This window comes from Cyprinodon tularosa, unplaced genomic scaffold, assembly GCF_016077235.1.
Source record: "Cyprinodon tularosa strain WSP-4 unplaced genomic scaffold, ASM1607723v1 ctg507, whole genome shotgun sequence".
NCBI lineage: Eukaryota > Metazoa > Chordata > Actinopteri > Cyprinodontiformes > Cyprinodontidae > Cyprinodon > Cyprinodon tularosa.
The window spans coordinates 239,506-515,110 of NW_024039238.1; the positions used below are offsets into that span (position 1 = coordinate 239,506).

The 275,605-nt window shown below is 41.5% G+C and overlaps 8 protein-coding genes, 1 long non-coding RNA gene and 1 other non-coding gene across 16 annotated transcripts; 5 read left to right on the forward strand and 5 right to left on the reverse strand.

Moving 5' to 3' along the window:
* Positions 1-6,535: 6,535 nt before the first annotated feature.
* On the reverse strand, positions 6,536-39,621 carry senp3b (SUMO specific peptidase 3b). Its single transcript, XM_038303181.1, has 12 exons — positions 39,453-39,621; positions 36,776-36,901; positions 35,424-36,071; positions 32,329-32,442; positions 25,428-25,539; positions 21,736-21,883; positions 18,868-18,915; positions 13,087-13,164; positions 12,858-12,995; positions 10,785-10,868; positions 8,933-8,983; positions 6,536-7,603 (listed from the first exon to the last, which is right to left on the reverse strand). Exons 2-12 carry the CDS (start codon positions 36,861-36,863, stop codon positions 7,493-7,495), a joined length of 1,620 nt encoding a protein of 539 aa, XP_038159109.1. The 5' UTR covers positions 36,864-36,901; positions 39,453-39,621; the 3' UTR covers positions 6,536-7,492.
* LOC119795274 lies at positions 23,175-23,789 on the reverse strand. Its single transcript, XR_005282312.1, has 2 exons — positions 23,748-23,789; positions 23,175-23,284 (listed from the first exon to the last, which is right to left on the reverse strand). It is a non-coding gene; the product is annotated as an uncharacterized LOC119795274 (long non-coding RNA).
* Positions 39,622-53,365: 13,744 nt separating the features above from the next.
* sox19b (SRY-box transcription factor 19b) lies at positions 53,366-61,773 on the forward strand. Its single transcript, XM_038303180.1, has 2 exons — positions 53,366-54,316; positions 60,189-61,773. The coding sequence occupies exons 1-2, from the start codon at positions 53,697-53,699 to the stop codon at positions 60,448-60,450; spliced, it is 882 nt and encodes a 293-aa protein (XP_038159108.1). The 5' UTR covers positions 53,366-53,696; the 3' UTR covers positions 60,451-61,773.
* A 12,319-nt stretch (positions 61,774-74,092) lies between these two features.
* Positions 74,093-83,523, reverse strand: mpdu1b (mannose-P-dolichol utilization defect 1b). Its single transcript, XM_038303158.1, has 7 exons — positions 83,360-83,523; positions 78,265-78,330; positions 75,448-75,580; positions 75,290-75,375; positions 75,096-75,214; positions 74,902-75,012; positions 74,093-74,485 (listed from the first exon to the last, which is right to left on the reverse strand). Exons 1-7 carry the CDS (start codon positions 83,484-83,486, stop codon positions 74,354-74,356), a joined length of 774 nt encoding a protein of 257 aa, XP_038159086.1. The 5' UTR covers positions 83,487-83,523; the 3' UTR covers positions 74,093-74,353.
* Positions 83,524-86,188: 2,665 nt separating this feature from the next.
* mblac1 (metallo-beta-lactamase domain containing 1) lies at positions 86,189-90,986 on the forward strand. Its single transcript, XM_038303157.1, has 2 exons — positions 86,189-86,600; positions 90,615-90,986. Exons 1-2 carry the CDS (start codon positions 86,190-86,192, stop codon positions 90,855-90,857), a joined length of 654 nt encoding a protein of 217 aa, XP_038159085.1. The 5' UTR covers position 86,189; the 3' UTR covers positions 90,858-90,986.
* Positions 90,987-101,637: 10,651 nt separating this feature from the next.
* tm4sf21b (transmembrane 4 L six family member 21b) lies at positions 101,638-109,776 on the forward strand. The gene is made up of 5 exons (XM_038303159.1): positions 101,638-101,953; positions 104,075-104,140; positions 106,269-106,402; positions 108,027-108,213; positions 109,470-109,776. Exons 1-5 carry the CDS (start codon positions 101,762-101,764, stop codon positions 109,470-109,472), a joined length of 582 nt encoding a protein of 193 aa, XP_038159087.1. The 5' UTR covers positions 101,638-101,761; the 3' UTR covers positions 109,473-109,776.
* Positions 109,777-130,560: 20,784 nt separating this feature from the next.
* gal3st4 (galactose-3-O-sulfotransferase 4) lies at positions 130,561-176,516 on the forward strand. 2 transcript variants are annotated; one of them, XM_038303170.1, is made up of 4 exons: positions 130,561-130,766; positions 156,433-156,549; positions 157,026-157,326; positions 174,846-176,516. In XM_038303170.1, the coding sequence occupies exons 2-4, from the start codon at positions 156,434-156,436 to the stop codon at positions 175,902-175,904; spliced, it is 1,476 nt and encodes a 491-aa protein (XP_038159098.1). In that variant the 5' UTR covers positions 130,561-130,766; position 156,433; the 3' UTR covers positions 175,905-176,516. The 2 variants fall into 2 exon arrangements, with proteins under 2 accessions (XP_038159098.1, XP_038159097.1); XM_038303169.1 differs by lacking the exon at positions 130,561-130,766 and adding an exon at positions 139,369-139,609.
* Positions 148,241-149,850, forward strand: LOC119795268. Its single transcript, XM_038303171.1, has 2 exons — positions 148,241-149,587; positions 149,716-149,850. The coding sequence occupies exons 1-2, from the start codon at positions 148,265-148,267 to the stop codon at positions 149,821-149,823; spliced, it is 1,431 nt and encodes a 476-aa protein (XP_038159099.1). The 5' UTR covers positions 148,241-148,264; the 3' UTR covers positions 149,824-149,850.
* Positions 176,517-181,710: 5,194 nt separating the features above from the next.
* On the reverse strand, positions 181,711-236,232 carry zanl (zonadhesin, like). 6 transcript variants are annotated; one of them, XM_038303172.1, is made up of 70 exons: positions 236,161-236,232; positions 235,135-235,160; positions 233,745-233,891; positions 233,383-233,651; positions 230,649-230,733; positions 229,641-229,793; positions 229,272-229,436; positions 229,078-229,178; positions 228,702-228,780; positions 227,748-228,581; positions 227,445-227,638; positions 227,209-227,350; positions 226,811-227,055; positions 224,917-225,065; positions 224,612-224,740; positions 224,179-224,317; positions 223,785-223,926; positions 221,591-221,787; positions 221,163-221,298; positions 220,193-220,386; positions 219,926-220,067; positions 219,520-219,764; positions 219,029-219,177; positions 218,725-218,853; positions 218,307-218,445; positions 217,960-218,101; positions 217,455-217,651; positions 217,093-217,228; positions 216,150-216,343; positions 215,884-216,025; positions 215,478-215,722; positions 214,293-214,441; positions 213,948-214,076; positions 213,586-213,724; positions 213,273-213,414; positions 212,124-212,320; positions 211,851-211,989; positions 211,597-211,713; positions 208,560-208,684; positions 205,940-206,085; positions 205,683-205,826; positions 204,970-205,077; positions 202,811-202,980; positions 201,488-201,690; positions 201,161-201,305; positions 199,644-199,891; positions 199,386-199,563; positions 197,398-197,506; positions 197,060-197,154; positions 195,905-196,081; positions 195,577-195,785; positions 194,809-194,953; positions 194,626-194,723; positions 192,340-192,486; positions 192,083-192,247; positions 191,677-191,804; positions 191,327-191,598; positions 191,046-191,254; positions 189,219-189,363; positions 188,896-189,143; positions 188,681-188,810; positions 188,393-188,591; positions 186,271-186,432; positions 186,064-186,194; positions 185,790-185,992; positions 185,557-185,692; positions 183,511-183,657; positions 183,294-183,393; positions 182,511-182,554; positions 181,711-181,931 (listed from the first exon to the last, which is right to left on the reverse strand). In XM_038303172.1, the coding sequence occupies exons 1-70, from the start codon at positions 236,229-236,231 to the stop codon at positions 181,876-181,878; spliced, it is 11,391 nt and encodes a 3,796-aa protein (XP_038159100.1). In that variant the 5' UTR covers position 236,232; the 3' UTR covers positions 181,711-181,875. The 6 variants fall into 6 exon arrangements, with proteins under 6 accessions (XP_038159100.1, XP_038159101.1, XP_038159103.1 ...); XM_038303173.1 differs by lacking the exons at positions 220,193-220,386; positions 221,163-221,298; positions 221,591-221,787; ... (4 more) ...; positions 226,811-227,055; positions 227,209-227,350; XM_038303175.1 differs by lacking the exons at positions 218,725-218,853; positions 219,029-219,177; positions 219,520-219,764; ... (4 more) ...; positions 223,785-223,926; positions 224,179-224,317.
* A 23,812-nt stretch (positions 236,233-260,044) lies between these two features.
* On the reverse strand, positions 260,045-260,118 carry trnat-agu. The gene has a single exon. It is a non-coding gene; the product is annotated as a tRNA-Thr (tRNA).
* Positions 260,119-275,605: the final 15,487 nt, after the last annotated feature.

Sequence of the window (275,605 nt, forward strand, 5' to 3'; positions counted from 1 at the left end):
ACTCCCTTTGAACAGGAAGAGACCTCCAGGAGAACCAGGCTCAGTGTGAGCGGCCATCTGCTGAGGCCCACTGGGGTTCAAGGAGACAGAACTCTTCGGCTGCTTCCTCTGAAGGCCAGATTCGTCGGCCGATTACGTCACAGCATGGCGCTGAGGTCTGGTCCGATTCCAAGGCTCCTCGTAATGTGGCCCACAAATGCGTCCTTCTTTTTGCCCGATTAGAAGAAAGGTTCCGCTGTGTCCTCTCTATCCTTGGGTATCCCAGGATTCATTGAGAGACCAAGCCGGCTGCTCAGTGATCAGAGGAAAAAGGGAAATGGCGCCGAACAGTGGTCAATATTGGAAATGCAGTTTAAAGGGGAACACCGTTTTTTTAAACTAAACTGTTCGTCATTTATTCTTTATGGTACGCCAGCATTCAGAACATGTAGGCTAATCACTGTCCCCCAGACATTAAGATTTTTTATATTTATATGTTTTTAAAACAAAGCGGCGTGTGTAAATGATGAACAGTTTAGTTTGTGCCTTCAAATCGTTGCCCATAGGAAGACGTTACTTGGATATAACCAAACGGAACATCTTCAGAACGGCTCCAAATGACACTAAACTCATATGGATGAGTAGAACATGATGGAATAACGGAAAATAAAGGGCCCAATGTAAAAAAAACACTGTTCCCCTTTAATATAATCAACTCTGTGAATAGTTCCGTCTGTAATGAATGAAAATAGTTGTTTTAATGGTTATAGAGTCAGATATGTGGCAGTAATGTTTGGTTTATCTAAAGGTTTTTATCTGTTACTGTGTAAATGGGTTTGGCTGGAATTTAAGGACAGATTCTAATATATCTGCAGGGTGGGGACTATAAATCTGATAGGATTTAAAATTTTTTGCTTAACTATTTTTGTTGTTGAATTTAATTGGTTTTGCAGATATATTTTTTATACATATGTTATTTAGATTTACTTACATCTTTCTAGCCCTTTTAAAGAATAGAACAGAAAAGCCATGATGTCACATGGGGTTTTCCTTAATATAGATAAATAAAAAAGGCAAAACATTTGCAAACATTCAGGGAATCAGATATAAAAAACCATTTGAGGGAAATTAAAGAGAAATTATAGAACTGGGGTTCCCAAAATAGGGGCCGGCACCCTGAAGGGGGTCACGAGGTGCCAAGAATTGGTCACAAGGTAGTTTTCAGAATCATGTGATCCTAGAGCGATATAAAGGCCAAAATACTTTAGATTACACGTAATAGATGTAACATTTATATTCTATTAAATGATTAAAATCATAGTTTATTAATTATCAACGCAGATTTAGAAAACTTCTAGGTGTTGCAGCTTGAACTCATCATCAGTGAAGGACCCAGTGTCACCCTGGTCTGGGCGACCCAACTGTTTGTGTTCAAGCAGCGCGCCACTCCACGCGTCTCCATAAAATTATGATCAATAAATTATGAAACGGGCAATAAAAAAAATCCATTAATATAAATGAATGAAATATTAAAGTTGATTTAAAATGTATTAATATAAACATTCATATTATTCCTTCACTTTATAAGTCTAACTATAGAGTGAAGTATTTTTATATATTTACAGGCTGAAATATTTGTGAACTTCTGCTGTAGAATAAAAAAAGCAGAGTTGAATAAATTAGGATTTCTGAAACAAACAGGAGTGAGGAAAGAATCATTAGATCACAGACGGTTCAACAATAAAATACAAGAAATAAAAGATGAGAACACTGAGAAAAAGGAGACATTATAGTATTAATATAGAACTAAAAAACAGCAGAGAAAATAAACAGATTTATTAAGAACTTTTGATCGAGAAAAAATACGACAGAAACGTAAACAGAAAAAATCCGTAACTCTTCGGTTACTGGAGTACTTAAGAGAACTTAATAGTTTTTCTTTTTTAAACCTTTTAGTCGTTGTCCACAGTCCTCAGTGATTTACAGGAAGTTTTATCACAATATTTCCAAAAGTCCTTCAGTTGGAGGACATAAAAAAAAAAAAAAACAGCAGAGAAATCAAATCAAAAACAAAATATGACAAAAATAAAAACCAATTCTTTGTGAAATTGATTAAAAATATAGTTAACCTTCATGGTCTTTTTCCTAAATCTACAGAAGAGGATTAGGGCCACTAAAAAAAAAAAAAAGTTAACTGATTTTTAAATTTTATTTCAGTTTAACATGAGAAAAAAGTCAGAATTCTGACTTTTTTTATTGTCAGAATTCAGTCAGAATTCGGAGAAAAAAGTCAGAATTCTGACTTTTTTTTTCAGTGGCCCTAATCCTCTTCCATATAAATCTCTTAGTTAATTTGTGCCTAAAATTTTCAAGTGTAAAGTTCAAAATGTTTTACTTTAAACAAGATGGAAGACAAAATTTATTTTGTTGCTTTAATGTTTTTATTTTATGAGGAAAGAGGAAACATAACTTTGAATAAACCGAATCCTCAATCAGTCATGAATAAATTATATTTGTTTTTATTTGAATGAAAAACACAGACTTTATTTATTTAGTTAAGCATTTAAGATTTTTTTTATTTATAATGAGCTAAAAACAAATTTAAAGTTGCAAAAAAAACAAAACAAAAAAACAATGCAGTTCATAGAAATCCCTTGATTCTTGTTTTAGGCTCACGGTTTGTATCTAATCGCTTTAAACATCCTGTTCTTTTTGTTAGACGTCTAATAGAGAAAAACTCAATTTGAATCACTTTAAAATTAAAGGTCAAACTCTTCAAGCTGCATTTAATCATAAATGTTCCAATAATATAAATGTATTTACCAGGGAAAGGTCACCAGATCTTTTCCTGTTTAATTTGTGAAACTTGAGGCTGATCTCTGCAGGTTGGGGACTAGAAATCTGACATCTGAGACGACGGAATTGCTGCTGAAGCTCCTCAGAAATGTTATGAGCATCCAGAACAGAAGCGAGAAGTTCGGCCTCCATTTATTGCCCGCTGTGTGTCTCAGTCGTCATGGTTGCTAGGTGACAGAGCGTACGGCGGTGAAAGCCGGAGAAGCCTGGACCCGTTTGAATCCGCAGCCAAACTCTTCCATCGTTTTTATTTTCACAGACCTCCAAGGATCCTCATTTTATTCTTCATTTTCATCTTCCTCTTATTTAATGGCAGCAGCAATAAAAAAAAAACAATCCTGAGGTAAGTTACTGCCACCAACTGGTAGGGAGTGCAACAGCTTCATTGTTTACTTGGAAATGTATGATCCACACTCTCAAATTTGTGACTGTAAAAGAGATTAGGTGAAGTTGTAACTTGTATTTTCTGCAAATACAAAGACCCCAATAAAAATAATCTCTAAGCCAATAGAAACAGAATGAAAATAACTCACTATATATATAGTCCAAATGGGAAGCAGAGTTAAAAGTGAAACTGGCTTTCAATGTGCGAAACACAACAGTCCTGCACAAGCTCTACACCAGGGATCACCAACGTGGGGCGCGTGGGCACCAAGGGGCCCTCAAGGACAACATGGGGGGCCCTCAGCATCTTCTGAAAACAGAACGATTCACCAGTGGACTAAATCTGAAATGTTATTTTTTACTGAAGCTCTTATTTTGAAGCATTTTATCCTATGAATAAATTAGAACATTTGAGGATTTATATGGATTTCATAATGAGAATATCTAAAAGCAAATTAAAAATTAAAAGAAACAATAGAAATGTGTTTATTATCTATGAAGTTCAGGTGAACGCCGACTCCTCTAGTTCATAGGTCAGTATCGGTCTCCGCCACGTGACGTCAATTGTTTACCTCGGGCGCGGTACACTAAGCCTTTTCCACCTAAAATGGCGTCTTAGCAACAAATGTCACGTGACTGGCGGAGACCGATTTTCCTAAATCCGCCCCTGTTTTCAGGCTTATGTTAACTGTAATGACTTATCTTGGACAGGCTGCTATGTAAACGGGCCTTTAGTCCTTCGTTTAGCTATGCTGCGGTTGTTTACACTACGCCTTTTCCAACTAAAATGGCGTCTTAGCAACAAAAGTCACGTGACTGGCGGAGACCGATAGGTAGCCCGTCCTATGACTCGGTGCCCATAAAGTAGCCCTCAGCCTTAAAAAAGTTGGTGACCCCTGGTCTAAAGGCTGGAAGGAATTTAATACGCTACTTTAGAAAACCCCAATTACAATATAATTTAGTCCATAATATGTAAAATGTTGGAGGCAATGTGGACAGATAAATGTCCGTCATGTAGAAAAATACAAACCTACTGGTATCAAGTTGTTCAGGCTATAGAAAAAAGCCTGAAAATTAAAGGATATAAGATCCCCAGGGACCCGTGAGTGAAGAGATGCATCGTTCTCACAGTGAACCCCACACCTGAGGCAGTGGATATCGATAGTAGAGGAGATCTTCACCATGGAGAAAATTAACCTAAAGATCAAGTCTAAATACTTGAATCAACTTTGGAGAAAGTGGCTTCATTACACAAACAGGAAAGGACCTTTTTTTCTTCTTGCCCTTTTCTTTTTTGAGTGTTGTTTGCAAATTTAAATAATACACGGATAAAAAAAAAAAAAAAGAAATCCTGAGCCTGAAACTTTTCGATAAGCCAGACTAAACGTGAGATTAAATGTCTAATCTAGTCTGGCCTCAATGAATGAGACATCGGAAGATTGTTGATGAGATCAACCCGTTGTTTTTCAAACCATGTCTGTTCCTATTGGCCAACGCTCTGACCAATGAGAGCCACTGACTGTGACGTAGGAAGCGCCACAGGAAGCTGGTGGGGGAGTGGCAACAAACAGCCTGTTGGTAAAACGGCGAATACGTCCTTCTTTAAAATGAACGAGCGTAGAGCCTCTTCCTGCTCACGTTTCAATGGAAACCCTCAAGTCTGATCCTTTCAGAACTGATTCCAAAGCTGAGTCAAACCAGAGCTGTTCCATAGTCGTCGCCATCTTCCTTGTTGTGCTTTGTCGTCACGCCCTCAAAACCTCGCCCACCTTGCATCCAGAATTTCAAAACATATCTCTACGTTGTGATTGGCCCGCCAGTTCTAGAGCCTAGGGCATTGATCGAGGCTCAATCACTAGCAGGCAACAATGATTTTGGCCGCTGGTGGGAGGGGCTAGTTTACTAGGCTATATATATATATATATATATATATATATATAGATATAGATATACACACACACGTGTATGTGTGTATTTTCAAGCCATGCCAGGGGGGGTTGGGGTCATGGGATCAGAGGATGCATGAATGAAGACTAAATTTGACTTTACCAAAAACAGCCAGAAGGTGGCAGAAGTGCGTCTATATCTAGTGCGACTGGGAGGTCGTGTTCCGTGAGGAAAGAATTAACCCTCATTTTTAACTCGCATAAACGGTCAATTATTGACGCTGGTTGCCGTGTGCGACCGGACGAACAGCAGCTTGATGATGACCAAGGTCTTACTCATGTTAGCATAGCAACTTTTAACCACTGGATGCATAAATAAAGCATTCCTGGAGCGCAGCGTGCAGAAGGAAGCGCCTGGTTGACCCAACTTCCTGCTCCAGCTGCTAAATGGCTCTCCATCTGACCCCGTCTCCTCCAGCCGTGCCCAGCAGTATTTATTTTTCAGACCTCCATCTATGGTGGTCACATCTTCCCTGGAGTTCATGACCTGCATGGTTCCCACTCCATCCGTTCTCTCTATTGTCCTTTTATTTCCATTTATTTATTTTTGACTTTTTACTCGTCTCTCCGTTGAATGGAGCCATAAACGCTGCGAGGTGACTTTCCCTTCAGCACTGAACCACAAGCTAACAGGCAACTAGAGCAACAAACACGTGGAGGAGGAACACGCTTTCCTAAGACCCGCCCCCTTCTTCTTCTGATTGGCTAATACTGTTAGTTTCAGAGCGCTCTTCCATTGGCTGACAAACGCAAGACGGATTTTGATTGTCTTTTTTAAATTTATTCACCGTAAATTTATTTGGGTGATTTTTTTTTACCCACGGCCAATCGCTAAGAGACGGATTACCGGATTACTTTAATTCCTGAAAATACAAAATAAAAAGTACAAAAAAAAAAAAAAAAAAAACTATTTTCACAAATTAAACATTTGATGTCACATTATATGTTTACAAGAAACATTTACAAATCTAGGAACTTACGCATATTTTTGACAGTTATATCACCCCATACTGCAGTACCTCCATGGACTCCCGATTTAATCTAGACGGTTACCGATTGCTAGGATAGTTGATTGTGTTTAATGTACGGGATAGCACCCCCCCAGTTCAAATCGTCAACTTTTATTTTCCACCAACTCTGGTTTAAATATAAATAATAATGCATTGCGAGGTTAAAAACACATTTTTTGCCACATATTTTTTATTTTTAAACGAACCAGAATTCATTTTAGAAGATATAGAAAACATCTCTGTTGCATCCACTCAGGAAAAAAAATGCAAAAAACAAAAAGACAGCTATCCACAAGTTTGTCTTTTATTATAAAAAAAGAGAAGAAGAAGAAAGCACTGCAGCTCCATGGAGGGATTCGGTGCTCCTGTTGTGTCGCTGCTGTGGTCCTGACCAAGATGGCTTTTATCAAACAAATACTAAACGGAACATTTGAGGCTCGCTCCAAAAAGAACAAAAAACTAATTTAAAGTTGTTGTTTGTTTTTTTTTACACCATTTGTTTAAGCAATAAGTATATCACCACATTTACTGACAGCAATAAAAACACAAAGAAGATAAATGAAAGGAAAAGGTACCCTTGGTTTTTTTGGTTTTTTTTGAATCAATCTGCTCCGTTTGGACAAAGATGCAGATCAAATTTCCCACGTTTAGATGTTTGCGTTGGTTTCTTTCTACTGAAAAAAGGCAGAAAGTTTCGGGTGCCTAAGTCAGGTAAAAGTGTACTTCAAAAAAAAAAAAGAAAGTAAATGTACAAGAGAGCCGGTTTATGGCAGAGTTCATCAGTTCCATCGTCTGAAATCCTGCAAAAATCACGACGACTTGACCTCTTTAAAAATATATATAACTCACCGAAACGCCACGCTGCTGCTGCGCCTACACGGATGACCACGTCCGAAAGAAGCCTTGGCGTTAATGTTGGATCTGTGGGGGGGGGGCTTGGCCTGCGTAGGTGGACTGAATTAAACGGAAAAACCCGACAGGTTCTGCTTTATTCACAGGCTTACAGAGACCACCTCAGATGGTCGGACACGGTTACATGAAAGCAGGACGATCTGGATTCTCTCTACGCCAACTTCCTGCCGCGGAAGGAAAAGGGAACCGGGACATGTGACCAAACCGTCCCGCCTTAAATGAGTCTGTCGAAAAATTAAGAACTTCAAATAAAAGCGAACAGACGGAACCAGAGAGACGAACCAGACGTCAGATGTCCTGGTAGCCGCCCGCCTGCCTCAGTCCCTGTTAACTTTGAAGATGTTCTGTCGTCCAGCGATCCGCTGGCTCCTCCCGTCCCGCCGCGCGCTCCGGATCCGGGCGCCGTCACAGGATGAGCTTGCAGTGGCACAGTTCTTTGTACATTTGCCTCCTTAGCCGCGGCATGTCCTGCTGCCCAAAGTTAAACGGCTGTCCTAGCGCCAGACACTTGCAGTACTGTGGGAGGAGACAGGAGACGTTAGCGAGGTCAGCAGAGGACATTTCAACAGGCGGCGTCTGTTTCGCCACGACAGGTCTGATCTATAAAACCCTAAACCTCTTCTGTAGTTTGTGGAGTTAAAGTGGGGCCATAAATTTAATTATAATCTGTTACTTTAAACAGCATTTAATACTGAAATAAAATGAAGTTTTTATGCATCCATGTTATACGTTTAATTATAAAAAAAATAGAACATTTTTCCATTTTAAAATCTAAAGTATTTTTTGAAGTAGAGAACAACAATCGTTCAGTTTGGTTTATAGATAATTTCCTGATTCCCATATTTTCTCAAACCCCTGAACTGATGGTTTGTTATTTTCTTTCTTTTTTCTGTCTTAATGTTGGCAGTGGGCTTTAGGCTGCCCTGCAAGGCTTTAAACCTGGGTTTAACCAGAGACTAAGCCATTCTCAAGCACATATCAAGGAGCTCATTTTGAGCCTGGATCCAGATTTATTGTTGATTCTGTTCATGGTGGAGAATCCTGCTTCACAGCAGCAGGTTGAGCCAAACATCCTCTAAATGTGCAGGGTCATCTTTGAGCACGCCATTTCACTTTTCTTTCACCAGTTCACCGCAGTTCTTCCAGCAGTCCACACTTTCTCTGCTCTCTTTTTCTCATGGTCTTCTCCTTCTTTCCCATCGCCCGGCTTGCCACAGGTTTGCCTGCTGTGTCTAAAAGTAGCAGCAGCAGCAACCCAGACTGACAGCTCATTGGCTCATTTGGATCACGTGCAGCCTGGAGCCGGACGCTCCCCAGGGCTTTACCGTATTAACAGGAGAAGAGGGGCAAGGGAAGTTAGACATAAATGTTTTAAATCAGTTTAGGTCTGGATTAAACAGCTGGTGAGTCTGGATCCGGACAGCGATCCGCTAAACCATGACCTCTGTATTCCAGCATCCAGCTGCCATGCACGTGGGCATTGTCAGTTTCACTATAGCTCTGGTGAATTTCAATGGTGAAGTCCTCTGGAAATCTTCAATAATTGTTGTTGATTGCAGATGTGTCTAGTAGTTCCCATTGATTTAGCTTGGAAAGCGGGGAGAATGGCGCTAGGCTAACCGCACCGTGACGTCACTGCTGGAAGATGGCAGGAGGGAGGGGCTACTAGATTTGGGCAAAGATGGCCGCTCCCAGACTCAGTGATCGCAACGAAAAATCATTTTTATTTTTTTCCTGATTAATGCGTATTAGTTTTAGGTATAAATAACGATGCACTGATTATTTCTGGCTTCTCCTTCCAGCTGCAGTTAAAGGAGCAGCTGCTCTTCATCTGCTGGAACTCACCTGCAGCACAAAAGCTCCACAGTCGCTGTCGTTGTTCTGACGGCCCACATTCTGGAAGAGAGAAAACAGCATTTTTCCATCATCCTGATCTCCCCCCGGCCGCTTTCTGCACCCTGCTTCGCCATCACCACGGTTACCGTTCAGCTAACACTATTTACACATGTTCTGCCTCAATACAGTCAGAACGGTTCATGCAGAACCAAAGGTTGCTTTAAACGGCGTCCCTTTGGTTCAGAAACGCCGTAAAATCTGCAGGAACCAGGAGGGAAACGCAAAGAATTTCATAAACTCAGAAATCTGTTTAAATCCAAATTAAATCAGATAATAAAAATACTTATTTTACAACAGCCGACCTAAAACCATGAAGTTATTCCTGATGTTTCATTCCATTATGCTAAATTAACTTGGAATAAATAATCAAAATTAAAATCAGAATCCTTTATTAAACAGGAATAAAAGCTCTAAAGACAAATAACCAAAGGGATGTTTCAATGTTTAGCTGCTGCTAATTAGCTTCATAGCTAAAGGTTCAATCCTGACCTCATCTGATCTAATGTCTTCCTATGGGGGATTGCTTATAGTGTGCAATCCACCATCCTCATTCAGCAGGACACAGATCGTACAGAGATAAATCTGGGGCATAAAAGTTTGTTCAAAAATGTATTTAAACTGAAAAAAAAAATTTAAAAATTATTTGGAAGTTCAAAAAAACTGAAATTTAAACTGCTTTTCAGATTTAGGTTCTGGTTTTAGGCCGTTTCTCCATTGGCCTAAGGGCCGATTGAGCGGCCAGGGCTAACGTTTGCGCGTCTGCGGCGGCCAGGGCTAACGTTAGCGCGGGCTGCAGCGGCCAGGGCTAACGTCAGCCCGTCTGCGGCGGCCAGGGCTAACGTCTGCGCGTCTGCGGCGGCCAGGGCTAACGTCAGCCCGTCTGCGGCGGCCAGGGCTAACGTCAGCCCGTCTGCGGCGGCCAGGGCTAACGTCAGCCCGTCTGCGGCGGCCAGGGCTAACGTCAGCCCGTCTGCGGCGGCCAGGGCTAACGTCAGCCCGTCTGCGGCGGCCAGGGCTAACGTCAGCCCGTCTGCGGCGGCCAGGGCTAACGTCAGCCCATCTGCGGCGGCCAGGGCTAAAGTTAGGGCTAACCCTCTCTCTGCATAGCCGTGTGTAAAGTACCGCTGGCTCTGATGGAGGTTTGATTGTTTTATTTGGCAAAATGTTCATTTGGTTTGTGTTTATCTGAATGTGTTCATTATTATTCCAGCAATAAATGATAAAAGTCATAATTTATTCATATGCAGAGACTATTAATTCCAGACGAGCTTTGAATGTGGGTCCAGGCTTTCCTGGGTTCTTATCAAGAACAGACTTGGCGAGGAAACGAGTCTGTACTCGGGTTCTAGGGAATAAAGAAATGGCCTTAATTTCAAACTGCTGGGCCTCAACTTGGGGGAAGAGTTTAGATGACAGCGTGTGATGATTGACAGCTGATGTACCCCAGCAAAATATTCCAAGATGTTGCATTCAGGGACAGTGGGATTTAAAACACTATTGATATACTGAAAGGAGTTTAAATCATTTTTGTTTCATGCACAGTAAAAATAAAATAAAGATGGTTTTGAACAAACTTTCCAGCCTCCAAAAGCTACGATTCTTGGCTCCAGAACTTTTGATGACTGATTAATAATCTGAACCGATATCATCTAATATTCCACTTTAGATCCGTCAGAAGGACTACGTTTATACATTTGAGATGATAAATTAGTTTTTAGGCGTTTGTAAAGTCTACTGATATGAGATCAGAGGGTGAGGACGCCCCCTGCTGATAGAAGCCGGCACAAAAAAAAACAATCACCATTTTAAAAAATCCTTTCCATCCCGTCAAAAAGTCCCGTTGGTCCTTTTTTACCGCCTCGGCTTGAAGATACTTGGAAATATGCTGGAATGAGAAAAAAACAAATGATGAAATTAAAAGTTTATCAATCATCAAATTTTAAACTATGTTTGGATTAACATTCGCTTTGAGGGGAGAACTTTTTATAGCAAATATCTCTGCAAAGAGGAAGTAATCGGGGGAGAAAAAAGAAATTAAAGCTTCGTTTAAATAAACGATGCCTTTAGTAAATTATTATTTCTAAATAAACAAGCATTAATACAGAAAAATAATCCCCTTAATTGAGCCGTAGATCCTGAATATGATTTTTGGTTCAAATTCCCTTAAATAAAATCTAATTTATGATACTAATCACAGACAGTATGGGGAGAAATTTGTTCCCAAATAGGATTATTTTACAATCTTGATAAATCTCTCGATTATTTCTTCGATGAATTGATTAATAATCGGACTGCCAAAGGTTCCTCAACAATTTTTTATGAAATTAAACTAGGCTAAACTACGAAAAAAAAACATTATTTTTATCTTAAATGCAAAATGTTTATATACATTTTTTAAAATTGTGGTTTAATAATAATAAGTTAGTTGCTCTGTCAGCTAAAGACACGTTTTACAGTCTCTATACTCCAGTTAATGATTACTAAATTAGTTGACGATTGTTTCAATAATCAATTTGATTGTTTCAGCCCTAAACTGAAAGCAAATATTTTTATTTTTTTAAAGAGAATTTGGAAGAGGTTTTGAAATGCAGAATAAAAAATAAACTATAAACTGTCTGCAGAAGTTAAACCAATATTTTCATAAATTTTTTTACATATTCTAAGATTTTATTTTACAGAGTTTAGCTTCTCAAATGTGTTTTTAGATTTTTTTTTCCAGATTTAATCTTTTTTTTTAAATTGTAATAATTTTTTTCAGGTGTCCTGTGAGCGGACCAATGGAAATGCTGTTGCTAACGTCCACACAGGGCAGACTAATTCCTATTGGTCCGTGCACAGGCCACCCAGAGGTGTAAAAGACAATATCAGTAACGCGGGATTTGGAAGGAAATCATTTAGTGAATCAGAAATACTTTAACCCCTTTCCAGGCAGATGTTGCAGATTTGCAACAGCTAAATCCCACTTAGCTAATTACTTTACATCCATATTTTAAGAGCTTTTGTTACTCAGAAGTACAACAGAAGGACTTAGTTGTGCATTTGCAACAAAGTTTCTCTCCAGCTCAGCAGATGACACTGCTGACTCACTTTCAACATGGCTGAGTCACTGAAACAGATTTTCTAAGCACCAAATTCATGTCAGTATCACTACCAATTTTCATTATTTTGAAATCAAAACTACATAAGATGAACCATGAATGCGTATGGATATGACACATGCCAATTAGTAAATTTTATCTCGTCTTGGTTTGTCACCAGTGGCATCTCGATTTCAATGTTGTGGATCCGCAACGTGTGCCCAAACAGATACCAATGGATGCTACATGCTTTATCTACTAGTTAGCCTCTATTTTGAGCAACAGTTTAACAGAAACTGCCTTCTTAAGAGGTTTTGAGATGTCGGTGCAGAAAAAGTTTGAGAAAAAGTTGTCTCTAATTTTGTTAAGAGAATTTTTAGTTTTTTGTTTTGTTTTTGACATTCAAATAAAGTTAACGTTCATATCAGATTAAGTCTTCAGTATTAATTCACCACTCCGGGCCACTGTTGCATATCTGCAACATTCCCAGAATTCATTGCATGTGAAGGTCTCTCTCAAAGATTGTATATTACTACACCATACGATCATTTTCTCCAAATATCAGATTTTTCCTGCAACTACAACTTAATTTGAGCCTGAGAGGGTTAATAATTCCAGAGGGAAATTACTTTTTCCTAGAAATTAGAAAAATAGTGTTTAACATTTTTCCGTTATTAATTAGCCAATTAACCTTTTTCAGATTAAAAGGTTTTTTTTCTCCCCCTTCAATAATATTGGACCACATTTCTCCCCGTATAAAAGCAGGAGGTGAAGGCGCTCCGTGAGTCTCCTCCCACCTTGGGGCAGCGCCTGTTGAGGGTCCGCTGAGAGTCGAAGTAGGTGATGGTGCGACGGGGGATGTCGACGCTGACCAGAGACCAGTGGACCTCCAGGTGGATGGGGATCAGCAGCAGATCTTTCTGGAAGATGTCCACCTGGGAAGAAAGGAGGGGGCATCCATCCAGAGGAAAAGGGACCAAGCAGCTCTATCCATTCTAGATCTACAAACAGAGACTGTTCACTTACATTCTTTGTCCACCGTTTAACTCCTTCATATCCTTTTGTCCTTAGCTTGTCATAAAAGAAGCTGTTGAAGAAGTGGACCTGAGGACAGCAGAGCGAAAAGTTACACCATTTCTTTCCTGATAGCGAAGCTTTAAACTTCATAGATATGAAGGAAAAGAATCTGCGCCACCTCAGGACCGAGTTTAACCATCATCATGGCTGCAGCAGCTAACAACCGTGTCAGGGGGATCGCTCATATGGAAAGTCATTTCATTCCAAAATTAAATGCATAAATTCAGCTTTTAAAGTCGTAGGGAAGCGGCTGTTCCAACCGTCGCATTTCCGAATTCTCCTGAGGAGTGGTGCACGAATTTACACCAGTCAATAAAGCGAATGTGATTGGTCGATTATCAAGGGGGCGGGATTGTTGTGGCGGGAGGTTCACGAGTTTTTGGTTGTGGCCGGTTTGTCGGAAGCATCTTGCTAACCAGTTAGCAACTTAGTGCTACTTGGTCCCAATGGGGACCAAGTAGCACTAAATTGGTGACTTGGGCTACGTTCACATCGCAGTCTGAAGTGACCCAAATCCGATCTTTTTGGCCATATGCTACCTGGATCTGATCTTTTCATGGCTGTCTGAACAACACAGATCCGATTTTTTCCAATGCGACCCAGGCCGCTTGGCTCTGTGGTCCTAAATCCGATACGAATCTGATCTTTTCAAATGCGACCTGTGTGTGAACAGCCAGATCGCATTCATCTGACCTGAACGAGATTAATACCCGACAAAGGTCACTATTCTGCGTGTTGCTACTTAGAAGCGGCAAGAAAAACCACAACCATGGCAGATGATGATGCAGAGAGTAGTATTTATGTTTAGTTGAAACATATTGAAAAGAATGAGTTTTTATGGTTGGAAAACACCGCTAGATGCGCTCCGGCGCTACCATTCATGTTTAATTCCGGGGAAAAAAAGAGCACGCTGGCCTGTGACCTCATTGTGTCCTCTACTGCACATGCGGGACACTTGCGTTGTGTTAGGTTTATTCAATGATGATTATAAAATGAATGTCCGTGTATGCTTATGAAACATTTGTGCGAGGGGATGCTCCACTGTGTCTTGTGATTCAGTCAGGAGACCATCCTGCCTTGTCATTCTGGTGGAGCATTCTGTCTTTATGAACTGATCAATTGTTCTGTCAGAACAAATACTGTTTTGTAACCATGTGTCATGTTCTGTTAATAAAAGACGGCTGCAGGAGAGGGTTCGGAGAAAGAAAGCTTGAAGTTGGGTTGGGCTTTTTCTTTCCGCTCCTGCAGAAGCTGCTTGAATCTCTTTCCTGTGTAGACTCAGTTTCTCTTTTACAAGCCTACATTTTTTTAACCTAACACGTATGTGATCTCCTGTGTAAACTGCAGTCATACAACAAGTCGCATATATTTGGAAATGTGAACGGCAAAGCAAAAAAAAAAAATCAGATTTCACAAAAAAAAATCGGAATTGAGCATTAAGGTGCGAACGCAGCCTTAGAAACGACAGTTTAGTGTCGGAGGTCGTGGATGAGTCTCATCCGTCATCCATTTTTTATTTAGAGGAGGAAAGCGGGGACGAAGATGTTGTGGAAGAGGACGCCAGGGCGGCAGAAGCTTGGTTTGGTGTAGAAGGCTTCCAGCCGTACATGTTTGAGCCCTTGCCTCGCAACGCTGCCAGTTCTGTTAGCTCTACGCCTGCCGAAGACACAGACGTCCATCCCCGTGAACACTGGGACGCAACTCAATGGGAAAGGAAAGGATTCTGATTTCAACCGCTGCGTATATTAGCTGCGACACATGAATCAAGATGCTATGACCGAAAACATTTGATTGACAGATGACCGTTGATATATGATTGGCTGAATTTAGGTGTTCAGGCTGACGTAGAACTAACTGGCCTGCAGAAGATAACGGAAAAACAGATTTTAAGACAGGAATTTTTTTTAAATAGAATTTTTCTAAATTTAGGGACAATATGGTCTGATAAAGAGAACATATATACACATTTATATACATGTTTAAGCCAGAATGATTTAACATTTAAATATAATTGCCCTATAACAGTAAAGGCATGAAAGAGGATTCTGTGGTGGGAGATATGTCTAACAGCTGTTTATTCTTTTATTGTTCACATGTGCCAAAGCTCCCTCCTTCACAAAAGTTCTCCACGCTGGAAACATCTCAGCCGGTAATTACGTATTTCACCTATAGAAGCAGCAAAGAGCCAGGATGCACCTAATCAGCAGGAAATCTCCATCAGAAGAAGAGGTCTCTGGGAGTGCATAATTAACTAAATCAATAAATCAGAATTTTTAAAATAAAGCTTTTACTTCCTACCTTTTTAGGCCATATAATAAATACGATCTAGATTGTTTATATCCCATTTGTCCCTAAGGGCCTACGGATTAAAAGTAATACAGAAAATTTGTGATAAAAAAATTCCATGATGAGAAAATCGCAAGTTAAAGTCTGTTTTTTACTATCAAAAAAATTCGATCCATATAGCTAATGCTAACCATCTTGCTAAGTACCCTAGATTACGCAAATATTTCCAGTGTAGGTACCAGATCTGCATGGGGCCCGCCCCTTCTTATGATGTCATATCACAACTCACAACCTGTATCGCACCCGTTTCCTAAGGATCAAATCTCTTCTGGAGTCTCAACATATTATTTCCTATATTTGCTGTTATTTTACATTTAATCTGTCATCTAAAGTAGCTAAAAGTAGAAAACAATCATCGTTAGTCTGGAAGGAAAGTCCTGCCTTCTAAGACAGACTGAGCTCTGCCATTTAACAAGGAGACACTAAAAGTCTCAGCTTATTTTTATTCTTTTATTAAGATCTGAGGGCAGAGGAGGACAGATGGAACATCTTAATTTTCGTAGAGATTTTAGACCAAGAAAACAGATATTCTATTTGTAGAAAATGAACGGTTGTTGCCTCAAATTTAAAAGTAGGGTAGCTTAATATGGCTAACTGACCGAGCTAGAAGAGGCTAATCTGTTAGCTACTGAGCAAAGCCAGCCATAGCGCTACACAGCTCTCCTCCTTTATATCATGGTCTAACACAGGAGTCTTTAACGTTTTCCAGGCCAAGGGCCCCACACTGATGGTGAGATGGAGCGGGGGCCCCCCCGAATTATATATATGGTATAGGCTTGTCCTGATCCGATCCACGTATCGGATCGGACGCCGATAATGGCAAAAAAAAAATGCGTATCGGCAAAGCATGTAAAAATGCTTGTATTTTGTATTTTCCAGTTTCGCCGCTTGAAACAATCCATTCCACTATTTTGCGCCAGTGTTCCCCGAATCTGGTCCGTATTTTCCAGAACACCTTCAAAACACCCACAGGTCTTTTTGGGTCTGTCTCCCGGCCTAACCATTAAAACAGGTGAATTGGAAGATAGCGGGGAAATGTCAGCCGTGTGGGATTATTTTATCCTGCACGACGTGTAGATGGAGACTAGGTGTGGAGGACATTGGGGAGTATAAGGCATTTTTGTGTAACTATTATTTGCACTGATTTTTTTAAGCAGTGTCTTTTTTCAAGAGTAGAGTCCTGATTCTAAGTTAATAGACTATTTTCCACTCTTGTCTGTTTTGCATTTTTATTAAAACTTACAGTAATACTTGCACCTTTAACTGTTTACGGTTTTACTGCTCACTGTGCAATATTAGATTGCTATTCATAATTTTGTCAAGTTTGTGTTTATCTCTTAATAAACAGGTAAGTTTGTTGTTACCAATCATTGTGTTTTATTCAATCTCACCTAATTCAGCTGGCTAGATGTTATCAAGAGTACTAAAACCCTTTTTAACTTGAGACTTACAACTAAGGCTAAATACTTTAACTTAAACTTAAATACATGCTCGGATAGGCTGGTATCAGCCAGTATCGGTATCGGATTGGAAGTCCAAAAACAATATCGGTATCGGATCGGAAGTGCAAAAACCTGGATCGGGACATCTCTAATATGGTATAAAATAGTGTTCTATCAAACTGGTCCTAGTCACTCTGTTACAGATGGAGTAATGTAACTAAAGTAATCCCTCCCTGGGATTATTAAAGTATTTCTGATTCCTGGTTGATGGGACAGGTGTTGTGAATGAAACGGTGCCCAGCTTAAAGAGCTCCTGTGTGTCTCTGAATGTGAGCATTGATGACTGAAAGACATCTTCTGCCTCCATTTATCTGTTTACTACAGTCTGTTGGATTCATGTTCATGTGGATTTAAAGACATTTCAATTGGTTGATTAGACTTTTTTTAATATTCCTCCCTGCAATTATTACCACTAAAACTCTGTTGACCCCCATGCAGTACCTCCATGGACCCCCCCGGGGTCGTGAACCCCCTGTTGAAGACCTGCAGTGAAACAGTTACTCTGTTCACCAGAAACGGATTTTATTCTGTTCAGGTAAAACTTCATCTGTCATTAGTCGCACTAAGATGCTCCCAGACAGAGGCCGCGTGATGTTATTGTCGTTGTCTGGGCAACCGCAATATTTTACATCATGTGGCAACGTTCAGCCAATCATGTAGCGTAACGTCACTGGCAGGAAGCAGATCTGGTAGCTGCAGCGGTTTATCAGGATTCTTTTCGGCCATTGATGCTCCAGTTTACACAAAAGAGTGAACAAATAGCTAAAAAAATAAAATCTGCAGCAGCAAACGAGCGTAGGAGTACTTACTCGTGCTTCGGCTTAGTGGAGAACCGCTAGCCAAACATGCGCCAAAGCGTATGAGCTAACGTAAATAATATAGTGGCATCATTGACAACAAACAAGTAGCCAATCCATTATCGACAGTAGCCAAGTGGATTGGCTACTGTTGGTAGGCACTAAGAGGTAAGTGCAAGAACGCCATCCATCAATTAACTCATTTTAGATAAACCTGGACATTTAATTTCTGAGAAAATCCTCTTTAATAAGTTAATGTCAATAAATAAATGTCCCTTTGCAGCAAAAGAAAGAATATATATAAAAAAATACAATCTGAGCCAATTTAATTTCAGATTTATTTATCTCAAGATTCTCTTATTTTCTTTTTTTTTTTATAACAGTTTTATTGAGACTTATTTGTTAAAGTTCCTTTACGTATATCTGGGACTAATAAAACACCCTAAAGTAAAAAAAAAAAATAAAAGTCCTTAAAATACATAAAAGAAAAATAAACAAAATATCAAAAATTAGGAAACAAATTCATGTTTAGAAATATAAATGATGTTTAGAGTAATAAATCTTTAAATGCAAAAAATTATCCTGAAGTAAATAAAATAAATGACAAACTAAAATGTATATTTTAAAAATATATTCAGTTTAACTTTATTAAGGACATTTATTTATCGGAAGGATGTTTTATTATTTAATCAAATCTGAAGAATTTTTTTCTTTTTTTTTTTCCATAGTTTCACTTTTCGTGTAGAAAATATTTAGCTGAATTGGAAACAAAACGGAGTCAAAATTCTTTTAAACACCACCTGTGAATTTAAAATGTTTTTATTGCCGTCATGCAGGCGGTAAAAGCAGATTAACGTTTTAACTTCTGCTAAACCTTCACTCTGATCTCCAAACATGAGCTGAAAACGCAGGCAGTCGAGTCGCTCCTGAACGCTCCTCTCAATAGGCGTAACACTTAGGAAGCTCTACTTTCCGTTTTGATGTGAACACACCGTAAGACGTCCCAGTAAATGGAAAACCGGAGCCTGAGCTCAGGCGACACGTGAAAGGAGAGAAGAGGAGGAAAGCTGCTCCATGGCTCCTACCTTGTCTGGAACGGAATCCATGACCAGATCTCCATACATGTTCATAATCTACACAGAAACACAGCAGGAAGAGAAAACAGGAGATTAACTCAGCAATCCTGAGTAATAAAAACACAAAGAAACAGATGAAAACTGAATAACAGACAAAAACTCTACAAAGAAAACTAATAGTTAATGGATAATTTAAACAAATGATCTATCTCTATAGTTCTGCTGCTATAGGCTTAGGCTGCTGGAGGACATAGGGACCCCTTTTTCATCATTCTGCTTCATTCTATCTCTATTCTCCCACTCTGCAGAATCTGTTAGTTCAATCTCTAACGTTCTGCTCTCTCTGCTTTTTCTCATAGTAGCTTCATCTGGTCTGTTCCTGTTTGGCTGTGACTCCATCCTGGAGAGAAATATCAGCTGTGCTGCTGCCATCAACACCTTTGTTTCTAGATGTTGGAGCTTGGCCTGTTTTCCAGTGTAGTCCTGTTTCTCTGACTGTGACTAACTGGATGTGCTCTCTTCATCCTCTGACATGGGAGCTGGCTCGGAGCTCGTCTGCCTGGCTGTGTGTTTCCTGGACGGGGCCGCCTGTGGAGCTGGTTGACAGTTGCCTTTTGTATCTATGCTTCTTTTTCTATGTCTGCTTCTGTCTCCTTGAACCCCAGTGGGCCTCAGCAGATGGCCGCTCACACTGAGCCTGGTTCTGCTGGAGGTTTCTTCCTGTTCAAAGGGAGTTTTTCCTCTCCACTGTCGCTACAAGCATGCTTAGTGTGAGGGATTGCTGAAGAGTCAATGAGTCGATGCAATCAGCTGGCTTTCCTTAGATAGAAAACTTTGAATCTGACTGGATGATCTGGTGAACTGGAAAGTGACCTGAGATGACATGATGTGAATTGGAGCTATAGAAATGAAGTTTTTTTTTAAGTTTGTTTTTCTTTTTTGTAAAGATGGAGATGAGCCGATTTCTGTCCTCCTCAACTCCTGTAATTATTCTGTTTCTTTTCTCCTCAGTCCCATGAAATTTCTGTAACTAAAATAGACCTGGGCTTTATCTCAGTCACTGCCAAATGGTGTCATCCCCACTGACTTTCAGTGAACGCCACAAACTCGTCCGACTTGATTTTCTGTGGGGTTGGATGCAAAAATCGGTTTGGGTGTGTTCAAGGCTTTAGTGTTATGTTACCACCATCCACCAGAGGGCACCACTGCTCATTACTAAGTGGAAACTCCTTGTTATTTGCAATAGAAGGAATCCCAGACCAGAGCCATGCTCGAGCAAAATCGGAATGGATTATTTCCCACCGTCTAATGGATAAACAGTACAACAGTAGTACAACAAGTGTGGTGAAGTTAAGCATGTAGCCGTTAGCCTGAAGTCAAACGTGTAGCCGTTAGCCTGAAGTCAAGCATGTGTAGCCGTTAGCCTGAAGTCAAGCATGTGTAGCCGTTAGCCTGAAGTCAAGCATGTGTAGCCGTTAGGCTGAAGTCAAGCATGTGTCGCCGTTAGCCTGAAGTCAAACGTGTAGCCGTTAGCCTGAAGTCAAGCATGTGTCGCCGTTAGCCTGAAGTCAAACGTGTAGCCGTTAGCCTGAAGTCAAGCATGTGTAGCCGTTAGCCTGAAGTCAAACGTGTAGCCGTTAGCCTGAAGTCAAGCATGTGTAGCCGTTAGCCTGAAGTCAAACGTGTAGCCGTTAGCCTGAAGTCAAACGTGTAGCCGTTAGCCTGAAGTCAAGCATGTGTAGCCGTTAGCCTAAAGTCAAGCATGTGTAGCCGTTAGCCTAAAGTCAAGCATGTGTAGCCGTTAGCCTAAAGTCAAGCATGTGTAGCCGTTAGCCTGAAGTCAAGCATGTGTAGCCGTTAGCCTGAAGTCAAGCATGTGTAGCCGTTAGCCTGAAGTCAAGCATGTGTAGCCGTTAGCCTGAAGTCAAGCATGTGTAGCCGTTAGCCTGAAGTCAAGCATGTGTAGCCGTTAGCCTGAAGTCAAGCATGTGTAGCCGTTAGCCTGAAGTCAAGCATGTGTAGCCGTTAGCCTGAAGTCAAGCATGTGTAGCAGTTAGGCTAAAGTCAAGCATGTGTAGCCGTTAGCCTGAAGTCAAGCATGTGTAGCCGTTAGCCTGAAGTCAAGCATGTGTAGCCGTTAGCCTGAAGTCAAGCATGTGTAGCCGTTAGCCTGAAGTCAAGCATGTGTAGCCGTTAGCCTGAAGTCAAGCATGTGTAGCCGTTAGCCTGAAGTCAAGCATGTGTAGCCGTTAGCCTGAAGTCAAGCATGTGTAGCCGTTAGCCTGAAGTCAAGCATGTGTAGCCGTTAGCCTGACGTCAAACATGTGTAGCCGTTAGCCTGAAGTCAAGCATGTGTAGCCGTTAGCCTGAAGTCAAGCATGTGTAGCCGTTAGCCTGAAGTCAAGCATGTGTAGCCGTTAGCCTGAAGTCAAGCATGTGTAGCCGTTAGCCTGACGTCAAACATGTGTAGCCGTTAGCCTGAAGTCAAGCATGTGTAGCCGTTAGCCTGAAGTCAAGCATGTGTAGCCGTTAGCCTGAAGTCAAACATGTGTAGCCGTTAGCCTGAAGTCAAACATGTGTAGCCGTTAGCCTAAAGTCAAGCATGTGTAGCCGTTAGCCTAAAGTCAAGCATGTGTAGCCGTTAGCCCAAAGTCAAGCATGTGTAGCCGTTAGCCTGTTAGCCTTAGCTAACAGCCTGTAACTCTAATGGAGTGTAAAACATGACATCAGTGCTGCGTTCTAAAGAACTTTCCAGCTGATCAATGGCTTAGACGGAAACATCAAAGTCAATCTAAAACTTTTTCTCCATGTATTTCTTGACTTGATGACTTTGCCCAACAGGAAGTTAGCTTCCAGCGGTGCGCGGTGGAGTCCTACCTGGTCATTGAGCCAGTTCTGCCCATACAACGTGCCCAGGTCATCCATGGTCAGAACATGGCGCTTGTAGTTGACCCTGAAGGTTTTGGCCACGGCTGATCCGGATGAACGCTGGAAGGACTGGATCTGGTGCTGGACCATTGCTTTCCTTCAGAAGAACCACAGGAAACAGAAAGTGGCGTTTAGACGACACGCTTGCCAAAGTTAGGACATCCTGTAAACGTTCTCCTGTTTTTTTCAAAGTCATTACAGGAAGTGAAACATCTAAACATGTCTGAGTTCAGCTTTAACTCCATCCAGACCAAGCAGAGGAACAGACTGGATGTAGAGATCAGCTGGTTTCCACTCTGAGTCATCAGAGCTCATCAAAGCAGCTCAGGTCTGGATGAAAACAAAGTTCAACTAATTAAATCAGTCTGACTATAATTTTTCTTCCCAATTCATCAAGTTTAAATGTTATAAGGGAATTACTCAGAGGAGCTCCATTTTTATAAAAACAGGTTTATAATGTGATTTTATTTTGTATTTATTTCGATTCCTTATTAACTTCTAGGCAACATATTTTTATTTTTTTTTTATTTACAAATACCTATGAATTAAAAGCGTCAAATTAGACGATCAAATAAAACATTTTTTGATTTATAATCAGTTATTGTACGTTTCACATCAATACTACTGACTGATAAGGGAACTCATGGTAAGACAAATGGAAACCCAGAACTGTGCAGAAGAAAAGCGTTCTTATTGAATCCGCCTTTTTTTGGACGCAGAATTTTAAACACCGAAAATTTTTTTACTCAATTATGGGGCCAAAATGGTAGCTTTAATATTTGCAAATGTGTGTGGAGAGTTGTGTGTCTGTACAACAATCTGCAAATGTGTAAAACTACTTGTGTGTAATCCGTTTTGCAAATGTGTAAAAAATCCACAAATCTGTATTCAGATCTGCAAATGTGTACTGAGATTTGCAAATGTGTAGATCAATCTGTAAGCACACACAGAGACACTTGCGTCTGAAGTATTTTCGCTTCAAGACCCAGAAATACAGACAAATCATTGGTTACAAGTCAAGCGGTTTTTCGGTTGGCTCTCTTTACACACGTGATTTTTGCTACTCTTCTGCCGCGTGAGATGCACAAATGTGTAGAAGGATTTGTATGTGTATTTTCGCGATTTGTAACCCCTTGCGCAGGCTCACAGGCTCACATGCTGCCCTGACCGCAGGCTCACAGGCTCACAGACAGCCTCTCTCTGCTGCGGCAGTTCAGCACAACTTGCTTCACATACAGCCACATACCACCGGTTGGCGGTATTGCACAGTACGTGACGTTACTGGGGTCCTAGGGGTTGTACCTGCTAAGTTGAGAGCAATGGAATCCCGTCAGCTTTCTGTAAGTATATTTCTTTAATTTTTTCTATAGTTTGCATTAGTAAAACTGTTTCTTCTTCTTCTGCTTCTGTTTTATGGCGGTTGGCAAGCAACTTTATGATGTGCATTACCACCATCTACTTCAGTGGAGTGTGGATCGGGATGCTATGTATTTTCCCACTGAAAAATAAAAATAAAAATAAATATTAACAATATTTACATAAATAAACTTATATCCTTTCTACCAATTTCGTTTTTTCAGGATTGTTTATCAAATTACAAAAATAATCATAGGTAGATTTTCCCCCCCCAAAATATCTTGTATATTTAACTGTAATTTATTTTCTTGTAACCCTTCTCTCCATAGAATATTTATAACAAAACAACAAAACATGCTCCACCGTCTCCCCTTGATAACAAAAACCACAACCTCCTGTTCCCATTCTAAATAAGTTTCCATTTAACCCCGTGTTTCCGAAACTTAATCTAGATATAACCTCTTTTTTATTCCTTTCCGTTCTCCTCATTTCACCAATTTTCCTTTGAATACTATAAAGCCAACTTCCAGTTCTATGCTCTTCCCACAGCTTCTGCCATCTTTCCGTAACCTTTTGTTTAATAATAGATTAAATTTTTTCCTTACTGAATGGTATCAATATATCATCCTTGTCACGTCAACTCCCGCAGCGGAGGGAAAAAAAAGGTAGAGGCTGTCTGTGAGCCTGCGAGCCTGCGGTCAGGGCAGCATGTGAGCCTGCGAGCCTGCGCAAGGGGTTACAAATCGCGAAAATACACATACAAATCCTTCTACACATTTGTGCATCTCACGCGGCAGAAGAGTAGCAAAAATCACGTGTGTAAAGAGAGCCAACCGAAAAACCGCTTGACTTGTAACCAATGATTTGTCTGTATTTCTGGGTCTTGAAGCGAAAATACTTCAGACGCAAGTGTCTCTGTGTGTGCTTACAGATTGATCTACACATTTGCAAGTCTCAGTACACATTTGCAGATCTGAATACAGATTTGTGGATTTTTTACACATTTGCAAAACGGATTACACACAAGTAGTTTTACACATTTGCAGATTGTTGTACAGACACACAAATCTCCTCACACATTTACAGATTTATTTACACATTTTCAAATCCCACTGCACACACACAAATCGAAATACAGACACACAACTCTCCACACACATTTGCAAATATTAAAGCTACCATTTTGGCCCCATACTCAATAAATTCCTTACATTATTTGGCAACAAATTCCCCTTCATAAAATGAGCTAATTTCATTGGCTGGAAGCTGCTCCACTGCATCCAGAGCAGATTGCTTTGGCTTGAGTTCAACAAAAGGTCAAAACTTTTGCAGACAAAGTTTTTTGCAAGGATATTTTTCTGCAGCTGAATTTTTAAATTGCAGGGGTACTTTTTTGTAGCAGAATTTTTTTTGTTTTTGAGTTTTTATAGCACTCGTGGCTTGTTTTTACGACAGTAGGCTGACAGGAAAGGAGGTATGAGAGAGAGGGAGAGACAGGCGGGAAAGGACCACCGGCTGGATTCGAATCTGGGTCGTTCACAGCAAAATTTTTTGCAGCTGAATTTTTACCAGATAAAAATGTGTAAGAAATTCGAGGTGTAAAATAAATTCAGTGATTAAAATTCAGTGTACAAAAAAAAAATGAGACTATTTTGCTTCCATAGAACTCAAACCTTTAAGTGACTTTGATGATTCTCTGAATTAATTGAAAAAATGTTTTCCAATTTCTCCTTTTTTTTTTTATTGTGTTTTCCTGATCATTCTCTTCTCTTCTAGCCCAAAGCTCCCACTGACCAATAGAAACGTTGCTAACGTCACGCAGACCGATAGAAATACGTCTTCACTCCAGAGGAAAGCGAGCCCCCAGAAGTGAAGAGAAAGTGATCTGGAAAACACGATTTGAAAATAACAGAAATCGTAAAATTCGAATAGACAGAGAAAATTTTGAAAAAAAAAAGGAAAGTTTACCCCTTAAAACTAATTTTGGATTTTCTCTTTTAAAAAAAAATTACATTTTTTTCAAAATGTGATTTCTGGATCGACTCTTTTGCAAATTGCCTTTTAGAAAACAAGTTTGCAACAATAATGCAACAAAAGTCCCTCCATAGATCCTATATTTCAGTCTTTCAGGTTAATCGGATCCTAGCTGTAAATGTTTTAGTAAATAACGGAATTCATAGAAGTTATTCGTTTATCGAGGTCAAACAGATTTAAATCATTGGTCCTTCATGGGCTGATGCTCTACGATCTAGAAAAGGTGTTTCTAGGTGAGCAGCATCTCTGACCTGTGCGGATGAGAGAAATTCTCGTGGAAGGCGTCTTGGAGCTTCGCCGCGATGTCATCAACGTGGATGGGAATCAAGCTGCCGTACTGCTGCAGAGACTCTTCCAGAAGGCCTGATGGGAGGAGCAAACGTTGGGTTTCTCTACTTCAATCCATGCAGGTCAAATACACACAGTCACGTATAGTTATATATGAAATCATGGCATCTCAGAGACTCTGTCATTCTTTTCATTCAAAAAATGCAAAAAAAATGGCTTGTAGAGAGCCAAATTTGTGGGCACTAAGGTTTTCTGTGTGTATTTAAATAATTTTATAATAAATTCTTAATAATTTTACATGAATTGTATTTCTTAACCATAATGTTTTTTTTATGTAATTGGTATTGTAATTTTATCTGGTGTTTATTTTTAAGGTTGCCTTTTTTATATCTGGCTGGGGGACTAGCGATGAAAATTAGCACTCCTTAGCTAACTCGGGTATATTTACATTGTTTTAATGTTGATTAATGTACACTGTCCCCTTTCAAATTAACAATAAATGAAAAAAAAATGAAATGTATAATTTAGTGACTGAAAAGGGCAATAAAGAAGTGAAACTGAATGAAACCTGATTCCTGCTTTCCTTATGAGTCTGTGCCGCCACAGAAGCTCATTAACTGAGAATAAATTAACCAACGCAGCTTTTTTTAAGGTGGATTATCCTGACATCAGTCCAGCCGATCCCCGATATCTGCTGCCAATATTTTTAGGCCTAGTCAGTGGGGGAGGGGTGGCCTAGTGGTTATTTAATTGGAAGAACTTAATTAGATATTTCAACACACCTAGAATCAATAGCAAACAGTCGAACACTCGCCAACCATGCTGGAGACTGTGCAGTGATATGGATTCAGATCACACACACATATTCTGGAAATGTACCAACATACAGCCCTTCTGGGAGAATGTTCACTCGGTTCTCTGCAATGTCTTGGGTTATGTGATTCCTAAATCTTGTCTTGTATTGTACCTCGGACATTTGGAGGGATCAGTACATGCAGGAGACCAATACCTGATTAAGATTCTCCTGGTGGCTGGGAAGAAGGCCATTACTAAAAACTGGCTTAAATCTGACCCCCCTAGCAACAAACAATGGATGTCAATTATAGATGACATATTGACAATGGAACAACTGACACACAAGTTAAAAGTGAAAGAAGCCCTTTTTGTAAAAAGATGGGGGAAATGGCTGAAATATAAGGAGATACTGGATGTTACATAACTATATACAGGCTCTGTTATGGTGTTATGCTTTGGTTTGTTTTTGTTCTGTGTTTTTTGTCGTTTTTTTATATTCCATATTGCCTTGGAATGTATTGTTTACTGAGTTAGCTAAAATAAATAAACAAACACTGGAAGAAAAAAAAATCTGTTTACTTTTTTTTTTCAGTGGCCCTAATCCTCTTCCGTAGAATAGGAACGTTTCAGCGGGTGCGTTTTTATTTTTATGTTCTGGTTGTGTCATCCTTTTCCTCTCAGTTATCACTCAACTTATCTGACATAAATTTCATTTCGAATTGACTCTTAGTTTATTAACAGTTTTTACTGAACTTATTTTAAAAATATGATTTAAAATCCCAGTCCACAAGCATCCTCATTCACATTTTCCCGTATATTTTACATTATTTATTGGCTGCATCTACAACTATTAAAGATATTTTCAATTTAAACAGATATTAAATAACAGAATATAACCTCCAATAACTTCAATGATATCATTGTTCTAGGTCATCAAATCAATTCAGTTTAGTCTGTCAATCAGCTGCCTGTAGTGTCTTTAAAAGTCCAGCAGGTGACAGTATTCTGTGAGACAGCATCAATACAGGTTGGCTTCAAGATGCCTCATTAAACCAGAACTAATGTTTATTATACACATCACATTTTTACAGCACTGGGGAACAAAGAAACTTTGTTTTTCCTCCTACAGACTATATTGAAAGAAAAAATTCATCTTTTTCCATTTTATTTGCTTTAAAAAAAGCTCCAGGGAGCCGTGGGATGCCGACACCCGTTCTCTCCTGTTCCAACCGTTTCCACTTTTCCATCATCCTCTCCCTCTGCTGCTCCTCCATCCAGGGTTTATACAGGAAGGAGGAACTCTAATGCTTTTTAATGCTTTTAGAAATAATATAAGTACCCATTAATTAATTAATTTATATATATATATTAGGGCTGCAACAACGAATCGATAAAATCGATAAAAATCGACTTTTAAAAGCGTTGGCAACGAATTTCATCATCGATTAGTTGTGTCGCGCGATTATTGCGTCATCCGCTGCGCCGTCATCACTGCCTCTTGACTGAAAGAGGAAGGAAAAAAAATACGGCAGAGCGAGTCAGCGCCGCAGGAGCAGTGTTGCCAACTCCGCGACTTTTCAGACCCCTCCAGCGACTATTTTTCAAAAAAGCGACTAGCGACAAATCTGGCGACTTTTTTCGGTGTCACTGGCGGCTTTTGGAGACTCTTACGTGAAAGCATGTATCATTCCTACTCTGCCGTGGGGCGCCTCCCCCACCCCAACCGCGTTTTCCCGCAGGAGTCCCTCTCAGTCAGAGCCTCAGCGTCCAGACTGCAAATGAAGCGCGCATGCACCGGGATTGACGGCGCAAATTGATCACAATAATTAAAATAGCCTGCGCTTTGTAAAGTGAAAAAAGTGATAACATGCAACTTTTTTCAAAAGAAATGAACATGGCACGGAACCACCATGTTTGTTTGGTTTTAAAGTGGGGAAACGTTACGTTAGTTTCTCAGTTCGCTCATCTGATGCTTTCCTTACCGTGTTAGTAGGTTACAGACAGTGATAAGGTTGGCTACTTATTTTACTTTTAATTTCATTTGAACTAGCTTAAGCAGCGTTTACATTTACTTTATAAATAAATTAACTTGCAAATTATGAGGGCAAGACTTTTAAAGTTTAAATCTGGCAAAGATAAAGTAAAGATGATCCTGCAATTTATAGAAGTAAAGCAGAATAAAATCCAGCAAGATCAGTAATATGTCAATTAATTATCTGCCACATTCCCATGTAAATATCTGTCTTTGGAGGATGTGTTTTTTAGCACCCCTAGTTCTCTCATTTTTATTCCAAATACAATTTATAATTTGAATCACAGGGCTATTTTTATCTCTATGGTTCAGTATTTTCTCAAGTAGCAACTTTAACTGCTATACTTTCCTGTCCTAAAAGGCAGAACTCTTCTAGTCTAAAAAAACTCATTTGTTGAAATGGGGGGACCTATTGTTTGAACCCCTTAGAGGCTTTTAAAAACAAAAATGTCTTTTTTTGCGCTTTATGAAACAAAGTACCCTATATTTTGTGGATGTACATCTACATTTCTCATGTCAGTTTGCGTAGTTTTAACACAAACATTTATTTTTCATATTGCACCAGGACAGTTAATGAGCAACCTGTACTTGTGTGCTTGTTTGTTCTGTCTATAATGTTTATTTTGGAATAAAGAGGTTAATATAAAAAATATTTTTTGTCCGATTCATCGATTAATCGAAAAAATAATCGTCCGATTCATCGATTTTTAAAATAATCGTTAGTTGCAGCCCTAATATATATATATATATAAAATTAAACTGTTTTCTCACCCCTGGGGGGTGGTATGTGTCATCCTCGGGTCCTCTACCAGAGACCTGGGAGTTTGAGGGTTCTGCGCAGTATCTTAGCTGTTCCTAGGACTGCGCTCTTCTGGACAGAGACCTCTGATGTTTTACCTGGAATCTGCTGTAGCCACTCTCCCAGTTTGGGGGTCACAGCCCCCAGTGCTCCAATTACCACTGGCACCACTGCTGCTCTTACTTTCCACATCTTTTCTAGCTCCTCCTTCAGTCCTTGGTATTTCTCAAGCTTCTCGTGTTCTTTCTTCTTGATGTTGCTGTCGCTTGGGATTGCCACATCTATCACTACTGCCTTCTTCTGCTGTTTGTCCATCAACACGATGTCTGGTTGGTTAGCCATCACCTGTTTGTCAGTCTGGATCTTGAAGTCCCATAGGATCTTAGCTCGGTCATTCTCAACTACCTTAGGAGGTGTCTTCCATTTTGACCTTGGGACTTCCAGCCCATACTCATGGCAGATGTTCCTGTACACTATGACAGCTACCTGGTTGTGGCGTTCCATGTATGCACTTCCTGCCTGCATTTTACACCCCGCTGTTATGTGCTGTATTGTTTCAGAGGCATCTTTGCACAGTCTGCATCGGGGGTCCTGTCTGGTGTGGTAGACCCCGGCCTCTATTGATCTTGTACTGAGTGCCTGTTCTTGTGCTGACATGATTAGTGCCTCCCGACTGTCCTTCAGTCCAGCCTTTTCCAGCCACTGGTAGGATTTTTTGATATCAGCCACTTCTTCTATTTGTCTGTGGTATACGTCATGCAGCGGCTTGTCCCTCCATGATGGTTCTCCTTCCTCTTTCTTGTCCTCACTTTCGGTTTTCTCCTGCCTGAGGTACTCACCGAGCCATTTGTCTTTGGGGGCCATCTTTCTGATGAAACCCTCCATGCATTATGAGGAGCTTTCTCGTCTTGATGTCATTAGCCTCTATCTCCTCTTTTGGCCAGTTTATTATATATACATACACTCACCGGCCACTTTATTAGGTACCCCATGCTAGTAACGGGTTGGACCCCCTTTTGCCTTCAGAACTGCCTCAATTCTTGGTGGCATAGATTCAACAAGGTGCTGGAAGCATTCCTCAGGGAGTTTGGTCCATATTGACATGATGGCATCATACAGTTGCCGCAGATTTGTCGGCTGCACATCCATGATGCGAATCTCCCGTTCCACCACATCCCAAAGATGCTCTATTGGATTGAGATCTGGTGACTGTGGAGGCCATTTGAGTACAGTGAACTCATTGTCATGTTCAAGAAACCAGTCTGAGATGATTCCAGCTTTATGACATGGCGCATTATCCTGCTGAAAGTAGCCATCAGAAGTTGGGTACATTGTGGTCATAAAGGGATGGACATGGTCAGCAACAATACTCAGGTAGGCTGTGGCGTTGCAACGATGCTCAATTGGTACCAAGGGGCCCAAAGAGTGCCAAGAAAATATTCCCCACATCATGACACCACCACCGCCAGCCTGAACCGTTGATACAAGGCAGGATGGATCCATGCTTTCATGTTGTAGACGCCAAATTCTGACCCTACCATCCGAATGTCGCAGCAGAAATCGAGACTCATCAGACCAGGCAACGTTTTTCCAATCTTCTATTGTCCAATTTCGATGAGCTTGTGCAAATTGTAGCCTCAGTTTCCTGTTCTTAGCTGAAAGGAGTGGCACCCGGTGTGGTCTTCTGCTGCTGTAGCCCATCTGCCTCAAAGTCCGACGTACTGTGCGTTCAGAGATGCTCTTCTGCCCACCTTGGTTATAACGGGTGGTTATTTGAGTCACTGTTGCCCTTCTATCAGCTCCAACCAGTCTGGCCATTCTCCTCTGACCTCTGGCATCAACAAGGCATTTCCGCCCACAGAACTGCCGCTCACTGGATGTTTTTTCTTTTTCGGACCATTCTCTGTAAACCCTAGAGATGGTTGTGCGTGAAAATCCCAGTAGATCAGCAGTTTCTGAAATACTCAGACCAGCCCTTCTGGCACCAACAATCATGCCACGTTCAAAGTCACTCAAATCACCTTTCTTCCCCATACTGATGCTCGCTTTGAACTGCAGGAGAATGTCTTGACCATGTCTACATGCCTAAATGCACTGAGTTGCCACCATGTGATTGGCTGCTTAGAAATTAAGTGTTAACGAGCTGTTGGACAGGTGTACCTAATAAAGTGGCTGGTGAGTGTACATATATACACACACACACACATATATATATATATATATATATTTATATTAAAACACGGCCAAATCCTTCGTAATCTTTACCATCGACAGGCTGCAGCCGTGTCCCAAATTTCTCGTTTTCCAGCCACTTATGTTAAAATGAGCATTTTCCCGTTCTCTAGCCTTTTCTGAGCCTTGAGCTTCTGTTCCGAACCTACGGCTTTAGGATCAACCAGGAGCAGTTCCACGCAAACACATGGAACCAGTTAAATCCGATATATTTGACAGTTTTTTTTTTTTTTATAAAGCATTTTAAATGTCATAATAATCACATTTAATTAATTTTAATGCCAATTAAGGCCTTAATTAAAAAAAAAATTCTATTTTAATTATTTTTAATGATCCGCAGAAACCCTGTCCATCAGCGCCGCTAAATGGGTCCATTTAGGAGAAATGAAGGAGTTTATTTTTACTAACAGAACCGCAGGAAGTTCATTCTGGATCCTTGGATCCATTAAACAGAAGAAACAATCCAGACCAGACTCTGGATCCATTCATGGTTCTGCTCCAGCATCACTCTATCTCTTGAAAATAAGCGTATCTGCTCTAGGATGAACTGTGGTGCCCTCTAGTGGACGGTGATAACATTCCTTTCAAGTAAACATTATCAATCATATGGTTGAAATGTTCCTCCCAAAGATTTTTTTCTCATTAAGTCGTTTTCGAAAGTTTAATTTCTTGATAACAATTTAAAAAAATGTGCATTTACAAATGTTTTTTTTTTTTTATCAATAATGGAAAAGAATTGACTCCATACAGAGGCAGCTTTAGATAGACGAGGGAAAAGGAACGAACAGTAAATCGTGTTGAAGGATGAATCCCAATTGTTCAGAAAGTTTTTTTAGCAAACTTACATATAGTATAGAAACAGACTAAATAGATCTGTTCCTATGGATTGATTTTGATCTAGATTTTGCTCACTATCGGGGGTCATAGCCAACATGAATGAATCGGTGCCTCTGTAATCCAGCAGCTGATGCTGGATTAAAGCAGAATAAAATAAAGTGATCTGTACCCGTTATGTATTTGGTGTGTTCTTCGCTAAGAGCAGCTTCTGCTGGTCGGACCGCCAAGTCACGTCTCATTTTCTCCTCATGCTTGTCCGAAGAAGGTCCGTTTAAACGCATTCCTGTCAAACCACATGAAATAAACAGCTTCGTTAATGGAAACCTGGAGGCTTCATTACGCCAGAAAACATTTAAAATACAGTCAATGCCCCTTCAAATCTATTTTTTCTGTTGGTTTAAGGAGATAAGTTGAACAATTTGGAATGAAAACTATGATTTACATTAAAAGTTAGAACTAAAAAAAGCTAAATCTCTAATTATCTTATTTTAAGGACTTAAAAATGATCATTCCACTGGCAGATTAGAGCATTTAGCTGAAGTCAGATAAGTGTTTGCAGGGTTTAGGCATAAAAAGAGAAAGGGCGGCAGAAGCTTGGTTTGGTGTAGAAGGCTTCCAGCCGTACATGTTTGAGCCCTTGCCTCGCAACGCTGCCAGTTCTGTTAGCTCTACGCCTGCCGAAGACACAGACGTCCATCCCCGTGAACACTGGGACGCAACTCAATGGGAAAGGAAAGGATTCTGGTTTCAACCGTTGCGTATATTAGCTGCGACATATGAATCAAGATGCTATGACCGAAAACATTTGATTGACAGATGACCGTTGATATATGATTGGCCGAATTTAGGTGTTCAGGCTGACGTAGAACTAACTGGCCTGCAGAAGATAACGGAAAAAAACCCCACAGATTTAAGACAGGATTTGTTTTCATATAGAAATTTTCGGACAATATGGTCTGATAAGGAGAACATTTATATACATGTTTAAGCCAGAATGGTTTGACATTTAAAGATTAAACCAAAGGAGATTATCATCCTCACCGTCAGTCACTGAGGTTGGATTATTCCCTGATCCAAAGTATAAAACTTTGTTTTTTTTAATAAGAAATAATCTGTTTTTCTTTGGGGTTTTTTCTCCAGTGATTCTACGGATTCTGCTACATGAAAAGGATTTATTTCCAGTAGGGCTGCAACAACGAATCGATAAAATCGATAAAAATCGACTTTTAAAAGCGTTGGCAACGAATTTCATCATCGATTAGTTGTGTCGCGCGATTATTGCGTCATCCGCTGCGCCGTCATCACTGCCTCTTGACTGAAAGAGGAAGGAAAAAAAATACGGCAGAGCGAGTCAGCGCCGCAGGAGCAGTGTTGCCAACTCCGCGACTTTTCAGACCCCTCCAGCGACTATTTTTCAAAAAAGCGACTAGCGACAAATCTGGCGACTTTTTTCGGTGTCACTGGCGGCTTTTGGAGACTCTTACGTGAAAGCATGTATCATTCCTACTCTGCCGTGGGGCGCCTCCCCCACCCCAACCGCGTTTTCCCGCAGGAGTCCCTCTCAGTCAGAGCCTCAGCGTCCAGACTGCAAATGAAGCGCGCATGCACCGGGATTGACGGCGCAAATTGATCACAATAATTAAAATAGCCTGCGCTTTGTAAAGTGAAAAAAGTGATAACATGCAACTTTTTTCAAAAGAAATGAACATGGCACGGAACCACCATGTTTGTTTGGTTTTAAAGTGGGGAAACGTTACGTTAGTTTCTCAGTTCGCTCATCTGATGCTTTCCTTACCGTGTTAGTAGGTTACAGACAGTGATAAGGTTGGCTACTTATTTTACTTTAAATTTCATTTGAACTAGCTTAAGCAGCGTTTACATTTACTTTATAAATAAATTAACTTGCAAATTATGAGGGCAAGGCTTTTAAAGTTTAAATCTGGCAAAGATAAAGTAAAGATGATCCTGCAATTTATAGAACTAAAGCAGAATAAAATCCAGCAAGATCAGTAATATGTCAATTAATTATCTGCCACATTCCCATGTAAATATCTGTCTTTGGAGGATGTGTTTTTTAGCACCCCTAGTTCTCTCATTTTTATTCCAAATACAATTTATAATTTGAATCACAGGGCTATTTTTATCTCTATGGTTAAGTATTTTCTCAAGTAGCAACTTTAACTGCTATACTTTCCTGTCTTAAAAGGCAGAACTCTTCTAGTCTAAAAAAACTCATTTGTTGAAATGGGGGGGCCTATTGTTTGAACCCCTTAGGGGCTTTAAAAACAAAAATGTCTTTTTTTGCGCTTTATGAAACAAAGTACCCTATATTTTGTGGATGTACAGCTACATTTCTCATGTAAGTTTGCGTAGTTTTAACACAAACATTTATTTTTCATATTGCACCAGGACAGTTAATGAGCAACCTGTACTTGTGTGCTTGTTTGTTCTGTCTAAAATGTTTATTTTGGAATAAAGAGGTTAATATAAAAAATATTTTTTGTCCGATTCATCGATTAATCGAAAAAATAATCGTCCGATTCATCGATTTTTAAAATAATCGTTAGTTGCAGCCCTAATTTCCAGATTCAGGTTGGAGGATTTCCTGCTGGTTTATGAAGAGAAATATGGTCCAATATTATTGGAAGCAAAGAATGTCTCAAAAAAAAAATTCCTTTACAAAAGAAGAAAACATTCTAGTTTGTCCCATTTCCTTTAATATTTTTTTTATTTCTATGTTTTCAAAATTTGTTCAATTTAATCATTTTTTCAAAAGTTAGTTCTTTGGATTTTTTTTGTCCAAAATTATTTTTTTTGTTTTCTTTTTTAAACTTTCTTATGGGAGACTCGGTTATATGAACAGCCTTCCTTTAAATCCTATTTTATAGATTTCCTGCTCTACGCCTCTGGGTGGTCTGAACGGACCAATGGGAATTAATCTGCTCTGTGTGGCGCTTAGCAACCGCATTTCTATTGGACGGGAAAAAATCGATCTCTTTTCCTCCAAAAATGACAACAAATCAAATCTGAGAGAAGAATATAAAAAAATGAATGAAAAATACAACAGAAAAATTTTTAAATATTGTAAAATAATAAAAATAAAAAGCTGGTTAAACTTTGAATAAATAAACTATAAAGTTTTTCTAAACAAACTTAATTCAAACTTGTTCTTTGTTTCCAACAATATTGGACCAAATTTCCCTCCATACAGTCCGGGAGCCGCCCCGTTCACCAGGCGAGGCGGGTCAGGGAAAAACACGCTACCTGTTAGCTCCTCCTCCGCATCGCCGCACAGCCGTAGAAATCTTTTTGTCCTCCTTTGCCTGCCGTAGAAACTGGGCTTCTGGCCTTTCCGACCCCCATGCTGCCCCGCGGCGGTGCTCCATCGAACGCTCTGCCGCCAGTTCTTCCACTGGCGAGCGGGCTGGGATCCAGGAAGTCCGCGGGATACGAGCGCCAAGCTCCGGAGCCTCTTCAGGACCCGGTACCTCCTCAACTGGGACCGGTAGAGGCCCCTGGCTCCAGCCTGGAACGCAGCGCTCTCTGCGCTCGGAGCACCAGGTTCCTCCTGCTGCTGATGCTGCGGTCGCTGGTCTTGGTGCTGCGGCCGGCCGTACAGGTTGGACTGGCAGGGGAAATCCGGCACCTCCCACTCCTCGCTCTCGCCCACCTCGTCGCCATCTTCCTCTTCGCCGTTGTTCTCCCAGGCTTTGCCCTGGAGATCCTCTCCGTCGTCTTCGTACAGGTTTTTCCCCTCCTCCTCGTCGCCGATGGCTTCGATGGCCCCCGGCCCGTCGTCTTCTACGTACTCGCCGGCCCACAGCTTGTCTTTCTGGCCGAGCCTGAGGTGCACGGAGCTGGACACGCTGTGGCCCGACGCCGGGACGATCAGGTGGTTTTCAGGAATCCCCCCTGAACCAAAGAACAGAGTCACACGCTCAGAAAACAAACTTTATCTCAGCGGCAGTTCTCAAAGATAAAAACTGAGCTCAAACTTTGAATAAAATGTTTTAAAGCCAACATTCTCTTCCTTCTCCTCCAGTCTCCTGCCGAGCCCAAACTCAGGGGGTGGAGCCTTCTAACGGCCACGGCCGAGTCCTTCACACCCAATGAAGGCTGGAAGTGACCTGCTGTGAAGCGGGAAAAGTCCTGCTCTGGTAACTTGGGTTGCCTAGCAACCGTCACAGCAGGAGGCTCAGAAGTCAAAGTCTGATTTCCTTTATTTCATCATCATTTATTCTGATATGTCTATTATCTATCAGATGGAAACAGAAATCGATACATCAGTGATCTAATTGTCTCAGTGACATAAACACCATATGTCAAAGGTGAAGGAAAAATGGACGATTATTTTGCTAATTGATTAATGAGTCGATTAATTGATTAATAATCAGATAGCCAAAGGTTCCTTTAAGATTAGGAGGAGAAACAAAAACTTTTCCACTTGAGGAGTTGTGGATTATAGCGAATGTTGACAGATGAAAATGAAAAAGAAGCAGAAACCAAACAAAGGAACTAAACACACCGTTGTGCTCGTCACTTTAAATGTTTGCTTCCGATTTATCTTCCGTCTAGAAATGAAGCTGAAGCGACGGCGGCGCCGCAGAGAGCCTTACCTCCTCCGGTGCTGTCCTGCCCCACAGCGGTCAGCCCAAGGTCCCCCTGCCAGCGGTTCTGGGCAAGGCTACCGCCATTGTCTCGCATGGTCCACGGACAACCCACGACCTGCGCCAGCTCGTCACCTGCAGACGGCAAACAAAGGCGGCATCAGCGATTAGCAGAAACACAATAGAAACGCTTCCAGGGAAATAAAAAAAAAATAATATAGTAAAAACAATCCACTAGACTTTGTTTCCAAGTTTGAAGACGTTTCTCTTCCCGCCCCAATTGAAACAGACAAACGGCTCCGCCCTAAATTGAAAAGGATGAAGGGCTCCGCCCCAAATTGGAACAGATCTGAATAAAGATCAAGATTCTGATGAGAATACGGGAAAATGAACAAACTAGTCTGTAGTTTTACACTCAGCTCATTCATAAAATAATGTCCAATTAATTATTTTTGGATTGAAGAAAAGACTTTTCTGCTGCCCTCATTGGAGGAAAATGGTCCCAATCCTACGGCGAATAGAACGACTAACGACGGCCGGTAAAATCATAAGGCAAAATCAAAAAACTTAAAATCATTGTTAAGTACATATGAATAAATAAGCCTGTGGCATAACTATAAAATAGGGGTGCACCGGTTGCAGTTTTCTGGCCGATTTCCGATCACCGATCTTTAAAAAGCCTGACCTGCTGATTCCGATTTTTGGTTAATACCGATTTTAGTATTTTTTTTGCTATAATAAACACTGTGTTACAAGATCGCAATTCACTTTCAATGTTATAATCTTTTCTTGAAAAACATGCCCTTGAACATTAGCCTTGAACCATTATAAAGTTGTTTTAACTGAGGTAGAGCCTTGACAGAGAAATGAATTAAATAATAAATATTAATTAAATAAAACAAACTTAAGACTACAACATTGGTCTTTTGATTTTTTACATTTCAAATAACAAAACTTCAACAAAAGATCAGAAAAAATATGGAATAGCAACTGATTTTAAGACACTCGCCGAGGTAAATAGATTGGTGGTTAAGATCGGTTTCATATGTAAATATCGGCCGATCACCAATCACCCTAAATTAAGGAAATCGGGGCCGATCGATCGGCCGGCCGATTTATCGGTGCACCCCTACTATAAAAAGGTTAACAGTTGTAACTTATGCATAAAATTTATGTGTCCAACACCTTCAGGTGTTTTTATAACAATAATAATAAACTTTAAACCATCAAACCTCCTATTGATTAATTATACAAGGTTAACAGTCGTGACTTGTGCTAAAAATAAACTTTTTTAATCCTTTTTTAAAACTCTGGGTAGTCTGTGGTTCCCTCAGATGATCAGCGATGATCCAAAATATGTTTGCTGTCACAGTTTACATCATTAAATCTAACAAATAATAATAATAATAATGGATCCCAGGGAGCAAAAAGTAAACAAATTCCCTTTACACACGCTTTTATCTTCATTGCATGAGCATAAAATTAATGTTTCCAAAGCTTTTAGGCGTCTTTATAATAATTATAATAATCTTTTAACCATCAAACCTCCTATTGATTAATTATAAAAGGTAAGTTCTGCTAAAAATAAACTTTTGTAATCCTTTTTAAAACTCTGGGTAGTCTGTGGTTTCCTCAGATGATCAGCGATGATCCAAAATATGTTTGCTGTCACAGTTTACATCATTAAATCTAACAAATAATAATAATAATAATAATAATAATAATGGATCCCAGGGAGCAAAAAGTAAACAAATTACCTTTACACACACTTTTATCTTCATTTAAAGAGCATAAAATGAATGTTTGCTAAAAATAAACTTTTGTAATCCTTTTTTAAAACTCTGGATAGTCTGTGGTTCCCTCAGACTATCAGCGATGATCCAAAATATGTTTGTTTTTTGTTACAGTTAACATTATTAAATCTAACAAAAAAACAACAACTAAGAATTGATCTCAGGTAACAAAAAGTAAACAATCAGACGTCAAACTCCCTTTATAAACACTTTTATCTTCATTTAAATATCTTAAAATGAATGTTTCCAATGCTTCCAGGTGCTTTTATAACAATAATAATAAACTTAACTCTATCAAACCCATTAATTAATTGTAAAAGGTTAATCTCAGCGGAATAGCTGCATTATTATTAGCTGTTAAAGGTTTGAATGTGTTGGTAAGTCATTGGTAACGGGGGTAAACATTAATTACCATGAGGGGATCTCTAAGCATGGGGGGGGGGCCTACCTGCTCGGTGTTAGCATCTGAATAAAGGAGTACCGGAAGCCAGGTGTAACCCAGGTGTAAACCCACGAGGATGACCCGGAGAAGCCGTTAAACAGCCGCTGGAATGAAGCGCTAAACACCAACAGCTCATTCAGCTTCCCTGCCGAGCGGAGCAGCGCTAGCAAGGCTAGCTCCAAACGCGAGCTAAACTCCCCAAACCCGATCCGAAAAAAAAACACTTTTAATACAAAATAATCAACAAAACAAAGTCATTGACTTCATCAGTGGAGCACAACCAGCACGAACCCCAATGCCAGCGATCCTTTGATCATTATTTAGATCTCCGCGCGAACGTGTTAGCCGTTAGCATGGTTATCTGAAGCTAGCTTAGCATGCCCAGTGAAGTGCCTTATAAAGCCGCAGGCTGCGAGCCTGGAGTGGCTGGATGCAGCCATGTTGTTCTTACCGCTCAGTCTCAGACGCTCTAGCTGAATATTGGACGAATTTCTTTAGAATATTTTAACGAGCAAACACAAACTTTAGCTGCTCTTTAGCCTCATTCAATTAAACCAGTATGGAACAGCCACAATTCGGCTCCTTCTTCGGGTTTCTTCCTCGCGCTTCTTCTCAAATACTGTAACTGCGGATAATGGCGCCATCTAGCGGCAGGATAGATTGTGCTGTTGGATAAAAATGTGAATGAACGTCTGAATGGAGATATCCATCCCTGAATTCCTTGTTAAATGTTCTGTCTCTTCTTTTATGTTTATTGTTGTGAACAAAGATGCCTAATAAAAAAATAAAAGCTGCTCGATTCTATGACTATTATCCAATTTGATCCAATCCAACTTTATTTATATAGCACTTAAAAGAAAAACGATGTATGGAGCTCCAGAACTGACACGGGAGAAAAAAGCAAAATAGTGTGTGTAATTCCTTACCACAAAATATTAATTTGTAGCCACGAAAAACTAATTTGTTCTCTAAAACATACGATTTGATTCCACAAAATACTAATTTGTTCGCACAAAATATTCATTTGTTCCCAAGAAATACTCATTTTTGGCCACAAAATATAAGATTTGCACAAAATAATAAAACATAATCATCCTACTCACAGCTTTACATCTTCTCAAAGGAACAAATGTTTTTCACTAATGAGAATTTCCTGAAACATCAAACTTCTCACATTGTCCATCTATCTCTGTCTATCTCTGTCCATCACATTCTGTAAATACACCAATATTTTAGATAATTATTCATTCAGTTATTTCTCAATATTAGAAATAATACCGATACTTTAGTAACTACATTTTAATGTAAATTTGATGGGCAATTCTGCCCTAGAAATCGGACACAGGATAAAAATAACAGTTGGTTTTACTTCAAAAAGGGAAAAATAATTGACTTCTTCTGTTTTAGGGAGGAAATCATGTATAATTGAAAGTTTTTTCATAATTTTTGGAGTAATTATTCATGCAGATCCGCACAGATCCAGCTGGTGTTTATGGAGTCGGTCGGTTGTTCTTCTGTTCTTACAGCTACTTTCCAGTAGGTGGCAGCAGAGACCGCCCAGATGTTCCCCTCTAAATTTTAGAGGCTTCTTTTGTTCAATTCTATCATATTTAAAAACAACAACAATGTAATGTATTTATTGTCTCTATTTACCCTTACATCTGGAGGAAAATTTGGTGACCTATTTATTCACCTTTGATGTTTTATTTTCAGTTTGTCCGGTTCTTTGTGAATAATGTGGAAAGAGAAAAATGAATAATTTATATCCTGAGTGGGTGTGTGGGAATGTGTGGGAATGTGGGTGTGTGTTTCTGTCAGACCAAAAGGAAACAAAGATTTTAGGAATACGGAGTTATACTTTTTTTAGCACAGTCACTGTTATATGTGTGAATTTAATTGATTTATTTTCCTACATGCATCTTTTTAGTAAATAAAATGATCAGCAAGTTCTCAGGAAAGCAGCTTTTCATCACAGGCTGACATTAGTGTTTCATCTAAGCTGTTCAAACAGATCTCGCAGCTTTTTGTCTCGTTTGTTTTAAATCTGAAACTTCAAATAACAAATCAAATACATTAAAAGTAAGTATTAAATAATCAATATGAGCAGTGAAGGGAGTGGGACCAACAACTGGAGTTATACAGAGATTTTATTAATTAGGAGAATAAAATAAAAACAAAACAAGACATATGCCATGAAACTAGGAAATAATGTTACAATAATGTGAGAATAAAGTTGACACAATATAAAGTTAGAAAAAAAAATAGCTTTAATAGGATGAAAGCTTAGAGTTATTAAACCGAGATCATCCAATCAGCGTCCAGAGTGAAACTTTTGATCTCAGAGTGAAGACTAAGCTTTCTTCTTAGGGATTAAAGTATATTACTTCTTTGAGTTTATAACATAAGGCATTATTCTGGTTATAATACAACTTTATTCTTGTATTGTTACCATTTTATTCTGGTAATGTTACAGCTTTAATCTAGATAAATTAGGATTCTACTCTCATAAGGTTATATATTTATTCTGACACCCATTATGACATCATTCTGTAATATCATAATGTTATGACATCACAGAATTAATGTTATCACACTATTTTATCTTTGTTCACGTAATGTTTTTGGGAATGTTACAACTTTATTCTTGGAATGTTACGGCTTTATTATGGTAATGTTAACACTTAACTCTAAGAATTTTATGACTTTATTCTAGGAATGTTGCGTCTTTATTATTTTGTGTTGATAAAACTTTATTCTGGCAATGGTTCCATTTTATTCCAGTATCGTCACAAATTCATATTGGTAATGTTACAAATTTATTATGGGAACGTTAAAATACTGCATTGGTGCAAATTTATTTTCAGAATGTTAGAACTTTATTCTACAAATGTTAAGACTCTATTTTAGTAATGTTACAACTTTATCCCAGGAATGTTAAAACTTTATTTTGTGTTGGTACAACTTCATTCTGGAAATGTACGATTCTAGGAATGTTACGATTTTATTCTGGGATTGTTACAACTTTATATTGGTAATTTTCCAACTTTAGTACGGGAATGTTACCATATTGTATTCTTAAAAATTTATTCTGGGAATGTTATGACTTTATTCTAAAAAATATGTTAAGACTTTATTTTAGGAGTGTTACAACTTTATTATGGGAATGTTACCATATTGTATTGGTACAAATTTATTCTCAGAATGTTAGAACTTTATTCTGGAAATGTTTCAATTTTATTCTAGTATCGTCACAACTTCATATTGGTAAGGTTACAAATTTATTATGGGAACGTTACAATATTGTATTGGTGCAAATTCATTCTCAGAATGTTAGAACTTTATTCTAGAAATGTTAAGACTCTATTTTAGTAATGTTACAACTTTATTCCAGGAATGTTAAAACTTTATTTTGTGTTGGTACAACTTTATTCTGGAAATGTACGATTCTAGGAATGTTACGATTTTATTCTGGGATTGTTACAACTTTTTTCTGGGAGTGTTACAACTTTATATTAGTAATTTTACAACTTTAGAACGGGAATGTTACAATATTGTATTGTTAAAAATTTATTCTGGAAATGTTATGACTTTATTCTAAAAAAATGTTAAGACTTTATTTTAGGAGTGTTACAACTTTATTATGGGAATGTTACCATATTGTATTGTTACCATTTTATTCTGGTAATGTTACAGCTTTAATCTAGATAAATTAGGATTCTACTCTCATAAGGTTATATATTTATTCTGACACCCATTATGACATCATTCTGTAATATCATAATGTTATGACATCACAGAATTAATGTTATCACACTATTTTATCTTTGTTCATGTAACGTTTTTGGGAATGTTACAACTTTATTCTTGGAATGTTACGGCTTTATTATGGTAATGTTAACACTTAACTCTAAGAATTTTATGACTTTATTCTAGGAATGTTGCGTCTTTATTATTTTGTGTTGATAAAACTTTATTCTGGCAATGGTTCCATTTTATTCCAGTATCGTCACAACTTCATATTGGTAATGTTACAAATTTATTATGGGAACGTTAAAATACTGCATTGGTGCAAATTTATTTTCAGAATGTTAGAACTTTATTCTACAAATGTTAAGACTCTATTTTAGTAATGTTACAACTTTATCCCAGGAATGTTAAAACTTTATTTTGTGTTGGTACAACTTCATTCTGGAAATGTACGATTCTAGGAATGTTACGATTTTATTCTGGGATTGTTACAACTTTATTATGGGAATGTTACAACTTTATTCTACAAATGTTAAGACTCTATTTTAGTAATTTTACAACTTTATTATGGGAATGTTAAGACTTTATTCCAGCAATGTTAAAAACTTTATTTTGTGTTGGTACAACTTCATTCTGGAAATGTACGATTCTAGGAACGTTACGATTTTATTCTGGGATTGTTACAACTTTATTATGGGAATGTTACAACTTTATTCTACAAATGTTAAGACTCTATTTTAGTAATTTTACAACTTTATTATGGGAATGTTAAGACTTTATTCCAGCAATGTTGGTACAACTTCATTCTGGAAATGTATGATTCTAGGAACATTACGATTTTATTCTGGGATTGTTACAACTTTATTATGGGAATGTTACGACTTGATTCTAGGAATATTATTACTTTTTTCTGGGAGTGTTACAACTTTAGTATAAGAATGTTACAATATTGTATTGGGACAAATTTATTCTGGGAATGTTACGACTTATTCTAATGTTATGACTTTAACCAATATGGTCAACATTTTATAACCCTAAGCCTAATGATGACATTATTTTCACAATGTTATTGTCTAAAATCTATTATTTTGATCTCATAGAGAAAATATTATGACCTTTTCAAAAATAAAAAATATATATAAATTACTTCTGGTCTTAATAATCAGTTGTAGGGACGAGGAACTGTTTTTAAAACATATTTCAGTATATTTTTAATCACTCACAGGGATGACAGGAGATTGTCATTCATTCCGGTGCTTTGCGGATGCTGAAGGGAATCATAACCCCGTTTAAACGGCATCTTTAGGGGCGTTGAAATGTCAAAACCTGGGGCTCCTTCTCAAAGGGGGGGATTTACCATCAGGCAATACTAGGCAGCTGCCTAGGGCCCCAGGTTCCTGGGGGCCCCATGAAACTCTGTTTCTATGTATGGTTAATAAAACTATTCCTTATTTGTGCACATTAATGATGTTTTTGATAAAAATCCTTTGGCTAAAATACCATCAGAACGCTGATAATATTAAGTTTGTCTCAGCCCCCCCCTTCAGTGTCCACCATATTGGATCAGTCCATTTGCTGCACATGTTCAGAAAGGTCCAAACAGACAGCAGCAAACCATTTGAAAACAAACCATGCAAAGAGCAGTGTTGCCAACTTAGCGCTTTAGTCGCTATATTTAGCCACTTTTCAGACCCCTCTAGCACTTTGATTTCTAAAAAGCTCCTAGCGCCAAATCTAGAGACTTTTTTCTGCTACTGGAGACTTTGGAGACAACATCTAAAAGCAGCGAACTCTGCTCTCCAGAGCCAGTAGATTGGTAACCCCGCCTCCTGCTCTCCTCTATCTTGTCTGCTGTCATGATTCATGCAGCTATTATTTCATCCAAATGAAAAATGGAGAACAGATAAGCAGATCATGGCTTGTCTACAGTGAAAAGAAGGACTGGGTTATTTACTTTGGCCTTTTTGGAAACACAGGAAGGAGCAATCAGCTAAGTGAGCTTAGTGCTTGGAAAAAATCTTTCATTCCTTTAGAGACAGCATGAAAAGTCAGCTGAGTACAAAACATAGAGAGGAAAACAAGAAGAAAAGGGACAAGAAGAGAGGGACACAACCTAGAACAGATAATGGATGTCTATTCTATTAACATTTCTACATCTGGAGAATGGGGCTGTTTATGGGTTGTCTTCTCCACTCAGAGGGGCCCCCTGCCTGTCTCTACCTCGGGCTCCAAATGTCCTAAATCCTGCCCTGCTCCTTCTATTGCCTATCTAGTCTATCTTTAACATGTGAACCAATGGTCCACATTCTCTGCATCATTTACAGCCTGCTGCAGGTGCGGGTGGGTCTCCCCAAGGGCTGCTCACTATCTCTGATCTTCTTTGTCTTCAGTCAGAAGCTTCTTTAGGTCCCCAGTTAGACAGACTGTATGAAACCTGTATATTCTGCAACATTTGATTTTTGTGTTTGGGTTTAATGGAATATTTTTGGTTTCAGTATGTAGGGTGTAAGCTTTGGGGTCCTCATGGTTCTTAAGTTCTATGAAGATGTTGTTGTTCTGTTGGTGTTTTCAAGGTGTGTCCTTTGATGTGGATGGAAGCAGTTTGCAGATGGGTGTGAAGGACAGCTATCTCACTCATGCACTCCAAGAGGAAGAATAAAACAAATCTGTAAAGACTCTCCAGCCAAACGTAGGTGTGTTAGCGGTCATCATGAAGAGTGTGGTCTGAATAGCGCTAGCAACGAGGAAGGAGGTAGGAAGAGGAGTCTGTATAGCCTCTTTCCCACTGAAATTAGGAGGTTAAAAAGTGTTTTTCATGGGTGGACCCTAGGGTGACCAGATGTCCCGGAAAATTCGGGACAGTCCCGAATTCTAAGCTTTTGTCCCGAATCCTGGATCTGGCTGTGCATGTCCCGACATGTAAACTTATACCAAATGATACATTTTGAACTCCAGGTACACATCTGAAACTGTTTGCTTCTGCTGCCTGTGCCGCCGAGAGGCTTCTTACGTGGCCCCAAATTTTTTAAGTGGCTGCATACCGCCCCGGCTACAATGCATCTTTTTAGTTATCTTTCTGACATTCTAATTCCATGTGATTGCCACAGGAAAACACGAATAATGACCGGCGCAAATTTTCACTTTCACTGACAATAGCGACATGGCAGACAAAGATTCCCACCACGGGAGTAAAAAAAAAAAAAGAAACGACAATGCAGGTACAGGAAGGAATGGGAGGGGAAATATTCGTGGTTTAGCAATTCATTGACTGATGAATCGCAGGTTTATCATAGAGGAGAGTCAATGAAATTGAAATTGCGTGCTAGTAGTAAGTATGGCTAAAGACTTGAATAGCATAGGCCTATATGTGACAAGATTAGAAAATGCTATTTTTTATTAGTGCACATGTAAGTTAGCCTACCCACCCGGTCCCGAATTCCTGCCAACCTCATCTGGTCACAGTAGTCGATTCGCTAACAATCGGCATTTGGCTCCCTTGCCACTCGCAAAAAAGCTGGTCTATCCCCTCGCTGGAAGCTGCGTGACACCATCACTCTGGGTTAGCATCGATGATGTCACCAGTGCGACAGAAATCAGGAAAGTAAACAATGGAGAGCAAGATGGAAGGCCGGATGAACACTGAGTTTTTGCCCTTTTCAGGCCAAATCTCCTGTCATGCTAGAATTTCTTCGATCGGCCAAAGTTTCATCCTCATGGTGCATCCTGCGTCGTTTAGCATACAGCAGGTAACGAGGGGCGATCAGCCTCTCACGAACATTTCCACACCACTCCAGCACGGTTCCTCCCCTCCTAGTGGTTATCTAAGGTACTACTGCTCTCTAGAGGTAAACAAGCAAATCAACATGGTGGCACCCGTAACACTCAGGAAGTTTGCGTAGAGTTAGGCGAAGAAGGCTGCCTTTGGTGAATTTACTTCACAGAGTCGGCTCTTTGGAAGTGGATACAACAAACGATAGTCTAATCCAGGCTTAGAGGCGTACAAAACAACAACAGACACTGAGGTTCATCACACTGCTAAGCAGAATCATCACTGGAAATCGTACGGCACGGTTGGAAAGCTAGGATTTTTATGAATGTCTGAATTTTCTGACAGTAAGGAGATGACGCGGTCTGCTCATGCACTCTTTGTTATCTGAGAACCGAACCGCACCGCACCGAGACCTACTGATGAACTAGTACCATGTCAGCGCGGTTTGGTTGTGTCTGGCACTGTCCGGTTCAGTTGTGCATGCCAATTCCACTCAACGGTTATCTCGGTTACCGTGCTCAGACTGGTGGTGTAAATGGGGCTAGTGTTGTACTTTTTAGTTACTAGCACCCTTCTAGTTGCTCTATCCACGCCTGCTCCCTATCAGCTGATTAGCCCATTCTTTGTTCTATCTGCCATATATACACCTCCTGTGTGTTTCTACATTGCTGCCCCCCCCCCCCCCCCCCCCCCCATGTCTTTCATCAATAAATCATCTCTGCCTCTCTGTCTGTGCTTCTGGGTCCTCAACAAGTATCCACCAATCCTAACAGCCACGATAAAAGGTCAAAGTTCACTTCTTCTCAGGTTTCATAAAAGGTTTTTTCCAGCGATTTTTACATTTTTTTTAAACGTCATTCCACTTTCACAACTACAGAGCAACGAAATTTGCTCCCTGCGTTTAACTCATCCTCTTAGCCCCTTGAACCCTACGGACCCGCCGGCGGGTCCAGCTGCTACGTGACCTCGTAATTTTACCAAACCCCCAGTATTGATGTAAAAAACCTATTTGGCACAGTTTGGTGACATTTATGGATAAATGTGCCAAAATGGCCTCTCCGCCTAAGAAATTTCTCACTAATACCATTCTAAAATAAATATGATTCATCTGATTGAGTCCAAATTTGGTATATTTTTACACAACATTTAGATTTGAAAGTCTGTACTACATTTTTGTGCTATAAATAATATTTTGGTAGTGTTTTGCAATGTTTATTTCAAAGAAAATTTTGGCGAGGTTCAAAAAATGCAAAATATTTTGTATTTTGTCCCTAATATTTCAGGCAGGGTCAAAGCTACAATGGTGCTGACACCAGAAAACCATTTTATGACATCTTACCTTTACAGACGTACCAAAAGTTTCTTCTTAAATCTAATAGCTGTGAGGCTATAAGTTATTTACTTTTGTGTGTTTTTGTCAGGCAGAAATTTATTTATACCCCCTGAGGGTGTAAGAGGTTAGGAAGCAGTCGGCTGCCATTTGCAGGATCCCGGGGAGCAGTTTGGGGTTAAGGGTCTTTGCTCAGGGGCCCAGAGGGGCAGTCTGTGGGAGTGGGTCTCGTGCTCACAACCTCAGGATTCCAAGCTCTATGCCCAAACCACAAGGCCGCCCCTCCCTGTTAAATGTTTTCAGATCCCAATAGAAAAGACAACTTGAGTGGGAATTTATGGTTTTTGGTATTTACCACTATTATGAGACCATATAACTAAGGAGCCATACAGAAGCCAAGAGATGCCAGATTTTACATGACGGAACGTATAGAAATAGCCTCATAATTTCTTCACTGAGCTTTGTCACTGTGTGGCTGATGCTAATATACATAGCTTCAGGTTTTGTTTTGAAAAATGCATTTAGCATTTTTTTGTAGTTCTTTTCCAGAACGCTGTAGTCCCATTGTGGCTAGCCTCAATCAATGCTACATAACGTAATTTAAAAGTTATAAATCACAACAAAATATTCTGAAGAACAAATAACATGTAGCTGTTTTAACTGAGTGTGTGAACCAGAATAAGCTGAGATGCTTTGTTGCATCACAGACAGGTTAACCCTTAGTTTTCTCCAGGGGCCCCGATATAACGACCTCTAAACATATTAACCCTCCATACTTTTTAATCTGCCTCTTAGCCTAGGTGGCCCTTCTTCACTTTCTGTGGCGAAGGTACTTTATGCCCATCCCCCAGCTGTCCAACACACATATACCATCTTGTTACCCACTCCACCCCCTGTTGGGTGCTGGATCGTAGAGTGGGGTGGGTGGATTATGTGAGTGTGAGACTCGCAAAAGGCCTGCCATGGTCTTTCTCTGTGTGACGGATGGCTAGGAGGTTGAACAGGCCTGTTTTGCATGAAAAGAGAAGGCAGCAGGGGGAAGAATAGAGGTTTATTGAATGAGGCCTGTCACCCAAAACCACCCTCCTGCTCCAAACCCTTACACCAACCCTTCATCCATTCCTTCATCATTTCAACCCTCCTCCTCTCTTGTTCTCCCTCCACACTGCCTACCCATTCTCCTTTATTTGGGGGTTTCGTTGGACCATATTCACTGGCCCTTTCTCACCCTTGAATCTACTCCCCCCCCCTCACCCCCATTTTGCTGCCATCCTTACTTCTCCTTATTTTATCCTACTTAATTTCTGTTCATTCAGATTTCCCCTTCTTTCCATCAAGCTGTTTTCACCTTTTCGTGAGGTTCCAAAGCAGTCGAATCCTCTCATTATTTGCTCGGGATGCTGAATGGGGATCCATTATGATAATCCCATAGTCAGAGTTCTTTAACACTAAAAGAAGGCATGTGACTTGATGCTGTCGTCAAGAGAAAATCTACATTTTGAGTCGACAGGCGATATTATGGCAACACTGAAAAAGTTCAAGATTTCTGCTTAACTTTCCGCCACGAGAAAGAAGGAAAATTCTAAAAAAGAGAGAAAAATAGTCCGTTTAAAGCATCATGGTTGTTGCTACTTGATTTAGAAATAATATATTATCCAGCATTTTATTAGAACAAAATTAATTAAATTGCTTGGCTTTTTTATATTAGACTTAAAGTTCAATTCTATTCAGTTTATTTCTATAACTTCAATTCACATCATGTCATCTAAAGGCACTTTCCAGTTCAGCAGATCATCCAGTCAGATTGATTCAAAGTTTTCTATCTAAGGAAAACCAGTTCTCTCACCAAGCATGCTTGTAGCGACAGTGGAGAGGAAAAACTCCCTTTTAACAGGAAGAAACCTCCAGCAGAACCAGGCTCAGTGTGAGCGGCCATCTGCTGAGGCCCACTGGGGTTCAAGGAGACAGAAGCAGACATAGAAAAAGAAGCATAGATACAAAAGAAAACTGCACTGAAAAAAATGTCATTATTTAACGATTGAAAAAAATCACACAGTGCATTCCTGACTTAAAGTCACAGACGGTGCTCAGATGGAATCTGGCAGCTGTTGCAAATGTCTCGGAATATAAACTGAAAAAAGATTTTCTTTTACATTATTAAAGGAGAATTCCGGTTTTTAACACTTTTAGCCCATTTTCTGTAGTGTCCAGGATGAAATCGAATGATCAACACCAAAATTTTGACAATTGGTCCTGTCTCTGCTATTTGGCTCATGCAGAATCCCCCCCTGGCTGCTTCAGAATGGCTTCCATAGTGCATGTCCGATAATGTCCTTAAAACAACCTTAAACGTTCTTTTTTTAAAATATGCTACTCACCGGGTCGTCAGAGCTGTTCAATGACGTTCCAAAAAGAATTTTGTGAAGAAAAACCCTTCCTGTCTTGTTTTATTTAGCATTTTGTAAATCCCAGAACTATTTTTTCCGATACATCACAACCGCTTATAAACTTCCGCTTCCCGTTCGAATCTGAAGCGCTGCACACTCCAGACCACTAGTTGGCGACGGTATCCTCTACCGTCAAACTCAAAGTCCAATATGTCTTCCTCAAGAATCCACCTTTCGTATTCCATTTTCAGAGTTTTTTAAAGTGTTTAACAGAGACGTTAGCACCTCGACGTCGGAGTACACAGAGTGAAGCATAAACACTTGGGCCTTGCGAAAAGACTACAACTAAGCGTAAACAGGCCCCATTTCCGTTTCCGGTGGCGGAGGGATATTGACTATTCCAACAGAACTCAATGGGATTAACAAAATGCTAAATAAAACACTACAGGAACGGTTTTTCTTTACGAAACTTTTTTTGGAACGTCATTGAACAGCGCTGACGACCCGGTGAGTAGCATATTTAAAAAAAAGAACGTTTAAGGTTGTTTTAAGGACATTATCGGACATGCACTATGGAAGCCATTCTGAAGCAGCCAGGGGGGGATTCTGCATGAGCCAAAAAGCAGAGACAGGACCAATTGTCAAAATTTTGGTGTCGATCATTCGATTTCATCCTGGACACTACAGAAAATGGGCTAAAAGTGTTAAAAACCAGAATTTTCCTTTAATAACAATCTACTTTAAAATCTAACCTGGATTTAGGGCGGGCTTCTTCTAAAAAAAAAAAAAAAACAAGGATTGTACTTTAAGGCAACAAGGACGTCTGTTGTTGCCACATTCATGACATAGTCGGAGTTCAGATAATTTAAGGGAACTATACTTCATTTGTTTCTTTACAATGTTTGCTTATTAGGGTGAGGGCAAAAAAAAAAAAATCAAGTATTTTCATTAAAGTCCTCTTACGATTTCTTTGTTTTGGTTGAACGATGCAGAGTTAATTCAATGGAAAATAAGCCCTAAAACATAAAGTAGCACTAAACTATTTGACAATTTTGCAGAAATACTATAAAGATCTTGGTTGACATAAAAAGTTAAAAAAGAAGAAGGCTAATTTGTGATTTGTGATTCTTTCTAATAATATAAGATTCCTACTCATACATTTCTAATTCATGCACACAAGTTTTAATGTTCTTGCACATTTCTGATTCTTATTAGCAAAAATTGTCATTTGTACTCCTAAAATCTTTATTTGAACTCCTAAATTTTGATTTAGGCCTGTTAATTTGTGATTATGCATATATCATTGTGAATCGTTCTCAGACTGCAAAAAATCAAAATCTAGATAACTCATTCTTTCTTAAAATAAGTGCATTTGTTCTTGGATTGAGGAGGTAAAAGAGACATTTTGCCAATGGATCAAGACAATTTACACTTAAAATAAGAAAACACAATTACATTGTCTTATTTCAAGTGCATATTATCTAATTATCTTATTTTAAGAGTAAAAATACTCATTCCATTGGCAAACTATCTCATTTACCTACTCTAATTAAGGGTGAATACACTTAATTTAAGACATTTTTACTTATTTCTAGATCGTTTTTGCAGAGGTAAATTTGTGATTTGTAGTCGTAAATTGTGATTCATGCTAATAGATTTGTGATTGGTACTTCTACATTATGATCTGCTTTTATAAATACTAATTTGTTATGTGTAAATGTGTGTTTGTAGTCCTAAATTTGCAGTTCTTACTTGCTAATTTGTGGTTAATTCACACTTCTAAATGTGTGAGTTGTACATGTATGTATGTGATTTGCAGTAATTTAATTCATATTTCTAATGTATTTATGTTATAGGCTTTAATTTAAAGATTCATAGGTTTTTATAGGACTTTTAGATGCAGAACTTTCTGTAGTTCTGTTCTTTCTTTTCTTTCAAATTAGCATCAGTGAATAAATATCGCAATTTGCAAGTAGAAATCCGATTTTTGGCTGCGTGATTCAGAGATTTAGAAGAAGGAATCAGAAACTCACAGATATTAAATCTGCAGGTTTACTAGTGGTTCCTAGAATTTCTAAAAGTAGAATGGGAGGCAGATCTTTTAGTTCTCAGGCTCCTCTCCTGTGGAACCAACTACCAGTTTTAGTCCGTGAGGCAGACACCCTGTCTACTTTTAAGGCTAGGCTTAAAACTTTCCTTTTTGATAAAGCTTCTAGTTAGAGTGGCTCAGGTTATCCTGATCTATCTCTATAGTTCTGCTGCTATAGGCTTAGACTGCTGGAGGACATAGGGACCCCTTTTTCATCATTCTGCTTCATTCTATCTCTATTCTCCCACTCTGCAGAATCTGTTAGTTCAATCTCTAACGTTCTGCTCTCTCTGCTTTTTCTCATAGTAGCTTCATCTGGTCTGTTCCTGTTTGGCTGTGACTCCATCCTGGAGAGAAATATCAGCTGTGCTGCTGCCATCAACACCTTTGTTTCTAGATGTTGGAGCTTGGCCTGTTTTCCAGTGTAGTCCTGTTTCTCTGCTAGACAGAACTATAGGCTCTGTTCTCTCTTTCATCCTTTGACATGAAAACTGGTTCTTGTCTGTTTAACCGTTTCTTTCCCAGACAGCGCCACCTGTGGAGCTAGTTTACAGTGTTTCTATGTTCCTCTCATTAGTCCACATTTACATGAACAAATATTTTAACATAACCTCTGATCAAGTGTTGTTTCTTTAGTGAGTTGCTATTTTCATCAATAACGAGGATTGAAATGCCTCTACTAGATCCATCCATCCATCTGACCTGAATGTTGTTTATTATTTGTTTAATAAAGTATCATTGAATTTAATTCATAAATTCAGACACCTATGCATGTTTTTATTGACATATATCTTGCTCCATAAAACCAGCTCACTATTCCATTATTTTGTTTTTAAGCTGTAAAGAATTAATGAATCATAGAGAGATTTATTTATTATTTACTTTTTTGAACCATAATTTTAGTTTTTTTTAACCATAGAGTGATTCCGGGGGGTGTCTGGGCCACCCAGGACAGTAGAAACGCCCCTGCACCGTGGACGCCCCATTTCCCAGCAGCCATCAACAAGTGTCTGTGCAGCTTGGGAAGCTATTCTCATTCAAATGGCCCCTGTAGAGTCGTGGCCCTTCCCATTGGCCCCTGAGCGCAGAGTCGGTGTGAACCAGAGGAGCAGCTTCAGTCTGGGATGTTGGGGCCGTTTGACAGATTCCCTGACTGGACGCGGACTTCTTCAGGCTTCCACTGAGTCAAACTTAAAGTGATGAGGCTCCACGCGCGTCGCAGGTAAACAGAAAGGTGTGCTCTGTGGAACCCGGGGTGTGACGTGGATAATTAGCCAGTTAATTTAGATCACCCGGTTCGACCTGCTGGGAGGAAGGCAGAGCTTTTTAAAGCGGCTGTGATTTTAACTTTTCCAAAACACGTCCGGTCAGACATGTACAGCCTGATGGAGCCCAGCGGGCAGCCGCAGAGCCACCAGGCCGCCGGGATGTCACCCATCACCGGGACCAACGGCGGCGCGCTGCCCAAAGCGGCGTGCGCGCCCGGAGGCGACCCCATGGATAAGGTCAAGCGGCCCATGAACGCCTTCATGGTGTGGTCCAGGGGCCAGAGGCGGAAAATGGCGCAAGAAAACCCCAAAATGCACAACTCCGAGATCAGCAAGCGGCTGGGGGCGGAGTGGAAACTTCTGACGGACGCGGAGAAGCGGCCCTTCATCGATGAAGCCAAGCGGCTGCGGGCCGTCCACATGAAGGAGTACCCGGACTACAAGTACAAGCCGCGCCGCAAAACCAAGCCGCTGCTGAAGAAGGACGCGCAGGTGGGGAAGTACCCGCTGTCAGCCGGCAACCTGCTGAGCGCGGCGGCGCAGAGCCAGGGCGGCAGTCCGAGGATGGAGGGCTACGGCTGGGCTCCCGCCGGAGGCTACGCCGGCATGCAGAGCGAGGCGCTCAGCTACACGCAGCAGCTGCACCGGTACGACCTGTCCGCGCTGCAGTACCCGCCCGCGATGACGGCGGCGCAGAGCTACATGAGCGGAGCCAACTCCTACAGGTGGGTCCGCCTCATTCACTGAGGAGAAACCAAACTGCTGGCAAGGAACCAGGAACCACACAAACTGTTCACTATCGTTCCTCCAGCATAAAACCTGCTGCCTAGAAACACTTTATACAAGTTAGAGCATCAATGTAAGCTTTTTACGCCAGTAAAAGTGTAAAAGTACCAGTTTAAAAACTACTTAAAGTATAAAAGTAATGCAGGAAAACTGTTAAGGGCAGAAGCTTTACTGCTCTACCCTATTAAAGGAACATTTTTATACAATTCTGGATAACTTTATTTTCTTAGTTTTATAACTAATGCTAACAGCGTCACATTTAACTTTGCATCATCTTGAAAAACGATTTATTTTGGCATGTGGAGAGCAACAGGTTGGGGCAGCACCGAGTCCAGCCACAAAGAAATTCATTGTCTGGATGAAACTAATTTTTTTGATGGTTTTTATTTTTTTAAATGCCAACAGGCCATAATGAAAATGAGCTTAAATGAAACAAAACTGAGTAGAAAGTAAAAAGTTGTCCATAACATAATTGCTGCAGGAAAGTATTGATGGCCAATATTTCTACTCTAAGGCAACAAAGTATTTGTACTTTTTTCACCTCTGGTTGTTAATTTTGAAACGTCTAGTCTGTATTTATTTATTTTTTGTTTTTTAGATCTCTTATTGAACCCCATTTTTATTTCCACATTTTTTTTTCTTTTAATGTTCTGAAGAGGAGAGGGAGAAAAAAGTAATAAAAATAACATTAACATTTAAATCATACAGTTAGTAACCCAGTCGGTTTGTTTTTTATTCCCACTGAGAAATTTTATTTTAAAATATGTTCGCAAATTGGCACATTTAATAATGGATTCATAAATGCATTTTATAGTTTTAAATGGAATTTAAAATGGTTAATTTCTTTTTTATGGGCCCTCCTGGTCCTCCGTAGAACATCCAACATTCCTTCAGATATGAATGAACAGCTGACTTTTCTTAATATCTCTAATTTTCTAAACATGAATAAAGGAATGAGAATAAAAAAAGGCTCCAATTCGAATTAATTTCCTTCAAACATGTTGAGACTGACCATAACGGGCCGTAATAAAATGAGCTTAAATCAAACAAAACTAGAGTCTATTTTTAAAATGTAAGAAGTAGAAAGTAAAAAGTTGTCTAAAGAAATAATTACTTCAGTAATGTATAAATAGCCAATAATTCCTACTTAAGTAAAGTATTTGTACTTTACGTGATGCCTCTGGAAAGTACATTTAAGTAGTTTTTTTTTTTTTTGAGTACTTTCCCTCCATTTCCAGGAAGCTTTTTTAATCCACTGTTTTTCTCTCTTGGAATGTGAGGATGTAACTTGGTGGTGAAGGTTGGTGGGGACGCTGATATTATATTTATAGATATTTGGACATTAATGTGTTAAAATATGAATACCAGCTGATGCCAGCAGTAATATATCAGGCGTCCTTAGTGTGACCACAGTTTTATTTATCTATACAGAAAAATGGGGATTTATTTTTTCTTTCCTCTTTTCAGCTTCATCAGTGATCATCTTCCTTCAAAAGCGGCAAAATCAAATTTAGGAATTTGTCCCACACATCGTTGAAAGCCAAAGTCTATGTATTGAAGTTATTGGTGGGGACGTGTCCACCCCAGTACTACAGAAAGTTAGGCCTTTGCTGAAACGCAAACATGGCGGATAGCAGCCGTTAGGACTGAATCTGGACGCCACTGATCTACAGATTTAATGACGTTCCTCTAATGAGAGAAACTCAGAGCAGATATTATTAATAGTTTATTATCTTATTAAGGCGTTAATTGTTGCCATGAGGTCAAGTTGTTCATTAGGATGAATCTCAGATCAGAGTTCTAGTTTCTTTAGATTCAATCTCTAACATCTATTCCAGGAAAAATGAGGAGAATAAAGATGCTCCTGCTTATTTTTGGTTTGTTTTTAAATTAGAAGTGATAATCAAAATAATAGTCCTTATTTTTTTTGTTGCTTTTCTCTGCCAAAGTTCTTTCCAGGTGGTGTTGAATCTATATCAGGCGGTTCTACGCTTGAATAAATCAGGTGGTTTCTGAAAGTTGCAGCTTTTTTTTAAATTGCAGAAATGTTCTAATATTAGAAAAGTTAATTTGTATTTTTGAATACTGAAGTACTTTTAAATACATGTACTTTTAAATACTTAAGTACTTTTAAATGCATGTACTTTTAAATACTTAAGTACTTTTAAATGCATGTACTTTTAAATACTTAAGTACTTTTAAATGCATGTACTTTTAAATACTTAAGTACTTTTAAATGCATGTACTTTTAACTACTTAAGTACTTTTAAATGCATGTACTTTTAACTACTGAAGTACTTTTAAATGCATGTACTTTTAACTACTGAAGTACTTTTAAATGCATGTACTTTTAACTACTGAAGTACTTTTAAATGCATGTACTTTTAACTACTGAAGTACTTTTAAATGCATGTACTTTTAACTACTGAAGTACTTTTAAATGCATGTACTTTTAAATGCATGTACTTTAAAATGCATGTACTTTAAAATGCATGTACTTTTAACTACTGAAGTACTTTAAAATGCATGTACTTTTAAATACTGAAGTACTTTAAAATGCATGTACTTTTAAATACTGAAGTACTTTAAAATGCATGTACTTTTAAATACTGAAGTACTTTTAAATGCATGTACTTTTAAATACTGAAGTACTTTTAAATGCGAGTACTTCAATACTTTCACTTGATTAGCTGTTTGACTAAGTAACTTTTACGTGTAGTTGAGTAAAATTTGACTTTGAGTATCAATACTTTTACTACTGCTGAGTACTTCTGTAAACGAACAAACCTACGGCTTCCACTAAGAAACAATAAAAGTATATATTTCTATGCATTTATAGTTTATTTTAACTCTTTGTTCTCCAGACCTCCTATTAATAAACTTTTACAGGAATTAAAATAACTTCAAAGAAAACTTGAAACGTCCAAAAACGATCAGTCCTGTATCAGAGTGACCTACAATAAAAGGCTTTTTGTGATGTAAATACGTCTTTAAAAGCGTTTATTAGCAATCAAAGTCATCTAGGGATCCATTATTTGGGATCTGGCTAACAGCTTTAACATATTTCATGCACATAACAAAGCGAAATGCATATTTTAGAGGTTAGTAAAGCCAGAATTGGCCATTTTGGCAACATGTCTGCCACTTTTTCCCCACTTATAGAAGGTGTGTGCGTTCAGATAATCAGTCCTACTGGCTTAAAGAATAGATTTCCATTTTTTCCAATTGGTTGGTTGATATTAAATAAAGGTGCTACTGGAATAAAAAAGGTTTTTATTTCAGGCAGAAAGACCTGTGTCTCCGATGGAGGTCGACGCTGTGGCTCAAATGAGTCAACAGGGTTTAGTCGTTTAATTTAAGTTTCTCTTGGATCAGAAAGTCCAAAAACGAAAACTTCAGGTTGTCCTAACTAAGTTTGTTTTACTTTCAGTTCATTTTAGATGAATAGATGGCCCAGCCGGGTTCCTAAGACTCGGTTCCTGGAACCTGGAGCACGGTTTGTACTGTTTGCTGCTTGTCATGCTGCGGGCCGTGATTCTGGGCTGGGCCGCTGCTAGGAATGTTGATCAAGCCGACCTGATGAAGCGTCAAACAGGGCAGAGCTGCAGGATGTTAGCATCTCGCTAATGATGCTAATGAACTCCTAAATTCCCTGCATGTCGTTTTCCCTTTTGATTTGCTGCCGAGTTTTAATTAAAAACTAATTAAAAACCTGAAAGTTTTCCTTAAATGTGTCTAAAGGATGAAGGATAGCGGTGTCTGTGAACGCACCACTGCACTCGCTGCAACACTTCCTGTTTCTACGCAGCTTGGAAACGCTCCCCTCCTCTTTATGCTCCCTCTAGTTTTTCCTGAATTTATTTAGCTTTTTTTTTCTAAAGTAGCAGTTTTCGATTACTAGTACTGGTAAACATTATTTTTGTTTATTTTTTTCCCCCATTATCATAAATTATTAAATAAAACTTGGATTAATGTTTCATTAACATGAAATCCATGTTGATTTAAAGCTAAACTTTGAGGCTAACTGAAAGGGTTCAAATGAACATTACCTGTTGTTGCTAACAGACGTCTCTTCAAGAAAACTCTGAAAGTTCTTGACAAAAAAGATTTGTTTTTATTATTGTAACATTTGAAGTAAGTACAACATTTTACACTTTGAATATCAGATATTTTTGGACGCGTGTTTTTAAAGTTTGAAATGGACTTGCTTCTCCTCAGGAGGATTTTAGAAGCAATAAGGTATTATTAGAATAAAGAGCAGGGCTATAACCAGGGGAGACTGTGATGTTCTGCATCGAAGGACCGAATTTGGCCAAATGGTTTCGTCCATCGGAGGAGTCGGTCATGGATCACTCTGCCAGATCATGTTTGGGGCAGAAGTTTTAAAATCTCCCTCAAACTCTGGTTGAAAACTAACCTGACATGTTCACAGGTGAAATTAATCCTTTGGGCCTGTCAAACGTATAAATAAATAAAATGTTAGGCCACGCCCCCTTCCAACACACACACTTGCGAGGTCTGATTTCCTTTGTTTTGTTCTTATCAACTGTTTGAGTTTTTATTATCCAAGTGTAGGGATGGACTGATACGTTGGCTGGTCAGTATTTTTTGGCGTCATTTAGATTTATTTTTTCTTGTACGGTATGTTTTTTTTTTTTTAAGTTTTTTTTTAATTTTTCGCACATTTATTGCTTAATTTTTTATAATGTAAATGGAGGAAGAGAACGGAATATTGCCCCCCAAAAAATTGGCATCACATATTGGGGATCGGCTTGAATAAAGTCAAACTATTCAAGCCTTTATATAAAAAAAAAAAAAAAAAAAAAAAAAAACTAATAACGGTTGAACAAACTAATAACTTGTTAAAAGATTTTTTTTTTTCCAATGCCAAACACTAATAACTGAAGGGGGATAAAATGTGTGTGCTTCTCTGCGCATGGGGGGCGGGGGTCCCCCGGCCGTAGAAAACCTTTGGTAACCTCTGTTCTAAGGCGGCGCTGCTGAATGCTGCTGCTCAGAATCTTGGCAGCGACGACGTTTTAAATGTCAGATCAGGTTTAGAGAGCCGAGGAATGAAGGCCTGCAGTTAGTGGGGCGTGTTTAACTAACTATAATCCCTGCATCGCCTCGACATGCAAACGCTAATTATTATTAATCTCCAGCCTTCAGGAAGGACGGTCCCACTTCCTGATCTTCCTGTTTGGGGTGACATCACTGCCAATAATAAACAAACAAGTTTCTATATTAGTGGATTTAATTCAATTAACCTATACTGATGAAGTCAAAATTGATATTTGTTCATTTAAACAAACATGAGGCATGAAATGTTTAATTCCTGAGATATAGAAGGTAAAAGTATAAAGTTATCATTTTTCTTTTAAACTTTTACGCTCAGAAAAAGACGCGTTTGTATGGAATAGAATTCATTTTGTTTCTATAGCGCCAATTTCCAACACGTCACTTTACAGTTCAGCAGATCATCCAGTCAGATTGGTTCACGCATGCTTTTAGCGACAGTGGAGAGGAAAAACTCCCTTTGAACAGGATGAAACCGGCTGAGGCCGACTGGGGTTCAAGCAGACATGAATTTAGACTCCTCCGCAGGTTTTTATGTTTTTATTTTACACCAGATTCCAAAAAACTTGATGTCCAGCAGCCTTATTTCTGGGTGAAACCAGAAACCTGATTATTTCTGGTCATCTTAAAATCATTTCTGCATTTTGTTTCCTGTTGGAGATATTGAGGTTAGATCAGTGCTTCCAGTTAGAATATGTTTTAATTTCCTGTCTTTTTTTGTTGTTTCCTCCGCAGCCCCATGTCGTACAGCAGCAGCCCGCAGCAGCTGAGCCCCGTCAACATGCCCATGGTGAAGGCGGAACCGGTGTCCCATTCGCCCTCCACGGCGACGCCGAACCACCACCGAGGGCCTCTGCAGGGGGACCTAAGGGACATGATTAGCATGTACATACCAGGACCCGGAGGGGATTCCTCGGATCCCGCCAGTGCGCAGAGGGGCTACGCCAGCGTCCAGCAGCACTACCTCAGCGGAACCGTCCCGCTGACGCACATCTAGGACTGGAGCGGGAAACCCTGGGGTGGGATTGGGAGGAAACAAAAAGAACCGGTGCACTGGGGGGGCGGGGGGGCTCAGACAGGGAGACTGAGGTGAGGAGCGAGCAGGAAAAAGGTAGCTGGTGCAAATTTAAGCAGAGTCGCCATCTTTGTTTGGGTTATTTTAGAAAACCTTTGACTATCTGGCGTCCCCTCGGCTCCCCGCTTCAGAGCCACAGCCCGACGTTTCCTGGCCTCCGTGGCCCTAAAAGGATCTTTGTTTCAGGAAGTCATGTAGTCTGACCACCGAATTACTGAATGTGAGGCGACTGCGGATCAACGGCAGATAGAAGAAAACTTCTCACACTTTTTTAATTTGGAATCGACCTTTTTAGATCTTTTTATATCATAGAAATCCTGTTTCTGAAGCACAAACCACCTGTTGGACAATCGGCTCCACATCTACAGGACAAATGGACTCATGGTTTCCATCCGAGTTCCACTATAAACGTAACCGGAACACAGTGGGAGCCTCTTCATTAAAACACTGGATTCCAATTTTAATTTCGACGTGCCGTTTAAGATTTTATTTTTGTTGCCTTTAGTTTCTTTTCAATCGCTTTTTTTAGGGTTTTTTTTTTTGTTGTTTTTAGATTGACTCTTTCTTTGTAAATATCCAACTGCATTGTCCCGCCAGCTACGAACTGCTATGTTTTTGTTTGGACGCACCCCTTCTTAAAACGTCGGACGTCGGCCATCTTTGTTCTGAACTCCGAAGTGGAGGTTTTCCGTTGGTTTCCCTGCAGCTCGCAGAAGGAATGTTGATTGCGATTAAAACATTTCCGCTGGGAACCGAAACCAAAAGTGTTTGAAAAGGGCTTCCATGAAACTAATATGTGAATGTTTACATTGCTACCCGATGCTATAAAGAGGTAACCTTTCTACTGAATGCGTTGTAGAGTAAATGTTTATGCGAACGCTTCACAACGTAGTCACTGGAAATGCTGTTGATGTAAATATGTCCATATTTTTAGCCTCTAATGCAGTCTTTATTGATTTTTTTGATTAAAACTTCTTTGTGGCACATTTGTCAAAGTACTTTTCTTTTCTACAACATGATTTAATGTTTTTATCGACCGTTTCAGTTTGTCCCAAAGACGAATCCCGGACGAACGGACGCATTCGGGAAATATTTCTGGAGGTTTTTAGCAACTTAGTGCCAATTTCTCAAGACATTAGCGTCACATGCTAGGCCTTAGATTTCAAAAGGAAGCTGGAATATCCACCGTGCTAGAGCAGCTAAGTTATTTATAAGGACTCTTTGTTAAACCCCCCCCCCCCCCCCCCCCCCCCCCAAAAAAAAAGCATACTCTATTTTTTTATTTTGACCCTAATGTGTTTACATCTTTCCTTGAAGGATGCTAACATTAGCCTGTCTTGCTCCCGCCATGCTAACAGCGGCCTGTTTAAAAAAAAAAAAAAAAAAAATTACAAAACATTAAATGTACTTTTATCGACCATCAAGTTGTATTTATGGAAATAAACTGGCCTAATTGAAACTTGCAAATATCTTAATCACTTTTATTTCCTGCTGTATTTTGTGAAATAACTGAAAAACAGTTTTTCTACATTAGTCACATGATCAACAGGAGCTAGTAGTTTGATAGCGTAGCATATTTACTTTTTTGTAATTTATTGAATGTAAACGCCACGTCTTTTTTCTTTAACATTTACAAAATATTGCAACATTTTGGTGCATATTTGTTACAGAAACGGCTAACAACACATTAGCTTTAACTCCTACTTGCTATCAAATTAAAGTCGAATGAAATGCTGAATCTCTGACTTCTAAACGGTATTTAAGGACAGTAAAATTCGCGGGCAGGAAGGATATGTCGTATTGGTCTGCGCTGCAGTGAATCTAAGGAAACCTAAATGAAGGTTAAAAATTGGTTTATGTTTGAAACGTCTGCGTGGCTAAATGTCAGTTTATCACTGCTGTACGTGTTGCTAGCGCAATCTGAATTTGTAGGAAAAATTGATAGTACATGGACACATCCATGCAGAAAGAGGGGGGGCAGCCTAGTGGTTAGGGCGTAGAGCTTGGAATCCTGAGGTTGCGAGTTCGAAAGTTGAACTGGTCTGGGTCCACATATCTTGACATGATCACAACGAGCCTTTGGGTTCAAAAACTTTCAGGTTGCCACATATGCAACAAGTTCAAATCATTCTGGCTTAAACATGTATATAAATGTTCTCTTTATCAGACCATATTGTCCCAAAATTTAGAAAATTTCTATAAAAAAAAAAAAAAAAAAAAATCCTGTCTTAATTCTGTGTTTTTTTTCGTTATCTTATGCAGGCCAGTTATAAGTCAGCCTGAACACAGAAATTTGGCCAATCATATATCAACGGTCACCAATTTAGTGCTACTTGGTCCCAATGGAATTTCCCATTGGGACCAAGTAGCACTAAGTTGCTAACTGGTTAGCAAGATGCTTCCTACAAACCGGCTACAACCAAAGAGCCTGCAAACCTTCCGCCACAACAATCCCGCCCCCTTGATAATCAACCAATCACATTAATTTTTTTCACTCGTGTAAAGTCGGGCACCACTGGGAGAATTCGGAAATGCAACGGAGACCTTAGATTGACATGCGCTCGAGTGGTGGATGGGCAGTCATTCGGTTTACATTGCATGTGATAACATTGTCCAGAATCTACACAACGATCTTCCCGTGAACTGCGCTAAGTTTAAATGGGTCTAAACGGGTCAGGTTCTTTTAATGCAAAAGCTGAAATATGAGTCAGTTTTTACTCAAGCGTATTTTCCTCTTGTTTACAGACAATTTCCTAACAGAATAAGATATTTGTTTAAATTGGAGAAAACAAGTCCAATATATTACACACTCGAAAAAATGATTCAAGCCCCTCTTTGAGGAGACGAAGCTTCTTGCCTTTTAACATACCGCACCTAGCGTAAATGGTTCCAGAATTATATAGTAATATTTAATTGATGAAACACAATATGTAAGAATTCTATTCAGTTTATTTCTATAGCTCTAATTCACATCATGTCATCTCAGGTCACTTTCCAGTTCACCAGATCATCCAGTCAGATTGATTCAAAGTTTTCTATCTAAGGAAAACCAGCTGATTGCATCGACTCATTGACTCTTCAGCAATCCCTCACGCTAAGCATGGTTGTAGCGACAGTGGAGAGGAAAAACTCCCTTTGAACAGGAAGAAACCTCCAGCAGAACCAGGCTATAGCAGCATGACTATAGAGATAGAATGATGAAAAAGGGGTCCCTATGTCCTCCAGCAGTCTAAGCCTATAGCAGCAGAACTATAGAGATAGCTCAGGATAACCTGAGCCACTCTAACTAGAAGCTTTATCAAAAAGGAAAGTTTTAAGCCTAGCCTTAAAAGTAGACAGGGTGTCTGCCTCACGGACTAAAACTGGTACTTTTAGAAATTCTAGGAACCACTAGTAAACCTGCAGACTGAGAGCGAAGTGCTCTGTTAGGAACATAAACATTTTATGGACGATGCAAATTAACCTAAAAGTCTTGAGTCCACTAAAAGGCTGCCTTGTGAGCTTAATGATGGTCTTTTAAATTAATTTAAGAATGTTTGGTTACTTCGTAATGCTCGTTAAAACTGGTCCTTGTTAAGATGAACACCCCTAATTTATTGGGCCACTTCAGGCATAGAAGGAGCCGCATGGCAGGTCATTCTAGATCTATCTATATCTATAGTGGAGTTAGTAGTCTACACAGATGACACCATCAGTTATGAGGCAGAGATCCAGGATCACAGGCAGATCTATCTTTGGTTATTTCATTCATTTTTGTTAACAAAAACTGTTTCTGCTCTTAAACTAAAAACAATTAAGTTGATAAAACCGATTTATTGGTCATTGGGTTATTTAAATGTTATGAGTTAGTTGAAAATAACTTTATTCAATGTAGGGAGAAATGTAGGTCAACAGAATTAGATTTTATTAAGTTTAACCAATCAGATTATTTAAAAAAATAGTTTTGAACAGAATAAAATGACAAATACATGTGGATTTGGTTCAGCTCACAAAAATATTCTGGATAGAAAAACTTAAATTAAATTTGAAATCTTTAAGAGCAAAAATAATCCTGTTTGGGTTACATTATATTTCAGCTCAAATACTCTTATTTAATGATTTTTCCATCTGTTTCTGGATCAGTCAGGAGGTTCAGGATCAGATTGTTTATTCAGTAATAAAAGATCATAGAGGTTTTAGTTTAACTCTGCTGCTAAACCCCAGAGCGGATAAAGACCCCCCACCCCCACCCCGTCTCTTTAAAAAATAAACCCGCTGCTGCTTTTAGGGTCACAATACAAACATTTAGCTAGAAAATGAGTTAAACTTTCAGAAAATCAAAGTGTTTGCCATAATTAAAAGAATTAAATCCAATTAGTTTTCTAATAAATTAGTGTTTGGTCCCTAAAGTAAGATAATTATGGATAAATAGACCTTTTAGGTATTATTTCTGTATTATTTCCTTATTTCTGGACTTATTTAAAGAACTTCTAGTTTACAGAGAATAGAATATCCAGATGTTTTCACAGCAGCTGCATTACAACAGAAAATAAAAGAAATACATTAAAAACTGAAAAAAGTCTGATTTTTTTTTTCTTTTTCTTCCAAGTTTCACTAAATTGATAATAAATAAATTTATTAGAAAATATTAATGAAGCAGAAAAACAGATTTGAAATGGAGGATTGAGGCTGAACTGTTCAAAAAGGCCTTTAATTCTGGGATGGGTGGTTGCTCTGAACTGGGAGAGCTGGCCCTACTAGTTAAACTGGTTAAACTGGTCACCTCTTCCTGCCTGCAGCTTCAACGGATCTTCCCAAGAAACTGAAGCAGACATTTCTGTCTCCACTGATTATTTACTTTCTCATCTTTAACCTGTTTTCACTTTCCTCCCCCCTCCTCCTCCCCCCCCCCCCCCCCCCCCCCTACTCCCCCCCCCTCCGTAATTGGCCGTTTCAGAGGCGCTTTGTCTGCGGCTTTTCAGGCCGCAGGTGCAGATAGTAAAGCCGGAGTCTCCGCTCCTCCCCTGGGCGTCTTTGTTCCCTCGCCCCGCTTCCCTCACCCCCCCACCGAGCAGAAAATTAGGGCTGCTTTCTGGGGGGGCTTAACCCTTTCACCGACCGCCGCCTTTCTCATGGAAATAGGAGGGAACCCCACACCGGCTAATCGGTCAGCGAGGGGAGGGGGAGGAGATGGGGGAGGGAGAGGGGGGAGTCAGTTTATTGTTTATTAGCTGCGTCATCTCCTCTAATTAACATCTACAGCATTAAACCGGGATTACTGGGAACTAACCAGTCTGCTGGGAGCAGCTCTGCCACTACAGGATATGAGTTTCTATGGGGTGAAATTACTGTCAAAAATGTCTGTTTACCGGTCTGAATTAGTAAAAGTAAATAAATATAAGATTCATGTTTGTTTCCTGTTTTCATCTCATTCATACATGTTTCATCTCTCAGAATACTGGTTTAGATTTTACAAATACAGTTTTACAACGATACAAATCCCAAATTTGCAAGTAGGAATAAAAAATTCAGAAGTGAAAATCCTAAACTAACAAATGAGTGGAATTTACAGATTTCTAAGTATGAATGAGTTCACATTTGGAAACAGAAACCCAAAACTTACAAATAGGAATTTAGAAATATTGAAGTATGAATCCATAAGTAACAAATTTAGAAGTATAAAATCCCATATTTACCAATAGAAATCGCAAATTCAGAAGTGAAAATCCTAAACTATATTATTCACAAGTACAAATCACGGATTTACAAATATAAATGACAAATTTACAAAACAGAATAAAAAAATTACAAATTCATGAGTGGGAGTCACAGATTTAGAAGCACAAACCCAAAACTTACAAATAGGAATTTAGAAATATTGAAGTATGAATCCATAAGTAACAAATTTAGAAGTAGAAAATCCCATATTTACCAATAGAAATCGCAAATTCAGAAGTGAAAATCTTAAACTATATTATTCACAAGTAAAAATCACGGATTTACAAATATAAATGACAAATTTACAAAAACAGAATCAAAAATTTACAGGTACAAATCACAAATTCATGAGTGGGAGTCACAGATTTAAAAGCACAAACCTGAAACTTACAATTAGGAATTTAGAAATATTGAAGTACAAATCCTTAAGTAAAAAATTTAGAAGTACAAATCCCATATCTACCAATAGAAATCGCAAATTCAGAAGTAAAAATCCTAAACTATGTTATTCACAAGTAAAAATCACGCATTTACGTATATAAATGACAAATTTACAAAACAGAATCAAAAATTTACAGGTACAAATCACAAATTCATGAGTGGGAGTCACAGATTTAGAAGCACAAACCCAAAACTTACAAATAGGAATTTAGAAATATTGAAGTATGAATCCATAAGTAACAAATTTAGAAGTAGAAAATCCCATATTTACCAATAGAAATCGCAAATTCAGAAGTGAAAATCTTAAACTATATTATTCACAAGTAAAAATCACGGATTTACAAATATAAATGACAAATTTACAAAAACAGAATCAAAAATTTACAGGTACAAATCACAAATTCATGAGTGGGAGTCACAGATTTAAAAGCACAAACCTGAAACTTACAATTAGGAATTTAGAAATATTGAAGTACAAATCCTTAAGTAAAAAATTTAGAAGTACAAATCCCATATCTACCAATAGAAATCGCAAATTCAGAAGTAAAAATCCTAAACTATGTTATTCACAAGTAAAAATCACGCATTTACGTATATAAATGACAAATTTACAAAACAGAATCAAAAATTTACAGGTACAAATCACAAATTCATGAGTGGGAGTCACAGATTTAGAAGCACAAACCCAAAACTTACAAATAGGAATTTAGAAATATTGAAGTATGAATCCATAAGTAACAAATTTAGAAGTAGAAAATCCCATATTTACCAATAGAAATCGCAAATTCAGAAGTGAAAATCTTAAACTATATTATTCACAAGTAAAAATCACGGATTTACAAATATAAATGACAAATTTACAAAAACAGAATCAAAAATTTACAGGTACAAATCACAAATTCATGAGTGGGAGTCACAGATTTAAAAGCACAAACCTGAAACTTACAATTAGGAATTTAGAAATATTGAAGTACAAATCCTTAAGTAAAAAATTTAGAAGTACAAATCCCATATCTACCAATAGAATTCGCAAATTCAGAAGTAAAAATCCTAAACTATGTTATTCACAAGTAAAAATCACGCATTTACGTATATAAATGACAAATTTACAAAACAGAATCAAAAATTTACAGGTACAAATCACAAATTCATGAGTGGGAGTCACAGATTTAGAAGCACAAACCCAAAACTTACAAGTAGGAATTTATAAATATTGAAGTACAAATCTGTAAATAACACATTTAGAAGTACAAATCCGAAATTCACTATTAGAGATGAGTCACAAATCCCCAGCTCACCAGAGTAGGAATCAAAAATTCAGAAGTATAAAGTACAATTTGTACAAAAAGTTTACAAAAAGTTCCAAGCTCCAATCTAAAACCACTGATGTAGCTTTTACCTTCCTTTCCGCTCGGTGGCGGTAAAACACCTAGAAGTTTCTAACATAGCAAGAGGAAGGATAACAGAACCATAGAACGTCATACTGTGCATACTTTGATCAGTGGCTCAATCCGAATACCTGAGAGTGTAGCTCCAAGCTCCTCCCCTTCACCTTTGGCGAGGTTAACATTTAGATCTCTATCCAGGGCAGGAAAGGAACTTCCTACTGCTGTGCTGAATCCAGACACCCTTTAGCTATATGGATGTTATCGCGCTAACGGAGGCGTTTTGGTCAAATTGGGACATATTTAATCAAAAAATCTTTATTATAAAACCAGAATTATATGAAGGTTATGATAATTGCATGTATCTCATACACTACATGAACAAAATATTGTATTTTTTTATTTACTTTGTGAGCTGGGCTGTGGCTATACGTCGCGTTACACAAAGGATTGTGGGAAACCGTTCACTGCCATCTGGGTCGCCCTCGATTTTATTTTTAAAAAAAGACCTAAATTACATTTTTCCCTCCCTAAAAACAGTAAGAGTACTAAACTATAATGTGTTAAAGGTTAATAATTTATTTCTTGAGATGGGATGCTATGCTACTTCCTGGAGCTAACTTTTTCGGCTTTAGATTTAAACATAAATCTAGTCTTTTTTAGTTTTATGTTTTCCTTTTGTTTTCACATTATGCTATATAGTGCGTAATCTAAAGAAAGAAACAACTAAAATGCAGATAAACACGATTTAACAGAGAAAATGTAGAAAGCATAAACATTGTCTCACCAAAGCCATATAACTTTTTTTTTCATATGTGTATTAGCATTCTTTAGTGAGTTAAGGATATAAATAAGTAGTTTTAGTACCAGAATTTCATTATTTATGCACACTATTCGCGCATTAGCAGGACAGTTTGGGTAAAGACAGCTGGTCCTAGCTTCTTCTTCTTCACTGCTAGCACCATTCAGTTAGCGCTGATTATGGCGCAATTCCATCATGGCTAAAGCCGGGCATAAGCTGTATGATTTTTCCAATCGTTGCACGCAGCTACAGCTCACACTGTACGATGAAATCGCAGAGTTTAAAAGTTCCCAGCTCACGATGTTTTTGTTCTCACACTGCGACGCTCTGATGCGATCTACCTGCTCACGCTGTACGTCTAAAAACCAGGTGGGACTCAGCTCCGCAGTGAGATGGCGCTACTCTGACTCGTCTATCCTGAAGCCAAACCAGTAGAAAAGGAATATGAAGCTAACTAGAGTGAAACGCGCTGCCTTGGATATTTGTGCGATTTTGTGCTGAAAGCCCTAAAAAGAAAAGGAGACGACGTATTTGGACAAACGTTTCGGCCTGAAAAGGGCAAAAAAATCGTACAGTGTACGTCCGGCTTTAGGCGTCTAACGTTCAATCCCTGGTTTCATTTTCGTCTTCTCCTTTAATGGCTGTTGGTGAACCTTTGGGTGCATTACTGCCACCATCTGGTAAGGAGTGGAACGGCTTCATCGGGATGGAAGTTGTGATTTTAGTAGTAAATTTGTGAGTAAAACTTTTAAAGTTGGAGTCACATGTATGGATGAACTGATTACAAGAAGCAAATCCTACCTTTACTCCCAGTGTTTGACTTACATTCAGACACCTACACAAACATTTTTATCGACAATTATTTTACCCCATACCGAGGCGCGGCAGCTCAGGGGAAATCCAAAGAAATGCATTTCATGCAGAGCATCCCATGAAGCGGGCCTGCTTTGGCAGCGGTCAGTGGGAGGGCAGGGATGGGGCGGGCAGGAGGAGGCGGAGAGCGTGTCAATGGAGGGATTTTCTGCTCCACTACATCACATTACCCGGCAACAAGCAGTGAAGCTTCAACAAGTGGTTGCCATGGATCCGCTGAGAGTGACTTAGGAGTCCACAAAGAGTGGTGGTCATTCCCAGTGTTTGGGAGAGTTTTGTGTTTTGGAAAAGGGTCGCAGTCACCGACAGGAGACTACTAAAGACCGACTGAAGACACAATCCAGTCATAACCTGTTTGAAGTAAACGGATTCCAATTGGAGCCTTTTTTTAATTCTCATTCCTTTATTCATGAGCGCTTCTTGTTCTTCTGTCCTAAATGAGCTCCTCAGCACGCAGGAGGAATTAGAAATCATGTTTAGAAAATGAGATATTTAGAGAAGCCAGCTGCTAATTTCTATCTGAAGGAATGTTGGATTTTCTACGGAGGACCAGGAGAGTCCATGAAAAAGGAATAACCATTTAAATCCAATCTAAAAAGTGTTTTGTAATTCCAAACTTAAATTGAATTATTAGAGAAACCGTTATTACAATTTTATATTTGTGAATATAAATTGTAAGTTTTATTTATTAATCCATTATTAAAATGGACCAATTTGAAAATAAAATTTCTCAATAGAAATAAAAAACAAAATGATTGGGTTACTAATTATAGGATTTAAATGTTCAGATTGTTTTATTGCTTTTTTCCTCTCCTCTTCAGAACAATAATAAAACAAAGAAAAAGCAAACAAAATAAAAAAGATGATTAGGAAGAAACAAAATAAATACAGACTAGACGTGTCAAAATAATAACCATACAAACCATACCAGTACAAATACTTTCTTACCTTAAAAAGAAATGTTTTTTACTTTACTGGAGTAATTATTTTTTAAACAACTTTTTACTTTCTACTCCTGACATTTTAAAAATAAGAATCATTAGTTTTGTTTCATTAAAGCTCATTTTTATTATGGCCTGTTTGTATATAAAAAAAAAATAACATCAAAATAATTAGTTTAATCTAGAAAATTAATTTCTTTGGACTCAGTGCTGCCCCAACTTGTTGTTGCGGTATGTTTTAAAGTTGTCTTAGCTTTAAATGTAAAATTAGATTTATTTTCTGTGGCTCTTCTGGTCTTCCCTAACAAACCATCGTTTAGTTAAAGTTATCTTAGATTTAAACGTAAAATAAATTTTTTTTCCTTCTTTGCTGTGGCTCTTCTGGTCCTCCATAGACTGCTGAACACTGATGTCCTTTTGTTAAATTTAGCTTCAATGGAACAGAATACAGTTCCAGTTTATTAGACATGCTGTAAATCAGACATCCGGAAACAAAAAAACAAACAAACAAGCAGGAAACTCTTTGAATTCTAAATATCAGGAAATAATTCATGTAAAAGGAAGAAGGAAGTTATTATTTTAAAAAGCAGGTTGGAGAAAAAGTGTCTTGAAACACAGAGTTTTTCAAAGAGGATGGCTGCCAAGAAACGCCTCAATAATGATGATAAAAAAAACACATTTCTGATAATTATTAGAAATTCCTCATAGTTTTTAATTAGGCTCATTTATCTGTAATATTGCAACGTATAGAGCATCTAGATATAAACGATATAGAGTCGTCTTATTGAAGGTAAATCCATTCAAGGAATGGTTTAATTAAAAGCTAGATTTCTACAGGAATGAAAGTAAATTTTTCACTTTTTAATCATGAAACTTGAGAAAAAAGTAAAACCAAAATCAAAGGTTTGTGCAGTAAAATCAGTTTAACTAAGGTTTTCTGTGAAGTTTTAATTTCATTTGTTCTTCTTCTCTGACATAAAACTGAATTACGACCCCAAATAATATTCTGTCCCAAAGCAGCAGATCCCAGGATATTTCACCCAGAGGAGGAACTGGAGAGCGAGGAAAAAAAACACGGACTGAAACAATCTGAACACAGAGAGCTGCACCCAGTTACTGCTGGCTGGAGGAAATCAGCGGAAATTATTGGTGGGGACATGTCCTCTCCAGTCCTTCAGAAACAATACTAAAAAAATATTTTTTGGGGGGCCATCAAGTGAAAAAATTGAAATTTGTAATTTTAAAGAATGAAGCCAGTGAAAAAAAAATCTGAAAAAAAAAAAAAAAAAAAAAATAGAATAACATTTTAAAAAGTGAAAAAAATTTAATCTCCTCTAAAAACTTTTTTGAATACCAAGTCTTTTCAAAGTTTCATTTATGGATTACATTTTCTTTGACTTAACATTTTTAAGAACAAATAATGGATCTTATTTCACTCCATATATATGTAGATTAAAGGAAAAATCTGGTCAGCAAGGAATTATACAGGTGCTGGTCATAAAATTAGAATATCATGAAAAAGTAGATTGATTTCAGTAATTCCATTTAAAAAGTGAAACTTGTATATTATATTCATACATTACATACAAACTCACATATTTCAGATGTTTATTTTGTTTAATTTTGATGATTACAAATGACAACAAATGAAAATCTCAAATTCATCATATCAGAAAATTAGAATATTACTGAAGACCAATAAAAACAAAGGATTTATAGAAATGTTGGCCAACTGAAAAGTATGAACATGAAAAGTATGAGCATGTACAGCACTCAGTATTTAGTTGGGCCTCCTTTGGCCTGTATTACTGCAGCAATGCGGCGTGGCATGGAGTCGATCAGTCTGTGGCACTGCTCAGGTGTTATGATAGCCCAGGTTGCTCTAATAGTGGCTTTTAGCTCTTCTGAATTGTTGGGTCTGGTGTATTGCATCTTCTTCTTCACAATACCCCATAGATTTTCTATGGGGTTAAGGTCAGGAGAGTTTGCTGGCCAATTAAGAACAGGGATACCATGGTCCTTCAACCAGGTACTGGTAGCTTTGGCACTGTGTGCAGGTGCCAAGTCCTGTTGGAAAATGAAATCTGCATCTCCAAAAAGTTGGTCAGCTGCAGGAAGCATGAAGTGCTCTAAAACTTCCTGGTATGTGGCTGCGTTGACCCTGGACCTCAGAAAACACAATGGACCAACACCAGCAGATGACATGGCACCCCAAACCATCACTGACTGTGGAAACTTTACACTGGACTTCAAGCAACGTGGATGAAGTGCCTCTCTTCTTTTCCTCCAGACTCTGGGACCTTGATTTCCAAAGGAAATGCAAAATTTACTTTCATCAGAGAACATGACTTTGGACCACTCACCAGCAGTCCAGTCCTGTTTCTCTTTAGCCCAGGCAAGACGCTTCTGACGCTGTCTGTGGTTCAAGAGTGGCTTGACACAAGGAATGCGACAGCAGAAACCCATGTCTTTCATACGTCTGTGTGTGGTGGTTCTTGAAGCACTCACTCCAGCTGCAGTCCACTCTTTGTGAATCTCCCCCACATTTTTGAATGGGTTTTGTTTCACAATCCTCTCCAGGGTGCGGTTATCTCTCTTGCTTGTACACTTTTTTCGACCACATCTTTTCCTTCCCTTCGCCTCTCTATTAATGTGCTTGGACACTGAGCTCTGTGAACAGCCAGCCTCTTTAGCGATGACCTTTTGTGTCTTGCCCTCCTTGTGCAAGGTGTCGATGGTCGTCTTTTGGACAACTGTCAAGTCAGCAGTCTTCCCCATGATTGTGTAGCCTATAGAACTAGACTGAAAGACCATTTAAAGGCTTTTGCAGGTGGTTTGAGTTAATTAGCTGATTAGAGTGTGGCACCAGGGGCCATCAATTTTGAACCTTTTCACAATATTCTAATTTTCTGATATGATGAATTTGAGATTTTCATTTGTTGTCATTTGTAATCATCAAAATTAAACAAAATAAACATCTGAAATATATGAGTTTGTATGTAATGTATGAATATAATATACAAGTTTCACTTTTTAAATGGAATTACTGAAATCAATCTACTTTTTCATGATATTCTAATTTTATGACCAGCACCTGTAAATGGATCATTTTCCCAAATATAGGAGCCCCTCCCTCCTGACATCTTCCGGCAGTGACGTCACTAACCAGTAGGTGGCAGTAGTGTTCTTTGACAAACATGGATGCCTCCAGTAAATGAAAATTACTCTGAATTAAAAACACTGATCATTTATTGAACAGGATGGAATCATTTCAGATTTAAAGAACTTTCAGAAGTTTGAATTCTGAATTTAATTCATTCCTCTTCAGACCTTTGAAATGTGATTTTTGTTCAAATTATGGTTTTTTACTGTATCCTGAGTTCAGAAGAACAAAAAAACGAATTTAAAAATGAAACAAAAATCTGAGTTTTTAACACGAGATCAGAGCTCAAAACCTTTATTCATTCAGATCATCTGAACATGTCATGATTAGGAACATTTCCTGGAATGTGACGACACCCACGCCCCCCACCCACCCACCCACACAGCAACAGCAACAGCTCAGCCGTTCTGGAAAATTCCCATCTTCCTGCATCGAGGGCCTGAAGAGGAGGAGAAATCGTCTAAAATGAGACGAAAACATAGAAAAGAATCTCCCAGGTGCATTCCCAGGGAGTCCTTAGCGTTTATTCTTTCTTCTTCTTCTTCTTCTTGTGTTCAGGGCTGCTGTTCCAGTAGTAGAGCACCTGCAGGGCGATGATGCCGTTACAGGTGGAGGAAATGACGTAGGTCAGCGCCATCAGCGAGTCGCCCGTTTCCTATCAGCAGAGAAAAAACGCGAAGCAAACAACATAATCAGTTTATTAAAGACAGAATTGATTTGTCCCTCCTTTCTTGCCGTAGCTGATTATCGGCTCAGATATTAAACTCACATATATATTTTTGCCACGTAGAAAAAGAGCATGGATGCTAAATTAAATAAATTCCTTTTTGATAAAGCTTCTAGTTAGAGTGGCTCAGGTTATCCTGATCTATCTCTATAGATATGCTGCTATAGGCTTAGACTGCTGGAGGACATAGGGACCCCTTTTTCATCATTCTGCTTCATTCTATCTCTATTCTCCCACTCTGCAGAATCTGTTAGTTCAATCTCTAACGTTCTGCTCTCTCTGCTTTTTCTCATAGTAGCTTCATCTGGTCTGTTCCTGTTTGGCTGTGACTCCATCCTTTGTACCTGCAGGGAGGTGAAGATCCGCGCCAGGGATCCGGCGAACAGCAGGAAGACGGAGATGGCCGACAGTTGGCCCGTGTGTCCGTTGCGGAAGTTGGTTACAGCCTGGATGAGCTGCAGAAACCAGAGGAAATCAGGAGCTGCAGCCATGAGGTCCCCCCCCCCCTCGGTTTGTTCCCCCTGGGGGGCGGGCTTACCCTGCCGATGATGATGGCTGGCATGTTGGACGCCTGCATGGTGGTGACCACCGACATGGGAGTGACCGGAGACAGGAGGAGCAGCAGGAGGCCCGCGTAAACCGCCAGGAAGAGGAGACCTGGAAGAGAGGAGCATCTGGTCTTCAGCGAGTCCTAACAGGGCGAGCTGCGGCCAGCGGGGGGCGCCGTCCCACCTATGCCGGTCCTCTTCCCGTAGTGCTGGATGAGGAATCCGATGGCGACGGTCTGCAGCATGAGGAACAGAGCTTCTCCCCAGGCGCTGCGGCAACATTCAGAGCGTTAGCTGGGCTACGATAGCGCTGGAAGCTAACAGAGGCGGCAGCGTCCAAACCTGAAGGGGAACTTGTGCGTCACGCTGTAGACCATGGTTCCTGTGATGGCCAGCAGCTCCAGCAGCACGGCGTTGAAGCTCAGCCCCTCAGCGCTGCGGGCTCCCATCAGCTTCAAGATCTGAGGTAGTTTCACTGCCAGAAGGAACCGAAGCAGAAACGTCAGAGAAGACGAGACCTGGAGGAACTCGGACATGAAGATCAGACCTGAATGGATCCTGTTAGATTCAGGTCCTCTGGACAAAGACGGAGCTAAAGATCACGGCTAATCTACGGAGAGAAGTTTGATCCATTATTATCTAAGGAAGGGAGGGAGGGAGGGAGGGAGGGAGGGAGGGAGGGAGGGAGGGAGGGAGGGAGGGAGGGAGGGAGGGAGGGAGGGAGGGAGGAAGGAAGGAAGGAAGGAAGGAAGGAAGGGAGGGAGGGAGGGAGGGAGGGAGGGAGGGAGGGAGGGAGGGAGGAAGGAAGGAAGGAAGGAAGGAAGGAAGGAAGGAAGGAAGGAAGGAAGGAAGGAAGGAAGACAGGATGAAGGAAGGAAGGAAGGAAGACAGGATGAAGGAAGTAAGGAAGGAAGACAGGATGAAGGAAGTAAGGAAGGAAGACAGGATGAAGGAAGGAAGGAAGGAAGGAAGACAGGATGAAGGAAGTAAGGAAGGAAGACAGGATGAAGGAAGTAAGGAAGGAAGACAGGATGAAGGAAGGAAGGAAGACAGGATGAAGGAAGTAAGGAAGGAAGACAGGATGAAGGAAGTAAGGAAGGAAGACAGGATGAAGGAAGGAAGGAAGACAGGATGAAGGAAGGAAGGAAGGAAGACAGGATGAAGGAAGGAAGGAAGGAAGACAGGATGAAGGAAGGAAGGAAGGAAGACAGGATGAAGGAAGTAAGGAAGGAAGACAGGATGAAGGAAGTAAGGAAGGAAGACAGGATGAAGGAAGGAAGGAAGACAGGATGAAGGAAGGAAGGAAGGAAGACAGGATGAAGGAAGGAAGGAAGACAGGATGAAGGAAGGAAGGAAGGAAGGGAGGGAGGGAGGGAGGGAGGGAGGGAGGGAGGGAGGGAGGGAGGGAGGAAGGAAGGAAGGAAGGAAGGAAGGAAGGAAGGAAGGAAGGAAGGAAGGAAGGAAGGAAGGAAGGAAGGAAGACAGGATGAAGGAAGGAAGGAAGACAGGATGAAGGAAGTAAGGAAGGAAGACAGGATGAAGGAGGTAAGGAAGGAAGACAGGATGAAGGAAGTAAGGAAGGAAGACAGGATGAAGGAAGTAAGGAAGGAAGACAGGATGAAGGAAGTAAGGAAGGAAGACAGGATGAAGGAAGTAAGGAAGGAAGACAGGATGAAGGAAGGAAGGAAGGAAGACAGGATGAAGGAAGGAAGGAAGGAAGACAGGATGAAGGAAGGAAGGAAGGAAGACAGGATGAAGGAAGGAAGGAAGGAAGACAGGATGAAGGAAGTAAGGAAGGAAGACAGGATGAAGGAAGTAAGGAAGGAAGACAGGATGAAGGAAGGAAGGAAGGAAGACAGGATGAAGGAAGTAAGGAAGGAAGACAGGATGAAGGAAGTAAGGAAGGAAGACAGGATGAAGGAAGTAAGGAAGGAAGACAGGATGAAGGAAGGAAGGAAGACAGGATGAAGGAAGGAAGGAAGACAGGATGAAGGAAGTAAGGAAGGAAGACAGGATGAAGGAAGTAAGGAAGGAAGACAGGATGAAGGAAGGAAGGAAGACAGGATGAAGGAAGGAAGGAAGGAAGACAGGATGAAGGAAGGAAGACAGGATGAAGGAAGGAAGGAAGACAGGATGAAGGAAGGAAGGAAGACAGGATGAAGGAAGTAAGGAAGGAAGACAGGATGAAGGAAGTAAGGAAGGAAGACAGGATGAAGGAAGGAAGGAAGGAAGACAGGATGAAGGAAGTAAGGAAGGAAGACAGGATGAAGGAAGTAAGGAAGGAAGACAGGATGAAGGAAGTAAGGAAGGAAGACAGGATGAAGGAAGTAAGGAAGGAAGACAGGATGAAGGAAGTAAGGAAGGAAGACAGGATGAAGGAAGTAAGGAAGGAAGACAGGATGAAGGAAGGAAGGAAGACAGGATGAAGGAAGTAAGGAAGGAAGGAAGGGAGGAAGGAAGGAAGGGAGGGAGGGAGGGAAGGGAGGGAGGGAGGGAGGGAGGGAGGGAGGGAGGGAGGGAGGGAGGGAGGGAGGGAGGAGGAAGGAAGGAAGGAAGGAAGGAAGGAAGGAAGGAAGGAAGGAAGGAAGGAAGGAAGGAAGGAAGGAAGGAAAGAAGACAGGATGAAGGAAGGAAGGAAGGAAGACAGGATGAAGGAAGTAAGGAAGGAAGACAGGATGAAGGAGGTAAGGAAGGAAGACAGGATGAAGGAAGTAAGGAAGGAAGACAGGATGAAGGAAGTAAGGAAGGAAGACAGGATGAAGGAAGTAAGGAAGGAAGACAGGATGAAGGAAGGAAGGAAGGAAGACAGGATGAAGGAAGGAAGGAAGACAGGATGAAGGAAGTAAGGAAGGAAGACAGGATGAAGGAAGTAAGGAAGGAAGACAGGATGAAGGAAGGAAGGAAGACAGGATGAAGGAAGGAAGGAAGGAAGACAGGATGAAGGAAGGAAGGAAGACAGGATGAAGGAAGGAAGGAAGGAAGACAGGATGAAGGAAGGAAGGAAGGATCGATCGACATTTGTTCTTTCTTTGGACCAACCAATGAAACCCCTGGACCCCCACATTTACGGGGGGGGGGACCCAGAGTTCTATCATCAGCCTATAAAATGGCACCTAGAATTGACTGAGAAGCAATAAAGATGGAAGATGGAGGTTTTACCCAGAACTGATCCCAGGATGATGCCGATTCCCAGAGCTTTGCTCACTACCATCTTCACACATGGCACTGGAACAAAAACAGCAGATGTTAAAATGGATCAGTTTGTTATTCAGCTTTAATCACATCCTAAAATCTTCAACCAGACAGGATTCCTGCCGCCCCAGGTATGAGTCAACATCGCCCCCTGCTGGTGAGTTCCAGCACTGACAGAAGATTTCCACATTCTAGGAGATTTTAACAATCTTTAAAGGAAAAGTTCGGTTATATTCAGAATCCAAACTTCTGAAAGTTCTTTAAATCTGAAATGATTCCATCCTGTTCAATAAATGATCAGTGTTTTTAATTCAGAGTAATTTTCATGTGAATGTGCTTTACTGGAGGCATCCATGTTTGTCAAAGAACACTACTGCCACCTACTGGTTAGTGACGTCACGGTGCGGTATCGGCTGTTGATCAAGTCCCAGTGCTGTATCTGGTGTTTGTCACAACGCGCTATTATCCATGTCATCTTGAAAACATTCTTCTTCCAAATGTTGGCTACATATTACGGGTTTTTGGCGCTAGGCTTACCGCACCGTGACGTCACTGCCGGAAGATGGCAGGAGGGAGGGGCTACTATATTTGGGTAAAAAATGGCCGCTCCCAGACTCAGTGATCACAAGAAAAATTATAATTTTTTTACTAATTAACACTAAATTTAATAAATCACCGAATTGGTTTTAGTTTTAGGTATAAATAATGATCAATTGATTATTCGTCGCTGAACGGATTTTTCCCTTAAAACATATTTTAATTTGATTGATTTAATCATAAATTACAGTCACAATAGAATTCATATTTTAATGTAGCGGATCAATTATTTACGACAAACCAAAGATTTAAAAAAATAACTTAATTTTAACAATTCAAATTAATCCACATTTTTAAAAACAGGCTCTTAGAAAATCTTTATCCGTAAGTCATCCATGTAAGAGTTTATAACAAGAGGCAAACAGAAATTTTCCACCTTTTTTGAGTCAAACACAGATTTCTGGCAGTAATTTCTCCCCATAGATTCCCTGAACTCTGCTTCAGGGAATCTTTACGGTTCAAAAAGTAAAAACTTTTGGTTTGCTTTAAAGTTTGAGGAATAAAAAGAGATTTATTTTTACTTTATTTTTCTAAATCATTTCACAGACTCTGCATCACATTGATAACAACAAACCAAAAAATAGCACCATAGATATTAATGCTCTGAACTGGTGATGGTTTAATGAGGCATCGTGATACTGTCTCTACACTGACACCTGCTGGACATTTAAAGACACTACAGGCAGCTGATTGGACAATAAACTGAATGGATCTGATGACCTAGAACAATGATATCGTTGAAGTTATTGGGGGTTATATTCTATTATTTCATATCTATGTTTAAATTGAAAACATCTTTGATATTTTTAGATGCTGCCAATAAACAATTTAAACATTTATCAATACATGGAAATTTAGGGGAAAATGTGAACGAGGATGCTGCTGGACTAGGATTTTAAATCGCAATAAGTAAAGTAAAAACAGTAAATAAACTAAGAGTCAATTTGAAATGAACTTTAAATCAGATAAGTTGAGCGATAAAAGAGATTCTGGATCATTTTAATGATAAACCGGAAAAGATGAGACTTTTTTTTTATGTTTAAAGATAAGTTTTTAAACACAGTTTATTGAGTCGGTCAGTTAGAAAGAGCTCCTCTAACGGTCACATGACTTTCTGGAGACGACAGACGCACCGATGCAGCGTTTAGCTCTATGGGCTCCATGCATGCACCCACACATCGGTGCTAATGCATCCATCACTAAGATGAACTTCCACATCAATGCGTTTTTTTTTTTTTTTCTCCCACACTGTTTACATTTGATCACTGCTGCAATTTATGGAATGGAAATTATAGGAGCCTAAATTCAGTTTAAGTTAAGGTCATAAGTCACAGTAAATGTCCAAAAGTAGAAGGTTTTCATGTGTTCGGACATTCAATGTTCTTTTGTAAATGTGCAGGTTTGTTTCTGGATGTTTAGGTTCTGCTTCAGTCAGTCGGCTAATTGGAGCCGCACAGTTTTTTTCTGGACCCCATTTATTTTTCTCCTAATCTTCTTTTATTATTTCATTTTTTATGGAAATGTAATACTTGTATTTTTATTTTTTTATTTTGGAAGTAAAAGGTTGAACTTATCAGAAAGGATCCCGTTTGCTTTTTTTGTTTTGTTTTTAATCATCAAGTGGATTAAAAAGGGGAAAAGGTACTTAGGAATTTACAGACAAATGTTCATTTACTGTCTGGAAAGCTGTAAGAAATTAAATTTTATTTCGTATACACTCTTTGTAAAATTACAATAAAAGCTGTCTAAATGGAAAGCAGACAGTAACTCGCCGCCGGCAGCAGGTGGCGCTGCATGAACCCAGAAAAAAAAGAAACTCCTGAAATCTTCAAGGAAAAATAAAGAGATATTCCCGTTAAAAAAAATAAATAAATCTCTCTTTTTATTCCTCAAACTTTAAAACAGACCAAAAGTTTTTCCTTTTGGAACCGTAAAGATTCTCTGAAGCAGAGTTCAGCGGACCTACGGGGGGAAATTACTGCCAGAAATCTGTGTTTGTTCACCTATCTGAGTAAATAAACCTGAAGCCTCTTGTTATAAACTTTTACAGGCCTATTTTTAAAAATGTGGAAAATGTTCATAATTATATGGACACTGAAATGATAAAAGATGCGATTTTTTGTTTTTGTTTAATCAGATATGTAGCCTATCTGTTGACGGATATGTTTTTAAACACAGTTTTATGAGTCGGTCACTCCTGGATCGGTCACATGATGTTTTGAAGTGCGCCGATGCAGCGTTTAGCTCTACGGGCTCCACGCACACGCCCACGCATCGGGGCTAATGGAGCATTCACTAATGATCGGCCTCCCAGCAGCGTAATGATTGGTGGAACCGATGCCTTCAAAATGAACCTTTTATTAAACCAATCAGAACATAGATCTGCCTTCTGGGAGATTTTATTCAACATTTCAATTAGAACTTTGGCTACCGTAAATGCTCTAATATTGGCCTGTGTTCCATTAGCGGCCGGGACTCTAACAACGGCCGGACTCGTATAAAGCCTTTTGTTATGAAGAATTATCACCGTTTCTGGAAGACGTCGGAATTACCAGCACATGATGATAAAGTTCTTTATTAGGGATGCACGATATAATCGGCCCCCTATCGGTATCGGCCTTAAAACTGAATATCGGACATCGGCCACCCCACCGATATTTAACCCGATATTTGATCAGCTTCTGAGTTTCTAAAGTCTAAAAAAAAAAAATAAATACTTCTTCTTCTTCCTCAAAAACTTCTTTTTTACAGACTTAAAAACTTCTAAAGACGAGGGAAAAAATATTGATCCATTAAAATATCCCAATATCTTCATATGCTGATATATTGCCATTTAAAAACACCATATCAATCTCTTTTACTAATGAAATATTGCTGTATGTCATCGTTATGCTACGAAATCCCCCGAAAATTCACCAAATGTTGCCATATTTTTATATGTCGATATATTGACGCGGTATCGATCTATTTTACTAACGAAATCTCACAAGAATTTGCAAAATATTACGAGAGTTTGTAACAGAACGATGAAATTTCACCAGATTTTGAAAGTAAAATAGATCGATACCGCGTTTTTAAAAATCTATTTGATATCAGCATATGAAAATATATTTGAGTTTATTATTTTTCAAAGTGTCAGAAATGGATAACAAAACTGCTATTTTCAATGACTACTTATTTTTGTCCAGCTTTAACATCGGTATCGATATCGGTTATCGGCTACATGAGTTTAAAATATCGGCATATCGGATATCAGCCAAAATCCCAATATCGCGCATCCCTGTTCTTTATATCGTCATGGTAACTGTACTTTTACAATAAAGAAACCTACTTTTTATAGGTTCAAAGAGACAAAACATTCAGTCTGTTTGGCTCAAAGCGAAATAGAGACCTGCTTCTAATTCTGGCCTTTTTCCAATAATGGCCTGGACCAAGATGCACCTGAGTGAAATAAAGGCCCCGTCCTATATTAGAGGATTTACGGTAATTCTAGAAAAATGTTGCCTAATTACTAAAATCAAGGTCTGTTATGGTGAAGAGAGAGCTGAGCCAAAAAGCAAAGCTCTGGATTTACCGGTCGATCTACGTTCCTACCCTCATCTATGGTCATGACTGACAGAACGAGATCCCGGATCCAAGCGGCTGAAATGAGTTTCCTCCGTAGGGTGGCTGGGCTCTCCCTTAGAGAAAGGGGGAGGAGCTCAGTCATCCAGGGAGGACTCAGAGTAGAGCCGCTGCTCCTCCACATTGAGAGGAGCCAGTTGAGGTGGCTCGGGCATCTGGTTAGGATGCCTCCTGGACGTCTCCCTGGTGAGGTGTTCCAGGCACGTCCCACCAGAGGGAGACCCAGGACACGCTGGAGGGACTATGTTTCTCTGCTGGCCTGGGAGCACCTTGGGATTCCTACGTCTGGGCTTCCATAGTGACGCTGCTACCCCTACAACCCCACCCTGGATTAGAGGAAGAAGATGGATGGATGGAAGGAATGTGTATCGATCATCCATGTACTGTTAGAGAGCAACAGACTGAAGCCTTCTGTCATTTATTTAACCACTGAATGCAATTAAAGTAGGAAAAAGAGAAAAAAATCTACTTTATTTGGAGAATAAAGTCTTATTTATTTCATTCAGCTCCTAATGAGAAAAAGTTCCTATAAAAGCAAAACTACATGGAAACCAAACTGAACCTGCAGCTCTACTGCATCACAGTAAAATTCACTTGAAAATCCAACAGCTATTAAAAGCAATTGAACGCATCCTTTTAACCCCGAAGTCTAAATTTTGTATTTATTCCTTTTAATTTAATTATAATCGTTATTTTTTTCTCTCTTTTCTTTCGACATGTCGACCTTCTGAGATCCAGATAAAAGGGGAACCAGTCTGGACCAACACGGAGGTCCAATAAACCGGAACCTGAACATTTCTCTGTGTTCAGGGGGAATGAAAACCCGGACGGACCCACTCACCGTCCAGGAAGTCCAGATCCAGGAAGAACTTATCGTAGCACAATTCTGGCATAAAATAAGCCACTAAAATCCCTTTTAATGGATCCATGAAGGAAGAACCTCTGGGATAATCTGACGTGTCCGCCATGTTCAGTGACGTTGCGTTTCCCTTTTCTTCTTCGTCTTATTTTTGGTTCAGTTAGCATAAAAACGAAAGGTGCGCACTACTGCCACCTGCTGGTGTGTAGATTTACTGTGATTCTTAGTTTGAGTTGGAATAACTTCAATTACTGACTCTTTTTATTACACATTCTTTAAATTAAACTATAATTCTTCTCATTTCGCCAATATTCTTGACTTTTTTTTTAACTTTTAAAGACTTTTGCACCATTCAGACCTTAGAATCAATTATTGATGTAAAACAGTCAGTTAAAAACAAGTGTCAGCTAAAAAATCATTAAATGAAGAGCTTGTAGTTGTCCATCATCTGACCCAGAACATAAAATGTTATTAAAACCTCACAGCTGAATAAATCCTCCATGTTCTGTGTGGAAGTTAAACTCCAGCCTTATTCTGGCTTTAACCTCCATAGCTGAGCTCCTTCCTGCAGTCTGTCTCTGCAAGACAATAAACGGCCATCTTTGCTTCACTGATTAAAACATTTAAAAGTCAGGCCTTTGGCTTATTTTTCCCATTTTAAACTCCTCCTATAGAAAGAGTGTTTGTAAAAACCGTCCCCAAAAAGACTAAAAACGCAATTTAAAAGGCTAAAAATGGTCTTTAGTCTTGTCCTTTCCATAAAAATATGGAACATATTTTCAGACGGACCTCAGAAAGTGAACTGGTTTAAACCCCCCCCATTAATAACAGATAAAAACCAGTTTGTGGCGATGGCAACGTGTAAAATCAGCAGGTTGGTTTTTGATTGGAGGCTCGTATAAAGTCCTCCACTGGGTCCATCTTCCTGAAGTTTCTCTGTCTAGATCCAGACCGGCCGGTTCTGAAGGTGTCTTTGGTTTATTGCTTTTGTGCAGCTGTTGGTAAAGAACTTTCTGCTCTATATTAGATAAAACCTCTCTGTGCGTCCAGGCTGGAGGGCAGAGGTCAGCTTTGTGTACAAAGCATAGAGACGAGAACAACAAGAAAAGGGACGCGAAGAGAGGGACAAAACCTATGGCTATTCTATTAATATTTCTCTATCTGTAGAATGGGGCTGTTTTATCTGTTTAATTCTATTCAGTCTATTTCTATAGCTCCAATTCACATCATGTCATCTCAGGTCACTTTCCAGTTCACCAGATCATCCAGTCAGATTGATTCAAAGTTTTCTATCTAAGGAAAACCAGCTGATTGCATCGACTCATTGACTCTTCAGCAATCCCTCACACTAAGCATGCTTGTAGCGACAGTGGAGAGGAAAAACTCCCTTTGAACAGGAAGAAACCTCCAGCAGAACCAGGCTCAGTGTGAGCGGCCATCTGCTGAGGCCCACTGGGGTTCAAGGAGACAGAAGCAGACATAGAAAAAGAAGCATAGATACAAAAGGCAACTGTCAACAAGCTCCACAGGCGGCCCCGTCCAGGAAACACACAGCCAGGCAGACGAGCTCCGAGCCAGCTCCCATGTCAGAGGATGAAGAGAGCACATCCAGTTAGTCACAGTCAGAGAAACAGGACTACACTAGAAAACAGGCCAAGCTCCAACATCTAGAAACAAAGGTGTTGATGGCAGCAGCACAGCTGATATTTCTCTCCAGGATGGAGTCACAGCCAAACAGGAACAGACCAGATGAAGCTAGGGAACAGGTGTGGATAGAGGGGACTAGAATACCACCATGGATGCTACCTGAAGCAAAAGTAGACCTTATACTACTAGACAGGAAAAACAAGGATAAAAGAGGTATTTTAACATACATTACAGGCATATATTAATAGTTATTACAGCTTCATCCAGCCATACACAGAAACATCAAAAGGTTTAGTTAAGGAGATAGAAGTATCTATCCCACAGTTCCATATTATCACAGGAAAGAGGACCAGTCATAATATACCAGTATACACAGGAGGAATGCTAGAAATTCTGTTTATAGAACAAGGGTAGAGGAAATAAGACCCCTGAGAGGATTATTGGTTCACATTCATCGTCACTAATCAGTTTGCAGAGAAGTCACTCAGATAGTAGAGCAGATGTTGGGATTGATATCATTTTGACTTTTAAAAGTAATAATTATAACTATATATATTATATAGAATTACATTTATAATCATGACTTGAAAAAGTCATATTTATGATTCTGAATCACATAATTATTAATTTATATTTGCTATTTTTTTTTTTTTTTTTACATGGCAGAAACAGGCTTCCATACATTTGCTTCCCATCCAGGAAGCTTTTCCCAATTCAAACAGTCAAAAGGTCAATGTTTATATTTAGAAAACATGTTTATGTTTAGAAAAACATGTTTATGTCATGTTTTCTAAACATAAACATATTTTCTAAACATAAAAAAGGCTTTATTTGGCTACTGCATAAAGCCCGGAACTGAACGCTATTCTGACATTTTTAATTGCAAAATCTTTTTGGAATGGTTTAAAATAAAAAATAAAAGCGAAATAAGAACTAGGAGAAGAAAGGAGATAAAATAATTACAAAATTATTATTCTATTATGAAGGAATTAAGGAGCAAAGATGTAAAAAGTATTTTTATTTGTTGGGGAAAACATTTTCCGCTCCGGAACTGAAATCATGACCAACTCAGACCAGCAGGTGGCGGTAAAGCTCCAACCTACCGCCGATAGACTCCACTAGGAGCCCGAGAAGGAGAGGCGGCGGCAGCAGCCTGCTTCTGGACATGGACCCGGACCCGGACCGGTACCAGAAGGTGTGTTTGTCCCAGAACCAGCTGGACTTCCCGGGCCAGCCTTATTCCGTGTCCGTCCTAAAGGTCGGATACTGCGTCCCTCAGCCCGGGGGGGCGTCCAAAGCCGACGGGACCATCACCCTGATCAGGGGGCCCCAGGACATCCTGGTGGACACCGGGGGGCCCTGGGACCGGGACTTCCTCCTGCAGACCCTGAAGCAGCGGGGTATGGACCCGGGGGACATTAGGCTGGTGGTGGGGACCCACGGACACTCGGACCACATCGGAAACCTCAACCTTTTCCCTTCCGCCCTGACTATAGTGGGCTATGACGTCAGTGAGGGAGACGTTTATCTGGCCAATCAGCTGGCAGAGGGACAGCCCTACCCTGTGGATGAGCAGGTACTCTGGGTTTGATTCAAAAATAAAGTCTGAAAATTATGAGAATAAAGTTGTTTTTTATGATAATTCTTACCAGAAGCTCTCTGCCATAAAATGAGGAATGTCAAGTAGTGATTTTATTTAATTTTTTTTCGTTGTCTCATCCTTTTCCTCTCAGTTACCAATCACTTCTCTGATCTAAAGTTAATTTCAAACTGACTCTTAGTTTATTGACTTTTAGTTTTAAAAATATGATTTAAAATCCTAGTCCACAACCATCTACATTCACATTTTCCCCTAAATGTTCCTGTAAGCATAAATGTTTACATTATTTATTGGCTGCATCTAAAAATATCAAAGATATTTTCAATTTAAACATAGATATGAAACAATAGAATATAACCTCCAATAACTTCAATGATATAATTGTTCTAGCTCATCAGATCCATTCAGTTTATTGTCCAATCAGCTGCCTGTAGTGTCTTTAAATGTCCAGCAGGTGTCAGTATTCTGTGAGAACCACCTCTAATGTCAAGCATCTTCTGAGGAAATATTGTCTTTTAGCATTAAATTATGATCAGAATCAGAACTATAAATCTATTTTCTGCAACAGCTCGTGAAATTATGAATTTATTCTTGTAATTTTTTAAAGTTAAACTCTAGCCTGGCCCTCATACTCCGTCTTATTAAACCGCCTGAATTTTCCTGGAAATTTTCGCTGAAATTAAAGTAAATCCACCCTGGAAGACTTCTTTGGGGTGCTGATTGTGCCAAACCTTCACACCAATATTATGGGTTATTTAGCCTGTAAAAACTTAGAAGTTTATTTTTAGATCAGATTACCAGCCGATCATTTATATACTTATATGTATAACCAAACTTAACCTTCGATTATTTCAATTGAATTCAAAAATCCTGTATTACTCCCAAAGGAAAAATAATGATTAATAAAGATTTTATTCCTCTATCTAAATTAAATATAAAAAATTATTAGTATTTATTCATAAAGCAAAACATTGAGCTTAAAATTAAATATTAATTTTATAAATATTTCGCTTTCAATAAAATCATTTGTTTAAACCTAAATAGTTAGGTTCAAGTATTTATTTTGTAATCTATATGTTTACCTCCAAATTAAATATTTGACATTTTCTGAATAAATATTACATTAAAAGAAAAGTAATTGGCTTAAAAAAAACAAATGTTCTGTTTTAAATTAAATATTTTAAAGCTATGATAAAATGTTTAGTTTGTAAAAATGAAATGCGTAAATGTCTGATGGATCATATAACTTTGAAAAATGAACTGTAATTTTTTTATCGCTTATTACAGCCTAAATAACCTAAAATATGGCTGCGATTATTATTATATTTGTACCAATGGCACCCCGTATAATCCCTGTTCACAGCTTAAAATCCAAACGGTGATTAATTCCGTAACAAACCGTCCATTTGTTTCGCTAAAGTCGCCGACTGAAGCAGAAATACTCAAACTGAACGACCTGTCAGTGAAAAAGGTCACAGAAAAAAATTCAGTTCTCTCACATTTATTCTACAAATTAATCCTGAGATTCAAAGCTGGTTTATTTTTTTCAGTGACTTTTACATTTTAAAATCCCTTCCATTCATGGGCGGTTCTAGACGGGGGATAACGGGGGCCAGTGCCCCCGTTATGGCCCCAGTACTGCAGACAGAACACTAAAAGAAATTCTACTGATGATCTTTGCAGGAACAGAAACGGTTACTGATCGGTCCTTTGGATCTATTTCATTTTTTTTTCTTTAAAAAAATTAGTTTTACTAAATATTTTAATAATATTAAATAATGACAATAAAAAAATACCCTTTTTAGCTTGTCTTAAGTTCTAGAAAACAATTTTTTTTAACTTAAATTAAGTAAAAAAATATGCAAAATTCCTGAATTTGAAGCTTTATTTGATCTTTTAGGTATTTATATAGCTACTATTTTTTTTGTTGCTTTTTTGCTTTGCTAATGGATTTTTATTTCGATTTTAACGATAATCCAAATCATCATTTTAAAGAAAAAAAAAATTCAGCTAGAAGACAGAATTTTAATTAAAACTAATTGAATAGAAATTAAAAAATGGCCCCCGGTACATTCGGTCTAGAACCGCCCTTAACTTCTGTTTCCTCAATCACCTAAATGATGTATAATAAAAGAGTAAAAGATATAAAACAGAAATAAACAGATAAGAGCAGAGGACTATGGCTGCGATATAAAAAGATTTATCATTTATGGCTTTTCTAAAGACCTGATTCTGCTTATATAATGAGGGACGGGCAGGAAGGAGGCCGACCGAATCCAGACGGCTGACTTCAGAGAGAAAAAACAGTCGCCATGACGATATTTACATCTCTGTTAGCCGAGAGGAAAACCTGCGTCTTTCTGCTTTTATGTCAAATAAAGAAAAGAGAAGCAAGAGACTGGCGGGAAAATTTAATCCAGTGAAAATTTCTGTCATTTTACAAATTATACGGTAGGCGGCTGTTAATGGGCCGAAACAAATCGTTTAAATTACAAAATACATCGAAATAATAACGATGGATTGATTCACAAACCTTCGGAGGTTTCAGAATTTCAGAATTCCCAAACATTATTCAAAACAAAGAAAAATTATGTTAATTGTTTGAGCAAACAGCATATTTTTATATTAATTAAAGCCTCCAGGTCACCAAAGGTCAACCAGAGATTTAAATTTCAACTGAATTCAATTGAAGACATTTTTAATAAGAAAAAAAAGGAAAAAAGGGTCCAATATTCAGCTACATTCACCTCCAAAAAAATCTACAAAAATCTGCCTTCATGTAAAAAACAAACACTACAAAAAAGTATCTACAAAAAATTCACTTTGAAAATTCACCTTAAAAAAAATCACCTACTAAAATTTAAACAGAAAAATTCAACAGCAGAATTTTTTTGATAAGAAAAAAAGCTGCGAATATACAACAAAAAAAATGGAAGTACAAACATTCCCGCAAAAAATACGACTACGAAAATGTATCTGCAGAAATTCATTCAGAAATTCTCTTGAATAATTTAAATCGAAAAAATTTACCGTAAAAAAATCGCCTACTAAAATTTAAACAGAAAAATTCAACAGCAGAATTTTTTTGATAAGAAAAAAAGCTGCCAATATACAACAAAAAAAATGGAAGTACAAACATTCCCGCAAAAAATACGACTACAAAAAAGTATCTGCAAAAATTTCACTTTGAAAATTCACCTTAAAAAATCACCTGCTAAAATTTAAATAGCAAAATTCAACAGCAGAATTCTTTTGAAAAGGAAAACAAGCTGCGAATATACAACAAAAAAACGGAAGTACAAACATTCACGCAACAAATACGACTACGAAATGTATCTGCAGAAATTCATTCAGAAATTCTCTTGAATAATTTAAATCGAAAAATTCACCTGTAGAATTTCTCATACAGAAATGTAACACAAATTGAACGCCTGAAATCTGCCTTAAAAACATAGAAACCAAAGAATAACTTCTAGTTTTTTACCTGCTTTAGTCCGGATGCTGTGGGACTGGCTGAAACCGGTTCCCACCGGTTCCCACCGGTTCCCACTGGTTCTCAGGACCCGGCAACGGGGGTTATTTAAGGAAGCTCAACACTTTTTGCTCCTGAATTTTAATTACATAAATTCAACCAAAAAATGACAATATATAAAAATAAATTTGAGAGAAATACAGCAGAGTTTCTCTATAAAAACTTATTTTGATTAAAAAGTTTAATTTCTGGAGTTCAGATCTTGTTTTTACAGAACATGTTCTTTGTTACAATAATGGATTAAATTCAACTCCCTATCAACATCCTCTGTCGCAGCAAATAAGTGACAGTTTCATCTTTTTCCCACTTGCTGATGCTTGAAAACATTATATATTTAACATTATTATATTTTATACACTATAAAAAACATCAGTTACTTGTCGTGATTTTATAAGGAAGGTGTAAACCTCCGGTTTAGCAGAAACCAGGCTGAACTGGTCCGTCTGTCTCGCTCACAGGTGTCAGTAATTCCCACCCCGGGACACACGGGACAGGACGTGAGCGTCCAGGTGAAGGGGACGTCCGCTGGGACCGTGCTCGTAGCGGGGGACTTATTCGAGCGCTGCTCTGATGACGACACCTGGAGGGATCTGAGTTTGAACGCAGCGGCGCAGGAGGTCAGCCGGCAGAAGGCCCTGAACGTCGCTGATGTCATCATCCCTGGACACGGACTTCCTTTTAGAGTCGTCAGGAGCCCATGACCACAGGGCTGGGTTGGAAAGGACACGTCTAACGGGGGGACATTGGGCCCCGTCCCCAAACAAACCTCTGTGCGTCTCTGTGAAGGAATAAAATTCAGAGTTTTAATAAAGTTGCTCGTCTTGTCTGGACTCGTCTGAACATTTTTATTCAGTCGTAAAAAAACAAACCTAAAGGCTCAATCAGCATAATTAGCCTGGGGGGGGGGTCTAACCAGGGGCGGATCTACAGCGGGGCAACTGCCCCCTATTACCCCCCTCTACTTTTATTCATTTTTTAAATAATTATAATTGCTAATACCACACACACCTCGCTGCTGTGTTTATTTATGAATATAAACAAAATAAATGTTACACTTTATTGAAAGTACAATATTTAATTGTACTTTTGACAATTTAATGGAGCATTAAATTGGATAAATATATCTTAAATTTCATAAGACTTTAACATGAATGTATTACATGGTATATTTTGGTTTTCCAGTTAGCCGCATAACCAAAGAGCTACTTCTGACTCTGAATGAACTTAAATATTCATTTCATTCAGTTTATTTACATTTTCTGACGTTCATATTTTTGACTCCCAGCAGAAAGACGGAACCATGCAAGTTTTATTATGTTATTTTTAGAAATATAAGTTTTGGGAGGAGCTGTTATGAAAAACAGCCGAACCTGACGAGCTTGATGAGGAGGACGGACATCTGATTGTTTTTTTATTTTCATTTGGGCCGAATGTCGGGGATTGGTCAGAGTTTTTATACGTTTACAGACGTCTGATTTTTTTTCTTTTGTTTTTCTGGAATAGCTGCGGTATAGACGGGTCTAGACGGTTGTTGGTTATCATAGTTATAAATAATTTAATTCTGATCATTATTATCATTTAGCTACAGCAGCAGCCATTCAAAATGGCCCCTCCCTGTCTAAAGCAGCCGAATGGCAACAAAATCCCCTCCAACTTCCAGCCACTGGCCTCCTGCTGGGCGAGAATATTTAACTCTGACTCCATCCTTTACTGAATTAGATGTTAAAAAGGAATTATAGGGGATCAGCCAAGGACCAGACAAGGACTAGCCTAGGACTAGCCAAGGATCAGCCTAGGACTAGCCAACGATCAGCCTAGGACTAGCCAAGGGACACCTAAGGATCAGCCAAGGACTAGCCTAGGACTAGCCAAGGGACACCCAAGGACCAGACAAGGACTAGCCAAGGGACACCCAAGGATCAGCCAAGGACTAGCCTAGGACTAGCCAAGGATCAGCCAAGGACTAGCCTAGGACTAGCCAAGGGACACCCAAGGATCAGCCAAGGACTAGCCAAGGGCCATCCAAGGACCAGACAATGACTAGCCAAGGGACACCCAAGGACCAGACAAGGACTAGCCAAGGGACACCCAAGGACCAGACAAGGACTAGCCAAGGGCCATCCAAGGATCAGCCAAGGACTAGCCAAGGGCCATCCAAGGATCAGCCAAGGACTAGCCTAGGACTAGCCATGGGCCATCCAAGGATCAGCCAGGGACTAGCCTAGGACTAGCCAAGGGACACCCAAGGACCAGACAAGGACTAGCCAAGGGACACCCAAGGATCAGCCAAGGACTAGCCAAGGGCCATCCAAGGATCAGCCAGGGACCAGCCAATGACTAGCCTAGGAACAGCCAAGGACCAGCCAGGTGCCCATCAAATCAAGGAAAGTGGAAACATTTTTAATGGCTGCCACGGCAGCTTGATCCATTCTCCCAACCCTCCACTGATGTCCTTTCATGTTTTATCATAATCCGTGACCCATGACTAAAGATTAAACACTGGACTCTGGACTGGGGCAATCAAATGACTTTTTTCTATTTCTTTTATTCTTTTATTTCCCAACAATTGCTTCCTTCTCATTAATTTCCATTAATTTCCATTGATCACTCTTCTAATCATAGGTTTGAGATACAGAGTTTCAATTTCAAGTCGCTTTTTTTTCCCAATGCGATGCATCATAATGATGTCAGAGTGGCAGTACCAGTCGAAAGTCATGACTTCAGTGGCAATAAATGTCAATGGCAATAAAAATAAAACCCACCGCTGACTTACATAAGCTCAGGGGCAGATTAAGGAAGTTTGATTCCATGTCTGGCTGAGCAGCTTTGGTCCAAACAGGAAGCAGGTTCAAAAAGCTCAACTCTCTTATCTGCAGCATGTATAGCCAGGGGCGGATTTAGGAAAAATGGGGCCCTAGGCTAAGACAGGCAGGGGGCCCTCTGAACTGAGAAGACAACACATCAAACAGCCCCATTCTCCAGATGTAGAAATGTTAATAGAATAGACATCCATTATCTGTTCTAGGTTGTGTCCCTCTCTTCTTGTCCCTTTTCTTCTTGTTTTCCTCTCTATGTTTTGTACTCAGCTGACTTTTCATGCTGTCTCTAAAGGAATGAAAGATTTTTTCCAAGCACTAAGCTCACTTAGCTGATTGCTCCTTCCTGTGTTTCCAAAAAGGCCAAAGTAAATAACCCAGTCCTTCTTTTCACTGTAGACAAGCCATGATCTGCTTATCTGTTCTCCATTTTTCATTTGGATGAAATAATAGCTGCATGAATCATGACAGCAGACAAGATAGAGGAGAGCAGGAGGCGGGGTTACCAATCTACTCGCTCTGGAGAGCAGAGTTCGCTTCTTTTAGATGTTGTCTCCAAAGTCTCCAGTAGCAGAAAAAAGTCACTAGATTTGACGCTAAATAATGATAAATATTTGGCCAATCAGCATCGCCAAAATGAATGGCTTTGGGGACCCTGGAATTTTGGCTCTTTCCTCCCCGTTTTCAAATGTCAGGATCTGATAAAGACAGCTAGGACTGATTTAAAGCACTTTTTCGAAAAGGCCCAGAAGAATGAACAATCTGGGATTCACGTGGAAAATAATAGAATATATCCTATTTTTTCTAGATGTTTGATCATTTGCATAGTTGCTCTTAAAGTCGTAGGGAAGCGGCCGTTCCAACCGTTGCATTTCCGTATTCTCCCGAGTGGTGCACGACTTTACACGAGTGAATAAAGTGAATGTGATTGGTCGATTATCAAGGGGGCGGGATTGTTGTGGCGGGAGGTTCGCAAGCAAGTTTGGTTGTGGCCGGTTTGTGGGAAGCATGTTGCTAACCAGTTAGCAACTTAGTGCTAGCAGGTTCCCAATGGGAAATTCCATTGGGACCAAGTAGCACTAAGTTGCTAACCAGTTAGCATCTTAGTGCTAGCAGGTTCCCAATGGGAAATTCCATTGGGACCAAGTAGCACTAAGTTGCTAACCAGTTAGCATCTTAGTGCTAGCAGGTTCCCAATGGGAAATTCCATTGGGACCAAGTAGCACTAAGTTGCTAACCAGTTAGCATCTTAGTGCTAGCAGGTTCCCAATGGGAAATTCCATTGGGACCAAGTAGCACTAAGTTGCTAACCAGTTAGCATCTTAGTGCTAGCAGGTTCCCAATGGGAAATTCCATTGGGACCAAGTAGCACTAAATTGGTGACTTAGAAACGACGCTGTCAAGGAACGCTATGGACAGCGGAAACATGCAAGAGGAGGAGAGTTTAGTGTCGGAGGTCGTGGATGAGTCTCCTCCGTCATCCATTTTTTATTTAGAGGAGGAAAGCGGGGACGAAGATGTTGTGGAAGAGGACGCCAGGGCGGCAGAAGCTTGGTTTGGTGTAGAAGGCTTCCAGCCGTACATGTTTGAGCCCTTGCCTCGCAACCCTGCCAGTTCTGTTAGCTCTACGCCTGCCGGAGACACAGACGTCCATCCCCGTGAACACTGGGACGCAACTCAATGGGAAAGGAAAGGATTCTGGTTTCAACCGTTGCGTATATTAGCTGCGACACATGAATCAAGATGCTATGACTGAAAACATTTGATTGACAGATGACCGTTGATATACACTCACCGGCCACTTTATTAGGTACCCCATGCTAGTAACGGGTTGGACCACCTTTGGCCTTCAGAACTGCCTCAATTCTTGGTGGCATCGATTCAACAAGGTGCTGGAAGCATTCCTCAGGGAGTTTGGTCCATATTGACATGATGGCATCACACAGTTGTCGCAGATTTGTCGGCTGCACATCCATGATGCGAATCTCCCGTTCCACCACATCCCAAAGATGCTCTATTGGATTGAGATCTGGTGACTGTGGAGGCCATTTGAGTACAGTGAACTCATTGTCATGTTCAAGAAACCAGTCTGAGATGATTCCAGCTTTATGACATGGCGCATTATCCTGCTGAAAGTAGCCATCAGAAGTTGGGTACATTGTGGTCATAAAGGGATGGACATGGTCAGCAACAATACTCAGGTAGGCTGTGGCGTTGCAACGATGCTCAATTGGTACCAAGGGGCCCAAAGAGTGCCAAGAAAATATTCCCCACACCATGACACCACCACCACCAGCCTGAACCGTTGATACAAGGCAGGATGGATCCATGCTTTCATATTGTAGACGCCAAATTCTGACACTACCATCCGAATGTCGCAGCAGAAATCAAGACTCATCAGACCAGGCAACGTTTTTCCAATCTTCTATTGTCCAATTTCCATGAGCTTGTGCAAATTGTAGCCTCAGTTTCCTGTTCTTAGCTGAAAGGAGTGGCACCCGGTGTGGTCTTCTGCTGCTGTAGCCCATCTGCCTCAAAGTTCCACGTACTGTGCGTTCAGAGATGCTCTTCTGCCCACCTTGGTTGTAACGGGTGGTTATTTGAGTCACTGTTGCCCTTCTATCAGCTCGAAGCAGTCTGGCCATTCTCCTCTGACCTCTGGCATCAACAAGGCATTTCCGCCCACAGAACTGCCGCTCACTGGATGTTTTTTCTTTTTCGGACCATTCTCTGTAAACCCTAGAGATGGTTGTGCGTGAAAATCCCAGTAGATCAGCAGTTTCTGAAATACTCAGACCAGCCCTTCTGGCACCAACAATCATGCCACGTTCAAAGTCACTCAAATCACCTTTCTTCCCCATACTGATGCTCGCTTTGAACTGCAGGAGATTGTCTTGACCATGTCTACATGCCTAAATGCACTGAGTTGCCGCCATGTGATTGGCTGCTTAGAAATTAAGTGTTAACGAGCAGTTGGACAGGTGTACCTAATAAAGTGGCCGGTGAGTGTATGATTGGCTGAATTTAGGTGTTCAGGCTGACGTAGAACTAACTTACGATGGACTATTAGGACCAGACTAGAGATTTGTTTTTCTTCTATTTTGAGAATAAAGTCGCAACATTAAGAGAATAAAGTTGTAATATAATGAGAATAAAGTCATCAAACCACAACCCGTTTCAGAAAGAAAGCTTGGAGCTCCGCCCAGCAGATGACGTCAGACCAGCTCCACCAATCAGCAACCAGAGTCCACTTTGACATCCTGCCCAGTTTGATGCTGCTGCTAAAAGATTTCCTGATGCTAAAGTAGAAATTCACATGATGCTCCACATTCCTCATTTTAGGGAAGAAAGAGCTTCTTGGAAGAGTTGTGAAATGCAAATTTATTCTCCTAATTTTACCACTTTATTCTCGAAATAGAAGAAAAAAAAATCTCTAGCCTGGCCCTAATTCTCCGTCGTACGAACTGGCCTGCATAAAATAAAGAAAAACCCCACAGATTTTAAGGAACAATTTTTTAGAAATAGAAATTTTCTACATTTTGGGGCAACTTTCAGGGCAATAAAAAGTACATTTATATACATGTTTAAGCCAGAATGATTTGACATTTAAATATGATTTCCTTACGACTTTAAATAAACACATTCTCAGGAAATAAATAGTTTTATATATTAAAAAATCTAAAGCTGACTAATAGATTCTCCATTATTAAACTGGTTCATCATTTTTTTTTAGCTTTATAACACAATATTGGACTAAAACACAGATTTACCAGGATTTATGGACAGAAAGTAAACCTGGACATGAAATTATGTTTTGTTTTTAATACATCGTTTTTTCATAATGTTTTGTTGTTGGCATTCATATAAATATACGGGGTTATAACTTAGTTATTAGTATACCTTTGATTGCTTTTTGGTGTACGTCTATTTTTAATTTATAGCGCCCCCCGGGGAAAACAGCACCAGCCGCCACTGGTTCTGATGACGCTTTAAAAAAAGGATTTTTATCAAAAATATAATTAATGTGCACAAATAAGGAATAGTTGCATTAACCATGCATGAAAACATAGTTTTATGGGGCCCCCAGGAACTTGGGGCCGTAGGCACCTGCCTTAATGGTAAATCCGCCCCTGTATCAGCTATCTGGTGTCAAAGAGAAAACACAGAATCGTCTAAATTTCTGCTTTTTCTCATTTTTTTTCCTGTTGTGTGGAGAAGGAAATGCTTCCCTGGGTGTAATAAAGATAGCTGGAAATCAGATATTAGCTAACATGGAGGTGTAATGAGTCGTACATCCACAGCAGGTGTGGCGTTCTTTATGATTTCTACTGCAGATAAATAAAGACAAGAGTTTTAGTTTCCCTGAAGCTGCAGTGTTAAAGCAGAGACCCTGAAACGGGTTCAAAGTGTCTCATACCTGCAGGAACGGCCGGACTGGAGAGGAACCGTAAAGAAAAGGGAGGAGCTGCTCAGCCTTTCTGATACGCTGGCAGCTGATCTCTGATTTATTATTCTAATTCTATCAGAGAGCTAAGCCTTTTAGATGAGCTCAGATTTTTCATAATAAAGGGCTAAATACAGACATTTATTTACCTCTAGATTAAAAAGACAATCATTAACTTCTTTTATCTGAGACGCTATCGGTCCAAACTCCAGATCTGATGGATTAATAATTTATTCGGCTCTTAATTAGTGGAAATATTTGTTTCCTGGTGTTTGAAACAGCAGTTGGACGAGTTAAATGACGTCTCTGTCAGCATTAGCGTGATGAGTGTCATCCAGGTCAGAGTCGTTCCAAATAAAGTTAAAAATCAATCCACTGGACTTTGTTTCCAAGTTTGAAGACGATTCTCTTCCATCCAGGAAGATTTTTCAATTCAAAAGGTCAGAAATAGCGTTGAGTTCCGGGTTTTATAGTCTGGACACAAAAAATTGACCCGTTTTTGTTTAGAAAACCTGGAAACTAAAGCAGACAAACGGGTCCACTCCTTTGGAATAACTCAATAATTACTAATTACTCATTTCATTAACCTGTCTGATTCTGCCTGGTTGCTCATTTCCTCTCATGGGTCCACCTGCTCCTGCCTCTGTTTAAAGGTATAGATCAGGGGCACCAATTAAAAATCAGGGGGATCTTAATAAAGAAAATCATCAACCAGTAAAGGTCCAAAGACACTTTTTCATTATAATCTGTTACTTTAAACAGAATTTAGCACTGAAATAAAATGCAGGTGTTTATGCATCCATGAATTTTTAAATAAAAATATATTAAATGTTTCAATTTTAAAATCTAAAGTATTTTTTGAAGTAGAGATCAACAATCGTTCAGTTTGGTTTATAGATAATTTCCTGATTCCCATATTTTGTCAAACCTCTGAACTGATGGTTTGTTGTTTTCTTTCTTCTTTCAGTCTTAATGTTGGCAGTGGGCTTTAGGCTGCCCTGCAAGGCTTTAAACCTGGGTTTAACCGGAGACTAAGCCATTCTCAAGCACATATCAAGGAGCTCATTTTGAGCCTGGATCCAGATTTATTGTTGATTCTGTTCATGGTGGAGAATCCTGCTTCACAGCAGCAGGTTGAGCCAAACATCCTCTAAATGTGCAGGGTCATCTTTGAGCACGCCATTTCACTTTTCTTTCACCAGTTCACCGCAGTTCTTCCAGCAGTCCACACTTTCTCTGCTCTCTTTTTCTCTGCATTGGAGGTTTTTGAAAGCTGAAACCTTCCTTCCAAATGTTCACATTTTGGACAAAGAAGACAGGTGGTTTGAGAGGGGCGTGAAGGAAGCCATCTATGTTAAGAAAGAAAAACCAACCTTAAAAAGGAGGGGCGGGGGGACTCAGATTTTGGGATGGAAACATTGGATGTCTAAAACCATTCTTCTCTGTGGCATACATCCGTCCTTTCTCCTGATATGTAGGTGAGATCCATCAGTGGCTGAAATTACCCACTGAGTGTCAGTATCTTTATTTGCAGGTGACTCTGACTGTGGAGCTGTCTCCTCAGCATCTGTCAAACACAAGATCACATAACCGCAAATAACTTTAGCCTGCAATATAAAGCATATTGACACAACTTAAACATATATATATATATATATATATATATATATATATATATATATATATATATATATATATATATATATATATATATATATATATATATATATATATATATATATACATATATATATATATATATATATATATATATATATTAGGGGTGGAACGGTTCACAAAATCTACAGTTCGGTTCAGTTCATGGTTTCGTGGTCACAGTTCTCAGTTCGGTATAAGTTGATTGTTAGGAAAATCTTTAAGTTGACATGTTGGTCATGTTGCTGTTAGCATAAACAAAACGTGTTGCACAATGCTTGCACACTGTTGCTCTTTTATCCACCACTTTCTTTCCGCCGTCATCGTAGGTCACTCTAAATGCAAAGTGGTCCCATACAGCAGACCTATAAAGTGCTGCTGGCGCGTCTTCCAACTCCTGTTCTTTCCCACTCGCCATACCCACACAATTCTCCACAACAACTGATTTTTTTCTGCTACACCCGGCTACGCTGCTTCACTTCTTCTTCTTCTTGTTTACTACTGGTGGTTGGCTTTGATCGCAGTAACGCCACCTTCTGCTCTGGAGTGTAAACGCTTCGCCTATGAGAAAAAGGAGCAGCGCATGAACCGAACGAAACACACGCGAACCGAACCGAGACAGTCGAACCGAACGGTTCGGACAGTTTTCATAAACCGTTTCATCCCTAATATACATATATATATATTGACTTCTCCTGTAAGAGTTGATTCCTTCCCGCTATCATCGCAGCTCAAACCCCTTTACAGGACAACAGAAGACCTCGCCTATTCACCAGGCCAACAATTCCCTTCAATGCCCCCCTTTCAGAGACATAGACAGGTATGGGGCATTGCAGGCTAACAAAGGAAGCCAAACGACCCCCATTCCAAAGGGGGGGACCCGTTCATCCGTTTCTATCTGCATGTTTTCTAAACTAAAACCAGGCTTTGTTGGGCTGCTGGATAAATCAGAGGTCATTGATTAGTGGGCTGCAGTCCGTATCCGGATAAATTACTGCATGTTGTCCAACGACAGTGTCTAAATTCACTTGCGCCTCTTCTCCTGTTAATACGGTAAAGCCCTGGGGAGCGTCCGGCTCCAGGCTGCACGTGATCCAAATGAGCCAATGAGCTGTCAGTCTGGGTTGCTGCTGCTGCTACTTTTAGACACAGCAGGCAAACCTGTGGCAAGCCGGGCGATGGGAAAGAAGGAGAAGACCATGAGAAAAAGAGAGCAGAGAAAGTGTGGACTGCTGGAAGAACTGCGGTGAACTGGTGAAAGAAAAGTGAAATGACGTGCTCAAAGGTGACCCTGCACATTTAGAGGATGTTTGGCTCAACCTGCTGCTGTGAAGCAGGATTCTCCACCATGAACAGAATCAACAATAAATCTGGATCCAGGCTCAAAATGAGCTCCTAGATATGTGCTTGAGAATGGCTTAGTCTCTGGTTAAACCCAGGTTTAAAGCCTTGCAGGGCAGCCTAAAGCCCACTGCCAACATTAAGACAGAAAAAAGAAAGAAAATAACAAACGATCAGTTCAGGGGTTTGAGAAAATATGGGAATCAGGAAATTATCTATAAACCAAACTGAACGATTGTTGTTCTCTACTTCAAAAAATACTTTAGATTTTAAAATCGAACCTGGAACTAAACGCTATTTCTGACATTTTAAATTGAAAAAGCTTCCTGGGTGGGAAGAGAAACGTCTTCAAACTTGGAAACAAAATCAACCGCTTCTTTCTAAAATTAAATAGATTTTTTTGCTGGACTAATACCAAGTCAACCGTCGTCTCTGTCAAATTAATTAACTAGTCTTTGATTTCTTCACCCTGTAGGATTTGGGTTTTGTCCAAAGCCCAACTACTTAACCACCATTTTTAGCTTTCAGCTTTCATTCATCTTAATTGTCACCTTTACTTAATTGGACATAATCCTGGCACTTTTCTGCCTGAAATTAGCAGAATGCAAGCAGAATTTGATTCATACATTGAAGCTATACTTACTTCTTAGCTATTGCATAATGTTCTACATGTGTGGTTAAAGTCCAACAATTGATTAGATAAATGCACGCCTCATAGGAACATGAGATTGGTTTTTATCAATGTCCCGTGATTCTGACGATAGGTAGTGGAAAATAGCTCTGACTCAGGCGGTCTGAGATCATCCCTGATCAGAGCACAAACCGACACAAAAAAAAACACAAAAAAAAGGTAAAAACAACAACAAAGTCAGCTGAAGGTACTAAAACTTCCCACAATTAAAATCATTATTCCCCAATCAAGAACTTTATCTCACTTGAAAGGTTTAAAACAGAAGTTTCTAAATGTTTTGTTTCATTTACTTCTACAAAGTGTATCAAGTTATTTTAAAATAAAAAAATTAATTATGTACAGAAAAACAAGAGGAATATAGTAGTTAATAAACCATATTTGTAATGGAAACTTGTATCACCGGAACAAGCAGAAAAAAAAAAAGTTGAAGTCCAGGTCATAATTCAGATGATAATTAACTTGTATTGACTGATGCCCTGTTGCTACACCTTAAAGTACCCCACCCTAAGAACAATATTTAAACATCTCATCAACTTCCTCGGTCCCATTCAGTGTGATTGAGTTCATTCTGCGATAGAAACATTTCATCGCTGGGATCTCTATAAAGACGCTGATTAGTTTTATTTTAGGGTAGCGTATCCATCCACTGCAGGCATCATGTGCACGGGGGCGTGTTCTAAGGTCATCGCTGTCTGTCTTTATGTTCTGGCTCTTATTTCAATCATCTGCAACATCATCCTCTTCTTTCCCGACTTTAAAACTGAATTTGCCAGCAATGACAGGGAGGACATTCCCATGCTTACGCCTGAAGTCAAATATATGGGAGGTGTTCTTGGAGGAGGAATCCTGGTGAGTAGACCTGCTATTTACTTTGTTAAGGTGGAGACCTTCTGACATTGTTTTTTAATTTAAGTTAAATCATTTTCATAGAAAAATAATAATAATTCAAAAGCGCTCATTCGAACACCTTTTTTTTTTGCCTTGTGTATGCGTGTTCATCTGGATGTAGGGTTAGCGACATTAGCAGCCAGCTATGGTTGGTTTACCATCGTTTTGCGTTCTCTTAAACAATAGGTAAAAAGCGGGAACACTAAATCATTAGCTCCACTAGAAGTGGGTGTGGTGCGTAAGCAACTCTAGTTCTTCAATACAGTTCCACGCACGATTTAACTCAATGCAATTCAGTTTATTTCCCAACACATGTCATCTAAAGGCACTTTACAGTTTACAACTAGACTACTGGCTAACGCTAGCACCCTTCAACGAATGACGACAATCTTGAGGAAGAACAATTTGGAGAGCGATCCCTTCTGCGTTTTTCTGGATCTAATAAAGAGTCCAAACGTGAAAAACCCAAACCTATTTCGCACTGCGGAGTTTCCGGCAGGGTTTAACCGAAGCCTGACACCGACACAAGGTTAAATGGAAAAAAGTCAGTTTTTGGGGAGATGAGCACAGAGCAGTTTAGTTAATTTAAGGACATAAGATGTCGTCTTCAGCCAGGTAGGCCTAAAGCCATCAGGTTAGTAAGTTGTTTGCTAACAATTATATCTTTAGGTGACTCCCATAATTTAGTTCTTTAATTTGAGTCAAAAATCTGACATCCTCTTTTTCGTAGACTCTTGAACACGTGTTAGCAGATTCATCTTCATCCCGCATTAACTCCCATCAATAAGGATTGGCGTACCAAAAATGTAAACCTTCTGCTTTTTACTGCATTTCTTTGCCAGCACAAAAAAAATGCCGTTATTCTGTCTATCTTAAGCTGGTTGGCAGGATGCTCACGATAAAGCTAACATATGGTGATAGCGTAACACACCGTAGCCGCTTATTACAACCCCCGTGTTTTACTCTTGTGGGCCGTTAAGGGCTGTGTATACTCCCGCAGCAGTGTGTCAAAGTTAGCTTGTCGTCTACAACCCGGACGACGTACAGTTCACCCGTGAGTGTTCCCCAAAGACTGGCCGTGGCACTGCATGTTTTTCAGCCTCGTGAGACCGTCCTGATCTCGCGAGCTTTCACTCGCAGATCAGTCTGGAGACTCTCCGTTAAAGAAAATTTGGAGCCGTTCACCAAACGAACGTCCAATCAGCGTTGGCTTTGAGGCGGGTTGAGGTGTGACGCAACGAGAAGCGCGACAGTTCAGTCTAAAGAACATGGCGGCTTCAGCCGATGAAACTAGCGTTAGCGTGGCTATCGAGCAAGTTTTATGGGAATTACAGAGTATTTCTTCACTGAAAGAAGAGCAAAACACTGCTCTGGAGGCTTTATCAGAGGAAAAGATGTTTTTGCTCTTCTCCCGACTGGTTTCGGCAAGAGTTTGATCTATCAATTGGCTCCTCTTCGTCGTCGCTCTGTTAGTACGTCATATGCTTCGTTGATCTGATTGGTTTAATTGGTCTATCACCAACATAGGCCAATCAGCTAACCAGTATTTTCGCCCCTTACCAAAATTACTTCAACGGAAGGTTTCCAGATGGATATGCGGAGCAAATCCATCTGGCGGAGTCAGGCTAGCGTGTTTTGGCTTCATGTACAAACTAACAGAGCGTCGCACAAAGCTACAAACTAGCGTCCTGCATGGTCTCTAGGATAGTGTCCAAGGTGGGCTAGGCGTTCTGGCCAGAGTTTCTGCCATTAGGTACCAAACAGGAAATACGCATAGAGTAGAGCTGAAGTAGATTTGACCAATCAGAGTCCTTCTGTCTGCGGTCACCTACAATTTTGGAGAGATGCACCACAGTGTCTGCATAAGGGGGGGGGCATATCTCCGTTAACTGCGACACATGCAGACGACCTGGTTTCTGTGCATAAACCAGCCTTTAGTTTGAGTCTAGACTGAGGTTTTTCTTTTGTCATTTCTTTGAACCATCAAGCACTTCTCACCATCTACTACAGACTTCTTAAAGAAACATCCAACATAAACATCCTGATTACAACAACTTTTTTCTTTTGTCTCTTGTATCCAAGGTGCTCATTCCTGCTATTCACATCCATCTGACAAGTGCAAAAAACTGCTGTGCCAACCGCTGTGGGGTGAGTGTGTTCCTTTTGCACCGATTAAAGTTTCAGGTTTCCTCATTTGGGGGGAACAGGAAGTCAACATTTCTAGTCTGAGATTAGTCATTGATATCGTAAACATTTCATATTAATAAGTAAAGGTCGCCAGGTGGTTAATGTTTATCCTGAATTATCTAACTTTGTTCATTAATTTGACAATTTGATCTTTATGTCACTAAAATAGCCCAAATAGTGTAGTTGGCCCACTGGACCTGCGTAATGCATCCTGGGATGATTCAGGGGACAATCTTTTAAGGCAGGGGTGGGCAATTCCAGTTCCTAGGCACCAGTTTTCTGCAACTTTTAGATCCATCCTTGGTACAACACACTTTAATCAAATGGCTGAGTTACCTCCTCACGATGCACTCAGTTCCTCCAGAGTCCTGCTTGATTCAGGTGTGTTGAACCAAAGGCACTATTGCAGGATACCGGCCCTGAGGAGCTGGAGCTGCCCACCCCTGCTTTAAGGGATGTCAAACTTTCCTTACCCAGACTGCAAACATCAAAGACGCTGTTTCTTTGGGGTCGGACAGAAATGGTGGAAGGAAGCAGCATTTTTTAGCCGTTACAAAACCAAAAAACAAAATGTCTGTGAGTGATTTCAGAAAGCCACTTTGAGACGTTTGATGCGACTGATTTATGAGAGCTGATTTGATGGGTGGGCTGCTCAGTGGGGCAGCGGGCGGCACTGCTGCCTTGCAGATTCCGGGTTGGAATCCCGGCTCCTCAGCATGGAGTCTGCATGTTCTCCCTGAGCATGCATGAGTTCACTCCGGGTACTCCAGCTTCCTCCCACTGTCCAAAAACATGACTGTTAGGTTAATTGGCTTCTCTAAATTCTCCTTGGGTGCGAGTGTGTGAGAATGGTTGTTTGTCCTGTTAGTCTCTTTGTTGCTCTGCGATGGACTGGAGACCTGTCCAAGGTGGACACCGCCTCTTGCTGGACACAGCTGGAGAAAAGTACCAGCCCCCCTTACCACTCCAGTTGGGATAAGTGTGACGGAAAATGGATGGATGGATTTGACAGGTCGAAAAAGTTGTTCTTTATTAGTGCAAAGTCCAACACATCTTTGTTTGGAACTGTCCCTAAAAAGAAAACAACAAGAAATTGGCTTCCATGGAGCCTTATTTGGTGCCACATCCTGTCAAGAGCATAATGTGCCCAAAGCACTTCCGTTAACAAAGAAATGGCAAATAGCCCGTTCTTAAGCCAGGTATACACTGTACAATATTTTCAATCGTTGTGCGCAGCTACAGCTCAAACTGTCGGATGTGACCACAGGGTTTAAAAGTCACAGCTCACGATGTATGTTCTTATACTGTATGGCCTGACGCTCTGCTGTGATCTACCTGCTCACACTGCACGTCCAGAAACCACACATTGGACTCAGGGCCGAGAAATGGTGCTTGTTGGACTCGTCAATCTGGAAGAAGAAGAAGAACTCTCTCGTTTGCAGTGCAGTGTGGACGCTCAGTTAATTCGGCTCGTAGCTCTGCTTGAAAAGCAGGATTTGCTGAAGAACACCTCATGACGGCCGACTAAATTTCAAACATGTTTGATTTTCTCCCGACCTCATGATTCCTGATCGGGAAGTGGTCGTTAGAGGCTGATCGCCCCTGTTACCCCCTGTATACTACACGACGCAGGACGCACTATAAGGGTAAAACTTGTCCCGATCCAAAAAATCTGAGAAGTCTCCCCTGAAACGAGCAAAATCTCGTACAGTGTATGCCTGGCCTTATATAGCACTATTTAAAGTCGGGAGACTTGGCCAAAGAGCTTGGTGAGCTACATGGTAGCCACAGCTAAACTGGGGCTCACTGACAGAAGCCAGGCTGCCGTACGCTGGTGGATTCAGGCCTTCTGATCACCATCTGTAGGCAATGTGAATGAGTTGATCAGTCTAATCAGGTAGAGGTGTAGTCACCTGGTAATCTGACATCTGAACGTGGAAAGGTAAAACATTTGAAGGACCCAATCATCATTATCGTGCTGACTCTACTGTAGGGGCCGTGAATTCACCACCATTTGCCTGGTGTACCATGACTTCAGTTTGAGGACTAAAGAAACATCTTTTAACTTTGACGTATGTTCTCTGTGTAGATGTTCCTGTCCATTGGGTTTGCTGCCATCGGAGTCCTGGGGGCCATTTACAGTTTGAGTGTCGCTGCCGTGGGTCTATCCAAAGGGCCTGTCTGCTTTTATGAGAGTAAATGGCAAAGACCTTTCCAAAACAGGTAAGTAATTTTCCTTGGACATATTATTTTATTCTCATTACACAATTTGTGTACTTGTACTCAAGAATTTGAAGAGGTGTAACTTTTTTTTTTTGTAATTGTGCCAGATAAAAAAAAAAAACTACAATTACAAAACACCAAAGTTACAATCCACAAATAGTTCTGGAACATTTGGAGAGAAACTGAGAATGAAAAAGGTTTTTGATGTGCAACTTCTAGAACAGAATGTGTGTGCTTGTACTAAAAATTTTAACAGGTGTAAAAAAAAAATTTGTACTTGTGAATTTTTTTTAAAGGAATAGTACACCCAAAACATGATTAGCCTTCATTTTCTACTCACCCCCATGCTGAACAACACTCTGGAGTACTTTTTTGATATCTCAAATGCATCTGGAGATCTGGGAGGCTTCTTGCTGTCTGCTGACATTCAAATAATGGAGGTCTATGGCGCCCGAGGCAGAAAGGTCCATAAAAGTCCACAAAAAACGTGTCAATATTCCTCCATACTGCTCGTCCAATGTATTCCAAGTGTCCTGAGTGGGTAGCGTCCAGAATTTACTCGAAACGAAGTCATTTAGAATGTTTTTAGAGCATAAACAGTAGTGTATAGGATTTCCTGAAAGCGCGTTCACGAGTCTACGGAAACCGCGGCAGACCAAACCAGATGAAAGTGCGCATTCAGCGTCTGCTCTGCCGATAATGCAAGCGTAGAAGAAGAAATGTGCTGTTTACCTGTGCAAAGAAAGAAACAACGAAAGAAAAATGTCTGAGGACTTCAGTGTTGAGGAAGAGCATGAGTTCTTTGCCGAGCTGAATGCGCACTTTCATCTGGTTTGGTCTGCCGCGGTTTCCGTAGCGTCGTGAACGCGCTTTTAGGAAATCCTATACACTACTGTTTATGCTCTAAAAACTTTCTAAATGACTTCGTTTCGAGTAAATTCTGGACGCTACCCACTCAGGACACTTGGAATACATTGGACGAGCAGTATGGAGGAATATTGACACGTTTTTTGTGGACTTTTATGGACCTTTCTGCCTCGGGCGCCATAGACCTCCATTATTTGAATGTCAGCAGACAGCAAGAAGCCTCCCAGATCTCCAGATGCATTTGAGATATCAAAAAAGTACTCCAGAGTGTTGTTCAGCATGGGGGTGAGTAGAAAATGAAGGATAATCATGTTTTGGGTGTACTATTCCTTTAATTCTACAAGTACAAAACTAAGACTGTAACTTTCTCTTCAACTTCAAATTCATATTTACAAAGCACAAATAGTTTTGAAACAAAATAACCTTCATAATTCAGCCCTACGCAGCCATGCTAGCTTGCACTCGAATTGCGCTCACGCTAAATATAGACGCAAAAACTGAAAAAGAGATCAATCTCGGGTGAGATAAACTGCTTTGCTGATGGTAAGTATTCACACATGCATGCACATACGTTAAAAACATCTTTATTACCAATGTTACACAAGCAGTTTGTTTCCCAACCAGTTAGAAGATTAGCTTTTCATGTGCTAACAAATCGTAATTATTGATGTTGTTGAAGATCAGGCCCTATATGTTTAATGTGATTGTTATTTTTTTCTTCAGTAATAAATGGAGCTCTTCTTTTTCTTCCTTTTAGTTCTGGAGGTTATCTGGATAACAAAAATGTATGGGATTTGTGCGAGCTACCAAAACATGTGGTCCAGTTCAATCTGGGGTTGTTCTGCACACTGCTGGCCGTTTCTTGCCTGGAGATTATCCTCTGCGGCATCCAGATGGTCAATGGACTATTCGGCTGTTGCTGTGGCACCTGCTCTGGCAAGGATGTAAGTCTAGGATGATTAAAGCCAAATCTCTGTCAAACTAGAACTCCCGCAATAAAGCCTCATAATTAAGCACACTTTTTGCGAAATTGGTCAAGCATGAGAAACCTTCTTAGTCCTCGAGGTGGCCGATTAGAGTGGCTAACCACTGCGGACACCAAAGCATATCCCTTTGAACAGGAAGAAACCTCCAGCAGAACCAGGCTCAGTGTGAGCGGCCATCTGCTGAGGCCCACTGGGGTTCAAGGAGACAGAAGTTAGTCACAGTCAGAGAAACAGGACTACACTGGAAAACAGGCCAAGCTCCAACATCTAGAAACAAAGGTGTTGATGGCAGCAGCACAGCTGATATTTCTCTCCAGGATGGAGTCACAGCCAAACAGGAACAGACCAGATGAAGCTACTATGAGAAAAAGCAGAGAGAGCAGAACGTTAGAGATTGAACTAACAGATTCTGCAGAGTGGGAGAATAGAGATAGAATGAAGCAGAATGATGAAAAAGGGGTCCCTATGTCCTCCAGCAGTCTAAGCCTATAGCAGCAGAACTATAGAGATAGATCAGGATAACCTGAGCCACTCTAACTAGAAGCTTTATCAAAAAGGAAAGTTTTAAGCCTAGCCTTAAAAGTAGACAAAAATTAATTAATTATATTTAAAAAAGTTTGCTTTAATCAGACAAAAGCCTTAAAAGTTATAAACCAAGGTTTCTCAACATTCACCCTGAGCTTTTTAAATCAGTGAAAGAGATCTTTCTCTAAAACTTTATATAAAAGAAGCTCCGTCTTTTATGAGCTATTATAATATATTTTCTGGTCATAATAAAACTTAACACTAGTTATGTTGCAACTTTAATCTGGTGGCATTAATACTTTAATCTTGTATTATTCAAACCTTATCTCGTAATGTTACGCCTTTAAATGTTATCATTCTGCTGATGTAAGGACTTTATTCCGCTGATGTCAAGGTTTTAGTTTAATGACATTTAGGGCTTTAATCTGGTCATTTTACGACTGTAATCCTGCAAGTTATGATTTCATTCTCATAAACTAATCAATGTGATTATTTTTTAAATAATTTTATGACCCTATTTTCTTCATTTAAAACATACGTATCAGTGTGACCCTTATATTCTGTCATAGTCCATTTGGAGACAATGAGAACTTCTTTTTAAAAAGAGTGAATTTTGAAAACATTTGTTAAACTTCTTTCTACATAAACGCTCTATTGGATCAATAACTGATCTTCTGTATTCTCCACAGTAAGGCGAAGTGGACGTACTTCACACCATGACTTCTTGACGAAGAGCCGAGAGCCACCTTTTATTCTCGCCATCATCACTTTAACCAATGTTTATCATTACAACAATCACAATAATCACAATTACAGGCTGCAGCTTTTCTGCTTGTGCATAAATAAAATATGAACTTGTCAAGAGGATTGACTGGGATTACTGCCGATTGTTTTTATTTTGTTTTAAAGGTTGAATATAAATTCCATTCCTCATGCATTCTTGAGTCTGTGATGTTTGTTTTAAATGTTTTATAATAAAACTGTGAAAGTGTCACATTTATGTCTCTTTAATGTTAGAATGAAACCACATCTGTCCAGATGTGGTTTGGATTAATAACAACATAAAGTTAACTTTCTAGTTGGAGTAATTTGGATCAGGGGCGTATTTAGGAAATTTGGGGCCCAAGGCAAAAACAGGCAAGGGGCCCATTAAGAAGACAACACATAAAACAGACCCATTATACAGATTAGTGGGGAGTTACCATTAGACAAAACTAGGCAGTTGCCTCGGGCCCTAAGATCCTGGGGGCCCCATAAAATTCCTTTTACATGTATGCTTAATACATTTATTCCTTATTTGTGCACATTAATTATGTTTTTGATAAAAATCCTTTGGCTAAAATGCCATCAGAATGCTGATAATATTAAGTGTGTCTCAGCCCCCCCCCTTCAGTGTCCACCATATTGGATCAGTCCATTTGCTGCACATGTTCAGAAAGGTCCTTGTCATTACCCGATCCGTACCGGTAGCACGATCCGTACCATCAGCTCATTTGCGCCTGCGCAAACAGAATAACTTCCGGTGGCAATATTTCCTTTTTCTTACTTTTTTATTCTTTTGTATTTTTTAGAGGCATGGGTTTCTTTTTGTATATCTTTGTATTTTTGTCAATATTGCATTTTCTAAAAATAAAATAACAGAAATACATAAAAAAGTTCAATCGCCTTCTGATAGTTACTTTGACTGCTCTGAGCATGCGCAAATATACGTCACACAGCGTATATATTTAAATTTGTTTAAATATTTAATTTACTCCGTTCTTAACTATGCACTCCAGCAGTACTGATCCCACAATGGATTCATTTGCTACCTTTCGTGACCTGCAGTTTTTCATTGATAAGGGAACATTTCCCGAAAATTTGGATTTTTATTCCAGAAAAATGATGTCAAGCAATACAATGGATTGAATTTAAAAAGCATCCATTTCTTCCAGAAAAGTCTTCAGTATTGTCTTTACGATGTAGTTTAGTATTTTTTTATTATTTAAGGATATAAATAAAGTTTTTTCAGTACCGTAATTACATAATTTTTTGGCGACCCGGAAGTTATTCTGTACGCGCAGGCGCAAATGAGCTGATGGTACGGATCGTGCTACCGGTACGGATCGGGTAGCGACAGTCCAAACAGACAGCAGCAAACCATTTGAAAACAAACCATGCAAAGAGCAGTGTTGCCAACTTAGCGCTTTAGTCGCTATATTTAGCCACTTTTCAGACCCCTCTAGCACTTTGATTTCTAAAAAGCTCCTAGCGCCAAATCTAGAGACTTTTTTCTGCTACTGGAGACTTTGGAGACAACATCTAAAAGCAGCGAACTCTGCTCTCCAGAGCGAGTAGATTGGTAACCCCGCCTCCTGCTCTCCTCTATCTTGTCTGCTGTCATGATTCATGCAGCTATTATTTCATCCAAATGAAAAATGGAGAACTGTGGGAATTCTTTGGAATTCTTTGGAATTTTCCCACTTACTGTTTTTTCTCTTATTATTTTATGGGCTTAAACTAGTCCCGTAATTTTCAACCGATTTTAACAATTTTGATATTAAAACTCTCAGCTTCTTCTGAAGGGTTATGCTATAACTTTTGGTAAATATATTTTTTGTAGTTTTTGCAATATTCAGCGTTTTTTTTTTTTTTTTGTCCCATTGAAATGCATGTAGAATTCTAAGATTTCAGCAAAATTCAGCTAAAACTTCACCAACTCCACGAAACTTGAACTACTTCAGCGTAGTCTAAACTAGAAACACCGTTCAACTATTAAATCGTTCCTCAAAGTTTCAGCTATTCCGAGTTCACTCAGCGTTTTGATATCTTTTGTGGTTTTTATAAAATTGTGATTCAAACTTAACACAAATTTTTTTCAGGTTTTCAATTTTATAATGGAAGTCTATGGGCGGAATTCTTTAACTGTCAGAGTTGCATGCTCTAGCTTTTGAGCTCTTCCGGGTTTTTCCGAACAAATTCTTCTCACTCCCTCATGTTTCACTCAATTAATTTCACTCAAACGTAGGAATTTTTGTCAGGATTCAGGAAATGTCACCCTCATTGGTGTGGGGTCTACAGTATTCCTGCAGTTTGACCCAGACCCAAGGGCGTAGGTTTGATTTCAACTTTGGTAGAGACACCATTGGTCTGCAGTCATTGGTCCTTTGCTGAAATATGCACGCTAGTTTTTTATGCTTGACGTGAAAATCAGGGTGTATTTTGTCTAAAGAGAAAAGCAGCATTTCTTGCTTCATTTGTACAAATTTTATAAGCACTACACACTCTAGATGCTGTTTATCAATGTTTGAAGCATCATCGGCTCTGATGAATGACGAATTAGGACTTTTTTCACTTTGAAATGGTTTGCATTTGAAATTACTAAGACAGAAAGTAAATATGTGCCTATTTAACAAAATATAGTCTAAATATGGTTGTTATATGTGGATTTATCCTGTTTTTTCTTTTGAAGATATACAATTGTACAGATTTCTGAAATATTCTCTGTATCATGAAACAAAGCATAATAATAGATTCAAATAACACCAACTAAATTTATTGTATTTACATGAGCACTGAAACTGAGCATTTAAAATATTAATTTCACTCTACAAGTCATCTAGGCTGTAGTTACTCTATTTAACCCATATCATGTATTTTATCTGAAACAATTCATCGGAATAAATGATTACTGAAATAACGACAAATTTAGTAATCGATTAATCGTTAACTGGAGTAAAGAGACTCTAAAACATGTCGTTAGCTCGCACAGCGACCCAGTTAGAGAAGGAATTATACCAAAATTAAATAAAAGACATCTAAATAAAAATGTTTTTGTATGTCAATATTCTCCATCCCCTCTACTGCTGCAACAAAGCTGTATTGTAAATTATAAACGTTATTCACATCTAATTGTTGGTAGGGACAAGTAGGTCGGTCCAAAATTCTGGTAGGGACATGTCTGTTGGGATCCTGAGGCTTGCCCACCAGGGGGCGCTGAGGATCCCTTCCTGAGGGTTTGTGTTACTGTTGGGATCTGGGGTTCTGTCCACCTTTCTCCAACAGAGGGCGTTCTAGGTCTCCTGGGGCTGACTTCACACCAGCGGCTCGTTTGCTCATCAGGAGACCAGCATTTAAGGAGAGGCAGAGCAACACTCCGGTGCCAGAGTGTTAGTCAGTCACGGTACAGCAAACCCTGAGCCAACCTGTCTGTCTAGTCTCCTGACTACAAGACCTGAACCTGAACCTGATCCATTTGTCTTCTCTGCTCCCCAGGTTGAACCTGTCTGAAACCAGAAACTCCCTGAAGAGTTTCTCTGTTGGAAATCTGTCTGTCTGATCTCAGAAGAACCCTGGAGAACAAAACCTGTCAAAGATCTGCTAGCCTGCTCCCAGAAAAATCTGGAAGGGAAACTCAAACCTGTTGATCTACAAGCTCTACCAAGCTCAGCCTCCACCAAGCCCTCAGCCTGCCGACAACCTCTGCACCCCAAATCGTGTCGTTGCCACTTCTCAACCGTTTGATATACAAACATGAAACTTGGTATAGAACATCTCCAGACCCTTCTAGCTCTCACATTGAGGGAATTTTTCCTATACCATTTATGGTTTAGCTTATTAGCTGATCTGTTCAGGCATAAGAAAACGTTGATTTTGGGAAAAAGTCTCAGTCTGAAATCCCTCGTAACAAACCGCATATTTACATCATTGCTGTGGTCAAATAGTTTTTGGTAGAAATATGAAATTAGGCATTTTTGTTCATAAAATCCTGCTGATTCCTTTGGTCTAAACATTATTTCTGCATCGCTTATGGTTTATGATTTATTAGACATATTTCAACACAAACTTTTACACATTTTTCAAAAACATTTAGAAGAAAAACCGTCCCAAAGCTTATTCACCTATATTTAATGAATTAAACGGTGCAAAATTGACATCTGTACAACTTATTATACCAGAATTATAGGCATTTGTTCGCCACAACATCAACCAGTCGACTAAGGCCAGGATGGGAGACAGTGGCTGAACATCGCTGCCTCTTCCAAACATAAAACTTCACAGATCATCTTCACACGTCTCTCATGCTCAAAGTGAAGGAATGCTTTAGATATCATTTATAGTTTGGCCGTGCCGCTATATCTTTAAATTTTCAAAATCTTTCAAACTTCTCCTTTTTGCATCGTCAGCATGGCCACATCCTCTTTTGGTGCTGTTGTTCATCAACAACTGCTGTTTGTCGTGATCTAAAAATGTTTCTGTATCTTTCACAGTTGTTGATGTGTTAATCAAAGTTCATCACAGCGAACTAGATTTACTCTTTTTAAGAATATTTTCAGTTTAAGTTCTTCCAGGTAAACAGATGCTTTTGAATTTTTCTTCTGGTTCATCAAATTTCCCAAAATGTTCTGCTTTTAAGATGATTTTGTTTCTGCCATTATTCTGCCAAATGATTCTACCCCCAAAAAAATCTTCAGATGAATTAACTGTTATCTGCAGTTTGAAGTTTCTCACATTTTCATATATTCATCAGTTTTGTTTTCTTTTTTCCCCTTTATTCAGTTTCTTCTTCTAATTTTATTCAGCAGAAAAAAGCATCCCCACTTGCTGTTTCTTTGAAACAGCTTCTTCTATTTTATATTGGCCGGAATATTCTGTCGAGCTCAGTGTCATGACGGATCTAATAGATTTAACCCACATGCAGAACACCAAGGAGGCTGAGTAAAAGTTTCCACTGTTTATTGAAGCAAAAACACAATAAAGTTATTCAGGACTGATGCTGGAACGGGTCCGGGACTGGTATCACAGGGTTCTCTGCAGAGAGGGACAGTTTGGTTAGCCAGGAAGCTGGAGAGTCTTGTCAGAGCTTGGAACTGATCTGTACCTGATGGTAGTCAGACTGAACGGTGGAGGGAGGGAACCAGGTGGGTCCAGAGACAGAGGATTCAGCAGAGAGCTCTAGCAGCGGCAGGGCTTGGCTTCAGACTAGTGAGGTTCAGACCTTGAGTGGATCTCCAAGCTTTCTCCTAGAGAACTGGCAAGTAGATTCAGATGGTGGGTCTTCAGGTTTGGCTTCACAGAGCAGGCAGACAGGTTTCAGACAACGAGCTCCTCCAGAGCTCCAAGCTTCAATCAGGTCTTCCTAGGAAGCAGAGAGGACAAAGACTGGTTAGAATCAGGTTGATTCTTCAGAGCAGACTGAGATTCAGACTAGCAGGCTTGGCTCAGGCTTGCTAACCATAACTGGTCTAACACTCCGGCACTGAAGGGAAGTTCAGCCGCTGCTTATAAAGCTGGTCTCCTGATGAGATGATCAGCCGCAGGTGTGCTGGTGGCTTCAGCTCAGGAGACCCAAGGCGCCCTCTGCTGGAGAAAGGTGGCAGATCTCCAGATCCCAACACTCAGAACAATTGGACGATGCCAACACTGCTCAGAGAGTCCCAGAAACTGATGTACTGGTGGTCGGAGGACAGGCCGGAGATGGAAGCCAGGCAGACGAAGGCCGTCAGGATAATCCAAAGGACAAAGCCAAAGCCCAAGTCATGATGTGCTCAGTAGTCAAGAGCCAGGAGATCAGAGTTCCGAAGAAGTGCCGAGGGAGAATCCAGCACGGAGTCGGGTAACAGTTCCAGGTTCGGTACACAGACAGGCAGAGATCTGGCAGAAGTCTGAAGACAGGTCAGGCAAACAGATCAGAACGGGAACAGGCAGGCTCACAGGTCCAGAGACAGAATAGGTCAAGAGCAGGCAATCAGACACACTGGGGTATGCTAGAGAACTCTCACCACAGGCTTGAATAATCTGGCACTTATGACTGGTTTGAGGTATGGTTAAATACAGGGTGAAACAGGTGGATCAGACGAGTGATGATTGGTGGATGAAAGCAGGTGAGTGAAAAGAGTAAACAGACCAGACATCAATGCCAAGATCGTGACAAATTGGTCCTAGCACTGATCCCTGTGGTACTCCACCAGTAACCCTGGAGCATGAGGAAGATTTATCATTAGCGTGAACGATTTAAACCAGTCTAGAGCTGTTCCTTTAATTCCTGCAGAATATTCAAGTCTTTCTAAAAGAATATTCTGACCAACTGTATCAAATGCAGCACTGAGATCCAACAGGACGAGCACAGATACAAGTCCATTATCTGAGGCCATGAGAATATCATTAGTGACTTTCACCAGAGCTGTTTCAGTGCTATGATGAGCTCTAAAGCCAGACTGAAACTCTTCAAAAAGTTCAATATGGTGGAAGTGATCGCACACTGGTTTTTTCAACTGCTTTCTCAAGAATTTTAGATAAGATTCACTAAATAAATATTAAATGAATACAATTTTTCTGATGCACACAACATGTTCAGGCAACGTCTTAAGCAGCCAAACCGTACTTTATGCGCTAAAGGTGGATTAAAAGTCTGATCTAAGGGCTTGAGGTGAACGCTGGATGCAGAGGGAGGAATGCTGCGTGTGTTCAGGACGGTGGGGGTGGGGGTGGGGGGGGGGTGGGGGTGGGGGGGTGGGGGTGGGGGGGGTGGGGGTGGGGGGGTTGGGGGGGGGGGCGTGAGGCTTTTCCGTCGGTCCTGCTCCACTGGCAGCTTAGCTGGCCTGGCACTGAGGTCTCCATCTGCTCAGACGCTTTCCGCTGCTGGTCGACGGTGAGTCGCATCTAATTTCCTTTAGGTCATGTTGGAAAGAAGTGTTTTAGTTTGTTATTAATCCAAATGTGGAGGTGAAATTATAAAAAAAAAAAATTTGATATGAATAAAAAGTATGACTTCATGGTCAATGTAATGCATATTATAGAACAGAAAGGTGGATATTTTGATTATTTGATTAATTCATCAAAGTTTTGGTTTTATTATTATTTTTTATTTAATGTTGGTGTTGTGATTCTATATTCTTTTCTATTCTCCGCCCTCTCGGAATTTATGTTTCTGATACTTTAAGATGTTTATTGCCCTCCCCTGTAGGGGTGGTAAAATATCTTATTTAATCAGATATTATTTCAGCTTTTATAGACTGTTTATGACACACAGTCCTACTAACTATGTGTTGGAACAATAGATGAAAGAGTGATTCGAGCACTAATCATGGTCAAACAGTTATTTCTGCACATGGAATAAATTCACCACAACTTCTGTTTAAAATATAAGATTTTATTAACAAAAATCATTCAGCTACAAGTCAAACATATTTCAGTTTAACACTCTTAACTAAGACTAGTAAAACTCAACTAAACTAAACTAACTACTATGTACAAAGAGGAAGGGGAAAACGGTTGAAAAACATATTACAGTTTAAGATGGATTCTGTGTTTGAAACCAAAGTTTATCTGGAAGAATTTGGGATCTGATCAAATTAGCTTTTCACTAATTTAGAGAAATTTTAATGTTTTCAGACCAATTCACAATGCAAATCCATGAGGTGAATAAAACATTATTTGGCCAAATAATGTTTTATTGAATGATTTGCTTAATCAGGAACCAAAAAACCTTTAGTTAAATGATTCTTTACCCTCTTTGAAATAGCTAGCAGCGAATAAACATCAGGATTCCACTAAATGACTCTTGGTCAGACTTGGTAATGGAAATGTAACGAGCATCTGAGGAACACATGAACACTAATGTTATATCAGTGTTTAAATCCTTAGTAAATAAAGCTTGTCTTCACTGCAGAAGTCCCCCAGCTGTTATTCACCAAAGCTGCGTTTTCTTCTCTGGTCATCCTATCAGGATGAAATATGGACACTGGTTCCCACTGTCCAAAAAGTATGATCATGGCATATGGCACAAGATTGGTTTTATTTTCCATTTATTTCTGTTTTTTGTTGTTGTCACTTGAGGCCACTTAGGGGTGATGGGGTTAAATAATAATAACCTCATATTTTCCTAGAAATTAGACCAACACAAACACATCAAGTTACTTTTCTGCAGAAAAGGAGAGAAGACGGACGGAGAATTTACATAAAACTGAACAATCTCTCACTTCCATCTAAAAACACACATTTAAATCAAATATATACACTTACATTTACCCTTTACTCTTTAATGAACATTTCAGTTTTAAACTTAGACCTAAATTCCCAAAACTATGTGCATAAATCCCCCCATATTTTCCATGGTTTCTCCCAGAACCTATGAATGGTGTCTGGACCCCTGGGGAAGCATTTGTCCGAGCCGGAAGTCGCTTGTGGTGAAATGTCCTGGGTCGTGACTGAGGAGGAAACAGGAAGCAATTCTTATGGAATGGAAGAAGGAAATAGTGGAAACGAAGAAGAGTGAAACTCTGCTTTATTATCAGACTTCAAAGGAGTAACAGGAGGGGTCAGAGGTTAACACATGATAAAGCATGTCACTTCTTTGTGGAGTTTTATTGCAGGTGATGATCAATCAGCTCCAACCACACACACCTGGATAGAATTGAGGATTTTTAGCCACATTTGTTTTTACCTTACTAGTGATTTTTAACTGACGCTTGTTTAACGTCAATTGTTTATATGTTTGAATTGTGTAGATAAAGTGTTGTAAGTCATTTAGTGACCCTGTAGGAAGCTGCGCCTGTTGTCTGGTTGGTGATTATGTAGCGCACTGCATTCATAATCTCTGCTTCTAGTTTCAGATCATCATCAACTGCGTGTCTCAACGTCAGTACAGTCACAGACACCATGGTAGACGTCTTTCATCGTAGCGGGCGCGCTAGGCACCCTCCATCCATCGCAACAAGCACTTATGGCATTCCTTTCACATTGCTGCAGGTGTCATGCTGCCCTCTATCTGCAGCAAGCGTCTATGCTGCCCTTTTACCCTTGGATGCAGGTGTTCATGGTTTTCCTACCGCTGCAGGTGCGCAGGTGCCCTCCATCTAGAGGCGGGCGCCATGCTCGATTTTTTTTCATCACTGCACTTGCTCATGGTGCCCTCCATCCATCGCAGCGGGCACTTGCGGCGGCTTCACATCGCACATCGCTGCAGGTGCTATGGCACCCTTCATTCTTGCCCTGGTGCTCATGATGCCCCTCTTCCCATTGCACAGGCGCTCTTGGCACCATTTCTATCGCTGCAGGTGTTATGGCACTTTCATTGCATGCCGCCTCATAGCGCCTCCTTTTTCATCGCTACTAGCTTATGGCACCCCTTTTTCCTTTGCTAGGCGCTTGGCACCCTCCATTATTGCTACAAACGCTCTTGGCGCCCTCTATCCATCTCTGCAGGAGCATCATGGTGCGTTATATCTGTTGCGGTGAAAGTTTCTGGCAGCCTTTCTCAATCGCTGCAAGCTCTCATACGATCATGGCGCCTTTCATCTTCGCAGCAGGCGACTCATGGCGCCTATCATTGTCGGTGTTTATGGCGCAGCATTGAGGCGGGCATTTTATGCTGCTTTCTAGCATCGCGGCGGGCGCCTTATGACGCCTATCATTGCGGCCGTTTATGCCGGCAGCATTGCATCGAGCATTTTATGCCGCCTTCTAGCATCGGGAAGGGCGCTAATGGCGCCTATCATTGCGGGTGTTTATGTTGGCAGCATCGCGGCAGGCATTATATGCCGCCTTCTAGCATTGTGGCGGGTGGCATCCCACTTTTATCCAATACAGCAGCACGTCATGTCGCCCTTTTTCCATCACAGCCCCCAGCTCTTTGCCTCAGGCGCATCGTGCTTTTAACCATTGCTGCAGCGCTATGGCGCTCGCTTTGCATCGCAGCAGGTGCATTTCAGCCGCTCAGCTCATTGCTCCAGGCGCATCGCACCCAAACCCATCCATGCCTTCGCATCACAAGGTGCTTCACTTCGTACCCCTTAGCATCATGGAATACATATCTTACGTATTACAGCTTGCTTGTTTCGTCTTTGGTCATCACGGCTTGTGGGTTAGCTAGATCATTGCGTCCCCATCTCACTTTCTCATCTCATCGTGGCTCGCGTATCACGTCCCCAGCTTATTGCTGCATGGGCGTGTGTTCTCTGCTCGCACCCTTAGCTCATCGCTATGTAGAGCTCATCTGTGGTTGGTGGGCCAGAGCGTTCAGCCTCAGCCTATCATTGCTGTTATCACCACAGTCATTACAGCATTGTTATTTTCAAGCGTCATTGTCTCCTTGCTTGGTCAGCTATTTTGTTTTTGCGCATCATCCCCAGCGTCGCTATTGCATTTCCTTCTTGTCCAGGTTCACTGTTTGCCTTTTGCCTTTCTTTTCATCTATACTGCTTCTCGGTTGGATCTGAAAAATTTGTACTATCATCATTCTGTCTGCAGCCTTGCTTCAATTTTACTGATGATGCCCCATCCATAGGTTTTGGGGGGGGTCCTTTCAATAGTTGGTTTGCAGTTCATGGCTGCTGCCCTCATCATTTCTAATTCTCTGCTTAGTGAGGTTTACCCATTAGCTGTAGCTTGTGTCGTCAGGCCATTCATTCATGGAGGAGCCACAACAGTGATCCATGGTGTCTCCTTCAGTTTCTCAGCAACGGGGCTGATGGTCTTCCGGCTACAGTATGCCTCATATATCTGCCCTGAGTACGCATTGATCCTTGCGAACTGTTTAACATTCTTTCAGCCTTTAAGGGTAAGCTAACTCTAAATACTGGTGGTTGTTTCAAAACTCATTTATATCCTTCATCAGATCTGAATGTTTGATTATTTCAGTTGTGTTCATAACCCATCCATCACTCATCTCTCTTCTGTAATTCGTCATGCCAGATACCAGCCTCCCTTCTATCATTCATCTCATTGATCCCATCATTCATCCCCTCCTCCTTCCCATCACCATTCACCTCACTTCACCTCATATCACCCCACATCCCTTCACAAACTTTTGGTAGGCCTTTGCGGCAACCGGACCTCTTTTGGTAGGCCTTCGCAGCAACTGGCCTTCTTTTGGTAGGCCTTCGCAGCAACTGGCCTTCTTTAGGTAGGCCTTCGCAGCAACTGGCCTTCTTTTAGTAGGCCTTCGCAGCAACTGGCCTTCTTTTGGTAGGCCTTCGCAGCAACTGGCCTTCTTTTGGTAGGCCTTCGCAGCAACTGGCCTTCTTTTGGTAGGCCTTCGCAGCAACTGGCCTTCTTTTGGTAGGCCTTTGCGGCAACAGGACCTCTTTTGGTAGGCCTTCGCAGCAACTGGCCTTCTTTTGGTAGGCCTTCGCAGCAACTGGCCCTGGCCTTCTTTTGGTAGGCCTTCGCAGCAACTGGCCCTGGCCTTCTTTTGGTAGGCCTTCGTAGCAACTGGCCCTGGCCTTCTTTTGGTAGGCCTTCGCAGCAACTGGCCTTCTTTTGGTAGGCCTTCGCAGCAACTAGCCCTGGCCTTTTTTTGGTAGGCCTTCGCAGCAACTGGCCTTCTTTTGGTAGGCCTTCGCAGCAACTGGCCTTCTTTTGGTAGGCCTTCGCAGCAACTAGCCCTGGCCTTCTTTTGGTAGGCCTTCGCAGCAACTGGCCTTCTTTTGGTAGGCCTTCGCAGCAACTGGCCTTCTTTTGGTAGGCCTTCGCAGTAACTGGCCCTCTTTTGGTAGGCCTTCGCAGCAACTGGCCCTGGCCTTCTTTTGGTAGGCCTTCGCAGCAACTGGCCTTCTTTTGGTAGGCCTTCTCAGCAACTGGCCTTCTTTTGGTAGGCCTTCGCAGCAACTGGCCTTCTTTTGGTAGGCCTTCGCAGCAACTGGCCTTCTTTTGGTAGGCCTTCGCAGCAACTGGCCTTCTTTTAGTAGGCCTTCACAGCAACTGGCCTTCTTTTGGTAGGCCTTCGCAGCAACTGGCCTTCTTTTGGTAGGCCTTCTCAGCAACTGGCCTTTCTTTTGGTAGGTCTTCGCAGCAACTGGCCTTCTTTTGGTAGGTCTTCGCAGCAACTGGCCTTCTTTTAGTAGGCCTTTGCAGCAACTGGCCTTCTTTTGGTAGGCCTTCGCAGTAACTGGCCCTCTTTTGGTAGGCCTTCGCAGCAACTGGCCCTGGCCTTCTTTTGGTAGGCCTTCGCAGCAACTGGCCTTCTTTTGGTAGGCCTTCGCAGCAACTGGCCTTCTTTTGGTAGGCCTTCGCAGCAACTGGCCTTCTTTTGGTAGGCCTTCGCAGCAACTGGCCTTCTTTTAGTAGGCCTTTGCAGCAACTGGCCCTGGTCTTTCTTTTGGTAGGCCTTCGCAGCAACTGGCCCTGGCCTTCTTTTGGTAGGCCTTCTCAGCAACTGGCCTTTCTTTTGGTAGGCCTTCGCAGCAACTGGCCTTCTTTTGGTAGGCCTTCGCAGTAACTGGCCCTCTTTTGGTAGGCCTTCGCAGCAACTGGCCCTGGCCTTCTTTTGGTAGGCCTTCGCAGCAACTGGCCCTGGCCTTCTTTTGGTAGGCCTTCGCAGCAACTGGCCTTCTTTTGGTAGGCCTTCGCAGCAACTGGCCTTCTTTTGGTAGGCCTTCGCAGCAACTGGCCTTCTTTTGGTAGGCCTTCGCTGCAACTGGCCTTTTGGTAGGCCTTCGCAGCAACTGGCCTTCTTTTGGTAGGCCTTCGCAGCAACTGGCCCTGGCCTTCTTTTGGTAGGCCTTCGCAGCAACTGGCCCTGGCCTTCTTTTGGTAGGCCTTCGCAGCAACTGGCCCTGGCCTTCTTTTGGTAGGCCTTCGCAGCAACTGGCCCTGGCCTTCTTTTGGTAGGCCTTCGCAGCAACTGGCCCTGGCCTTTCTTTTGGTAGGCCTTCGCAGCAACTGGCCCTGGCCTTCTTTTGGTAGGCCTTCGCAGCAACTGGCCTTCTTTAGGTAGGCCTTCGCAGCAACTGACCTTCTTTTAGTAGGCCTTCGCAGCAACTGGCCTTCATTTGGTAGGCCTTCGCAGCAACTGGCCTTCTTTTGGTAGGCCTTCGCAGCAACTGGCCTTCTTTTGGTAGACCTTTGCGGCAACCGGACCTCTTTTGGTAGGCCTTCGCAGCAACTGGCCTTTCTTTTGGTAGTTCTTCACAGCAACTGGCCCTGGCCTTCTTTTGGTAGGCCTTCGCAGCAACTGGCCTTCTTTAGGTAGGCCTTCGCAGCAACTGACCTTCTTTTAGTAGGCCTTCGCAGCAACTGGCCTTTCTTTTGGTAGGCCTTCGCAGCAACTGGCCTTCTTTTGGTAGGCCTTCGCAGCAACTGGCCCTCTTTTGGTAGGCCTTCGCAGCAACTGGCCCTGGCCTTCTTTTGGTAGGCCTTCACAGCAACTGGCCTTCTTTTGGTAGGCCTTCGCAGTAACTGGCCCTCTTTTGGTAGGCCTTCGCAGCAACTGGCCCTGGCCTTCTTTTGGTAGGCCTTCGCAGCAACTGGCCCTGGCCTTCTTTTGGTAGGCCTTCGCAGCAACTGGCCTTCTTTTGGTAGGCCTTCGCAGCAACTGGCCTTCTTTTGGTAGGCCTTCGCAGTAACTGGCCCTCTTTTGGTAGGCCTTCGCAGCAACTGGCCCTGGCCTTTCTTTTGGTAGGCCTTCGCAGCAACTGGCCCTGGCCTTCTTTTGGTAGGCCTTCTCAGCAACTGGCCTTTCTTTTGGTAGGCCTTCGCAGCAACTGGCCTTCTTTTGGTAGGCCTTCGCAGTAACTGGCCCTCTTTTGGTAGGCCTTCGCAGCAACTGGCCCTGGCCTTCTTTTGGTAGGCCTTCGCAGCAACTGGCCCTGGCCTTCTTTTGGTAGGCCTTCGCAGCAACTGGCCTTCTTTTGGTAGGCCTTCGCAGCAACTGGCCTTCTTTTGGTAGGCCTTCGCAGTAACTGGCCCTCTTTTGGTAGGCCTTCGCAGCAACTGGCCCTGGCCTTTCTTTTGGTAGGCCTTCGCAGCAACTGGCCCTGGCCTTCTTTTGGTAGGCCTTCTCAGCAACTGGCCTTTCTTTTGGTAAGCCTTCGCAGTAACTGGCCCTCTTTTGGTAGGCCTTCGCAGCAACTGGCCCTGGCCTTCTTTTGGTAGGCCTTCGCAGCAACTGGCCTTCTTTTGGTAGGCCTTCGCAGCAACTGGCCTTCTTTTGGTAGGCCTTCGCAGTAACTGGCCCTCTTTTGGTAGGCCTTCGCAGCAACTGGCCCTGGCCTTCTTTTGGTAGGCCTTCGCAGCAACTGGCCCTGGCCTTCTTTTGGTAGGCCTTCGCAGCAACTGGCCCTGGCCTTTCTTTTGGTAGGCCTTCGCAGCAACTGGCCCTGGCCTTTCTTTTGGTAGGCCTTCGCAGCAACTGGCCCTGGCCTTCTTTTGGTAGGCCTTCTCAGCAACTGGCCTTTCTTTTGGTAGGCCTTCGCAGCAACTGGCCTTCTTTTGGTAGGCCTTCGCAGTAACTGGCCCTCTTTTGGTAGGCCTTCGCAGCAACTGGCCCTGGCCTTCTTTTGGTAGGCCTTCGCAGCAACTGGCCCTGGCCTTCTTTTGGTAGGCCTTCGCAGCAACTGGCCCTGGCCTTCTTTTGGTAAGCCTTAGCGGCTCATCTGTTACTGTTACTACTCTGCTGCTCTGCTTTTCTTAGCTTTGATTTCATTCACTGCCTTCTGAGCATGCTGTCGTATCGGTCTTTTCTCTTTGTGTTTTCCAGAGGACTTCATCATTGAAATTCACCAGAGCTATAGTTAAACTGTGTTGTCAGAAAATTTGGATTTATGTTATTTCATATATTAATTAATGCTATTTACTCATATACTCATATAAAACTTTTCACTCAGTCTGTTTCACCTTGAAGGCCACACCATTCTCTGCAGGATGGTGTTTGTAGACCAGACAGAGCTTCTTCTAATAACAAACCAGATTCTTTCTCAGGTTTATTCATAACATGTTATTGTTCAACCAAAGTGTCTCTAATTTGTTTTGACTCTGACTGCTTTCCATTGTTGTCAGTAACGGACACAAACTCATGTCTAGTCAGAACAGGGCAGAATGTTGTGCCATAAGGGAAACATTAGTGCTAAATTGTAATGAGAACAGGGATAATTCAAGGACAAGGCCTGAAACTGGTGGTGGAGTGAAGTTGGTTCAGTCCATTGACTGCTGGTTGGCTTGAACATAGATGTCCATCTTGGATAAACACAGATTTAAATGAACCTGTCAATGATGAGCAAGCATGAAGAGAAACTGAAGAGGAAAAAGAATGTTTTCAAGATGACTTGGATAATAGCGCGTTGTGACAAACACCAGATACAGCACTGGGACTTGATCAACAGCCGATACCGCACCGTGACGTCACTAACCAGTAGGTGGCAGTAGTGTTCTTTGACAAACATGGATGCCTCCAGTAAAGCACATTCACATGAAAATTACTCTGAATTAAAAACACTGATCATTTATTGAACATGATCAGATTTAAAGATTTAAAGAACTTTCAGACGTTTGAATTCTGAATATGAGCGACTTTTCCTTTAAATGCATCGCAAATTGTAGTATAGTATAATTAAAAACATTTAAAGTGATTAAATAATTCAATGTCACTTACACACAAATATATAAAAATATGACATCACTTCATCTGTACAGATATCGAGTGAAATATTTACATGTATTGTTATTTTTGGGGGTCGGAGGTTAAACTTTGGGAGCTGCAGCCCTACCCTCAGGAAATGAGGGGGAAGTGGACAAATCAGTAAAAACTCACTGATTTAATGATGTTAATTTGAACCTTATGTTGGATGTTTTCCTCATGTGTTGATTGTATTTGGTTTGATGATGGAGATGATGGAGCAAAAAGACAACGTTGACTGTTAGATGATTTTTAATGTCTGCTGTTGAAACTGGACCAAATGGTTCACATTTCCCATCAGGTTCTGGTTTAGCCATAAGGGTGAATGTGTGTTTGTAAAGCAGCTGGTGGTTTGCTTCTTAACCTCTTTAGTGAAGTGATTACAGGCTTTACTTCTAAATCTGGAGGCCTGTCCGAGCTCAGGAGGCGATTTTCATGATCAGTGTCCACCTTAAACCAGCATAATTATTTCACTTCCTGCTATTGTACTTCCCTTCCTTAAAGGAAAAGTTCAGTCATATTTCTGAAAGTTCTTTAAATCTGAAATGATTCCATCCCTTTCAATAAATGATCAGTGTTTTTAATTCAGAGTCATTTTCATGTGAATGTGCTTTACTGGAGGCATCCATGTTTGTCAAAGAACACTACTGCCACCTACTGGTTAGTGACGTCACGGTGCGGTATCGGCTGTTGATCAAGTCCCAGTGCTGTATCTGGTGTTTGTCACAACGCGCTATTATCCAAGTCATCTTGAAAACATTCTTCTTCCAAATGTTGGCTACATATTACGGGTTTTTTCTCTGGCCAGAAGTTCGATGGCAAATCCTCCCTCTTCAAGTTGGCGATCCAACGACCAACCCGTCCGTGGAGGATCAGGAATCAGAAAGGTGGAATAACTCTTTTCACTTTTACCCGATGTATTCCAGCATCCAGCTGCCATGCACGTGGGCATTGTCAGTTTCACTATAGCTCTGGTGAATTTCAATGGTGAAGTCCTCTGGAAATCTTCAATAATTGTTGTTGATTGCAGATGTGTCTAGTAGTTCCCATTGATTTAGCTTGTAAAGCGGGGAGAATGGCGCTAGGCTAACCGCACCGTGACGTCACTGCTGGGAGATGGCAGGAGGGAGGGGCTACTATATTTGGGCAAAGATTGCCGCTCCCAGACTCATTGATCGCGACGAAAATTGTTTTTATTTTTTAACTGATTATTGATTATTCCTTGCTGACCAAACTTTTCCTTTAATTGAGTCATAACCTGTTTTTATTGTATTTTTAGCCCTGAAATTGTCTTGAAGTTCATGTTTAATCAATTTTAGGAAAAAACGTTGAATTACAGCTCATTATCACGACGGTACTTACGAGAATTTGATCCGTATGGTAATTGACCGCTAATGTTAGTTTGGTGATAGGAAGGCAGGCTAATGCTAGCATCCTGCAATGAATAATTCTTGATTTGTTTAGAGTGTGTTCATATTCCGAAATCTGCGTAAGGTTTCAGCTTATGTCTAACGCTAACACAAAGCGGGCATACAATGTGCGATTTTTTAAAATCATTTTATGCAGCAACAGCTCACACTGTACGATGAAACCATCGAGATAACGAGATAATTATCTCAACAATGAATTGTTTGACCACGATAACGACAAAGATACGTCATTATCTCGAGAAGGTAGAGAAAAAAAAAACACTCTAGGTTTTCGGAAATGGTAGCCATTAGCTTTCGCATTAGCGAACCTGGCATCCAGCTTACAAACAGTACAGAAGAAGTTGAAGCGAGCGAGTGTGCCACCTACTGGCTGGGAGCAGTTAAGCTTATCGCTGTCTTCTTCTTCTTTTATGAATCTTAATGTGGGTTGGCAAACAAACTAAAGCGCATTACCGCCACCTACTGGTATGGATTATGGAACAAAATGACATTATACTAACAAATAAATGTATGTACTTTACTTCATATCCATAATATAATAACCCAATATCCTATATGTTTATCTAATATAATTACTATTTATTAACAATATCTTTAACTTTTATGCTCCAGATGCTCCACTTCTTCCCACCAGCTAACTTCTAAGTCCCATAAAATTTTCAGCTCCTCTCAATCATCCTGATTTTCTCTGTCTTATTCTTGGCTTGGTCTGTGCAGTCTATTACATACGCTATGAATAAAATGAGTTTCTCTACCGTCTGAATGAAATTATCTTCTCTTTCTACTATTATTTTGCTTTTGTACCTTATTTTTGTACCCTGAATTTTAACCACTGATTTTTTTTACACATTGAATTATTTACACTCAATTTTTATCCGGTGAAAATTCAGAAACAAAAAATTCCCTTGCAAAAAATTCAGAAACAAAAAATTCCCTTGCAAAAAATTCAGAAACAAAAAATTCCCGTGCAAAAAATTCAGAAACAAAAAATTCCCCTGCATAAAATTCATATGCAAAAAAATCAGGTGCAAAAAATTCAGATGCAAAACATTCACCTGAAAAAACTTCACCTGCAAAAAATGTTGATGAAAAAAATTCATCTGCAAAAAATTCACCTGCGAAAAATTCAGATGCAAAAAAGTCAGATGCAAACAATTTGCCTGCAATAAATTCGCCATGCAAACATGTCGACCTCTTGGTGAACTCAAGCCAAAGCAATCTACACTCGATGCAGTCAAGCAGATTCTAGCCAATGAAATGAGCTCATTTGGTCAGAAAAAAAAAAATGTTTGCTGCCGGCCGCTTCTTCCGGATCAAACTAAGAGCCTTGGCAGACGGGGGTGCCGTACTAGCTGTGATCAGCTCAGTTATTACACCCAGACCCATTAGATGAAAAACTCTTATGGCTGTCTATTACTAATCTACGGAAGAGGATTAGGGCCACTGAAAAAAAAAAAAAAAAAGTAAACTGATTTTTAAATTTTATTTCAGTTTAACATGGGAAAAAAAATCAGAATTCTGACTTTAATCTTAGAATTCTGACCGAATTCTGACAATAAAAAAGTCAGAATTCTGACTTTTTTCCCATGTTAAACTGAAATAAAATTTAAAAATCAGTTTACTTTTTTTTTTCCAGTGGCCCTAATCCTCTTCCGTATAATCACCTGATGTTTTGTAATCATATCTATTTAACAAGAAGAACTCCTCATTCAGCCGAAACACAAAGCTAAGTCCCACCGTTGTGTCACGTGACCAAATCAGCTCATTTCATTGGCTAGAAGCTGCTCGACTGCATTGAGCTTAGATTGCTTTGGCCTGAGCTCACCAAAAGTTCAACATATTTGCAGGGAAATTTTTGCACAATTTACCAGATACAAATTCAGAGTAAGGAATTCAAAGTGTAAAATAAATTAATGTTTTAAAAAAAATGGTGCTAATAAATTCAGTGCTTAGAATTTTGTGTTAGAAAAGGCAGATTCCAATGAAACAGTTTTTCTTCCATACATTCTTACTGCTTCCTCTCTCTCCTCCCATCCTCCATAGTTAGCTCTTTGCTGGCCTCCATAGTTGCAGCACCTTTCTTCACTTTCTTTCCTGCACTCCTCCATTCTGTGATCGTCTCCCCATTTTGACCAGCTTTGCTTTCCCCTCTAAACTGCTGCCACCTGTCCGCAGCGCTGACACCTGTAGCACCTGAGTAGACGTGGAATAAATGAGTTCAGTTTATATATATGGAGCGAAAATACATTCTGTCATCTCAAGGCATTTTACAGAGACAGTTCAACCAGATCATCCAGTCAGGTCGGTTCAGTTTTCTCTCTAAACTCAAGCAATCGTTAAAAAAAATCTTTTAAAAAAAGATTTTTTTAAGGAATCTGTTGAAAAATTACCCAAAATGTTTGAATCAAGACAAAAGAAGTTTAAAAAAATTACTTCATGGAAAGTTTATTTTTTGTTTAGTAGTTGGTGAAATATTCCTTTGTTTCAGTTTATATAGTTTATACATATGCTCTGTTTAAAATAAATCTTTTATTATGATCTACATCCAAAACCTGAACAAAGAAATGTTTCTTAATGTATTATATCCATTTATATAAAGTTATAAATGTGTATCAGTAGGGGGCGACATTTACCAAGAGCCAGAGGCTTCAAATTAAAGCTCCTATGAGCTAAAGCTACTTGGTAGAAAATGATCTGCAGCTTAAATAATGAGCTTGAATCATTTCTTGTCTTTTGCTTCTTCCCAGTTGTTTGTTATATTCATTATTGTCTTGCCATATCCTGTTATTATTGCCATAGTTACTGTTTTTGTGGCTGTTTCTCTATCACTGCTGAAGTTTTGTCAGTTTTTGTTCTGTTTTCTCTGGTGTAATCACGCTTTGGAGATACATTTGGGCCAAATACATTGTAAAAAAAAATAAAAAATCAAACAATAATAGATTAAAGCTGAAAGTAAAACATTTTAAACTGAAAAGTATTATTGATTTAACCAATGTCCCGACTCCCCCCCCCCCCCCACCCCGTCCCCAAAGAGTAGGGATTCATATCACATTAGTAAATATCGGTTATTGGTCATAACAACGACAAAAATATTGGATATTGATATCGGCCCAGATTTTCATATCAGTGCATCACTAAGAAAATATATATAAATATATGAAAAGAAATTTAAAGCACAGAAAGACTGAAAAGAAGATTATTTAAAACTGAAAAGTTTTTTTTTAATTGAAAAGCAAAATATTTTTGAAATATTAAAAGAAAGTTAAAGTAGAGATAAACTAAATAAACTGTCATGGTCTTGTTTCTATTGTGCTTTACTTTGCACCTTGTTTTCTAGTTTTATTGGTTTATTTGCAGTTTTGTTGTAATTTCTAGATTTATGTTAGTTCTCATGTTTTTCTGTTGCCCTCTTGTGTGTGTTCCTTTCCCCTTGGCTCCCTCGTTGTCTCCTCTCACATCTGCTCCTTATCAGCTCGTTAGCCCTCCCTTTGTCTCAGTCAGCTGCATATATTCTCCCTCTGCTCTCACTCTTTGTTGGTTCCTTGTCTTTGCTGTCCTCTCATGCTGTTGTCCTCCTACCTCGTCTCTCCCTGGCTCCTCGTGTTTGGTTTCCCCAGATGTCTCCTCAGTTCTGGTTTGCTTTTCATTATTAGTTGAATTTTTGGATTCCTGCCTTTGTTTACAGTTTTTGTCCCATTAAATCTCCTCAGCCTCTCTGCCTCTGCATCTGGGTCCTCCAAACCAAACCCAACCTTGACAGAAACATTAAAAGTTATTTTAAAAGAAGAAAAACATTAGAAAAGAAATATAAACTAGAGATAACTTATAAAAAAAGTGTTTAAGTTAAAAAGAAAAATGATTTGATTGATTGAGAAGCAGTTTAAACTTTATTATCAAGCTAATTGCTGCTGGTTCATCCATCCTCCCTCCTGTGAACATATTTTTTCTTTTTTCCTCCTCCCTGTGAGGCAGAGCTTCAGCAAGCCTGCCCTCCATCGTCTCTCCTCCATCCCAGCCAAGCTGCCGCCTGATCCTGACTACATCCTTTCACCTCCTGGACCCTGTTAGCTCAGACTGGTTAACTCCGACTCCTCCACCATGGCTGCTTGGGACCTTTTCACCAAATGCTGAAAAGCATCAAGCCTGAAACAGAGGCGAGAAAGCGATGAACATCCTGCGTCCAGGTAAGCCTGACATTAACCAGATCCTGTTTGAAGCTGTTTGCTTTAGTTCACTAACAGGTGCCGTCGTGTAAATATGTGACTTCAAATTGTTCTGCAAACACAGAATTGAGACAGACACAAAGCTCTTTATTCAGAAGCAGCGAACGATGTGGGGCCCCTAAGCAAAGGCAGGCAGGGGGCCCCTGAATTTAGAAGACATGCATTAAACTTTTCTGGTCCAGTTAAAACAAGTTTTATTTTCCAGGTATTTGTTCAGTCAATAAAATAAGATTAAAACATTGAAGGTGTATTATCTTATAACAGTTAGAAAGGATCATTTTAGGCTTTTTTGAAGATCAGTGATCGGCCAGAAATCGGTGCACCGCTTCATAAAAACGTTCCTGGTGCCTGAAGGTTCATCTTCTGCCACAAATTCAGAGAAATGCTTAAAACTATCAGGATTTGTTATTATATCTGTATTAAATTAATGAAATTATGAAGCGGCACTGTGGATAAAAAAACTGCCTCCTCTTTCCAGGAGCAGCGTTTGGGTCCAGACTGACCGATTTATGGAGCTGCTCATGATGCTTTATTAGAAAAACAAACAGCAAAAACAAATCTGCAGAAAGCTGTGCATCAGAGATCATCAGGAGAGTCAATATGTAGTGTATAGGGTGTGTGTGTATATATATATATATATATATATATATACATATATATATATATATATATATATATATATGTATATGTGTTTTACTCAGATTTACGATCCTGATCCATAGTTATGTATGGGGTAAAATGAATGTCAGTAAACATGCTTGGGTGTCTAAATTTGTAAATGTCAGCCAATAAACAAATAAATGTAAGGTTTGCATTTTTCTTGCTGTCAACATGTCATGGAAATGTTTGAGAAATTCAGGTTAAAAAGGTTCAACGACACAGAATCAGAAATGTTTAAGTATGAATTTAAAACCGTAGAAGTAAATTTGGGATTTTTTTTGTAGAAATCACCAGTTAATTTGTGAAAATATTTTTACGAATCACTACTTCATGTTAGGGATGGGAATCGAAAACCGGTTCCTGTTCAGAACCGGTTCCGTATTTTCCGATTCCATGGCATCGTTTGGCAGCTCGCTGAATGATTCTTTTTTCGATTCCCGCAGCACCAGAGCCGAGAGCGCCGGCTCTGGGGAGCACGACTTACGTCACGTTTTTTACGTAAGTTACGCAACTTACGCAAGTTACGCAAGTTACGCAATTTGGAAGAACTATTCGAGGAGGAAGACAACGTGCTGCGGTCACTTTGTGAATCAAAGCCCCGTCTTTCCTTAGCCCAGAGGGTAGATCAGGAAATCCAGCTCTATAAAAGCTTGCCCTCCATCCCCTGCAGGGATAGCGCCACACTGTGGTGGTGGAACAAGCAAGATACGCTGCCCTTGCTATCTGACTGGCTGAAAACTACCTCTGTGCAGGCTTCCTCCACCCCATCTGAGAGGGTGTTCTCCACGGCTGGAGACACCTTAAGCGCTGAAAGATCCCGTATCCTTCCAGAAAAAGCAGATATGCTCATCTTTCTGCAAAAGAACTGTTAATTTTCCCTACTACTGTTTTATAATTAGTATTTTTTGTTATTTAAAATAGGTTATTATCCCATCATTTGTTATTAGACATTGTTGGTTATTAAGTTTGTTCTTGTATTCATTTTTCATTTAAACACAGATGTTACTCCAGTTTCACATTTCCTGTGGACATCTTGATCTTTTTGAGTTTGTAAGATTGTGCAATAGTTAAGTAAACAAAGTTGATTCTGATAATCAAACTGTTTGTTCTCCTTTTTCCCCCAAATTGGAATCGATTAAGAATCGAATCGTTTCATAGAATCGAAAAGGGAATCGGAATCGTGAAAATCTTTTCAATTCCCAACCCTACTTCATGTAGATGTTAAAGGAAAATTCCGGTTTTTAACACTTTTAGCCCATTTTCTGTAGTGTCCAGGATGAAATCGAATGATCGACACCAAAATTTTGACGATTGGTCCTGTCTCTGCTATTTGGCTCATGCAGAATCCCCCCCTGGCTGCTTCAGAATGGCTTCCATAGTGCATGTCAGATAATGTCCTTAAAACAACCTTAAACGTTCTTTTTTTAAAATATGCTACTCACCGGGTCGTCAGCGCTGTTCAATGACGTTCCAAAAAAAGTTTCGTGAAGAAAAACCGTTCCTGTCTTGTTTTATTTAGCATTTTGTAAATCCCAGAACTATTTTTTCCGATACATCACAACCGCTTATAAACTTCCGCTTCCCGTTGGAATCTGAAGCGTTGCACACTCCAGACCACTAGTTGGCGACAATGTCTCTATACTTTGGGAATGTATATGAATATGTCCTCCTCAAGAATCCACCTTTCGTATTCCATTTTCAGAGTTTTTTAAAGTGTTTAACAGAGACGTTAGCACCTCGACGTCGGAGTACACAGAGTGAAGCAGAAACACTTGGGCCTTGCGAAAAGACTACAACTGCGTAAACAGGCCCCGTTTCCGGTTCCGGTGGCGGAGGGATATTGACTATTCCAACAGAACTCAATGGGATTTACAAAATGCTAAATAAAACAAGACAGGAACGTTTTTTCTTTACAAAACTTTTTTTGGAACGTCATTGAACAGCGCTGACGACCCGGTGAGTAGCATATTTTAAAAAAAGAACGTTTAAGGTTGTTTTAAGGACATTATCGGACATGCACAATGGAAGCCATTCTGAAGCAGCCAGGGGGGGATTCTGCATGAGCCAAATAGCAGAGACAGGACCAATTGTCAAAATTTTGGTGTCGATCATTCGATTTCATCCTGGACACTACAGAAAATGGGCTAAAAGTGTTAAAAACCGGAATTTTCCTTTAAGGAATAAAACATTTTATTTCACATGTAAGTTTCAGCTCAGAACACGGGACAGATGCAAATCTTAAATAGTTTATTAACTGTCATGATGTTTGTAAGAAATCTGACCCACATGCAGGAAACTCAGAGAACCAGAGTAAAAGTTTAACAGGTTTATTGAAATAATCAAAATGGTTGATCCAGGGAAACTCAGAGAGCTGGTGAACCGGAACTGGAAGTGAGAAGGGAAGTTCAGAGGTTAGTTCAGGGTCAGTAGGAACTTTGAACAGCGTCTTGCCAAAAATTAGAGATGAACGGGACTCACGTTAGCAGAAAAAGGTCCTCTTCCCAGAATCCAGTCGGTGTGGGTTTATCAAGGGATCGGGGGGCTCGTTGGAGGGCGGGCAGGTTTTTAGTTTGGTCGGTTCCTTGAGGAGCAATGGAGCGGACTGCCACTTAGATTTCCAGGAGAACTTGAACGGGTCGTGTGGAGATTAATCCCCTGCTCAGTGTGAAGCTCTAAACAATCCTTCCAGGGGGAGAAGGCCAAAAATCCAGTTTACAGGATGACTTTCTGCCAAAAAGGCAAAGACAAAAACCAGGTTAGAACTCAGAGAGACAAAGACTCAGTTTGACTAAACTAAACTCAGCTTGGATAGAGAACCTAAAACTGGGAAACACTCTGGCGACGAGGTAGTGGCAGTCCACCGCGTAAGAGTCCTCCGTAATGAGCACAACCGGCCAAACACAGCCCACACACACTGGATTCCTAACATTAACCGACAGTTACAAATTCAGACACTTATTTTTGGCACATATCTTACCCCATACATACGGAATAAAATGCATTTTGTCTTTTCAGCTCTTTATCATCAGCTTTTTTATAATAAAGGTAATTTCTTCATGCATATCATCCGATGGGAGAGTCACCTGCATTACATGCTTATATCCAATTCTATTCAGTGTATTTCTATAGCTCCGTGTCATCTCAGGTCACTTTCCAGTTCACCAGATCATCCAGTCAGATTGGTTCAAAGTTTTCTATCTAAGGAAAACCAGCTGATTGCATCGACTCATTGACTCTTCAGCAATCCCTCATATATGATGGAAACCTCTCAGCCTTCCTGTTTACTGTAACAGCAGCCTTGTTATTTTTTAGCTCCACGCCGACTATCTGAGCTACAGACCTGATTTAAGCAGGAGGGCTAAGCTTGGTTAAGCCCAGATTAACTCCTTTAAGGAGCAGAAGCAACGTGTCTGGATCAGACAGAAGGACAGACAGACTCCACTCAGTCGTATTGTCATGACTGCAGGTAGAGACGCGCCAGCTTGCAGAGCGGAGCTAAATGGGGGGCTGGAGGAGGCCATGGCCACCCCTATCATTTTGTTGCCCTCTAATACAGATAGCAGCAGTAATACTCTGAATGGAATGTTCAAACTTATTAAACATTTACATTTTTCATATATTATAAAATGACTTGACACCTAAAACCCTGTGGTTAATTATGCAGATCAAAATACAAACATTAAAGATGATATTTACAGAATTTCTGCTCTTTTCACAACTGAATTTTGTGTTATATGGGGTACAGAGAAAATTATGTTTCTCTGCATGTCATCTTGGTACGACGGAAGATTAGGGCCGGTCTAGAGATTTTATTATTTTATTTGGAGAATAAAGTTGTAAAATTACGAGAATAAAGTCATAATAACTGAATAAAGTTGAAAACTAGCGAGAACAACCCGTTTCAGAAAGAAAGCTTGGAGCTCCACCCATCAGATGACGGTCGACCAGATCCACCAATCAGCAACCAGAGTCCACTTTGACATCCTGCCCAGTTTGATGCTGCTGCTAAAAGATTTCCTGTTTTATCAAACTGATGCTAAAGTAGAACTTCACACGATGCTCCACATTCCTCATTTTAGGAAAGAAAGGGATTCTAGGAAGAGTTGTCAGAAAATACAACTTTGTAACATTATCTCTTTAGTCATGGACAAAAAAACTATTTAATTACTTACCTTTTGAAGCGATCTTGGCGATCTGACCTTAAATTGCTTTTTTGGTAGATCATTAAAGGGACACACACCCGTTTAGGTGATTAAAGTGGATTTTTCGTATAAAACTAAAGGGATAAATGCAGATCAGACGTCTTGTGAATGCGTGTTGACTATGTGTATGCTGGTCTGACAGAACACCGGGTCACATCTTTTCCCATCATATGAAAAATCCCAGCGCTTCCTTAGAGACACGCACCTCTCTACTTCTTTTTTTTACTTAAATTTAAAGAATGTTTTAATTCTGAGATGGTTTTAACAGATCTAAAGCATCAGACTGCCCTCCTTTCAGTCCAGCCTCTTCAGTTTCTGATTAGTGTTTTATTTTCTGTGTTACCGCAGTGGCAGCTGCTACTGACGTTAGTTTGACCCACTTTTCTGTGGCTTTGTGGGCCGAGTTTCCCTTTGTTGTTTAACAAGCCGGTTGGCTTCACTTTAGGATGTTTATTCCTACTTCTGTTAAACACAGATTTTTATTTTAACTTTGCTGTGGACCCAAGTTCTTGGTTTTTGTTTGAATAATCCAACTTTGTTAACCTCCTACTTTATCTTTACATTAAAGGTCACTGCTACAGTTTTTCATTAAAACTGTTTTTCAAAAAGAAACAGAAATGCTATATAATATTTTAATTTGGAATTCTGATGGGTCAAATAATATGTATAAATATTTACTATGTTGACAGTGAAGGATTCTGCACCAACAGGAATAGATAAAGTCACATAACATGTTTTTCCAACGTAGCAAATTATATAAACATATTTTTACTCCGGCAGTTTTTTTTTTTTTTTTGTTTCAAAATGACAAATATTGCAACTTCTATCTTTATTGTTTGAAACATGAAATCTTTATTCAGTCTGAGTTTCCGTCTTCAGCGAGCAGCAAGTGCTGCCGTAAGCCCCTCCCTCCTGCAAAGCGAAGATCGTCTCCCATTGGTTAGCCCGTTAAAATGAATCACTGGACGCAAAGCTTCCGCTGATCCCCTAAAACAGGATGTAAATATGATGAAAACAGAAAAAAATAAATAAACTTATTTAAAAGTGTTGCTCTAAATGAGATCCCGTCCTGATTTCATTCATGAACAGCCTCATCCACTGATTGTATGGGGTGCCATTCTAGTCAAATATTCACAGAAATGTTTTATGGGCATTCAGCCTGCAAAACAAAAAAAAAAAAAAAAACCCTGAGGTTCATTCTTCAAATTTAGATTATTAGCAGATCATTCATATATATTTAATAATGTCACATTTCCAAACTAAATATTTAATCAGAAAGTTAAAGATTTAATTTACAAGCTACACATTTTTTCTGTTCTAAATGTTTAACAAGTTTGTGAAATATATATATTTATCTTGGAGCCAAATTCTAGTAGCTGAAATAAATATTTAATATTTTGGTTGAATATTTAGTTTGTTAAAACAAAAATTTCATTTGGGGCCAGATATTTAGTCTGAAAAATAAAGGTTTCATTTGGTTAAATAAATATTTAATTTGTAAAAAAAAAATAAGTAATTTGGAACCAAATATTTTGTTGGAAAAAAAATATATCTAACATTTAAAATAAATATTTAATTTATTGTCAAAATACATTTAGTATGTGAAATATTTAATTTTTCAAATTAAATATTTAATTTGGAACCAAATATTTAGTTGGTGAAATAAATATTTAACATTTAAATTAAATATTTAATTTGTAAAAATAAATTTAGTATGTGAAATATATATTTAACATTTAATTTATAAAAAAAACAAATATGGCTGTCAAATAATATTTAGTCTGTAAAATAACGTTTTCATTTGGTTAAATAAATATTTAACAGTGGAGATTTTTTTTATTTTTTGTAAAGGTAAATATTTCATTTGGAGCCAAATATATAATCGGTAAAGAGATATTTGATTAAAAGGTTGAAAACATTTCATTTGTATATTAAATATTTGTTTTTTAAATAAAATATTTATTTTAGAAGTGTTTATAAATGTCTGAATGATCTGGTAATAATCCGACTCTGAAATATAAAACCTGTTTTTTTTTTTTTCTTCCCATTCTGATTATTGCTGCTAATATCTGGCCAAACGGCACCCCATAGAACAGAGGCTCTTATTTTGGTAACATCCGGAAGTCGTCCTTCCGGGTAGAGGGTCAGTCACAGCAAACGCTGCACTAAAATTTCCCACGAAGAAGAAACGTCGGAGGTGGAAGGCCGGAAAGATTGCATGTGGATGGTCGTTTGGTGCATGGCGCGTGTTTTGAAGCTGCTTATGGAGAAATGTCTTGGGCCGTGAGTAGTGAGGAAACAGGAAGCGATTCTTGTGGGATGGAAGAGGGAAATAGTGACAATGAAGGTTGGAAGATAGCAACATCAAAAAATGAGAAAAAGCGGAAAAAACAGAGATCAGTTCAAGGGGAATCTAGTTCAGAACAATCCAGTGATGATCATTCCATACATTCCACAGCACAACAAAATGAATTCAAAGTCATATTCAAAGTCGTTAATCAGGCAGACTCTTTTACAAATTGGAATCCGGTTCACTTAACAAAAACCATCAATAAACTTGTCGGAGAAGTCAGAGGTGCCAGAATTCTGTACAGTGGAGACCTGCTAATTAACTGCAGAGACAGCGCCCAGCAAGGCAAAGCAATACGGATCAACAAAATTGACGGGATAAGAGTTCAGTGCAGCTTAATGGAGAACAAAAAGTTCAGCAGGGGAGTCATTGGAGGAGTTCCTCTAAAAATTTCTGAAAAAGAGATTCTGGAAAACATAAGAGGTGCAAAAGTAAAAGAAGTAAAACGGTTAAAAACAACAAGAAACGGAGAAAGATCTGACAGTTTATCTGTGCTAATTAAATTCGAAGAAGAGCAATTACCAAGCAAAGTATTCATCGGTTACATAAGCTATAATGTCAAAATCTACAATCCTCCACCATTGAGATGTTTCAAATGCCAAAAATTCGGTCACATTGCAGCAGTTTGTAAAGGGAAACAGAGGTGTGGAAGGTGTGCAGGAGAACATGAGTACGGAAAATGTGGAAAAGAAGCTAAAATAAAATGCTGTAATTGTGGTGGAGAACATACTGCTGCCTATCGCGGCTGTGAAGCAAGCAAAAGGTCTGAGGAAATTAAAAAAATGAAATTTGAGCTCGGAATAACCTACGCTGAAGCTGCAAAAAGGATCCCATCTCAGTCAGAAAAACCCAAACCTACAGTTCAACACACAGCAAATTCCAAACCTCTAGAGAAATCTCTAAAAATTGATGAAGACTCACTTATTGTTAAAAAGACAAATTTTGTTCTTTTCATGGTAGAAGTTATTAATTGTACTGCACAGACAACAAAAAAAACGGAAAAAATCAAAATAATAGTGAAGGCTGCAGAAAAATATCTGGACATTAAAGATTTGAACTGGGAGATGGTTGGAAGTATGATGGGAGGACCGATGGGACCATCAGAAACTGGCAGAGTTAAGATGACCTAGAGTAAATTAAAATTATATGGGCAAATGTGATTTAGTATTATGTTGGTTTAAGTTACACAGGTTTTTTTTTTTTTTTTTTTTTTTTTTTTTTTTTTTTTTTTTGGGGGGGGTGAATCGTTTCCTGTTTTCTTGCTTTACTCCATATCAGTTGGTGGCGGTAATGCACAATTCACAAGTCTGCCAACCGCCATAAAATCCCATAAGAAGAAGAAGAAGAAGTCGTCCTTCCTCAGCCTCCCTCATCTATCGGACCGTGCGGGGCGCCGCGCTCGGTTCTGTTCGGAGCTTTCAGGCTGGATCTGCGGGGGCTCCGTGTGGATGTTCGGTGGCTGCTCCGGTTCCATGGCCGCTGCTGGCGGTGGATCAGCTGCAGCTGAACCCTCCGAGATGCTCCGAGTTCCCCGCAGCTTCAGAGCAACGCCGGCCCGGGGACACAGCGATGTTTTTCAGACGGAGAGCCAGGTAAGGCTGGGCTGGAGTGGGAGGAGGAGGAGGCGGAAAGCCGCGCGGGACGGAGGGGTCTGGATGCAGAGATTTGGGTGGAGGAGGGGGAGAGGAGGAGGGGGAGGGCCCCCTCCCACACAAAGGCCTTTCTTCTGCTCCCCCTCCATCCAGATGAACAGCTTCATGCTCCTGCAGCCCCCCCCCTCTCTGTGGGAGGGTGTGAGTCAGATCGGGACCATCATGGCAGCTGTTTGTATGTTGCAACCCTTGAAGATGTGATGTTGGCCCCATAACATGGCCCCCATCACATTGGCCCCATCACATGGGCCCCCATCCACAGTGGAAGGGGCCCCGCTCTGCTGTTCTCTCAGATCTTCCGTCTGTGTCCCTCTGGCATCTTTAAACAGACCTGCTGAACTTCTATGGAGGTAGATTACCGTCAAAAATAAGCATCATTCAGTAAAAAAACGCGTTTAATAAAAATTCATTTTATTTAAAGCGGGAACTGCTCAACATTTTACGTCTGTATTTTTTCCTTGTTTCCGACTCTAACAAACGTGAAACGTAGAGTTCAAGTCTAGAATTTATTCATTTTAATCAAAATGTACAATTTCGAAACTTCTGATTAAATGATTTATATAAAGTTAAAACTAACAAACGTGTCACTCTTGGAAATGTGGGATTAATGATCATAAATGTTCAGGTTTTCAGATGAATTTCACATGTTTGTGTGTCTGAACTTATTAATCTAAGTTAAATGTTGGGAATTATTATTTTAAGTTACAATTTTGCAACAATATACAGAAGTACAAGTTTTAGGTTTACATCTTGCAAAACTAAAATATGAGTCACATTTATGGGGCGTCGTTTGTAAAGCGAAGCAGTCAAAATGAGGAGCAAAATTTATCGTTATTTATCTGACATCTTGCGTATGAGCGATGGGTCAATACATGACTTAGCGTGTTTTTAGAAAAAAATACGGGGGTTATTTTTTTCCAAGTTTCTTGCTATGTCATTCATTCGTTTTTAAAAATCTTTGTTAAAAAAATGTAGTTTGAAGCTAAATACTTAGTTTTTTTAAAGAAATGTTTTATTTGGAGCTAAATATTTTTTTAATAAACAAAATATTTGTTTTTTTGCTAAATATCTGTTTAAAAGAATAAATGTGTAATTTGCAAACTAAATATTTAGTTTGTGAAATAAATATTTTAGTCAAACTAAATTTTGTTTGGAGCTAAATATTTGTTTAAAAAAACAAAATATTTCGCTCCAAACTATTTTTTTTTTTTTAACAATTTAAGATTTTTATAAATGAATGAAAAAATAAACCCCCTATGTTACTTTTAAAATTCACAAAAAACCCACACAAATATTGCTCCTAATGGCACCCCATACAGATTTCTTTCATTTAATTGGCTAAGATAACTACGGATAAAACCTAAGCTCAGCTGGATTTACAGGATTATAAACTATGACGACGAGCTACAAATTTATAAAAGCTGTTTTAGCCAAGAACAGCTGATTAGTCTGTATTGGATGTAAAATTGTATCCAAAAACCTCTAAATTCATACTTTCACAAACGCAACATTTCCCAATCCCATATATCTAAGAGTCGAGAAGGAGGAATACTTACTAACCCTAAAGATATTTTTTTTCCTTTTACTAATTCAGACGGCTAAGCATGCATTTTTTATTGGCAGTAATCTCACCCCGTACGTCTCATATTTCTGAAAGGGATCCGCTCGGCTCAGGGTGAGCAGATCTGGGTGAACCTGTGAATCCTTCAGATGTCATTAAAACTTTGTGCTTTTTGTTTTATTTAGAAAACTTCAAAGTGAAAACAGTTCATGAAGAGAAAAATAAAACTACAATTAAAAATGTTTTAGTTTCTTACGACACTGACCAGATATGTAGAGCAGGTTATCTATATTTGCTATCTCTATTTATTCAGCTCAGCAGAAACTAAAATGATAACAAAGCTGTTATTCAAACAGGAGGTCTCACTCTGACCTACATGCAGGCTTCAGATCTTTGTTCTCTGTAGTTCCTCAGAGCCGATCGAGGATCCGGACTTTTTAAATAAAGAGAATCGATACGTTAGAAACTTTATTTTCTGAAGGTTTCCTTCGGCTCGTATCAGTCAGTGTTTCCTCTGCTAATGATTAGCCGTTCTGCTAATGATTCACTAATAATCCATCAGAACAATCAACTTTATGTTTTTTTAAAAGATTTGAAGCCGATTTCATTTCAGAGTGAAACTATTTTCAGTTCCTGCTGAAGGGAAAATAAAAACTCTTCCTCCTTCTGATCATGCAGGCTCACGTCCCTCCTCTTCCTCATTCTCAGGGATTAAAGATTAAATATTTCCGGCTCGTAGCGAATGCCCGTGGGTAAAAAAAATCACTCGAAAATAAGTTCTTCCTATGGGCAACGACTTGAAGGACCAAACTAAACTGTTCATCATTTATTCTTTATGGTACGCCAGCATTCAGAACATGGAGGCCAATCACTGTCCCCCAGACATCCGCTGTTAGATTTTATATATTTATATCTTTTATAAACAAAGCAGAGTGTGTATATTTGGATATAATCTAAAGGAATATCTTCAGAATAGCTCCACAAAACTCATATGGGAGATTAGAACATGATGGAATAACGGAAAATCGAGGGACCAATGGGAAAAGAAAAAAAAGGCGTTTCCCTTTAAATAAAAAAAATAAAATAAAATAAAAAAGACAAATGTCCCCCAATGCGTTTGTCAGCCAATGGGAGCAAAGGAGGGCTCTGAAACTAACAGTTTTAGCCAATCAGTAGAAGAAGGGGGCGGGTCTTAGAAAAGCGTGTTCCTCCTCCGCTAGCTTGTTGCTCTAGTCGCCTGTTAGCTTGTGGTTCAGGGCTGAAGGGAAAGTCACTTCGCAGCGTTTATGGCTCCATTTAACGTAGAGACGAGTAAAAAGTCAAAAAATAAATAAATGAAACTTTGTGTTTGGAGAGAAGGATGATAGAGAGAACGGAATGCTATGGAGTTAGCGTACGCTACACGTTAGCCGGGAGCTACGGCAACAGCCGATGGACTAGCGTCAATAACTGACCGTTTATGAGACTTAAAAATAAGGGTTAGTTCTTTCCTCGCTGAATGCGACCTCTCAGCCACACTAGATATAGACGCACTTCTGCCATCTTCTGGCTGTTTTTGGTAGTGGATTTTCAAAAGTCAATTTTAGTCTTAAAAATTGACCCCTGGCATGGCTTGAAAATACACACACATATATAGATTAGGGATGCACGATATAATGGGCCCCCTATCGGTATCGGCCTTAAAACTGAATATCGGACATCGGCCACCCCACCGATATTTAACCCGATATTTGATCAGCTTCTGAGTTTCTAAAGTCTAAAAAAAATAAATAAATACTACTTCTTCTTCTTCCTCAAAAACTTCTTTTTTACAGACTTAAAAACTTCTAAAGACGAGGGAAAAAATATTGATCCATTAAAATATCCCAATATCTTCCTATGCTGATATATTGCCATTTAAAAACACCATATCAATCTCTTTTACTAATGAAATATTGCTATATGTCATCGTTATGCTACGAAATCCCCCGAAAATTCACCAAATGTTGCCATATTTTTATATGTTGATATATTGACGCGGTATCGATCTATTTTACTAACAAAATCTCACAAGAATTTGCAAAATATCACGAGAGTTTGTAACAGAACGATGAAATTTCACCAGATTTTGAAAGTAAAATAGATCGATACCGCGTTTTTAAAAATCTATTTGATATCAGCATATGAAAATATATTTGAGTATATTATTTTTCAAAGTGTCAGAAATGGATAACAAAACTGCTATTTTCAATGACTACTTATTTTTGTCCAGCTTTAACATCGGTATCGATATCGGTTATCGGCTACATGAGTTTTAAAATATCGGATATCGGCCAAAATCCCAATATCCTCCATCCCTAATATATATATAAAATGGGCTCAGGATTGTTTTGCTTTAATCCCTGGATTCTCCTCTTCCTCCTCCTCGCTCCTCCTGCTGCATAAAGTGAGGCGTTCCTGTGGAAACATCATCACAGCAGAGAGGAGGACGCTGCTCCTCTCTGAGGAGGAGCTCCAACAGGAAGAGCAGGAGGGAATTAATCAGAATCACTAAACCTAAATCTTGATGAAATCCTAATAATAAACGATAATTTCTTGTCTTAAATGCACTAATATGGTCCGTATTTATTTTATTATAGCTTCATTACACGGCAATTAAACTCCGTTTACTATTATTATTTATAATGTGAACTTTTTTGATTAGAATATCATGTGATGGCCTGGACCGGCCTAGAATATGCATACTGGGAGATGTCCAGTCAGCCCAGTAACCAGAGCCGCCTGGCTTCAAGCCGACAGAATACTGAATAATTTACTGTATTAATGAAGTTATTTGGCTCAAAAACAGAAAAACTACAGATTTTATTTATTATGAACCAGCTGGTTTAAAAAAAGACTAAAAATATCGGTCATGTGACGCCGTCTGATCGATTTACGCGGACTGATCGATCAGCGTTTATATAAACACTTGAAGCTAAATGTGCGCCTCGCGCCATCATGGCGGATTTCGCTCTAGACAGCTGCTAGCAGAATATTCCGATCGCCCTGTTTACGTGACGCGTTTTTGTCCGATCAGCCGTTTTATTCCGATTTTATCTCCACATAAACCATTTATTAGCTTTTTAACCCAAACACATTTCAGCTGGTGGTGAAACTTGTTGCTCTTTGACCAAACTATCGTGTAACGCTGGGCTGGAGCGGGTGGAGGGCCATAGAAACCACCACAGATAAATACCCACAATCCTTTGCTGCACATGAACTAGCAAACACCACATGACTGATCCGATCCTCCTGAAACCTGCAGAGAAATATCGGTAGTTAGTTCTGACCCAGTTCTATCGGGCCGATATGTTTCACTGGCCGATCCCGATGCTAACGCTAACATATGATGCTAGCCTAATTAGGATTCTCCATGGTAACGGATATTCCAAGGACGGACACATCGGTACAGACCAGGACTGATACACGGTTAACGAGAAGGCTCACCCAAACCACACTGACAAGGACGGCACCAGAAGTGCGATGCCAATGTGGCAAGATATGCAAGAACACCAGAGGGCTAAAGATCCATCAAGCCAAGACCAAGTGTGGAAAGGAGGCAATTTTGTTGCAGCGCAGGGTGGAGACACCTCGTCAGACGCAGGAGAACCCCAGTCAGGAGGCACCCCACAGCACTGGAGATCTCTTGGCAACAGCTTTGCCTTTGAACCACACAGTGGTCAACTCTGATGCCTCCCAGCAACCTCAACCTGCAAAGGACAGAATAAAATGGCCGAAAATGAACAGCAACAAGGAGTGGCAGCAGCTGGATGAGGACCTCTGTAAGATTCTTGAAACTGCTCTGGTAGGTGCAGCAGAACAGAAGATGGCAACGATGACAGCAATCATCTATAATGTGGCCAAGGAGCGGTTTGGTGTCGAGGATAGGAAGACCAGTACTCCTAATGTCCGGCAACCAAATCGGAGGGAAAAGGAGATGCAGAGCTTGCGGAGAGAGATAAAGGCACTATCCAGGCAGTTCAAGAATGCCACCGAAGGGGAAAAAGAGGGAATTAGAGACCTAACATCAGGGCTTCGTGAGCAGCTTCGCAGGCTAAGAAGGGCAGAGCAGACACGGAAGCAGAGAAAGAAGAAGGGGGCAAAGAGGGCACAGTTCATCAAAGACCCTTATAGGTTCACTAAAACCTTATTAGGAGAGGCAAGATCAGGATCACTCAGCAGCTCTAAGGAGGAGGTTGAAGAGGCTCTGAGGTTGACTCACTGTGACCCACAGAGGTATGAACTTCTTAGCAGCCACCCAAAGATCATCAAGGTGCCACCCCCCTCAGAACCTTTGGTGACCAGAGAACCGACCTGGAAGGAAGTGGAGGAGGTGGTGAAAAAGGCAAGGACAGCATCAGCCCCTGGACCAAGCGGAGTGCCTTACAAAGTGTACAAGAAGTGTCCACTTCTGCTACGTAGACTTTGGAAGCTCTTCCGGACAATCTGGGCAAAGGGCAGCATACCAACTACCTGGAGAGTGTCAGAGGGCTGCTTTGTGCCAAAGGAGAAGGACTCTTCTGAGATCGGCCAGTTCCGCGCCATCTCTCTGCTGAGTGTAGAAGCCAAGATCTTTTTCTCAGTCTTGGCGAGAAGAATAACTAACTACATGACAACAAATGGATACATTAACACCTCGATCCAGAAGGGGGGGATTCCAGGGTTCTCTGGATGCCTGGAACACACCACCATCCTCAGCCATCTGATCCAGGAGGCCAGGGGGAGCAAGGGCAACCTAACAGTTGTCTGGCTGGACCTCGCAAATGCATATGGTTCCATGCCCCATTCTCTCATCAACAAGGCTATGGAGCAGTACCACATCCCCGTCAAGATCAGGCAGATGATTAACAGCTACCTGGGGTCATTCAAGCTGCGGTTCCAGACTGCCAAGTTTACCACCACATGGCAGCTACTGGAGAAAGGCATTGTAACAGGATGCACAGTATCCCCCATTTTGTTCATCATGGGGATGAACCTTCTGATTACAGCAGCAGCAGCAGAGGCCAAGGGACCAGTTACAGCAGCAGGAAGCAGACAACCCCCACTGAGAGGATTCATGGATGACCTCACCATAACAACCACAACGCATGTGCAGGCAAGGTGGATCCTAAAGACTCTCGGGGCTTTAGCATCGTGGGCAAGAATGGCTTTTAAGCCCAGGAAGTCACGGAGCATGGTGATAAGGCGGGGGAGACTAACAGAGGCTTTCGAACTGCATGTCCAAGGAGAGCAGATCCCTACAATCAGGGAGAACCCCATTAAATGCCTGGGGAAGTGGTACGATGACACCCTCAGTGACAGAAACAACATCTCTGACACTGCAAATCAGGCGGACGAGTGGCTAAGGAGGATTGACAAGTCAGGCCTACCCGGCAAATTTAAGTCCTGGATATACCAGCATGGGCTCCTTCCAAGACTTATGTGGCTGTTGACAGTCTATCAAATCCCAGTGACTGCAGTGGAGGGAGTGGAGAGGAGAGTGAATAAACATCTCAGGCGATGGCTAGGTATCCCTCCCAGCTTCACTGCAGTTGGGCTCTACATTAGATCAGGACAGCTCCAACTTCCATTTTCCTCTGTGGTGGAGGAGTTCAAAGTGGCCAAGTGCAAGGTCGCAATGATGCTCAGAGACTCAAAGGATGAGCAAGTAAGCAATGCAGGAGTCACAACACGAACAGGCCGTAAGTGGGCAGCCGACACTGCAGTCAGACAAGCTGAGAGCTCCCTGGAGTTGAGAGACATCATTGGTAGTGTCTGCATTGGTCGACAAGGACTGGGAACATCTCACTTCACACGGTGGAGGAAGGCAAGCGTCCAGCAGAAGCGGGAGATGGTACAAGTGGAAGTTCGTCACCAGGAGGAGGAGAAAAGGAGGGCTAAGGCTGTGGAGCTGGCGACCCAGGGAACATGGACCAGATGGGACCTCCCAAACAGAAGGGTCACATGGACTGAGCTCTGGAGGCTGGAACCTTTCCGTGTTAGCTTCCTCCTGAGATCCGTGTATGACACGCTTCCATCACCAGCGAACTTAGCCAGGTGGGGCTTGAGGGAGGACCCGCTCTGCAAGTTGTGCAGAAAGAAGGGGACACTGGCCCACATTTTAGCAGGGTGCCAAATCGCTCTGGCCCAGGGGAGATATAGGTGGCGGCATGACCAAGTGCTTCGAGTGATGGCTGACATTTTCGAGCAGGCTAGGAGAAGACCACAGCCAATTAAGCTGCAAATACCATCAATGCAATTCATCAGGGCAGGAGAAAAGCCACTCTCTAATAAAAGAGCCAGAACCAACATCCTCCAGGGGGCACAGGGGTGGGAGATGAAAGTCGACCTGGGGAAGAAGCTCACTTTCCCACCCATCGTCCAGACCACCTTGAGGCCTGACATTGTCATCTGGTCAGAGCAAGCCAAAAAGATCATCCTGGTGGAACTGACTGTGCCTTGGGAGGAAGGCTGTGAGGAGGCCCATGAGAGGAAGAACCTAAAATACCAAGACCTCATCATGGACTGCAAAGACAAAGGCTGGCAAGCATGGCTGTTTCCAGTGGAGGTCGGATGCAGAGGATTCCCAGCACAGTCAATGTGGTCTGTGCTCACTGCACTTGGAATATCTGGCAAGGAGAGGAAGACAGCTGTGCGCAGGATTGGGGAGGCAGCAGAGAGAGCCTCATGCTGGTTGTGGTTTAAGAGGGAGGAGGGGGGCTGGAGGCCTGGAGATGATGGGCAGTGACCTGGCCACCACTGCTGACCCGCCAGCTGGAGGGTGTAGCGGTTAAGGGTCGAAACACCCTGTGAAGGTTGGGCACCGTCTGATGACATCAACTCCAGGCCAAAAACCACCCACAGTCACATTAGGGAGTGACTGTATGTTAGCATCACATGATGTATTCAATAAGTAATTTCTGGGCAACCAGTGACGTCCAGGAAAGGCTGGATGGCAACTGAGGAAGATCAGTGACGCTGGAGAGACAGCTGACCTCCAGGAAAGCCTGGCATGGGTGCATGAGGCTAGCAACCTTATGTACAGCACTCGCAAGAGGGCACCAAATCAAGCTACGAATGACCACAATGAGCAATACCCCCAGAGTCTCCCGAGAGGGGGGGAGGATGAGAGACTCGCAAGGACGGACACATCGGTACAGACCAGGACTGATACACGGTTAACGAGAAGGCTCACCCAAACCACACTGACAAGGACGGCACCAGAAGTGCGATGCCAATGTGGCAAGATATGCAAGAACACCAGAGGGCTAAAGATCCATCAAGCCAAGACCAAGTGTGGAAAGGAGGCAATTTTGTTGCAGCGCAGGGTGGAGACACCTCGTCAGACGCAGGAGAACCCCAGTCAGGAGGCACCCCACAGCACTGGAGATCTCTTGGCAACAGCTTTGCCTTTGAACCACACAGTGGTCAACTCTGATGCCTCCCAGCAACCTCAACCTGCAAAGGACAGAATAAAATGGCCGAAAATGAACAGCAACAAGGAGTGGCAGCAGCTGGATGAGGACCTCTGTAAGATTCTTGAAACTGCTCTGGTAGGTGCAGCAGAACAGAAGATGGCAACGATGACAGCAATCATCTATAATGTGGCCAAGGAGCGGTTTGGTGTCGAGGATAGGAAGACCAGTACTCCTAATGTCCGGCAACCAAATCGGAGGGAAAAGGAGATGCAGAGCTTGCGGAGAGAGATAAAGGCACTATCCAGGCAGTTCAAGAATGCCACCGAAGGGGAAAAAGAGGGAATTAGAGACCTAACATCAGGGCTTCGTGAGCAGCTTCGCAGGCTAAGAAGGGCAGAGCAGACACGGAAGCAGAGAAAGAAGAAGGGGGCAAAGAGGGCACAGTTCATCAAAGACCCTTATAGGTTCACTAAAACCTTATTAGGAGAGGCAAGATCAGGATCACTCAGCAGCTCTAAGGAGGAGGTTGAAGAGGCTCTGAGGTTGACTCACTGTGACCCACAGAGGTATGAACTTCTTAGCAGCCACCCAAAGATCATCAAGGTGCCACCCCCCTCAGAACCTTTGGTGACCAGAGAACCGACCTGGAAGGAAGTGGAGGAGGTGGTGAAAAAGGCAAGGACAGCATCAGCCCCTGGACCAAGCGGAGTGCCTTACAAAGTGTACAAGAAGTGTCCACTTCTGCTACGTAGACTTTGGAAGCTCTTCCGGACAATCTGGGCAAAGGGCAGCATACCAACTACCTGGAGAGTGTCAGAGGGCTGCTTTGTGCCAAAGGAGAAGGACTCTTCTGAGATCGGCCAGTTCCGCGCCATCTCTCTGCTGAGTGTAGAAGCCAAGATCTTTTTCTCAGTCTTGGCGAGAAGAATAACTAACTACATGACAACAAATGGATACATTAACACCTCGATCCAGAAGGGGGGGATTCCAGGGTTCTCTGGATGCCTGGAACACACCACCATCCTCAGCCATCTGATCCAGGAGGCCAGGGGGAGCAAGGGCAACCTAACAGTTGTCTGGCTGGACCTCGCAAATGCATATGGTTCCATGCCCCATTCTCTCATCAACAAGGCTATGGAGCAGTACCACATCCCCGTCAAGATCAGGCAGATGATTAACAGCTACCTGGGGTCATTCAAGCTGCGGTTCCAGACTGCCAAGTTTACCACCACATGGCAGCTACTGGAGAAAGGCATTGTAACAGGATGCACAGTATCCCCCATTTTGTTCATCATGGGGATGAACCTTCTGATTACAGCAGCAGCAGCAGAGGCCAAGGGACCAGTTACAGCAGCAGGAAGCAGACAACCCCCACTGAGAGGATTCATGGATGACCTCACCATAACAACCACAACGCATGTGCAGGCAAGGTGGATCCTAAAGACTCTCGGGGCTTTAGCATCGTGGGCAAGAATGGCTTTTAAGCCCAGGAAGTCACGGAGCATGGTGATAAGGCGGGGGAGACTAACAGAGGCTTTCGAACTGCATGTCCAAGGAGAGCAGATCCCTACAATCAGGGAGAACCCCATTAAATGCCTGGGGAAGTGGTACGATGACACCCTCAGTGACAGAAACAACATCTCTGACACTGCAAATCAGGCGGACGAGTGGCTAAGGAGGATTGACAAGTCAGGCCTACCCGGCAAATTTAAGTCCTGGATATACCAGCATGGGCTCCTTCCAAGACTTATGTGGCTGTTGACAGTCTATCAAATCCCAGTGACTGCAGTGGAGGGAGTGGAGAGGAGAGTGAATAAACATCTCAGGCGATGGCTAGGTATCCCTCCCAGCTTCACTGCAGTTGGGCTCTACATTAGATCAGGACAGCTCCAACTTCCATTTTCCTCTGTGGTGGAGGAGTTCAAAGTGGCCAAGTGCAAGGTCGCAATGATGCTCAGAGACTCAAAGGATGAGCAAGTAAGCAATGCAGGAGTCACAACACGAACAGGCCGTAAGTGGGCAGCCGACACTGCAGTCAGACAAGCTGAGAGCTCCCTGGAGTTGAGAGACATCATTGGTAGTGTCTGCATTGGTCGACAAGGACTGGGAACATCTCACTTCACACGGTGGAGGAAGGCAAGCGTCCAGCAGAAGCGGGAGATGGTACAAGTGGAAGTTCGTCACCAGGAGGAGGAGAAAAGGAGGGCTAAGGCTGTGGAGCTGGCGACCCAGGGAACATGGACCAGATGGGACCTCCCAAACAGAAGGGTCACATGGACTGAGCTCTGGAGGCTGGAACCTTTCCGTGTTAGCTTCCTCCTGAGATCCGTGTATGACACGCTTCCATCACCAGCGAACTTAGCCAGGTGGGGCTTGAGGGAGGACCCGCTCTGCAAGTTGTGCAGAAAGAAGGGGACACTGGCCCACATTTTAGCAGGGTGCCAAATCGCTCTGGCCCAGGGGAGATATAGGTGGCGGCATGACCAAGTGCTTCGAGTGATGGCTGACATTTTCGAGCAGGCTAGGAGAAGACCACAGCCAATTAAGCTGCAAATACCATCAATGCAATTCATCAGGGCAGGAGAAAAGCCACTCTCTAATAAAAGAGCCAGAACCAACATCCTCCAGGGGGCACAGGGGTGGGAGATGAAAGTCGACCTGGGGAAGAAGCTCACTTTCCCACCCATCGTCCAGACCACCTTGAGGCCTGACATTGTCATCTGGTCAGAGCAAGCCAAAAAGATCATCCTGGTGGAACTGACTGTGCCTTGGGAGGAAGGCTGTGAGGAGGCCCATGAGAGGAAGAACCTAAAATACCAAGACCTCATCATGGACTGCAAAGACAAAGGCTGGCAAGCATGGCTGTTTCCAGTGGAGGTCGGATGCAGAGGATTCCCAGCACAGTCAATGTGGTCTGTGCTCACTGCACTTGGAATATCTGGCAAGGAGAGGAAGACAGCTGTGCGCAGGATTGGGGAGGCAGCAGAGAGAGCCTCATGCTGGTTGTGGTTTAAGAGGGAGGAGGGGGGCTGGAGGCCTGGAGATGATGGGCAGTGACCTGGCCACCACTGCTGACCCGCCAGCTGGAGGGTGTAGCGGTTAAGGGTCGAAACACCCTGTGAAGGTTGGGCACCGTCTGATGACATCAACTCCAGGCCAAAAACCACCCACAGTCACATTAGGGAGTGACTGTATGTTAGCATCACATGATGTATTCAATAAGTTCCAGTGTAGAGACGGATCATCAGCAGGGTCTTGTTTTGGCTCCTTTTCTAAAGTATCGGTAAAGGTCAGAGGTCAGAGGCTAATCCCTCTACCTGCCATCCACTGTTAATGTATTCTTTGTTTAAAGGTTTATTTATTGTTTAAGTTGTCTCATTTTTATCATGTAAGAGTAAGAACAAACATCGCCGAACAGGAAAAAGAAAACCCAGTTGGGTCGGATCCACTGGTTCTGCAGAACCTCAAAGGTTCAGTGCTTTTAGAAAACCTGATATATCTCTGTTTGACCCGTAATCTAAACAACAATCCAGTGGAGCTGCTTTTCATCATGGAAGCCATCAAGCTCCGGGCGTCTCCCAGTCCAACCGGAACAGGAACCCTGCAGAACCTGATTCCCTGTTGGTTCTGCAGGGTTCTGATCCGCTGATGTTTGCTAACACAGAGACACGCCTCACAGTTCAGGACCCTTCAGGGACTTTGAGTTCAGTGGTGGGTGAGGCAATGCGAGGCGCCTGGGAGCGCCGTGCATGGGGACAGGTCTGGACTCGCCCGGACGGGAATCTCTTGTGCTGACTGACGACGTCAGGAATTCTGCTGGGATGAACCCGTTTGATCCCAGCTGTGTTCCACCTCTGCTTCTGCTTCCGTAATTAGAAAGATGGCAGAGGTCTTGCCCTGCTAAATGTCTGCTGCTGCTGATGGGACTGTTTCTAAAAACACTTTAAACAGGCGGCAGCCATACCGCTATGCAGCCATGCAACCAAGCATTCATTAAGCCATGCAGCTATGGAGCCATGGAGCCATGCAGCCATGGATTCATGCAGCCATGGAGCCATGGATTCATGCAGCCATGGATTCATGGAGCCATGCAGCCATGGAGCCATGCAGCCATGGAGCCATGCAGCCATGGAGCCATGCAGCCATGGAGCCATGCAGCCATGGAGCCATGCAGCCATGGATTAATGCAGCCATGCAGCCATGGAGCCATGTAGCCATGGATTCATGCAGCCATGGAGCCATGGAGCCATGCAGCCATGGATTAATGCAGCCATGGAGCCATGGATTCATGCAGCCATGGAGCCATGGATTCATGCAGCCATGGAGCCATGGAGCCATGCAGCCATGGATTAATGCAGCCATGGAGCCATGGAGCCATGCAGCCATGGATTAATGCAGCCATGCAGCCATGGATTCATGCAGCCATGGAGCCATGGATTCATGCAGCCATGGAGCCATGGAGCCATGTAGCCATGGATTAATGCAGCCATGTAGCCATGGATTCATGCAGCCATGGAGCCATGGAGCCATGCAGCCATGGATTAATGCAGCCATGGAGCCATGGAGCCATGCAGCCATGGATTAATGCAGCCATGCAGCCATGGAGCCATGTAGCCATGGAGCCATGGAGCCATGCAGCCATGGATTCATGCAGCCATGCAGCCATGGATTCATTATGCCATGCAGCTTTGCAGCTATGGAGCCATGCAGCCATGGAGCCATGCAGCCATGGATTCATGCAGCCATGGAGCCATGCAGCCATGGAGCCATGCAGCCATGGAGCCATGCAGCCATGGATTCATTATGCCATGCAGCTTTGCAGCTATGGAGCCATGCAGCCATGCAGCCATGGAGCCATGCAGCCATGGATTCATGCAGCCATGGAGCCATGCAGCCATGGAGCCATGCAGCCATGGATTCATGGAGCCATGCAGCCATGGAGCCATGCAGCCATGGAGCCATGCAGCCATGGAGCCATGCAGCCATGGATTCATGCAGCCATGCAGCCATGGAGCCATGCAGCCATGGAGCCATGCAGCCATGGATTCATGCAGCCATGCAGCCATGGATTCATGCAGCCATGGAGCCATGCAGCCATGGATTCATGCAGCCATGGATTCATGGAGCCATGCAGCCATGGATTCATGCAGCTATGCAGCCATGGATTCATGCAGCCATGGATTCATGCAGCCATGGATTCATGCAGCTATGCAGCCATGGATCCATGGATTCATGCAGCCATGGATTCATGTAGCCATGCAGCCATGGATTCATGCAGCTATGCAGCCATGGATTCATGCAGCCATGGATTCATGGAGCCATGCAGCCATGGATTCATGCAGCTGTGCAGCCATGGATTCATGGAGCCATGCAGCCATGGAGCCATGCAGCCATGGATTCATGCAGCTATGCAGCCATGGATTCATGCAGCCATGCAGCCATGGATTCATGGAGCCATGCAGCCATGCAGCCTTGGATTCATGCAGCTATGCAGCCATGCAGCCATGGATTCATGCAGCCATGCAGCCATGGATTCATGGAGCCATGCAGCCATGCAGCCTTGGATTCATGGAGCCATGCAGCCATGCAGCCATGGATTCATGCAGCCATGCAGCCATTGATTCTTGGAGCCATGCAGCCATGCAGCCTTGGATTCATGCAGCTATGCAGCCATGGATTCATGCAGCCATGCAGCCATGGATTCATGCAGCTATGCAGCCATGGATTCATGCAGCCATGGAGCCATGCAGCCATGGATTCATGCAGCTATGCAGCCATGGAGCCATGCAGCCATGGAGCCATGCAGCCATGGATTCATGCAGCTATGCAGCCATGCAGCCATGCAGCCATGGAGCCATGCAGCCATGGATTCATGCAGCTATGCAGCCATGCAGCCATGGAGCCATGCAGCCATGGATTCATGGAGCCATGCAGCCATGGATTCATGGAGCCATGCAGCCAAGGATTCATGCAGCTATGCAGCCATGGAGCCATGCAGCCATGGATTCATGCAGCTATGCAGCCATGCAGCCATGGAGCCATGCAGCCATGGATTAATGCAGCTATGGAGCCATACAGCCATGGATTCATGCAGCCATGGATTCATGGAGCCATGCAGCCATGGATTCATGCAGCTATGCAGCCATGGAGCCATGCAGCCATGCAGCCATGGATTCATGCAGCCATGGATTCATGCAGCCATGGATTCATGGAGCCATGCAGCCATGCAGCCATGGAGCCATGCAGCCATGGATTCATGCAGCTATGCAGCCATGGATTCATGTAGCTATGCAGCCATGGAGCCATGCAGCCATGGATTCATGCAGCTATGCAGCCATGGATTCATGGAGCCATGCAGCCATGGATTCATGCAGCCATGGATTCATGCAGCTATGCAGCCATGGATACATGGAGCCATGCAGCCATGGAGCCATGCAGCCATGGATTCATGCAGCTATGCAGCCATGGATTCATGCAGCTATGCAGCCATGGATTCATGGAGCCATGCAGCCATGGAGCCATGCAGCCATGGATTCATGCAGCTATGCAGCCATGGATTCATGCAGCCATGCAGCCATGGAGCCATGCAGCCATGGATTCATGCAGCTATGCAGCCATGGATTCATGGAGCCATGCAGCCATGGAGCCATGCAGCCATGGATTCATGCAGCTATGCAGCCATGGATTCATGCAGCCATGGATTCATGGAGCCATGCAGCCATGGAGCCATGCAGCCATGGATTCATGCAGCCATGGAGCCATGGAGCCATGCAGCAATGGAGCCATGCAGCCATGGAGCCATGCAGCCATGGAGCCATGGATTCATGCAGCCATGGAGCCATGCAGCCATGGAGCCATGCAGCCATGGAGCCATGCAGCCATGGAGCAATGCAGCCATGTAACCATGCAGCCATGTAACCATGCAGCCATGTAACCATGCAGCCATGTAACCATGCAGCCATGTAACCATGCAGCCATGTAACCATGCAGCCATGTAACCATGCAGCCTTGTAACCATGCAGCCATGGAGCAATGCAGCCATGTAACCATGCAGCCATGTAACCATGCAGCCATGTAACCATGCAGCCATGTAACCATGCAGCCATGTAACCATGCAGCCATGGAGCCATGCAGCCATGGATTCATGCAGCCATGGAGCCATGCAGCCATGGAGCCATGCAGCCATGGAGCAATGCAGCCATGCAGCCATGTAACCATGCAGGCATGTAACCATGCAGCCATGTAACCATGCAGCCATGTAACCATGCAGCCATGTAACCATGCAGCCATGGAGCCATGCAGCCATGGAGCCATGGAGCCATGCAGCCATGGAGCAATGCAGCCATGCAGCCATGTAACCATGCAGGCATGTAACCATGCAGCCATGTAACCATGCAGCCATGTAACCATGCAGCCATGCAGCCATGGATTCATGCAGCCATGGAGCCATGCAGCCATGGATTCATGCAGCCATGGAGCAATGCAGCCATGGAGCCATGCAGCCATGGAGCAATGCAGCCATGCAGCCATGTAACCATGCAGCCATGTAACCATGCAGCCATGTAACCATGCAGCCATGTAACCATGCAGCCATGTAACCATGCAGCCATGGAGCCATGCAGCCATGGATTCATGCAGCCATGGAGCCATGCAGCCATGGATTCATGCAGCCATGGAGAAATGCAGCCATGGAGAAATGCAGCGATGCAGGCAGACCAGAGCATCTCCTGATTCCTCCATCCATCCACTTTCTTCAGCAGTCTTCCTCTTCCTCCTCTTCCTCCCAGGATGCTGCGGTGGCTGCTCTGTGGTCGTCTGGGACCAGTTTGGATGTGGAAAGCTCTGCTGCTTTTTCTGGCCATCGCCTTTGCTGGTCAGCTGCTGGGAGTCATCTTCAACAAAAGGTAAACAATCTTTTCTGCACGTTAATCTGTAATCTGAGCTACAGATTAAGCTGCCTTGGGTCTGCAGCAGAGGTAGAACGATACGTCGCCCGTTCTCTTTTCCTCCCAAATTCAAGAAAAAATACCTTATTTAGATTTTAATTTATTGCAGTGTGAGAGCAGAAACAAATATTTATGTGCTCTTGGTTTTTGGCAGAATAAATCTTCTATTGGGGAGAAATTCCGCCTGTTTGGCTGAACTGGCTGCAGCTTTTTCTCTGTTTTTATGTTTTGCTGAATCAGGCTGACAATGAACTCTTTCTTGTTTGAAACATGACATGAAAAACTTTTTAAAATACTGTTTTCCTTTAACAATGATTAAAGAGCTCCGCTTTTTAACACAAACTCCTTACTTTGGAGCTTGTAGATCTTCTCAAAGAACAAAAGATGAAATCATTTAATTAATTAATTACTTGTGAAACTCTTCCTTCCTACAGCAGCGTCCAACCTGCTGCACGCTCCATCTTTTCGTCCCCTGACGCTCAGGGCCCGTCTCTGGGATCCTGTCAGCCCCACACCCACATCATGTTCCTCAAGACCCACAAGACGGCCAGCAGCACGGTGCTCAACATGCTGTACCGCTTCGGCGATGAGCACCACCTCCGCTTCGCCCTGCCGCTGGGATACCAGCTGGGCTACCCGCTGCCCTTCAACGCTCACAGGGTCAAAGGCTACCGGGGTCCCGGAGCCATCGAGTTCCACATCATGGGGAACCACATGAGGTTTAATAAGGCAGAGGTGAGTTAATAATGAGGAGTTAGAGTGAACTTTCTGTGGATCAGGGGGGAAAAAAGCCATAAAGGGGTCATAGATGCAGAGTTTCCATGTTCATAGATGAATAACGATAGTTCAGAGGGTGAAATAGACGTACAGAGAAGTTCAAACCATCAACACCTCCTTTATCTGTTAATCTCACTATTCTAAACTTCCACCATAAAACGGGTGAATCCAAACGAAGCAACGAGTTGACGTAAACTTGGGGATGTTGCTTTATTTGGTTCTGGTCTGTACTTTTATCACGCCCTCAAATTAACATCCAAACCAGCCCACTGGTTCACGGTAGATGGAAGACAGCAGTTTAGCTGTTTAGCCTACAGTTGGGTTTACTGCTGCAAGAATTAGAAAGCAGGAAGTTTCTCTAAAATGAGTCAGTACCACGGGAGCACCATTCCTGGCTGACTGGAGGAAGGGGAACATTTTCACATTGTTTCCAAGGATTCAAAGACTCGACAAGCATGGATTATTTTGGTCTATCAGAAGATCCCTGCAGAGTTTGATGCTCAGCTGTTTATTTGCTGGAAGCATTTTACCGAAGACAGCTTTAAAAACCTAGCTGTTTCCACTACCTGCTGCACTGCAGTCGACTAAAATCCCGGATAATTTTGAAATTCCCCCCGGACATTTTTTTAGGTCTGAAAAGTAGGACATGTCCGGGAAAAAGAGGACGTCTGGTCCCCCTACCATATCAACAATCTGATGTTTCAGTGAGTGAGTGCTTGTTGCTATGATGATGCTCAGCAGCTTGGCTCGTTGTAAACCAACCAATCAGAGCACAGCTCATCTAAATATTCATGATCAAACCATAAAGGAAGAAAAGCTGTGGTTTCATTCTAGGGCTTTTAACCAGGCTGCATTAGGGCTCATAGAACAGCTAATATGCCATTTTCAGCCCAACCAATGTTACACACCCTATTAGAGACCTGAAGGACCAGATACCCTATAGAATCATTCTATCACCCTATTAGAGACCTGAAGGACCAGATACCCTATAGAATCATTCTATCACCCTATTAGAGACCTGAAGGACCAGATACCCTATAGAATCATTCTATCACCCTATTAGAGACCTGAAGGACCAGATACCCTATAGAATCATTCTATCACCCTATTATAGACCTGAAGGACCAGATACCCTATAGAATCATTCTATCACCCTATTAGAGACCTGATGGACCAGATACCCTATAGAATCATTCTATCACCCTATTAGAGACCTGAAGGACCAGATACCCTATAGAATCATTCTATCACCCTATTAGAGACCTGAAGGACCAGATACCCTATAGAATCATTCTATCACCCTATTAGAGACCTGAAGGACCAGATACCCTATAGAATCATTCTATCACCCTATTAGAGACCTGAAGGACCAGATACCCTATAGAATCATTCTATCACCCTATTAGAGACCTGAAGGACCAGATACCCTATAGAATCATTCTATCACCCTATTATAGACCTGAAGGACCAGATACCCTATAGAATCATTCTATCACCCTATTAGAGACCTGAAGGACCAGATACCCTATAGAATCATTCTATCACCCTATTAGAGACCTGAAGGACCAGATACCCTATAGAATCATTCTATCACCCTATTATAGACCTGAAGGACCAGATACCCTATAGAATCATTCTATCACCCTATTAGAGACCTGATGGACCAGATACCCTATAGAATCATTCTATCACCCTATTAGAGACCTGAAGGACCAGATACCCTATAGAATCATTCTATCACCCTATTAGAGACATGAAGGACCAGATACCCTATAGAATCATTCTATCACCCTATTAGAGACCTGAAGGACCAGATACCCTATAGAATCATTCTATCACCCTATTAGAGACCTGAAGGACCAGATACCCTATAGAATCATTCTATCACCCTATTAGAGACCTGAAGGACCAGATACCCTATAGAATCATTCTATCGCCCTATTAGAGACCTGAAGGACCAGATACCCTATAGAATCATTCTATCGCCCTATTAGAGACCTGAAGGACCAGATACCCTATAGAATCATTCTATCACCCTATTAGAGACCTGAAGGACCAGATACCCTATAGAATCATTCTATCACCCTATTAGAGACCTGAAGGACCAGATACCCTATAGAATCATTCTATCACCCTATTAGAGACCTGAAGGGACCAGATACCCTATAGAATCATTCTATCACCCTATTAGAGACCTGAAGGACCAGATACCCTATAGAATCATTCTATCACCCTATTAGAGACCTGAAGGACCAGATACCCTATAGAATCATTCTATCACCCTATTAGAGACCTGAAGGACCAGATACCCTATAGAATCATTCTATCACCCTATTAGAGACCTGAAGGACCAGATACCCTATAGAATCATTCTATCACCCTATTAGAGACCTGAAGGACCAGATACCCTATAGAATCATTCTATCACCCTATTAGAGACCTGAAGGACCAGATACCCTATAGAATCATTCTATCGCCCTATTAGAGACCTGAAGGACCAGATACCCTATAGAATCATTCTATCACCCTATTAGAGACCTGAAGGACCAGATACCCTATAGAATCATTCTACCGCCCTATTAGAGACCTGAAGGACCAGATACCCTATAGAATCATTCTATCACCCTATTAGAGACCTGAAGGACCAGATACCCTATAGAAGCATTCTATCACCCTATTAGAGACCTGAAGGGCCAGATACCCTATAGAATCATTCTATCACCCTATTAGTGACCTGAAGGACCAGATACCCTATAGAATCATTCTATCACCCTAATAGAGACCCGATAGACCAGATACCCTATAGAATCATTCTATCACCCTATTAGAGACCTGAAGGACCAGATACCCTATAGAATCATTCTATCACCACTTTAAAAAGATTTTATGTTGATGATATTCTCTTTGATGTTTTAGCTCTATAATTAGAGTGAAGTTATTTCACAAAAGTTTTCTGGAAAAACAAACTAGTTGTTCTAAAAAAAGCTTCTTTTCCAGCTGTTATTTTACTCAGAAAATGGAAACTTCAGGGTTATTATTATTTAAGACGCATGCTCAAGAAATCTGAAATAAAAATAATTGAAACTAGAAAAAGGTGATGAGATTTTAACTTTTTTTTTACTTAAAAAAGCCTTCACCTTTCTTTCTGGATTCCAAAAAAGTAAAAATCAATCTACTGGACTTTGTTTCCAAGTTTGAAGACGTTCCTCTTCCCATCCAAGAAGCTTTTTCAGTTCAAAATGTCAGAAATTTTGTAAACTGTAAACACCGCATGGCTCCTTTTGGCACCGTAGAAAAGACGGTCATTTTAGCGGTCAGCTAGGGCTTAAATAATATCTCAGGATTAACGGATTATTGAAATAATCTTTAAACAACTCTGTAACCCGTTAAAACCTGAAATCTCCTGGAAAAAGAACAAACTCTGTTCAAAAACTAAAAAAAAAATAGAAAGCTTTAGTATTTTACAATTAAAACACCTTCATTGGTCTGTAAAAATGTTTGAACAATAGTTTAGTTAAACCTCTCCTGGTTCAAACTAAAATTTTCTTTCTGTTTACGATCATTAGCTGCAGGGTTAGTCTGCTAACCTCTGTTAGCTGCTAAGTGAAGCTAAAAAGCTTAATCAGGCTGTAAAAAGTATAAAATAAAATAATAAATATGATCGGATTAAGATTGATTATCTTTTGTTTGTGTTGATTTTATTGTTTAATAGTTTAAAAGTTCAGAACGCATTCATCTAGAGACAGCTAGCTTGTAGCAAGAGTTAGCTATCGCTAGTTTCCATCCTGCGTCTGATTCTCAATCCGCTGCTTAGAATCAGGACGTTTGTAATTAAATATTTACATGTAAAATAAATGATTAGCGATTGAGCGTTGCAGGATTATTTTTGACATCAGTCTAACTGATCCCTGATACCTGTAGCCGACGTTTTTGGGCTGATTCGTAGCGCCCTTTTTTTCCTCCACATTAACGTGATTGAAATGACGGAATGATAAATGTTATGCAGTTTTCAGTTTAAACAACCCAATATTAAGAAAATAACTGAGATGTTTATATAAAAGAAAACCCGGATCCTGAGAATTTGATCTCCTTCTAGCCTCTCTCCCACTGACAATAGCAGGTTAACGCTAACCCGCTAACATTCGCTATTTGGCTCCCTTCCCACTGGCAGAAAAAGCTGGTCTAACCCCCTTACAGGCAGCTGCGTGTCTGGTGACATCATCACGCTGGGTTAGCGTTAATGATGTCACCTGTTCGACTGAAATCAGGGAAGTAAACAATGGAGAGCATCATGTCAGGAAGTCAGGGCTTAGCCAGTGTGCTTTATTGTTTCTCTATTATCTGTTTGAATCCGTCTCAGCAGAGCTGCTCCATGTTTATCCAATGGAAATAGTTGATTCTGCTTGTTAGATCAGAAGCGACTGGTGCGCCGTGTTGACGTCCGAAGTTGCGTTCAATGGTATCACGTAAATTAGTGTGTCAACCCGGATCTCGGTTCCCAGAGCAAGGCGATCAGAGCCAAGGAGATTTTTAACGCAGGTCGCTTTCCGAGTCTTTTGCCCCGAGTAGACGTGCGTCAGTGAGCTGTTCCCATGGCAACTAAAAGCCCGTTGTTCCTGGGTTTATACTGGTTTTTCGGACAGAGGGTAAGGGGTAGAAATTATCTCTAGTCAGCTAGTTAGCAGACAAAAAAAAATGAAGCTAGAATTAGCCAAAAATATCGGCCTGTGTTCTGTCAGATGAGCATACCCCGCCAGAACAGCATACCCATAGTATATACGCATCCGTAAGATGTCAGTTTTGCGTTTTTTCCCCGTTAGTTTTGTACGAGAAATAGACTTTGAACTACCTTAAAGGGCGTGTGTCCCTTTAGTGATTTACAAAAAACAACTTTTTAAGGTCAGATCGCCATACGCTTCAAAAAACACCTAAAAGTAAGTAATTACTTTGAGGTAGTTTAAAGTCTATTTTTCATACCAAACTAAAGGGATAAACAGGTATTGACTATGGGTATGCTGGTCTGACGGGGTATGCTCATCTGACGGAACACCGGCCGATCTATCAGTCCTTCTCTACCTTAAAAGGTCCAACTGAAAAATCAATCATATTAACGTCATTTTGGCGTTCAGCATAAACCCTGTTGGCTGGATTTGGATGTTTGGCCTGGAACTGGGAGGAAGGTGATGGTTTAAGGTCCGGTTCTGGTCTCTTCTGCTTGAATGTGGATCAGAGTTCAGTGATTGCTGGACTGTATTGACAATCTAAAATCTCATCAAATCTCTGACATCCAGCTGCTGGGGTCACAGCTGGAAACGTCAGGGTGAAGATCTGCGTCATCCATCAGCTTCTAATTAAAGAACGGAGCCCTGAGCAGGAAGCAGCTCTGCCTCTGTCTCCATGTTGTGACAATCCTAGCAGCACGAGTCATGAATGAGTCACGGCTAATCTGAGCCTCGGCTGCCCTGAAGGCTTCAGCGTGAGGAGCTACAGTCAGACACCATCAGCACGGAGAAAAAACAGAAAAAAATCTAATTTATTAGATGTTCTAAAACGTTTAACCTGAGAAGGTTTAAAACCTTCAGCGCTTCGGTTTAGTTCTGGTTCTGTTGTAGAAGGATCCCGTGTTCTGTCCAGTGTCGCCTCAAGAAATGTTTCATAAGGGGCCAGATGGGGCCACTAAAAACCTTGGGTGGCCACTGAAACTAAAAGCCATAATTTCAGGGTTTGAATCTACTATAGTGTTAAACCTGCCTGTAGAAATGAGAAAGACTTCAGTAACACCTCCTCAGATCCCGGTTTACTGTGGGATGTTTAATGTTACAACGCTGGCTGTGCAGAATGGGAGGAAATGCTAAACTGATGCTACTACAATTTACACTGGGCAGTGGGCTGGCCGGTGGGGTGGCCAGTAGGGTAACCAGTGGGATAACCAGTGGGGTGGCCAGTGGGGTGGCCAGTAGGGTAACCAGTGGGATAACCAGTGGGGTGGCCAGTGGGATAACCAGTGGGATAACCAGTGGGGTGGCCAGTAGGGTAACCAGTGGGATAACCAGTGGGGTGGCCAGTGGCGTAACCAGTGGGGTAACCAGTGGGGTGGCCAGTGGGGTAACCAGTGGGGTAACCAGTGGGGTAACCAGTGGGGTGGCCAGTGGGGTAACCAGTGGGGTAACCAGTGGGGTGGCCAGTGGGGTGGCCAGTGGGGTAACCAGTGGGCTGGCCAGTGGGGTAACCAGTGGGGTAACCAGTGGGCTGGCCAGTGGGGTAACCAGTGGGCTGGCCAGTGGGGTAACCAGTGGGGTAACCAGTGGGGTAACCAGTGGGGTGGCCAGTGGGGTGGGCAGTGGGGTAACCAGTGGGCTGGCCAGTGGGGTAACCAGTGGGGTGGCCAGTGGGGTGGGCAGTGGGGTAACCAGTGGGGTGGCCAGTGGGGTAACCAGTGGGCTGGCCAGTGGGGTGGCCGGTGGGGTGGCCAGTAGGGTAACCAGTGGGATAACCAGTGGGGTGGCCAGTGGGGTGGCCAGTAGGGTAACCAGTGGGATAACCAGTGGGGTGGCCAGTGGGATAATCAGTGGGATAACCAGTGGGGTGGCCAGTAGGGTAACCAGTGGGATAACCAGTGGGGTGGCCAGTGGCGTAACCAGTGGGGTAACCAGTGGGGTGGCCAGTGGGGTAACCAGTGGGGTAACCAGTGGGGTAACCAGTGGGGTGGCCAGTGGGGTGGGCAGTGGGGTAACCAGTGGGGTGGCCAGTGGGGTGGCCAGTGGGGTAACCAGTGGGCTGGCCAGTGGGGTAACCAGTGGGGTAACCAGTGGGGTAACCCGTGGGCTGGCCAGTGGGATAACCCGTGGGCTGGCCAGTGGGGTGGCCAGTGGGGTAACCAGTGGGCTGGCCAGTGGGGTAACCAGTGGGCTGGCCAGTGGGGTAACCAGTGGGGTAACCAGTGGGGTAACCAGTGGGGTGGCCAGTGGGGTGGGCAGTGGGGTAACCAGTGGGCTGGCCAGTGGGGTAACCAGTGGGGTGGCCAGTGGGGTGGGCAGTGGGGTAACCAGTGGGGTGGCCAGTGGGGTAACCAGTGGGCTGGCCAGTGGGGTAACCAGTGGGGTAACCAGTGGGCTGGCCAGTGGGGTAACCAGTGGGCTGGCCAGTGGGGTAACCAGTGGGGTGGCCAGTGGGGTAACCAGTGGGCTGGCCAGTGGGGTAACCAGTGGGCTGGCCAGTGGGGTAACCAGTGGGCTGGCCAGTGGGCTGGCCAGTGGGGTAACCAGTGGGCTGGCCAGTGGGGTAACCAGTGGGGTGGCCAGTGGGGTAACCAGTGGGGTAACCAGTGGGCTGGCCAGTGGGGTGGCCAGTGGGATAACCAGTGGGGTGGCCAGTGGGGTAACCAGTGGGGTGGCCAGTGGGGTAACCCGTGGGCTGGCCAGTGGGATAACCAGTGGGGTGGCCAGTGGGGTGGCCAGTGGGGTAACCAGTGGGGTAACCAGTGGGGTAACCAGTGGGGTGGCCAGTGGGGTAACCAGTGGGGTAACCAGTGGGGTAACCAGTGGGGTGGCCAGTGGGGTGGCCAGTGGGGTAACCAGTGGGCTGGCCAGTGGGGTAACCAGTGGGGTAACCAGTGGGCTGGCCAGTGGGGTAACCAGTGGGCTGGCCAGTGGGGTAACCAGTGGGGTAACCAGTGGGGTAACCAGTGGGGTGGCCAGTGGGGTAACCAGTGGGGTAACCAGTGGGGTAACCAGTGGGGTGGCCAGTGGGGTAACCAGTGGGGTAACCAGTGGGGTAACCAGTGGGGTGGCCAGTGGGGTGGCCAGTGGGGTAACCAGTGGGCTGGCCAGTGGGGTAACCAGTGGGGTAACCAGTGGGCTGGCCAGTGGGGTAACCAGTGGGCTGGCCAGTGGGGTAACCAGTGGGGTAACCAGTGGGGTAACCAGTGGGGTGGCCAGTGGGGTAACCAGTGGGGTGGCCAGTGGGGTGGCCAGTGGGGTAACCAGTGGGGTAACCAGTGGGGTAACCAGTGGGGTGGCCAGTGGGGTAACCAGTGGGGTAACCAGTGGGGTAACCAGTGGGGTGGCCAGTGGGGTGGCCAGTGGGGTAACCAGTGGGCTGGCCAGTGGGGTAACCAGTGGGGTAACCAGTGGGCTGGCCAGTGGGGTAACCAGTGGGCTGGCCAGTGGGGTAACCAGTGGGGTAACCAGTGGGGTAACCAGTGGGGTGGCCAGTGGGGTAACCAGTGGGGTAACCAGTGGGGTAACCAGTGGGGTGGCCAGTGGGGTAACCAGTGGGGTGGCCAGTGGGATAACCAGTGGGGTGGCCAGTGGGGTGGCCAGTGGGGTAACCAGTGGGGTAACCAGTGGGGTAACCAGTGGGGTGGCCAGTGGGGTAACCAGTGGGGTAACCAGTGGGGTAACCAGTGGGGTGGCCAGTGGGGTGGCCAGTGGGGTAACCAGTGGGCTGGCCAGTGGGGTAACCAGTGGGGTAACCAGTGGGCTGGCCAGTGGGGTAACCAGTGGGCTGGCCAGTGGGGTAACCAGTGGGGTAACCAGTGGGGTAACCAGTGGGGTGGCCAGTGGGGTAACCAGTGGGGTAACCAGTGGGGTAACCAGTGGGGTGGCCAGTGGGGTAACCAGTGGGGTAACCAGTGGGGTAACCAGTGGGGTGGCCAGTGGGGTAACCAGTGGGCTGGCCAGTGGGGTAACCAGTGGGGTAACCAGTGGGCTGGCCAGTGGGGTAACCAGTGGGCTGGCCAGTGGGGTAACCAGTGGGGTAACCAGTGGGGTAACCAGTGGGGTAACCAGTGGGGTGGCCAGTGGGGTAACCAGTGGGGTGGCCAGTGGGGTAACCAGTGGGGTGGCCAGTGGGGTAACCAGTGGGGTAACCAGTGGGGTAACCAGTGGGCTGGCCAGTGGGGTAACCAGTGGGGTGGCCAGTGGGGTGGCCAGTGGGGTAACCAGTGGGCTGGCCAGTGGGGTAACCAGTGGGGTAACCAGTGGGCTGGCCAGTGGGGTAACCAGTGGGCTGGCCAGTGGGGTAACCAGTGGGGTAACCAGTGGGATAACCAGTGGGGTGGCCAGTGGGGTAACCAGTGGGGTAACCAGTGGGCTGGCCAGTGGGGTAACCAGTGGGCTGGCCAGTGGGGTAACCAGTGGGCTGGCCAGTGGGCTGGCCAGTGGGGTAACCAGTGGGGTAACCAGTGGGCTGGCCAGTGGGGTAACCAGTGGGGTGGCCAGTGGGGTAACCAGTGGGGTAACCAGTGGGCTGGCCAGTGGGGTGGCCAGTGGGGTAACCGGTGGCCAGTGGGGTAACCAGTGGGCTGGCCAGTGGGATAACCAGTGGGGTAACCAGTGGGGTGGCCAGTGGGGTGGCCAGTGGGGTAACCAGTGGGGTAACCAGTGGGGTAACCAGTGGGGTGGCCAGTGGGGTAACCAGTGGGGTGGCCAGTGGGGTAACCAGTGGGGTAACCAGTGGGGTGGCCAGTGGGGTAACCAGTGGGGTAACCAGTGGGCTGGCCAGTGGGGTAACCAGTGGGGTGGCCAGTGGGGTGGCCAGTGGGGTAACCAGTGGGCTGGCCAGTGGGGTAACCAGTGGGGTGGCCAGTGGGGTGGCCAGTGGGGTAACCAGTGGGCTGGCCAGTGGGGTAACCAGTGGGGTAACCATAGGGCTGGCCAGTGGGGTAACCAGTGGGGTAACCAGTGGGGTGGCCAGTGGGGTAACCAGTGGGGTAACCAGTGGGCTGGCCAGTGGGGTAACCAGTGGGCTGGCCAGTGGGGTGGCCAGTGGGGTAACCAGTGGGGTAACCAATGGGCTGGCCAGTGGGGTAACCAGTGGGGTAACCAGTGGGCTGGCCAGTGGGGTAACCAGTGGGGTAACCAGTGGGGTGGCCAGTGGGGTGGCCAGTGGGGTAACCAGTGGGGTAACCAGTGGGCTGGCCAGTGGGGTAACCAGTGGGGTAACCAGTGGGGTGGCCAGTGGGGTGGCCAGTGGGGTAACCAGTGGGGTGGCCAGTGGGGTAACCAGTGGGCTGGCCAGTGGGGTAACCAGTGGGGTGGCCAGTGGGGTAACCAGTGGGGTAGCCAGTGGGCTGGCCAGTGGGGTAACCAGTTGGGTAACCAGTGGGGTGGCCAGTGGGGTAACCAGTGGGATAACCAGTGGGGTGGCCAGTGGGATAACCAGTGGGGTGGCCAGTGGGGTAACCAGTGGGATAACCAATGGGATAACCAGTGGGGTGCCAATGGGGTAACCAGTGGGGTGGCCAGTGGGGTGGCCAGTGGGGTAACCAGTGTGGTGGCCAGTGGGGTAACCAGTGGGGTGGCCAGTGGGGTAACCAGTGGGGTGGCCAGTTGGGTGGCCAGTAGGGTAACCAATGGGATAACCAATGGGGTGGCCAGTGGGGTAACCAGTGGGGTGGCCAGTGGGGTAACCAGTGGGCTGGCCAGTGGGGTGGCCAGTGGGGTAACCAGTGGGGTAACCAGTGGGATAACCAGTGGGCTGGCCAGTGGGCTGGCCAGTGGGGTAACCAGTGGGGTAACCAGTGGGCTGGCCAGTGGGGTAACCAGTGGGGTAACCAGTGTGGTGGCCAGTGGGATAACCAGTGGGGTAACCAGTGGGGTGGCGCCACTGTCTAACAAGGGTATCTGGTCCTCCAGGTCTCTAATAGGGTGATAGAATGATTCTATAGGGTATCTGGTCCTTCAGGTCTCTAATAGGGTGATGGAATGATTATATAGGGTATCTGGTCCTTCAGGTCTCTAATAGGGTGATAGAATGGTTCTATAGGGTATCTGGTCCTTCAGGTCTCTAATAGGGTGATAGAATGGTTCTATAGGGTATCTGGTCCTTCAGGTCTCTAATAGGGTGATGGAATGATTCTATAGGGTATCTGGTCCTTCAGGTCTCTAATAGGGTGATGGAATGGTTCTATAGGGTATCTGGTCCTTCAGGTCTCTAATAGGGTGATAGAATGGTTCTATAGGGTATCTGGTCCTTCAGGTCTCTAATAGGGTGATGGAATGATTCTATAGGGTATCTGGTCCTTCAGGTCTCTAATAGGGTGATAGAATGATTCTATAGGGTATCTGGTCCTTCAGGTCTCTAATAGGGTGATAGAATGGTTCTATAGGGTATCTGGTCCTTCAGGTCTCTAATAGGGTGATGGAATGATTATATAGGGTATCTGGTCCTTCAGGTCTCTAATAGGGTGATGGAATGATTCTATAGGGTATCTGGTCGTTTAGGTCTCTAATAGGGTGATGGAATGATTCTATAGGGTATCTGGTCCTTCAGGTCTCTAATAGGGTGATGGAATGATTCTATAGGGTATCTGGTCCTTCAGGTCTCTAATAGGGTGATAGAATGATTCTATAGGGTATCTGGTCCTTCAGGTCTCTAATAGGGTGATAGAATGATTCTATAGGGTATCTGGTCCTTCAGGTCTCTAATAGGGTGATAGAATGATTCTATAGGGTATCTGGTCCTTCAGGTCTCTAATAGGGCGATAGAATGATTCTATAGGGTATCTGGTCCTTCAGGTCTCTAATAGGGCGATAGAATGATTCTATAGGGTATCTGGTCCTTCAGGTCTCTAATAGGGCGATAGAAGGATTCTATAGGGTATCTGGTCCTTCAGGTCTCTAATAGGGCGATAGAATGATTCTATCGGGTATCTGGTCCTTCAGGTCTCTAATAGGGCGATAGAATGATTCTATAGGGTATCTGGTCCTTCAGGTCTCTAATAGGGCGATAGAATGATTCTATCGGGTATCTGGTCCTTCAGGTCTCTAATAGGGTGATAGAATGATTCTATAGGGTATCTGGTCCTTCAGGTCACTAATAGGGTGATAGAATGATTCTATAGGGTATCTGGTCCTTCAGGTCTCTAATAGGGTGATAGAATGATTCTATAGGGTATCTGGTCCTTCAGGTCTCTAATAGGGTGATAGAATGATTCTATAGGGTATCTGGTCCTTCAGATCTCTAAAAGGGTGATAGAATGATTCTATAGGGTATCTGGTCCTTCAGGTCTCTAATAGGGTGATAGAAGGATTCTATAGGGTATCTGGTCCTTCAGGTCTCTAATAGGGCGATAGAATGATTCTATAGGGTATCTGGTCCTTCAGGTCTCTAATAGGGTGATAGAATGATTCTATCGGGTATCTGGTCCTTCAGGTCTCTAATAGGGTGATAGAATGATTCTATAGGGTATCTGGTCCTTCAGGTCACTAATAGGGTGATAGAATGATTCTATAGGGTATCTGGTCCTTCAGGTCTCTAATAGGGTGATGGAATGATTCTATAGGGTATCTGGTCCTTCAGGTCTCTAATAGGGTGATGGCATGATTCTATAGGGTATCTGGTCCTTCAGGTCTCTAATAGGGCGATAGAATGATTCTATAGGGTATCTGGTCCTTCAGGTCTCTAATAGGGTGATAGAATGATTCTATAGGGTATCTGGTCCTTCAGGTCTCTAATAGGGTGATAGAATTATTCTATAGGGTATCTGGTCCTTCAGGTCTCTAATAGGGTGATAGAATGATTCTATAGGGTATCTGGTCCTTCAGATCTCTAATAGGGTGATAGAATGATTCTATAGGGTATCTGGTCCTTCAGGTCTCTAATAGAGTGATAGAATGATTCTATAGGGTATCTGGTCCTTCAGGTCTCTAATAGGGTAATAGAATGATTCTATAGGGTATCTGGTCCTTCAGGTCTCTAATAGGGTGATAGAATGATTCTATAGGGTATCTGGTCCTTCAGGTCTCTAATAGGGTGTGTAACATTGGTTGGGCTGAAAATGTCCTATTAGCTGTTCTATGAGCCCTAATGCAGCCTGGTTAAAAGCCCTAGAATGAAACCACAGCTTTTCTTCCTTTTATGGTTTGATCATGAATATTTAGATGAGCTGTGCTCTGATTGGTTGGTTTACAACGAGCCAAGCTGCTGAGCAAAGACGCATCATAGCAACAAGCACTCACTCACTGAAACATCTGATTGTAGATATGGTAGGGGGACCAGACGTCCTCTTTTTCCTGGAAATGTTCTACTTTTCAAACCTAAAAAAATATCTGGGGGGGGGGGGGTGGATTTCAAAATCATCCAGGATTTTAGTCGACTACAGTGCAGCAGAGCCGAGCCGTCAGCTCGGGGGCTGGTCCGGGAACCCCGGCAGACGGGGGCAGGGAGCCAGCGGGAGACGGAGCGACCGAACCCGACCCGGTGATGGTAACCTGGACTCCGGCTGCCCCGTGCTTCCCCCCGCCTGCCTTTCCAGCCCCCAGCCCCCTTCCTCCAGCTGAGGACGGGTGGCTCATGGCTCTCTGCTGAGGTCCGGTGCAGTCAGCGGCCCAGTCCACAATAAAGCTGGATGTTAATTTCGGGGCGTGACAAAAGTAGAGACCAGAATCAAATAAGGCAACATCCCAGAGTTTACGTCAACTCGTTGCTTCGTTTGGATTCACCTGTTTTAAGGTGGAAGTTTAGAATAGTGACATTTGCAGAGAAAGGAGGAGTTAATGGTTTGAACTTCCGTCTATTTCTCCCACTGAACTATTGTTATTCATCTATGACAATGGAAACTAGGTTTGCATTCTATGAAACCTTTAAGTGGATTTTTTGTACTAAACTAAAGGGATAAACACACATCAGACGTCTTGTGCGTGCTTATCGACTATGTGTATGCTGGTCTGACGGGGTATGCTGGTCTGACAGAACACCGGGTCACATCTTATCCCATCATATGAAAAATCCCAGCGCTTCCTTAGAGACACGCACCTCTCTACTTCTTTTTTTTACTTAAATTTAACGAACGTTTTAATTCTGAGATGTTTTAGCAGATCTAAAGCATCAGACTGCCCTCCTTTCAGTTCAGCCTGTTAACTTTTTGATTAGTGTTGTTTTATTTTCTGTGTTACCGCAGTGGCAGCTGCTACTGAAGTTAGTTTGACCCACTTCTCTGTGGCTTTGTGGGCCGAGTTTCCCTTTGTTGTTTAACAAGCCGGTTGGCTTCACTTTAGGATGTTTGTTCCCACTTCTGTTAAACAGACATTTTTATTTTAACTTTGCTGTGGACCCAAGTTCTTGGTTTTTGTTTGAATATTTTAACTTTGTTAACCTCCTACTTTATTTTTACATTGAAGGTCACTGCTACAGTTTTTCATTAAAACTGTTCTTCAAAAATACTAGAAAAAAATGGGAGAATAGAGATAGAATGAAGCAGAATGATGAAAAAGGGGTCCCTATGTCCTCCAGCAGTCTAAGCCTATAGCAGCAGAACTATAGAGATAGCTCAGGATAACCTGAGCCACTCTAACTAGAAGCTTTATCAAAAAGGAAAGTTTTAAGCCTAGCCTTAAAAGTAGACAGGGTGTCTGCCTCACGGACTAAAACTGGTAGTTGGTTCCACAGGAGAGGAGCCTGAGAAATAAAAGATCTGCCTCCCATTCTACTTTTAGAAATTCTAGGAACCATTAGTAAACCTGCAGATTGAGAGCGAAGTGCTCTGTTAGGAACATAAGGAACAATCAGATCTCTGATATCAGATGGAGCTTGGCCATTTAAGGCTTTATATGTGAGAAGGAGGATTTTAAATTCTATTCTGGATTTAACAGGAAGCCAATGAAGAGAAGCCAGGATAGGAGAGATATGATCTCTCTTTTTAATTTTCACCAGAACTCTGGCTGCAGCATCTTGGATCAGCTGAAGGCTTTTAACTACAGTTTGTGGACTTCCTGATAGTAAAGAATTACAATAGTCCAGCCTTGAAGTAACAAATGCATGGACTAGTTTCTCAGCATCACCCCTGGACAGGAGATTGCTCATTTTTGCAATGTTCCTCAGATGAAAGAAGGAAATTCTAGAAACCTCTTTGATCTGGGATTTAAATGACAGGTCCTGATCAAAAATAACACCAAGATTTTTTACTTTATTATCTGAAATCAGTTTAATCCCATCCAAATGAAGTGACTGACTAATCAATAAATCAGTAATAAATGTAAAATAAAACTTGGAAATTTGTTGAAATTGTATTGATACCTTTTTTTCATTTATGAATCGGTGTAAAAACATAAAAGATGCTCAGGTTTTAAATAGAATTGGTAGATTATTAATTATTAACTTAAAGATTCTTTTAGTAAGCGCGATGCAGAGCGCCGCCATCTTCATGATGTTCAGAAGCTCCCCGCCTCGGAAAGGTTCACAGAAATCCAGAAAACCTGGATTTCTGAATGAATCCCTTGGAGTGACCAACAAGAGTGCAAAGTACCAAATGGCAAAATGTGGGAAGACCAACAGGCAGATCTGCTTTTACCACTTATCTTCACAACCAAAAAGTCGCTAAATGATGTTTTTAGTCGCTAGCCAGGTATGGCCAAAAGACACGAAATCTAGCGGCAAAGTCGGTCAATCACACTGACAGTGAAACAAATATTTTGAAAAGATAATAATTGTACAACTTTGTGCACTTTTGTCTTCTATCTAAATATTTTCACAAAGGACACCAAAATGTTGCTATCTGCAGGCAGCTTGCTAGCTATGATGGCAGCAACGATGTCTGCCAGACAGGAGAGAGTGGTCAGTGACGATCGAATCGAGAAAATGACAAAATGGGTCAAAGACCAAAAAGTTATTAACTGACAGCAGTGACAAATGTCAGACTGTAAACTTTTTCGAAAGAAAAGGACAAAATGGGAAGATGCTGTTAGTAACAGCAAAATGGAAAATATAAGAATTTCCAAGTAATGCTCAACTCAAGTGTGTGTGTGTGTGTGCGCGCGTTAAACTTCTTGTTGAATGATTTCAAATTATCTCTGAGTCTGAACTGAGGGAAAGGAAACCAAATTTTGAGCAGTCTCTCACGAGTTCAAAATACCAAATGAGGAGATTCTAAAAGAACTGACCGGTTTATGAAAGACTCGATGGGGGAGGGGCACAGCTAAGAATACTTGAGTGAGATTCTGTGATCCAAATTCGAGATAGAGCTTTTTGATAATGATAATTTGTCAGAGTAAGGTTGTGTAATCAAAATTTGAGAATGAGCTTTGTCAATCAATCAAGAATATTTGCATTAAGTTCTGTGATCAAAATTCAGAAACAACCTTTAATAATTGATAAAGAATATGTGAGTGAGGTTGTGTGATCCATCCAATTTGAGAATTAGCTTTGATAATAATGATTGAGAGCCTCTGGCCCTCTGTGGATCATGGCCGCGGGGCCAATTTTGCCTGGGCCCTTGGGGCCTCTGTTGGTCGTGGCTGCGGGGCCAAGTTGGCCTGGCCCCTTGGGGCCTCTGACCCTCTATGGATCGGGGCCAAGTTGGCCTGACCCCTCGGGGCCTCTGGCCCTCTATGGATCATGGCTGCGGGGCCAAGTTGGCCTGACCCCTTAGGACCTCAGGCCCTCTGTGGGTCGCGGCCGCGGGGCCAAGTTGACCTGGCCCCTTGGGGCCTCTGACCGTCTATGGATCATGGCCGCAGGGCCATGTTGGCCTGACCCCTTGGGGCCTCTTACCCTCTATGGATCATGGCTGCGGGGCCAAGTTGGCCTGACCCCTTAGGACCTCAGGCCCTCTGTGGGTCGTGGCCGCGGGGCCAAGTTGACCTGGCCCCTTGGGGCCTCTTACCCTCTATGGATCATGGCCCCTTGGGGCCTCTTACCCTCTATGGATCGTGGCCGCGGGGCCAAGTTGGCCTGGCCCCTTGGGGCCTAAGATTATTATTTTTGCTAAAGTAGTTTTGCTTGGGTCGCGGCCGCGGGGCCAAGTTGGCCTGGCCCATTGGGGCCTCTGGCCCCCTGGGCCTGGGCCCGGTAGGCCCGGTCATTAATCCACCTATGCCTCCAGCGTGTCCAGGACCTTCCACCAGGCCTCCTCCCAATGGGACATGCCTATAACACCTGGAGGGAGGCGAGCAGGAGGCATCAGGAACAGATGCCTGAGCCTCCTCAGCTGGCTCCTTTCAACATGGAGGAGCAACGACTCTACTCTGAGCTCCTCCCGGGTAACTGAGCTCCTTACCCGATCTGGGAGGGTGCGCCTAGCCACTCATTTTGGCCGCTTGTATTCGCCAACTTGTCCTTTGGGTCATTACCCAGATCATATGACTGTAGGCGAGGGTCGGAACGTAGATCGATCGGTAAATCGAGAGCTTTGCCCCGCGACTCCCTCTTCACCACGACAGTCCAATACAGCGACCGTGTCCCTGCTGACGCCGCGCCGATCCGTCTATTGATCTCATGCTGCGTCCCTCACTGCTGAACAAGACCCCGAGATACTTGAACTCCTCCACCTGAGACGAGGACTCAACCAAAGTCCAAACTATATAGATATGAAAAATGAAAGTTTTTATGTCGTTATGTTTTTATTCCCGTGTATCTAAAATGGTATTGAATATTTTTCTTTGTTTAAATCTTTTTTATTGTGACATCACCAAAGAGAAGGCAGTGACTCCGCTAACTCAGGTCTGTTTCCCTTCTGTTTCCCTTCTGTTTCCCTTCAGGTGGAGAAGGTGATGCCGTCAGACACCTTCTACTTCTCCATCGTCAGAGACCCCGTCGCTCTGGCCGAGTCTTCCTTTGCTTATTACAAAGAAGTCGCCCCGGCGTTCCGGAAAGCCAGAGGATTGGGGGAGTTCTCCGACGACCCTAACAAATTTTACGACCCCCGTCTGCGAAACAACCACTACGCCCGCAACCTGCTGTGGTTCGACTTCGGCCTGGACCACAACGCTAACTTCTCTACGGCGCTGGCTCGGCTCGGGGTCAACATGATCCGAAGGACCTTTAAGCTGATTCTGGTTTCGGAGTATTTCGATGAGTCCATGATCCTGCTCAGACACGCCCTCTGCTGGCCGCTGGATGCGGTGGTCTCCTTCAGCCTCAACGCGCGGCAGCAGAAGCCAGCCGGCGGGGCGGGCGGCGGCTGGATGGGCAAAGCAGTGGCGGCGGCTGGCGTCAGTATCCGAGGCGGGCACCTTCAGCCCAAAATGCCACCGAATCTTTCCCTAACCGAGGCGCAGCGAGAAAAGCTGCGGCAGTGGAACGCTTTCGACTGGTTCCTGTACAGAGCCTTCAACCAGACCTTCTGGGAGGAGATCGACAGGTTCGGTCGCACGCAGATGGAAAAGGAAGTGAATCTGCTCAGGATGCGCAGGAAGGACCTGGCCCGGGCCTGCCTCCGAGACGGCGGGAAGCCCGTCGAAGCTCACCGGATCCGGGACAAAAACATCCGACCCTTCCAGAGCGGGTTGGTGAAAATCCTGGGCTACGAGCTCCAGCCGGGGCTGGACAACGCCACCCGCACGGCGTGCATGAGGATGATCAGGCCTGAGATCCAATACAAAGACGTCTTAGACTCCAAACAGTTCCCCCCCGCCCATGGCGTCCAGCAGCAGAGCCAGAGGCTGCTGGTGGCGGTGGGAGGGACCTTTCTAAAGCAGGATTCCCCCAGGAAAGAGACGGGCGGACGGACGCTGGAGGACGGGGCGAAGGACTGGGACGGCAGCCCGTTACTTAGGAACAACCAGACTTTAGTGCGACAGCAGAGGCTTCCTGTCTGAAGCCTCGTAGAAACGGTTGGATGATAGTTTTATTTGCCTTTGTGGATAAAAACCCTCTTTGATCTGAGTTTTGTAAATATCATCATAGCCGTAGTTAATGTTGCTGTCATCACATGTTCTAATAGCAGCACCACAAAGGTTGGAGGACTCCTGCTGGGCAGCGTCAGCCGTCCTCAGATTACTCCCTGGATCTAGTTTCACTGTTAAACCCTGAAGCCCCGAAAGTCTTAGGATCAAATTCAGCCTGAAATTCCATCCATCAATTAAAGCAAATCCAGCTCCCAAACTATCAATTACAAATACAAGTGTTTGTATTTATATAACAGAAAGGCATTGAGGAATAGTTTTCAGGTGGAACCACTATTTTAAATGATTTATAGGTGATTAAACAAAGAAAAAAAGAAAAATATTTAGCCTTGCCAACATTTTTTTTTTTCAAAATAAAAGCTCCAAAACACCATAAAGCCCATTAGAAGCTCTGGATGAACCTCAGACTTTATAGATCCATATCTAGACTAGAACTAAAGCTAATCTGGACTGAATCAGTTGAAGCATGTTTGTTCCACAAAGGTTTTAATTGGCAGAGACTTAGGAGGAAATGGGATTTTAGTGCCGAAAGTGTAAAAAATCAATTATTTCTCCTCATCAAAGGGAATCTGATCAGATAAATATCCTGATTTCCATTATTGGAGACCTTCAGCATGAGGCAACGTCTTTGCTCCTCAGATTTAGTCGTTGGTTCACTGAAATTTACCAATAAAATCACCAAACTGAATAGAAAATAAGAATAGAGCAGCTGATGTAACGCATGCCGGTTACATCACCTGAAATGGTCTCACAGTGACCTCTGACCCCTCCTTGGAAAGGTCTGAGCCTCTAGTTTCCAATGATGGCGGCCATTAGGGGGCGGGGCTAAAACTGAATACCTAATATTGCATTACTCCCGCAGAGTCACACATCATTTGAAAGGCGTGTGGATGAAACACCATGTGACTGTATGTTGGCCATTTCTATAAATAGATAAACATCAGCAGGGCCCTGTTCCTGGACCGTCGGGCTTAAGGGGTTCAATGACCGTTAATTAAAGCATTATTACTTGAAATTCACCAAACTAAAGGACTTTAGGTCAAACAGGAAGGTTTTTTAGCTTCAGCAGCTTCCTCCATGATCCTCATTAGCAGCTGCATTTTCAGCTTTATGGAAAAGTTTGGTCTAAATAGTTTAATAACATCCAAAAAAAAATATTGCAGCAAAAATTGGTTGAAAAGACGACATTCACATTTAAACCACGTCTACATTTGGTTGAAAAGTGAAAAAGCTGAATAGCCGTAACTTCCAGATCATTAATAAGTTGAAAACTAAAGTGGGACAATATCAGACCAATTTTCAACCACTATCATGGACCGACAGACCGTCTGTTTGGGGGGGGCGAGCCTGGCACCTGGTTCTAGTTTCTTTCTCCGCCGCTGTTCTGTCAGCTCAGCATACGGCGTCAGGCCAGCATACCGTCAGTTATACGCTTTAGTGTCTCCTTGCAGCCAATCACGCTGCTTCATTTCCTCATCTAGTCAGGATTTTGTTGTATTTTTGTGCATAAAACAACAAAAATACTCCTTCGCTAGGTTCCACTACAGACATTAGCTTAAAATAAAACATTGCATCTCATTAAAGAAAGAATGATTGAGATTTTTTTACAGAGAATTAAATATTAGGGAGAGGATTCTACCACTCAGTTGACAGGATATGAGATTTATTTGTTTTTGGTTTGTTTAATATGAGCCACATGTGGGTCATTTTATTTTAAGATCTACTGAAATTATTTTCAGATTACACAGAAACAGATTAATTAATTCGCAGAGGGAAAATGAAGGATTTTAGGGTTTGGATTAAGATCCTCTCAATGATAACCTGCTGAGCCTAATGGTACAATCTGAAGCCATTCAATGGTCCTGCTAACCGCTAATAACGATCACGCGCGTATTACTAAGTGTATGCTGAGCTGACAGAACACCGCCACGCCGATGCCTCGCACCAAAACGGAAATGACGCAGCCGGAGCGCGTCTTTTAGAGGTCATCCCTAAGAGCAGCTCAGGAGCGAAGCGATTTTAGCGACATGAACGGCACGATGAGGGAGGATGGAGGTAAGCTGAACCTGCGCTGGACGGCAAGCGAATTTATTGTGGAAAAAATCGCAACTTTTCTGACTATTAACTTCACATTTAGTGCGAGGAGTCGCAATCGACAGCAGTGAAAGAAAAATAGCACCTAAGAGCTAATGCTAATCTTAGCCTGTCTGATATTAGCCTGTTTCAACCAAAATGGAAGACGCAGTTCGCATTTCAAAAGAGAAGAATCGGATTCAGGACAACAGAGACAAGTGGCCTCGACCGCATTGGAAAAAATCTGATCGCATTGGAAAAAACTGGATCTGTGTTGATCAAACTGTCATGAAAAGATCGGATCCAGGTCGCATATGGGGAAAAAATTCGTATTTTTGTCACTTCAGGCTTCCGCGTGAACGTAGCCCGAATTTTACGGATCGGATTCTTTCCAAACACTCTGCACTTCTGAGTTCTCCGTCTGGACCAATAGGAATGCTGTTGCTAGCATGAAGCAGAGCAGACTCATTCCTATTGGTTCCTACTCAGATGGGTAAATCTAGAGAGAAATTTGTAAAACGGGATTAAAAAAGAAATCTAGTTTATGAAACTCAGTCTTCCAAAAACATATAAATTTCTAATTTTAAGAAAATTTAATACTTTAAACTAATCTTTTTAAGCTGTTTGTATTATAAAACCTTTTCTTCTAATAATGTTGGAACTAATTTATCTCCATATAATCAGGACCTCTTTGTTCTTAAGAGGAAAATTCATTTGGCCTTTAAAAAAGATCACTTTTAACTGCCGTGACACTAATTATTGTCACGCCATTTTTGCCCCCCCCCCCCAGCCTCTGTGTTCATGCTATTAAAAGCTGTCCGTTCTGTTTTTTTACTAGAACTTTTAAGATGTCTTTGCAGCCTTTAATGTATAACGGGACTCAAACTGAACGTTTTCATATTAAGCTTGTTGTAATGAGCTTTATAAAGCTTTTCTCTCTCATCTGCTTCAAACCTGCTTCGTCTTTCCTCCACAGTGGATCATCCCAATGTTTCTGCTTCTGTTTCTCATCCATGGTCAGATGCTAAGCTAAGCTAAGCTAGCAGCCATCCATTATGGGTAAAATCTCTTCTGCAGGAAAATTTAAATCTAAAATTTTTTCATGAATTGAGGAAGTAAGTGAGACACTGGAACATTTACATTTAGAATAAGAAAAAAACAATTGCTTTGATTTATTCCAAGTGGAAATTATTCCAAAAAAAGTGAAAATCAATCCACTGGACTTTGTTTCCAAGTTTGAAGACTTTTCTCTTCCATCCAGGAAGCTTCTTCAATTCAAATTGTCACGAATCAGCGTTGAGTTCGTACGACGGAGTATTTTTTTTGTTGGATTTTGAGAACAAAGTTGTAACATCAGTAGAATAAAGTCCTAAAATGACGAGAATCAAGTTGTATTTTATAACAACTCTTCCAAGAAGCCGTTTCTTCCCTAGAATGAGGAATGTGGACCATCATGTGAAGTTCTACTTTAGCATCGGTTTGACAAATCAGGAAATGTTTTAGCAGCAGCATCAAACTGGGCAGGATGTCAAAGTGGACTCTGGCTGCTGATTGGTGGAGCTGGTCTGACGTCATCTGCTGGGCGGAGCTCCAAGCTTTCTTTATGAAACAGGTTGTTCTCGTTAGTTTTCAACTTTATTCAATTATTATTACTTTATTCTCGTAATATTACAACTTTATTCTCATAACGGGTTGATGTTTGATGACTTTATTCTCGTAATATTACAACTTTATTCTCATAACGGGTTGATGTTTGATGACTTTATTCTCATTATATTACAACTTTATTCTGATAATATTAGGACCTTATTCCCTTAATGTTTGAACTGAATTCTCTAAAACAAAAAGCCTGGCCCTAACACTGTCGTAGAGTTCGAGGCTTTATTCAGCGGACCCTTTCAGAGACATAGACAGGTATGGGGCATTGCAGGCTAACAAAGAAGCCAAACGACCCCCATTCCAAAGGGGGGGACCCGTTCATCCGTTTCTATTTGCATGTTTTCTAAACTAAAACCAGGCTTTTGTTCCTCCTTAGAAAACATGCAGATTGAACAAGATTAAACCGTTAAACCTGACAGTAGAGCAAACCTGTCTGACTCTAAACATGTCGTCTGCTGCTGTTTGTCAGCTTTTTCCTCTGAACACAGTCAGTGGCTTCAGTGGTCAAACAGAGGAAGTTGTTGCGCATGAACAGCTGATCTTCTTTCGGTGTTACACAGCGTTTCGTCTTTGGTGCGGTGCAGAAAAATCCCCGCAACGTGCAGAGGAAGTCTAGCCTGCATGAAGCCAGACTGCTGAGTAATACGAGGCGTGAGGCTGAGTGAGGAACTAAAGCTCTCTGCAGAAACAGGACACCGCTCTTATCAGCCGCATCACATCACATGTGTTTGGTTGGATGTTCTTATTACAGAGCGTCAACATAGTGTGGGTAGATCTGATCGGGGGGGTGTCTCCCCCTCATTTAGATGATAGGGTCATGTTTACTGCAAAAAGCAAACGGCAGTAAGAAACATCTACTGCTGTAGGTCTATGCTGGGGCTAACAGTTATTTTGCAAATCTGTTGATTATTTTTTCGATTGATAATCAGATAGAAAAGGTTCCTCAAAGATTTTTTTATGAAATCAAACCAGGTGACACTAAAACTTTTCCAACTGAGGAGTTCTGGGTAGAACAGATTGACAGATTATAAAGTTTTTTTATCTTAAGGGCAAAATGTTTACATATTTTTTACAATCTTGGTATAATTCCTGCTCTAAAGAATTAAGAAGACGACACATAAAACAGCCCCATTCTCCAGATGTAGAAATGTTAATAGAATAGACATCCATTATCTGTTCTAGGTTGTGTCCCTCTCTTCTTGTCCCTTTTCTTCTTGTTTTCCTCTCTATGTTTTGTACTCAGCTGACTTTTCATGCTGTCTCTAAAGGAATGAAAGATTTTTTCCAAGCACTAAGCTCACTTAGCTGATTGCTCCTTCCTGTGTTTCCAAAAAGGCCAAAGTAAATAACCCAGTCCTTCTTTTCACTGTAGACAAGCCATGATCTGCTTATCTGTTCTCCATTTTTCATTTGGATGAAATAATAGCTGCATGAATCATGACAGCAGACAAGATAGAGGAGAGCAGGAGGCGGGGTTACCAATCTACTCGCTCTGGAGAGCAGAGTTCGCTGCTTTTAGATGTTGTCTCCAAAGTCTCCAGTAGCAGAAAAAAGTCTCTAGATTTGGCGCTAGGAGCTTTTTAGAAATCAAAGTGCTAGAGGGGTCTGAAAAGTGGCTAAATATAGCGACTAAAGCGCTAAGTTGGCAACACTGCTCTTTGCATGGTTTGTTTTCAAATGGTTTGCTGCTGTCTGTTTGGACCTTTCTGAACATGTGCAGCAAATGGACTGATCCAATATGGTGGACACTGAAGGGGGGGGGCTGAGACACACTTAATATTATAAACATTCTGATGGCATTTTAGCCAAAGGATTTTTATCAAAAACATAATTAATGTGCAGAAATAAGGAATAGTTGTATTAACCGTACATGGAAACAGAGTTTTATGGGGCCCCCAGGAACTGCCTAGTATTGGCTAATGGTAAATCCCCCCCCTCCGTCTATATCAATGGATGAGCCGTAGAAGATCAATAACCAGACAGCAGGTAGAATGTGCTTCAACAACAGCATTTTTATTCACAAATTAAAGGCATTTTAAAAAGAATAATTGAATCAACAAAACAGAATCTCACAAAAATAGGAATGTTCCAAAATATAAGTTAAAAATGATCCGTGACACATGAAGAAGAGAACTGTCGGAATCAGGTTGTTTTACATCGGAGTCAGTTTGACTTCTTTCTGGTCATCCATGTTTTCATATGGGACGCCTGAAGACACACACAGCAGAGATCAGTGTTATTTTCACTCTTCTTTTAAAACAGCTTTTTTTTTTTTTTTATAAACATTTTCCGTCTCATGTGAGCCTAATTTACTCCTTTCTCACTACAAAAAAAAAAAAATATGGGACCAATAATCCGGATCCTGTGATTTTTAGAACTGCATTTTATAAAATTTTTATTGCAAAATCGTTAATTGTTCCGCCCCATTTGACGTTAGCAACAAAGAGCGCACCTTTGGATAAGTGAGGAGAAATAAAAAAAAAAAAAAAAATCCAAATGATAAAATATTGAAGAAAATTTTGAAAATAAAATGTGAAAAATATAAAAAAAAATTCAGAAAAAATAAATTACAAAATAATAAACGACAAAAAAATCTAAAAATGGATTTGGAAATAAATTTGAAAAAACAAATTCTGGATTTAAATTTTTCATCCACAAGTCTTTTTTTTTTTTGGCCTGCAACAATAAGGAGACGAAATTCACTCCATAAATTTCTTTTTAAAGCTCCAGTTTGTTAAAATAAGTTTAATAATTTTGCTTTTTTAGTATTGTGGTAATTTTTCTTACCAGTTGATGTCAAGCTGACACTTCCGTCATCAGAAAACGCTTTCCTGTGGAGAGAGAAGAGACTTAGAGTCAGACTTTGTTTATGGAGTGCAAAAGAAGTCCAATCTTACAGCTGAGACAGTAAAGGAAAAAAAATTGTTCTCCAAGCATCATAAGTTCAATGTTGCTTAGGCCTTGATGCTCAATTCCGATTTTTTGTGAAATCCGATTTTTTTTGTGTTGCCGTTCACATTTCCAAATATATGCGATTGCGGTGATCTCCTGTGGGAACTGCTTTCCTACAGCTTAAGTGTCCCGCAGGCGCAGTAGAGGACGCAATGACATCACAAGCCAACGTGTTCTGGGTTTACGCAAGTAAACATGGATGCTAGCGCTGGACTTCACCTTGCGATCTTTCCCAACCTTAAAAACTCAAATCTTTTCAAGATGGTTAAATATAAAGACTGCTTTCCGCATAATCGTCCGCCATGGTTGTTGTTTTCTTCCTGCTTCTGCGTAGCTAGACGCAGAATAGCGACCTACGTCGGCTACTAATGGCGTTCAGGTCGGATGAATGCGACCTGGCCGTTCAGACGCACATCACATTTGAAAAAAAAATCGGATTCAGGATCACAAATCCAAGTGGCCCGGGTCGCACTGGAAAAAGTCAGATCTGTTTCGTTCAGACTGTCATGAAAAGATCGTATCCAGGTCGCATATGGGAAAAAAAGAAAATCAGATTTGCGTCACTTCAGGCTTTGGTGTGAAACTATGGATATAAACTCCAAGTCTGCGGGGACTCACTTGTTTTTTCGTTTGCAAACACACACAACGGCGATGACGACGACGATGGCCATGACAGCCAATGGGACCAAGACTGCGATCAGGATTATCCACTTGGTGGCTGGAAAAAAAAAACATAAATGCATGTCAGTGAAGAAATGTCCTGCGGTCGCAGTGCAGGAAAACAGCTAACCGCTAAGGGTTTCATTCATTCATTGGATCAGAATAAAGCTCTTACCCAATCCTCCACCAGGGGCGGGCTCAATAATCTCCACTTCACAGAACTTTCCTTCAAAGCCTTCTGGACACGTGCACGAGTATGTAGCGTTACTGCTTTCCGTACACGTTCCTCCATTCATGCAGGGAGAACTGAGACAGGGACTCGCTGCGGGACAAAAACACAGCTAAGCTTCAGAGGCTAGCTAAGATCTTCATCGCGGCAGACATGACACCATTTTACACCATTTAACATCTTCCTGACAACGTCAAGCTAAGCTAGCTCCAGGAAAATAGCTCAGCATAAAGAATGAACAAACAAATGGTGGTTCTTCCATTAATTATTCATTGTGAATTAATTTCTGACAGTTTTGTTTATGTTGTATATATCTAGACTGATTTAAATACCTGGTTTTGTTCAGGACATATTTTTTACAGCGGCGGAAAGGAAAAAAAAATGATGCTAACGTGCAAACGTGTAAAGTCGGCCGTACACTGTACAATTTTTTCAATGGTTGCACGCAGCCACAGCTCATTCTGTACGATGAAACCACAGAGTTTAAAAGCTCCCAGCTCACGATGTTTGTTCTCACGCTGTAGGTGGGACTCAGCTCCGCAGTGAGATGGCGCTACTCAGACTCGTCTATCGGGAAACGAGTAGAAAAGGAACATGAAGCTCACAAGAGTGAAATGCGCTGCCTTGGAAATTTGGGTAATTTTATGCTGAAAGCCCTAAAAAGAAAAGGAGACGACGTATTTGGACAAGGACATGGTTGAGCTAACGTGGCTACTACGGTCTGTCATTGAACCCCCCGCCATGTTTCTGTGTTTCCCTCTGAGAGGAAGAAGAAGAATCCTTGTTTGCCCACTGAGCAATTTGCCCACGACCACCTAACGACGTCCGACTGAATTTCAAACATGTGTGATTTTCTTCCGACCTTATGATTCCTGATGGGGAGGTGGTCGTTAGAGGCTGATCGCCCCTCGTTACCCCCTGTCCGCTACACCACGTACTAGGGGTGTAAATAATAATCGTTTTGTATCGATGCATCGATTGAACAGCCGACAATCCGATGCATCGACACGTCCGCAAGAGAATCGATTCATTTTTTTTTTCCTCCGGTCTATTTTTATCCATTTGCTCCTGGGCGTAATTCTCCCTCCCGTGCTGCGGTGGCGCTAAACCTATTTTGCCCTCCTACCTCGCTTCCTGGTTATACTCTTACAGCAGTGTGTTGCAGTGAGCTTGATGCAGACATTTTAGATTTATGCTCAGTATTGAAGCGTGGTCTGTGCTACACGCTGTGGGTCTAGATACGGCCGAGGCGGAGAGGAAGTGGGGGCGAGTTTAGTCCGACGACGGAGGGACATGAGGGCCAAAAAGAGCGGAGATCCAGGTGGAAAAAGGGTCCCAGCGTTCTCGCGCACCTCGCTCTTCTAGCGGGTCAAACTTCACGAGTTGTTTTCCGCAATTTCGGTCATAAAAACAAAACAAGCCGGCCTCCTGTCTGCGGCGCTGTCTACGGTCAGCTACAATCTGGGAGAGGTGCAGCGGAGCGTCTGTGGAGGGGGCGGGGCCATCTATAGCCGAGGTATTGCTTTGCAGTCATTGCACTGATTTTCTGCAGTATTTTTGGATGCAACTTTTCTACTTCTGTTATTTGCTGTTGTTCTAAAAAAAATGCATAATGATATTACAGCTTTCATTGATTTATTTCAAACTTGAAACTTTGTTTAGCCTGTAAGGTGTAAAAAAAATAAAAAATCGAATTGTATCTTGTGTATTCTTAAAAAACGAAAATAATCGAATCGTTGGGTCAGGAAATCGATACTGAATCGAATCTCCATGATGGGTGTGATTTACGCCCCTACCGCGCACCATCAGGCTGAAAGTCGGCCTGATCGGAAAATTCTCGCACGACTGGAGAATCGGCCCGAGAATGCTTAAAAATCGTACAGTGTACCACCGGCTTAATGTGGGCTTCCCCTGCGAACAGTTGCAGTTAAATGAAGTGTTGTCGCAGCTTTCGGTCGGTCGTTTTATCTCGTCTCCTCCTGCGATACGTACATTTGAAGCAGTCCCTTCTGAGGTCATAGATGACGCAGACTTGATCCTTCTGGCAGCTCTTGGGTTGGCACACCGTACCGGTTTTCGTGCATTCGCAGGACTGGGAGCAGTCTTCGGTGACAAACTTCTCGTTGAGCTGGATGATGGAGAGAAGGACGAGGAAATGCGTTTTTTTCCACAGAGGCACAAAGACGGATAGACCAGGTTGGGCGCGGTCAGCGAGGAGCACTCACAGGGTAGTATCTGTTGAGGAAGGTGCAGCCGCACTCTGGATACGGCACGCAGGTTCCCTCGCTCAGGACGAAACCGGCGGCACACTGGCAGCCTTCCACGCATGAAGTGATGTCGCACTCAGAGGGGGCTGCCAAGTCGGCGCAGGACGGCGGGCATGCGGTCATGCAGGAGGAGTAGGTGCTGTTGGCTCCACAAAGTAGGACTACAAGACAAACACAGAGAGTCAGGTGTGTTTACCTTCCCTGGCCGTGTGGGAGGGTTTGTGCACCGTACCGCAGTCCAGCTGCTTCCTCCAGGCTCCCAGTTTAACCCCGGCCTCCTGACACGCCGAGGCGTACGCGTCGTAGCTGCCGCAGCGCAGCTCCTCGCTGCCGTCCTCCGCGCACAGGTCAAACACGCAATCACTACAGGACAAACGACACAAGCTCAAGAGAAAACCTCTCAATGGTTTCTCACACAACGCCGGAGGGAATCACTCACTCCTGGTAGGTCTGAGGCGGCAGTATGTCATGGCAGGCGGCGAACGGCCCCTTAGGGTCGGACAGCGCTCCACACTTTGTTACGCTGTTGTAGTCATTGAGCTCAGATTTGGAGCAGTCGGACGTCTCAAATCCTGTTTCTGGATCTTCCTCCACCTCTCGCCTGGAGACAAACAGGAAGTAGACGCATCTGAGTGAATATGACCGAAACAAGGCGGCCGCTGGACGCTCAGTGCGAAATGTTCGCACTGCTTTGAGTAGAGAGAGTGATCTAGACCAGAGGTTCCCAAATTTACAAGGTTTTGACGCCCAGAACAGTGTCAGACCGGTCTACTGGCTGGAAAATAAAGATTTGGAAAAGAAATTAACCAAGTAAACAGCATTAACAAGCAATGTATTTGGTTTTTTAAGTTTTAATATCTTTAAATGTAAATTCTCTTCATCATATTTTGTATTTCAGTTGAGACACTGTAGCTAAATAGGAAACATTTGTGGTTAAAATCGTAGGAAAATAAGGCTCAGTTCATATATTTATACACAAACTCCCAATATAAACACACTCTCTCTTGGAACTATCCCACCCCCACATAAAGAACTTTCTCACACACAAACATTTGGTTTTTCCCAAGAAAAAAAACACTTGAATTCATCAAGGACATAAATTTTAGCCAGATAAACAGTCAGAACAGGTCTGCCGTTCACTGATTGAAGTAGGCTGATTGAACTCATTCTTATCTCTCATGATCCTCCCTTCATCCTGGTCTAGAGACGAAAGGCATCTGCTTTCTGTCATCCCCAATCTTAACTCCCTACAGAACTTAAAGTCATAGGGAATTTATATTTAAATGTTAATTCATTCCGGCTTAAACATGTATATAAATGTTCTCTTTATCAGACCATATTGTCCCAAAAGTTAGGAAAATGTATTTTTAAGAAAGATCCTGTCTTCAAATCCGTGTTTTTTTTTTTGTTATCTTCTGCAGGCCAGTTAGTTCTACGTCAGCCTGAACACCTAAATTCGGCCAATCATATATCAACGGTCATCTGTCAATCAAATGTTTTCGGTCATAGCATTGTGATTCATATGTCGCAGCTAATATACGCAACGGTTGAAATCAGAATCCTTTCCTTTCCCACTGAGTTGCGTCCCAGTGTTCACGGGGATGGACGTCTGTGTCTTCAGCAGGCGTAGAGCTAACAGAACTGGCAGCGTTGCGAGGCAAGGGCTCAAACATGTACGGCTGGAAGCCTTCTACACCAAACCAAGCTTCTGCCGCCCTGGCGTCCTCTTCCACAACATCTTCGTCCCCGCTTTCCTCCTCTAAATAAAAAATGGATGACGGAGGAGACTCATCCACGACCTCCGACACTAAACTCTCCTCGAACCTGCTAGCACTAAGTTGCTAACTGGTTAGCAACTTAGTGCTAGTAGTTTCCCAATGGAATTTCCCATTGGGAACCTGCTAGCACTAAGATGCTAACTGGTTAGCAAGATGCTTCCCACAAACCGGCTACAACCAAACTTGCTTGTGAACCTTCTGCCACAACAATCCCGCCCCCTTGATAATCGACCAATCACATTCACTTTATTCACTCGTGTAAAGTCGGGCACCACTGGGAGAATTCGGAAAAGCAACGGTTGGAACAGCCGCTTCCCTGCGACTTTAAATTCATTAAAGTGATTGAAGGTGAAAAAAAGGCTGGAAATTCTCCATTCATTTCTATGGGGGCTAAAATCATCTTAATAAAAAAAAATATATATAAATATTTTAAAAAAGCATGTAAATCCCCAGAACTAGCCGGTCATAATGTGACCAAAGTCCGTTTTCTTCTTGCGAACCTTCAGCCACAACCATCCCGCCCCCTTGATAATCGACCAATCACATTCACTTTATTCACTCCTGTAAAGTCGGGCACACAGATTTTAAGACAGGATTTTTTAAAAATATAAATTTTCCCAATTTTGGGACAATATGGTCTGATAAAGAGAACATTTATATAGATGTTTAAGCCAGAATGATTTGAGATTTAAATATTTTCCTACGTCTTTAATGTGTGGGACTTGTTTAGATGAGAAAAGAAAAACAAAACCAATCACTGACGTAGACTAGCTTCCGTCGTACCTGTGGACGTGAACAGTAGCGTGAACATCAGAGGTCCTCAGTCCAGCCGGGCGGTCGTCGGTTTTCCAGCTCTCTCCGAAGTCGTTCAGGTTCTTCACCACTGTCCCATCGGGCTTCATGTACTCGTTCTTGGAGATGCCGTCGTAGTTCCCGCACAGTCCCCTGACAGAGTTCCTATAGGTGCTGGGGAGTATAATATCTGGAGGAACCAAGAGGAAAACGGAAGCCGTGAAGCAGAAGACGTTTAGAAACCAGCTGGAAGGAGGCCTCGGTTTGGAGATACTTTACCTCCACGGTTTTTGCCGTCGAAGCGGACGGTAAGGCCAAAGTCTGTGGAGAGCTGGACCTGCTTGGAGTTCATGGTGATGGTTAAACCGCCGACGGGACTAAGAGGAGGCGTGAGGCGCTCTCCGTTCACCTGAAGGGGAATTCAAATCAAAGATAATCTGTTTTCTGTACATTAAAACACCCCAAATATTGCTGCAGTTAGTTCCAACACTGACCAGGACTACTTTCTTCTGCTGGAAACGAACGTTGACGCCATAGACGTCCACATACATCTCGTCCAGGAATGACACTTTCTTGTTGTTGCCTCGCCTGAGGTTCTTCCCCCTCACCAACAGGGGGGTCTGGGAGCCCTGCAGATTGTGGCCCTGCGTCAGGACGTAGGTGTACGGACCCTGGAAGTGATGGGCGAAGCCGTCGAACGTTCTGTGGTGAGGGTCTCCGGAGATGGTGCACCTGTCGAACTCTGGGAACCGTGCAAAGGTTGGCGGTTAGACAGGGCTTTGATCTGTGCGATGCGTTCGAGTGTCGTGGGACTCACTGGCAGGTTGGCAGTAGCGGTCTCCGTACTTGTCCAGGGAACACACCGAGTTGGAGTTGCAGCTGTGGTCCTTGCAGATGATGCTTCCACCGCGGTTACACGTGCAGGACTTCTCACAATTATCCGTCAGCCACGTGTCTTCCACCTGCACACCAGGAAACACGGATTCAATCACAACAACATCTCGCACATCCAGGCGACCGCAACACAGAACGATCAATCTTTTATCTCTTACTTTCTCAACGATAAATTAATATTCAAACAAAGCAGTTTAAGCTCATAAAATAATCTCTTCTGTTCTTTTTAGCAACAAAGAAATGGCCGAGTTTGTTCTTTAGTAAAAGTCTCAGAATGTTTGTTAAACTATTTAAAATGTTAATAACTAAAAGCAAAATTATAACTATTAAAGGGGAAAATAATGCGTGAAACTTTAAATGACAAGAAAGTGCCGCCATTTTTAGAATCCAGACCACAAATGAATCAGTTATTTGGTAAAATATTTACATTTGTTTTGTTCTTTTATTTCAGAATTTAAGACAAATCAAAGTTTAAATTAATTCTCTAATTTCAAGCATCTTTTTTTTTAACTGCTGTTTGTAGAAATGTTTTAAAAATATTCCTTTTTTTTTTTCTTTATCCACACCCCATGCTCAGGGGCATTCATGTTAAAACGAAAGAAATATAACTACAAAAATAAAAGCTTTACTGGTCAAAAACATTTTTTTATTTTTTTTGATTCAAATCTGTATGAATTTTGTATGTTTTTAAAACAGGCTTAATGGCTCCAAGTTAGCTCCATATTATTGCTACATATTTTCCTTTGGAGCCAAACACAAACTTATTTATTTTTATTTTATTTTTTTAGATTAAAATCTTAATTTAGTTTCAAAAGTCTTTTTTTTTTCCAGTAAAAAAAAACAAACTGTTTTTCATACAGCCTTTTGGCTCCAAGTTAGCTCCATATTAATGCTAAATATTGTCCTTAGGAGCCAAACACAAACTTAATTTTCTTTTATTATTTTTAGATTCAAATCTGTATTTTAATTTCCAAATTTTTTTTTCAGTTTTAAAAAAACAAAGAAAAAAAAGCCTTTTGGCTCCAGGTTAGCTCCATATTATTGCTACATATTTTCCTTTGGAGCCAAACATAAACTTTTATTTTTTTATTTTTTTTTTTTTTAGATGAAAATCTTAATTTAATTTCAAAAAGTTTTTTTTTTTCAGTAAAAAAAACAAACTGTTTTTAATACAGCCTTTTGGCTCAAAGTTAGCTCCATATTAATGCTAAATATTTTCCTTGGGAGCCAAACACAAACTTAATTTTCTTTTATTATTTTTAGATTCAAATCTGTATTTTAATTTCAAAAGTTTTTTTTTTTTTTCAGTTTTAAAAAAACTAAAGAAAAAAAGCCTTTTGGCTCCAACTTAGCTCCATATTATTGCTACATATTTCCTTTGGAGCCAAACACAAAGATTTTTTTTTTTATAGGTTAAAATCTTTATTCTAGTTTCCAAAGTATTTTTTCAGCTAAAAAAAACAATTTTAGCTGTTTTAGTTAGCAATTATCCTTTAGAGCCAAACACATATTATTTTGGATCTGATGGTAGGGGCTTGCTTTGTATTCCATATAGGATTATGTAGAATTTGTCATGTGAATAATTAGGAAGCTCTAAAGTAAACAGATGAACAAATTTAGTTTCCTGGTTCTTTCTAGAGGTTAAAATTGAGTTAAGCTGCCAAATGTGTTGAAATAACATCATTATCCTTTATTTTAAACTTCCTCCAGCTGAACAGCGGGCAGCTCGCTCGCTCGCCGTCTGACTCACATCGTGGTATTCTCCGTCTGAGTCCAGGCAGCCGCACTTATCTAGAGGAACACACTGGCTATCGCTGAGGACGAACCCAGCGTCGCACTGGCAGCCCTCCACACAGGTGGTGGGTGGGAGGTGGCAGGTGATGGGGAACAGGTCGGAGCAGGTGGGCGGGCAGGGCGGCGTGCAGTCAGAGTAGTGGCTGTTGGTCGGGCAGGGCAGCGCTGCGAAGAAGAGCGAGGAAGAGTTTAAAACGGGAAGCTTTAAGCTGAGCTATCGGTGTGGGAGAGACTTACGGCAGAAGGTGGCGTTCCTCCAGCTGATGGTGACCCCGGCGCTCTGACAGGCCTGGGCGTAGGCCTCCACGTTATCGCACAGCGTGGACTGCATGCCGTCATACTCGCACATGTCGTAGACGCAGTTACCAGTGAAGGCCTCTGGGGGCACCAGGGCGTGGCAGGGCTTGAAGCGGTCCGACTGGAGGATCCCTGTGCACTGGGCCTCGTACAGCGTCTCCTCCGCCTCGGTGCAGTTAGGGTGGACGTCGGGACGCGTGTCTGGCTGACAGCTGCAGAGAGGAACAGGCTTTTTGTTAGACACTAGCTCCGCCTCCGGAAGATGTTCGTCTTCGAGTTTCGCTACTCACCCGGGGTCGCTGTCTCCCTCAGACTTCCAGCTGTTTCCCAGCTCAATCACATCCTTTGCTGGTTTCTTATTGGGCATCAGGTAATCATCAGACTTATTGTGGTTGAAGTTTCCGCACATGCCGCACACCTGTTGAAACCAAAGAAGCGTTATATGCGCAAATAAAACGGAAAACCATCAGATTCCAAAAAAGGTTAAAAAACAATCCTCTGAACTTTTTTTCTAAGTTTGAAGACCTTTCTCTTCCATCCAGGAAGCTTTTTCAATTCAAAATGTCAGAAATAGCGTTTAGTTCCAGGTTTTATACAGTAACCCAACAAAGCCTGGTTTTTTAAACTTTTCTGGAATGATGATGATGATGATTGACTGAGACTCTCCACCAGAGACACCATCAGATGTCTACCTACCTTATCGTAGTATTCTCCAGGAATAGTGATTTCCAGGTGATGGACTCCATCAAACTTCACCTGCAGACCAAAGTTTGTGTCTAGAAGAGTGAAGGTCCCACTTGTTATCACTTTGGCTCCAGCTGCTTCAATGGTGAGCGGGGTTTTCACGCGCCGCCCATTCAACTAAAACGGCACAGTAAAAAAAAAAAACAGCATTAGACGATTGTGTCTTTTTTTCCCGGCTTTAAAACGTCTGAATGAATCTGAGAGTTTACCAGAACTCTGCGGCTCTTCTGAAGTTCAACCACCATGTCGTGAGGCAGGAAGACGGTAGCGGAGCGGACGTAGGAGGCCTCTGGCTGACCGCGCTCCTCATTCTTTGCCACCACTCTGAAAGGAGTCACCATGTTGGCATCACAAACCTGCAGGGTTCAGACACAACACAATCAAAATTAACGTAGAGTTCTAATATAAGAATCACATCAGAACAGAAATAGATCGGAACACTTTCAGCTAATAAAGTAGAGCAAATAGTTCATGAATCAGTGCTGAAGCTCAACATCCACCTCATTCTGTGAAATTCTCGCCTAATTTTCGTTCCTAAATGGAAAAGCTAATAACCGAGGAACTGTGAGCCCAAATTACTTTATTTGAAAGCTAACACCCTATAGTTCACTCACCTTATATACAATTGGGTGAGTAGAACACAGACCAAGCTGCATCAGTTCAAACATGACTCACAGTTGGGTGTTTTTATTCTTGAAAATGAACAGGCAGGTCTAATTTTATTAGATTTGTTCTACATCCTGTCAACCACAAATGCAGAAAGTTTAAACAGTTCCAGAGCTGTAGGGCTTTGAACTTTTGGCGTCACCAACGTCTCCAAATCTCTCCAAAATGTGCCAAATGCTTTTGCTTTGCTTCACTTATTGACCCATAGAATAACACTGAAGCATTTTGACGGCCACAAAACATTTATGAAGCAAATATTTCCCACTATTTTTCAGAATCAGTGTATATAACTAAACGTAATATTTATAAACCTAAAATAACATAAAAGTCGTGAAACTGCTGCTTTCCAAGCCTTTTCTGAGCTGTATTTTTTTTATTTTTCAACCTTAGGAATTAAAATAAAACAAAATCAGCGTCCAAATTAAAAAATAGGACCGCTGCGCCCTGATCCAGCCGCAGCTGTCTGTGTCTCTCTAACGCGAACCTGTAACGCCGTTCCCCTTTAAATCCCCTCGGCGTATGAAGGCTTGTTTAAAACCTTATTTCATTGGCTATAAAGCCCAACAGCCCACATGGTCTCAACCAATAACAGCAGGACTCTATGAGGCGTAATAGCGCGCGTCACTGGCTAACAGGAAGTGAGATTTCAGCGCCTGTATCAAACACAAAATGCATCATAAAAATATGCAGATACTTGTGTCTTGTAGATAAGAAGACGACGTAAAGAACTATACCAAACATCGCAGGCTAACAACTGAGGAAATAAGTATTAAAAGTAAATATTAGCAAGATGCTAAGCATTAGCTATGACCAGCTAAACCTTTCTGATGTCCAAAACCGGACGTTATGGACAATTTTCTCATCATGGAATATTTTTATTACTAATATCCTGGATTATTTTTTAATCTGTGGACCTTTATGGACAAATGGAGTATAAACAATTGAAGATTGGATTTATAAAACGGCTTCTGGACGCCTTCAGAGGGACGTAGCTGTGGCTGCTTTGTTTGTTTACATTTTGACATGCTGCTATATCTGTGTTAACTGTGCTTTGGTGTTCGATGTGTCCATAAAATGATCTTAGTCGTTGAATTGTGGAGAATCTAAACTTTCTAACGATGTCTAACACTTCTATAGTGGTAAACATTTTACTGGTGGAATTTTATGCATTTACCCCACTTAGCATCCACCTGGTCGCCGGCGACCCGGTGGATTTAAAGAGGTTTTAAAGATTGATATAACACACATAAAGCCCTGCGTAAAAAAGAGCTCTGATCTCTGCTTTTAAAAGTGAAGTGAGGATTTTCACATTTTAAGGAAAAGTCTGGTCTTATTCCGAATTCAAACTTCTTAAAGTACTTTAAATATATTAAAGCTATGGCAAGCTATTTGTCATTTCATTCTGCACAATATTTATGAAAAATTTGAACTTTATTTTAAGGATGTTTTAGATGGAATTGCAGAATATAGAAAATAACCTTTTGACCATATCTTCTTCTGTAATCTTTTGCTACTGTTGGGCTTGTTTTATATCCACAAATGTTAAATTATTATGACTAAACCCTCATGTATCTGTTTTTTTAAAGGAGGCAATACTTCATTTTTCTACATTATCCTCTTCCAATAAGAAAAAGGCGGTTATACCTTTATGCTCTAAATTCAAAATATTTATGTAATTCCTTTATATGCTTCTATGTGTAGCTTTACTTAATCGCTATTAGTATTTTTACGTTTGTTCAGTTATTTTTTTATTTATTATTACTATTTTTGTTCAAACTGGCGATTATTCTTTGGAAAGTGTCTCTAATAAAGTTAGTTAACCTCCTTACCTCCACCAGCGTGTATGTGCAGGTTCCCATGAACGTGAGCATCTCGCCATCAAAGGTGTAATAGTGCGGGTCTCCAGCAACGTGACACACACCTTTACCTGGGGAGCGTTAAGAAGGGATTTCAGTGAGACCGACCCTCTGGGATACTAGGACTGTTGCTTGTAGTACGGCTCTGTGTGTTACCTGTGGAGTGGCAGCCCAGGACGCCTTCCAGCACCTTGCACTCCTGTGCAGGACTGCACTGCCACGGCTCACAGGTGATGTTTGCGTTCCCGTTGCATTTACAGCGCTCCGAACAGTCGGTCTCTGTGAACCAAGCGTCTCCCACCTGGACAGAAACATGTTAAACTCCCTTATATGGGGCGAAGGCCACAACGTTTGTTTGAAAAAATACTTTTTGAAGCTGAAAAATTTTGAAAAGAAACAAAAACATCAAATAAACAGGAAACTGGTTTGGAAGGATTTTCTTTTATTAAACCGGTCAGATAAACATAGAAGATACATTTCTGGTTCCCACGGTTCCAACAGCAATCAGGCATCTTTGCTGCCAACTTTCATCTAAGCCCCGCCTCCACACAGAGGGGGGAAAGACTGACTTAAAAATTAGAACAAAAGTTTTAAACATTTTTAAATCTTATAAGCTCCCTTTTTAAACGTTTTTTTTTCTTCCTTTGTTTCTTTATTTCCAGTTTCAAATATATTTATTGCTATGGAAGAAGGTTAGTGCCACTAGAAAAAATTATAATTTAATCTTAGAATTCTGAAAATAGAACAAAAAAAATGTGGTAATTTTTTCTTTTTTTTTCAGTGGCCCTAATGCTCTTCCGAATTTTTCCTATTCATTTCTTTTTTGTCTATTTGAAATTTTTTTTAAAACTTTTTTTCTCAGTAAAAAAAAAAAAAAGTGTAATATTTATGGTCCAACTTGCAGTCAAACGTTTGGACACCTACCGGTCTGTACTCTCCGTCTGCGTCTGTACATCCACACTCGTTGAAAGGAACACATTTGTCTCCGCTCAGGACCAGACCCTCGTTGCAGACACAGCCCTCCACGCAGGGGAGGCTGCAGGAGCCGCCGGGCCCGGCGGGGTCCTGACAGCTGGGCTGAGCGCAGGCAGGGGCGCAGGGCTCGTAGTGACTGCCTGATGGGCACTTCAGGGCTGCAGGAGAAAAAGGTTAAACCAGGGAGCTTATTTTTACCCTGAAGCTCATCAATTCACCTTTAAAGCTCAGAGATCGTGAACAGATAGAGGGAATGAGATGAGCGAGGCAGACTTACGGCAGAAGGTGTTGTCTCTCCATGCGATGGGGACTCCTGCAGCAGCACAGAGGTCGGCGTAGCTCTCGATGGCCTGGCACAGAGCCACGGTCTCGCCTCCGGTGGCGCACATGTCGTACACGCAGTTGTCAAAGTAGGGTTCAGGCGGCACGACCGAGAGGCATGGCTTAAAGATTCCTGAAGCCAGAAACAGAACGAAGGGGATTCATGAGAAGCAGGATCGACTTTAAGAAGATCGGCCTAAACTGTCAGATCTTATTATCAGAGCTGGGTAGTAACTTTATCTGAGTAACTAGCTTCATCTGGTCTGTTCCTGTTTGGCTGTGACTCCATCCTGGAGAGAAACATCAGCTGTGCTGCTGCCATCAACACCTTTGTTTCTAGATGTTGGAGCTTGGCCTGTTTTCCAGTGTAGTCCTGTTTCTCTGACTGTGACTAACTGGATGTGCTCTCTTCATCCTCTGACATGGGAGCTGGCTCGGAGCTCGTCTGCCTGGCTGTGTGTTTCCTGGACGGGGCCGCCTGTGGAGCTGGTTGACAGTTGCCTTTTGTATCTATGCTTCTTTTTCTATGTCTGCTTCTGTCTCCTTGAACCCCAGTGGGCCTCAGCAGATGGCCGCTCACACTGAGCCTGGTTCTGCAGGAGGTTTCTTCCTGTTGAAAGGAAGTTTTTCCTCTCCACTGTCGCTACAAGCATGCTTAGACTCTTTTGGTCCAAAGTAACTTCGGTTCAGTTGAAAAACCTCCCAGCCGGTGATGGACTCGATGGAATGAGTATTTTTACTCTCAAAATAATATATTTAGATAAAATGCACTTGAAATAAAACAATGCAATTGTGTTTTATTATTTTGAATGTAAATTGTCTTGTTCCATTGTCAAAATGTCTCGTTTACCTCCTCAATTCAAGATCAAATGCACTTATTTGAAGAATAAATGACTTATTAAGATTTTGTTTTGCTTTTTTCACTGTGCCTATATGGATAGAAATCTTTTTTCCTTTTTGAGAAATTAAACTTTTAATTGCCTGAATTTGGGTCCAACTTCAAGCTCCCCAAATCACAACACTTTCTGATTCTGACCTTTTATGGAACCCTGACCCGTTCTGATGTCTGAAAAGTTCATTGGTTTGTGAGGATGGATCTATTTGAACCAACCTTCTGGATTAATGATCATTCCACAGCTGGTGGGCTTCTGGGCCTCTTCCTCCACGTCTTCGTCACATTCCTCCTCCTCTCCACCATTTGTGCAGCTAAAGAATAAAAAAACAGGGATCATGTTTCTAAAGGTGCATCATGAGTTTTCTAGCTGCATGAGATCTATCTCCGCCTGATGTCTAAAATCCTGGGCAGCCACGATATTTAGCTTAAATTGGAGCTGTCAGCAGGTCTCGTCCTATTGGCTGATTTCATCAGGTTGGGCAGAAAAAGGATTTCCTGTTGAGCAGGAGATGGAAAGGAGGGGTAGGAGTATACGTTATGATGTCATCACTCACTCTGGCCGTGGGTCGGCCACCTGCCAGCTGTCGCCGAGGTCGTTGGTGTTAGAAGCTGCTGTGTTGTCCGGTTTCAAGTTGTCATCTTTGGGGTCCTCGTTGAAATTTCCTGTCAGGAACAGAAAATGTTTTTTTTTAAGTAAAAAATAAGCTTTAAGGGATATTTAGTTTGTTTTTGGAAAACAAAACAAAAAACTAACTAAAAAGTTACATTTATTTTTACTTAAAGCCAAAATGTGTGCACTTTACCCCCATCTAGTGGGCAAGAAGTGCGCTGTAGTGCTTCACCCTTAAAGGAATAGTACACCCAAATGATTAGCCTTCATTTTCTACTCACCCCCATGCTGAACAACACTCTGGAGTACTTTTTTGATATCTCAAATGCATCTGGAGATCTGGGAGGCTTCTTGCTTTCTGCTGACATTCAAATAATGGAGGTCTATGGTGCCTGAGACAGAAAGGTCCATAAAAGTCCACAAAAAACGTGTCAATATTCCTCCATACTGCTCGTCCAATGTATTCCAAGCGTCCTGAGTGGGTAGCATCCAGAATTTACTCGAAACTAAGTCATTTAGAATGTTTTTAGAGCATAAACAGTAGTGTATAGGATTTCCTGAAAGCGCGCGCCGGCGCGTTCATGACGCTACGGAAGGCCGGCAGACCAAGCCAGATGAAAGTGGGCATTCAGCGTCTGCTCTGCCAATAATGCAAGCGTAGAAGAAGAAATGTGCTGTTTACCTGTGCAAAGAAAGAAACAACGAAAGAAAAATGTCTGAGGACTTCAGTGTTGAGGAAGAGCATGAGTTCTTTGCCGAGCTGAATGCGCTGGTTTGGTCTGCTGGCTTCCGTAGCGTCGGGAGCGCGCATGTGCGCGCTTTCAGGAAATCCTATACACTACTGTTTATGCTCTAAAAACATTCTAAATGACTTCGTTTCGAGTAAATTCTGGATGCTACCCACTCAGGACACTTGGAATACATTGGACGAGCAGTATGGAGGAATATTGACACGTTTTTTGTGGACTTTTATGGACCTTTCTGTCTCGGTCACCATAGACCTCCATTATTTGAATGTCAGCAGACAGCAAGAAGCCTCCCAGATCTCCAGATGCATTTGAGATATCAAAAAAGTACTCCAGAGTGTTGTTCAGCATGGGGGTGAGTATAAAATGAAGGCTAATCATGTTTTGGGTGTACTATTCCTTTAAGAACATAATCTACTACAGTAGCCTCGGAGGGTCATAAATGTGATAATATCAGCATCCTGTTCAAGTTAAAGTCTCCCTTCAGTGTGTGACGCACAGAGCGCTACACAGTTCTGTGTCTTTTATGTTCATGCCAATAAGTCACTGCTAATAGCTAACAACTAGTGCTAATAGATAGCAGTCACTTCTTTTTTTTTTTTTTATTTTGCAATATAGCTCTGGGAATACATGTCCCAGAGAGAGCAGCCACTGCTAATACCTAGAATCTACTACTTATAGCTAGTAGCCACTCCTAATAGCTGCTGCTAATAGTAGCTACTTTAAAAAGCTAACATTTACTGTAGGCTAGTATGACTTCTCTAGAGCGTAGCGGAGCGTATGCTAACAAACAAACTAGCCTCTCTGCTGGATGTACAGATTAGTAGCTGGACGACACTGTCCTGTTTCTAACATAACATAATGGACACCGAAATTTCCCTAAAAAAAGTAGTGATCATCCGTGGTCACTAGACAAGCAGATATATATAGGAAGGCTTTGCGCGGAGAGCTCTCCTCGCAAAGGACTTGTTATCGTGTTGACTAGCAAAAATGGCGCAGGCACCGCGCAGGGAAACGGATTTACGTGACCAACGGGGAGCAAAAAGAAGTGATCATCTGTATGAACAGTCAGTTAACTGAGTTCACTATAGAGTTCACCATATAGTTATTTTTTTATTTTGTATCTTTTACGTCAGTAAAGAATGTGAGTATTTGTGACACCTCGGAGTGCTAGCGTGTTTCTTACCACACATGCCACAGAGTAGGCCGTTGTAAGAAGTCGGTACGGTGACATCTGCATGGTGGTTACCATCGAAGCGCACCCTCAGGCCAAAAGATGTTTCCAGAACTACAAATTTCCCACTCAGGTAGACATCCACCCCGCTGGTGGGGGTGACTGGTGTTACAGCCGCCTTCCCGTTGACCTGAAGAGAAACGTCAGATTTGTCTGCCATCATTGAATCACTGCACCGACGTCTGTGAGAGTCTTTTGAGGAGTACGCACCTGGACTTTACGGCCCTTGTTGAGGATCACAGTCACGTTGAACACGTTGACCACCACAGCTCTGACGTAGGAAACCTTCTTGTTGCTTCCTCTGTGCTCGTTCTGGGTGTCCACGGTGAAGTACGGCAAGCCAGATGAGATGTTGCAGGGTTTGGTTAGCGTGTAGGAGCATGCTCCCATGTAGTTGTGGGTGCGCTTATCGAAGGTGGTGTAGTGAGGATCTCCAGACACCGAACAGATTCCATTTCCTGAGAATCAGACGCTGTGATTTAGTCAAAACTCAACTCAGACATTTTCTCACGAGGTCATATTGTACTAACAATACAGAGCAAGAGCCGGCAAACAAGACTGCATCTCTTACTGGCCGAGAGGAGTTTAACTTGGATGGTAGGGATAGCTATGCTAGCTATGCTAACTATGCTAGCTATGCTATCTATGTAGTTATCCGCTTTAGGTTAACATAACAAGTTGTGGTTTCAAAGGTTTTTCTTCTACGCATTAAAGGTATGGTAAATATTTGCTAGCAATAGCTATGATAGCTATGGTAGTTATGCAGTTATCAGCTTTAGGTTAAGAAAACAAGCAGGGGTCTCAAAGGTTTTTCTTCTACACGTTAGAGGTATGGTAAATATTTGCTAGCATTAGCTATGATAGCTATGGTAGCTATGCAGTTATTAGCTTTAGGTTAAGAAAACAAGCAGGGGTCTCAAAGGTTTTTCTTCTACACATTAGAGGTATGGTAAATATTTGCTAGCATTTGCAATAGCAAAAGGTTAAAATTAGCATTAGTGGTTCTGGTAACCGACTGGAACACAATACAGAAGTAGAGCAGGTGACTGCATCTCTTACTGGCCAAGAGGAGTTTAACTTGAATGGTAACAATAGCTATGCTAGCTCTGCTACCTATGCTAGCTAAGTAGTTATCCTCTTTAGGTCAACAAAAAAAGTTGTGGTTTCAAAAGTTTTTCTTCTACGTGTTATAGGTAAGGTAAGTATTTGCTAGTATTAGTGTTAGCAAAGGGTTAGAATTAGCATTAGCGATCCAGGTAACAGGCTGGGAAAGAGTCCAGATGTGCAGCAGGTAACTGCCTCTCTTACTGGCTGACGGAAGTTTAACTTGTAGCGGTCATGTTTGATAAATTATAGGCCTGTTTTAAATCTTTCTTAGGTACATTTTTGGAGAAAAAAGTGGCTAATCTAGAGCGGTTCAGTCATAGCACTGAAACAGCACTGGTGAAAGTCACTAATGATTCTCATGGTCTCGGATAATGGACTTTTATCCCTTCAATCACAATATTCTTTTAAAAAAGCTTCAAATGAGCTGTACACATGAAAGGAATCGCACTAAACTAATTTGATTGTGTTAAAATCCGTTTCTGTTTCCTTAAGCCTCCAAGTAGTTCAAAGCATATTTTTCTGCAGGTTTATTTTATCTGGATACAGAGATAATTTCCCTAAATTTGAGGTGTATTTAATGCCTAGTTGAAAAGGTTTCAGTTTGAGGGTGTTTCACATACCGACAGGTCGGCATTCAAACTGCCCATCGTGCAGCTGGCAGCTCTCAGTTGTTGGTCTACAGCTGGTGTTGTAGCACTGGATCAAACCTCCACCCTGGCACTTGCATTTTTGCTCACAGCCCTCCAAGTACCAATCATCCCCCACCTGCAAAAAACAAAAACATACAAAGTATGATTTCTGCATCAAAACTAAAATTCCTATAAAGATTGTACAGGATTATAGTTTCTCTTCCACTTTAGGGTATTTTTCTTACATTTATCAAGCAGAATAATTAAAGAAAAGCTACTTCTGCAGATACGGGGTCAGTTTGAGGTAATTTCACTCACTGGATGGTAATTCCCACTGGTGTCCACGCAGCCACAGTCCTTCAGTGGGACACATTTGTCATCGCTGAGGATGAAGCCTGGGTTACATTCACAACCCTCTACGCACACGTCCTCGCAGCCGGGTGGGCCGACCACGCCCAGGCAGGTTTCAGGGCAGGAGCTCATGCACAGGGTGTAGGAGCTGTTAGGGGGGCAGGGGATGGCTGCATGGAGGTAGAAAGATGAGGATCAGAAACAGGAATGCAAAACAATAGAACAGGTTATGTGTTGATAATAAAGCAGATTATGTATAAAATAATGAAATATTTCCTGGAATAAGTTAATTATAATTATATCTACAAAGGAAGCCTTACTGTAAACTGGTATCAGTCATTTTATATTCTGTTTGTGTAATAAGATCTTTTAATCCTTATCTTAAATCCAGAATCTTGTTCTATTGTCAGATCATTGGCAGATACACTTCAGGAAATGTTACTTTTAATTTCGTTTTTGTGGCATATAGTCATATTTATATACCATAAAGATTCATTATACATGGAACACAGCAAGACAACAAAAAAATCTGATTTAAAAAAAAAATCATTTTCAAAAGTATTGCAACAGGAAATTTATATGTATAAAATTGTTGAGCTGATTTTTCTCTTTTCAGTCCACTAGGGGGCGTCATGGTCTGTTAAGATGGAAGTAATCAGCAGGGTCACTTCATGATCAACCAGATCATGCCATAGATTGCTCTTCATCAAAAAAGATCCCATTGCTTTTTCATTTTTATGATCATAAAAACTGTACTAAAGTACAATGTGTAAATTGTTAATAACTTTCCTGAGAGAATTAATGCCTTTAAAGCTCGTCTGTTCATCCATCCCTTTTCTGGGGTGGATCGTGAGCAGATCCCCAATCTGGCAAGACGTTCATAATGTCAGGAATAGCGTTGAGTTCCAGGTTTTATACAGTTGCCCAAAAAAGCCTCGTTTTGGCCGAGAAATCTCTGAAAAACTCAAGAGGATTTTTCAAACACAAAATCCCAGAACATTTAAAACCAAACAGACCCTGAAACAGAGACTAGTTCATCCTAAAGACCTAATCTGAGCAGAGTGGTGTCTGCAGGTCAATGCAGTGAGGAATGCTCTAAACTTTATATTGGAGAAACCAAACAACCTCTCCACAGATGCAACGCTATTCCTATTTTGAATCGAAAAAGCTTCTTGGATGGAAGAGAAACGTCTTCAAACTTGGAAACAAAGTCCAGTGGATTGTTTTTGAACTTTTGTGGAATGACCATGACCTGGATGACCGAGGAGCTTCACCAGCTGAAAAACTTACGGCAGAAGTCTGGAGTCCTCCAATCGTGGACCTTGGCTCCGGCGCTCTGGCAGGCATCGGTGTAAGCTTGCATCTGGTCGCACAGTACGCTCTGCTGGCCGCCGTACCGGCACATGTCATAAACGCAACTCTGGAAGAATGGAGTGGGGTCGACAAGTCCGATACAATCCCTGCAGAACGCAGAAACACATGCTGGGTTTAGGGGGGATTTAAGAAGTACTCACCGAAGTCTCCCAAACACCCAGAAAGAAAGACTGATGGAATCATTTAAACATGAAAACCTAATAATAATTAATAAGACTACAATTAAGCAATATATTTAAATAAATGTATCTTAAAACCTTTCTCATTTAATGACTTTATTTGTAATATTCAGAGTGACTGATTTTGTCTCACAGAAACCTGGCAGCAACAAGAGGATTGTATTATTAGGGACGTGCACAGATAGACACTAAGTGGTGCTAGAGCGCCTGCCCTTTTCCCCTCTGGACAGAAAAAGGCCCTTCTGAAGTAGTTTTTTTTTTTTCTTTCTTTTTTTTTTTAGTCTTTGGCCCAAAGTACCAAAGTAGAGTCTAGAATTTTATTAATTTTGCTCCTCCAGATGTATAGCACCGCCTCAATACTAGAGCGTTGCCTTGGTAACTAAACAAGCAGATTTACCTCCTTCACAATATAACGTCTATAATGGCCTCCAATGTCATAATCTTGTGGATGATTGGTTTAATTACTCATTCCATTCACCTGTCTAACTTTGCATGGTTTCTCATTACTGCCCATCGATCCACCTGTTCCTACCTCTATTTAAGCTGTCTAAGCTCAGTCATCAAGGCCAGATTATTCTCTTGAGACGGTGGGGAGAGTTACGTTAAGGCTGGTTTATTGTTAAAAGGGAGTTTTTTCTCTCCACTGTCGCTACAAGCATGCTTAGTGTGAGGGATTGCTGAAGAGTCAATGAGTCGATGCAATCAGCTGGTTTTCCTTAGATAGAAAACTTTGAATCAATCTGACTGAATGATCTGGTTGAACTGGAAAAGTGCCTTGATATGACGTGTTGTGAATTGGAGCTATAGAAATAAACTGAATTCAATTAATTTCAAAATAAAATAAACAACATTTCAGAAGTGATCTTTTTATTCCCAGTTTGTCAGGATGTAGAGACCTCCACCTCTACTTCTATGGCTAAAGTAAATACCTGTGTTCATAGATGTGTAACCGTAGTTATGATCATATCCAGCGTTCAGATTAAAATCTAAGATGTGATCATAAACAGAATAAAGGAGCCTTTTGAAAGCTAAAATATATCACATAATTGTTTTCTCATAAAACATTCAGGATAATAAACTCATAACTCCTCTTTATCTGGAGCATGTCATGATTGAGAACCAACAGCAGATAGAAAGTTGCTGACACTGCTGAGAACAAAGAACTACTCCCTGGTATAAAAGGATTAACGGCGGCACTAAAAAGGAACTATAGACACTCCTTTGTGTTTCAGGAAGGAAAACTTTTTTAGCGTTTTTATTGTACGCAGATAAATACACACCCATTTTCTAAAGGTGTCCTCTAAGAATGAAGATTTCTATCATTTTCTACTGTGTTTTATATGTTATTCTTTTTATTATGACAATAACTTGATGTAAACTCCTCTCCTGTTAAAAAACTCTTAAAGGAAAAGTCGCTCATATTCAGAATCCAAACTTTTGAAAGTTCTTTAAATCTGAAATGATTCCATCCTGTTCAATAAAAAGTGTTTGTAATTCAGAGTAATTTTCATGTGAATGTGCTTTACTGGAGGCATCCATGTTTGTCAAAGAACACTACTGCCACCTACTGGTTAGTGACATTGTCACGGTGCGGTATCGGCTGTTGATCAAGTCCCAGTGCTGTATCTGGTGTTTGTCACAATGCGCTATTATCCAAGTCATCTTGAAAACATTCTTCTTCCAAATGTCGGCTACATATTACGGGTTTTTTCTCTGGCCAGAAGTTCGATGGCAAATCCTCCCTCTTCAAGTTGGCAAGACTCAATTATCTCAATGTTTTTTTACTGATTAACGTTAATTTATTAAATCTCTGCGAACGCATTCGTTTTAGATATAAATAATGAATCATTGATTGTTCCTTGCTGACCAGACTTCTCCTTTAAGATTTGGTCTTACCTGAACGGTCCAGATGGGTCTGTAATTCTGCCGCATTGGTCTGGTTTCGACACCTCAGCCTCGAGACTCGGGTCGCACTCTGGGTCCGGCTTCGTGCCTTCGGTACACCTACAGATTAGAGGGGGAGCTTTTTTATTTTCAGCTCGTAAAAGCAGAAGTTCTTCCACACGATGAAGACATGCATTCAATCAAAGATGGTAAGCAGATCAATCTGAATTCCAAAAAAGTTGAAAAAATCTATCCGCTGGACTTTGTTTCCAAGTTTGAAGACGTTTCTCTTCCCATCCGGGAAGCCTTTCAAGTCAAAATGTCAAAAATAATGTTGAGTTCTAGGTTTTATCCAGTAGACCAACAGTTCACCCATCAGCCAGGCCAACTATTCCCTCTAACGACCCCCCTTTCAGAGGCATAGACAGGTATGGGGCATTGCAGGCTAACAAAGAAGCCAAACGACCCCCATTCCAAAGGGGGGGACCCGTTCATCCGTTTCTATTTGCATGTTTTCTAAACTAAAACCAGGCTTTGTTGGGCTGCTGGATAAAACCTGGAACTAAACGCTATTTCTGACATTTTTAATCGAAAAAATTCCTGGATGGAAGAGAAACGTCTTCAAACTTGGAAACAAAGTCCAGCGGATTGTTTTGAACTTCTGTGGAATGACGATGACCCGGATGACTGAGAATGTTCACCAGCAACAATATGAATAAACTCACGAGTCATCCTCATCCTCTTCTGTCTGCCAGCTGTTTCCAAAGTCATTAACGTTTCCCACCAGGCTGCCGTCTGGTTTGGTGAAGTCATTGTCTGGGTTCCCATCGTAGTCACCACAGAGGCCACACATCTGGTCATAGTAGGAGCTGCAGGGACACAACGAAGAGAAAAATCCAGTCCTCAAATCCTGCGTTCTAACCATGGAGGATTTATGGGGCGTCTCAGCCAGCAGGCTACTTATGAACACGTCTTTACCAACCTTGGAACGGAGATCTGGGCATAATGATTTCCATCCCAACGCACACGCAGGCCGAAGGGCGTCTCCAAGGTGACATACTGACCGGCCAGACTGATGGATATGAGAGGAGACGGCGAGTGAGGAAGAGCCACACGCCGACCGTTCACCTGCAAGAGCGTTGAATGGAGAAAATGAGTTTAACAAGACTAAGGCCCAGTCCCATTTCTCTCACTTGACTAGTTTTGGATCCTAGCACCCGGTTTTGCACGTTCATGTGAAAGGTTAGTGTGTCCCAATACTTTTAAGAGCTAGGGGGAAGTGCCCTCCAAACCTTGAAATGATCCTCAGACCGAGTGAGGTCGGGAGCTGACTTCAAAACGAAGTGGCTTCCCAGGGCTCATTAAGTAAAAGTTAAAAAGAACTGTACGAATGTACGTATATTTTTTACAATTAAACACGTATTTAAAAAAAATATATATTGGGACATCTTAGTTAGACGTAAATACAACTGAATTCCTGACTGTTGCGTTAAAACATGAATATTGCAAAATCGCAATTTCTCGTAAAAAACAAGTTTTTTTAATAATGTAAAGTAGGATGATTATGGCAGCAGTGGGGTTGGTTGGATGTTCAGGCTCCAAAGGGTCAGTGCTATCTAGCTCACGGTTGTTGATCTAGCCAGGGCTAACGATAGCCCGTCTGCGGCAGCCAGGGCTAACGATAGCCCGTCTGCGGCAGCCAGGGCTAATGATAGCCCGTCTGCGGCAGCCAGGGCTAACGTTAGCGCTAGCTGCTTTTCAGAGATGGGAAGTAACGAAGTACAAATACTTCGTTACTGTACTCAAGCAGATTTTTCTGATATTTTTACTTTACTACTTATTTTTATGGTGACTTTTTACTTCTACTCCTTACATTTTTACACAAATATCTGTACTTTCTACTCCTTACATTTTAAAAAATTGGCTCGTTACTTTAGTTTTGAATCATTTCAATGGAGTTACCGTTATTATTTTTCACGTCATCAATACCAAATTCAATCTAATTGGATGGGAATCTACGTTGCATTTGACGCACCACTACAAGATGAATCGACAGATTCGGCTGTATTCATTGGCGGCAAATCATTGCAGCTTGGTGGCGGTGGCGTTAGCATAGTAGCATGGACGACGAGATGATTGAAAATGAACACAACGGAGATCTAGTCCTATTGGCAGACATCCATTTAAAATGTAGGCAACGGCATGAAAAAAGTGGTTTCTACTTTTACTTTTATACTTTAAGTAAATTTACAAGCCTGTACTTTGTTACTTTTACTTGAGTAAAGAAGTTTAATCAGTACTTCCACTTTTACCAGAGTATTTTTTAACACAAGTATCTGTACTTTTACTCAAGTACGGAAAGTGAGTACTTTTGCCATCTCTGGTGCTTTTATACTTCAATTAGTTTTAAAAATGGTACTTTTACACTTTCACTGGAGTAAAAATCTGAAGTTGATCCTCTAACTTCTATAAAAGTGTTTTAAACAGTAGGATTTATACTGGAGGAATCAACATGAATATTTTTGACACCTCTGCATTTAGGAGAACTGAAGGAGTTTATCTGTGTATATTTATACTAACAGAACCACAGAAAGTTTATTTTGGATCCTTGGATCCACTGAACAGTAGAAATAATCTGGACCAAACTCTGGATCCGTGCCGCGCTTCGCAAATACCAGAGGCTCTGCTAAAGAATGAACAGCAACACCCTTTAAAACAGCAGAACATTATAACACTGAAATGTTCTTAGCGAACTTTATTATTTAACTGGATGAAACCTTTTAAGTCGCAGGGAAGCGGCCGTTCCAACCGTTGCATTTCCGAATTCTCCCGAGTGGTGCCCGACTTTACACGAGTGAATAAAGTGAATGTGATTGGTCGATTATCAAGGGGGCGGGATTGTTGTGGTGGAAGGTTTGCAAGCAAATTTAGTTGTGGCCGGTTTGTGGGAAGCATCTTGCTAACCAGTTAGCAACTTAGTGCTAGCAGGTTCCCAATGGGAAATTCCATTGGGAACCTGCTAGCACTAAATTGGTGACTTAGAAACGACGCTGTCAAGGAACGCTATGGACAGAGGAAACATGCAAGAGGAGGAGAGTTTAGTGTCGGAGGTCGTGGATGAGTCTCCTCCGTCATCCATTTTTTATTTAGAGGAGGAAAGCGGGGACGAAGATGTTGTGGAAGAGGGCGGCAGAAGCTTGGTTTGGTGTAGAAGGCTTCCAGCCGTCCATGTTTGAGCCCTTGCCTCGCAACGCTGCCAGTTCTGTTAGCTCTACGCCTGCCGAAGACACAGACGTCCATCCCCGTGAACACTGGGACGCAACTCAATGGGAAAGGAAAGGATTCTGATTTCAACCGTTGCGTATGTTAGCTGCGACACATGAATCAAGATGCTATGACCGAAAACATTTGATTGACAGATGACCGTTGATATATGATTGGATGAATTTAGGTGTTCAGGCTGACGTTTTTTAAATAGACATTTTCTAACTTTTGAGACATTGAGTACATTTATATACATGTTTAAGGCAGAAATGTCTGTTATTCATATGTTGGTTTGTTCATATTCCCAGGATGTAAATGAAAGTAGTATTTATACTGACCAGAGTTCTCCTGGCCTTCATCAGGGTGACGGTGATTCCATCCACCGTGACGTAGAGCTTCCTCAGGTAGGACACGCCCGGCGCACCCCGCTCCTCATTCTTTGCCTCCACAGAGAACCAAGGACCTGCACCGACACCAAAGCCACATAATAACCTACTCAACTTGGTTCTATTTCCTCTAGATCTGTTCACTATTTGATTCATTTTATCACATGTACATTTTGTTGCTAAGAAATTATTTTTAGTGACTTCATATATACACTTTATCTTTTTGTCCAGCTGCATTTTTTGGAATTTAAAAAAGATTCAAATGCATGAAAAATATTCTATATATTTAAAACATGTTCCATAGAAACTCACCATGAATTTATAATAAAACACTTGGAATTGTTTTTCAGTTATTTTAAGAATACTATGTGGTTTGAATGTCCTTCATCCGCGACTCTTCTCTAAAAAATCTTTACAATGACTTATATGACATAACCCAGTTTCATTCTTTAACATTTAAAGATTGCCCTTTCTATTAAAATCATAATTTTACAGATTAGAGGGGGAGCTTTTTTATTTTCAGCTCGTAAAAGCAGAAGTTCTTCCACATGATGAAGACATGCATTCAATCAAAGATGGTAAGCAGATCAATCTGAATTCCAAAAAAGTTGAAAAAATCTATCCACTGGACTTTGTTTCCAAGTTCGATCGAATTCAGTTTGTTCATGTTAATGATAGATCTTCAACACGCTCAAAGGTTACCTGTGGAGTACCACAGGGATCAGTGCTAGGACCAATTCTCTTTACTTTATACATGTTCCCAATTGGTAGAGTTATTAGACAGCATGGGATTAATTTCCACTGTTATGCTGATGATACCCAGCTATATCTGTCTATAATCCAGATGAAGCTAACCCATTACATAGATTACAGGCATGTCTTGAAGACATAAAAACCTGGATGACTCTTAACTTTCTGCTTCTGAATGCAGATAAAACAGAAGTTATAGTCTTTGGACCAGAGTCTCTGAAAAAGAAACTGATTAGCCAGTCACTTCATTTGGATGGGATTAAACTGATTTCAGATAATAAAGTAAAAAATCTTGGTGTTATTTTTGATCAGGACCTGTCATTTAAATCCCAGATCAAAGAGGTTTCTAGAATTTCCTTCTTTCATCTGAGGAATATTGCAAAAATGAGCAATCTCCTGTCCAGGGGTGATGCTGAGAAACTAGTCCATGCATTTGTTACTTCAAGCCTGGACTAGTATAATTCTTTACTATCAGGAAGTCCACAAACTGTAGTTAAAAGCCTTCAGCTGATCCAAAATGCTGCAGCCAGAGTTCTAATGAAAATGAAAAAGAGAGATCATATCTCGCCTATCCTGGCTTCTCTTCATTGGCTTCCTGTTAAATCCAGAATAGAATTTAAAATCCTCCTTCTCACATATAAAGCCTTAAATGGCCAAGCTCCATCTGATATCAGAGATCTGATTGTTCCTTATGTTCCTAACAGAGCACTTCGCTCTCAATCTGCAGGTTTACTAGTGGTTCCTAGAACTTCTAAAAGTAGAATGGGAGGCAGATCTTTTAGTTCTCAGGCTCCTCTCCTGTGGAACCAACTACCAGTTTTAGTCCGTGAGGCAGACACCCTGTCTACTTTTAAGGCTAAGCTTAAAACTTTCATTTTTGATAAAGCTTCTAGTTAGAGTGGCTCAGGTTATCCTGAGCTATATCTCTATAGTTATGCTGCTATAGGCTTAGACTGCTGGAGGACATAGGGACCCCCATTTCATCATTCTGCTTCATTCTCTCTCTGTTCTCCTATTCTGCAGAATCTGTTAGTTCAATCTCTAACCTTCTGCTCTCTCTGCTTTTCCTCAGAGTAGCTTTGCCTCGTCTGTTCCTGTTTGGCTGTGACGTCATCCTGGAAAGAAACATCAGCTGTGCTGCTTCCATCAACACCCTTGTTTATAGATGTTGGAGATCGGCCTGTTTTCCAGTGTGGTCCTGTTTCTCTGACCGTGACTGGCTGGATGTGCTCTCTTCGTCCTCTGGCATGGGAGCTGCCTTGGAGCTCGTCTGCCTGGCTGTGTGTTTCCTGGACGGGGCCGCCTTTTACAGCTGCTTTTTCTATGTCTGCTTCTGTCTCCTTGAACCCCAGTCGGCCTCGGCAGATGGCCGCTCACACTGAGCCTGGTTCTGCTGGAGGTTTCTTCCTGTTAAAAGGGAGTTTTTCCTCTCCACTGTCGCTACAAGCATGCTTAGTGTGGGGGATTGTATTTGAGTCAATGAGTCAATGCAATCAACTGGTTTTCCTTAGATAGAAAACTTTGTATCAATTTGACTGTATGATCTGGTTGAACTGTAAAGTGCCTTGAGATGACATGTGTTGTGAATTTGGCGCTATATAAATAAACTGAATGGAATTGAATTGAATTAATTTTCATACACATTTAGTTTTATGATTTCCATCTCATGAAATGTCATGTGGCGTTTCCTTAAAATATTTACAGAAGCGTAATGCATTCACCAAAAAAAAAAAAAAAAAAATCAGACAGCTTATCTCATAATTACGAGATACTGATCTCGTAATTATGAGATAACCTGTCTGATATTTTTTCTTCGGTGAATACAATATGCTTCTGTAAATGATCACCGCCTTAGGTCTTTTATTTTAACAGAACTCCAAGGACAGGAAGTTGCATCATACAGGAGAGCACATGCACAGCAGCTAGCAGGTTTGTTACTTTCTCTCAGCTTCTGACACGGTTTGAGTTTCGTAAGGTTTCACCATGTGGTGTGACCTTAGAACAACAATTAATATTAGGTGTTTAACAAATATAGTTTTTTATAATACAGTAATGTTTTGCATAGATGCTAATTCTTAGCCACTTAGCAATGATTTTCATTGGAAATTTCATGTGGGAAAACTAACGATCATCAGAGAGCTTTTCATGAAAAAAGCATGAACTTCAGCTACTGAAAGTTTTCAGGAATTGCTGCAAAGTTTAATTAGCCATAAACACGGCTTTTTCGCGCGGCGCATACCTGTGTTGTTCTTGCACGTTCTGGCCAGTGTGTAAGTGCAGGTTCCCATAAAGCTGTAGTACTTCTTGTCAAACGTATTGTAGTGAGGATCCCCTGAAACAACGCAGTCCTGGAAGCCTGAACAAGAACAACAAAAAACCTTAAAACACATTCAAAGCTCAAAGAACTGATTAGTAAAGCATTAAGAGGATAGACGCTGCAGTCCCTCACATGACCTACAAATTAGTGACATATGTGCTGTATTCAACACTTACTAGAAGGATAGCAGCCTAATTCTCCATCCTGGACTTTGCACTCGTGCTTTGGAGGACACTCAGAGGCCACGCAGGTGACATTGGGTGAATCGCACCTGCACTTCAGCTTACAGTCGTCCAAATAAAACTCCTCTTCAGGCTAAAATGAAGAAAACATTCTGGAAAATCAACTTTTCTACTTCTTTAATATGCAAAATGTATAGAAGCAGATAAAATCAAATGATTATTATATTGATACATTAGCTTTAAATTAGAAGTTACACATTTATGTACCTCGTAATACTGGCCATTGGTGTGAGTACAGCCACAGGTATTTTTCGGGACACATTTGCCAGCACTTAGGACGTAACCAGGATCGCACACACACCCCTCAGAGCATGGTCCACCACAGGAGGGAGGTTTTCCAGAGCAGGTCTCTGGACAGGGGTCAGCACAGGGCTCAAAATGGCTGTTGGACGGGCAATTTAGTGCTAGAAATGGGAAATCCAGCAAATGTCAGTGATGGGGCCCAAACAAGATTAGAAATGCAGTACAGATCTCATAAGAAACATGAAGATACTTTCTTGACAAGTATTCATCTTTAGACGTTACAATACAAATCACAGCTAGTGTTTTATAGCTAGCAGCATTTGGTTAAGTAGCTCTGTGTTAAAATTTTTTCATAATTATATTTTGCGTATATTTCAAAAATTCAGATGAAATGAAAGCTCTTTATGACCCTGTCACAGCTTGCTGATTTATCCAGCGTGTACCTGACGTCCCAGAATCTCCTAAAACGATGGCAGACACTGAACTTTCTATGGATTTTTTTCCATTTTTGGCGTAAACATAGAGAATTCATAACGAGCCCAGAACTTATGCTTAACGCACGGCAGCGTAATGCCCATGAAATGATGGGCAAAGTCTGCTGTTCCTCTGTAATGGGGTTGGGGTTGTGATGATAGCGGGAAGGAATCAACTAAATTGCTGAATTATAGGTTTTTGAAAGCTGAAATCTGAACCCACCCCCTGACTTTATTCTTTCCTGCTATCTTCGGTACCCCCACCCCTTTACAGGGTAACAGAAGACCTCGCCTATTTAGCCAGGCCAACAATTCTCTTTAACGACTCCCCTTTCAGAGACATAGACAGGCTAACAAAGAAGCCAAACGACCCCCATTCCAAAGGGGGGGACCCCTTCATCCGTTTCTATTTGCATGTTTTCTAAACTGAAACCACGCTTTGTTGGGCTGCTGGATAAAACCTGGAACTAAAAGCTATTTCTGACATTTTGGATTGAAAAAGCTTCCTGGATGGAAGAGAAACGTTTTCAAACTTGGAAACAAAGTCCAGTGGATTGATTTTAACTTTTTTAGAAAATCAATTCAGTCATTTAACTGACAGCCTTCTTTGTAACTTTCATCGCAAAGAGCCAATACTCACGGCAGAAAGTGTCATTCCTCCAGGGTCCGATGTTAACCCCACGGTCCTGGCACTCATTGACGTAGGCCTCAATAGCTTCACACAGAATGGGTCTGGCTCCTTCCAGTTCACATAGGTCAAACAAACAGTCCTTGAAGTGATTCTGAAAACATAGAATTGAGTTACTGCGCTGAATGGTGTCCCTGATCTTACGTTAAAGTCTGTCCCAGAAAGCGGAAACAATCATATACATTACATTTATAGTTACATTATATTTGTTTTACGTGGATTTTATGACTAATGACTAACTAAACTCCTACTAATCACCACATACATTTGGGTTGACTTTGGGGTGGCAGGCAGCGAACGGTCCGTCTTTGTCCAGCAGGATACCACAGTATCCAGAACCCTCATAAAGCTCCTGCTCTTCTTGATCACATCCAGGGATGGTAGTGTTGGGTGTCTTATTACACCTGTCAAAAAAGGTCCATTGTTTAGCTTTCATTTTGCCAATTGAACTTCATAAATAAAATCACCTTAACTGGATAGCACTGTTTGTGTAATAAGTTTAATCAAATAAGGAGAAACCCTGCAGGTTTTTTCGTTTGTTTTCATATTAGATTTAAAAGGAAAATGACAGAAAATTAACTTCCAGAAACATGTTTCCCTGGATCTTTGCATTTGTTCAATACTCACTCTGGATCTGTGTTCCAGCTGTGGCCAAACTCATTTGGATTGCTTGCCAAGGCTCCATCTGGTTTCCGGAAGTCATCTTTGGTATTTCCGTTATAATCTCCACACAGTCCACACAGTATATCCTCATAGCTGCAGTTAACAGAAAATATTCACTTAAACATCGTATAGAAGTGTAAACTGTTGTAAAAATTGCCAGAATGTCTGATGAGATCCAGGAATGTGGCGTTTGCGCCATAAACAATTTCCAATTAATTTATGCCAAAAACCCACCATCAGGTAGGATTCTGTACAATAGAAACGATTAAAATATATCACTGATGAATATCACGTAAAGTTGTCACTTACTCCTTGATCACTTTAATGTCCATGAAGTGGTTTCCATCGTAACGAACAGTCAAGCCAAAGGTTGTGGACACGGTATAATATTTTCCTGACTTGAAGACGGAGACGCCAGGGACTGGACTCACTGGAAGGTTAACATTGGTCCCATTTACCTGTATGGAAAAAGCAGGTGTGGAAAAAATGAATCGAGATGAATTCACAGAAAAACCAGTGAAAAACATCAATCAAGATGATTGCAAACAAAATATTGTCACTAAATAACAACTTCCTTAATTTCTTAAACCAGAGCCCCCTGTCAGCATCACATACCTGTCTGTCATTATCCTTATTACTAAATTATTACCCTCTTCACCCCACTGAGAGCACACATTTCACAACCAAGCTTTCTAGCTACTGCTTATTAGCTTTAAATTCACTAGTGAACTAGCTTAAGTTTTATTGTTGGAGGTAGCCTCAGCTGCCTGCTGATTAGCAACAAGACCCTAGATCTCTGAGTCAAATGACCACTCTTCGCCAGCTTCCAACGAGGTTGGCATTCCAGGGTAGGCCGCATAGAATATGTGAGCAAGTTAGCAGAAACAGGATGACGACTATGTTTCCGGACTTTGTCTCAAAGCTAACATCCTCCTGGAAAGAAATATTATCCCTATGCACAACAGTGCCCGGATACAGGCAGTAGAACTATGTTGACCTTGACGGTGCCAACAAAGCTGGACTGGTCAGTTTTTCAGTCATGTATCCATTCCTGGCTGCTTATCTGGGTTCACCATAACGAAGGTACGTGTGGGCCTGTGATCTTTACATCTAAGCTGTGCAATTTGTTTACGTCCCAGAAGGAGAAAACCAAAATGCCAAAGTGACCACTGCCTTGTAAGATTAGGTCAACTTCTATGCTGCAAAGTACCAGGCTTTGTGCCTGACACAGCACAAAGCTCTAATACCACCCAAATATCAGTCTAGGCAACTGGTAAAGCAGAGCTGATGAGTACCCCATAATCTCATTTGGCAAAAATAGCAAGAACGTCCTTGATCAAGCTCTCCAACAACTTCTGGATGGGGTATTGACAACCTAGGAGACCCTGATTTAAGCAATCGCCTCGGTTTTGTTAAGGGATGCAGTGACACTCTCTTAACTATTGACTCAACACTTCGGTGAATTACTATTTTGTTTTTCCAACACTTTCATACCTGCACAGTGCCACCTTTGAGAATTGAGATCTTCGTCATGAACACATGTACGTGAACCGCCTTGAGGTAGGAGATGGTGGGTCTGTTATAACGGTTTTCATTGTCTGCATGGACCTCAAAGTATGGTAGGCTTGTGTGATTGCAGGGTGCAGACATCAGGTAGCTGCAGTTGCCCATGAAGTTGTATTTGCGTTTGTCAAAGGTTGTGTAGTGAGGATCTCCAGATGCTATGCATGTTGATGAATCTAAGAGGAAGAAGAATCAATAAACTGTTCATCTGAAGCTTCTTTTGAGTGCTTTAGATACAAACCGTTTGTTCCAACTGTGCCTCAGAATGACTTATGTCTTTAGGAACTAAACAGTTGCTGAAAATTCTCAAATCTGAGGCTCACCAAGACATCATTACCTTTAGGATAGCAGCTAGAAACACCATTGACCTCTCGACACTCTTCGGTGGGATCACAGGAGTTATCAACGCAGTCAAAAGTGTAGTTCCCCAAACAGCGGCAAAACTTTGAACATCCATCTCCTGATACTATCTCGCCAGGCTGAAATAAGATGGAACAAGAAATCAGTAAAAGGACTCACCTTAAAGATTCCAGAACTAACTTGCTGTTCATTGACATATTTCTATTCCTTTTAAAATAAATGTAACATAAAATGTCACCTTACCTCATAATAGTTATTGCCATCATCCAAACAGCCACATTTATCTAGTGGAACACAACGCTTTCCCTTGAAGACATATCCAGGTTTACAGAAGCAACCACTGATGCAGGGTCCAGAGCAGTTGGTGGAAGGTTCCTGACACGATGGGATACAGGATGGTCCGCATTCAATAAACTCTGCATTTGGTGGACAGGGTTCTGTTCACAGAAGAAAGAAAACAGAAGAAGACATTTGGGAAGGGGCAGTAAGTAATGGAAACATTGGGTTTTTCATAGTAGTTTGTAGAGACTTCATTACAAATTATATATTTAAAGGTCATTTTTGACCAAAATGATTATTTTAAAAAAGTAATACCCCAACAGTTCTCCTGGAGGAGTCCAGAATAAAAGTGATAATTTTGATTTAAAGAAAATACAAAACAATTGAATCAATTGACGCGTCCAATGTATCTAAAATTATACATCTGGTTACGAAGTTAACATCAGCAGGAAAGGATTCTGCACAAGTCGGTACATTGTGTTCAAATCACATGAGATGGAGGTCAGACTTTATCAAATTTTAGTAGCTTTGTGAAAGAACTGAAAAATCGCTTCTTTACTGTATCACACTTCTCAGAAACAAGCCAAAAATAAACAAGCAAAACAGAAGCAAAACAGGGGCTAACAATGCTCAAGCTTTTTAACATTTCTTGGACTGTAGGAGGACAGGCAGGGGAAGACCATCCACACGCCATGCAGAAAGATCCCGCAATGGGAATCAAACCCAGACTCATCTGGCAACAACCCACCGTCCACTGTATAGCCCATGTTTTCAACAACAAAAGTCTAATATTTAGTTCTTTTTCTTAGTTTTTACATTTTACATCATGTCATTGATGACTAAGAATCTTTCCCAGATTCTTTGGCCTTAAATTGAAACTGCCATATCTCAGAATGGGTAAACTTACTAGGATAGCAGCCTAATTCTCCATCCTGGACTTTGCACTCATGGGTTGGAGCACACTCAGAGGCCACACAGGTGACATTGGGTGAATCGCACCTGCATTTCAGCTTACAGTTCTCTGAATAAAACTCCTCTCCAGGCTGAAAAGAGGAAAAGATCAATGAAAGTCTAAGACAGTTGGAATGTTTAATCCTGTTGTTAATTCAGTACGAATATGTACTCCACTTGCAAAAATTACAAAGCACATTAATAAAAGTTAAGCATTTGTCTGTGGTCATGGCTCTCATTAAAGTAGAGACGTCAGACATAAGTAGGGTATACTCCAATGGATTTCCAGTTGGGCCATTCATGCCCAGCTCTCTGTACCTCGTAATACTGGCCATTGCTGTGTGTGCAGCCACAGGTATTCTTCGGGACACATTTTCCAGCACTTAGGACGTAACCAGGATCGCACACACACCCCTCAGAGCATGGTCCACCACAGGAGGGAGGTTTTCCAGAGCAGGTCTCTTGACAGGGGTCAGCACAGGGCTCAAAATGGCTGTTGGAGGTGCAGTTCAGTGCTAGATATAACAAAACAGGGAAGAGTCAATTATACAACTCAGATAGAGGCAGACATGTATTAGACATCTTATATTAACCATCAGGGTACTTTCTAGACTAGTATCAGTATTAAGATGTTATAATCATCTCTAAGCAAGTATTTTAAACTTTTTAAAAAGTCTCTAACAGTATTCATCAGTTACTAGAGGCTTTGGTAAAGTCGATTTTGTATGAATGATTTTTGTAAAGTCAGTCATTTAACTGACCATTATAATCCCTCACAGCCTTCATTCTAACTTTCATCTCATCGCAAAGAGCCAATACTCACGGCAGAAAGTATTATTTCTCCAGGGTCTGACGTTAACCCCACGGTCCTGGCACTCATTGACGTAGGCCTCAATAGCTTCACACAGAATGGGTCTGGCTCCATCCAGTTCACATAGGTCAAACAAACAGTCCTTGAAGTGATTCTGAAAAGATAGAATTCAGTTTCTGAGTTACTACGCTGAATGGTGTCCCTGATCTTACGTTAAAGTCTGTCCCAGAAAGCAGAAACAACCAATCAGTGTTTACTAGTCACTGCTTAACAATGAAGATTTCCTAATTCGACACATGATATGGTTTTACGTGGGGTTATCAATAATGACTAACTTAGCTCCAACATTTACTACATACATTTGGGTTGACTTTGGGGTGGCAGGCAGCAAACGGTCCGTCTTTGTCCAGCAGGATACCACAGTATCCAGAACTCTCATAAAGCACTTCCTCTTCTGCAGTACATCCAGGAACGGTAATGTTAGGTTTCTTATTGCACCTGTCAACACAAGTTGGGCTCATTGTTTAGCTTTCATTATGCCAATTGTAGATTCTAAATCAAGTAACTTGCATTGAATCAAACTCAGAAGAAATCAACTAAACAGCCCTGAGCTTAAATTTTAAAACAGTTTGACTGCATAAGCAAAACTTTGTGGTGTTGTGGTTCATTTGTGACTTCTGGCTAAAAGACAAAATATAAAGAAGGTAAGAAATTTTCCCTTTGAAGAAACACGTTTCTCTTAGTTTTCCTGGATCTTTACATTTTTTCAATACTCACTCTGGATCTGTGTTCCAGCTGTCGCCAAAATCATTTGGATTGCTTGCCAAGGCTCCATCTGGTTTCCGGAAGTCATCTTTGGTATTTCCGTTATAATCTCCACACAGTCCACACAGTATATCCTCATAGCTGCAGTTAACAGAAAATATCCACTTAAACATCATATAGAAGTGTAAACCAGTGAAACAATTCACTCAAAGATCTTTGTGCTTTTGCCACAATGTCAAATATTGTCCAAGAATTTGAGACTTTTCTACATTTAGTAGAAGATCACAAAGTAATATTATGTAAAGCCGTCACTCACTCCTTGATCACTTTAATGTCCATGAAGTGGTTTCCATCGTAGCGAACAGTCAAGCCAAAGGTTGTGGACACAGTATAATGTTTTCCTGACTTGAAAACGGAGACGCCAGGAGCTGGACTCACTGGAAGGTTAACGTTGGTCCCATTTACCTGTATGGAAAAAGCAGGTGTGGAAAACATTAATCAAGATGATTGCAAATACCATCTCAGAGCCCACTGCTTCTTAATTTAAACAAGATAAGGATGATTACAGAGTATATAATTTGCATTTTCAACAGTTGCACTCTCACTGTAAAGAGATATGGTCAGCAAGTGTCTCATTGTGCCATTTAGCAAAGTGTTGATAAAGGGTCCCTGCTCTGTCTCTCTATTAATTTGGGCGTTCAGGACTGAAAAGCTCTAAAGACCCCTGCTATAGACAGTTACTTTTATCTTAGTAAAGGGACATAGTGAGTTAAAATGAGACTCTGTTGAGTATTCAGGACTTCTTACCTGCACAGTGCCACCTTTGAGAATTGAGATCTTCGTCATGAACACATGTACATGAACCGCCTTGAGGTAGGAGATGGTGGGTCTGTTATGTCGGTTTTCATTGTCTGCATGGACCTCAAAGTATGGCAGGCTTGTGTGATTGCAGGGTGCAGACATCAGGTAGCTGCAGTTGCCCATGAAGTTGTATTTGCGTTTGTCAAAGGTTGTGTAGTGAGGATCTCCAGATGCTATGCATGTTGATGAATCTAAGAGGAAGAGAATCAATAAACTGTTCATCTGAAGCTTCTTTTGAGTGATTTATATAACAAACCATTTGTTCTAACTGTGCCTTAGAATGACTTATGTCATAAAGAGCTAAACAGTTGCTGAAAATTCTCAAATCTGAGGCTCAAGAAGACATCATTACCTTTAGGATAGCAGCTAGAAACACCATTGACCTCTCGACACTCTTCGGTGGGATCACAGGAGTTATCAACGCAGTCAAAAGTGTAGTTCCCCAGACAGCGGCAAAGCTTTGAACATCCATCTCCTGATACTATCTCACCAGGCTGAAATAAGATAGAACAGGAAATCAGTAAAAGGACTCACCTTAAAGATTCCAGCACTAACTTGCTGTTCATTGACATATGTCTATTCCTTTTCAAAATAATTGTAACATAAAATGCCACCTTACCTCATAATAGTTATTGCCATCATCATAACAGCCACATTTATCTAGTGGAACACAGAGCTTTCCCTTGAAGACATATCCAGGTTTACAGAAGCAACCACTGACGCAGGGTCCAGAGCAGTTGGTGGAAGGTTCCTGACACGATGGGATACAGGATGGACCACAGTGGATGTACTCTGCATTCGGTGGACATACTTCTGTTCACAGGATAAAGAAAATAGAAGCTGAAGACATTTGGAAATGGGTTGTAAAAATGGAAATGTTTTTGAATAGTTGTTGGTTTAATGATGGTTGGTAGTATTCTCATTACATCCAGTCCAAAGACCAGTTTTTCGTAGTTTTTTTCTCAAATACATTCTCAATCTTTTCTTACATGGACGGCTAACAATGTTTTCCAGCGTTATATTTTAAGCCAGGCTCACACCACCTACGGTGTGGTTTGCAGACCTGACCCAGTGCGGACCTACTGCAAAGAGCCACTCATGCGCCACTGCGGACAATCCGGCCCAACTATGCCTCTGCCTGTGGATGCAATGCTTTTAAGACAAAAGTTGAACTGGGTTCAGACACACTCTGGGATTTCTTGACAAGATTTATTATCTGTATGCATCAATATCCTTTGCCATTCTCAAGCAGCCCCTGTCATTCCTCGTGTTTTGGTTTTGCCATTTTGTTTACCCCAGGGAAGGTAGCTTAAGATGGTGACCTGTTTTTAATTCTGAAATTAAGATTAATCTTTCCTTTCCAGAGCCTAAACTATCGGGATTTCATGGGTGAAATAGGAAAAGTCAAACTTTCTTTTTCCTGAATCGTTCTGCTACGCCTGTAACTCTATCCACACCGTGCCATTGATAATGTGAGTGTGCACATTGATTTCAGATTCTTGAGGCATCTCCACTGCAGCCACAAAATAGTCAATGCAAGGCAAGGATTACATTAAAAGTTTGTCAGCACTTAGAGGGCGTAAACTTACTAGGATAGCAGCCTAATTCTCCATCCTGGACTTTGCAGTCTTGCGTTGGAGGACACTCAGAGGCTTCACATGTGACAAAGGGTGAATTGCACCTACATTTCAGCTTACAGTCCTCCAAATAAAACTCCTCTCCAGGCTGAAAAGAACAAAAGATCCTTTAGAATCTAAGACAATAGGATTGTTTTAGCCAGTTTTTCTTTGAACCTTTGTTATTCAGTAGGAATGATCTCTACTTGCAAAACCTACAGAGCGCATTAATGCAAATTCATCAACTGATCAGTCAAGCAATTAATTAAAACTTGATCTTCAGGTTAAAAGTTAAACATTTATCTTTGGATATGGCTCTGAATAAAACGTAGTCATCAAACATAAGCAAGGTATACTCCAATGGATTGCCAGTTGGGCCATTCATGCCCAGCTCTCTGTACCTCGTAATACTGGCCATTGCTGTGAGTGCAGCCACAGGTATTCTTCGGGACACATTTGCCAGCACTTAGGACGTAACCAGGATCGCAAACACACCCCTCAGAGCATGGTCCACCACAGGAGGGAGGTTTTCCAGAGCAGGTCTCTTGACAGGGGTCAGCACAGGGCTCAAAATGGCTGTTGGTGGTGCAGTTCAGTGCTAGATATAACAAAACAGGTAAGAGTCAATTATACAACCCAGATAGAGGCAGACATGCATTAGACATCTTATATTAACCATCAGGGTACTTTCTAGACTAGTACCAGTATTTAGATGTTATAATCATCTCTAAGCGAGTATTATAAACCTTTAAAAAGTCTCTAACAGTAAAAATCAGTTACGAGAGGCTTTGGTAAAGTCGATTTTGTATGAAGGATTTTTTTAAAATCACTCATTTAACTCCATCAATCCATACTCTTTTGCTTATCCAGTGTCGAGCCACCTCAGCTCATCTGGCTCCTCTTGGCATGGAGGAGCAGCGGTCCTTCCCAGATGACTAAGCTCCTCACCTTATCTCTAAGGGAGAGCCCCTCTCTTGACCGAGTGTCCAAGACATTTGGCCCCGGATCAGATAAAATAACAACAAAGTCGATCATTAAACTATGGCTAGGGTGTCCTTGTGCCAAGTGCATGAATGGACACCGTTATGCTTGAACATGGTGTTCGTTATGGACAATCCATGAAGAGCAAAGAAGTCCAACAACAAACCACCACTCGAGTTCAGATTGGGCCATTCCTTCCAACCATGCCTTTCCAAGGCTCAATGTTATTGCCAACATGGGCAGACTCAAAAAAGGGTGGGTAATATGAACTGCTGCTTAGCGCATAAGCACAAACTACAGTCAGAACCTGTCCCCCCACACGTATGCGGAGGGCGGCCACCCTCTCTTCACTGGGGTGAACCCCGATGGCACCAAGATGAGGGGCAGCCCACTCCTGCTTGGCGCCTCCCAACTCCATAGTGCAAGAATGTCCAGCCGCTCTCAGGAAGACTGGTTCCAGAGCCAGAGCATTGCATTGAGGTAAGTCAGACTATCTTTACCTGGAACCTCTCAACTTCGCACACTAGCTCAGACTCCTTCCTCAGCACAGAGGTGACATTCCATGTCCAAGGAGTATGCTTCTTCAGCCGAGGATCAGAATGGCAAGGTCCACACCCTGTTATGGTTCTTCCCATTTGTTATGACTCTGAGTTTTCAGTTTTCTGTTATCAGCTGTTCTGTTTTGTTCTTTGATTTATTTTCTATTATATTCGAGCATTCTTTAGTTACTCTCTGTTGCCCCCTTGTGGTTGTTTTCTTTCCCCTTGGATTCCTTCTTGCCAGTTCCACCCACATCTGCTCCTTAATCAGCTCGTCAGTCTATCCTTTGTTCTGTTCCCCTTAAATATTTCACCTCTGCAGTCACTCAGTGCTGGTTCCTTGTCGTTGCTGTAGTTGTCTTCTCAGCTCGTCTCTCCCTGGCTCCTCATGCTTGTTTTCCCCTGATGTCTAAATGTTTTTTGATTTGTTTAACATTTTAATTGGATTGAATCACATTGAATTTCTGGATTGCTGCCTCTGTTACCTGTGTTCTTCAATTAAATCTGTCAAAACTCATCTCTGCTTCACTCGTCTCTGCCTCTGGGTCCTCAAGCAACGTCACCACTCATTGTTGACACACCCTTGATTGCAACCTATTACACAATGCATCCGATCCATTTAGCCTCTCTGACAGGTGGTGAGTCCATTGGAAAGGAGACCCATGTTTCCTGTTTTGGGCTGTTCCCGACCAGGCACCCTGAGTAAAAGCCTGGCCACCAGGCACTAGGCAGCCAGCCCTACCTTCGGGCCTGGCTCCAGGGTGGGGCCCTGGTGACCCACATCAAGGAGATGGAACACTACATCCATTTGTTGTACTCATCATAAGGGGACTTTGGGCTGCTCTTTCTCTGAGCCCTCACCTAAGACCTGTCTGCCTTGGGTGACCCTACTAGATGCATAAAGCCCCTGACATCATAACTCCTAGGGCCATTGGGAAACTCAAACTCATCCACCACGAAAAGGTGGCAGCCTAGGGAAGGGGGCTGCCACCTTTCCTGGGCATTTAACTCACTATTATAAACCATAACAGCCTTCATTTTAACTTTCATCTCATTGCAAAAAGCCAATACTCACGGCAGAAAGTATTATTTCTCCAGGGTCTGATGTTAACCCCACGGTCCTGGCACTCATTGACGTAGGCCTCAATAGCTTCACACAGAATGGGTCTGGCTCCACCCAGTTCACATAGGTCAAACAAACAGTCCCTGAAGTAATTCTGAAAACATAGAATTTATTTTCTTAGTTACTACGCTGAATGGTGTCTCTGATCTAACGTCAAAGTCTCTCCCAGAAAGCAGAAACAACCAATCAGTGTTTACTAGTCACTTCTGCTTAAAAATGAAGATTTCCTAATTCGACACATGATATGGTTTTACATGGGTTTTATAAGCAGTGATTTTTACTTTGTATTTATAAATAAATGAAAAGCTGTTAGACAGATAAAAAGCTCCTACTAGTCACCACCTACATTTGGGCTGACTTTAGGGTGGCAGGCAGCGAAGGGACCGTCTTTGTCCAGCAGGATACCACAGTATCCAGAACTCTCATAAAGCACTTCCTCTTCTATAGTACATCCAGGAATGGTATTGTTAGGTTTCTTATTGCACCTGTCAACACAAGTCAGGTTCATTGTTTAGCATTCTTATGCCAATAGAAGATGCTAAATCAAGTAACTTGTACTGAATCAAAATGAACAGAATTAATTGGATAACAAAACTGTTGTTTGATTACAAAAGAAAAACCTTAAACAACTGCTGCACCAGAGGAAATTTTCTCTGTATTGTTTTGAAAATGATGCATGGAGGGAAAATCATTTAGGATAGAAAATAATGAGGAAATTAACTTGAAGAAATACATTTTCTCTTGGTTTTCCTGGATTGTTGCATTCGTTCAATACTCACTCTGGATCAGTGTTCCAGCTGTGGCCAAAATCATTTGCATTGCTTGCCAAGGCTCCATCTGGTTTCCGGAAGTCATCTTTGGTATTTCCGTTATAATCTCCACACAGTCCACACAGTATATCCTCATAGCTGCAGTTAACAGAAAATATTCACTTAAACATCATAAAGAAGTGTAAACCAGTGAAAGAATTCACTCAGAGATCTTTGCTCTTTTGACTACATGAATTTGAGAGTTTAACCATAAAGGGTCAACAGTTAATTTAGTGGAGGAACACAAATCAATATCACGTAAAGCCGTCACTCACTCCTTGATCACTTTAATGTCCATGAAGTGGTTTCCATCGTAGCGAACAGTCAAGCCAAAGTTTGTGGACACAGTATAATGTTTTCCTGACTTGAAAACGGAGACGCCAGGGGCTGGACTCACTGGAAGGTTAACATTGGTCCCATTCACCTATATGGAAAAAGCAGGTGTGGAAAAAATGAATCAAGATAATTTCAAACAAAAATATTGTTAATAAATCACCACTTCTCCAATTTCTTAAAAACGAGGTTTAAAACTTGGAGAAAAAAATCTCTCTAGTATTTGTCAGACTCCTTGAAGGCCAATGTCCTGCACTTTTTGAAAATGTCTCTGCTGTCAAACACTGAATCAAATAATAAGGTTCTTGGCATGACTATTGAGAACTTTGCTTCATCGAAGGAGGTAATCAAGCAACTTGATATAGCTGTGTTGGACCTAAGCAATATCTAAGAATTGCAGAATACCTTAAAGGGTATTTTAGTTACAGTGCTGTAGTTACAGGTTCCTCCTGGTTAGAAACCATTTTGATCCTTAGAACTTATCTTCTATGGAAACCAGCTAAGGTTATAAGCTAGCCAGTGTTTCGGGGCTGTCTCAAAGCTAACATCCTTTTGGAACGACCCGTTGTTCACATTCTATGGGCAGTATGCTGACAGTATGCAGTCCCTGTCTGTGAGTGCAGACCTTCATAGGGGGGTACTCAAGGCCACTTCTGTGAGTTACCACCAGTAGTTCTGGATGAAACCACCCTTTTTTTTCTCTTGGTTATAATTACCACTATAGAAGCAGTAACAAACGTTTCTGGCAAAAGATACAGGCTTCATGGTTCCCTCTTCGGAAATAAACAATATTGGTATAGCCATTACTTTGTTATTCCAAAGAAGGGGGTTAGGCTTTATCTCATCATCAACATAATTTTACCTTTTTAAAACAAGATGGCAAATGGTCTGTACTTATATAGCAATTTTTAAAAGTCAAAGACTTGACCAAAGTGTTTTGCACTACATTAAGTCATTCACCCATTCACACACAGACATGGTGGCAAGCTAGAGAAGCAGCCATTCAAAATGGCCCTTCCCAGTCAAAAGCCTGTCGAATGTCAGCAAAATCCCCTCCAACTTTCAGCCACTGGCCTTCTCATGGGGATGCATATTTTTTACTCTGACTCCAGCCTTTCCCTGAATTACAGGGTCTGACCAGGAGATGATGTTTCTCTTTACATCTTAATGTTCACAAATCCTGAGAGAAAGAATATTTTAGTTGTTTAAAAAGGAATTGTAGGGGACTAGCCAAGGGCCCATCTAGGAAAGTGAGGACATTTTTAATGGCTACTACTGTATATTGTAGCCACGGCTGCACATGGGCTCACTGACAGAGACGAGGCTGCTGTAGACAGACACCACTGGGCCCTCTGACAACCATCAATAGGCAATATGGGGGATGTGTTTTTCCCACATTTGAACTGGGGTTTGAAGCCATGACCCTTTGATTGCTGGGCAAACTCCTGAATCAGATGCCACTGTCGCCCAACTACCTTTACATGTACAAAATCAGGATAGTGATACTGAGACAGTTTCTTAATCTCTGCAGTTTCTGACAGCCCAGGCAATTGATATGCAAAGATTGATCCCACCGACTTTTTTTTAAATCGAGCATTACATCCAGACCACAGGCAGTTTCTGGAATTTGCTTTCAAGGGCAGAAACTCCTAATGACCACATACTGCTGTTCTTTAAAGGACTCTACTAGAAGGTGCTTGCTTTGTCTCTTCATCAATTTGAAGGTCCAGGATTTAAAAAGACGTCAGACTTAAACCATTATCTTGGCTTTGGTAAAGGGGTGAAGTAAGTTGCAATGAGTTTTTGACAAGTGTTATTTTCTCCAACACTTCATACCTGCACTGTGCCACCTTTGAGAATTGAGATCTTCGTCATGAACACATGTACATGAACAGCCTTGAGGTAGGAGATGGTGGGTGTGTTATGTCGGTTTTCATTGTCTGCATGGACCTCAAAGTATGGCAGGCTTGTATGATTGCAGGGTGCAGACATCAGGTAGCTGCAGTTGCCCATGAAGTTGTATTTGCGTTTGTCAAAGGTTGTGTAGTGAGGATCTCCAGATGCTATGCATGTTGATGAACCTAAGAGGAAGAACAATGACAAACTACATATCTAAAGATTCTTAAAAATGCTTTATCTAACAAACAAACTGTTACATATGTAGAAGATCATGAAAATGACTGATATTATAAAGGGCCAAATCGATATCAAAATCCCTAAATCTGAGACATTACCTTTAGGATAACAACCAGAAACACCATTGACCTCTCGACACTCTTCGGTGGGATCACAGGAATTATCAACGCATTCAAAAGTGTAGTTCCCCAAACAGCGGCAATGCTTTGTACATCCATCTCCTGATACTGTCTCACCAGGCTGAAATAAGATAAAATAAAGGATTATTAACTGGATATGCCTTAAAGACTGCAGTACTAGCTTGCTAATGTATTCTCATAAAATGCCACCTGACCTCATAATAGTTATTGCCATCATCCAAACAGCCACATTGATCTAGAGGCACACACCGCCGCCCCTTGAAGACATATCCAGGTTTACAGAAGCAACCACTGATGCAGGACCCAGAGCAGTTGGTGGAAGGTTCCTGACATGTAGGGATGCAAGCTGGACCACATTCAATATAATCCGCATCTGGTGGACAGGGTTCTGTTCAGTGAATACAAAAGAGAATGACAAAGAGTGTTATTGGATCGCATATGTGTTAAATAGATTATGTTTAAAAAAAAAACTTGAAATAGTTAAAAATGCATTTTACTTGGTTTAGGGGTAGTTGGTCCAGGTGTTGGCGGTCTAGGTGTACTTGGCCCTTGGGTTGGTGGTTTAGGTGTACTTGGCCCTGCAGTAGGTGGTCTAGGTGTACTTGGCCCTGGGGTTGGTGGTTTAGGTGTACTTGGCCCTCCAGTAGGTGGTCTAGGTGTACTTGGCCCTGGGGTTGGTGGTTTAGGTGTACTTGGTCCAGGGGTCGGTGGCTTAGGTGTACTTGGCCCTGGAGTTGGTGGTTTAGGTGTAGTTGGTCCTGCGGTAGGTGGTCTAGGTGTACTTGGCCCTGGAGTTGGTGGTTTAGGTGTAGTTGGCCCTGCAGTAGGTGGTCTAGGTGTACTTGGTCCAGGGGTTGGTGGTTTAGGTGTAGTTGGCCCTCCGGTAGGTGGTCTAGGTGTACTTGGTCCAGGGGTTGGTGGTTTAGGTGTAGTTGGCCCTGCGGTTGGTGGTTTAGGTGTAGTTGGCCCTGCAGTAGGTGGTCTAGGTGTACTTGGTCCAGGGGTTGGTGGTTTAGGTGTAGTTGGCCCTGCGGTTGGTGGTTTAGGTGTAGTTGGCCCTGCAGTAGGTGGTCTAGGTGTACTGGGCCCTGGGGTTGGTGGTTTAGGTGTTGTTGGCCCTCCAGTAGGTGGTCTAGGTGTACTGGGCCCTGGGGTTGGTGGTTTAGGTGTAGTTGGCCCTCCAGTAGGTGGTCTAGGAGTACTTGGTCCAGGGGTTGGTGGTTTAGGTGTGGTTGGCCCTGCAGTTGGTGGCTTAGGTGTGGTTGGCCCTCCAGTTGGTGGCTTAGGTGTAGTTGGTGTAGGAGAAGAAGGTTTTGGTGTTGTTGACTCAGCTATAGGGAAGGAGAAAAAAAACAACAAAACCATAAGTTGTTGAAAAAATAATTGCTATGCTTAGTTTGTCTCCTGGTGGGTAAAGATGTAGTCATGTCTCCATCTGACCAGTTTCTTACCGGTGCAGGTCTTGATACAGACGGCATCAACAGCAATATCTGTCTCCATGGTTTCACCAAAGGTTCCGACAATTGCAAACTGAAAAGAAATTGAAATAAATGTTTCTGACATAACTTAGACTTTGAAAAACACTCCCAACGGGTTTCTCATCCATATATATATGTAATCTACATGAAATTTACAGTTTGGTGCTATTGACAATAACATGTGAGGCGCAATGCCATTTCATAGGACATTTAGGTAAGGTTTGGAATGGAGGGACAAAAACCACATAAGTACCAGTTAGTGATCAAACTTTTTAAAACTCGCAGACTGATTTAAACAACTGTTAATACATATTTGTAAACATTAATCATATCAGTGCCATGATTTTACCTGAGTTTCAGCGGTTCCAATGGCGCGGACCTCTGCAGGCTTCCAGCCCATACCCTGGTTTCCTTTAACACTGAAGAAAGAAGGTCCAAGGCCTCCACCTGCTAATGTCAAATATAAACAAAAACTCAAACAAAGGTTATTATGGTAAAAATGTGCAGTAATTTTTATGCCATAACATAAATCCAACCCCTTACCTGTTATGGTGTGGACACTGATCTCCATTTTGGTGCTGGTACCATACAGGTAGTAATAAAAGCTGAGTTCCAAACATCCTGAGGGGGATGGAATCGCAGGACTTCTGATTTGAGAGCTTTCTCCTTCCACAGCTTCGGAAGAATCCATCAGCATGTAACTTCCAACTATGTACATAAGTACAAACAAGTGGTCAAAATTTACAGCCATTTTTGGGGAACTTTCACATTCAGTTTACATCGTAAAGTCATCTATATTTTCAGACTAATCAACACTAATAATATTCTTAGTATGAAGGGTTTATCAGGGTTTCATAAATGCTCAACTCTTGGCCCTCTATGAGCAGTAGCCTAAACCACAGTTTTACTTACACCCAGGTTTAGAGAAGTCATCATCAGGTCCAGTGCCGTCTGTGTCTGTTTGTCCACTCCACTGATCAAAACCAAATAGCTCAGGATTTTCGGTGTGGACTGTCCACCCACACAGTTCACCAATGGTGTCAAAATCACAGCTAGATTCACAAGCTGTAAAGAAAACCAATAGAAATTAGAAACAGAGTAGTGCCTGTCGTGGAATAATCCTCTGCCTTTTCCTTTTCATGGTAAGGGATACTGCTTATGTCTTGTTGGTTGTTTATCCTCATTTTAAATACATTAGATACAAAATGATTTAAGACTGCAAATATTTGAGTCCACACATGCAAGTAAAGTGAAAGTGGTAGGAAGTTGTCAGATCAATGTGAACTCATAGGATGACGTTTTAGCAATGGGTTTGCAAAAATGAAACATGAACAGAATGTCGTGCACAGCTCTTATGGTCTGTCAACATTGCTCAAAAACTGTAACTTAGCCAAATGCGTCTGATTCGCTGCTGGTAAATCATAATCTATCGAGGCTCACTGGAAACATAAATAAACAAAGTGTAAATGTGCAGCAAGAGAAAACTGCCAGAGCTCATTCTTCTTGCTGTCTGTCCTGTTTCGCACTCTCTGGAATGGGTGACAATAGTGGAATCAACTTTTGGCTCTCAAAATGGTATCAGTGCCCTATTTGTTGGTACTCGCCGATACCAATACCACCATTTTAATGCTGGATCGGGGCCCCGCTTCGATACTGGTATCGGTGCAACACTAGTATTTATCCCAGAGGAAAACGTAATTATATAGCTGCCTTAAAGGCGTACTTGTAGAAACTAAACTTTAAATTAAATGTCACACTTTTCTAAGGTAACTAGAGTTTTACAGTGTGAATACCAGCAATGGTTATGAATAAGGGTATGAATAAAGGTGTTGGGCCAATTAGTGTCGCGATATTATAAAGAATTGAGGTAAATAGTGTTTTAATAAAGGTAGAAATATGAATGTGTGTGTCTGAACTCACCAGGACATTCCCCCTCAGTGATGACAATGTTGTCCAATGCTGAGTCACAGGATGCAGAGAAACCTCTTTGAGCCTCAAACACAATCTATGCAGAGAAAATAATAAACATCTCAATGAATGACTTAAAGAATTAGGATTGCTCGCCTTACATAAACTAAACTTCAGGTGCAAACTCCTCCACTTAGCAGGATAATAGTTCTTTGAAATACCTTCATATATTTCGGAGATTTCTAGAGTGCAATTGAAAGTACAGTTAGAGTCCAGATCAGGTTTTTAGGGTGGTCATAAAATAAAATCAGGAAATATTTTATGAATAAAATAAGATATATACACAGATAACTACATATATAAAATAAGATACATAAAGTTTCTTAAATGCGTTTATCAAAGCAACATTGCATCACTTTTAGCTACTAGCTTTAGCGCCCCTGAAGGCCACTAGCAGCATTGCAATGTCGCCATATTTCCTCTGTGTTTGGGAATCTGATAGCAGATCAATTTGGACCTGCGGACCTTTCAGACAGGACATATTTTCCCTCTGCACCTGCTGCTTGGGCAACTGATTGCTTGTATTCAGCAGTAAAGTGCTAGCATTAGCTTAGTGCTAGCTTAGAAGAATAATAGGCTGTAGCTGCACAACAGTTCCAGAGAGTTCGAAGCGATTGGGCTTGTAAAAGAGCCCGATTTCCATAGCAAACGCAATCACAAACTTTGGTCATCTTATTCTTTAGGGGAATTCAGACACACTATAAACTTTTTGTTCATTTTGCTTCCTGGTGTGTCTGGCTCTCGGTCGCCCAGTTTCTATTGGTCTTACATGCATTGGTTACTGCATGGTTAAAGTTAAACTGTGTTGAACTTTGACCGGGTTGGTGCACAAGCTCGCCACAGCACCGCGCTGCACGTGTGCTTTGCTTGCTGTGATAAACTGCCCTCGTGTGGCACAAGCCAGTGAAAAAAGATGGGTTTCAGAGCATGCTCACATCCCATCTGAAAGGACCAGTAGAGTTCCTGGTAAAGACGAGGCCGCATTCATCTCACTAGATTAAATCGTAGAGAAAAACGACAACAACATAATGGTCTTGTCTTTATCAGACTGTTACTAAGGGACCCAGACTCTTCAAGAGTTCTGACTCTTGAAGGAGGCGGTCGCATTTCCCAGCTGTTCTGCAACTCCCTGCCCTGTCCCTGCTTTGCTGTGTCTTGTCTTTTCTGAGCCCTCTCTTTTCTTATCACCCGAATTCAAACCACCGATCGGGTCAGCTGGACTCTCAATGCAATTGATCACATTTTCTCAACAGGGGGACAGGGAAAAGGGTCCTACCGTGACATACTTCATGGGATACACCATGGATTCTTGGAAGGCTTGGAGGATGGTGTATTTTATAATATGGTCAGTGGAGGACATCGAAGATGTATGGTTTTTCTGATTTATGATACTCTGATTTCTCCTGTTTGGATTTGGAGGATACCTGATGTATCTACATTTACAGAGGATGTCGGCAGCAATTTGGGCCGGAGTGTGAGCTGAGCCGTATGCTGGGTGCGATTGAACGCATGCTAGCTGTGGTGGTTAAACTCAAAGGTAAGATGGGATGATATCTTGGATGTGCATGCTTGCTTCAAGGTGGAAAAACCCAACAAATTTGGAACATTGGATTTGCCACGTAGAGCCAGCAATAAAAGACTCAATGCTGACGGAAAAATCCTGCAGCCCACTCTTCAAACAGTAAGTGTTATTTTGGATTCGGCCTCCCCCTTATGAAAATCTCCCCTGGATGTTATGGTGGAAAGGCCCAGAAGAACTGCTACCACCCAGCCCCCTCTGGTTTTTTCCCCCTCTCCCTCCCCAATGTGGCTCCTTTCTTTCCACAGGGATAAAGGCAGCGCTATAGGGAACCGCCTACGGGTTGGGGCCCTTGTAGGCCATAAGAACGCCTAAAGGCAGCGTTCTGCGTCACGCATGGCCTCAGTAAATTGTTCCCTGTCAGCCTCCCCACCCTAATGTATGTGATTATTTTGTTATTTTGTTATGTTATTTATTTGTTATTTTGTTTTGTTTTGTTTTTTTTAGTCTGCACCAACAACACCAAGTCAAATTCCTTGTAAGTGCAAACATACTTGGCAATAAACTTGATTCTGATTCTGATGAACAGTTTGTAATAAAACCGAAATCTTGATTACAATGTAAATTGTAGTTGACATTAAAGAAACTGATTGATTGATTGATTGATTGATTGATTGATTGATTGATTGATTGATTGATTGATTGATTGATTGATTGATACCAGGTACCAGATCTGGTAGCGCTGTGGCTAGCTGTGCTCAGTAGCTAACAGTTTTGCCTCTTTGTGCTCGGTCTGCTAGCCAAAATAAGCTACTCTACTTTGAACTTTGTGTCAACCATTAGGCTAATAATATGTTGAGACTCTAGAAGAGATTTGATCCTGAAGAAACAGGTGCAATCCAGTTTGTCCAAGTGGAATTGCCGTATAATGATGTCATAAGAAGGGGCGGGGCCCCAAAAAAATCTGGTACCTAAACTGACCCTCTTAGGTGAGTTTTTGAGAAGAGCATCGATACGCAACAATTGTTGAATACTGACCTGAAAAATCATCTAGTCGATGTCAGATGAAGCTAATATTGCCTCGAAAGTGATGCAGAGTTGCTTTTATTACACTTTTAAATGTTTTTCCCGTTAAAAAATGATCTCCAGCAGTTTGGAAACACTCACGTTGAGACTCTGACCGGCTGCTTTGGGCACGGTGATAGAACCTGCCAACCAGGACGGACTCTGAAATCCATCCCTCCTCCAGACTTCCACTTCTTCGCCGCCTGCTGGATTTGACAGAACCCTTAAGAAATTGTTGCTTTCGATCCCATACATGTAGTACCGGAACTGAACGCAGATCTTAGATGCCGATGAGGTGATCAAGGGGCTCAGCAGACGAGCTTTTTGTCCATTGGAGACGTTGTCGCATTCATGGTATATATAGAATCCCTCTGCAGACAGAGACACACAAAGACTCAGAATTCTTTGGACTTAATGCTTTGGGCTGTTAGACGCGTCAGAACCAAAACAGCTGGTAAACTGACTTCCATCTGGGTAGTCTCCGCTGGGGCCGGTGCCAGGAGTCGGAGTTGGACCTTTATGTCGGGTCCAGTCGCTGTTATCCGCCGTGTCCTGGGTGAAGCTGCAGAATGGCTGACTGTCATGATTAAAGTCGCAGGAGGTGATCACGGCTGTTGGACAGACAGACGACAGAGATACAGACGTGAAGAATTTACATTTCATTAAAAACCTGAATAATTTGTCTTCCAGAAATGCCATTACTGCAACCCATCCCTGTCTGACTTCATCATTCTCTAACAACAAACCGGGTTGGTGCAAAAGATTAAAATACATCATTGGTGTTTGTATTGAAATAAGTACCGCAAATAAAGTCTGAATTTTGTTTTAGTAATTAATCTTTTTTTTCCCCATTCTTCCATCTTAGGGAAACACAGAAACACTCAAAGCAGTGATGTTCACACCTAAAATACTGCAAAAAATCAACAAATTAGTCAAAATATCTCAGACTAAGTGTTTTTACCCTTAAATAAGATGATTGATCAATGAAATTAACATTTAAACCCTGAAAATAAGATGTTTTTATCTTATCTTAAATGTAAATTGAGCAGCTGTATACAAATATGTTTTTATCTTGATCTTTATAATAATATTATATTTCCGTTTTTTTCTACAAGCATTTAGATCTTTCTGAATAATTTTCCATGTAATCAAAGCCTGCTTCACATTGAACCCGACTATGAGTCAATTTAACATCTACTTGGAAACGACATGACCTCAAAGTTCAACATTCACAAAATTAAAAACCTGAATCAGCGCGACAAATAATTGACTCGTACACTGGAAAAAATCTGAATCTAGATCAGTAATTTTTTCTTAAAATAGGTGCATTTGTTCTTGGATTGAGGAAGTAAAAGAGACATTTTCCCACTGGAACAAGATAATTTAGGTTTAAAATAAGAAAAAAAAATGGAATTGTCTTATTTCAACCAAATATTATGTAATTATCTTATTTTAAATACTATATTTGATATATATTTAATATATAATATTGAAAATACATTGGCAAATTGTCTCATTTACCTATTAAAATTAAGGGTAAATACAATTAATTTAAGTCATTTTTAGTTATTTCTAGATTGTTTTTCCAGTGTTCAGTCTGATCCAAATGGCTCCAAAATAACATCTCATAATGTCAATACATTATAAGTTGTTTTGTTTGGTTGCTTTGGGCGTTCTAGGCGAGAAGGCAAGGTGAAAAAGTTGTTAGAGATGCCCAAGATAAGGAGCAGTAAATAGATAAAGGCGAGAACATTTGGTCACATGCGGCAACATGTGGCCATTTATCAGCAGAGGGGATTGCTTTAAGAGGTGGGAATACTTAAACAGAGTATAGAAAAATCCAAACCAACATACCAGCATCTCTCTGGTTTCCCTTCAGGCTGTAAAAGAAAGAAAAAACATAATTACATTGCTTCTCATTTGGATTTACTTCTGGAATGCTTCTCAGATAAACTTGAATTAAGACACTTGGAAAAAAATAATAAAAAACATACAAAACTTTCATGCAGAAAAAATAAACTAGCTAAATAAATAAACTTGCTGATTACTAATAAGGTCAAACCCTAAAGGTTAGACCACCTTATAAATATCCACTATAACTACAAAATCAACCCTACAATGGAAAAAACGACCTATAAATAAGTACAAATTTCTTAATTTGAGTAGCTAAATGAGAGTTTGCCAATATAATGAGTATTTTTACTCTTGAAATAAAATAATTCCATAATATGTACTTTATATAAGACAATGCAGTTGGGTTTTCTTATTTTAAAGCAAAATGTCTCTTTTATCTCCTCAATCCAAGATCAAATACACTTATTTTAAGAAAAAATTATTTTTTTTCCAGTGCAGATTAAAACCCTTAAAAACAAATATATATTAAAAAAACTAAAATCTTAAAAGTTGGATGTAGAAAAAAATAAATAAACTGGTTGATTATTGATAAGGTCAACCCCTAAAAGTAATACTGCATTATAAATATCCACTATAACTATAAATTAAACTCTACTGAACATTAAATTAAATACTGGCAAAATAAAAAATGACTGACATTTAATAACCTTCACACTGTAAAAAAAAATCAAAATCTAGATGAGTCATTTTTTCTTAAAATAAGTGCATTAGTTCTTGGATTGAGGAGGAAAAACAAGAAAACTTACACTTAAAATAAAAAAAAAAACACAATTGCATTGTCTTATTTCAAGTTATTATCTAATTATCTTATTTTAAAATCCTCATTCCATCTGCAAACGATCTCATTAACCTACTCAAATTAAGGGTAAATACAGTTAATTTAATTATGTTTTTTTCAGTGCATCCTAATAATAAATGCAGTATATTATTCTAAATAAAGTTGAGATGTTTTGTGGGGTAACCAACCTCTGCCGTCCTGCTGCTGCTCTGCATTCACACACCAATAGGAGGAAAATCACATAATTGAATCTTTCCATGATGACCAGCATGAGAAGGCAGAGAGGCCGATGGGCCGCTATATATAGAGGCGGAGGATGACCAACCCGACATGTGGAGCTGAGAAGAACTGGGTGGTGCAGCAGGTGAAAAAAAAAAAAAAAAACTGTACAGTATGATGTCGCAAAAATGTGTAAATAAGTAACTGGTGGCGATAGGGACAGGGTGTGTCCCCTTTGGGTGGATATTTGTTGGTGGGAGTGAGTGTATTTGGTTGATGACCTCGCAGAATGTTCACGAGCAGGGTGGGGAAACCCATCAGGTGTCCTTCTAAAGCAGAATGAGCACTGTAAAACCTCTTATTGTGTAATAAAAGCAATACTTTGATCCCAGGAACACCTTTTTCCATTCTGAAATCAAAATAAATAAATAAAAACGATTTCCTTATTTATCAGTTCCTCCTCTTCTAATTGCAAACTAACAGACCTCAGCTCATGCTTTTGCTCACAAATATTAAATACTCTCCAGATTAAAAATGATTTCTTAAGCTATATATTGTTCTAGATTTGATTCAGTTCAGTGTGTTTTTATTCTAAATTCAGGTAATCTCAGGAAGCTTTACAGGAACGATCCAATCAGATCATAAAATGCAGGGAAACCCAGCTGATAGCATCCAGCACCTGACTTTGCTCGATACACTTCTCCTTGTAGAGACAGTAGACATTCTGACTACTGTGTCGTTGACTCTACAGCTATCTGTCACTATGAGCATGCATGCGGCGACAGTGGAGAGGAAAACTGAAGTTTAACAGTACAGGGCTGTCACTAACTAATTCATGCTGGTGTTCCGTCAGATGAGTGTGAAGAGAAAATTGTGTGTTCAACTTACACTCACCGGCCACTTTATTAGGTACACCTGTCCAACTGCTCGTTAACACTTAATTTCTAAGCAGCCAATCACATGGCGGCAACTCAGTCCATTTAGGCATGTAGACATGGCCAAGACAATCTCCTGCAGTTCAAAGCGAGCATCAGTATGGGGAAGAAAGGTGATTTGAGTGACTTTGAACGTGGCATGATTGTTGGTGCCAGAAGGGCTGGTCTGAGTATTTCAGAAACTGCTGATCTACTGGGATTTTCACGCACAACCATCTCTAGGGTTTACAGAGAATGGTCCGAAAAAGAAAAAACATCCAGTGAGCGGCAGTTCTGTGGGCGGAAATGCCTTGTTGATGCCAGAGGTCAGAGGAGAATGGCCAGACTGGTTGGAGCTGATAGAAGGGCAACAGTGACTCAAATAACCACCCGTTACAACCAAGGTGGGCAGAAGAGCATCTCTGAACGCACAGTACGTCCAACTTTGAGGCAGATGGGCTACAGCAGCAGAAGACCACACCGGGTGCCACTCCTTTCAGCTAAGAACAGGAAACTGAGGCTACAATTTGCACAAGCTCATGGAAATTGGACAATAGAAGATTGGAAAAACGTTGCCTGGTCTGATGAGTCTCGATTTCTGCTGCGACATTCGGATGGTAGGGGCAGAATTTGGCGTCTACAACATGAAAGCATGGATCCATCCTGCCTTGTATCAACGGTTCAGGCTGGTGGTGGTGGTGTCATGGTGTGGGGAATATTTTCTTGGCACTCTTTGGGCCCCTTGGTACCAATTGAGCATCGTTGCAACGCCACAGCCTACCTGAGTATTGTTGCTGACCATGTCCATCCCTTTATGACCACAATGTACCCAACTTCTGATGGCTACTTTCAGCAGGATAATGCGCCATGTCATAAAGCTGGAATCATCTCAGACTGGTTTCTTGAACATGACAATGAGTTCACTGTACTCAAATGGCCTCCACAGTCACCAGATCTCAATCCAATAGAGCATCTTTGGGATGTGGTGGAACGGGAGATTCGCATCATGGATGTGCAGCCGACAAATCTGCGGCAACTGTGTGATGCCATCATGTCAATATGGACCAAACTCCCTGAGGAATGCTTCCAGCACCTTGTTGAATCTATGCCACCAAGAATTGAGGCAGTTCTGAAGGCAAAAGGGGGTCCAACCCGTTACTAGCAGTGTTGTGCCTGAACGCGTTCATTGAACGAAAGTTCATGAACTCGTTCATATTTTGGGCAAACGTGAACTGAACGTGCTGCATTATTGCCTGATGAACGTTTTTGTGAACTCGTTCATTCTGGTGTCTGTGAACGGCACGCTCTCTCAGTTCAACTCCGTTCAATAGGTTGCCAGATTTCTATAAAGCCCTCCAGGCGACACCCCGGCTAAATCAAACCGTAAACAGGCCTTAATATGTAGCGGGAAAAACACCCAATCTGGCAACACCAGCTACCAGCCTCGTAGCCTACAGCCGCGTGCGTCATCAAAACAAAATGCAGCGTGGAAGCCACAGCAGCATGGAGGCGACTTAAAACAGGTTTATGACCAGGTGGTCGGTGAGGATGATGGCAACAAGTTTGCCCGCCGGCTTTCAGTAAAAAAATCCGCACTTCGGTAACCTTAAATTCCTACCTCAGCCTGGTCCCTCAGTTTGTGTTAGTAAAATCTTCTTGAGCGGAGGTCTTCAACAGGGGATCCGCGACCCCTAGGGGGTCTACGGAGGTACTGCATGTGGGTCTGCATGGTTAGTTGATATTTTTATATTCCCCCCCTGCATTTATTTCCCCCACTAATTGAAATGTCTTTAAATACTCATTAACATGAAATCAACACACTGTAGTAAACAGATAAATGGAGACAAAAGATGTCTTTCAGTCATCAATGCACACATTCAGCGACACACAGGAGCTCTTTCAAGCTGGGCACCGTTTCCTTCACAACAACCAGGAATCAGAATCAGAAAAACTTTAATAATCCCAGGGAGAAATTAATTTCTTTACATTACTCCATCTGTAATAAAGTGACTATAGGACACAATTTCATACAATATATATAGTTAGGGGGTCCCCGCTCCATCTCGCCATCAGTTTGGGGGTCCTTGGTCTGGAAAACATAGAAGACCCCTGTTCTTGAGGGTTTTACTATCCATGTAACTTGTTTGTTAAACCTGCCTGGTATAATTTTCCAGGATTCCAGTATTACATTTAGTATGTATTGAAATGGAATTTCAAATAGAAAAAATTATCAAAATAAAAAAAAAACATTTGCACCTTAAAGACTACTTTCCTATTTTTCTTTTAATAATTACTCATAAAAAAGACCATTCAAGCAGCACATTTTTCCTGATGTTTTTGAGAATATACTGTAGGGGTGAAAGCTGCAGCTGCTACTAGTGTGAAGTGATGGACAGCAACAAAGCGTTAAAGCAACAATGGGGAAATGCTGTCCCCTCAATGCTAATGTAAACCCTGGTTGGATAAGGATTCAAAACTGGATATGAAGATGAAATCTGATGCACAGTTTCAGAGTTACAACTGATAAAATAATTGCTGTCTGTGGTTCTACAGTAGGCTATGGTTTAATTGAGCAATATATGAAAAAAAAAAAAAAGAACTATGAACTAGTTCATTTTCTGGAATTGTGAACTATGAACTGAACTAGTTCATTTTAAAATGTGTGAACTGAACTTTGAACTAGTTCACGTAGAAAGAGAACTTTCCCAACACTGGTTACTAGCATGGGGTACCTAATAAAGTGGCCGGTGAGTGTATATTTGTCTTTTTAAGTAAAAAGTTAATTTGTTGAGGGTCACAAGGTCATAAGTTGACCCTGCAGAAACTTGGCAGAGTTGCATAACAGGATAAACCTCTTTGCAGAAGCTAGGAAATGTCAGCCTGAAATAGGCATTGCTTAACAGTGGCAAACAAGAGGTCAGTTCTCTGGAAACCAATGTTTTGTCCAGCAACCTTTTTTTTAATCTTTTGTAACCTCTTGTGCAAATGAATAGGCTCTACTCTATAAATCAAGGGGGGATGAGGAACCCCAGTTAGAGCTCACTGACAGAGTCTGTGTAACTGTGACGCTCTCCACCTGCAAGTGTTTGAATTGAAAGGTTGACCAGCATACCCACCCATAGTCAACACCCGTTTATCCCTTTAGTTCTGTACAAAAAATAAACTTTAAAGTACCTGATCGGGCATGTATCCCTGCAGTCATGTACAAAAAAACAATTTAATTACTTACCTTTTGGTTGTTATTTTGAGGCGTATTGCGATCTGATATAAATCTGTTTTTTTTTTTTGCACGACTAAAGGGATACACGTCCGTTGAGGTGGTTTAAAGTCTACTTTTGTACAAAACTAAAGGGATAAACGCAAATGTGACGTCTTCACTGCAAAAATGATCTAGAAATAAGTTCAAATGTCCCAAATCAAGTGTATTTACTCTTAGTTTTAGTAGTTAATTGGGATGATTTGCCAATGGAATGAGTATTTTTACTCTTAAAATAAAATAAATAGATAATATGCACTTGTAATAAAACAATAAAATTGCTTTTTCTTATTTTAAATGTAAATTTTCCTGTTTAATTGGCAAAGTGTCTCACTGACCTCCTCAATTCAAGACAAAAAGCACCTATTTTAAGAAAAAAATACTTATTTACATTTCATTTTTTTGCAGTGTTGATTAAAGGTATGCTGATCTGACAAAACACTGGTATGTGTAATTTTTAATTTAAAAGTTATTTTAAATTTAGATCATCTTTGTTCTTCTGGTTAGAGAGATTCTAGCAGTAGTTGAAGCAGCAATATCTCAGGATGTAAATCTGGAGCTTTAAATCATGGACAGGTCACAGTATCCCCATCCTGTGTGCAGAGAGCATCAGAAATTGCTTTAAAATTCGGTAATATTACTTCTGTGTGGTTTTCTTTACATGTAGAGCAAAATGGGTAACAACTGTAGACGTGTCTACAGTGACCGGTGTAATACACAAACTAATTAATGTCAATCTATGACCTCATTTTATGAGGCGTAATCTAATTTCAGTCTAAAATCTAGAGGTAAGTAAATATCCCTGCCGCCCTGTTGCATGCTGGTCATGAGGCCGAGCCGCTCTGGGGCGGGACCCAAACCGCTAGAAATGAACAGTTTCAGCTTTAATTTGTGGTGCAGAACATCAACGAAACCAAACCGACGGCAGAACAATGGCCGACATCCTACTGATATACAGGTGGAATATAAATAGGAAGAAACTGCAAAATAACAACAAGAATATTTGCTTTAAATGAGCAGCTAATGAAGAAACACATTCAGAAAAATCAAACTAAAACAGTTTTATTCAACCCTAACAAACACTTAAACCTTAGCATAGTGTTGAGACCGAATCCCCCCTTCCATTCTCTAATGGTACAGTCCTGTGCACACCTGCTTGAGATGAGTATTTAAAAAATGACTTAGATATTTTACCTCTTTATGTTTCCCTTTTACTGAAGAGATAAGCAATTAATAAAAAATATTGTTGTCATGATCTGGCCTGTTTGCTCTCCCTTAATTGGTCATTCCTTTCACCTGTCGTTTTCCCTCCCTGCCTCAATTATCATTCATTCCTCTCACCTGTTTCCACTTGTTTATATTCAGTTCAGCCTGAGCATTCAGGGCCAGATCATTATTTGTTTTCTGTTAGTCTGTCTGTTCAGTTTTATTTCATGGTTCATGTCCTGGATCCTGGCGGCCAGTGGAAAGAGGGTTTTAGTGCATTTGAATTCTGGGTCCAATTTTCTGAGATTATTTCAATTATAGTGAAATAATTTAACCTTTTTACAAAAACAGGAAACAACTTGGGACGTCAAACCACAAAGCCAGAGTTTAACTGTTATCTTTATCTAATAAACAGACGTCTTTACACATCTCTAATACTATATCATTAGCACATTACATCAATAACTAAGTATTAGTACAAATAAACAAATGAATACTATTGTAAAAGTATAAGTATCATACTAACATTTGCACTTACGTAAAAATAATTAAATACTTTTAAAAATACTTCAAGTATTAAAAATAAGTGGGGAGTGATGCCTAGTGGTTAGAGCAGTGCTCTCTGAGAAGGTCAGCCTCCACTCTGGGTCCCTGAGCAAGACCCTGAACCCCTCACTGCTCCCCAAGGGGAGGGGTTAATGCATACAGGTAATTTCCCCATTGTGACACAAAAAAAGGATTTACATTACATTTAGAAGTACTTTCTGAATGAACTGCAGTTTTTCATAACATTTATTACCTGTACTTACCATATGTATAATCACTTTAATACATAAATAAAGTTATTTTAAAGAAAAAAGTTGTGGATAGTGCATTTTTTTGTTTTTTCTTGGCTTTGAAAGGGGGTGCATCTCCACCGTTGATTGGCTGGAGCTTCTACCTGGAACACCAGCAGGTGCCCCCGGCGAGCCTGATGCGAGTCTTCCAAATTACATTTTTGCAAAAGTTTCTTGTGTCCGAAGTCGTTGATCTGGACCAGAAGGACAGATACTAAGAAGCAAAAGATTTTCACCAGAACTTCAGTGAAGGAAACAGTGAAGGACCGACAACTACCAGGTGGTGAATTACATAGAGCAGCTTCAGAAAAAAACAGACTCATGGATGTTTTGGGGAAACTGAGTTCGATAAAATGAAATAAACCAAAACAAATTTTGAAAGCGACAAAAAGCAACAGCTCACAAACAGCAGAGAAAGACATCAGATGAAAGCGAAGCAGATAAACCGGGCGGACACAACAATTTGTTAAACGAGGTAGTTATGTTCCCTTTGAAGGCTGTTGCGCCTCAGGACTTTCTTTGTGGTTCTTCCCTTCCGGTTCTACCCTTCCGGTTCTTTTCCTGGGAGCAAGTTATTTACTACTCTTAACTCAAACTGGGTAAAACCATATAAAAAGGACTATAAAAAACAGGAGTAAAAAAGTAAGTTTATTCCAGATCAGGTCGTTACAGGAGAGAGAAAATGCTTGGAGTTTGCACAGCGAGCGTCCGGCAAAGATTGAGCCCCAAGGTCTTCTTCTCCTTCTTTTCCTCATGACAACTAGCTTTGACTTCTATGTCAGCGCCCCCTACAAGGACATCTTATGCAAAACATGACCTGTTGTCACTCATATGTAATATTCTTCTGTCTCGTTGTGCAATAATACAAGTCAACTACTGTGTAGACTCATATCTAGTCTTATATCTAAGGGAAACATATTCCAGAACATTACAACTGTTTTTATATTGTCTGTTTTATTTTTTTCTTTCATGGCATCCAGAGATGGGAAGTAACGAAGTACAAATACTTCGTTACTGTACTCAAGTAGATTTTTCTGATATTTTTACTTTACTTTACTACTTATTTTTATGGCGACTTTTTACTTCTACTCCTTAAATTTTTACACAAATATCTGTACTTTCTACTCCTTACATTTTAAAAAAATTGTCTCGTTACTTTAGTTTTGAATCATTTCAATGGAGTTACCGTTATTATTTTTCACGTCATCAATACCAAATTCAATCTAATTGGATGGGAATCTACGTTGCATTTGACGCACCGCTACAAGATGAATCGACAGATTCGGCGGTATTCATTGGCGGCGAATCATTGCAGCTTGGTGGCGGTGGCGTTAGCATAGTAGCATGGACGACGAGATGATTGAAAATGAACACAACGGAGATCTAGTCCTATTGGCAGACATCCATTTAAAATGTAGGCAACGGCATGAAAAAAGTGGTTTCTACTTTTACTTTTATACTTTAAGTACATTTACAAGCCTGTACTTTGTTACTTTTACTTGAGTAAAGAAGTTTAATCAGTACTTCCACTTTTACCAGAGTATTTTTTAACACAAGTATCTGTACTTTTACTCAAGTACGGAAAGTGAGTACTTTTGCCATCTCTGATGGCGTCTTGCTTTGACTCCTTGTACTCTATATACTCTATACAGAATTTCCCTGAAGGACTAAAGGATAAATAAAGTTGAGTCTAAGTCTAACTTTCAATTTATCTGAACTGAAAAAAAATTTGGATTTATAAAAAGCTCCCTTTTTTTTTTTTTTTTACCAAATGCTATCTGGGTCAGAATGTGTGGATGTCCATCCAGTGGCCTGAACAGACTGTTTGAAGAGGGGGGGTAAAAAGCAAAGAAATTCCACATATAGCGTTTCCTCCCGCCTTAGAGGGAACTCATCAATGAATAATCAATGGATCATTATTTATACCCTAAATTAATAAATTTGCTGTGATTTGATAAAGCTTCTAGTTAGAGTGGCTCAGGTTATCCTGAGCTATCTCTATAGTTCTGCTGCTATAGGCTTAGACTGCTGGAGGACATAGGGACCCCTTTTTCATCATTCTGCTTCATTCTATCTCTATTCTCCCACTCTGCAGAATCTGTTAGTTCAATCTCTAACGTTCTGCTCTCTCTGCTTTTTCTCATAGTAGCTTCATCTGGTCTGTTCCTGTTTGGCTGTGACTGCATCCTGGAGAGAAATATCAGCTGTGCTGCTGCCATCAACACCTTTGTTTCTAGATGTTGGCGCTCGGCCTGTTTTCCAGTGTAGTGCTGTTTCTCTGACTGTGACTAACTGGATGTGCTCTCTTCATCCTCTGACATGGGAGCTGGCTCGGAGCTCGTCTGCCTGGCTGTGTGTTTCCTGGACGGGGCCGCCTGTGGAGCTGGTTGACAGTTGTATCTATTTTTCGTTTTTTACTTTCAGTTTGAATTCTGAATATGACCAAATCTTTCCTTTAAAGATGAGTCAGTTGAGCCTGTTGCTCAGTGTTTAGTCCTGTTTCTCTCCTAGACATAATTATGAACTCAGCTTTCACTGTGACTGACTGGATGTCTCTCTTTTATCCTTTTTGATATTAAATCTGTCTCAGATTCAATCTGATTAACCATTTCTTTCCCAGACAGAACCACATATGGAGCTAGCTTATGGCTAGCTTTTCTAGCATAGAAAGTATTTATAGATCAGTGCCTCCATGTTCCTTTTTCTATGTCTGCTTCTGTCTCCTTGAACCCCAGTGGGCCTCAGCAGATGGCCGCTCACACTGAGCCTGGTTCTGCTGGAGGTTTCTTCCTGTTCAAAGGGAGTTTTTCCTCTCCACTGTCGCTACAAGCATGCTTAGTGTGAGGGATTGCTGAAGAGTCAATGAGTCGATGCAATCAGCTGGCTTTCCTTAGATAGAAAACTTTGAATCAATGTGACTGGATTATCTGGTGAACTGGAAAGTGACCTGAGATGATATGATGTGAATTAGAGCTATAGAAATAAACTGAATAGATTTATAAATTGTAATTTTCTTCCAGCTCTATAGTTTCTAGAGCTGCCTCTGCATGCTCAGTTTGGTTGGGCCTACTTTAGGATTGTTACATAACCCACTCTGAAGCAGATGACTTTTTTAAGCAGCCTGCAAAGTGCGGTTTAACAAAACTCAGTGCTGTTTGACACATGCTGTATTTTAGGCGTAGCTTTAATTTATTACTCACCTTTGATATTTATAGTTATGCAGGTATTTACTTTATGAACAATAAATTTAAAGGTGACTCTATATTTTTTCTCTAATAATTACAGCATTAATACGTGTTAGCTACCTGAACCTGGAGAAAAAAATGTCTTGAAGACTTATTTACCTTTAAATGTTTGTTTTACTAAGTCGATATGATTACCTTTGTAATTCAACAGGTTTTTGTATTTTCACTCAGATGCTTATCAGGACGTGATGTTTATTTAGCTGAGATGAAAGAGCTGAGATTCAAAGGTTAAAAGCTTTCCTACTGCCTTGGCCCAACCTGGGCTCATCTGTTGATGATTCACTTTGAGGCTTTTCTTCAAACCAGTAGAAAATGTTTCCAATCATTACTAACCCAGTGATCAGCTGCAGATGTCTGTGTTTTCTGAGCCACGGCCGTTTCATTTCTGCATCTTTGTCGTTATATTTCACAGGACTGAATATTATTGGTTCTTGTTTACCATAGCAACCAGAATGATTCATTTTCAAACTACACTTTGAACTCAGAGGCGCTCCATCACTGGCGACGCCTTTCGTTTATCTGGGAGGAGAGAACAACCGCTGCACGCTACCAAGATAGGAAGGAAGGAAGGAAGGAAGGAAGGAAGGAAGGAAGGAAGGAAGGAAGGAAGGAAGGAAGGAAGGAAGGAAGGAAGGAAGGAAGGAAGGAAGGAAGGAAGGAAGGAAGGAGAGTGAAAGAAAGAAGTTGGTTCCTGAAAGTTAATTTAAAATAATAAAAAAGAAATAAATCTGCTGTTTATTTTTCTGGTGAATCAGTAAATAATTATATAATTAGTTATCAAGTAATTTAATTCCAATTAAAAATTATAATAAATATTTTGCAAAACATGGCTACACTACCAAAGCCATAAGCTAGGCTAACGCTAACAGCAGATATTAGGTGTATGCTAAAAGCAGCTATAAGCTAGATGTACGCTAACAGTAGCTATGTGCTAGCTAATCACATACAGGGGATATATGCTTGTTTATGCTAACAGCTATATGCAGACATGCAGGGAGATGCTTCTCCCCCCCTCGCCACTGTGTCATCATTCCACACCATGGGCGGTTCTAGACAGGGGCCAACGGGGGCCAGTGCCCCTGTAGATCATGTCCTGGCCCCTGTACTGAAGACATAATACTTCAAGGAAACTCTAATGATGATCTGGAACAGACATGGTTACTGATTGGTCCTTTGGATCTACCTTATTCTTTATAAATTCTATTTTACTAATTATTTTAAAAACAATAAGGTGATAGCTTCAGTTGTACTGAGATATGATCCCAGTTTTCCTCTGATAAATGTTTTTTTTCCCCACTACAAATAAAAAAAAGATTTTATGTATAACAATACCAAAATCCAGTTTTTATCCAGTTTTAATCCAACCTTAGTGCTAAAACACGATGCCAGGTTCAGATCCAGTCCGTATTCCACCCATTCACTGGTCAGATATTGAACAAAGACCATTGTTATGAGGTATTCATTTATATTTTTATCTTATCTCATCTGCACTAGGATCATTCTCTTTGTAAATTATTGAAGATTTTAGGCATCTAGTACTTGAGTAAATATGAATAAAAAACACAGCAGCTAGTTTAAATTACTGCTGTGGAGACTGAGTGCAGGATCACATCCAATGGTTTGGTTTCTCTTTACCTGCTGCTGTTTTTAGTCCCAGTTTTAGTCCAGGTTTTGCTAATAATATAATGAGTAAAGCTTTTTAATCTTTAGCCTATTACCAAATATTTATACACAGCAGTGACGTGCGGTGAGGTTCATAGCTGGTGAGGCACTGACGTCATCAGAATCAGATTTGCAAATAGATGCATAGATTGACAGCAGTTTACAGGTTATGTTTCACTTCTGCATCCTTACACATACAAACTGTAGCTCACAAAACACACATTTCCTTAAAAAACAAAACAAAATAAATGTTATTACTGTCTTACCTTTACTTATAAATGAATAGAAGTCCTCCTTATCTTCCTTCAGTTTTAAAAGTCTCTCTGTCTCAATGGAGATCACTGCCAGGGAAGAAAGCCTTCCTTGATCCGTCCTGTTCCTGCCTTATGTTTTCAGTCTCTTGAGCACCCCCTGCCATGAGGCAAGAGAACTGCCTGCCTCACCTCGAACTTGTTCTCTGCCGTTTATAATCGCTCATTACACGAAACACGTTACACAAACACAGTTGGTGACAAAAAGCTCTGTACATTATATACATAAGCCAAATTATTAGAAATAAGTTCACATATTACATTTGTTTAAACCATTTTATTGACGCCGTACAGCAACATGCTCTCTCCGCTTTGCAGCCAGCGCAGAGCCAGGGGTTGCGCAATCCAAGGTGAGGCAGAGCTCGCTGCTGCCTCACCGGCATCGCTTCCAAGCATTTGAATGGGAAAATAAGAAAATTCAGCGATTTTGAACAAATAAAAATCGAAATTGGTGAAGCTACATGAAAAATGAATATTTTTTAGTACAAACCACCGGATGAATATAACAATTTAAATTACTTTATGATTATATATTTTCTTTCTTTCCATGATGGCTGGTGAGGCACTGCCTCACCTGCCTCCCCTGACCGCACGTCACTGATACACAGTATAGTTTTAGTCATGGGATTCAATTGCTCTGGTTCCTGTATCAGTGCCAGTAATCCGGTAAAGCTTATTAGTTCCATATTGTTTAATTTACTTCAATTTAAGAGAATAATTAATGAACAAAGTTGTGAAAGTCTTATTTAAAAGTATATTTAAGATGCAAGTATTTTAGTAGGGCCCATTCTGCTTTACTTTAACTCTTAAAATCACCAGAATGTAGAAAATAATGGATATAAAAAAAAAAAAAAAAAGTTTCACATCACTACAGATCACTTATTGTAACATTTTCTGTTGTGTATGTTGCGTACTTCTAGCAGAAGTACGCTAAAATCAGCTATTTGCTAAGCAACGCAAACAGCAGCTATAAGCTAGCTGTACGGTAAAAGCAGATATATGCTAGGTCTACTGACGTTAAGCCAATCATAGCAGAGTATTTCAAGCAGAATCCAAAATAATAAAAAAGTCAGCTAAAAATTTGTTAAACCCTCACCACTGGGTAACATTATATATCAAATTTTTAAATATTTTCATTTTTTTGTATAAAAACATTTCAATTTTAAAATATTTAATTTCCATTTAATAACTAAAAGAAAACAATGAACCAGAAAGTTACTAATAATTAATCCCATTTTAAATAAAGTTCCAAATAACCGGTGTTTAGTTTCTAGATAACTTTCTACTTGTGGTGCGTTTTCCAGTGAAACTCTCCCTCTTCCTCCTCCGCATATCAACACAAATTTTGTGACTAAGGCTTTAGTTTGATGAGATAGAGCAGTTTCTGTGTCTGGGTGTGGCGGCTGTAGATGGGGTCAAGGGTTTTTTATATCTCTTCCTTTCTGTCTATCCAACAGTAACAGCTAAAGTTTAAAGGTGCAGGAATATCACTGCTGGCTTTTAATTTATTTCTTTTTTAATGTTTTTTTTTCTCCCCTATGTACTGATGGATAGCTCTTTCCTAATTCTGTTTTAATAGAGACAATAAAATGATCTATTTCATTATTGTCCGACTCATTTATACATTAATAAGTCTTTAGAAGGGCCAGCTGGAGCTTGATTAATGAAACTTTTAGTTTCGTTTTCAAAGAAATTGCTAACAACAGATATGTGCTATGTGTACGCTAACAGCTGCTGTAATCTAGGTGTATGGTAACAAGTGATACAGGAGGAGTACGCTAGAAGCCTCTTTATGCTAGGCTTACGCTAACAACAGATACGTGGTAGGAGTATAACAAAAGCAGCTATATGCTAGGCTTATGCTAACAACAGATACATGGTAGGTGTATAACAAAAGCAGCTATCTGCTAGGCTTATGCTAACAACATATACATGGTAGGTGTATAATAAAAACAGCTATACGCTAGGCTTATGCTAACAACAGGTATGTGTTAGGTGTATAATAAAAGCAGCTATATGCTAGGCTTACGCTAAAAACAGATACGTGGTAGGTGTATAACAAAAGCAGCTATATGCTAGGCTTATGCTAACATCAGGCATGTGTTAGGTGTATAATAAAAGCAGCTATATGCTAGGCTTACGCTAACAACAGATACGTGGTAGGTGTATAACAAAAGCAGCTATATGCTAGGCTTCTGCTAACATCAGGCATGTGTTAGTTGTAAAACAAAAGCAGCTATATGCTAGGCTTCTGCTAACATCAGGCATGTGTTAGTTGTATAACAAAAGCAGCTATATGCTAGGCTTATGCTAACATCAGGCATGTGTTAGGTGTATAATAAAAGCAGCTATATGCTTGTTGGGATCCTCAGGCGTGCCCACCTGAGGGCGCCGAGGATCCTCTTCTGCTCTCTTTGTCTTTTCTTTAGGGCTGGAGTCATTGTTATGGTTCTGGAGATTACCCTCTGCCTCCAGCAGAGTGCGCCGTGGGTCCTCCTGAGCTGAGCCTCTCACACACCTGTGGCTGATCTACTAATCAGGAGGACCACAGTATTTAAGCTGCCTTCAGACCTGGATTCCACGCCGCAGTGTTGATCTTAGTTGGTTAGCTTCCTGAGCCTCTGTCACAGATGAATCTTTGTTATCTCTTGTGTGAGATCAGATTCTAACTCTTCCCTGTTTCTGCCTCACAGGAATCCTGTCTCTTCGTGAAGGCTCTGGATGAGCTTAACCTCCTGTCTCCTCGTGAAAGCTCTGGATGAGCTTAACCTCCTGTCTCCTCGTGAAAGCTCTGGATGAGCTTAACCTCCTGTCTCCTCGTGAAAGCTCTGGATGAGCTTAACCTCCTGTCTCCTCGTGAAAGCTCTGGATGAGCTTAACCTCCTGTCTCCTCGTGAAAGCTCTGGATGAGCTTAACCTCCTGTCTCTTCGTGAAAGCTCTGGATGAGCTTAACCTCCTGTCTCCTCGTGAAAGCTCTGGATGAGCTTAACCTCCTGTCTCTTCGTGAAAGCTCTGGATGAGCTTAACCTCCTGTCTCTTCGGGAAAGCTCTGGATGAGCTTAACCTCCTGTCTCCTCGTGAAAGCTCTGGATGAGCTTAACCTCCTGTCTCCTCGTGAAAGCTCTGGGTGAGCTTAACCTCCTGTCTCTTCGTGAAAGCTCTGGATGAGCTTAACCTCCTGTCTCTTCGTGAAAGCTCTGGATGAGCTTAACCTCCTGTCTCTTCGTGAAAGCTCTGGATGAGCTTAACCTCCTGTCTCTTCGTGAAAGCTCTGGATGAGCTTAACCTCCTGTCTCCTCGTGAAAGCTCTGGATGAGCTTAACCTCCTGTCTCTTCGTGAAAGCTCTGGATGAGCTTAACCTCCTGTCTCCTCGTGAAAGCTCTGGTTGAGCTTAACCACCTGTCTCCTCGTGAAAGCTCTGGATGAGCTTAACCTCCTGTTTCCTCCTGAAAGCTCTGGATGAGCTTAACCTCCTGTCTCCTCGTGAAAGCTCTGGTTGAGCTTAACCACCTGTCTCCTTGTGAAGCTCTGGAAGAACTGTCTCTCTGGCAACCTGTCTCTGGCCAGCAGCTCTAGGAGAGTTAACCTGCTAATCTGCCCTGGTGAGCCACCCCAAGAATCCTATGTGGATGATACCTGTCGACTTCCCTGTGGAGTTTCCCCAAGAGGTTCCCATGTGGATTTCCCCTGTTGTGTCCCTGCAGTGAGCTGGAGGCTCAGCTTCCAGCCATCTCCCCTTCCCTGCTCAGACTCCAGTGAACCAGCCCCCTGCCTGAATCAGTTCCAGTATTCATGTGCTTGTGTTCTAAATAAACTCTTTTGGACTTTTACCCAGTTCTCCCGTGTGTGTTCTGCATCTTGGGCTTGACTTAGAGAAAACGCATCATGACAGAACACTGCGGCCAAACACAAAGCCCAGCAGATCACCTCCGTCATTGCTCTGAGAAACAGAAATCTCCTACTCCTGATCACACTCTGTCCCTCCGTGAGTTAAAATCCCCGTTTGACTCAAAGAAAACACTCGTTTCAAGATCCCACAAGCTTCGTGGGAATTGCAAGATGGCGCCAGTTCAACTTCCGGTTCCGGATTCGTCACTTCCGGAATTCCGTCCGTCACCTCCGAGTCAAGATGATAACCCTCCTTTCTGGTCTGAACTCATCCCATCGTTTTCGTCACCCGGTCCTCCTCTACCTGAGAGATTTTCTGGCGACCCAAGTAAGCTCAAGGGATTTCTATTTCAGTGTCGGTTATTTTTTAGTTTTCACGCTTCTAATTTTCGTTCTGATAGGGATAGGTTAGCCTTTATTATTTCTTTTTTTGTCTGGTGAAGCCCTTGAATGGGCGGAGACCAAATTTCCGCTTAAAACCAGAACAAACTGCACACATGAAAGATTCATCCGAGAATTAGAAAAAACCTTTACTCAGTCCTCTTGTTTCTCCGTTTCTTCCAAGCTTCTGAACACCAAACAGGGTAATAGGTCCGTCGCTGAGTTCTCCTCCGAGTTCCAGAGTAGAGCAGCCGTTTCCGGGTGGAACGAGTCTGCGCTCCAAACCACTTATCTCTTAGCTTTAAACGAACCACTCAGAAATAAGCTATCATTTTACAATAAACCAACTAAACTTGAAGACCTCATAGAGCTAGCCATCAGATTAGACATCAAACTGCCAACTAGTCCCAGAGCCGTCTACCCTCAGTCTCAGGATTCCAGTTTCCTTCGTCACCAGGTCAGTCTCAGCTCTAATTTACTCGATCGTCAGTTAGCTCCGTCTGTTAAAGAACTCAAAATTGGTCCACCAGTTACACGTCAAACAGCTAGAGATCCCCGTCAGCCTGTTCAGACACCCGAATCCGTCACCTTAGTTTCTAAACCTGTTTCCATGCCTGATTACCTAGCCTCTGAATCAGTAATCCATTCTGGAACCCTTATTTTTCAAACAGTTAGCCTCTTGCCAGAATCAGCCAGTAACCCTGTTAACTTGGCTCCAAAGACTCCGCGGCGTAAGAGAAGGCGTCGCCTTAAGCCAGCTCTGTGCCGTCCAGAGACCCCTGAGTCAGCTCTGTGTCATCCAGAGACCCCTGAGTCAGCTCTGTGTCATCCAGAGACCCCTGAGTTAGCCCCGTGCTGTCCAGAGACCCCTGAGTTAGCCCCGTGCTGTCCAGAGACCCCTGAGTTAGCCCTGTGCCCTCTTGAGACCCCTGAGCTAATAGTTAGAAGGGCTTCAGATTTTAGTGTTGGTGAAAATGTGCCTCCTAGAGTCCCTCAACGGAGGCCACTAATCACGAAGAACCCTCCACCGACGCCTCAGGCCACCTCAGTGATTGAACTTGAGCCTCCATGGGTGGCCTCCCCAGTTCCTGAGGCTGAACCTCAGTCGGTGGTGTCGCCTGCTCCTGAGACGGAACCACAGTCAGTGGTCCCGCATGTTCCTGTGTTGGAGCCACTGTCGACGGGCTCTCCTGTTCCTGATCGGGAGCCGCAATCGGCGGGCTCCCCTGTTCCTGATCGGGAGCCGCAATCGGCGGGCTCCCCTGCTCCAAAGCCGCACTCGATGGTTTCCCCAGAGCCTCCTCCAGAGCTGCACTCGATGGTCTCCCCAGAGCCTCCTCCAGAGCCGCACTCGATGGTCTCCCCAGAGCCTCCTCCAGAGCCGCACTCGATGGTCTCCCCAGAGCCTCCTCCAGAGCCGCACTCGATGGTCTCCCCAGAGCCTCCTCCAGAGCCGCACTCGATGGTCTCCCCAGAGCCTCCTCCAGAGCCGCACTCGATGGTCTACCCAGAGCTTCCTCCAGAGCCGCACTCGACGGTCTCCCCAGAGCCTCCACCAGAACCGCAGTCGGCGGTCGCTACAGAGCCTGAGCGGCCGAGGAGGGGACGGGGTACCCCGTGGGAGTACCTGCTGAAGCTTGGGCGTCATCCTCCTGAGGAGCTGCTTCGCCTCCGGCCCCGCGGCGAACCCCCAGAGCGTCAGCTTCGCCTCCGGTCCCGCGGCAGACCCCCGGAGCATCATCTTCACCGTCGACCCAGTGGCAGAACCCCAGAGTATCAGCGTCGCCTTCAACCCCGCTGCCGGCCACCTAAGACTCTGCTCCGTTGCCGGATCGTAGGCCGGTCTATTGAATTCAACCGTGTCTCCGGCCCGGCGGTGGTCCCCCTAAGACGCTGCTCCACCTTCATCTCAACGGTCGACCTCCTGAGCAGCAACTACACCTCCGCCGTCGGCCCCACAGTAGGCCACCTGAGACTGTGTCCTGCTGCCGGTCCCACGGCAGGCCACCTGAAACTGTGTCCTGCTACCGGTCCCTTGGCCGGCCACCAGAGACTGTGCCCAAGAAGGTTTTTGTTTTTTTTTTTGCTGTCGTCCACCATAAGTGGATCGTTTTTTGTTCTGGACTCTGTTTTTGTTTTCTGCCCTCCTGGCCTGTTTCCCCCTCCGCCCGCCCTGGGTGGGTTGTTTTTTGTTTGTTGGACCTTTTTTTTCTGTTGGTTCTGGCCCTCCTCGCCCTAGTGCCCCCGCCGCCCGCCCTGGGTGGGTTGTTTTTGTTTTCTGGACTCTGTTTTTTGTTGTTTCTAGCCCTCCTCACCCTAGTGCCCCCTCCGCCCGCCCTGGGTGGGTTGTTTTTTGGACCTTTTTTTTCTGTTGGTTCTGGCCCTCCTCACCCTAGTGCCCCCTCCGCCCGCCCTGGGTGGGTTGTTTTTTGGACTTTTTTTTTTTTTTCAGGGGGCGTCTGGAATCCGCCCTTGAGGGGGGGGGGGGGGGCTCTGTTGGGATCCTCAGGCTTGCCCACCAGAGGGCGCTGAGGATCCTCTTCTGCTCTCTTTGTCTTTTCTTTAGGGCTCGAGTCATTGTTATGGTTCTGGAGATTACCCTCTGCCTCCAGCAGAGTGCGCCGTGGGTCCTCCTGAGCTGAGCCTCTCACACACCTGTGGCTGATCTACTAATCAGGAGGACCACAGTATTTAAGCTGCCTTCAGACCTGGATTCCACGCCGCAGTGTTGATCTTAGTTGGTTAGCTTCCTGAGCCTCTGTCACAGATGAATCTTTGTTATCTCTCGTGTGAGATCAGATTCTAACTCTTCCCTGTTTCTGCCTCACAGGAATCCTGTCTCTTCGTGAAGGCTCTGGATGAGCTTAACCTCCTGTCTCCTCGTGAAAGCTCTGGATGAGCTTAACCTCCTGTCTCTTCGTGAAGGCTCTGGATGAGCTTAACCTCCTGTCTCCTCGTGAAAGCTCTGGATGAGCTTAACCTCCTGTCTCCTCGTGAAAGCTCTGGTTGAGCTTAACCACCTGTCTCCTCGTGAAAGCTCTGGTTGAGCTTAACCACCTGTCTCCTCGTGAAGGCTCTGGATGAGCTTAACCTCCTGTCTCCTTGTGAAGCTCTGGAAGAACTGTCTCGCTGGCAACCTGTCTCTGGCCAGCAGCTCTAGGAGAGTTAACCTGCTAATCTGCCCTGGTGAGCCACCCCAAGAATCCTACGTGGATGATACCTGTCGACTTCCCTGTGGAGTTTCCCCAAGAGGTTCCCATGTGGATTTCCCCTGTTGTGTCCCTGCAGTGAGCTGGAGGCTCAGCTTCCAGCCATCTCCCCTTCCCTGCTCAGACTCCAGTGAACCAGCCCCCTGCCTGAATCAGTTCCAGTATTCATGTGCTTGTGTTCTAAATAAACTCTTTTGGACTTTTACCCAGTTCTCCCGTGTGTGTTCTGCATCTTGGGCTTGACTTAGAGAAAACCCATCATGACAATGCTAGGCTTACGCTAACAACAGATATGTGGTAGGTGTATAGCAAAAGCAGCTATATGCTAGGCTTATGCTAACATCAGGCATGTGTTAGGTGTATAATAAAAGCAGCTATATGCTAGGCTTACGCTAACAACAGATATGTGGTAGGTGTATAACAAAAGCAGCTATATGCTAGGCGTAGGCTAACATCAGGTATGTGCTTGGTGTATACTAAAAGCAGCTATAAGCTAGGTGTATGCTAACAGCATATATATGCTGGAAGTACGCTAAAAGCAGCTATATACTAGGCTTATGCTAACAACATATACATGGTAGGTGTATAATAAAAACAGCTATAAGCTAGGCTTATGCTAACAACAGGTATGTGCTAGTAGTAAACTAAAAGCAGCTATAAGCTAGGCTTATGCTAACAACAGGTATGTGCTAGTAGTAAACTAAAAGCAGCTATAAGCTAGGCTAATGCTAACAACAGGTATGTGCTAGTAGTAAACTAAAAGCAGCTATATGCTAGGCTTATGCTAACAACATATACATGGTAGGTGTATAATAAAAACAGCTATAAGCTAGGCTTATGCTAACAACAGGTATGTGCTAGTAGTAAACTAAAAGCGGCTATATGCTAGGCTTATGCTGACAACAGATATGTCATTTTCAAAGAGCGCTAGTCCCATTTATTCAGCAGTTTTGCTCATTTTGTATTCTTTAGAAGAACGTCTGCTTCCACATCATCACATCATTTTTCCTTTTTCTAGCTTTGGATCGGAGACAATATGAGTGCTACAGGTTTTCATTTGGCGAGCCGGCAGATAAACCGTGTCTGACCTCTGTGACCCCCATGACTGCGGCTCTTTGGCTAAACACGTATAAAATAAGTACTTATACCATCGGAGGTGCTAGTTGTATTAGCCTTCTTCTTTGCTGTAGCGGTATAAATGAGAAGGGGAAATGTGGCACTGAGCCTCCAGGTTAAATAAAACACAGAAGGCTGTAATGTTAGTGTGAAATGTTTACAACGCTCTTAGTGTGATTGAACGCAGGCTGGCTGCCGCGGTTGAGATGGGATAACATGTTGGATGTGCACGCTCGCTTTCAAGGTGGAAAAGCCCAACAAATTTGGAATATTGGATTCACCACTTAGAGCCAGAAAGAAAAGGCTGACAGATAATTCCTGTGCAGCCTACTCTCAAAACAATAAATGCTGAATTCGGCCTCCTCCTTCAAACCTCCTCTGGATGTTATGGCAGAAGGGCCCAGAAGAACATTCAGGTATTTCTGTGAATTCAGGGATTCATCTGAGGACCTTTTTAGAAGCAGAGCAGATTTCCCTCCTTTTTTCCACTGAGTTCTGCTACAGCTCAGAAATCAGGATGATTTCCCTCAAACTGATTATTTCCCGTATTTATTGGAACCCAATCATAGAATTAATAAGATTAAATGATGTTTTAGTGTTCTAACTTTATTTGCTCCAAGTCCTCCATTAATCTGCTGTACAGTGATTGGGATGCAGGCTTTTTCTCTTTTACTCAGCAATCCCGCTGACAGCAATGTTTGACTCTTCATTGAGACTTTTTTTCTCTTTGTATTTCTTTAAGATGAGTTTTTGTTCCTCTAAGGAGAAATAGGGCAAGAAATAAAAGCGTCAATTATGCTTTAGTTCCACTAAATCAGGCTATTGATGCTAACCCTCATAACGCGGCGGCGAGATCTGGTTGGATTCCAAGAACTCCTCGTTATGCGGCCTTAAAATGCGTCCTTCTTTATGTCCGATTTGAAGGATGGTTCCGCTGTATCCTCTCTATCCTTGGTTTTCCCAGGATTCATTGCGAGACCAAGCAAGCCGGCTGCTCCATGATTAGAGGAAAAAGGGAAATGGCGCCGAACAGTGGTGAATATTGGAAGTTCAGTTTAATATAATCCAGTCAGTGAATAGTTCCATCTGAGATTAATGAAAATAGTTGTTTTAATGGTTATAGAGTCAGATATGTGGCTGTAATGTTTGATTTATCTAAAGGTTTTAATCTGTTACTGTGTAAATGGGTTTGGCTGGAATTTAAGGACAGATTCTAATATATCTGCAGGGGGGGGGGACTATAAATCTGATAGAATTTTAATTGTTTTTATTGCTGTTTTGTACAATTTGCTTAACTAAGTATTTTTTGTTGTTGAATATTAGAGATTTTGCAGATATATTTTTTATAAATACATTGTTTAGATTTATTGTCTACCCCTTTTATCGAATAGATTAGAATAGAAAATCCCTTTATTGTCCCCCAATGGGCAAATTTAAAGCAGCTAAAAGATTATTTAAAAAATGGTCACACAGATGTGGACCTTAGAGAAATGTATAAGAATAACATAATAGTGAAGAGTTATAATATAAACAATACAATCATTTTAAGTGTTTTAACAATATAAAACTGGAGAATAAATAACCAATATGCAGCTATGGACATTTTTACAGTAATGGATATTTGAAAATAGCAGCAACATCAGAGATGTGCAGAATGACAGCAGCAGGTTATTTAACTGACTAAGGTTTCTATCATTACATTTGATTTGATTTGTTCCTGCTCCCGCTGGTTGGAACCTTTATTCCACTCTGGATTCTCATCAGTCTTTGTTCACTTTACGATAAAAAAATAAACAGAAACAGTTTCGAAAAGTTCGGTATTCATTCTTTTCCTGCTTTGCGTGTCAACTGAATGGTTGCTAAGCACCAGCGAGCACGGCGGTGGAAGCTGCGGAAGGCTGGACCTGTTTGAATCCACAGCCAAAACTCTTCCGCTCTCCTTATTTTCACAGACGGAAGGATCCAGTCCAGGTAGACCGCGTCTTCCTGCTGCAGCACCCCCTTGTGGCAAGAGGGAGATAAAAAAAAAATGCATATAAAAAAAAATTGGACAATTTATAAATTACTTTTGAATATTTTGTAAAATGATTTTGACTTCTTTCATTTCACTATTGCGTGCATTTGGATTTTTATCATTTCATGCCTAATCAACACAAGTTCATGGATATTGCGTTGTCATGGCTACGCCAAGCAAGCTAGTGGACCGGAAATGCATTTCGAATTCGTCCGCTCATCAGAGACTTTAGGCTCAGTCCCATTTCTCTCACTTGGCCCTGAAAACACTCCCTAAGAAATGGGACACCGCTAGTTGCAAAACAGCCCAGTAGGTGGCAGTAATACCTTGCCTGTACACTTCAGTGACGTGTTCCCTTACGTGATGCGTATATTTTTTCTAACTCGTGGATAGTTATAAATATATACCTGTATTCCTCAGCTGTGCAACATTTTTCTTTTCTCTAAATGAGTTCTAGGAAGTCACTTCGCCCCTCCTAGGTCTGAAGGGATCATTATAAGTGTTGAAGGACACTTCCCCCTAGCTCTTAAAAGTATTGGGACACACTACCCTTACACTTGAACGCGCAAAACGGAGTGCTAGGGCCCAAAAGGAGCGCAGGTGATAGAAATGGGACCTTTATCTCCATGGATCTCAGAGAGCAGCTGAACATTTGGGCAGCTGTAACCAGGCAGGTTGAATAAAGGCATGTTGCCACTTTCACATCTAATCATGTGGTTTAAGTTACAGACCCTGGTTGTGTTCATTGAAGTCTATATAACAATACAAAAACCTGCTTCTAGTTATTCTGAGAACCCAGCTTCTAATTCTGGAGCGTCACGCCAATGTTTTATGGAAACATTTTATTGGTTTTAATCTAATCATATTTTTATTTTTTATTTTATTGGACTGTCTCTTTATTCTGTCCCTTTTCTGTGAAAAGAACTATATTGTATATTAATATAGTTTATTTTTAATTTTTAATCATATCCTTTAAGGTAAAAACTTTATTTTATTTTTTTTACTTAAGTGTTACGTAGAACCTGTACTTTTTTTTTCATTTTAACTTTAATAAAGAATCTGAGTATTTGTTAAACATCTGATCTTGACTAACTTTCTATTAAATTGTTAAGAGATTTCCATACTTTACTCCTGCTTTACTTTCTAAGAACCTCAGTCATTTAGTTGTGTGTAATCCTTTTTTATAACAAAGATTGATAAATGATTGATCATGATTGATTATTGCATGATTAGAAAGGTCTGGAGTTTTATTTTTAGAACATAATTTTTTTAATTAAGAACCATATTATATGGTTAAAACAGACCAGGGAAAATTTAACACTATACATAAAACATGGACATAAAATCCTTTCTTCAGCTTCTTATAACTTAGACAAATTTATTTGTCATTTTGTTTACACAAAATTAAAACAAAAAAAATCATTTGGAAACGGCTCTCTGGACAAGTTCATCTTTTTAAAAAGTGGAGCCTTGAAAAATAGATAAAAAAAACAGTAATAAATATTCCTTTTTACATTTTCATACATAAATATAAATCATTTACAGTGGTTATGCAGCAACACCGCACTGAAAGTGACTGTATTATATTTACAAATGTCTTCCATAAGGTGGCGCCTTTAGACAGTGAGACAAAGTTTGTAGTCTGGCGAGATCAAACATTCCGCTTGTATTCAGTATTAAAAAAAACTCTGTTATTATTATTATTATTATTATATTTTTAGAAAAATAAAACATCTGGTTATTATTCAACACCCGTAAGTGTAAAGGTTCTGTTAAACAGTCAATTCATTAAAAAAACATAGCGTCTGACAAAAGGCACCGCTGGGATTCGAACCCAGGATCTCCTGTTTACTAGACAGGCGCTTTAACCAACTAAGCCACGGCGCCGCTGGGTCAAATTGCAACCCAAGACCGTTTTTCAAGGTCAGTTATCGGTAACAACGCCTGGGAGTAGAGGAACCAATGTGATCCTGCGAGGAATTCTTTATTGTTTCGTTGCTGGTGAAATCGAAACTGTCCGCAGTAGAAATAGAGAACCTTTAGCAGCGTCCTTCCAGCACTCTGCCTGCCGCGGTTTGTCGTTAAAAAGTCTAACCCAAGCGAGCGGAGTCTGGAGGATCTGCCAAAACTAAAAATAAAACTGAAACAAAAAGCTCAATTAAACGCCACGGAACAGGATTAGGGCCACTAAAAAAAAATTTACCTGATTTTTAAATATTGTTTCTGTTTAATATGGAAAAAATGTCAGAATTCTGACTTTAATCTGAGATTTGTGGATCTTAATGTAAATGGGCACCATGAAGGCAAAGATGGGAGTTATTTGGGAGGAACAGGAACACATTGGTGAAAAATGATGGAATTAGGAGACTTTTTCCGCCCCTGAGGGGCCCCTGGTGATGCTATTTGATTAATGGAAGAGCAGAAGGAGATTAAAACAAGAGAGCTAGTTTAGTCTGAGATAAAAGTCAGAATTCTGAGGAAAAAAGCCTAAAAAATTCTGACTTTTTTCCCATAATAAACAGAAATACAATTAAAAATTAGTTTTTCAGTGGCCCTAATCCTCTTCTGTAAAACAACAAACAGGAAACTGATAGAAAAAAAAAGATTCTAAAAGCAACACGAATAATTAAGAACATTACAACGGTGCTTATTTCTAATATATTTCTTCCAAAAGGAATGCAGAGGCCTTTAAATGAAAGAATAATTTATTAAGAAGTTTATACAAAATAATAATATACAGATTCCGTTTATTTCTAAAGTTGAGTTCAGTAACAAACAATTCAAAGATCTGAACATGACAGAAAAACTCACAGACTACCTCCTACTTTATTAAAACTTATAATTAAAGAGCATAAAATGATTAATTATTAAATAATTAAAGTGAAAAAAGAAATGATGGTTTAGACCTCAGGGTCATGAGAACCATTAAATTCTTTCCTATAACAGCGCCCCCTATAGTTCAAACAGCGGCACTCTGATTGCTGAGTTGATTCCTTCCTGCTATCATCGCAGCCCCAACCTTTTATAGGGAACAGGAGACCTCGCCTGTTCAGCCAGACCAACTATTCCCTCTAACGACCCCCCTTTCAGAGGCATAGACAGGTATGGGGCATTGCAGGCTAACAAAGAAGCCAAACGACCCCCATTCCAAAGGGGGGGACCCGTTCATCCGTTTCTATTTGCATGTTTTCTAAACTAAAACCAGGCTTTGTTGGGCTGCTGGATAAAACCTGGAACTAAACGCTATTTCTGACATTTTGGATTGAAAAATCTTCCTGGATGGAAGAGAAACGTCTTCAAACTTGGAAACAAAGTCCAGTGGATTGATTTTATTTTTTACTTTTTTGAAAAGAGAGTATTTCCTTTTGAAGGTTAAAAGAAATCTAGGAGTCGCGTTTCTTTGTATTATTGTGTAAAACTCAGAGGGTCTCTGATGTCACACTTTTTAAACAGGAAATCCCACAATCTTTAAATTCCTCCCTAAAGAATCACTAGATGTCTTCAAGAGAGAGAAAGCAACTTCTAGATGAATATATCTGTTATTCATTTGAACCTTGGAACATTCTTTTTGCCCCTCTGGGCTCGAAATAAGGAAACGATTAAACTTTCCGTTTACTCTTAAAATAGAAAAACAGACCTTTTCATTAAGTGATGGTCGTGTTTTTTCCATGACTAACTTCCTGTTTCTTTTCCCAGATATCAGGCTTTTTTTGGCTTCCTATCTTCTAACCACATACTTACAGTTAAATTTACTGTAATCCTGTATCGTCATGGCAACGCAACCATAGATACACCAAAATAAGACCTTTAACAAGCTGTGAAAATCCCCCACCCAGCTTTACAGCTTCAGCTTGTCTTTTCCAACCAAATCCACATGTTCAGAAGTGAAAGAGATTATGTAAGAGAAACAGAAAGAGTTTACACCCAACTAACTCTTCAGTATTAAAGGGCCAGAGGCAATAAAACACTGATTTTAAACACCTGGGTGTCTCTTTGATGATATTTTTAGACCTTATTTTCATTTTTTCTCAGGCAGCCCTACAAAGAATAAGGGGAAGCTCATCCATTGTGCTCCCCTGATTAGGCCGGCAAGTTTTCAATTATTTCTGGTTATTAGCCTAAATACTTTGTTCACTTCTACCACTATCAGTCTCTGTGGTTGAATTCAGTTATTTCTATAGTGCAAATTCACAACGCTTTTCATTTCAGGACAGTTTAGAGAAACTATTTAATCAGATCATCAAGTTAAACTTGGTTTATCTAAAGAAAACCAGCTGATTGCTTTCAGTCACTGACTTTAAAGGATTCTTTCCTCAGCAATCCCTCACACTAAGCATGCTTGTAGCGACAGTGGAGAGGAAAAACTCCCTTTGAACAGGAAGAAACCTCCAGCAGAACCAGGCTCAGTGTGAGCGGCCATCTGCTGAGGCCCACTGGGGTTCAAGGAGACAGAAGCAGACAGAAAAAGGAATATGGAGGCACTGATCTATAAATACTTTCTATGCTAGACAAGCTAACGATAAGCTAGCTCCATAGGTGGTTCTGTCTGGAAAAGAAATAGTTAATCAGATGGAATCTGAGACAGTTTTAATATCAAAAAGGATAAAAGAGAGACATCCAGTCAGTCACAGTGAAAGTTGAGTCCATAGCTATGTCTAGGAGAGAAACAGGACTAAACACTGAGCAACAGGCCCAACTGACTCATTTTTAATGGAAAGGTCTGGTCATATTGAGAATTCAAACTTCTGAAAGTTCTTTAAATCTGAAATGATTCCATCCTGTTCAATAAATGATCAGTGTTTTTAATTCAGAGTAATTTTCATTTACTGGAGGCATCCATGTTTGTCAAAGAACACTACTGCCACCTACTGGTTAGTGACGTCACGGTGCGGTATCGGCTGTTGATCAAGTCCCAGTGCTGTATCTGGTGTTTGTCACAACGCGCTATTATCCAAGTCATCTTGAAAACATTCTTCTTCCAAATGTTGGCTACATATTACGGGTTTTTTCTCTGGCCAGAAGTTCGATGGCAAATCCTCCCTCTTCAAGTTGGCGATCCAACGACCAACCCGTCCGTGGAGGATCAGGAATCAGAAAGGTGGAATAACTCTTTTTTTCACTTTTACCCGATGTATTCCAGCATCCAGCTGCCATGCACGTGGGCATTGTCAGTTTCACTATAGCTCTGGTGAATTTCAATGGTGAAGTCCTCTGGAAATCTTCAATAATTGTTGTTGATTGCAGATGTGTCTAGTAGTTCCCATTGATTTAGCTTGGAAAGCGGGTTGACATTGAATACAGAAGCTCGGCTGATGTTTCTCTCCAGGATGGAGTCACAGCCAAACAGGAACAGACCAGATGAAGCTACTATGAGAAAAAGCAGAGAGAGCAGAACGTTAGGGACGGAAGAAATAACTAAAGTTTGGACGGTAGAAGAATGTAGCAGAATGAGGAAAAGTGGTCACTATGTCCTCCAGCAGCATAAGCTAATAGCAGCATCACCACAATTTGTATCCTTTGGCAAACCTGAACTTTCACTATGTGAATTAATCAAACAATTAATTCCTTGCACTTTTAAAGTTAAAGTTTTAACAAATTTTGGGTTAGAGTGTAAACACATTACAATCTTTTATCTATTCATATATAATTACAATTCTCAATCGGTCAATATAACATTTTTCTACAGAGAGATGTTCTCCGTGTCCCGACACAGAAGAAAACAGAAGTAAAGACTATCAATAATTAGATGCATCCAGAACCACCTTTTTATATCATAAAATCACTGAACAGTACATTATTTTATTTGTTTATTCTATTAACTCTGTCATTTATTGTTATTTTATACACTTTTTATACGATTTTTGCTATAACCTTTTGCTTCTGCTGTAACACCACAATTCCCCAATTGTATGACAATAAAATGGATTTTCTATTCTATCAGCCGTTCCATTAAAGTGAAAGAAAAAGTGTTAAAATCAGCGTTTAGAGCCTCTGACGGTCGGTGAATGAAGGTTAGCAAACACAGAGGATGCCTCATCCACATGTCAGACGGTATCAAACGGATTTGACGTCATTTAGCAGCTTGTGTGGCGAGGCTTTCAAACACTGGAGGAACGCAGTCTGCAACTTCTGGCATCTGGGAAACACACAGGGAAAGCAACGTAGACCTAAAGATACACAACACCTTTACAAAACAGTGAGGCCATCACTTTTAATAAAACAGGGTTTGGTTTATTTTTAAACAGGCTTTATTTTTTAAACCCTGGGCCTCCTTCTGGTGATGTACCAGAAACACCTCAGAGGGAGAATCCAAAAAAGATGTCTGATCCTCCTCAGGAGAGGCAGCTCTACTTTGAGCGTCTGCTGAGTGACTGAGCTACTCACGCTCTCTCTATAGCCTCTTTCCCACCGAAAATAGCAGGTTAACGCGTGTTTTTCAAATACGGGTCGACCCGCTAACAATCGGCATTTGGCTCCGTTCCCACTGGCTAATAAAATGTGGTCTAACTCGCTGGCAGCTGCTTGTCTGGTGACATCATCACACTGGATTAGCATTGATGAGGTCATCAGAGTGACAGGAATCAGGGAAGTAAACAATGGAGAGCAACATGGAAGGAAGTCAGGACATAGTCAGTGTGCTTTATTGTTTCTCTGGCCGTTTCTGAATATGCGTTCTTGAGCGTTCTCGTGTACTCGTGACACGTCATCAGCCTCAGCCCGAGTACCGTTCCAATTCTCGAGAACGCCAGATCGAGAACACACCAAATCCCCGGATGTTGTTCTTGCCCTGCCCTCTTTATCGAGCATGCATCAGAGCAGATTTGTGCGTTCTTCAGACTGACCGCTTCCCCAGAATGCCCCGCGGCCGCAGCTTGATTCCAGACAGCGCTCACAGTGTTAAGTTAAACATTCCCTTTTCTGCTGCTGTTGTTCTTCAAAAGTACGTTTTGTAATCGTTTGAGGCGATAACATTATACATTAAAGCCTCCCTGTGTGGTCTGTTTACAGAGTTAGTGCGAAATTAAAAAAAAAGTCCAACGTTGAGCGGACCAGAGTGACCAGCAGATGACGTCACGAGTACGCCTCTGTTCCAATACACATACGTGCTTGCGTGCTCGTGTTCTCGTCAAGTCCGATCTTCCTGCATTCTCGCCAAGAGTACGTACTCGCGTTCTCGTGAATTGAGAAACGGCCTCTCTATCTGTCTGAATCCCTCTCACCAGAGCTGCTCCATGTTTATCGGTTGTTGTTTCAGCTTGTTAGATCGGTAGCGACTGGCACGTTGTGTTGACGTCCATATGATGTGTTCAGTGGTATCACGTAATTTAGAGGTCAACCAGGCTCTGGTGTTCCCACAGCATGCTGATAAGAACCGAGGAGATTTTATTGCGGGTCGTTTGCCAAGTCCTTTGACTCGGGCAGACATGCATCAGTGAACTGTTCCCACTGCCACTAAAAGCCCATTGTTCGCGGGTTTAAACGGGTTTTTTGAGGAGGGGGAAGGAGTACGAGAGAGAGCCCAGCCACCCTGTGGAGGAAGCTCATTTCAGCCGCTCGGATTCAGGATCTTGCAGGCAAAGAACTTCAGGTTCCTAGTCCTTGTCATGCTGAATCAAAGATTTGACCCTGGAGTGACAACATCAACAGTGACAACAGCAGCAGATTAGTTTTTCTTTCCTATAATGTACGATCAGGTTCAGATTGCGGAGGGACAAGAGGGTTTGCTCTGAGAAACTGTTGGGAAATGATTAAATCCCCATAAGATGGGGCATAACCTGTACGATATTTTTGCCGATATTTATGCTAAGTTTTGAGAGACTTTTAGGATCAGGCTGAGTTCTTCCTCCATGTTGGGTCATGTGTAGAGTAGTATACGGAGTGTAAGTACCATCATGGGATAAAAGTCAAACATGTATAAATTCAGCGTATCCTGCTATGGAAGCAGAGCTACCAGCCTATTTCATAGCTTCTATTTTTCCTCAGATTTTAGTGACATTTTTTTGGCATCAGTCACATTTAGTTTAGTTTTAAATGTATAAAATGTTGTCTGACAGTAAGATATCCTAAATATTGCAAAAGCATAAATAAGGTAGAACTGAATAAGAAGATGTTTGTGCAAGGCTAATCACAGTTATCAGGAGACCACTCTGTTCTGTGATTCAATCAGAGGAGCATTCTGTCCTGTGACCTGATCAATGGCCTTGTCAGAAGAACACTCTGTTTTTTAACCCACCCCATGTGTTATGATCTGCTAATAAAAAGGCTCTGCAGAGGAAGTCCGTCAGAGAGTAGTGAGTTGGGTGTAACTCTCTCCTTCTGCAGAAGCTGTTAAAATCCCTTTTCTGTGTGGACTCAGTTCCTCTTTTACGAACCTACGTTTTTTAACCTAACAATTATTTTTGGCTGCAGTTGTGGGACGTTTCCAACTGTTCAAATCGAAACACAATTTTTTGTTAATACGCCACCTAGATCTGATCTCTTCATAACAGTCTGAACAAAATCCGATTTCTTCAAATGCGACCAAGACCACTTGGCTATGTCGTCCTGAATCCGATACGAATCTAATCATTTCAAATGCGACCTATGTCTAAACGGCCAGGTCGCATTCATCTGACCTGAACGCCATTAATACTCAACAAAGGTCAATATTCTGTGTCTTTCTCACAGAAGCGGCAAGAAAAACAACAACTATGGCGGACGGTGATGCGGAGAGCTGTATTTGAATTGAAAAAAATTAGTTTTTAAGGTTGGGAAAGATCACTAGGTGCGCTCCTGCTCATCATCCATGTTTACCTCCGTAAACGCAGAGCACGCTTGCTATATGTGACGTCATTACGACCACTATTGCGCATGTAGTAGTTCACACAGAAGATCACATACAAGTCCCAAAAATCTGGAAATGTGAACGGCTATACAAAAAAATCGGATTTCACAAAGAAATCGGAATCGAGCATCAAGGCCTGCAGTGTGAACGTAGCCTTAGTGAATGTTTTGCTTTAAAGTAACATCCTGAAAGCCATTAAATTAGAAATGCCTTGAAAATAAAACATAATCAGACACAGCCGGTTATAGAACATCCTGTTCTAGATGCTGCTTTTGTTTGTGTCATTTGCTCTGTGTTTTCTTGGGAACATTCCGGGCCCAAAGAGGGAAGAATGACTTGCTTTACTGCACAGATATCCAATTATAGATGAGTTAAATCTGGGTTTGAAAACAATATTTCTTGTTAGTGTGAATAGCTTTGCCATGACAGGAAAGGATGATAAGGGAGCAGGGAAAGTTGAGTAATCATTGTGTGTTTAGCGCCAGCTTCACACTTACCCCTCAACCATCTGCATACTTCAGCAGTTACACGGTTTTCACTGTTCAGCTGAACAAAATGTATGTTTTTCCTTCACCTCCACTTGCCCCTTTTGAAAAAAGGAACATTCATGTTTACGTGAGTCAAACGTACGAAATTTGTGGCTAATAGCTAATTCCTGGCATGTGCTAACAGCTCTAAACAGTTTCTCCTTTTGTTGCCAAGAAAGGCCTGAGAAGCAGCAGAGGAAGGTTTCCTGTGGTTAAAGGAGCAAGAGTCAAAGTCCAGCAGCAAACAGCTGGGTTCACTTTCCTTCAGGACAGTCTGCTAACAGCGCTTCCCATTTACACTAGCGGTTGCTATAGGCAACCAGAGGAGGATAGATCATCCACTCAAATAACAAATAGCGCAATTTTTCCTTTTTTTCCCACCCCACTAAAAGTAGAAAGTAGTCAGCCAATAAAAATGTACTAATTGTTGGCTTGTAAAATCTGATTTAAGTTGTGTCCAAATTTGGGTACTTTATAGTATAAACTTTATAAAAGAAAAATACAAATATCATAATTACAAAATAACAACATTTAGCAAAAGAAACAATTTATTTATCAAATCAATTTTAATCATAATCATATAAGCACAGTTTTTACATTATGTAAAGTATGTTTGGAAAAAGAAAAGGATTAGACATGTTAATATTCACCTACTTATATATATTTTTTCACTTTTAGATAGTTTCTATCTTTATAACAACAACAAGAAAAGGGACAAGAAGAGAGGGAAAAAACGTAGAACAAATAATGGATGTTTATTCTCTTGAAATTTATTTTAACTGTATAATGGATCTGTTTTAGGCAGCCCTGCCTGTCTTTGCCTTGGGCCCCAAATTTCCTAGATCCGCCCCTGTTACTTATATGTGTATATATATTTTTTACTTTTATATATTTTCCATCTTTATAAATAAATGTGTTTTCTTTTACTAAAATGATCAATAAACTCAAACCATTAGGCAATACTAGGCAAATATTCCTTATTTATGCACATTAATTATGTTTTAGATAAAAATCCTTTCATTAAAATGCCATCAGAACGCTGATAATATTCAGTGTGTCTCAGCCCCCCCCTTCAGTGTCCACCATATTGGATCAGTCCATTTGCTGCACATGTTCAGAAAGGTCCAAACAGACAGCAGCAAACCATTTGAAAACAAACCATGCAAAGAGCAGTGTTGCCAACTTAGCGCTTTAGTCGCTATATTTAGCCACTTTTCAGACCCCTCTAGCACTTTGATTTCTAAAAAGCTCCTAGCGCCAAATCTAGAGACTTTTTTCTGCTACTGGAGACTTTGGAGACAACATCTAAAAGCAGCGAACTCTGCTCTCCAGAGCGAGTAGATTGGTAACCCCGCCTCCTGCTCTCCTCTATCTTGTCTGCTGTCATGATTCACTGAAAGTTCTTCATCCTTTTCTGACCTGTTTCCTACTGAAAATAATGGTTTACGTTAAAAAAATTATCTTAACACTTTCTATTGTGTGACTATTAATTATTACTGATTACATATTTTTAACATAAAATCTGATGTTATGAACCCACAATTTTCTAGTACCTGAGCAGCCATTTTACTTTTTAACTCGTTAGTAATTTCTATGAAGACTACTTCCTACTTTTACTCAAGACTAGCTTAGCTTGCTAACATTAGCTCACAGTGCTATGTTAATGGCCTGTAGGCATATATAGAGCTTTTTTTTAATTAAGAGATCTGACCAAAGCACTTTGCACTACAGTGAGTTATTCAACCGTTCACTTCAAAACTGATGACAACAAGCTACATTGTAGCCACAGCTGCCATGGGCTTATGGATAGGTACACTAGCCCATCTTGCTATCAACATGCTAACACTAGCCCACCATGCTATCACTGTGCTAGCACTAGCCCACCTCTCAATCCCAATGCTAACACTTGCCCGCCTTGCTATCAACATGCTAATACTAGCCCACCTTGCCATCAACATGCTAACACTAGCCCACCTTGCTATCATTGTGCTAGCACTAGCCCACCTTTCAATCCCCATGCTAACACTAGCCCACCTTGCTATCAACATGCTAACACTAGCCCACCTTGCTATCATTGTGCTAGCTCTAGCCCAACTTTCAATCCCCATGCTAACACTAGCCCACCTTGCTATCAACATGCTAACACTAGCCCGCCTTGCTATCAACATGCTAACACTAGCCCGCCTTACTATCAACATGCTAATACTAGCCCACCTTGCCATCAACATGCTAACACTAGCCCGCCTTGCTATCATTGTGCTAGCACTAGCCCACCTTTCAATCCCCATGCTAACACTAGCCCACCTTGCTATCAACATGCTAACACTAGCCCACCTTGCTATCATTGTGCTAGCTCTAGCCCAACTTTCAATCCCCATGCTAACACTAGCCCACCTTGCTATCAACATGCTAACACTAGCCCGCCTTGCTATCAACATGCTAACACTAGCCCGCCTTGCTATCAACATGCTAACACTAGCCCGCCTTGCTATCAACATGCTAACACTAGCCCGCCTTGCTATCATTGTGCTAGCACTAGCCCACCTTTCAATCCCCATGCTAACACTAGCCCACCTTGCTATCAACATGCTAACACTAGCCCACCTTGCTATCATTGTGCTAGCTCTAGCCCAACTTTCAATCCCCATGCTAACACTAGCCCACTTTGCTATCAACATGCTAACACTAGCCCGCCTTGCTATCAACATGCTAACACTAGCCCGCCTTGCTATCAACATGCTAACACTAGCCCACCTTGCTATCAACATGCTAACACTAGCCCGCCTTACTATCAACATGCTAACACTAGCCCGCCTTGCTATCAACATGCTAACACTAGCCCGCCTTACTATCAACATGCTAACACTAGCCCGCCTTACTATCAACATGCTAACACTAGCCCGCCTTGCTATCAACATGCTAACACTGGCCCGCCTTACTATCAACCAACATGCTAACACTAGCCCGCCTTGCTATCAACATGCTAACACTAGCCCGCCTTACTATCAACATGCTAACACTAGCCCGCCTTACTATCAACATGCTAACACTAGCCCGCCTTGCTATCAACATGCTAACACTGGCCCGCCTTACTATCAACATGCTAACACTAGCCCGCCTTGCTATCAACATGCTAACACTAGCCCGCCTTGCTATCAACATGCTAACACTAGCCTGCCTTGCTATCAACATGCTAACACTAGCCCACCTTGCTATCAACATGCTAACACTAGCCCGCCTTGCTATCAACATGCTAACACTAGCCCACCTTGCTATCAACATGCTAACACTAGCCCGCCTTGCTATCAACATGCTAACACTAGCCCACCTTGCTATCATTGTGCTAGCACTAGCCCACCTTTCAATCCCCATGCTAACACTAGCCCACCTTGCTATCAACATGCTAACACTAGCCCACCTTGCTATCATTGTGCTAGCTCTAGCCCAACTTTCAATCCCCATGCTAACACTAGCCCACTTTGCTATCAACATGCTAACACTAGCCCGCCTTGCTATCAACATGCTAACACTAGCCCGCCTTGCTATCAACATGCTAACACTAGCCCACCTTGCTATCAACATGCTAACACTAGCCCGCCTTACTATCAACATGCTAACACTAGCCCGCCTTGCTATCAACATGCTAACACTAGCCCGCCTTACTATCAACATGCTAACACTAGCCCGCCTTACTATCAACATGCTAACACTAGCCCGCCTTGCTATCAACATGCTAACACTGGCCCGCCTTACTATCAACCAACATGCTAACACTAGCCCGCCTTGCTATCAACATGCTAACACTAGCCCGCCTTACTATCAACATGCTAACACTAGCCCGCCTTACTATCAACATGCTAACACTAGCCCGCCTTGCTATCAACATGCTAACACTGGCCCGCCTTACTATCAACATGCTAACACTAGCCCGCCTTGCTATCAACATGCTAACACTAGCCCGCCTTGCTATCAACATGCTAACACTAGCCTGCCTTGCTATCAACATGCTAACACTAGCCCACCTTGCTATCAACATGCTAACACTAGCCCGCCTTGCTATCAACATGCTAACACTAGCCCACCTTGCTATCAACATGCTAACACTAGCCCGCCTTGCTATCAACATGCTAACACTAGCCCACCTTGCTATCAACATGCTAACACTAGCCCGCCTTGCTATCAACATGCTAACACTAGCCCGCCTTGTTATCCTGACTCATCTCTTCCATCATTCAGGGATTAACTTGAACACAGTCACAGAGCTGCCAACTTTCCACCAAACCTTGGGGTGAAATTTAGAAATAATTTGGTCAGGAAACCCTGTCAGGGTGAGATGAGGACAGGAGCAGCTGTAGGCTGCAGGTTTTCAGAGGATTTAACTGAAACAAAGCAGCAAAATGTGGAATTTTTTATAGTACAGTAAATGTTACTGAGTTACAATAAGTGATCTGTAGTTATGTGGAACATTTTTCTCACAATATCCATTATTTTCTACATTCTGTTGATTTTTAGAGAATTGAAGTAAAGCAGAATGGGCCCTAATTAAATACTTGCATCTTAAATATACTTTAAACTAAGACTTTCACAACTTTGTTCATTAATTATTCTCTACAGTTCAATGAAATTAAACAATGTGGAACTAATAAGCTTTACTGGATTACTGACACTGATACAGGAACCAGTGCAAACTATACTGTGTATGAATATTTGGTAATAGGCTAAAGATTAAAAAGCTTCAATTATTTTGTTATTAGTTTTTCTTACAACTGACAAAACAGCTAAACTATTCAGACCTTCTAGGAGGCTGTAGATTCTATAAAAACTCTCCATGACAGGAGACAGCACTTCTCTGGGTGTTTAATTTGGAAAATGTGATGGAAATTAAGTTTTTAAACATATTAAATGGACCAAAATAAATATACACTGCAAAAACGAACTAGAGATAAGTAAAAATTTCTTAAATTAAGTGTATTTACCCTTACTTTGAGTAGGTAAATCCGATGATTTGCCAATGAAATTAGTATCTTTACTCTTTAAATAAAATAATTAGATAATATGAACTTGAAATAAGACAATGTAATTGTTTTTTCTTATTTTAAATGTAAATTGTCTTGTTCCATTGGCAAAGTGTCTCACTTTCATCCTCAATTGGAGAAAAAATGCACTTACTTTAAGAAAAAATGACTTACTTAGATTTCCATTTTTTGCAGCGTAAATAATTAAAATAAGTAATTTATTAATAGAAGAACATCCCTGTAGTTTCTCCTCTATGCATCCAGGATCACTGAGTTGTTCTGCACATCCTCTCTGGATGCAGTTGGTCCTTTTAATGGACGGCTGATCTTTTGAAAAATAAAATTTAATGGCTCTTTTTCTTTTTGTGGACCTCCTATGGGTTCAAAGATTTAATAATTAAAATATTTATGTTGTTTTAATTACTCCTAAATTCCAATGGGAGATTATTAAACTAGACTTAGCAATAATTATTTAACTTCTGAGCAAAACCTGGACTAAAACTGGGACTAAAAACAGCAGCAGGTAAAGAGAAACCAAACCATTGGATGTGATCCTGCACTCAAACTCCACAGCAATCATTTAAACTAGCTGCTGTATTTTTTTATTCATATTTACTCAAGTACTAGATTACTTAAAATCTTCAATAATTTACAAAGGGAATGATCCTAGTGCAGATGAGATAAGATAAAAATGTAAATGAATACCTCATAACAATGGTCTTTGTTCAATATCTGGCCCAGTGAATGGGTGGGAATACGGACTGGATCTGAACCTGGCATCGTGTTTTAGCACTAAGGTTGGATTAAAAACTTGGACTGGATTTTGATCACCAGGGTATTGAGAAAATGGGAATATGGAGTGCGAGTGTGTGCAGACGCTGAGATGGGTGAGTCTCACTCCCAGTGGGTGAGAGTTGACTGACCTGCAGTCATTTTCAGAGAATGGAAAATGAATCATTGCTAACTGCTAATGTTGCTAACCCTACATTCACATGGAAATGCCCACAAGAAAAACAAGTGGAATGAAAGTGAAATGATACACAGCAGAGATAATTTCATCTCATTGCACTTGGTGGATTATCATCTCAAATGACTAGTCTGAAAAAAATAACTAATCTGAAATAGAACCAAATTTAAAGAGAGAAATCAGAAAGTTTGTGGTTTATAGGAAGCAATGGTTTGTGGGAAATTAAACTAACTTCTCGTCAACTCAGTTAAATAGAGTTTAAATTCTGGATGAAGCGACACAGAGAAACGAGTGGCTGGAACCAACCAAGTGTTTCTCCATCTCCTTCCATAGAATCAGATCCTCTGGGATGTTCAACGCTACAGTCAGCAGCTTCTCATGGCAATTAAGACAAGATAAGATAAGAAATGCAGTTATGGTCCAGAGTGGGAAACTGGGGTGTGACGGAGGCAAGAACAGGTAGACAAAAGACATAATAAACTTAGATAGGAGACTGGAATACAAAATCAGATGAACATTTATTTTATTTCAAAAGTTAGCCACAAAGTAAACAAAAAAAAAACCATTTCACAGAGCAAAGAATTACAAGAATACAGACCGCTCACTGATATATATATGTATGTATATATATATATATATATATATATATATATATATATATATATATATATATATATATATATATATATATATATATATATATATATATATATATATATATATATATCCATAAAAACTGATGTAACACCCTGTGTAATAACCTGGTATAATGATCCTACTATAAAAAATTTAATTTAAATAAAAAAGCTTCCATATGTGGACTAGCTGTATATACTCTATATTTCCCATCATGCACCTTTTCTTGCTTTGGCTCCTTCTTCTTCTCCTCTGACCGTCTGCGCTGATGGAACGTGGAAATTTCTCCACTTTCAGATCAATAAAGTCAATCAATCAGTTAATTTAACAATATCTATTAATTTATGACTCCATGCTCAAACGTTAGGACTTTATTCTGCTAATGTTGGGACTTTAATTTTGTAATGTTAGTTTTTTTTATATTAGGGCTTATTCATCTAAAACAACATACATCTCTCAGTTTGGCCATAATGCTCTATTGTAAAAACTAAAGTGTATGAAATTATTCAGGATTTATTGTTAATTTTGCTGAATACTTTTTAAAGATTTGAGTTATTTTCATTTAAGATTTTTGACTTCATTGATGTCAGGTTTAGATTGAGGCTCAATAGAAAGCAGCTGATTGTTATGCTTTAGGCGAGTTGGTATATTTCTGTCTGTGGTCAGAAACAGGCTCTGCCAGGAAGCACAAGGTCTGAAGTTCTCTGTTTTTCTCATTGTGTTGAGCAGAACAACCTGTAAGGTTGAACATAACCAGGATGAGACAGAAAGACAGAGCAGCTCGGAAGACGTCCGTCCTTCCAGGACAGATTAGAAGTGCTGAGTGTCACTTCCTGGTCTCCATGCTGTCTGATCGGCTAACAGTGAATAACACTAAAGCAAATTTGCAGGATGACTGCAACAGAGATAAGATACCAGGAATCCCCACAGAGGACAGGAACTCCATGACCGTTATACAGGAATGTGTCATAATTAGGACAGACAGACATGTTCAGGCTGAACCTTATAATCTGCACGTTAATCATCTCTAAATATCAGACATCAGCTCTTCCAGCACTATGACTCATTCAATAAAGGTCAAAGTTTGGGTGACAGCAGTGTTACCACCAGGGGCTGGCCACCCCACTCACCCCACTGGCCACCCCTCTGGCCACCCCACTCACCCCACTGGCCACCTCATTCACCCCACTGGCCACCCCACTGACCCCTCTGGCCACCCCACTCACCCCACTCACCCCACTGGCCACCTTATTCACCCCACTGGCCACCCCACTGACCCCTCTGGCCACCCCACTCACCCCACTCACCCCACTGGCCACCTTATTCACCCCACTGGCCACCCCACTCACCCCACTGGCCACCCCACTCACCCCACTGGCCACCCCACTCACCCCACTGGCCACCC

Bases quoted from the DNA above. Each gene is read 5' to 3' on its own strand.
- LOC119795268 (XM_038303171.1), top strand. From the start codon at position 148,265: ATGTACAGCACTCGCAAGAGGGCACCAAATCAAGCTACGAATGACCAC. The intron at 149,588-149,715 runs ACAACAAATGGA...GGGCAACCTAAC, and splicing joins GAAGAATAACTAACTACATG to AGTTGTCTGGCTGGACCTCG.
- gal3st4 (XM_038303169.1), top strand. From the start codon at position 139,587: ATGTTTTTCAGACGGAGAGCCAG. The intron at 139,610-156,432 runs GTAAGGCTGGGC...TCTTCCTCCCAG, and splicing joins TTTTTCAGACGGAGAGCCAG to GATGCTGCGGTGGCTGCTCT. The intron at 156,550-157,025 runs GTAAACAATCTT...TCCTTCCTACAG, and splicing joins GGAGTCATCTTCAACAAAAG to CAGCGTCCAACCTGCTGCAC.
- zanl (XM_038303172.1), bottom strand. From the start codon at position 236,231: ATGGAAAGATTCAATTATGTGATTTTCCTCCTATTGGTGTGTGAATGC. The intron at 225,066-226,810 runs GTATGAAGTGTT...TTTTCCATATAG, and splicing joins TCAAAGGTGGCACAGTGCAG to GTGAATGGGACCAATGTTAA. The intron at 196,082-197,059 runs GTTGGTTCAAAT...TTCTGGCTTCAG, and splicing joins AATGATCATTAATCCAGAAG to GAATCTTTAAGCCATGCCTC.
- mblac1 (XM_038303157.1), top strand. From the start codon at position 86,190: ATGGACCCGGACCCGGACCGGTACCAGAAGGTGTGTTTGTCCCAGAAC. The intron at 86,601-90,614 runs GTACTCTGGGTT...TCTCGCTCACAG, and splicing joins CCTACCCTGTGGATGAGCAG to GTGTCAGTAATTCCCACCCC.
- sox19b (XM_038303180.1), top strand. From the start codon at position 53,697: ATGTACAGCCTGATGGAGCCCAGCGGGCAGCCGCAGAGCCACCAGGCC. The intron at 54,317-60,188 runs GTGGGTCCGCCT...TTTCCTCCGCAG, and splicing joins AGCGGAGCCAACTCCTACAG to CCCCATGTCGTACAGCAGCA.
- senp3b (XM_038303181.1), bottom strand. From the start codon at position 36,863: ATGCGAGACAATGGCGGTAGCCTTGCCCAGAACCGCTGGCAGGGGGAC. The intron at 25,540-32,328 runs GTACAGATCACT...TCCTCCCATCAG, and splicing joins ACACACCAAATACATAACGG to GCCTTCTGGAAGAGTCTCTG. The intron at 7,604-8,932 runs GTGAGTTCCAGC...CTCCTCCCACAG, and splicing joins GTGGAGCTTTTGTGCTGCAG to TACTGCAAGTGTCTGGCGCT.
- tm4sf21b (XM_038303159.1), top strand. From the start codon at position 101,762: ATGTGCACGGGGGCGTGTTCTAAGGTCATCGCTGTCTGTCTTTATGTT. The intron at 104,141-106,268 runs GTGAGTGTGTTC...TTCTCTGTGTAG, and splicing joins GCTGTGCCAACCGCTGTGGG to ATGTTCCTGTCCATTGGGTT. The intron at 106,403-108,026 runs GTAAGTAATTTT...TCTTCCTTTTAG, and splicing joins CAAAGACCTTTCCAAAACAG to TTCTGGAGGTTATCTGGATA.
- mpdu1b (XM_038303158.1), bottom strand. From the start codon at position 83,486: ATGGCGGACACGTCAGATTATCCCAGAGGTTCTTCCTTCATGGATCCA. The intron at 78,331-83,359 runs GTGAGTGGGTCC...TTTTTGTTCCAG, and splicing joins GGATCTGGACTTCCTGGACG to TGCCATGTGTGAAGATGGTA. The intron at 74,486-74,901 runs GTACAAAGGATG...CTCTGCTGATAG, and splicing joins GGATCTTCACCTCCCTGCAG to GAAACGGGCGACTCGCTGAT.